Raw genomic sequence first — 288,358 nt, 5'->3', positions numbered from 1 at the left:
AGGTTGCAGTTTGTTTACATACCATGTTAGGCTGCAGCCTGCTGTGTAAGAACTCAAAGTACAGAGGCAGCCTCAGGCCAAATTTAATTTAACAGAAGGGAGTGCCTGGGAGTAAGAGCAAAAGCGTCAAGTCCAGTTGCAATAACTGAGACAAGAGATGGTGGCAATTTGGGCTGTGGTAATAGCAGCAGAGGTGTTGAGAGACGGTTGAAGGCAGAGCCACAGACTACACTGCCGTTCAGACATAAGGTGTGAGAGAAACAGAGAAGTTAAGTTCTGAGCAACTGGGAATATTGCCAGTTACCTGCAATGTGGGAAACTGTGAGAAGATCAAATCTGAGAGGGAGAAGGAAATACCGGGCGCTCTGTTTTAGGCATTTTAAGTTTGATCTGCCTATTAAATATGAATCTTGAGTTCCTGAGAAATGTCTGAGATGGAGGGTCCTCCACACAGCAGTTGTTGTCTATAGATACAGAAGGTCCCTGTTAGGAAAAGACAGCCCAGACTGAGAGGCGATGGAAGGGAGTTTCATGAAGGGCAGCAACACTGGTCCCCATCAGTGCGTTCAGAGTAGAAACAGGATGGGAAGCCACCACAGAACCCAGGAACAGCTGTCTGTAGCCATGGAGTAGGGTCGCCCAGGAGGAGCTGGGGCCACAGGTAAAGGGACAATATCACCGACAGACCATGTCCTGGAACTGCAGCACACATACGCCCAGCCTTTCTCGCCACCTGCTCTCTGATGTAGAGGTCGGCCTTCCTCAGTGCAGAGAAGGGTAGGGAAGGGTGCAGAAGGAACATGTAAGGGCAGAGTGAGAACAGTAGAAACCATGGATCATGTAGGGAGTGTGTGTAGATAACGGGAATACAATGTCCAGTGATTGCGTCCTGGGCCTTCCAACGAGAAAAAGATTAGACTTGCAAGGGAGATTACAAGGATCAGCTCCAGAGAAGGGAGGAGGAGCCAGTTGAGTACAGGGAAGCACCCCGATGCATTCCAAATGCAGACCAGCCTATGAGCCCTTTGAAAATTCACAGATCATTTAAAGTCACTGAGCCTCAGTTTCTCCATTTATGAAAATATATCATGAAACTGAATTATTACTGAGAGTTTCTTCATTTATTTGCTATGCCATTTGTATCTCTGTTGGGCCTTGAAGAGATAGTTCTTCTTCCTTGTAAAGCCCTCTGCTATTTTTAGTATATAAGACAAATTTAACTTTGATGGGCTGAAATGTTTCTTCACCATGCCAGTCATCATTTGAAGAATCCTCCCATGCCTGTGATTAGCTAAAGAATTCAACATAAAGAGGTTGAACGTGGTGGTTCATGCTTGTAATGCCAGTACTTTGGGAGGTCAAGGCGGAAGGATCACTTGAGGGCAGGAGTTCAAGACCAGCTTGGACAACATAGCGAGACCCCATCTCTACAAAAAAAAAAAAAAACAAAATTAAAATTAGCTGGGCATGGTGGCACATGCCTGTAGTTCCAGCTACTTGGAAGGCTGAGTCAGGAGTTATCACTTGAGCTCAGGAGTTCAAGGCTGCAGTGAGCTATGGTCTATGATCCCAGCACTGCTCTCCAGCCTGGGTGACAGAGCGAGAGACTCTGTCTCTTGAAAAAAAAAAAAAAACAACTCAACATTAAGTGACAAAAAGTGGGCTCCTACAGGAGTTCTGGGCTTGAGTGAACATGCAAAGTTACCTAAACTCTCTGTGCCTCAACTTCTTCCAGTATGAGGAAAATCTCTATTCTGGAAAGATTTTCAAAAATGCACAGAAAGTTGTTTGGAAATCTGTTAAGTGCGATATAAATGAAAGATACTATAATGCAATTAGGTCAGTGTGCCACCCCCTCCCCTGACATGTTAGTGAAAGTATATTTAAGACAGCAACAACTATATCAAAAACAAAATCAACAGGGTTTGGATTCAACCAAGTTCATCAAATGCTGGTTTAAAGAGATGCATAATTTTGAGACTTCTCAGGGCTTTTCATATGCTAAAGAACATTATGACCATCTCAAAATGAAAAAAAAATGCAATGATTCCCAAAGTTATTTAGCACTAAAATCCCTTTTATAAGGAGAATTTCATAGACCACATTCAACTGGTTTTTGTTGTATTCCCAACAGATACACAAGGTGAATGTGATCCTAACCCTACCAACAACAGGTAAGGTGTGCCAACTGTCTGCTGGGCGGCATGGAGTCTAGGTGCAGGCCTTGGAGCCAGACCATGTAGGTGCACTAGCGGTGCAACTTTGCATGTCTCCATTTCTTCTTATTTATGTTCAAGGTGATACCAGTGCCTGATGCTTTGGGTATAGTAAGAGTCTACGAGCTACAGTATCACGAGCATTGGTACAAGTGCCTGCTGCACGGGAATGCTGTGCAACAGTTATTATTATTAGCCATGCACAAACCCCTCCCCTCCTGAGGTGGGCACTGTCATTATTCCTGTGTGCAAAGAAAGTAAGTACACACAAGTAACTGATCTGAAAGCAGGCTCTCATGGTTAGAAAGTGGAAGAGCAGAGGCTAGTATGTGTTCAGTGTGAATGCGCTCTGTCAAATGAATGACAGCAAATACCTTTGCCCGGCAGGGGTTGGGGGCAGTATGTGATTGCCGTGGGCTAGGCGCTGTGACCTATGAGTGCTGTGCAACCATGTAATGTGAGTATCAGAACTGACCTGAGACAGCCTTTCACACTTTGAGATGTTGGAATAGGTTATTTTTCAGTGGAATTTAGAAGTTCTCCGTGGAAATGCCAGAATGTGTGATAGGAATGCTATTAGCAGTAGTTCTCATTGACTGACAACTGTGGGATCTAACTGGGGCCTTTCACCCTTCTACTTTGATTCTCTTTCCGTTATTTGTTCCTCTTGTTCCTTTTCACCCAGGTTGTTATTGTTATTGCGAAGGGAATATTTGTCCAGTACATTGTTAACACTTTAGTGAACTTTAATATGTTTAATATGTTTTCACTTCACCTGCTATTGTACAATATAAAAGGGAAACCAAAAAAATACTTTCCAATAGTACATTTTAATGCATCTGTGGTATCGAAGTTAGGGAAAAGACATATTTTTAGGTAGTAGGTCTTTACTGATGTCCCCAAATCATAAGTGGAGTTGGCCTACAATTTTTTCTACTCATGAGGCTGGCTATGCTATACACACATGATGTGGAAACAATCATCAAACTGTGACTCTTTGGAATTGAATTTTTAAGCCATTTATTTTCATTTTTTGCTAATGCAAAATTAATTAAATTAAAAATCAATAAATTTAATAATTAACAATCAATTAATAATTTTACATTTAAAATATACCATAAATATTTAAAACATTTTAATATTAAATTATTTTAATGATTAATTAACATTAAATAGTACTTCTAATATACATTAGTTTAATAACCAATCAAACATTAATTTTTCTCTAGTATTTTCCTTATATTCCACTTTGTCATATGTTATATTTTTCAACAGTGTAATTTTCGAAACATTTTGTATTTTCTCTTTAAAACTTTTTAATGCAGAGATGATTAAGGTACAGCTAAAGAGATATGAGATTGTTGTTACTCGTTTACCTAATTCTGTTCTAGTTTTATTGCATGGTACATTATTTCTTTGTGACTTATAGTTTTTTCTTTGTGGCCTAATATATTATGAATTTTTATAAATTTTTATTTGCATTCAAAAATGAGATATATTCCCTAATGACAGAATTTTGAGGTTAATATATTTCTATTAGAGTTGCTTTTTGAATAATTTTAGATCTTTTAAATCCTATCTAATGTTTTGACTCTTTAAAATGGCTTTGTCAGAGTGAGGTATGTTAATGTCTCTTGTTATCAGTTTCTATTTCTCTTAAGATCTCTTAACTTTCTGTGTTAAAAAGTTGTTTTTTAGTTTGGTGCATAGATATTAACATTAATAGTTTTTATAATATATACTCATATTCATATATATCCTTTTTCTCATTGAATACATTTTGTTAGATTATATACATTTTCTGATATAAAGGTCACAATTCCTCCACTTTTTAAAAATTAATATATTTCATTTTTAAAGCAGTTTTAGGTTTACACAAAAATCGAGTAGAGAGTACATAGCATCCCTGTATACCTACCTGTTCTCCCTCACAACACAGTTTCCCCTATTTTTAACATCTTGTGTTGGTGTGGAGCATCTGTTACAACTGAGGAACCTACACTGACACATCCTTATCACCCAGAGTCCATCCTTTATGTTAGGGTTCACTCTTGGTGTTTTCAATGAGTTTAAACAAATGTCTAGTGACATGTATCCACTATTACCGTACCATACAGAATAGTGTCACTGCCCTAAGGATCCTCTGTGCTCTACCTATTCATCCCCTCTTCCCCCAATGCCTGGCAACCACTGATCTTTTTACTGCCTCCATAGTTTTGCCTTTTCCAGACTGGCCTTTTTAACTCATGCAGTGTTTTCAATATGTACATCAAAATACCATTAGCTGTATCCCAGAAGTTTAATAGATAGTTTTGTAACATAGTTCTTTCAATTTTGAAAAAATCTTTATTTTTTCTTTGACCTATGGGTTGATTTCCAAGCAAACAGCTATTTTGTATTCATCTTTTTCTGTTGGTTTTAAAATTAATTAATTTAGGAAACCTGTTTGGTATTATTTTATTCCTTTGAAATTTGTTGAGATAGGCTTTAGGACAGTATAACATTTGTAAATATTCCACATGACCTTGCAGAGAATATGTATTCTGCATTTACTGGGCTGAGTGCTCTATATATGTTCATAAAGTCAATCTTGTTAATCATAGTGCTCAAGTTTTCTATAGCTTCACTAATGTTTTGTCTGTTTTCATTAATGGATAAGAGAAGTGTATTAAAATTCTCACATTGTTATTACAGATGAATCTGTTTTCTCTCATATTCTGTAAATATTTGCTTTATAACTTTTAAGAATATGATATTACATGAATACAAATTTCAAAGTTCATCTTTTCAGTGAATTGAATAATTTTTTATTCTAAAATATTCATTTGATCTCAAGTAATGATTTTGCCTTAAAGTCTACTTTATTTTATTGAAATATAGCTACACAAGTTTCCTTTTGGGCAGTCATTTCAGGTATATATTTCTTCATTATTTATTGTTCACCTTCCTATTGAGTTGGATCATAGTTGAAATAGACATCTTTGTAATTAAAAATAATTAATATTGACAATTAATGTACCCTTATGGCAGAAGTGTCTTCTGTAAACCATATCGTTGGATTTTGGTGTTTGTAAGAGATATCTAGTCAATCTGAGAATTGTTTTCTTTTAAGTGGATTATTTATTTTAGTCATATTTAATTAAATTTTTAAAATTTACTTTTGAACCATATGAAATAACCATTTTTATGGATTTCCCTAAAGGATAGCCTCATTTTCTTTTAGTATTATTTTAGATGCTATCTCCAAAGTAATAAAACAAGAAAGGAAAGGAGGGGCAAGTGTATTATCTTCAAGTGCTATAATTATATACAGAGAAAGCCCAAACACTGAAATAAATATTAGAAATTATTTTTAATAGTTTATAAAGGTAGCTAGCTAGTTAATTTATGTTGAAAAGGAAGCCTTGTGAATCATAAAGAAGCATGTAAAAATACAAAGAGCATAGTCTTCACATTCAACACGTAATTGACAAAACATCATAGAGTAAATGTAAGTATGCTAAGGTTTTAATGAATATAATCACAAACCTCGTTGAAATCTGTAAAAAAGACTTGAGTAAAAGAAGTAAGAGTGCATATATCTGAATGGGAAAACACATTGAAAGTATGTCAATTTTCATAAGTTTTATTTTACTATGTTCAAATAGGTGAGCAAACACTAAGTTACATAATTATTAGTACCTTACAGCACATTCTGCTTTCATCTACAATGTATGTGACATACACTGCTATAAGTTAAGGCATATATTAAACAGTACATTAGTTAAAGGGGGAAAGGCTTGCTTTTAATTTTTTGTGCACTGCACACCCTTACTGAAGCATTAACACTGGAGCTTTCATATATGTGTATGTTTTTATATGTTGCTATGAGATTTGACATATTATACCAAAACATAAAAAGGAAGGTGAAGGAGGAAATGCTCACAAACATGCTGAAAAACTGTCCTTTTGGAGAATGAATTAAAGTTGCAAAATTTCACCTTCTTGTGGTTGTAATCAATTTACATTGCCAGGGTCTGGATCTCCCACTCAATCCTAGTCTTAGCCCTCCCAGGTTACTGCATTAGCCCTTAACTAGTCTCTCTACTACCTCGTACACCTCTCCCATTCCCTGTATCTCCTTCTTGGAGAATCCAGTGTTATCTTTACAAAAACAAAACAAATCACATCATTCCCGAGCTCAGTGGTTCCCCGTCATGCTTAGAATAAAATGCAAATAACACCTGTCAACCCCAAAGGCCCTACATAATCTAGACCCCATCTTCCTCTCCTTCCTCAACAGCTCTCCAGCTCCAGCTCAGCCACTTGCTCTCTTTTCGCAAAGCTGAGCGGTTCAGTTTTAATTAATGAAGTGCCAGGAGAGATAGCCAGGGGAGGCCATGGCGGTATCTTCTGGAGCCACCTTGTGGCCGTGAGGAGAACTGTCCTGAGGATGCTCGGACACTGCCGCTGGCAGATGGACTGACGCGAGAGCTGCCCATCACCCAGCCAGCCCTGCAGCCGCCCTCGCTCCTGTCTTCTCCTGCGTGAAATAGTGACTTCTCACTGCACAAGCCAAAAAAGATTAACGAAGAGATTCCAGAGTTTCGGAAAGCAGAAATAGCAAAAGGCAAGAGTGAGAACTGGGGCAGAAATTAGGAGGTTAGTTATGTTTATGAAATGGTCACCCCAAATAGCCCAGACCCAGACATTTTGATAGAGGCAAAAAGAAGAAGGATCATTCTCGGAGGGAAAAGAACGAATAGACATAAATAGATACCCATTACGTATTCGTTGAAAGAATGAATATTTCCTAAAATTGATCGTATTCTAGGCCATAAAGAGCAGTAACTTTCTTTATGTCAAGCAGTCAAAAAAGTCAGGAAGAATGTATTGGATTTGAAGAAGAATAACCATATTCACACATATATAGAACACTGCATGTAAAAATTCCAGAACACAGCCAGGCACGGTGGCAGCTGTCGTAGTCCCAGCTACTCCAGAGGTTGAGGGAGGAGGATCGCCTAGGAGTTTGAGGTTGCAGTGACATATGATCACATCATTGCACTCTAGCCTGGGCGGCAGAGGGAAACCCTGTCTCAAAAAAAAAAAAAAAATCCAGAATATACATTCTTTTCAGGGACACATGGAACATCAACTAAAATTGGCCATATAATGGCAGAGAAGGAGAGTTTCAATACATTTCCAATAATTAAGACCACACCTCTTGTGGAATTAAATTGATATCAAGAGGGGGGGAAATGGGCATTTATTGAAACCTTAAAATCTGTACCCCCATAATATACCAAAATAAAAAAAATAATTAAAAAAATTGATATCAATACTCCACTCCAGTCTTCCAAATTACTAGAAATATATATGTGTTTGAGAATTAAGACAATGCTTTTAAACAATGCATGGGGTCAATAAAAAATTGCAAGGGAATAAAGAAAATATGACAAACAAAATGATAAAAGGTATCAAATCTCATGATATATAGACAATGTTATGCATATACAGAAATTTATAATCTTAAATACATATATAAAAATAAAAAACAAGAAAGGTTAAAGATCAATAATCCTGTCAGGGAACTTCTGCTTTCAGTCAAGATAGAGTTTCAGAAACCAGATTTAACCTCCTACCTAAAACAAAGAAAAAACAGAAGGTATGAAAATATTACCAAAGCATATATCTTATAAAGAAATTATATGAAAAAAATATATAAATGTTATAAATGTCTTTCAAAACTTGGTAATAATAAAATAATCAAATAAAATAATATGCAAAATATTTAAATATGTACTCTATCAAAGGAGATGTGTATATGGCAAATAAGCATATCAACATTATAGCCATTAGAGACACCCACAGTGAAGCCACAGTGAGATACCACTACACACCTATTAGAATGGTTAACATTAAAAAAGGCTGACTATATCATGTGTTAGAGAGATTGTGAAGGAACTGGAAAGCTCATATATTACTGTTAAGAATGGAAAATTGTACAATCATTTTAGAACATAGTATGAGAGTTTCTTACTGAATATCCCTACCATATGATCCAGCTTTGAGAATAAGACAAGAATGTCACCATCATTACTTCTATTCAACACTCTACCGGAAGTTCTGACTATAGCAATAAAGGGAGAGGAAAAGATGTAAGAACTGCAAAGAAAGAAATAGCATGATTGTGTGCAGAAAAACCAAAGAGAGATAAATTATTAGAATTAATAAATTAATTTAACAAACATAATATCAGCTCAGTATAAAAAAGTAAATTGTAATGGTTTTATATGAGCAACCAATAAAAAGAATTTCAAAACCATTTGTAATATCAGAAAATGCCCATTAAATATACAAGAATAAACCAGCAAGAGACTTAAAACAATAAAGAACATCCTCCATCTCCCCCTCCCCTAACACCAGGTAAATCAGCATTCACTAATAAATAACTTGCAAAAGACTGATGCTCTTGTTGCACACTGCAAAAGGAGCTTGAGACCAAGGATGAGGAACCATAGGACCCAGGAGGAAGCACACCTCTGGCAAACCAAGCCCTACTTCAAGCAGAAGCTGCTTCTAGAAGAATTTGAAGCTGGTTGTTGGTACACTAAGCAAAGTATAGCAACAACACACCCAAATCCACTTCAGCTCCTGACTAGCTTAACTCAAACTATAACATTAAAGCTGTAGTGAAAGAAGAGCATACCTATTTCTAGGAATAAAAACTATTTAACTAATATTCAACTGTCCTAGAAAAGACGTCCAACTATTAAGTATATGGAAAGGCAAGAAAAAACAATTTGAAGAGACAAAGTAATCATTAGTACCATATCAGTACTGGACTTATAATTTAGAACTGAATATTCCAATGTAATTTATTATATTAACAAACTAACAAGAAAATCATATGATCATCCTACTAGATGCAGAAAAAACATTAGACAAAATTCAAAAAGCCATTTATGATTAAAAAAATCCCACTCAACAAATTAAGAATAGATGGGCACTTCATCAAGGGAGACTGTGAAAAACCCACAGTTAACATCAGCTAAGATCAGAAACAAGATCAATGAACACATACTAACACAAGTCAAGTCAAGTGGCTTATGAGAAAAATGTAAAAACAATTCAATTAAGAAAAAACAGTATTTTCATATTTATTAGGAGTCAAATGTTTTGCAGAAGATGCCCCAAAACCTTCCTCTGAGGTTGCATTGCAAAGACTGGGTCATAAACCTTCACCTAAACCAGCCACAGGCAGGGGGACTGGATGACTGAGGAGAAGGCTAATATCCTTTGAACTTATGGGAGTCTGAACACCCTAAAGTAGCCATCTACTGCCCCCAAGAAAGGAAGCAGGAGAAGCCAACACTTCCTGCCGTAGCGTTTCACCAGACATGAGAGATGAGACTTGGGCCCAGAGTCTCTCCCTCCCACAATGCTAGGAAAATACAATACCCCCAAATCTCACATCACCCCAGGAAATAGGCCAGAGAAGGGGAGCAGCCTACCCAGGACTAAGTGCTTTTAAATTCCAAAATGGAAGTTCTAAAAGTGCCTGAGGAGAAGATTACATGAATGTTTTAAATTGCCACTTGACAGGTAGGATGCTTAGGGTGGAGAATTAATTTGAATTAGATAACGAGAAGCACATCAGATCCTTGGACCGTAAAGTTCATACATACTACTTCTGTGATAAACACGAACTAATTTTGTCATTGGAAAACACAAAGGCCATTTTACAAAAGGTAGCAAGGGTCTTGCAGAAAAAGGCAGAACTGGTCCTAGAAATGGGGATGGCTTTCTGCAGAGGAAGGTGGTAGTCATGTGCTTCTTTGAAATGTGTTGGGAAAAGGCTTTATACCCATTTGATCATTGGTGGAAATTTCCTTGGCAGTAAGCTCTAGTTTGATTTTACAACAATTATTTCCATACCAAGATTGATTTTGTAGCTTTTCCTGTGATATGAGTATTATTGGTGGTGCTAGACTTTCAATGGCAGCTTGCACTTACATTGCAATTGATTGCATTAAAAGGGCTTCACTATGCAGAGGAATTCAATTTGCTAGCCATTTACTCCAAAGACGTTTTTCTGAGCAAGGAAGAAAAAAAAAAAAAGCAAAATGTTTGTCATCACTGAGGAGATTAAGAAAGTTTCTCAGCCTCAGGAGAAAATGTAAAATGAGGCTGGTCAAAGAATCAGAAACTACATTATTGAAGAGCAATTCTGTAGCAGCTATTGAGGCTTTTTCTTTTTCTAATCATTGTTGATTGTCTGACATTGCTGAATATTCCACAGCTTCTGAGAAAAATAAATTCCAGCATGAGTGCTAACATATTTGTTTTGGGCTACACTCATTTATTTATATTAAATACAATCACTATGTAACATATATCCTCCTAATTGTTTCATTTTTTTCTGAATTTACATTATATTTAAAATTATAAGAGAGTTTCTAAAATTTCTGAAAGATTTTCTTATAATAAGTTCAATTTTTTAAAGTTTCTCTATAATTTATAGTAACTTTATTATGATGAAATAGTATATGCATTTGGACAACACTAAAATAACTCAGTATTTTAATACTCAGGGGTATACACTGTTTAAATTTCATCTCTTTACCAAGCACACATATGTGAGGTTTTGTATTATGGTATCATTTAATATTATATAATGAACATTTTCTTATCTCATTAAAGATTATTCCAATAGATGCTATTATGTCTGCTTAACATTATTTTTTAAGTCTGTTACCATATTTTATTTAACAATTTCTGTATTGTTTCTAATATTTTAGTAGTAAAAGTATTTAAATAAATACTGGCAATTAACTTTTGTGTAACTGAAAATTACCTCATACAATTTTCTACAGATTCCTACGTTAGTAATTACTACTCACCCATTCATTGCTTAATTTGTTAATTTGTTAAATTAAGTTTAGCCTAATGCTGCCTCCTTACATATTTTAAGCTTGGTCTAGAAGTTTCCCTGTAGGGAGTGAAGTGCAACCTAACTAGACACTTGAACAGACTGTGACCTACGCTTGTGACTAGTAGCCGAGTCAGCCAATCACAGCAGCCACACTCCAGCCGCCCCCCAGCCGCCAATTGTTCAAACCCGCTGAGCTGTAACCAATGCGGCTGTTTCTGTACCTCACTTCCGTTTCCTATGTCACTTTCCCTTGATATCCCTAAATGCTGTTTGACCATGAGGCTGCACCAGAGTCACTCTTAACCTATTCTGGTTTTCAGGCTGGAGAGCTGCTGGATTTCCAAATTATTCTTTGCTCAACTAAACTGTTCAGTTTAATATGTCTGAAGTTTGTCTTTTAGCACTTTAAATTTTTTAAAGATATTAACAGTTCAAGGATATTTACACATCATTTTTTAATCATAATAGTACTTGGATTATGAAGAAAGTACAATGAGGATGCATACATGGTCCATATGTGAACATATAAATATATTTATTATGTTAAAATATTAATAATAAAAATGTCTACTATTCTTAGTCTATTAAAATTTTGTTTTAAAAATTAAGGAAAATAAGTGTTCAGCTTTATCAAATATCACTTCTGGAGCTACTAATGTAATGGCATAGTTTAGTTCATTTGCTATTTGGAAGTGATGTGATATATTGTAAGATTTTTTTAAATGGGAAATAAAAATCTTTCATTCCAGTAAGCACTATTTGGTTCTTTTAAAAAATTATTAAGATCTATTTAATTATTTTTAGAATTTTTGTCCAGGGAATCAAAATAAATCTATTTATTGTTTTTTCTTTGGAACTATGCTGACTTACTGTATATAACGTGTCTAATAAAGTGAATTGATTAGCTCTCCAACTTACTGAATGCTTCAAAATACAGTATACAGTGTCCTAGAACAGTTGCAGAAAGATTACCCAAAAAGTTTCTAGACCTAGAGCCCATGGTAATTTTTCACCATATTTTTTTAACTTCAGACTAACTTCAAAGTAACCATGCCCTTGCAAAGCCCCTCTTCCTCGACTTATGTAAGTAGGTTACAAATGGTATATCATTTTCTCCCTCTTCCACGCCCTAACTCTTCTCCTCCGCTGTAGGTAGCCATTCACATATACTTGATATATATTCTTTAATTTATATTTGTTCTTATAAAATGTGTAGTATTGCTTTCTGAACATGTATTTTTAAGTCAAATGCATGGCTTTTGATATAGACTTTAATCTAGTTCTTATTTTCCATTCCAAACCATGTTTTAAAAATCTGTGTCAGTTTCAGTGCTTACAGCTAATTTGTGACCTATCATTGCTGCAAAATATTTCACAGTACGGATCCATAATGTCTTAAATTTCACCAAGTTATATAGACCTCACTTGCCTCTAACCCCACTGCCGCAATATTTTGATAGGCATCATTGTACATGTTCCATTGTCAAATTAGGTGAGAAGTTTTCTGTAGATAGACAGTAGCAGGACTGATGGTCGTAACACCTGTGCACACTTCATTTGACCAGGGACCCCACATTCTCTCCAAAATAGCCGTACCTATCTATATTCTTATTTGCTGTAGACTAGATTTCCTCTATCCCTAGAATTTTTCTAACACTGCTATTTTACTAACACAGCTAATTTTGCCAATCTCTTATGCATAAATTAGTATCTGGTTATTGTTTTAATTTGCATTTTAAAAATTACTGTAAACTTTAAACAACTCTCCAAATGCTCTTTAGCTTCTCTGGCTTCTTTTCTGAATGACTATGTGTTCATATCTGTTGCTTAGTATTTTAACTGATGTGCCTATATTTCTTCTCATTTATTTGAGGAGTCCTTGCATAATCTAAGCATGGATGCTTTTCAATATTAGAGCAAACAGTTCACTCTAGTCTGTTATCTGTCTGTAAACTGTGTCAGTGGTACCCCTTCTGGAATAGGATCTTTTTCTTTTGATATAATCACGTATTATATATCAATATTCTATTTTATGATTTGTGCTTTGGCATTTAGTTTAAGAAGATCATCTCTGCTTTTAGATTACAAATCTATTTTCTTATATTGTTATTTATTCAATGTTTTTCCTTTCACGTTTAAGTTTTTAATCTATATGGAGCCAAATGCTGCATATAAATTTATTGAAAGCAAGATCCATTTATCGCTTTGTTTCTTTCAAATTATGCTAAGTTATCACGATAACACATATACATATATAAACTGTATTTAAAAAATGAATTGAGTAGTTTTCCAACTTACTGCATGCTTTCCAACACAATATATATTTTCCTAAATTAGTGGTAAAAAAAAAAACTATACATAAAGTTGCCCAAACCTAGAGCCTTATGGAAGGTAATTTTCCATCACATTTTTTAAGATTTCAGACTAACTTCAAGGTAATCATGAAATTGGATCTCTGTTGGTAGAGAGCCAATTATATTTTTTCTTCATATAGTGGCTTGGTTCTTCCAAAGCCTTATGTTAAAATGTCCTTTGGCCATTGATTTTTAATGTCAATTTTTCCAGATTTTGTGTGCCTGTGTATGCTTGCATATATCATTGTGAACTCTACATTGTTCCATTAGTCTTTCAGTTTCTTTGTGAGTCAGCACCATACTGGTCTTAAAACTTTATGGTAAATCTCAGTACCTGATATGCCTAATCATTCTTTGCTCCTCCTTTTCAAAAAAGTCTAATTTTTCAAAGACATTCTTTGGCTCATAAATTTCTGAATAAGGATGTTGAGTTCAGTGGGAATTTTGATTGGGAGGACATTGAATTTATAGATTAATTAAGAATGATTAACATGTTTATACTATTAAATCATCCTATTCAGGTACATGTGATGTCTTTCATTTTTTAAAACATTTTAAATGTCACCTAAGAGGTTTTTTTCAATAGTGATTGTGTGTTAATTTTTTTGCTATTTGTAATGAAGAGTCTGATTCTAATTTTTTGATGTTTGACTGCTGAGACAGCTTGTAAAGCTCATCCTTTCCTCTTACCCTTGTCCTTCACTTCTGGGCAAGCTGATAAAACAAACAAACACACAAACAAAAAATCTGTGCCCCCTCCTTGGGCACCAGTTGGAGTTGTTTTTTTTTGTTTTGTTTTGTTTTTGAGATAGAGTCTTGCTCTGTCTCTCAGGCTAGAGTGCCGAGGCATCAGCCCAGTTCACTGCAACCTCAAACTCCTGGGCTCAAGCCATCCTCCTGCCTCAGCCTCCCACAGTGCTAGGATTACAGGTGTGAGCCACCACGACCTGCCACCAGTTGGAGTTTTGAGCCATGCAATCACCTGCTGATGTACAGAATTCCTCACATAGGAGGAATAACTACACACAACACACACACACACACACACACACACACACACACACACACACACAAATTCCCAGTCAAGCGAGGAGCCATGGGCATGCCTGCAATCTCAGGTACTCTGGAAACTCAGCAGGCAGGATCACTTGAGCATGGGAATTGGAGTCAGGCTGGGCAACTTAGTGAAACCCCGTCTCTATAAAAAACACAAAACAAAACAAAACAAAATCCCAGCTAGGCTCCTTTCCTTGCTCTCCCAGACCATTTCCGCCCAGCTTCGGAAGACTGCCATGCTCTTCCCAGAAAGCCTTACCATGTGTGTAATAAACCCTCTGCCTGTGTGCATGGCTGTAGCCGAACCAGGTTTTGGAAGGGGCCCATCTTCTTTCTGCCAGGCAATAGCAACAGTAATCGTATCTTGTTTTTATTAAGGTTTTATATTTCATAAGGTATTATATTTTCTAGTATTAATAGCTTTGCTTTTATAGAGAAATATTTGTTTTGGAAAATTGACCAAAATCTGAAATTTTACCAAACTCTGTTGTTTTAATAATGTGTTTGTTTATTCTCTTGGTTTTTCTATTCAAATTGTCATGTGACCTATACATAACAAATGTATCTACTCCTGTCTCATACTAACACCTGATAATTTTTGTTATTTCCTTAGATTATTGTTCAGGTATTCTAGTAGGCATTTTCATCTCATTCTGACCTTAAAGAGAAGGCGTCTAAGCATTCCCTGTTCAATATTATGTATACTATAGATTTTATATGCTATAGATTTGGGGGCTGTAAATTTGCCAAGATTGGGAAGTTTTCTTCTATATCTAATTTGTTAATAGTTACTTTTTAATATCATAAATAAATAGGTGTTGAACTTTTTAAAAGTTTTCTTTTAATCTCTTGAAATGAGCATATATTTTTTCTGCCTTTTAATGTGGTAAGTTGCACTGACAGATTTCCTGATGTTGAATTATCCATGTAGTTCTTGCTTAAATTAAATATTGTCATGTAGTGTATTCATTGCCATCCATTCTTAGTATTTCTATAATCCTCCTAAGATTATTTTTAAACTAAAGATAATTTTTCAAAAATATGGAAAATTTTTGCATGAACATATTTTATTATATTTAAAAGACAATCTGCATGATACTGGTTTTTTTGGAACCAATTGAAGCTTTTCCCTTATGGCCTAAATAATGCGTATATTACAAGATCATATAATCTCTCTATGCTAGATGTAACATTCAAGATATCTGTTGGCTCAAGTTTATCGATTGTATGATTTAGATATTTTATTTCCCCTTTTTTTGTTTACATGAATTCTGAAATATCTAAGCCTGATTTAGTTATATAGTATATGACTCCATTTATATGACATTTTCAAAACGACAGAACTATGGTAATTGAAATCAAATTGGTGGTGAGTTAAATAAATAGTTGATGTATTCATTTCTCTTGCAACTCAATCTAAGATTGCTATATACATTAAAAGGTTATATTAGGTGCATATATGTTCAAAATGGTAAATATATTTTTTCCTCATTTTTTTATGAGAATGTGATATTTCTCTTTGCCTATTGACATTTTTGACTTTAACCTTATTCTACCAGATATTAAAGTTGTTATCTTCCCTGGTATATTTTTCCCCTCTGTTTTATTTTTAAACTTTTGTTTCAAGTGAGACTACTAGAGATAAGACATTTTTAGATATTTTAAAAATAAATTGAATCTGAAAATTTTTGTCTTTGAAGTTTTGTTCTTAATCCATTTGCATTTATCATGACATTTTAAAAAATTATCACTGAGTAAAAGCAAGTTTTTGATATATAGTTTTATGGATTTTCATATATTTATGGTTCATGTAACCACCACCATAATTAGGACGCAGTATACTTCTATCACCACTTGTTATGGACTTAATGTGTGCATCCCCACAAAATTTGTATGTTTAAGCTCTAACCCACCATGTGTCTTTCTTTGTTTACAACTGAGTCCTCTAAGGGAGTAATAAAGATTAAATTAATTTTTTTTTATTTTGGCATATTATGGGGGTACAGATTTTAAGGTTTCAATAATTGCCCATTTCCCCCCCTCCCCCCAAAAGTCTGAGTCTCCATCATGACCATCCCCCAGATGGTGCACATCTCACTCGTTATGTTTGTATATACCCGCCCCCCTCCCCCCTCCCACCTGCCCAATACCCTATTACTGTAGCACCTATGTGTCCACTTAGGTGCTACTCAGTTAATACCAGTTTGCTGGAGAATATATCTGGTGCTTGTTTTTCCATTCTTGGGATACTTCACTTAGTAGTATGGGTTCCAGCTCTAACCAGGAAAATATAAGGTGTGCTGTATCACCATTGTTTCTTAGAGCTGAATAGTACTCCATGGTGTACATATACCACACTTTATTAATCCATTCTTTGATTGATGGGCACTTGGGCTGTTTCCACAGCCTTGCAATTATGAATTGTGCTGCTATAAACATTCGAGTGCAGGTGTCTTTTTTGTAGAGTGTCACTGGATCATTTGGGTAGATGCCCAGCAATGGGATTGCTGGATCAAATGGTAGATTCACTTGTATCGCTTTAAGGTATCTCCATATTGCTTTCCACAAAGGTTGAACTAGTTTGCAGTCAGATTAAATTAATTAATATGGGTGGGGTACTGGTCCAGTAGGATTAGTGTTCTTGTCAGAAGAGACACAAGAAAGTCTGCTCACTCCCCTTGCACACACACTGAGCAAATGCCGTGTGAGAACACAGAGAGAAAGCAGCCATCTGCAAGCCAGGAAGAGAGCTCTCACCAGAAACCCACTCTGCCAGACTTGGATCATGGACTTCCAGTCCCCAGAACTGTGAGAAAGTAAATTTCTGTTGTTTAAGTTGCATAGTTTGTGGTATTTTTTTATGGCAGGCTGAACCGACTAATATACCACCCAAAACTCCTTTGGGCTATCCACCATCTCTGACCCCAACAACCACCAATTTGATTTCAATTGCCATAGTTCTATCTTTTTGAAAATGTCATATAAATGGAGTCATATAGTATATAACTAGATCGGGCTTGCATATTTTACTCAGCATCATGCCTTTGAGGTGCATCTAATTGCTGTATCAATAGCTTGTTTCTTTTTATTGCTGACTAGTAGGCCACCAAATGAATGTAGCACAGTTTACTTATTTACCTATTAAGGAAATGGGTTGTTGCCAGGTTTGGATGATTATGAATAGACCTACTAAAATAATTGTGTGTGTGTATGAGAGAGAGAGAGAGAGAGAGAGAGAGAGAGAGAGGAGAATACATTTTTGTTTCTCTCGAGTAAATACTCTTGTTGTTTATATGTTAAATGTATCTTTAACCTTATAAGACCTGGCCAGCTCTTCTGCACCATGTCTGTGAATTTTGCATAACCACCTGCAGTGTTTGATAATTAAGTTGCTCTGCATCTTTGCCGTCATTATATTTTAGAGTTTCTAATTGTTAAGTAGTAGTCTAGACTATGGCTTTAATATGTATTTCTCTAATGGCTAATGATGTTGAACATCTTCTCATGTGCCACCTGTACACCCTCTTTAGTGAAGTGTCAGTTCAAAATGCTTGTCCATTTTTAATTAGGTTATTTGATTTCTTACTCCTGAATTTTGAGATTCCTTATATATGCTACATGGAAATTCCTTGTTGTATATGTGATTAGCAAATATTTTCTGCTGATATGTACCTTGTCATTTCACTTTCTTAAGTGAAATTCTATTGCTTAAAATAAAAATTTTAATTTTTATTAAGTCCATTTTGTCACTTTATAATGAATTGTGCTTTTGGTGCCATGCCTAAGAATTCTTTGCCTAACCTCAAATCATGAAGATTTTGTTTCCTATATTTTCTGTTAAAAGTTTCTAAAATGGAAAAATTTAGATATACGAAAATTTAGATATGACTAAATTTGAGATAGTTTTTATATAAGATACGATGATTGGTCAAAGTTTAATTTTGTGTGTGAATGTCCAGTTGTTCCAACACTATTTGCTGGGAAGCATGTCCTTTGTCAACAATCATTTTACCAGATTTTCTTTTGCATATTTCTTAACTTTATCTTCTGTTCGATTGATCTCTGTGGCTAAATCTTCACCAGTACCATACCATCTAGGTTTATTTATTGTGGATTTATGTTAATTCTAAAAATGTAGTGGGGTCTTTTTCAACTTTGGATTTTTCTTCTATTTGTTTACTTGCATTGTTTTTCTTTTTCTTTTCTATTTATTTATTTATTTATTTTTGAGACAGGGCCTTATTCTGTTGCCCAGATTGGAGGGCAACAGTGGCATCATCATAATTCACTGTAACCTCGAAATTTATTTTTTTATTTTAAATAACTCTTTCAACATGAGAAATGCAGTACCCTGTACATAGTAAACAATACATAATTTTTTTGTTATGTATGATGATGATGAAGTTGTTCGTGGCTCTTGTTTCAAGCACACCTGGCTCATTCTCACCCCTAGAAACTTTGTACATTGACTCTGTTTTACTACAGATCTCATGGTTAACTTCTTTCATGGCTCAGATTTTATTTAAAAATTTATTTCCTCAAAGAACTTTTTTTGCCATCCTATTTAATGTGGCTTCTTTCAAGTAATTTTTCATTATATTGCATTCTTTTATTTTTATCACTGAATGTAATACTATTGGAAATTATTTGTTTTTTGTTTGTTTTCTGTTTCCCAAACTGAAATGTAAGCAATGGTTCAGTTACAATTTTGGCTACTGTCAGAGCAGGAACCAGATCCAAAGTTTAAATAATATGATGTGTATTACTTTTAAAAATATGTGCACATTTAAAAAAATACTACTTCTTGAATTTTACAAAAATCTGGTAGAGATATTTCACCAAATAGACGTAGTTTGAAAACATGCTGTTAAAGGAATTTTAGGCTTTAGCAATAATTTTGAAGCTTATATTTTATCCTTCTTTGTATTTGTTTTTCAGGAATGCAGTCAAAGAACATAGAAAACTTTATGCCATTTATGAAACCAGGTAAGTTCGTAATAACCTCATTTTATCAACTAAAAGCTTTCTCTTCTCATTAATGCCACGAGTATTAATAGTCATTGTAATATCAGCCTTTAACTTATCTCACCCTATGTATTTTGTGTTTGAAACATCCGCCAAAGTTATTGTAAGGGATATACAGAGATTAAGTAATAATAATGATGATGAAATAGTATCACTTAACTTGTATAATTGTGATAATTTTAAATAAAATTTTCATTGAATTCTATTAGCCTATCTGAATCTAGAGCTAAGTGTATCCAAGTTTAAAATACAGTGGTTTAGCCCTGGAAGAAGCTTCAGAAATCCTCATTTCACATATTTGCAAAGGTAGCCCAGAAAGGTGAGGCTTGCCCAAGATCACACAGTATGCAGAAGCAGAGTTAAGAAAAGAAAGTATGCTACTTACCTTTATTACCAGGCTTTCACATTGCTCCACATCGTCTGGGGGAAAAAAGCCTATCTGATTATTTTGTGCATATAAAGTCATGCTCTCCAACTGATATTGTCTTGAAAAGAAACAGATTCTGACAACAAAATCTTACAGCAAATCTTTTGAAGTCACGTATTTAAAGGCAATTAATTATCTAATAATTTTTTTATCCTAAAAATTATAACAACAACACAATTTCACAGTTAAAATTTTCTAGATACCAATGACTTTCGACCTCCAAACTCAATCAGTTATCCCAGGCAAAATTCATCCTCCCCTGGTCCCACTAATTTTTAATGTTCAAAGTTTTTCTATGTAAAGACCTAATAACTCCTTCCTTCTACCCTTTTTTCTTTCTTTCCTTCCTTCCTTCCTTCCTTCCTTCCTTCCTTCCTTCCTTCCTTTTATATACCCAAATTAAGTAGTATAATTTGATCTCTAGTAAGTTGTTTAATATTTTGGGTAGAATTCATATTAATAAACATGATTTTAATTTATCATTTATGATATACATATAATTTTATTTATTCATCCAAAAATTTTCTTAAGACAAATTTTTAAAAGCAGAATTTTATGGTGAAAGGGTAGGCTCACTTAAACATTTTTAAATTTGTATATAAATATGTACAGAAGTATGCACAAATCATAAGTATAGAGCATAAGTATTCCCAAGTAAACATACCCCTGAAACACCCACCAGATTAGGAAATAGAACATCAGAGGTGCCTCTGAGGCTTCCCTCCACCCTACTCCAGTCACTCTCCTCTACTCTAAAGGTAACCAAGATCCTGACTTCTCTCACCATCTGTCTCAGGTTGAGGTCACTATAAGCAAGATTCTTCCCAAGATGAGCATTCTTTTGCGGGCAGTTTAATGGGGGGCTGCTGTCAGGAGAAGCTTGTGCCAGTGAGAATCAAGGAGGGTATGGCAGGTGAAGAAAATGCAAAAAGAAGTCTTTCTGAGAGGCCCAGCTTCTACCTGACCCCATGCGCACTCTGTAAATGACTTGCAGAACAAAGGCCACCCACTTAGAGGTCTAGAGGTTACACACCTGTATCCAAGGACTGTGGCAAAGGTCTACCCCTGGGGGAGGGGCATAGCCGCCCAGGCATCTCCAGGTGAGGGGGCACCTGGGTAATCTGCAGAAGGGTGGAGATTTGTGACAGCATCAGCCAACTCTGCATTTGGGGAATAGCAAAGGAAATACCACACCAGTACCGTTCACTGCAGCTTTGCAACAGGTAGGTCTACGATTTTCACGCATCCAGTTCACTCTGTCTAGCCGCAGTTTCTCAGGGATTCCAAATGGTCACAATTTCTTGGGAGATGTCCAAGATGTTCAAGATGTCCAAGATGTCCACGATTACCAGGAGATGTCTTTGGGACAAACTGTAGCCCACATTGCTGCAGTTGTCCTGGAGGTATGATATGAATCATACCAATCGCAGTTGATATGAATCATCTCCAGGCCCCACCCCTTCGCTCTAGACGTCCTCAGCTACCACCCCTGCTGGACCAGACCAAGTGGGACAGCTGACACCCTGATTCCTGAGAGGTCTGGACTCCTGCTTACCATGACCCTGCCAGGCCATTTTTGCTGTCCATGCCAAGTGACAGTTAACACTGGGCATGTCAGTATCCGAGAAAGGCTCCAAGGGCTCGCCTGGAAATCATACATATTCCTATCTGTACTCTTCCTCTTCATAATGACATGGGTCAATTTCCCTGCCAATATAGCAACCTTAGTTTTAACCATCTTTCTTCACTGGCATGAAAATGCCGGAGTGACAAGGCAACAATGGTGGTTTTATTTTTAATGAGGTTAATAATGTGCCCACTTGTGGATGTGTCCCTTCTCGGAGAACCAGGACATATACAGCCACAATATTGATTTTTTTTATTATTAACTATTAACTAAACTCCATAGTTTACATTAGGGTTCACTCTTTGTGTTGTAAATTCTGTGGGTTTTGACCAACGTATAATGACATGTATCCACCATCACAGTGTCATGCAGAGTTGTCTCACTGCCCTAAAAATCTCTTGTTTTCAATTTATTCATTCCCCTTTGCTCCCCCAATCTGTTCAGAACCAGTGAACTGTCTCCAACATTTTGCCTTTTCCAGAATGTCATATAGTTGGAATCATGTGTTATGTAGCCTTCTCAGATTGTGTTCTTTCACTTAGCAATATGGATTTAAGGATGTTCCATGTCTTTTTGTAGCTTGATAGCTTATGTCTTTTTAACTCTGAATAAACTTCTCTTGTATGGATGTACTATCATTTGTTTATTCATTCAACTATTGAAGCACATTTTGGTTGCTTCCAAGTTTTTACAATCATGGATAAAGCTGTTATCAACATTCGTGTGCAGGTTTCTGTGTGGACACAGATTTTCAATTCAAATGAGTAAATACTAAGAAGCACGATTGCTGTGTTGAATGGTAAGAATATGTTTAGTTTTATAAGAGACTACCAAACTGTCTTATTAAGTGGCTGTACCATTTTGCAATCCAACCACCACTGAATGAGAGTTCCCACTGATCCACATCTCTGTCAACATGTGGTGTTCTCAGTATTTTGTGTTTAGGTGTTGTAATAGGTGTGTAGTGGCATCTCCTTGCTGTTTTAATTTGCAATTCCCTGAGGACATGTGATATTGAGCATCTTTTCATATGTTTATTTGTCATCATATATCTTCTTTGGTGGGGTATCTGTTCAGGTCTCTTACCTATTTCTTACTTGGGTCATTTGTTTTCCCACTGTTGAGTTTAAACAGTTTTTTGTATATACTGCATAGCAGTACTGTATCAGATACATGTTTTGCCAAGATTTTCTCCCAGTCTGTGGTTTGCCTTTTTATATTATTTCATAGCACCTTTTAATTCTTTTACACAGTGTCTTTCATACGGCAAATGTTTTGAATTTTAATGAAATCCAATTTATTAATTTTTTTCTTTCATGGATTTTGCTTTTTGTGCTGTATCTAAAAAGTCAACACCAAACCTGAGGTCACCTAGATTTCCTCCTAAGTTATCTTCTAAGAATCTATATTTTGGTATTTTACATTTAGATATATCATCCATTTTTAGTTAATTTTTGTAAAAGGTGTAAGATTTTTGTCTAGATCTATTTGTTTATCTCTCTACCCACCTATGTATTTTGCACATGGATACCCAGTTGTTTCAGTAACATTTGTTGAAAAGATTATCCTGTCTCCATTGACAGACCTTTGCTATTTTGTCAAATACCAGTTGACTACATTTGTGTGAGTCTACCTCTGTTCCCTGTATTTATTTCTCTATTCTTTCACCAATACCACACTCTCTTGAGTACTGTAGCTTTACATTAAGTCTTGAAATTGGATGGTGTCAGTCCTCTGACTTTGTTCTTCTCCTTCAATCTTGTGTTGGCTATTTTGAATCTTTAGCCTTCCCATATAAACTTTAGAATGAGTGAATATTTGCAAAAAATAATTTCCTGGAACTTTGGTATTGTATTGACTCTATAGATCAAGTTAGGAAGAATTGACACCTTGGCAATATTGTGCTTTCCTGTTCATACACCTGGAATATCTCTCTGTATATTTAGATCTTCTTTGATTTCATTCATCAAGGTTGTAGTTTTGTAGTTTTTCTCATATAGATTTTGTACATATTTATTGGATTTATCCCTAACCATTTTGTTTTATGCTAATGATCTAATAACTTTCTAGTTATGCTATTCTGTTATTGATTACCATAGAAATTATAATAGACATTCTTTTATTGGAATCTACTATGAATTATTATCTTTCTACTTCACAGATAATTATCATTAATTTTAATTTCACATACATTTTAAACCCCAATAGTATGATTTACACATTCAATATTAATTTAGATCTACTTACATATTTGCCATTAATGTGACTCTTAATTTCTTCCTACATTACCACGTTTCTCTCAGCAATTATATTCTGTCTACAGGAAGGACTCCTTTTAGTATATTTCTAAATCCAAGGGTCTGGTAACAGTTTCTCTAAGTTTTTTGTCTGATATGTCTTTATTTTCACTGAGTATATAATTCTTTGCTGGCATACATTTTCTTTCAACACTGTAAGATGTGATTCTAGTGCCTTTCTTTGTTTTCATGTTCCTATTAAGAAGTCAGTCACTGTAAGTCTTGTTCTTTGGAGTTAATTTGTCCATTTTGGGAATGCATTTAAAACTTCATTTTATTCTGATTTCTGAAGCTTTTACTATGATTTGTTTGAGTGTGATTTTCTTTTTGTTTAAACTGCTTTGGTTTCATAGTTTTTATGAATCTGTGGCTTAATCTCTTTTACAAATTTTAGAAATGTTTTGGCCATGATCTCCTCACTATTTTCCACACTAATATATCTGTTCTTTCTTCGGGAACTTAAATTACAATCATGTTATAGCTATTTTATCAGGGTCCTATGTCTTTGATTCCTTTTTCTGCTTTTCCCATACTTTTTTTCCCCTCTATGTTTTTGTCTGGTTACTGATCATCTTACTGTCTTCCAGGTAGATATATGTCTCTTCATCATATCCCATCTGCTGTTGGACCTATATTTTGCATTCTTAATTCGTCATTTTATTTTTCAGTTCTAGATTTCCCATTTAATTCTCTTATGTAGATTTTGATTCTTGAAGTCTTTCTCCATCTTGTCATCTGTCTTAAGTATATCAACCAGTTTCGTTAAAGTCTGCATCTGATAACTCCAATATCTGGATCACCATGGTTATATTTATGTTGTTGATTTTTTATTGGTTCTAGGTCTTGGTATGCTTTTAAAATTTGATTAAATGCCAGACATATGTTTTAAAATGTAAAATTCCTAGGTCAGTACTGTCCAATAGAACTTTCCATGGAGATGGCAATATTCTATATGGATGCTGTTCAATATGATAGCTTCTAGGCACATGTAGTGTTTGAACACCATGACTGGAGTGACTGAGAAAGTAATCTTTAATTTAGTTTTCTTTTAATAAATTTAAATGTAAATAGCCACATGGGGCTTGGGACTGACATATGGATCGGCACAGTTCCAGATACAGTCCAATAGAACTTTCCATGGAGATGGCAATATTCTATATGGATGCTGTTCAATATGATAGCTTCTAGGCACATGTAGTGTTTGAACACCATGACTGGAGTGACTGAGAAAGTAATCTTTAATTTAGTTTTCTTTTAATAAATTTAAATGTAAATAGCCACATGGGGCTTGGGACTGACATATGGATCGGCACAGTTCCAGATACAGTTTTTTGCCTGGCATCGTGTATTAAATGTTGCAAGTGTTCTGTTTGATATTTCCTCACTAGCTCCTCTCAGGTAATAGAGCAGGAGCAAATCACTTTAATGCAATCAGACGATGAGCTGAGCTTCATTATGTCCTTGCTCTATCTCTGTTCCCCATTTCCCTCCGTTGACCGTCCTCAGGGTCACCAATGCAAGCCCAGAGTTAGAATCTGGGCCTCTCCCCCTCATCCGGCTCTGAATCCCAAGTTGTTCTCCCCAGACAAGCATCCTCCTTAGCCTTCAGCCAGCTACTGCCTGCTGTCCGCGCAGCCTCTCTGCCTCTCGCCTGCGCTGCTCAGGAACTGGCAGACCCCCTTCTCGCAGAATAATGGGCCAAACATTTAGAATCACTTTTCTACACTTCTCTGTTTTCCAGGATCTTGACCTCTCAGGTACTGACTGTTGTTTGGTAGTTCCGATCCCCAATTTTTATCTCATTAGCCCTGTGAGATGTCTGAAAACTCTTCCAGCCTCTCTGTCCCTTTGCAGCTGCTTTCTGTTCAGCTTCACAGCCTCTGCCCCACACGGCCCACGAATCATCAGTTGGGCTGCCTCAGTGCAGACCCTGAGATAAACATGAGAGTAAAAGTCATTTATTTGGAGGATGCAGGGGACACTGATTGTGGCTATAGAGAAGGAAAAGCAGCTAATAAAAGGTATGTCACTAAGCCAGTTACCACAGGAGGCAACTGGAGCTGGATCCTTCAGAGAAACTCTGGAAAATGGTGTAAAACACATATCTCGGATTTATCATACCCAATAGTTGAAGGGCCTACAGTGTTTGTATACCAACTCCCAAGAGCTGCTTTGGGAGGGAGGCGTGTCCATATCCACCCCTCCCCCACTCATGTACAGCCTCCCCCACCCCTGAAAGCAAACTTCAGAGACCCCAACAAACCCAAACTGTCAGGCACTGGGATGCATACGCAGGCAAACGGAAGTCTGCTGGGCCCCCCACAAGGCAGGCAGAGGGAATGGAACAAAGGTGGCATGGAAAGTCGGCTTCCCCTCAATAGATTTATTTTCTTTCCAGGATTTCAGCCCCTCCAGTTCAGGCTACCTTAATAGCTTTTAAATGCCCTCATATTGATATGATTTTTTTCTATTTTTATCCATTTATTTTTTGCTTGTTCTAAGTGGCAGATTGGTCTCCGGAACTCTAGTCAGTCATAGCTGACGGTGGAAAGTTAGGTTATTATATTTTGGACACTAGAAGTATTTTACTGAATGATTTATGGGTCTGGACACTAAAATACCTTTTTATTGATTTGGAATTTAGACAACTGTTATCCAATTTGTACCAGTGAAGTGAAGGTATTTTTAAAGACCGCCAAGCAATTCTTAACAAACATGGACCCACTGGAAACTCATTTCCTCATTTCAGTGCTATATCGACGTATGTTCTTTCCAATTAAAATGGCCTTGTACTGCGTTTGTCATTTTTTATGTGTGATTATCCATGAAAAATTAAAGAAACAGAGTAAGATTTCACCAGTATCATCCTTCCACACAGTTCATTGATGGAATTACTTTGAAAACAAAATGGAAAATGCTAAGTAAGGGGAAGAGTCCTCCCTGATCCGTATTGTTTATGCTTGCAGAATTTTAATGCTCTTGGGCTTGGTTCCAGACCACATCATGCCCTGTTGCTGAAAGATCCTGGCCTCTAACTTGCTGAGAGCTCAGTATCCCTTTTGGGTACTGCTGTTGGTGTCAATTCTCATACTCTCTGAAGCATTTACAACCTCTTGCTGAGTTTTACACTGAGTGACAAGTGTCAGTGTACATCTTCATTTGGCGTCCTTGAAACTCTCCACTTAGCTATTAATACTTCCTCAGGCCCCAGCCAGGCTGCCTCCCACCTGGCACAATCCTATCAGCACAGAGCATGTTCAACAATGGCATGCAGACCACGGGTTCAAGGTCCAGAGCTCTGGGGGACTGTCAGAGGCCACCACTGGGCAGTGGTCCCTATGGATTAAGGAAGAAGGAACTTGGTGGACCAATTGCCACCAAGCATTTTTGATTGCACATACTAACAATAAAAATAATTCAATACCACTCATATATACATCATATTCTTTATAAAATGCTTTAATGCAGAGATTTTTTTAACTACAAAGGAAGTTCTTATTTCCTCTCTCTAGTGGGCCATTTTACTGACTTCTTGTGGAAATTATTAACATAAATGAGAAAAAAGCTGTGTACCAGGAAATGGAAGGGCACTGCAAGTAGAAGAGAGCTATTACAAGAGCCTCCCAAGGTCATTTGTTGGGATGAAAGTGACAACAGGCAGAGGAACCAGGGTGTGCCAAGTTCCATAGGAGGGGATCGCTGAACTAGCTTCCCCCAGGACAGAATCCAATTTCAGAGGAGCTTAACTAAGCCCTGTAAGCAGAATGGTTAATGAGCAGCTTGGAACTGAAGTGGAATATTTAGAGAATTAGTGTCATATCCAGTGAGCAAAAGCAAATAAATCCTGAGCTTGTACTGAGTTAGTTTCTTAGCCTTTAAACCTCTCATTCAGTGTAATATATCTTTCACTCTGCAGCTATATTTGTATCTGTTGTACAGCACTGAACATACTGGTGAATTCACTATCTATTGTGATGCAATTCAGTCTAATTTTACTTATACCAGAAATGAAGTCTAGCATGGTCTTTCTAATACATTGTTTGGATTGAATGAGTCAAAATTTGATATTGGCTCTTGTAGTTAATGTTGAATTGGGAGAAAAAGTAAGCAATGGATGGTAGTTGCAACCCCTAGTACAGGTTTGCATTGTGCTTCTCCTGTCCAGGGTTTCTCACATCCTCTATACTCGGCAGCAATAGTAAAAACATGAATGATGCCGTGAGGGTGCCGCCAATATTTGTGCTCCTTTTGCCCATAGGCAGAATCCAGTGCAAGATCCTCTGTAGGAGGAGATGTTTCCAAGGCTCCATGCATATGGAGAGCACAGCGATGCATGCTGCTGCCTGCCTCTGGTTTTCATTAAATTGAAAGAGAGACCATCAGGTAGCTTCTGACTTATTTATCTTTATTGCTGGTGCTTATCTATTAATGCCATACTCCTGACAGTTTGACATCAGTAAGGTCCTGGAATGAGAACAGTTATAATTACCCTCCAACCAGAGCACTGGGCCATGAGAAAGCAGCCTTTGCTCCATTCCTGGCTTCTGACTGTCTGACACACCATGACACCGTGTGAGAGAAAGTCTGGTCTCCACCTTCGAGGAGTGTATTTTGTCCCAGGGGTGTCTGCTTCCCTCTAACTTGGAAGTTTCTATGCATATGCGGTTGAGATTAAGCAAAAAGATTCATGATTACTGTAATTTTTGAATCTGGCTTTTTCTCACTTTCTGTTCACCTATAAATTTTGCACCATAAAGTTAGAAAGTAAGAGTTTTGTCTATTTCATATATTTAAGAACATTAGGAAACCAGCCATAAAAACGTACGTGGTTTTGTGGTCCTACAGTCTGTCTCCCTTTGTCGTCTGATCTGCATCATCGCTAGAATGTGTGGTGGAACATGGAGGAAGTGTCTCTGACACAGAGGCAGCCAGCGCTGTGCTGGGCAGTGTCTGTACGTTAAATCCGGGGGTTTCAGTGGGCTCAGAAGTGCGATTCCGAAGAGAGAACTAGCAAAGGAGACAGGACCTGTGATCTCTGAAATTTCTGCCTGAAGGTAACTTCCAGTCCTTGGCCCAGGAAAGGGGAATTCAAAGCGAGTCTGGCAGCCTCATTGAGTTGAGGAGCAGGACAGGGAGTTTCCAGAGGCTCAGCTTCCCGTCACTTGAGGGCAACAGTCTCAGAATAGGGCCAGATAGACTGAGAAAGAGCTTCAAAAATGTGAGGAGGGTGTGTCTGAAGCTTTGGCTGAACATCAAGCTGCACATGCCTAGCTTAAAACTAACTCCATATGGCCAGACAAAGACAAACTTGCAAAAAAGACTAATTAGTGGGGGACTATCAGTTAAAAATAATCCTCAGCGATCACACAAGGCCAAAAATCATTTGAATTCCCCAAATCCAGAGTGGAGAAAATTCCTTGAATACATGAGGTATTCAGTAGACCTCAGAAAGATAATATCTTATTAATGAGGCTAAACTAGACCTAGAGGAAAATCCACCTACATCCATCATGAAAAAAGCTTAAAAGTAAGTCTTAAAAGCATCAAACTTATCCTCTGAAGGTAGCCAGAACAAAGTAACACAAATCTTTATAGGAATACAGCAAAGCTAGAACTGAAAAATATAAAATTTGCATTATGTTGCATTTCATTGTGTGTAAATTGTGTCTCAATAAAAGTTGACATTAATGAAAGAAATAAAGTAGCTTCATCTCAGCAGATTAAAAAAACGGTAAAATGTAATACCAGCTCATTAAAAGAAGCAAAAAATCATTTAGCAGTCCGGCAATAGGATATATTAAATAGCTTCCTAAACTATGGTTCTCCTATCCTCACAGTTAACAATGGAGCATTAAACACATCCCATTTAAATCACTAATACTTGCTATCAGCATTTGTTTTTAACAGAGTACTAGCTTTCCTAACCAGCACACTAAGATGATAGAAAATAAATAAATAAGATGAAGCATTAAAACTTCTTGCGTAGTTATTGTCTACATATAAAGTTACACAGTAATAATAGCAAAACTGGAGTTCAAACTCAGAGGATCCAGCTAGTATTTGAATTCCCTAGTGACAACTAATTAAAAAATTAAAATTTAAAGAAAAGCTGCAGCTATATATATATATATATATATATATATATATATATATATATAGAGAGAGAGAGAGAGAGAGAGAGAGAGAGTTTCTCATTCTGTTACCCAGGCTAGAGTGCCGGGGCATCAGCCTAGCTCACAGCAACCTCAAACTCCTGGGCTCAAGCGATCCTCCTGCCTCAGCCTCCCAAGTAGCTGGGACTACAAGCATGTGCCACCATGCCCGGCTAATTTTTTCTATATATTTTTAGTTGACCAGTTAATTTCTTTCTATTTTTCTTAGTAGAGACAGGGTCTCGCTCTTGCTCAGGCTGGTTTCGAACTCCTGTCCTTGAGCAATCCGCCCTCCTCGCCTCCCAGAGTGCTAGGATTACAGGCGTGAGCCACCGCGCTCGGCCCAGTTTATATTAATAGTAACTAAAAATCCTATCTTTTTACAACTGAGGAACACATCGCTGCTAAAGCATATGCGAAGACCTTGGTGAAGAGATGAAAATTTCATTGCAAGGCAGAAAGAAGACCTAAATAAATGGAGAAATCTGTTATGTTCATAGATGGCGATATCGTGAAGGTGGCATTCTGTCTCAAAATGGTTGTGTTATAAATTCAACACAATTCTAATTATTCAACAAGGCTCTGTGTAAAACCTGACCCAATGATACCAAAATTTATATGATGAAGGACAGAGCCAAGAAAAGACAGGATAACTGAAGAAGAGGGAACGTGGCAGGGACCCACCCTACCAAGTTTTGGGTGTTACCACAAAGCTGTGGCCAACAAAAAATGTGGTATAAAGATGGTAAATAGGTGGATGCGCTAGACCAGAATCCCCAAAATAGAGGAGTACATGAACATGGGTGTGAGAGAGGTGGTGTCTAAATCAGAGAGAAGTTTTGGACTTTTTAAAATGTGATACTGGGGCAACTGGCCATCCATATGGAGAGCAGCAAAGCTAGATTTTTATCTCACCCCTTACATGAAGTTAGCACCAGATGGACTAAAGACATAAAATGAGGAAATAAATTGTAAAACTTAAATAGAACAAAACATGAGAGAATATCCTGATGATAGTGCTGGAAGAGATGAGGTTTTTGAAATAGACACACACAAACAAGCACACATCATAAAAGAGAAGAGTGATAAATTTGACCTTCCTAAAAATTACATCTGTATGAAAAATGTGAAAAGACAAGCTCCAGATTAGACGTGTGCAAACTTCAGCAAGCCATAAATAATATTATGATATCCAGAATATATACATATATGTATATATTTAACTTCTTTTGTGTCAAAATGGGCAATAAATGTGAATGGTGTGTTCACAAATTTTTTTTAAAAAATCCTACTAATTAGCATCTAAGAGTCATTAAACTTAGCAAATGATAAAGTAGGTGCAAATTGAACAGTGGTGTAGTACCAGTTCATATACATTATATTAATATTTGTAGCAAATACTGTCTAATAATGCCAAGAGTGTTAATGGTGTTGAGCTGGTGAGAGTATGAAAGGTATGATGTACTTATAATTGGTTGTAATGTATAATAGGTTATAGTGAATAAATAGGTTCAACCACTTTGGAAAGCAATTTGCCAATACTAGTAAATTTGAAGACATGTCATCAGTAATTCCGTGTCTAGAGAAATTTTCACCCACTAAGATTTATACACGAGGATACTTATTTCAGCAAGAGGTAGCAGTGGAAACTTAAACAAACAGAAAAACCCACCAAACTCTAAACCTTTTTATGTAAGGAAATGGATAAATGAACTAAAATAATGCACAGATAAACTGGCAGAGAATTAGCATCTCTATATTATTGAGTCTTCCTATGCAGGAATAAGATGTGTCATTTAATTTCCTTTACTTTAGCTTTTTCCTTATGTAAGTTTAAGCTTTGCAGTTAAGTTTGTTCCAAGACATTTTGTAGTTTTTATAGCTATCATGAACGTGAGGTTGTTTGCTAGTACATTTTCTAATGGTGTACAGAAATATTTTATTTTTTATGTTGGCTTTTTAATGTGATCAGCTTCCTTTCTTCTCCTCCCTTCCTTCCTCCCTCCCTTCCTTCCATTCTTCTTCCCTCCTCATTTAGTCTAATTTTATTGTTCTTTTAAAAACTGTATTGACTTGAATACTTATTTAGTTCCTAAATTTCATTTCTTTCCTATTGTCAAATAAGCTGATTCAGGCAACAATTTTCATGTAAGTGGGGTTTTTTGGGGGGCAACTTTATGACATCTCTAAATATATGGTTCTTTTAGTTTTCATTTCTCCTAGTGATCTAAGTTTTAGGTGAAGAGATAGTTTGGTTATCCTTTAGTTGTTAATATTGATGTTTATTACATTGATTTTTGCTTTTAAAAATTTGTAGACATTTCCTTTTGCATAATACATAGTCAATTGTTGTGACTGGCCTGTATGTATTTGCAAAAATTATGTTGGTTCTATATACATATATGATTGTATTAGGTTTTTATTTCTCCAGATATTTACATTTGTTACTCAAATCTCCTATATTCCTATTTATTCTGAAAGAACTATATTAATGTCTCCCACTAATTTTATAGGTTTGTTAATTTCTCGTTGCATTATTATCTCTATCACTACATCATACATAATATATTTACATTATTAGAGAAATAAAAGAAGAAATAAAATGATGTTATAAGAATTACTCATTGCAGATTACTCATTTCCAAGATATCTATATGTTGCTTAATTTTAGATAAACCATTAGTGACCTTAGAAATAAGGCTTGCAATTATCCAAATTAAGAAATAGCAATAGTAATAAGTATACTAAGAAGCAGAATGGTCACAACTAAAGAGTAATGTATAGATGTGTACATTAGGTTAATCAACATTTGTGGTATATTTTTGTCCTTTCATAAGCATTAAAAAATGTACTCTTTTCCACACAAATAGCATGATGAGAACATGTATGTAAATATGTAAGGTATTGACAATCAAAGAAAAAGCTGTAATTCAATGATTAGGAGAACAGACTTGGGTACTCTGTGGCTGGCTGTAGCACCATTTGCCTCTTTAACCCTATTTCCTGGCAAGTACCACAGGTTTTCTAAACGCAGCTTCTTTATGCATTATTACCAAGTATAGGTGAGGTGAGCTACTGCATGATGAGTGATTACCTCGGTGCTGGACATGCACAACACAGTGTTAGTCATCATTCCCATAAACTATTTAAAGCCCTTATTTCAAAGATTTAAACTTCTCAAAAGATGATTGCAAATCAGTAAGAAAAGATACAAACACCTTAATAGAAACATGAGCAGACGAATAACAACTCACAAAGGAAGTACAAATGAGAGCATGAGTATGTGGAGAAATGTTTATATAATACACTTGTAGTAATAAATGAAAAATAAATTAAAAATAATGCAATAATGAAAAAAATGAAAAGCACAATTAAATTCTACAGGAAATATATGAAATATACACTGATAAAAAGTGTCATCTCCTTGCTTCAGTGTTAGCAAAACACGTGTCCACTTTCTGCATGAGGAAGAGAAAACTGTCAGCTGCTTTCTGGGGCATCAAGTCGATACCTTCTGGAAACCTCTGCAAGAGGCATGTCACTTGAACTCAAACTTGCAATGCCACTTTCAAAACTTCATCCCCAGGCAACGAGAGAATAAGATGGAAGTAAAATTTTAGAAGTAATGACATCATGATGTGATGGTTTTAGGGAAAAATTGGAAATGTGGTATGGTTACTCAAGCATGTGCTGCTGGGGCCATACATGCGTGGGGCCCCTTGAATGGTAATTTTGTTGAATTGCCTCTGGGAAGCTGAGAAAGAAGATAGAAAGGAGAAGATATTGGTACAGATCCAACCTAGAGAGTCTTAGAGCCCAGCAAAAGAGAAAGGGGTTTTACCCTCCCCCTCCTGGATGTCGTAGGTGAACAGTGGAACACAAACTATACTGAAGGCACTTCCATCGTCCATGACCCCATCCCATTTCCTGAATGGGATCTAGAGACAGCAAGAAGACATAAGATAAAAGTAAGAAAAAGGCCACGTATGGTGGGTCACACCTGTAGTCCCAGCACTTTGGGAGGCTGAGGAAGAGGATCACTTGAGCTCAAGATCAGCCTGAGCAAGAGCAAGATTCCGTTTCTACCAAAAATAGAAAAATTAGTCAGGTGTGGTGGTGGGTCCCTTAGTCTCAGCTACTCAGTAGTCTCAGCTACTCGGGAGGCTGAGGCAGGAGTATTCCTGGAGCCTAGGAGTTTGAGATTGCAGTGAGCTGTGATCACACCATTCCACTCTAGCCTGTGTGACAGAGCAAACTCTTTCTAAACAAACAAACAAACAAAAAACCCAAAACAAAACAAACAAAAACTTTAAGAAAACCTGAATAAATGATAAACTTTCTGTAATATATCAATAGTGACTCATTAATTATAACAAATATACCCATTACATAAAATATTAATAGGACGGAAAACTGCATGTGGTTTACATGGTAACTTTCTGTACCTTTTCCACAGTTTTCTATAAATCTAAAACTGTTTTAAGATAAAGAGAGAGAGAGAGAGAGAGAGAGAGAGAGTATGTGTGTGTCTTTGTGTATCCCCTAGGAGAAGCACATGACTAGACAATTTAAGAAAAAGCAAAAATTCCTCATGATATTTTAAAACCACTTTACCTTAATAAATATGGTGTATTAAAAAAACTTGAGCTATTGTTTTTCACTTACCAAATGTTCAGATTAGAAAATGAAAATAACATCTAGATGGGCGCTCTGAATTGGTGAGTGTCATAATCTTCATGTGAACAAACTTACTAATTTTGGAAAAAAACAATTGGCAATATTTAAAGAGCATTGTTACAATGTCCATGCCATTTGACTAAGTAATTTTGTTTCTTGAAATGTTTCAGAAGGCAAGTGTCAAAGTGAACACAAAGGTTTTAGCCCCAAGATGTCAGAAATGAGGCTTACTTATAATATTGAATATTAAATATGACATGCCTTGTATAATGTCTAGACAGCTAACATTTCCCTGGGAGAAGGCCACTTGGTTCTTAATATTCTATCTTTATAGAATATATGTCAAGAGCTGAGCTGAGCTAGAGAGACATGAGCTGCTAGTTGTTGGAGTAGTTGATTAAGACAAGCCCATGTGAAGGGAGCAGCCAAGCCTTGAATCACAGGCAGGGATGGTATGAGCAGGAGGCTGATCAGGATAAAGTGCCAGCTTCCCCCTCCCCGTCCATTTTCCCTGTTGAACAGCATCAGGCGAGGGACAGGTGGATCAGCTCAGATGTGGGGGTCATCTCTCTGCGCCTAAAAAGGCTCCTGACATCTATGGACCTGGGGGCTGGGAGTGCAAAAGTGCTCACCCTGAGTCAGAGTGGAGAAAGTGTGTTCATCTTCGAAGTCGCCCACTTCTAGTAAGCACCAAGGGAAGACCTCAGCTGAGGGTCCCCAATAAGGGGGCCTCCTAATGGAGGATGCTGGGGTAGAAATGGAGACAGTCATGGAGTGCAGCTCCCTTCAGAGACTGCCATGTGCTGGTGGTGCACCAGGCCTGGTGTAAGGAGGGTAGCTTCCCGGTAGCCAGGCCAGGAAAAGCCTCTGTAATTGTCTATGTTGGTCTGAAAAATCACTTGCTGGATTTGAGCCAAAAACTGTATTCTTCAATATGTTTATCTCTTAAAAGAATGTTTTTGTGATGCTATTTGCATGGGGGAAATATATTTATGTTTCCAAGAGCAGTATACTTTTTAATAAAATGATGTGTGATAAAATTCTTAAGTGACACGTTTGTTACAGTGGACAGAACAATAGAATCAAATGTAGATGTTTTGAAAGAGTGTCAAGAATCAAAAACGGGGTGGGTATCAGAGAGATGTCATGTCACTGAGTACAAAGTAGCTGTTAGTTAAAAACTACATTTCTTGTCTGATGCTCAGGAAGTAATATGATAAGCATTTTACATCCTGGAAAAAATGGAGGATGATATAATAGCAATAGAAATGTTTAACAAATCTTTCTCATATCTTTGCAAGAGAAGTAGGCAAAAACAAATATTTCTAAAATATATATCTGAATCATATAATCAATTAAACACTACCAATAAGGTTTAAATAGGTGGAAATCTGTTAATTCATAAATCAGTGAATATACTCATGTAATATTTATTCACCTTCCCAAAATATAATTCAAGATTCATATCAAGGACTAAAAAAAAAAGAAAAGTTACAGTGATGTTTGAATAAACTGATATGTTCTAATATGTTAAATAACATCCATTCTTTTACTTATTACATAATACCTAATCTTAATATGAGGAATAGTATCATTCCTATGTTATATTTTGGTGAACATGAAATTTTCAAGAAACCATTGAAACAAGATGACAAGGATGTCTTCAATTATCAATGATGTTTACCACTGTTGGGCAAATTTGAGGCAATGTAATAAGAAGGATGAAATTAATAAGATATGTAGCAATTGAAAAAGAGAGCACACATTAGTATCATTTCAGATGTTATAAATATTCACCTGAAACACCAGAAAGAATCAATTTAAAACATTTCTTGAACTAAAAGAAAAAAGCTCAATAAGGTTTGAGTCTCAAAATTAGCATATCATCAGTAGTTTTCCTGTATGCTTGTTATAGTCAATAAAAAAATACAATGGGGAGCTTCAGGCTGGGCAAGGTTGGTATGTGAGCTGTGAGTAGTGAGGATGGTATTGACTGCCAGTGGTTGCAGGGTTTCTCTTTTTTTATTTAATTAATTTAGTTTTAGAGACAGGTTTGTCTATATTACCCAGGCTGATCTTGAACTCCTGGGCTCAAGGGCTCCTCCTACTTCAGCCTCCTGAGTAGCTGGGACTACAGGTACACATCACTGCATTTGGCTCTTGGTTCTTTTAAGATGGATGAATATGTTCTAAAAAAAGATTGTACAACCTTATGTACAAACAAAATTAAAAGGAGAATTAAAGCAGAATAACAGGAAAAAGAATAGGGCAACATTCTTAGCATATAAAGCACTCCTACAAAAAATTAGCATGTGATAATCCATTATCTACAATTCAATAAGAAAGAAAAGTTTGTCCTTGTCTGAAGGTACAAGCAGATATAAGTGGCCAGAAAATATGAAAAGATGCCTAATGTTACAAGCAAACAGGGAACTGCAAATTATTACCACACAACTATTTTGTTTTATAGTAGATTGCCAAAAATATAAGTCTTGTATTACAGAGAATTAGGGAATATGTAGATCAAAGAGAAGTGTCAATCTCTGTCATTATAATTATAAATTGACAGTTAATGTACAAAGGAATTTGTCAATATTTAATAAATGTGATGATGCACATATCCTTTGATATGACAAACTTATATGTGTGTTTGTGCAAATGCACTGGAGTCACATTCATTATTGGGATAAATCTAAGAATCATTGCCTTACGGAATAGAAACAAGTCACACAATAGTAAGAAGTCTAATGGTATTATTCTGTCAGTGGCAGTCCTTTGTAGAAGGAGAGTAAGGTCTTTCCTCTTGTTGATCTTACTAATCATTTAACTAACACATTGCACTGGAGTTTTCAGCGGATAAGTTGAAGATAGCATTTAACAAGGGTATTTTTTTGTGGCTGTATTAATTCCTCCAACTGATAGTTAAGACCATGAATGAAGTAGTATGGATGGCTGACATGTTTGCTATTCTGGTACTCCGCAGGTTATATTCAACTGATGTGGGCAATAAAGCTTGTATCTGCTTCCTCCCTCATTCACCTGTGACTTTTCCTGGCAGATAAGTAATTGCCTTTAGTAATGGCTATGGGAGCTCTCAAGTCCTACTTATCTGGTCCATCTGATAAGTCCTCCATTTGTGTTCCTTGGTGGGATCCTAGTGTTATTGCTTCTCAGAGACTGCCAGTTCAACTCCATACTGCTTCTGTCTCTGTCTCTTGTTCAATCACATAGAAGGAAATACTCTCTTCAAGGTCTTATACAGGCTTTGCTATTATTCCTATATATTGCAAGTTACTAGAAGGCAAAAACTGTCTTTCTTTCTTTCTTTCTTTCTTTCTTTCTTTCTTTCTTTCTTTCTTTCTTTCTTTCTTTCTTTCTTTCTTTCTTTCTTTCTTTCTTTCTTTCTTTCTTTTTGTGACAGGGTCTTGCTCTGTTGCCCTGGATAGAATATAGTGACATCACCATAGCTCAATGCAACCTTAAACTCCTGGACTCAAGCCTCCCAAGTAGTTAGGACTAGAGATGCGCACCACCATGCCTGGCTAATTTTTCTATTTTTTGTAGAGACAGGGTCTCATTCTTATTCAGGCTGGTCTCAAATTCCTGGCTTCTCACCTTGGCCTCCCAAAGTGCTAGGCATGAGTACCTGGGTTTATATTCATATTTTCGTCTGACACATTTGTTAGCAGAATATCTAGGATAAGATAATTATCAAAAATTATTGCTTAACTTACATAGATGCTTAAATATTAACTGATCAGCACCTAAGTGGACACATAGGAATTACATTTATCGGGTATTGGGCAGGTGGGAGGAGGGAGAAGCGAGAAGGGGACGGGTATATACAAACATAATGAGTGAGCTATGCACCGTTTGGGGGATGGTCACGCTTGAAGTTCTGACTTGAGGGGGGAGAGGGGGCAAGGACATTATACAAAACCTTAAAATTTATACCCCCTTAATATTCTGGGGGTACAAAAAATAATAAAAAAAAAAGAAGAGAGAAATCTGAAACAAAACATCCTTAGACTTCCTTCTCAATAAACACTTTAGGAAACACAAATAAGTTTATTTGCTCAAATTATACATACTCGGTGTACTCCAATATTCTATACTATAAGAGTAACAAATTGTGAAGCTTAAAAGAACATAGTCTAAATTATGTCCTTAATATACAAATACATATACTATCTATTATAACATAATACATAAAATATATTAAGAACATAAACTGATCTTTCATTAAATAATATAGAATTTTTAAATCTACAATGTTTATAATTTATATTATAAAATTTAAGCTATATATTATATGCTTCTGTAATATATGTTATAAAATATATATTATATAACATATATATTATTAAGCCATATGTGTAATTGCTGGGGGGTGTACCTTTTCAAACTAAAAGGACTATTCAAAAGCTCATTTGTAGTGAAATCATACAGATTGTTTCCCTATATTTTAACATGTGGTTTTAATTGACACTTTTTATTGAGTAGGAGGTCTAATGTCTAATGCTATTGTGATGCAGCCTGATTTTGAAGTTGGAGTTTCAAGATTGTGTCAATTTCCTATTTGCATGGTCTTAAAACATTAAAATAATTCTTAATTTTACTTATGTCTCTTATTGCCGCCAATTCATACCAGTGAATATTTGGCCATCTCCTCAATATTTCTAATCATTATTGTTATATACTTAGGTTAGGAAGGAGATTCATACACAGGATGACATAGGACAAGAAATAGGACCATGACATGAATCTTAAAATAAGTTAATGATGCTTTTAAAGAAGATGACAGATATATAGACTTTTAAGGCCATTGTTATTGAACATGTTATAATCTAAAGTAATATCTAAAAAATGCATGTTATATCATTACTTTATGATCTTTCTATTTGGCATTTCTGCAAGAAGAATACCTCTGGTAATCTTAGGTAGTAAAAGGTCCCAGGTGCAGGAGGGCAAACTGTATTATTTATTGACAAAAAAAAATGTTTTGTGTTTTCACTTGGGTGACCATAATTTTCAGGGCATTTCTTGTCTTCTATTTCTTCATTTAGTTAAAGTTGACTTCAGCAGGTAACATTTCCCCCTCTTCCCACTGACATTTAGGAACTACTATTCCTGGGACAAGAGTTTTAAAATAGCATTTCTGACTAGGATTTTTATCATAGGTGTAAATGTACTTAGTAGGATATATAAACATATTTTCCTAGTAAACGTATTATGCATTTAGTGGGACATTGAGATAAGAACATTTGCTGCTTTCAGATCAATGTTCTGAGAATAATGACAATTACTCTCAGTAATTGCTCTTGGTAATTTCATTTGTCATTTTCCTGAAATCAAAATCAGCTTATTATTTCTCCTTCTAGCAATAATGAAGTCAATGTGACTAGACTTGCTTTCCTACCATACACCACTAGCAAAAATGGTGCATGGAATCTATGAAGCAATTGTATTTAGTCATTAAACAATAAGTAGTGCAGTATTGTGATACTTTAGAAAAAGGAAACAAAAGCCCTACAGTTGACTTGGTTTTTGGCCTGAAGACCTTTATGGACTATAGCATAGTGAGTAGAAACCCAAGCAAGACATGGCAGGATCACTAGACAAGACAAAAGTCAGAGTCCTGAGAGTTTGCAGCAACTTGAACTTACAGAATATAGACTGAGAGAGGAGGAGGCTCTGCAGAGAGAGAGAGAGAGAGAGCTCCAGATATCTGGGTCCTCTTGCATCAATTGATGAGCTGTACATGCATAGGGTGAGTCTTCACAAAGCCACACAAAGAATAAGGAGGGACCTGCAAGCTGTATGATTTTCAGAGTTTATACAGTACTAGATGAGCTCTAACCAGCCAGAATGGAGGGTCCCTGTTGAACACCTGGCACATTAAATAGGTATCCAATAAGGGCAATGCTTTAGTAGTATGACCAAACTAGCCTTAGATTAAAGCAGCCTACTTTAGACCTTCCCTTTAAAAAGCTTTACAACTACACTTGAAAATATCAAAGTGAATAGCACATAAGTTTACTACTGGAACAAAGACTGACATTCTTTAAAAGAAGATAGCAAAATACAACACAGAACAACATAAAATTAACATTATACAGAGTCCAAACAAGAATTATTAGCATAACAAGATTCAGAAAAAATGTGACACACAACCAGGAAAAAGATCACTTATGATAAACAGCCCCAGAAATGAGAGAGACAATTAAATAAGCAGACAAGAAAATGTTTAAAATGACTATTAATTAGCTGAAGAGTTTAAATGAAAAGTGAAGATAATGCAGATAATGGAATATATATATATATATATATATATGTATCAAATAAAACTTTTGGAGCTCAAATAAAATTTATGAAATGATCATGGGACTGGACATGACTCAAAGCAAATTGCATACTGCCAAAGACAAGATAACTTGTAAACATAACAATATAAATTATTCAAATTCTAAAACGCAGTGGAAAAATAGACTGAAAAAAAAAATGAAAGAGATTCAATGACCTGTGGGACTTCATCAAAGTGTCAAGCATATGTGTAATTGGATTTTCAGAAATGAGGAGGAAAAATATTTTTAAAAAATATTAGGCTGGGAGTGGAGCAGTGGTGGCTCATGCCTGTAATCCCAGAACTTTGGGAGGCTGAGGTGGGAGGATTGCTTGAGGCCAAGAGTCTAAGACCAGCCTTGTCAACACAGCAAGACTCCCTCTCTACAAGAAATAATAATAATAATAAAATAGCCAAGTGTGGTGGCACATGCAAGTAGTCCTAGCTACTGGAGAGGCTGAGGCAGGAGGATCTCTTGAGCCCAGGAATTTGAGGTTACAGTGAAATATGATTGCACCACTGCACTCCAGCTTGAGTTACAGAGCAAGATCCTGTCTCAAATAAATAAATAAATTTCTTAAAAGATATTTATAGCAATGTGTTGTGATATTTATAACATATAAAAATAAAATATAGGAAATAGTACATAATGGGGGGGTAGTAAAATTGCACTGTGGTAAGATTCTTGCATTAAATGCTAAATGGTGTTATAACACTTGATGATATACTGACTACTGAAAGATACATATTGCAAACCCTAGAGTAAACACTAAAAAACACAAAAAAGATATAGTGAATAATCCCACAGTAAAGATAGAATTGAATGCTAAAAAATAATCAACTGATTTTTTTAAAGGCAGAAAAAAGTGGGAAATGGCAATGAACAGAAAAGGCAAACAGAAAACAAATAAAAATGATGCTAGGCCAAAACCCTATCATTTCAATAATGACATTAAATACAAATAGTTTTCATTTGCACTGTGCAAAATGGTAACCATTAGCCACTTATAGGTGTTGAGCACCTGAAATGTGCTTATCCCAAATTAAGATGCACTGCAGGTGTCAAAAACACACTAGAGTTTGAGTACTTAGCATGAAAAAATTTTTTCATTCATATTTTATACTGATTATAAGTTAAAATATAAGATTTTAGATGTATTGCGTTAAATATATTACTAAAGTTAATTCCACTTATTTTCTCTTACTATTTATTTATTTATTTATTTGTTTTTCTAGCATATTGTGGGGGTACAAATGTAAAGTTTATGTATATTGCCTTTGCTCCCCCTCTCGCCTCAAGTCAGAGCTTCTAGCTCTTACTTTTTAATATGGACGCTAGGAATTTTTAAAAAAAATTTAATGTGTGGCTTACATTACAGTTCTATTAAACAACTTTGAACTAGACAGTCCAATTAAAAGGCAAAAATCGTCAGACTTAATAAAGAAGCATGACCTGAATTAAGTCCATAAGAAAGACATTTTAACTATAAGTATATAGGCTGAAGTAAAAGGAAAAATGATTGTAAAAGAACTGTAGTAGTTATTTTGAAATAAGGCAAAACAGACTTCAGGCAAGGAATACCACCAGCAATAAAGAGGGACATCTGAAATAATAAAAGAGACAATTCATCCAAAAGACATGAAAATCCAGCATGTTTAGGCATCAAATAATAGTTTAAAAAGGCATGTAGCAAAAACTCACAGAACTAAAAGAATAGGCACATACATAATGATATTTAAAAACATCAAAACTCTCCTCTCAGTAATTGATAAAACAAGTAGACAGAAAATCAATAAGGATATATAAAACCCAAACATCACTATTAGCCAACCTGAACTAATTGACATTTATATAACACTCCATCCCCAAAGAGCAGATATACACTTATCTGCCCAAATGCACATGGAAGAGTCACCAAGGTGAACCGTGTACAGGTCACAAAATGTTATCGTAGTAAATTTAAAAGAATTGAAACTATAGAAAGTATGTTCTCTGATCTCAACAGAATTAAATTATAAATTAATAACAAAATAAAATCTGGAAAATGTCACTATATTTGGAAATTAAGTAACACATTTCTAAAACACCCGTGGTTAAAGAAAAACTAAAATAAAATTGAGAAAATATTATGAACTAAATAAAAGATGAAAATATAACATATTAAAACTTCTAGAATGGTACTAAAGCTGAGAATCTTAAAGTGTTAACCACCCATATTAGAAAAATTATTAAACTAAAATCATTAATCAAAGCTTACATCAAAAAAGCTAGAAAAGAAAGAGCAAAGTACCCAAAGAAGGTAGAAGAAAGGAAATAACAAAGACAAAACCAAAAATGATTAAGATGCAAAATAGACAAATGATAGAGCAAAGCAATGTAGCCAAAAGCAGGTTATTTGCAAAAATCAATAAAAATGAGCAACTTTTAGCTAGACTCACCAAGATACAAAGAGAAAGAAGTTATAAGCTACCAATATCAGGAAAGAAAGAACATAACTACATACACTACAAACTTTAAAATTATAATTTATAATTATAAAAATTTTATTAACAAATTTGAAAACTTAGATGAACAAACTTTTTCAATTACATAAGTTAGCAAAACTATCACAAGAAGAATTAGCAATCGACATAGTCTATGCCTGCTAAGAATATTGTATTTATTATTTAAAAAAATTAAGCAGAACTTCAAGCAAAAATGGCTTTATTGGTGAATTCTAGAAAATATTTTAAAAAGAAGTAATGACAATCATACTAAAAAAAGTCTTTCATAAATTAGAGGAGAGAGGAGCACAAATGGAACCATACTTTCTGAGGCCAGTGTTGCACTGATATGAAAATCACTCATGAAAAGGCAACTATGCACCAAAACATTCATGAACATAGACACAAAAATTTTTAACAACAATATTAGAAAATCAAATCCTTCAGCATATACAAAGCATAAGCAAAATGACCAAGCAATGTTTATCCTAGGAATACAAAGATGCTTAACATTTGAAAATTAATGTCATTTACAATGTTAAAAGAATTAAGGAGAAAAGCTATACAATTATCTCCATGGATATCAAAGAAAAGCATCTGACAAAATTCCACGTTTTTAAAACTTTCCATAAGACTAAAAATAGAAGGCAATTTCCTTAATCTGATAAAGGATGTCTACAGAAAACTTTCTTTTATTTCTTTTGTTTGAACTTATCCTAGCATTACAGAAAAGTTTTCTCAAATATCTTAGTGTGTTTTTCATGCAAAGAGAATGTCCTGTGTTATTACAATACAACCATCAAAATATCAAGAAATAGATACTGTTAAATTATCACCATTCAATCTTTAGACTCCATTTGAGATAAACCACTTGTCTCATTAAGATTTTTTTTTTTTTATTAAGACAGTGTTTTACTGTGTTCCCAGGCTAGAGTACAGCAGCGTGATCATAGCTCATTGCAGCCTCCAAGTCCTGGGCTCAGAAGATCTTCTTGCCCCAGCCTCCCAGGTTGCTAGGACTAGAGGTGTGTGACACCATGCCTGGCTAAATTTTTTTCATTTTTTAGAGACAGGGTATCTATGCTGCCCATGCTGGTCTCAAAATCCCGGCCTTAAATGATCTTCCTGCCTTGGCCTTCGTAAGTGCTGGCATTACCAGTGTGAACCACTGCACCCGGCTCCATGAAGTTATTTTATAGCAAAACGATCAAGGTCAGAATCATGCATGCATTACAGTTTTCAATGTCTTCAGTTTACTTCATTTTGGAATAGTTTCTCAGTCTTTCCTGGACTTTGAATTGATGGCCTTTGCACTTTTGTATAGTACAGGGCCATTATGTCGTAGAAAATCTCTCAATTTGGGTTTGTCTGATGTTTCCTCACGATTACATTCAGCTTATACATCTTTGTTAGGAATGCCATAGAACTGATACGACAATCTTTATGTTGTATTATATTATGCATATTTTTTATTTATTCCATGTTTTAAATTTGTATTGATCACTTGATTAAGGTGGTGTCTGCCAGCTGCACTGTAAAGTTACTATTTTCCCTTTATAATTAACAAGCATTTTGTGGGGGACATACTTAAAAGCTATGTAAATATATCATTCATAGTCAAAGATTTAATTAATTAAATTAATGTGTAGGAACTCCAATTTTCCTATTTTATTCTATGGGTTCTAATTCATTATTGTCATTATTTATTTTTACTCAAATTGTCTCAGAATTAGTGCAAACACATTCTAGCTGGATTTTGTGTCTTTTTGATATGATCCTCTCATTCTTTGAACACCTCCTTGCTGGGTCACAAGATGTTACAGTCTCATCTTACATTTTTCCTGCATGTATTTAGAATCACCCATTTTCCCAAATATCCCTGGCTCCTTTCAGTAGCAAATTATATGGTAGAAGCCAAGATCTGGATGCAGAGGATGCTCATTGCTGTAGTGTTGTCATGGCTTCCTGCCCTCTTAGTGGGTAGAAGCAGAGAATATATATCTGTGTGTATACGTATGTATTAGTTCTCACTGATAACATGCAATTGCAATCTCATACCACAGGGATTATTTTTGGTATTTGTAACTCCCATCTCCTGGCTTCCATTAACCTTAGTATATTTCCTCATTTGATCAATCTCTCCCTATGTAGGCCATCCCCTGTTGCTGCCATGGCCTCCATTCCCTGTGGGCATTCTCCTCTTCTTGCTCAGATTCTGACTCCCTATTTTAGGCCATTCCAATGCATCGACGTCTTCTTCACCCTCCTTGGGCTCTGTTTTACCATGACAGGTCACCTGCTACATGAACACTCACCTCATCTTCTGACCTTGCACATGCCCATGTGGGGAGATGCCTTCCTAGCACAGATTGAACTCTCTAACTCCTCATTTTGGCCACTCCACCCAGTGTGGATGCCCTCCCCATCCTGCTTGGGCTTAGACCCTTACACAGGGCAACTTCACGAGTGGACACTTCCCTTGCCCTCTGAAACTCTGAATGCCAGACCAGACCAATCTTCCATAGGGATGTCCTCTTTGTTTGCACTGGCTCTGATTTCAAACACAAGCTGCTTTGCCCACATCAATGCCTTCCTCATCTCCCCTGGTCTCTGACACCCTTGCCTGTCTCTTCTGCCCCAGTCCCTCCTTACCTTGTTTTGGCTGTGATTTTCAAACTAAGCCTTAAATGCAAATGGTGCCTTTCTTGCCTTCTCAAGCCATGAAGCCTCATGCCCTCCTCATATCGCCTGGTCTCCGGCAAAGTCTTGAAAGCTCCCCACTCCACATCAGCCACATAATAACTACTTCCCCACTCTTGGGACTAAACTTTTCCAGGAGGTGAAAAAAAAAAAAAAAGAAGAGAGGAAAGGAGAGAGAGAATAGGAGAAAAATATGAGGAGGATGTTAGCATATGATACTTATAATAATCACCCCCAAAACAACAATAACAACAAAACCTGAACATTTTCCCCCAATATTGAAATAAAACAAGAGTGCCCACTCACATTATTTCTATTTCATACTAGGTCCCAGCCAGAGCTGTAAGGCAAGATAAGAAAATTTAAAATATCCAGATAGATAGAAGAGGAAGAAATAAAACTGCCTATATTCACAGATGACATGATTGTTTCTTGGAGAGAGTCCTGAGGAATCTACAAAAGAATTCTATTAAAATAATAAGTAGATTGATAAAGGTTGTAGGATGCAATGACAATATATAACAATCAATGATATTCATATATACTAGCAACAAACAATTGGAAAATGAAATATTAAAAATACTATTTATAATAGCATAAAAATATGAAAAGGGATAAATTTAATTAATCAAATGCATGACCCCTACAGTAAAACTGCATAGAAATAAAACATATTTCTATAAGAAATTAAAGATGATCTAAATAAATGGGGAGATAGTTTTCATAGATTGAAAGAGTTTTTAATATTGCTAAGATTATCTCTAAATTCATCTATAGATCCTATGTAACACAAGTCAAACCCATCAGTCTTATTTATGGAAACTGAAAAGATCATTCTAAAATGTTTCTGAAATGCAAAACCCTCAAATAGTCAAAACAACTTTGGAAGAAGAAAAGCAAAATTGAATGAATTATGCTATCTGATATCAATATTTATAGCTACATTAATCAAATCAGTATGGATTGGTATAAGAAGATATATAAATATATAGGTAGATCAACGAAACAGAGTAAATAAAATAGAGTAAAAAGAAATATACACCTATAATATCAATTGATTTTCAGCAAAAATATAAGGGTAACTCAATGGGGGGAAGAATAATGTTATCAACAAATTATGCTGAAAAAACTGGACAGCCATGTGGAAGAAAAGAATCTTGACCCTTACATCATCCACAAAATTAACAAGTGTATTAATGCTAACTTTTAAAAAATAACATAAAATCTTAAATTTTGATTAGGCAAAGATTTCTTAGGTAAAATAACAAAATTCTGAGCCATAAAAAAAGAAACAGATACATTGAATGAAATTTTTCTTTATTTTGAAAGATACTTTAAAGAAATGAAACAGCAAGGCCATAAACTGGGAGAAAATACTGATATATACATTACATATATCTTACAAAGGACTTATATCCAGAATCTATAAAGAATACTTACATCTCAATTAAAAAACTAAGAATACAATTAAAAGTGGATTAAATTTAAAAAATTAAAAATTAGATATTTAAAATAATTAAACAATATTCAAATATTATTCAATAATAATTAAATAATATTTAAAATAATTAAAAAACAATTAAAAATAAGATTAAAAAATCTTATATCTTCAAAAGACACAAGTGGCCAATATGCATGAAATATGCTTTCTTATACACTTATATGTGTCACCAGGTAAATGCAAATGAAAACCACAATGAGATACCACTATATACCCACTAGGATGGATGAAGACGATGTGGAAGCAGCTGTAATTCTTGTGCATTGCTGGTGAGATGCAGAATCCTCCAAGTACTTTGGAATAATTTGGCAATTCCTGATAAAGATAAATATGCACTCACCATATAATTCAGCCATTCTACTCCTAGGTATTTACCCAAGAGAAATGAAACCATGTATTCCTGCAAAGACCTGTATATGACTCTTTATTTGTAATCGCTAAAGCTAGAAAGGTCTATCCGCTGATGAACAGATGAACAGATCTATGTTATGTATTTTCTCCCAGTCTATGGCCTTGCTATTTCATTTCCTTAATAGTGTCTTTCAAAAAAAAAAAAAAGGAAGAAGAATAATTTAATTTAGGTGAAGTTCAATTTATCCATTTCTTTATTTCCTGGCTCAGAATTTTGGTATTCTACCTAAGAATAGCCATACAATGGTAAACTACTCAGCAACAAAAAGGAACAAAGTATGGATCTGCAACAACATGAATAGATCTCAGAAACATTCTGAATGAAAGAAGCCAGACATAAAAATGATATATATTGCATAATTCTACTTACATTGAATGCCTAGAACAGACAAAAAATTAAACTCTATAATGACAAAATATAGACCAGTACTTGTCTGGAACTGGAAGTGGCATATGGGTTAAGGGGTCACAAGGGAACTTCGGTATGATAAAAGTGTACACCAGTTTGTACATTCATCAAGAGTCATCTAATTATCCATGTAACATTTTATTCCATATGTTATGCCTCATGTTCATTGAGTTATCTTTTTTAAAGAGCTTTAAAATATATTGTCAGAAACTTTGGTCCTGCTTGGAAACATAAGTTGATTGTCTATAAGTAAGGGTAACTATGAACAAAACCTAGTTTGGTGAAAAGCATTTGGATCAACCAAAAGGCACAAACATGGGCAAGGGAAAGTGATCACATGATGCCTCCTAGCTCTCTCCTTCCCTTCTTTCTTCCTACCTTAAAGGCCTGAAAATATTCTCTATCCCATTTAAAATTACTTTACTATGAACAAAATGGCATCTACTAAATGGCTTTTTTCTTCTACCATGAAAAATTACCCATGTGGGAATCATGGAGCCTTTTTCTTTTTCAGTCAAAGATAAATGAAAGTAAGAACAGAAAGAATAATTTCCTGCTCATTTGGTTAATACATATCACTATCTAGTCAAGGTATGGAAATATTCATGGTTTCAGGAATCCAGGCAAGAAAATGCAAGAGTGTGGGTGCTTGGTGTTTAGTGCTTATCCATTCTACCTGATGGCTGTCTGCCTAGGAGGGAGCTGAGAAAGGAGGGACGGCTGAGTGGCCTCATGTCTGGTCTTTGTTGCAGGTGCAGGTGGGAGATGAGCTGGGTGGCAACTGTGATGGGCAAGAGTATGCAGTGTGTGAGGGCCTTACAGCCCCATGCGTCTTGAGTCGTGATTACACCTGTGTATGCTTAATAGTCTTTCTCTTTGATTTGCCCTCATTTTAGGTGATACTTTTAATGATTTGTCAATTGGTTCATGACTTAGCTAGATTCCCCAGAAAATATATCCTTAGGCAACTTTAAATGGTGCTACTTTATTAAGGTGTGCAATACCAGTGAAAAGAGGAGTGAAGGCAAAAAGGATTGAGGCGTGGAAAGAGAGGGAACAGACAGGAGAGTTTGTTACCAGTGAGGCCGTCCACTGCTGAGTATGAAATACAACTGGTAGATCCATCTCACAAGATCATCTTTGAGAAGCCAACAACTAATACATCTCAGGACATTTCTTATGAAGCAATGAAGGAAGAATCTTTTAAGCACTGGATATGGATATATATATCTCCATATATCTGTATATATCTATATATATAGATATATATCCATTAGCCCAAAGTCCACTCTGTACATTTCTAACTTGCACACATGTGGATATTTCAGATTGCACATATGTGGATACTGAGCAGACCCTGTGGCATCTTAGGCTTTGTTTCCTAGTGGGAAGTGAGAGACAAGTAATGTGGACATGAGGTGAGTGGTCAGGGCTTGTTCCTCTGTAGAGCTGGTCAGAGCTCTCACAGAACTGGGTGCTGAGGTAGCAGCTGGGGTGATAAGTAAAGCCAAGTGCCACAAATCATATTGAAGCCAAGAAGGTCTGAGGTGGTACATGGTGGTTGGATAATGTTTGTAATGTGGTTTTGCAAGTCTCAAAACATATAAAATATTTGAGAGGTGAGGTGGAGTGGATAATTCTTGCTATGTTGTTGGCTTTATTCAAATGACTTTATTTTCATTATTTACTTTTTATAGCCATGGCCCCCAATAGGGCATTTCTCCAAGCAAAGTGCATGCAAATAGGAGAAAAAGACTGAACTATAAATGTGTGTGTGTGTGTGTGTGTGTGTGTGTGTGTGAGAGAGAGAGAGAGAGAGAGAGAGAGAGAGAGAGAGAGAACAGATATGTTTCCAGATAATTCCATTGCACATTAACAGAACACAGAATACAAAATAGTTGTGAATAGACTTTTCCAGAAAATAATTAGGGAGCTATATTTATCTCTGAACCTTTCAGGTACTGCGGTCACATTTTCTGTTCCAAAAATAAAATTGCTGATTTTTAGAAAATGCAATGATATTTAAAATTAATGCATAGAAACATGCCAACTTGAGAATAGGATCTAGATTTAGATATTTACTACATAAAGTCTCGACAACAGAAAAGAAAAGCTTAACCATTTTAGAGAAAAACGAGTCAATACAGGAGAGTAGTTATCTATTATTAACCATTCATTAAATCCCGGAATAACCTGAAGCAGCCTACAGGACACAAGAACGAGCTTGATCTGTAGGTTTGGTTGGTTGGCCACAGGAAGGACTGTGTGACCACCTTCCTGAATATTGGAAGTCTCAGATACAGAGAAACTTTACTGAGGATCATTCACTAAAGAAAAATATACAACCTGTGGCCTTAGGTGAGGAGCAACCCTAAGACACACAGTTGTGATACACAGGGCAGGATGTACCTGGTGTACACCCGTCTGTTTCTTGGTCAGTGCGCCAGGGGTCTTCTTATGGGCGCCGAAGGATGGAGGCCTGTCACAGAGAACACGGGGATCCTTGCTTTATATTAAGAACTATGGACAGCTCCGGGATGCACCAGACAGGAATGTTATTTTATATTATTTTATGATCCCTGGAATAACAATCCTGAGTCTCCAAGTCTAATCGGGATTCCAGTTTACTGATAATAAAATGCGCATATTCAGGCCTCTCTTAGCCATTCATTATAATTCTATTTATGTGAGCGGGGAGGGCTCAGTGCTCACAAGAAACGTTCAGGAGTGAGGGTGAGAGGTACAGTTTAAAGAACAGATCTTTTAAAAATGGTCATATTTTATCAATAAATAATCAGGCCGTCATGCAAGGGGCTGGAAGATAGGTCAGGCGGGAAAGCCCGGGGGTGGGGGTAGGGGCGGGGATCCCCACGTCGCCGTTTCAATGCTCAGCAGCTGTGGGGGCGAGAGGATCCCACCCAGGTTAGGCCAGAGAACAGCGCCATGTGCTCCGGGCTCCTGGCCCTCCTGCTGCCAATCTGGCTCTCATGGACCCTGGGGACCCGAGGCTCTGAGCCCCGCAGGTGAGAAGGGGGCTTCCCCGGGCTCCGCAGCCTCCCTCGGGGCGCGGCAGCACACAGTCCCGCGGGCGGAGGCGCCTCACGGAGCCCACGGGCCCCAGGGCCGGGCCGCAGCTGGGCGGTGGTCGTGGTGAGGGGGTCAGACTGGAGGTCGGGCGGGGGAGAGGGCAGCGGTTTTCTCGCTGCTCTGCGGGAGCCGCGGTGGCCGACAGTCCCTTCACTCGCACGGCGGCAGGGAGCTGGCTTCCTGGCCGACCCCCGGCCCTGCCCGGCGCTGCGCAGCCGCGGCTCCCGCTTACAGAGTCCGGCCCTGGCTGGCCCCTGCACCCCACGGTCCCCGTGCTCCGAGTCCCACGCGGTGGCCACTGAGGCGGGAGGGAGCGCCTGGGGCCGGGGCCGCGGGGCCACGGCGAGCGCGGAGGAGGGCCGGGTGCGCAGCGCGGCCGACTCCGCCTCCGGCTCGCCCTGCCTCCTCCCCCTCCCGCGGCTCCCGCGCCTGCTGCTCCTCCTCTCCCGTGCCCGCTCCTCCCCCTCCTACCCTCCCCCTCCCCCTCCGCCCTCCTCCGCTCCCGGCCAGCGCGGCGGCGGCGGCGGCAGCAGCAGGAGCAGCCCCGGCTGCGGGTCGCGACGGCGGCGGGGCGCCCCCTCCCCCGTGCCGGGGCGCGGCGAAGGGATGTGGGGCTTTGCGGGAGGAAGGCTTTTCGGCATCTTCTCGGCCCCGGTGCTGGTGGCAGTGGTGTGCTGCGCCCAGAGGTAGGGTCGCGGCTGGGTTGACGGGAAGCGGGCCGGGCGGCGGGCTGGGCGCGCGGTGTGCGCGCCGGGCGCTGGCGGGTGAGCCGCCGCCTGACCCTGCTGTCTGTGCCCCCTGCCCCCCTCCCCCAGCGTGAACGATCCCGGGAACATGTCCTTTGTGAAGGAGACGGTGGACAAGCTGTTGAAAGGCTACGACATTCGCCTGAGACCCGACTTCGGGGGTAAGTGGGATGCGCGCGGCCGCTGCGGGAAGGGCGACCCACCGAGCTGGCGGCCTGGGTGGAGGAGGGAGGCGGGGGCCGCATCCGCTAAGCTGCGGCTGGGTGGGGGGTGGGGGGCACTTCCCCTGCTCCCCCTCCCGGGATAGCCCCTCGTCCCCAGAGCCACCCGCACCCCATGCTGGAGCCTGGCTGATCACCGTGTCGTGCGCTTCCCATAGGTCCCCCGGTCTGCGTGGGGATGAACATCGACATCGCCAGCATCGACATGGTTTCCGAAGTCAACATGGTGAGTGCCCGCCCTCCCTGGGGCTGTCCCTGAGCCCCTGGCCCGCTGTCTGGGATAGCGGGCGTCCACGGCACAGGGCCGGAGGCCTCCTCAGCCGGGGCCGAGCTTCCCCGGCCCGCAGAGGGAGCCGCGCTCCGGGGCGCTGTCCTCTCGCTCTCCTGGCTCCTCCACCCGCGGGGTGTGCGCGGGGGGCGTCATTGGCGACGGAGCCGAGCGGAGGGCGCACCCTTCCTGCGGAAGGGGTCCTGGGCTGGCCTAGAGCTCCGCTCTCACGGTCGCCCTCGTGCTCCCAGCTCCTCCAGCGGTCTGTCACCTGGTTCCCGGTTCCTAGGCTTCCTGAGCGCCGTCTCGCCTCCTTAGCAACAGGCGCTGGGAACCAGGGAGAGGCGAGATGTGGGGGTGGCTCAAATATTCTAGGTAAGAGGTACTTAAGGTTTCCTTTGTTGTCGTTTGGAAGAGGATGCTGGCAGCGGGGGAGAACGGGGGGCTGCGGTCTGTGTGTGCCGGGGGTGCGTCAGGTCAGCTTCCTTGGTCTTGGCGGTGTCTGCAGGGGCAGGATCCGGGACGGTGGCATCCAGCTCCGCCGGGCTCTGTCCGAGGTGCTGACGGGGCCCCGCAGGCTCTGAGAGCTGGAGGGCCGGCGCTACCTACAGTCGGGTCTCAGAGTGGCCGCTCTGCCGGGAGAGTCAAAGGCTAGTGACCCGAGTGTCACTTAGAACTTGTGTGAATGCTGACAGGATTTAACATTCTGACCTGTGGAAAGCTGAGATCAGCATCCGGAGGTGCGGAGCCGGTTTTTGCACCCAGGGCTTTAGGACACGGGAATAATGAGAAAAATGACCCCTTTTATTTGTTAATTGAGCTGAAATACCAAGGGAGTTGAAAACAGGTTGAATTTTCTGCTGAGGGGCACTCTAAAAATAGTAACAATGGGCATTCGAAAACATTGTTTGGAAGAAATCATTTGGCAACTTTTCTTTCAAATGTACAACATTGAGATTATAACGAGACTTGGTTTCAGATAGGCCCAGTTTCACAACTCTGGTGTACATCAGAATCACGTGGGCAAACTTGTTTTAAACGCACACTCCCTTGTTCCTCACTTCAAGGGATTCTGATCAAGCTAGACTGGAGTCTTGGGGTCTCTGCACTTACAACTAATTCTTCAAATTATTTTGAAGCAGGTATTTTGTGGGCAGTATTTTGAGAAACATTACTCAAAGTAAGAACATACACAAGTAAACTAAAACTACTATTTTAAATAGACTTTAGTGAGATATGTTTTAAAATAAATACTACTGAGGATTTTGTAGGAAGAAATCTTTGAGCACACCAAAATATTTTCATCGAGTTTTCACTTCTAATTTATAGATTTAAAAATTACAATGTATACTTTAAAAATATGTACCTTTCTTTCAAAGTATATAACTTAGGGCATTTGTACATCAAGATATAATAATAGTAAAGAAACATAGAAGAAATGTGACTTTATGTAAATTACCTTACAATAAAAATTAACATGTATATTTTGCTTTTTATGTAATATTATAAAAATAATTCCATCTAAAAGTTATGTTTTATGGTCTGAAGGAAAAAAGTTGATATATTCAGGATCCATACTCTTAAATCTCTTATTTTCTCAATTGAGAACTTCATATTTTCTAAAAAAGGCAATTTAGTACAGAAGTTAATTGAATATTTAGTGGATTATGTCCAAAATCATTATATTGGACATCAAATGGACGAGAAAATGTTTTGATGTGGCCCTTTAAGAACTGTGTATAATATTAAAACAACCAGGGAAGTAAGGAGAATGTGTTGTTGTACATTTTGTTTGAGTTATTTTTTAAACTTAGTTATCCAGTTGTTTTGGCATCATGCCAAATGTCGACATATTTAAAAACTTTATCAATATTTTCCTAATTCATGGACTGTAAATTGAGGTGTCTAAATTTTCTCTGAACCCAGTAATAGAAAGACAGATTGAAGATAAAGGCCATTATCTTGAACAATCTTTAAGTGCATATTCCATAGCTAATAACTATGCATAGCATAGCCATAGTATACTTGTATGCATTTTTTTTCCATTCTCATGATAGTGATTTTTCTGGCTTTATAAGCAAAATTTTTTGCAAACAAAAATTGGGTATTAATAGGATTGGATACTGAAGGCTATTGGGCAGATTTGACTGACAGCCATTTAAAATACCTTCCTCCCACAAGCAGATTGGTCAACATCATGTTCTAGAAAAATCTGATTTTCCTTAACATATTTGTGCATGATATTAGCTATGACATCTCACTTATTATTAAAGGAACCTCACCTAAAGCAATGATTAAGCATCATTTTGAGGATCATGTTTTATGGGAAATGAACAGAGACTATGTGAGCATAAGATTATAGCTACCACTCAATCATGTTGTATAACAACAATAAATTCTACTTACGAGCTTCCTTAATCACCTTACCAGTCACAAAAGACCAATAAGTTGTTTTAAGTTATGAAACTAAATAAGAAATAGCGTCGCTTTAAGGGTATTTTAACTATTAGAGGAGATACGTCCAAAGGTGGTAACAGAAAGTAGGAAGTGGTAAGTCCCATTAGAGGAACAAATGAAACACACACAGAAGAGAGAGAGGGAGGGAGACAGGGAAGAACCTGGAGAGGGGAGATATTATTTTATGTGGAAAGCTTCAAGAAAGAAATTATATTTAAATTGGGCGAGGGGGATGAATAGAATTCTGACTGGCACATGCAGAGGAGGATTTCTGGGTTGGGAAAGAAAATAGCAAAGATATGGATGGATGAGCAGGACCAGAGACTGTGGAGGGGAGATTTGAGAGATGAAATTGGAAGAACAGGACAAAGCCCTGTGCACCCAGGGCACTTCTGCATGATGCCAAGGATTTCAGATGCTAATTTCAGGAAATAGAGAGCTATAGGTGGTAAAAGTTTTAAAGCAGTTGAGTGATGTGATTTGAGACGTGTTTTAAAATAAACATTTTGGCCAAAATGTAAATTTAGACAGAGGAATAAGGATGGTGAAGTGGAAGAACACAATTTACAAGAAAATTAGGGATCAATGGGTATGAAGTCATTTGTTGAAATTTTCTCAAGTTTTCATAAGATATATTTTTGAAAGTGTGTATTTAGTGAAATAATTAGCCAATGTTTGAAGTAAGGATGTTGAAAAATGTGTATTTCAAGGGAAGAAAGTTATGTACATGCATGTTGATGAATTTTGTAGGGGTGATTGCAAAGAGCAATAGCAGACACTACACAGTAGTAATGCTTTTCTCTTCTCTTTAAACAACTGTAAAGCACAATCTTTATCTACCAGTAGTGCATGTAGATGATGACTCCAAAAAAGTCTCTGACCTCAAATAAACAAATATATAGATGAATTATGTATATATCATCACTCATTTTGGTGTTTTGAAAAAATAATCTGAGAATGGATTTGAACATTTTAATATTTAGCATTGGGTTTTGCCATAGCTTGTTTCATGGATGCTGGAGATATTCTGCATTTCTGTTTTTTCTAAATCTTTCTATTTTTCTTTTCATATATTTCATTTTTCCTGTTTAAATTAGCTGACCTGCCAGTGGTCAAAAACTACTTTGTTTTATATAACTTCTCTTAGCTGTTTCTCTTAGCTCTTGTTTTAAAATTTTAGGTAATCTAAATTATGCATGGTTAAGTAATTATTCAGATTTAGTCCATGCATTTCTTTAAGTGAGATTGTATATGTGCAAGAACACTGTCTACTGAAAATTATTACATGTGCATGTTGTAATTTTGGTGCTTAGCAGTGGCCCTAGTATATAATAAACATGTGTTGAATAGATAGATGGAGAGATGAATAAGTGGAAGAAAATTATTGAAAATATAGGACACGCAAGGAAATATTAAAAGATAAAACAATTAGAAAAATTTAATTTAAAAACAGTATTTAAGATATGAGTTATTATTTTTTTAAATTTTTTAGAATGAACCATTGTTTGATTTGTTAATTTAGAGCAGAAGTTATACTACTTACTTTTTACTTAATTAACTATAAAGTATTAGGGACATAAAACTAGATTCAAACTCTAGTAATATTAATCCTGATTTCTGTGATTTAACTTGTGCCTTCTTATTACTTTATACTTAATTAGTCCATTAAAATTAACTCAACCCTAATGAAACTGTAACTACAGAAATTTCTTCTGATTTCATGCATATAAATTACATATTATTTTCCTTTTTAAAAAATTATAGTTCCTTTTGAGTAACATGTAATGTATTTATTTCTTAGTTATTACATTATAAGATGTATTATCCATTATGCTAGTTCTATTGTATTCATTTCTCACTTGTTGCATTTTCTTCTCATAAAATCCACGTTTTTTTGGTCTAGGTGTGAAGTTAAGTATGATACATAAGAACATTTAATAGTTTCAGCACATTTCAAGAAGTAGCTTTGGAGCTGCATCACTGTTAAATGGATACAATCTTACTCATGTACAAACTCATGCTCAGACACACACACATTTGCAACATCTTTTTTTTGTCTTTCTCCTTTTCAGAAGAAGGGGAGAAAGGAGAGAGTGGTTCTGGCTAGAGAGAGCTAGGATTAGGAGTTTGGCAAAGTCAGCTTTTAGGCATTATTTTTGACCAAACATTTGTTAATCAACCCCACCTTCCCCCATTTCAGTCTAGAGGTTGCTTTGCCATTAGTGAATGCTGAATGCTGGCTAGGTTCTCAGACAGAAGGAACTGAATCCCAGGGGTTCAGATAGAGCACTTGGAAAGAGCCTTATAAGAATGGGAGCTGTGGGTTCTACTTCCACGTCTGTGGGAACATCAAGCCTTAGGCAAGTCACTTAATCCTCAGTAATTCAGTCACAGGCTCCTAGAAGCCCAGGGCATGCCAGCACAATTGATGCCAAAGTGATATCAAAAGGGCTTAACTCTGCAGAGAAAATCGCAGTAAAGGCACCCGCACAACCACAGTTGTCCAGAAAGCTGTCCTTTACTGATTTTTTCCAAAGAGGCATGGGCCATGTTTACAGTTTGCATATGAATTGTTATTAGCAGTTTAAAGTTAGGAAATGTGCTAATGCTCTTATTACAAAGCAAGCTGGGGGATGACTCAGCAGAAAGGAAGAATGTTTCCCTGACCCAGTTGGGGTTGGAAAACTACTTACATGGAAGGCACTCCAGGAGTAAGGTCCAGGGAGTGTGTTGGCATTTGATTCCAGGTTCCTTGCATTTGGGAGGTAAGTCTGTTTACTGAGTGCATAACTTTTCACTGGCAGTATGTTTCATGCATAAGTTATGATCATACGTCAGTGCTGGGGCACTGATAAGAAAGCATGTAATGAACTTGAGAGATGGATGACAATAATAGCTTACATAATATACTCTTCATGAAGAGAGTTTGTGTTTAATATTAGAATGAATGGTATGGAGAGCACAAGAAAATGCTTTTTCCCTTTCCCCTGAGGGAGGTTGTAAAGCTCATGTTGTTACATCTTTTAAAAAATGGATCTTACACGCATCGTCCTGTTGTGAACAGCCTCTTGCCTGAGTTTGTGCTGGGCTCAGGGATCTTATGGTGTGTTGCTTTAGTTTGAATTGATGGTGCAAATCTGCTTATTTATGTGTAATTAAAGAACAATTATGTCTAGTAGGTAATTCAGTTTGAGTTGGTAAATTATGACTGGTTTTTATCTTTAACTCTAATGTTTGGCTTTTTCAAAGGAAAAATATGCTGCTTATATTTCCTCTGAAGATGGTAACTAAAATGAGTTAAAAAAAATAGCTGTTGCTGCTTGGGCTTCTAACCAAATGAAGGTACCTTGTGGATTTGGTGTTTGTTTAGACAAAGAATGGCATATATGTTAATAAAGAGGGCATTGTTCTTTTGATTGAATAATGCAGGAACTAAAGAAATACAGACATGTCAGGGGCAAGTGTAGAGTCCTGGGGGGGGGTCTTTCTTGGAAAAAAAAGGCTCAAGTCTAGAACTGCAGACTCCTGGATTTTCACAAGGAAAGCAATATGGGTTCATTACCACACTCTGACATGAGTGCTAGTTCTATTTTTCATAGGTAACAAAACCTTTCTCACATACCAATCATTGCATTGTGAAGACTACCAAACAATTGGAATAAATAAGTGAAACTTATCAAGCATCTGAAATCTTTTGTAATCATGTCGAGGTGTAGCTTAGGGAATTGATAACTAACAGTTTTACACCATCGTACAGTTTATAAAATGCTTCAGGTATTATGTCATATTTAATCATCAAACCTGATCATCAGCCTGGTGAAGCAGGTAATGGAGGTGTTAACCTCATCTCCATTTTTCAGATGAGAAAATAGGCTCAGGAGTAGCATTGACTTTCTCATTCTTACCGCATGGTGAAGCTGGGACTTGGTTCTGCATCTTTGGTTTTTCTACCTCATGGTGATACAGAGCAGCATAAGATGCTCTGTTAGGGACTCAGGGGATCTTATCTTTTCCCACCACCTTCATTGCCATCTAAATTAGGTCCTCCGCTTCCACTTTTCCTTACTTTTCCTTGTAACCCTTATCATAGTGTTAAATATTATTTGAGTGTGTTTATTTGCTTTGTCTTTCTTCTCCATTTCTTTCCCCATTAGACCCAGGCTCCATGAGGCAGGGCTGTATAAGCAGTCCTTGCATAGGGTCCAGCACTGGATAGGCACCTACTAGATATATTTGTTGAAAGAAAATATATGAATAAAGAATAAATATATAAATGCATGAATAAATTGATATGTAAATTTCCAATGAAATATTTTTATAACTCAGAATTTAGGCTCATGACTGAGAAGAATCTTATAGACTAAAATGTGATATATACAGTTTTTACTTTAGGACAGTGGTCCCCAACCATTTAGCACCAGGGACTGGTTTCATGGGAGACAATTTTTCCATGAGGGAGGGGAGGTGTGGGGGTGGCAGAGCTCTGTGGCCTGGTCTGGCAGCTTTAGGGGACTTAATTCAATCAGAATTTTTGTGATTGCACTCAATATAATATCATCAGCTATAGCTATTAACCCTTTTACGGGAGAGCTTTTATGCTGATTTCATAGCAGAAAGAATAGTGAAGGATTCTAGTGGTCCTTCAAAATTTAGCCCATACAGGGGTTGGTGTGGATCGTCTTAAACACCAATCACTGATGCCTTTGTATACTCAGAATTTTGTGTCTACTTATAAAGTGTACATGGGTTGTGGGTTGAACTTTTCTGGATGATGGGGAGTTTTGATTGTTCTCCTTGTACAGGGATGTGTTGGGCTCCGTCTTCCCTTTTCATCCACCATTCAGCAGTGCAGTGGAGTTGCCGTGGGTTTTTTTGTTGTTGTTATTGTTTGATAGTTTTCTAACGCACGTTACTTCTGGGCCATTTATACCAGCCATTAAGAGAATTCTCTAGCTGCAGAATTTGGAAGAATAGGACTACGATGGCCCTCATCTCTTGGCCATGTGCTCAGTGTCATTCATTCAAGACGGACAGTTAGCTGCTTGTTCTCTGTGGCTGGAAATGCAGATTCCCCTATTCCCTGGGCATCAGAGGGCCACATCAAGAAATAGGAGCCATGTGAAAGCATTAACCAATGTATCTATCTCTCTTTACATTTTTCCACTCAACTTAAGCATCACACAGAAGCATTTCATACAATTATCAAAAACTTTAGCATACATGGTACTAACGTCTCAGATGAATAAGAATAAAATTAAGGGATGAGAACACCAGAGTTCTTTAAATGCCCTGATTTGTGCTTCTCCATTCAATCTGATATCATTGATTACATCGGCATCATATTTTCACCCCAGTTCTACGATAAAAGAGTCTTTTATGTAAAATCTTTGCCAAATCCACATGCTATGATTCATGAAATGAAATACATTTGTTTTATTTTATTTGTATTAACTTTAAGGCTAACAAAATCTGCTGGTTTAAAGCTATAGAACTGATTGTATCTGATGCATATGTATAAATATTTGTCAGTTAATTCAAAATCACATCTATGTTCTTTTAAACTTTAGATTTTTGAATAAGATTTTCAATTGTTCATTTTAATGAGTAGAAGGCACAAGTTTTCTGGATTACTCACCATTCCATGATGTGTGTGTATGTGTCTATGTAGACCAAAAATGATTGTAAAAGAAAAAAACAATTTGAGTAATTTTATTTTAATATTTTAATTTTTGCCAATCGTGCTGACTCTAAATATCCATCTGGGAGACAAGTACATATCAGGTCCGAAGTAGACTAGAATGGTTAGCAAGCACAGCGTCTGCCACATAGGATATGCTGGGTAAATATTTGTTAAGCGAATTTTTGGTGCAAAGGATGCTTGTGGTAAAGCTGTGCCTTTGATATGTTTTATTGTAGAGATTCCCTTATTTGAATGCTTGTTAAGCCCATAAAATTAACTATAGCTTTAAACATGAGAATCCCTGAGAACTTGTCACAGAGAAAACATTTGAATTATGGGCAACAGTGCCATCCATATGGTCTAGACCAGTGATTCCAAAACTATGGACCAAGAACCCTTGTGAGGTGTGGAAGTTACTGCAAGGGTCCACACAGCTAAGTGCCTTCCAAGCATACTTTCTCACCATTAGTTTACACTGAGGGTGTAGAGTCCAAACTCAGAGGTAGGACCTGCAAGATGCTCTTCTATGTGCTAGAAGAAGGTTGGTGACATCTGTTTGAAGATGAGGATTGATTGTGCTATATTCCTTTTTAATGCTATTAAACATTCTGCAGATAACTCATTGTTATAAAGGCATATTTGATTGTGCTGTTGAATGAGTTTTCATTTCTGAATTTTTGTTTATTTTGGTCCTGGACACCAACATCCCTGTGAGCATGTCATTTCTTGTACTGTGTGCTAAAATAGTGCTTGCTTAAAAGAATGCTATTCTATGTTAATGTGTGCCCCATAGTCAAAGTGTTTCTGTTCAAATAATATTGGAAATTATGGTAAACACATACAAAAGATGTCTTTGCTGTAGAAATTGACAGGTCCTTTAATATTATAATGATTTTGTAAATTTTCATGAGAGGGGTGAAGAATTCATCATTGTCCAGATATATGTGTTAAGGGATGAGGGCCACTATTAACCTTCTTCACAAGGTTTCTGTAGGACACAGTTTAGGAAATGTGTGCTAAAGGACTGAATCAGAATTGTCTCCTGTATGTCCAGTCCCTGTGAATGGTAATAGCTGAGAAGATCAGTGGATTTATAAAGCCTTTTTCATGACAATGTCCACAGCATGGAAGGCAACATTTTGACAAAGAATTTACCAGTTCATATGGAGATGAGTGATATTTTCTGGAAATGAAGATTAAGTACCTGTTATAATTGATTGATTTAAAAAAACACAAAGATTTCATCTTACAATAACAGTCTTACTGTTCACATTGAAGGGAGATTTGTGTGTGTTAAGCGTCCTTATTTTCTTCTATTTAAGAATAAAAGATAAAGAGGCAGAGATATATGTGTTGAAGAGGAGAGATGCAAAAGGCACTTAGGCCCAAAACAGTAACTTAACTTTGGGAACAAAATCTGGCTCCTGGAGGCTATTGAACTTGGTAGCCTTGGGAGCCTGGGGATTCCTCCCGTGGCTGTAATGGGGGAGAGCAGGCAGTGCTCGGACCCTACACCCCACTAGCGAGAGTCCACTTTCATCTTCTAATATAGTTCATACACAAATATTATGATATGTAATTTACATTATGTATGATGAGATTATATAGTAGTTTCTATAATATCATTTGCATGTCTGTCATATTTATATGTGAAGTAAGATTCTGTTTGTATGAAAGTTTCCAGTGATAAAAGAGTTAAATATCATCTGGAAAAAGTCATGTCTAAAATTCCTCTTGTAATTTTGCATAATTGTTTGAAGAGTGTATACATGTCCATGGATAGTCAGTGACAGTAGCTCAGAGGGCAGATGCATTTTCTGGACTGTTCCGTAAACGACAGTCTTGTTGCAAGAGAGCAATATTGATTAAGCACCACTGCGGAGGCCTCTCTGGGGACCTGACCTGTGCTTGTCTCAGGGATTGTAAAAGGCTGGTGGTCACAGCCCAGGAAATCAAAGTAGATCCAGAAATGTAAAGAGATTCAAAAATGTTAATTGATTGTAATGGTTTTTTGTTTGTTTGCTGGTTTTGTTTGTTTGTTGGTTTACATTTAGAAGCAGATAAAACTGGTCTTACAAAGAAAGGTTCTTGTTTGGGAGATACAGTGCTTGTTTATCTTTCCTTTTCTCTTATGCCAAGTTGCAAGAAAAATTATTATTGGAAGCTCTGAGGTCACAATGGACCTTTTCTATCAGGAGGCTCACTTTATCAGTTTCTATCAAGGCATTTTAATTTCCACTTATTCCCATATTTAATCTCAATCAGCTAAGTCTCCATCCTCCATTTGAGTACATGGGAGAGCCACCTTTTATTTAGCGTTATACTGCATTATTTCAAATTTCATCTTTATTATTGAAAAGTGGCTTCCCAGGCTTGAGCTTTTAGTTTATCATCATAAACTGTTTGAGATTTTAATTATGTAGGTAATTTTCTCTCTACTCCAGGGTACCTTGCCTTTAGAGACAACTGGGGGGTTAACTTGTAACATTGCCCTCTGCAGTAGAAAAAGTTAGTTGTCAGAATGCTTAGATCTCAGGGAAGGGTTCATGCAAACTTTGGCAAGTTGTTCAGACTCAGTGGCCCTCAATTTGATTGCCTTTTTTAATGAGGTGCTGAAATGAATGTTCTCTTAGTTGCCTTGCTGTGCTGATTTTCATGTTTCTTAGAGTCCATGAGCAGTTTGAAACATAAGGGGACCTTCTATTTGCCTTACACAGACCGCTACTTTTTGTTATTTGATATCACATGTGGTTTATTAATTGGTTATCCAAGTAGCCGTCGGGTGGCACTGAGCCACTCTGCTCTGGCAGCTTGCAGTCTTGTTCTCAAGGCATGGCCAGTGTGAATCTGGGAACTGTATTTTCAAGCTCTCTGTGCTGTATGCTATGAGCCTGAGACATTTTTCACATAAACAGCTGGGATTTTAAATCTGCGTCCATGCTCAGTGATTTTCCGATCTCAAACATAGTAGTGTTAGCTTTTTTGGTCTGAATTTAGCATTATTAAGTTATGAGTAAAACTTGCAGTGGACTATTAAAATGCTTCTTTTGTATCCAAAGCATAACCTTTCTGTTAGCATCTAAGAATTCTTCATCCAATTTGGAAATGTCTCAGTTAATACTGTCAGATACCAAGTTGTCCACATTCATATTTTTAAAAAATTTTATATAAATTCAATTTTCATGTGCCATTATTTGAATTTTCTGTGATGTTTCAGTAACATAATTCTTAACATTGTTTGAGTTCCTAATCCAGTCCAAAAGGAAGAGGACATAGGCTTGGACAATGTCATCTGCAGTGTTGCATTCAGCCAATTTGGGAGATAAGCCTGAATTTAATAAAGATAATTATAAGCTTAGGCCTCAAAGGTAGATTTTGGATGTTATAGCATCTCTACAAAAAACAAAGTTTTGCCATATTTTCCTTCTTTCTTGATTTCTAGTCTCATTAATAAAGAATTTCACATACATAAAATCCAAGAAATTAAACAGCGTGGGTGTGGGAATGAAGACTTTTATTTGCCTGTACTAGAGTTATGCAAAGAGATGTGGAAAATTGTTTAACTTTATTCTGTAAGAGGAAAAACGTGGATGTGCAAATCCTTAAATAATTAGGAAACTACTATTTAGGATTATATATGGTGTGATCCAAACTTGGAAGTATTTAATGGCACACAGAAAAAAATTCGAAGTGTTTAGTTCATATTTGTCTACTGTAGATGAAATCTGGCTAATAAGGGATTTAGTATTTGGTTAGGAAAACTTATCGCATGGTCTAAAGAGAGTAAATAAGTGACTTCCTAATTTATCACTTTGACATCATTTGTCTACAATGGTGGTCCCATACATATGTTATTTTCTTATTGTTTATCTTTCACTGTCGGTCTCTGTTAGAAGTAAAAGTGGTATGGCTGCTTCTTGCAAAGTTCAGCATTAAAAGGGGGAGACACTTTGTTTGAAGAGTAACCATATTAGCACATTTAGGGTAGAATCAACTCAGAATTGATGGGTGGGAAAGTCATGGGCATTGGCTGGTTTACTAAGATGATGGAAAAAGGTCCACGTCCTGCATTGCTTCTCAGCTGCCCACCCAAGTGACATTTATTTCCCTTTTAGGAGGTGAGCAATAATGGTTTTACCTGCTAGTTTCTCTAAGTTTGAATACCTCAAGAGTCAATTTGGCTCGGTATTTTTCCTCCTTTTATCATATCTCTCAGTATCTAAAACGATGAATGAAAATTCTCTTTTCTTCTCCAACATCCTTTAGAGGAAAGTAGATGAAATTTGTTAAACAGAGGCTGACAGGAAAGCAAGCATCTATTAATTGACATCCAATTTCCTGATATGCCAACCTTTGCCCAGGACTGTACTTGATTATGCAATAAGGTACAATCAGAAAAATCGGAACCTGCTCCTGCTGCAGTATTAATAGGAACTGTCAGGCCGGGTGCAGTGGCTCATGCCTGTAATCCTAGCCTTTTGGGAGGTTGAGGCGGGTGGATTGCTCGAGATCAGGAGTTCGAAACCAGCCTGAGCAAGAGCAAGACCTCTGTCTCTACTATAAATAGAAAGATATTAATTGGCCAACTAATATATATATATATAAAAAGTTAGCTGGGCATGGTGGTGCATGCCTTTAGTCCCAGCTACTTGGGAGGCTGAGGTAGCAGGATTGCTTGAGCCCAGGAGTTTGAAGTGGCTGTGAGCTAGGCTGATGCCACGGCACTCACTCTAGCCTGGGCAACAAAGTGAGACTTTGTCTCAAAAAAAAAAAGGAACTTTCAGTTAGCCAGAGGAGGGACTCACACTTCACTCTCACATATTACTGAACTATTTTCTGTGTGTATTATCAGTTAAGTGTGAGTGTTTCTAGTCTGTGCTTCTATGGAGATTTTCTGTGTGTGTGGCTACCAGCATTTTTACTTTTTCATGTAACTTTAAATTACAGATGTTTCCATGCTATTAAATATATTTCACAAGGGTTTTAAGAGTTGTATTCCCTTGCATGGCATGGCATGAATAATATATTATTATAGCAGGTAATAATATATTATCTACTATTTTCCTATTGTTGGATATATAGATTATTTGCTCTGATTTGCTAGACTAAATATTGTTTTGATGACTATCCATGTGTATACATTATTTATGGATTATTTTTTTGAGATACATTTCATTAAATAGGATTACTGAATCAAATGGTATGAATATTTTGTAAGGTTTTTGACACATGTAACAAAGTAGATTTCAAGAAAAGATCTCTCTCCCTTTGAGCTCCTATTGAATTGTCTAAAAGTGTTCTATATCCATAATTTTAGAATGAATTTCTTTTAGTAAGTGGAAAGAGAACCATAACCAACAAAATATTAGAATTAGAATATTAGAATTTAAGGCTAAAAGTCAACCCCCAAGCTATTCTTAATTTTACCATTATTCCAACATGATCTCATCTAACAATAAAAACCATAAATAATTTGGCTTTATATTAAAATTGACTTTATCTTCATTATATATTTGGCATTCTAATAGTTATAAACAATAGAGTACACAGGTACAAGTTGTTGTTTTGAAGGAATCAGGATTAATTCTAATTCCCACAATAAATCTTAGATGAGAAAATAAAAATTTTCTCAGAAGTTGAACCTAAGAAGTTGGAAGAAAATTATTGTTGGAAGCTCTGAGATCACAATGGACCTTTTCTATCAGGAGGCTCACTTTATCAGTTTCCATCAAGGCATTTTAATTTCCACTTATTCCCATATTTAATCTAAATAACAGCTGAGTCCTCCATTTGAGTACTTGGGAGAGCCTTTGGAGCAAACATGGGGACACGCTGGGAGGAGCCCATCACCACTGAAGGCACTCTTGGGAAAAGGGGTCCTTCTGAGTATCTTGCCCTGATCCTTCTCAGGACTGTGGTGAGGGTGGCAGGAGGTGAGCACTCAGTTAATCCGAGATATTGTTTAATGAACCATTAATTTACTTTGCCTACATAAGTAAAAGTTTAAGGGAATATATTTCACGCAGTTAATGAGAAAAAATGTCAGACATCGTTAAATATGATTCAAAGTTTGGTCTATCGATGCAGAGAAAAAAAATGTTAACTGGCCGTTAACGTGAAAGGGCATTTGGATGAATTTGGATTTTTTCCACCTTGTGTATGAAATGAATGGGTGGCCATTTCCTCTCCCTCCCCATTTCTGAATCCCTCCAGCACACCCAGAAATAGCAGCCCTCGGTGAAAGCTATTCAGAAATAACTTCACATTTCCTCAAGTTTCTCAACTACTTCTGATCTCTGTTTTGTTTTTTTTTTTCTTATCTTTTCCTTACATCAAGGTTGTACATTTGACCAAAGGTGCTATTCTGATTTCAACAAGACCGTTTTTTGCTAATCTTCTTTCTCTCTCTCCCTCATTCTTACTGTTCCTTCTGCTCTGTCAGAAATTTTAGTTTCACTCGTCCTTAAGTGCCTGGTAGCTGCCTCCCATCCTACACAGCAGAGAAATCTATTTCAAGATTCACTAGCCCCTTAAAATCATGGGTATGTGCAGCTTCTGCCCAGCCTTCAACAAGATGTTGGGGAAAGTGACACAAGCAAGCCTGCCCACTAGGGAATAATGGTCTCCGACTACAAAACATCTCCCAGTAAGTATGTCTTCACCACCAAGAACATTCTCTGTTCTTAAGCTTCTTAAGGCCTCCGGTCTAACTTCCCATCTTTCCTGATAGCTGTTGAACTCAAATTTGTTTCCCGCAGAAGATTAAGAGCATAGGCTCACCTGCCCCCTGCTTTTGCCTCACTCCCCGTGTGTTTCTCAGGCAGAGATGCCAATTAAAAATGCTAATTCAAAAACATTTATTAAAGAAAGCAAATGATAAATGGTGTAGAAGTAATTTTGAAATTGCAGGGTCAGCGGGGATTGTGCTCCTGGACCCGTTCCTTCTATCACTAATCACCCTTACCTTAGGTAACTGTGGTTAAAAGGAGAACCAGTGAGAAGAGATGGAAAGACAGAGTGGGTATTAGAAAGAGGCTTTTCATCTGCTGGTTAAGTAACACTAAGATGTTTATTTTTAGAAAGTATTTCAAAAAAGCATGCTTTTCTATATAGAACAATTTGTTTCTTGGGAGGGGCAGGGATACAGTCTCAACTAAATGCCTATATTTAATATGTACCCTTCCTCCTTGCCAAGTACCCATGAAAAGTCATGTTATATAGGGCCTCTGAATATTAGGGATGCATTTAAGGTCTCTAGTTCACTAAGTGTGATGCAAAGGCATAACTTTAATTCCTAAAAAATTAAAATCTGAAATTAGCTAGAAGGGGAACAAACTTGACACTACGAAACCTAGAGAGGTGATGGCAAAATTCATGCTCTTAATAAAATTTATTTACTGGGATGCTAAATCGATAGCAACACAAGGCACCCAAGAAAAGTGGTAATGAGTTAGATATACCATTGATTTTTTTCCCAGGATGCTTTGAAAATATTGGGATAGGATGAAAATTAGGAGCCAAACATCAAATTCCAAATCAGGAGGAGGAAGTGGAAGTGGTTACTTTAAGATCCTTTATTTCATGACCTTCTATGTCTAGAGAGCTCTTTTTTTATGGAAGGAAATCTGATCATGGCTCTGTTATTACTGTTGGGCCTCATTCCAGGAGTCGGAAGCTATAAACTTTGGAACAATGCAGCTTTCCATCTGCAATTGTTCTGGACACATTCCTGTGCATTTCTGGTTTGAATTTCCACAATAAAATTGTTGCCAGTGTTACCAGTTGATGTTTAAAAGGTTATTATTTTATTTTAAATATTTGATTAACATGAATTGTAAAATGTGCTTTGTTAAAGAAAGAAATCCTGTGAATTCTAGATAGCTTTACCATCGAAAACTCTTTTTCTCCCCAAGTTTATTAAAATGAAAAATACAAAAGTTCAGAATTTGAAGAACTCTTATAAAAACATATTACATAAATCTCAACATTAGCAGTTCCTATAATCTAGAAAACTTTTGTAGTCTAGAAAAATTATGAAAATCTAGAGATTTTATTATTCCTAGAAAATGCTAACTGCATTTTATAATATATAATTTTAGAGGAAAAAAGAATACTGCCTTGTTATTCTAGGAACTTAGGGAAAACATTTTGGTTATACATGATGAAATCTAAAAATAAATAAGCTTTGGAAAATTTTTAGAATTCATGATATTTCTGAGTTCCATTACATTATTAGCAAAGAATGTATTAATGCTTTTCTTATTCACTCAGTATAGCAGCATTACTTCGACCTCTTCACTTTCTAGCCTACATCACAGGCTGCCGTATCTCTGGCAGTTCTTTGCCATCTATGAGTTGAGCATTTCAAGATATTCTACTTTTTTGATTTAATAGAGCCATGTTACTATAAAGCAGCTTCTTGTGTTAACTTTTCTCTTTATAATCATCAATAGCCTATTTAAATCTAATGCAACTACATGTTTTACTTAATCTTAATTCACTCATCTCTGTGTATTCTGTTTGATTCTTATTATTTAACTGAGCATGTCTCAGCGATGGATACCATGTCAGCTGGTCCCTCTGCTTGGCACAAAGCAAAGAAAAATTTAAAAACATAATTTATATTTTCATAACAAAAAATGACATTTGCATTTTATCATTCATTTTTCAGTCAAGTTAGAAATACCTTATCATTCTCTGAGCGGTTCCATCTAGAAAGCATTTGAAGGGCAATCTCTAGGTAGTGAATGGGGTCTAAGCCCTCATACTCCACTACTGCTAATTGAGGGCTTAGGTTGACTGGATAATTAACATCCACAGTTTATTGAGAACCTCATTTTTGTAAGTAGTTTCTACTTCTTCCTTCACTGAACCTCTTCCAGAGTTGCTAATGACTAGCAAAATGGACTGATTTGAATTCCAACTCCTTTTATTTCCCTGCCTCCTTTCTGGAGATGCTTATTAGCAGAAATACAATCAAAAGATATGAAGACTGAGGGGAAGAGGAGATGGAAGAGAAGAATTAATAGAAATGTGAATAGAATTAATAGAAATGTGTTTTTCGGTTTTTTAAATTTCTAAACAGGTTTTCAATTCTGGCCAAGATGGAGTAGTGTCATTCCAACCAGTTCCTCCCTTTTACAGAAAAAAAAAAAAAAAAAAAAAAAAAAACCCTCTGGACATAACACAAAAAATAAGCATAGGAAAAATCTGAAGGTTAAAAGAAGTCAGCCTGTCTGAGGACCTCAGGACTTGGAGAATATGATGTTGTATTGAGTTCCTTTGGTTTTCTTTTTGTCTTTCATGTCCCCCAGACACTGTACTAGAAAGTCTCCAATCTACAACTGCCAACAAACAGACAGAAAAACAAAACAAAACAAAACCAAAAAAGCCCTAGCCAAAGAACCAGGAAAACAATAGCCTCAGAGCACAGGAAACTTTTTGATAGTGCTTCCCCTACTCTAGGTAAACACCAATCAAAGACTGTATTACACTTCTGCCCCATGGTTTCAGCAGAGGCAAGTGGAGAACTCATCTTTTACCCACCACTCAGTAAAAATAGGAGGGTATGCTCCTAAGATGCAGAAAAACTGAACAACACCATTATTCAGTAGGTTCCGATTAACATTATGGAATACTTTAACCAACAACAGCAGAATACAATTTTTTTTTCCCAAGTGCCCATAGAGCATTCTCCAAGATAAACCATATTTGGGGTTATAAAACAAGCCTCAATGTATTTAAAAGAATTTCTATCATGTAGTTTAGGTTTTCTAAGCATAATGGAATCAAGCTAGAAATAAATGACAGAAAGACAAAAGGAAGGTCTCTAAACACTCGGAAATTAAACGGTAAACTTTTAAGTAATCCATGAGTCAAAGAGGAAGTTAAGAAAATAAAAAGATACATAATGTTGAATGAAAATGAAAATACAGCATATCAAAATTTGGGGGACACAGTTAAAGCAATGCTGAGAGGAAAAGTTATAATACTAAATGCTTAATGTTAAAAAGCAGTCAAATTTAAGTTCTCAAAAGCTAGAAAGGGATGATCAAAATAAAGTAGTGGGTGTGGGTGAATAGGGTAGCACCTGGGAGCCTCGTGGTGTTAGAACAGGTCTGTGCCTTGATTTTGGTGACAGGAGTCTACGCACGTGATGAAATTGCACAGACTCCTCCCCCCATGCAGACAGCGCAAGTGCATGTTAAACTGGTGAAATCTGAATGTCGTGGATAGTACCAATGACAATTTCCTGTTTTTTTTTTTTTCTTTCTTTTTTTGAGACAGAGTCTCACTCTGCCCCAGCTAGAGTGCCGTGGCGTCAGCCTAGCTCACAGCAACCTCAAACTCTTGGGCTCAAGCAAACCTCTTGCCTCAGCCTCCCGAGTAGCTGGGACTACAGGCATGTGCCACCATACCCAGATCATTTTTTCTGTATATTTTTAGTTGGCCAATTAATTTCTTTCTATTTATAGTAGAGATGGGGTCTCACTCTTGCTCAGCCTGGTTTCAAACTTCTGACCTTGAGCGATCCGCCTGCCTCAGCCTCCCAGAGTGCTAGGATTACAGGCGTGAGCCACCACGCCAGGCCCCAATGACAATTTCCTGGTTTTGATATTGCACCACAGTTATGCAAGATGTTGGGGGAACAGTTATGCAAGACCATGGGGAAACTGGGGGAAAGGTACATGGAACCTTTCAGTACATTTTAAAAAATAACTTCTTTTGAATCTATTCTTATTTCAAAATTTTAAAAAAGTTAATAATTCTGAAGGCGTATATACATACATATGAAAGTACACATGTATAAATGAATATCAGTAAATGAAATTTTTCTTGATATAATTTGAAAATTGAAAATATGATTTTCAATGTCATGAGCTTGATACTGATTATTCAAATTTAATGAAAGGTTCTGTTATTGTTGATGGGTTAGGTTGAACATGATTTCCATTGTAATTGATAACTGTGTTTTTTCCAGTAAGGAAGCATAGTTTAGATTTTTTAAAAAATTACAAAAACAAAAGACTTGGGAGTCACAAAAGGAGTTAAATGTTCATGCACCCTATACAATTTTCTAAGTGAAATATCAGAGAATTTTCATGCTTGATCTTAGTATCAAATGCAACTACTCCACTGCTAGGTCCTGAGCCGTACTAAGTTGCATGGAAAAGAGCGTTTACATTGTGCTATTTTTATACGCCTCATTCAGAAAACCTCAGCCTGTGTAAATTTTTTCTCTTTAGTTTGCATTGAGCGTGGCTGGTGTTTAGTAGGAGACATGATCTTGATCATGTTGGGAGGGGAATTAAGTACATAGGACTTAGTTTTTTGGTGACTGGCTCTGTTCTTTTCTCTTAGCTTCCACTTCTGCAAAATGCCTTTTCCTTCCATAGTGGGGAGAGTTGAGAAAGGAATTTGTTTCCAAGAAACCTGAAATGTACTTCTTAGAGATGACTGCTGGAAGCATGTGGATTGCTGTTGATATTTGTGTGCATATTCACTCATCTCTGGTGATCAGTCTAATCACAACTCTGAGTCAGTAGCTTGTAGAAGGGCTAGAAATGGAAGTGGTGCAAGGTGCATGCTCATAAGGAGAAGTGAGTTGGCAGATGGGGAAGAGAATCACTGTGATGACAGAAAATGGCCTTTCCCTATTAAGGCTGTCATATTACATTTTGCTCAGTAACAAAACAGACAGAAGAACTAATAGGATGTTCACTTTTCCCACAATTTTGGATTTTCTCGCTCTGGCATAGACTGTCCATTGATCTAATGAAACTTGTATGCTTATGCCTAGTTCTACTCTAGCATCATTCTGAATTGGAAAACATTTATAATAATACATACCAATTACCAAATACCTACAGTTTATGGCAGGTAAAAGATTATACAGTTAAATATTAACAGTCATCTGTCACAGTAGACAATTCAAAGAGATTAAGTCAATTGCTCCAGGCCACCTGAAATTCAACCCAAACCTGAAATCTTTCGACTACAGAACTGAAAGCCTGGGTAGGGGCTCTGGAAGTAGTAGAGACAGGAGGTGAAAGAAAAGAATATTGTCCATTTCATGTGTACCATTTCCATGAAGAAAATAAAGTCCAGTGACAATTTAATGATGAGATGAGCAGGCTTAATGTTATATAGATGCTAATAATTCCCCAATTAATATGTAACTAAAATAGAATCCCAACTGGAATTCTAGCTTTTGCTAGGAACTTGATAAATTGATAAAGTTCACATGACAGAATAAATGGGCAAGAATAACAATTAGAGTTTGTTAGGAAAAAAAGATTAATTAGAGAACTTTCCTTATGAGGCATTTAAAAAGCAGTTGGAAATGGGGCAGGTCATTCGCAACAGGGATGATGTAGTGAATCCGTGGACAAGTGAAGAAAGTTCAGTAGCAGACACATTCATATCTGGGAATTTAGACACTTAACAAAGATGGTGTTTCAAAGCTGGGGCAAAGAGATAATCTATTTAAGGTTTTGGGTGAAAACATTAGACACTCAGTTTTCTGCCTCATGCTGTGTATAAACTAATGGCTTGCACATTTTGAAAGGACTTGGGAGAAAATATAGGAGAATATCTGGACTACATCTTGAATATGTTATAATCCTAAAGTAAAAAAGGCTTTTGTTTTTCAAAGCAATGCATCGAGACCAGAAACTGTAAAGAAAAACAAAGTTGAAACTAAAAATTGGGTAAATAAAGGAATGGACAGTAGGTACTGCAAAGGGTAAGTATCTGCTGCAGTAGAAGTACTCCAAGACTTAGAAGACATCAGAGAGCCAGTCCTGGGCAAGGACTCAGAAGGCCGACTGTAGGAGAAACACCAGACAGTGGTGACAGAGAGGCAGTCACTATCAGTAATATGCTTAGAGAAACATGAGTGAACCCACAAGGATAAGCCACTTTGGATCCAGCATTATTAAACCTATGGGAAGATGTGCTTCTAAAAAATGTCTTGTAGGAGAGCATAGAGGTGCAACCCATAAGGAGATAGTTTTAAAAACCCTCATACTTTTAACCCAGAAATTGCATTGTGAGCATTTTCCTCTGGAAACATTTGCACAATTGTTACAAAGGTGATAATTGCATCATTGTTTAGAACAGTAAGAAACTGGTGAGTAACAATGCTTATAGTAGGGAAACTGGTTAAATAAGCATGCATACTTTCAGACAGTTGGGGACTGTGAAACAGTGCAACGAATGAGGTGTATATATCCACATGATATGGTCCATAGATATTCGCAAAACAACGTGCATAGGATGAACATAAATTTGAATAAGAAAGTATATAAATTGGAAATGACCAGGAAGGACATTCACCAAACAATGTGTGTTTGATTGAACTCTTTTAGAGTGTGTCAGGGAGAGGAGATTACAAGGTACACACACATACACACACACACACACACACACACACACACACATATTAGCTTCATGGCTAAGAATTACTTTTTATAAATAGAGATAGAAATACTGGACAGCAAACTGTGATGGGTTTCATGCCTCTCATGGTGATGTCACTGTGCGCGATGGAAAGGCAACCCTGTTTATTCTCTGTAAAGAAGACATGACAATCACTGAGAGCAACTATTGTGTTAGGGGGAACTTAGTTCAAGTCACGTAAGGCTTCTGTATTTTCCGCTCTGACTCTGAGCTTGGTACTGCAAGGAATAAAACATAAAGAAAAAAGTCACAAGACATAAAAGCCCATCTAGTGCTTGCTATGTGCCGGTTCTCCTGTAAGATACTGGTGTACACGTACGCACACATGCGCACACACACGCACACGCGTGCACACACACATGCCTGTGCACTCCTCCCACAGCCCTATGAGGTGAGCACTACCATCATCATGCCATTTTACAGGTGAGGAAACTGAGGCACTCTGTGAGATTTGATGCTCCGGCTAGAGTTCAGACACCGTCTGCTCATTAGCTTGGCTGTGTGCCACTCCTGTCTCCACCCGCCATGTCCTTCCCAGAACACACATGTGTGTTGGGGAACCTGGGAAGGTTCTTCATAGCTTCTCATGAGAACCAGGAGACCTTGAGAGGGAAAGAGCGCATTGTTAGTACCATACTGGGACAGCAGGAGTGAGCCAAAGCTGTCCTGGACAAAGTGGGACCACCAGTATTTGCCATCAAATTAGGTGTGTCTCATATTGTCTGATGCAGACTGAATGCATTTTATAAGCAAAGATTAGAAAGTGTCCTGTGAGGATTCAGAGGGAGAGCGATGTCCCACCTGTGGGTGAAGGGGAGGCTTTCTGGGGTGCCCATGGGGCAGTGGCCAGGGTGTCCTGGCACCTTGGGTGCTCCAGAGGAAGAGTGGGGGACACCCACAGGGAGGGGGCCTTGTGCTTTCGGGCTGTGTGGATGGCAGATGCAGGGCACTTCTTTGGCCTTACACATGCATGCCATTTCTCCTGCCAGAAACACGGCCCTGTCCCCAGGTGTCCGCTGCACCGTCCTACTTATCTGCTGGTAGTGTCTTTTGGTCCTTGAAGAACCAGCCTGTCTTCCATACTCATAGTAACTCACTCTCTGACTCAGCCAGCGCAGACTGATTGCTTGTATCTTCTGTGGGCCCCCGAGCCCAGCATTCACTTCAGCTGCACTTGTCATTGTTTTGAGAGTCGGCTTGCTGGAGTGTGTCTGGGCCGCCCCTGACTGCGGAACAGAGGCCTTGGCGGAGGTCCCCAGCTGGCCAGCTGAGCCTGGGACCCAGCCATGGTGAGGATGGTGAGTGGAGGACCTGGAGTCATTTGGTCAGCCCTGTGAAGCTTCCGATTGTTGTTTGAGCAAGAGAGTTATGATGCCCAGACTGACTGGTAGGAAGATTATTTTGTTGACAAGTTGATTAAAAACAAGGCAGTCTTGGAGACAGAGACAAATGAGCCTCCTCTGCAGGTGATGAGGCAGGAGGTGGCCATGGTCTGTATCAAGACTCTGGCTGGAGTACACCTCTTACATGCATCCCCTTTAATTTTCTGAACAAAAGGATAGATTTTATTTTAGCCCCATTTTTCCCCTTTCTATTTTATGAAATCCTTTCCTAGCATAAAGAAAAAATAAATATTACAATTGCCCTGATTTGGTGTGTACACATTGTGTGAGTGTATCAAAGTACCACATGTATCCCCCCCAAAATATGTATTTCAATTATGTATCAATGAAAAACTTTTCCTAATAAATTTCCATGTTTTACTTCCCTAAATTTATAGTCTAAGCATACCGAGTATTTATATTAAAATACCTAGGCAATGAGAAAAGAAGCACCCCCTCCACCTGCTGCTTCAGTCACACCTTGCATCCTGACTCTCTAGTTGGTATAAAAAGGTGAATTAATGAACGCATTACTTTATTCAAGAGATATTTATGGAGCATCTACTGACCCCATCATAGATTTCTATTTCCCAGCAACAATATTGGACCAACAAAGTACCAAAACCAAGTAATTTTTGTCAATAAGGATAGAGCTGTCTTGATTTTTAAAAAGTCAAGTATTCATTCTGCTTGTCACTTCTGACACAAGCAGATGTGAAGAATATCGTGCACAGAGTCATATTTAAATGCCATTATCATTTGAGAACAAGCTGGTGTGGATTTTGGTAGACACCATCCTTGGAGTGTGTGATGCAGGACCATGGGACAGCCACGTGGAGTGGATGGGGCAGGGCAGGGCAAGGCTGGACAGAGGTGTCCCGTCTGCCTCCTAGGGCCAGCTGTGCTGGGATGGGAGGAAGCTGCAGCACAGGGCACTGCCAAGCAACCTTGGGCCACCATGGCCCTTCCCTAAGCCCAAATTGGAGCTCCTGTCTTTGAAAACTACCTATCAGGGTGTTGTTAAAATTAATTTAAATGAGACATGTCATTGGAAAAGAATATTGTAAATGCTGAATATGTGCTAGATGCTTCTTCCCCTTTTTTTCCATTTACCTCGTCAAATGTGAAAAACTCACTTTCTCTTCCTCTATTATGTGATCCTTTATATTTTATTAAAATGTATGACTAATCTTTCAGGGGTAAGCACATTTAACCCTCAGGCTGCGATAGCTCAGAGGATGGGGGAAACGTGGACAGTGAGAGAGCTCTGCTCTTCCCGAAGAGTGAGATCCAGCCTCTCAGTTGCAGCTGCAGAGTTTTACTTTGTCTGGGAGGGAATTCCTAGGTGGGGACGGGGATGGTGACAACAGGCGGTCAGGGAGTCAAGATAAACAAACAGGCCGGCCTGGCTGTCAGAGGGCCTGTGCTTTCAGTGTGGAAATGCAGGGAGAGCATTCACCATGAGCCCAGAGCTCTTTCTCTGCCAATATTTCGTATTGTTTATTGAGGTCCTTTTACAAAGTTTCAGCTGGAAAAGGGATTATGATTCTCTCTGAAGACAAGAGGGCAGGGACAAAGGCTGTCTCAGGCACAGCTGGTAGAATGACAGATCCTTCTTGCTTGTCAATAAAGTCCAAGTCCCTTAAACAAGCTAATATGTCAATATCCGTTGTCTGGGGATTTCTCTCCCAGACATGTACCACGCAGAAACATTCAGACACTTAGACAAACACCCATGCCACATTGTAGTTTTAGTGGCACAAAAACAAAAAAAAAACTAAATGTCCAATGAATAATGTAGAGTAATGTACTAATGATAGCAATGACAAATAATGTCAAAACTATTTCCTGATGGGAGAATGTTCATATAATGTTAAAGAAAAGTGGGATATGAAGTTGTATGAACAGAATGATTTCCCAGTTTTATTGTGTGTGTTTGTATATATGTGTGTGTGTGTGTGTATCCATATATGTACTGCAGCAAATTAAAATATTGACATTTCCACCTGGATAGATTACCGGAATTCTTATGTTTTATTCTGTGTGCTTCTTTATTATTTTCCAAATTTTTTACAATGTTTTCCCTCCCTGTCCTATAACTACACAGTAAGCACATATACATTAGCAGGTACATGAGAACTGACCAGAAGAACCTCTTTTCATCGGTTTGCCAAGTTGGTTGATTTTGTGATCCTTTTATTTTTCCTGTTCAGTCCTATTTTGCACAGTGAGTTCTCCTTTCCCTGGGCTGGCTAGTCATCACTGCCCTCGAGTTTCCAGCCCTTTGAAGCAGTGCAACAGAATTACACCGACAGGGATGGCTTTTGCAGTCAAATGTTCCACAAACAAATCGAGAAGGGGGCAAGCTCTAGTGGCCTCAGCTGTGTGCACAGAACAGTCGTAGAGGGTTTCTCTCCTTGTTTGGGAGTGAGATAGCATTTTGGAGGGCAGTGATGTCCCTGGAGGCCTGGTGGTGACACAGGAAACTAAGAGAAAAAATCAAGAAGGTTAAACCCAAAGGGGAAAAGCTGTGCTATGGCAGTTGCCCTCTTTATTGGAAAATGCACTCTTTGCAGACCTAACCTGGAATGCGCTGGTGACTGCGCATTTCAGAATGTTCCCCTGCAGCCAGCACCTTCGGGCCTCTTCGCCTCTCTCCCAGTCCGGGCTGGCTGCTGTTTAGTTATTGATTTATTCAGTAGATGCTCAGTGAGCACTTGCTACCTGCCAGTCCCCTCACAAGAGCCCCCATCCTGTGATGTTGGAATGGAAACACATCCTGGTGGGTTAGTTTGTTTTAGGTGGCAAGCCACCCTGTGCCCCTGACCCACAGCCCTGGAGTGCCGCCCCTTCCCTGGAGGAGCTGCTCCTTCCTCCCTGACGCCCAGGCTCCACCAGGCAGAGGGGCGGCCCACACAATGGCGTCCGCAATCTGCTTTTATCCAACTCCGGGTGGAAGTTGGTTGATAGGAACATTTAGCTAATAATTTCAGAAAGAGTAGTCCTCAAGACAGCCATTTCTGTCATGTTTTATAATTTCCTGCCCTATAAACTGTTGCGCTGGGTAAAGGAAATTCCATTTACCTCAGGTTAAAACAAAGCGTAAGTTATGCCCTGTAATTTTGCCATGGTGTTGGATAGTGTATTTCTCATCTGCTTTGTGCTGATGGGAAAATGGCTTTATGTAATTCTGCCAAAGATACTGCTTTTTGTAAGTAGCTATTTTAAAAATACAATTTATTATTTATTTTTATCATGATAAAACTTATTATCTGGACTATTTTTAAGTGTACATTTCAGTGGTATTACATACATTCACCACGTTGTGCAGCCATAGCCACCATCCATCGCCATACCTCCTTTCATCGTGTAAAACTGTACTTTGTACCCAGTACACACTAACTCCACCTTCCTCCTGCCCCCGGCCCCTGGAAACGGCCATTCTACTTTCTGTCTCTATCATTTTGACTACTCTAAATACCTCATATAAATGGAATCATACCATTTATGACTGGCTTATTTCACTTAGCACAATGTCCTCAAGTTTCATCCATGTCGTAGCATATGTCAGAGCTCCTTTCCTTTTTCAGGCTGAATAATATTCCATTGTATGGACATACCACATTTTGTTTATCCATTCATGTGTCAGTAGACACTTGGGTTGCTTCCACATTTTAGCTGCTATGAATAATGCTACTATTCCATTTTAAGTAGAATTATTTTTGTAATTTTCTTTTCAGATTGTTCATTGGTAGTGTATAAAAATGCAACTGATTTTTTGTGTTGACTTTGAATCCTGATACCTTGTTGAATTTATTTATTAGTTGTAACAGTTTGTGTGTGTTTGTAATCTTTAGGGTTTTCTACGTGCAAGATTATATCATCTGTGAACAGAGATAATTTTGCTTCTTCCTTCCCAATTTGAATGGCTTTTATTTCTTTTTCTTGCCTAATTGCTCTGGCAAGAACTTTCAGCACTATATTGCATAGAAGTTGTGAAAGTGGATATCCTTGTATTGTTCCTGATCTTAGAGAAAAAGCTTTCAGTCTTTCATCATTGCATATAATATTCACTGTGAATTTTTCATGTACAGCTTTTATTTTTAATTAGCTTCTGTTTTTTAAGGCTCTTCAAACATGATGGAAGTCTCTGTGTTAATGAATAATTATTTTGGAAATTGGACTATAAAAAGAAGAGGAATTTATGAACATGATATGGATTCATCTATCTATCTACTTATCCTTCCATCCATCCAACTGTCTAGCATCAATTAATCTATCAGAAATTGCTTTTATCTTGTAACCTACTCAAATTTTATGTTGACCCTGTTACCGGGAGATTCCTCATTTTAGCCATGTTTGTTGAGGAGGCAAAGATTATTTATTTATATTCTTTAAAGCACTGCTAAACAGTATGCAGCATCTACTTTGTCCTGCTTAGGGCTCTCCTGTGCATCTCTTCAGTGTTTGTTTACTGAATTTAGATATAAACTTTTTTGCAATGTGTGTAATATTACATGCAGAAATAAAAATGCAGAGTATGAGAATGCAAATGTGGGGGGGGGAAGACTATTCTCTTGTGAACTCTGATCTCCTGATTTAGCTGAGTTTCTCAGGAGGATGCAAAAATAGGTCCCGCGTCGGCCACATGCCTCATCTGCGTATCTGTGTAGGTTTGTGTGGACCCTGGTTCCCTGTGTGTCCCCAGGAAGAAACAATGGGGCTGAACCTCCTCTGTTTAAACTCCAGTGTGAAGTCCAGGGAGCCTGCAAAGATTCTCGGAAGGGTTTTGTTCAACTCAAGAATGCAACAGGGGTATTATTCTGGCTAGAATTGTATATAATGACAAATAATTCTCTCACTGGTGAGAAGAAGTCTTTTGAAAACATCAGTTGAAATGCTCATTGTAGTAAGCAGTGCTTGTTTGTGTGTATCTGCTGGTTTGTTTTCTTCATGATGTTTATTTGTATTGTATTATTGTTGCTTAGTAATTTCTTTTGCTATTTTATTTAATGCATCACATATGTGCTACAAATTATCTCATTTTTAAAACTGGTAGAACTGTGAAATCAATGTCAATTACAAACAGAATCTTGCAGTGAAAATAGTGACATTGATTTGTTAAAAAGATTAAGGGGCGTTGGAGAGATTGCATCGTTCATATTAGTGTTGCTGAAAATAAAAGACTGCAGTAGTGGCTAAAAGAATCATACCTTTGAGGCTAACTGTTGTACCCCAATTTTACTCATGATTGCTTGATAAGAGTAATTGGCCAGCTTCGGTTATATAGTAAGTGCTGTGCGTGTATGAATTCATTTGTTGTTTATAGTGGTCTTATAAGGAAGGTATTTTATCTTTAACTCTGTTTTACAGATGAGGAAACTCAAGTGTAATCGGGATGAGTAATTTGTGCCAGCAAAAAGTAGGAGGATTTAATCTTGGACATATGGCTCTGACTGTTGTCTTTACCTTTGATTCAAAATATTTCTTAATAGGTAATGACCTAATGACTGCATTAATAAACGTACAAAACCCAGAAAAGAATTTCAAAAAAGTAAAATGACCTTAAAATGTAAAGGAAAAATAATGGTCAGGAAGGCTCAGCCACAGCCCTGCCATTTGCACTCTGGTGGCCTTAGGTCAGGGGCTGTGGCCTTTACAGTGGGATGTGACCATGTTTGTCCACAGGGCTGCAACAAGGCCATGCCTCTATGCTGGGAAACTGTTATTTCATCCTCCAAGTCTTATTGTCCCAGGTCTTCCTGACCACTGAGTCCATGAGCATCAGGGTTTTAGGAAATGGGACATAGCCAACAGAAGAGTAATATCCTCTCTCAGCTTAAACTGTCAAAGCAAATATTAGCTAGACTGCTCAGGAATGCAATAGCTTTGAAAGCCAAGCTTTTTCTAAATTTCTTTCCTGTATCTTGGTGTTCTTCCATAAGTATAGAGGCACTACTCCTGCCTGATATGGCCTGGCTGTTTGTGTGTTCAACGTCCATCTTATACTATCTCCTATGCACCAGGCCTTGGTGCAGATACTGAGGTTACATCAGGGAATAGAATAAAGCCTCTGCCAAGCTGGAGCTCTGCGGAGAGAGTCAGACAACAAACCAACATGCAGGTAAAGACCCGGCGTGTTGGATGGCAATGTGTGCCGTGGAGCACAGCGAAGCCTGGCGCACAGGGACTGCAGGGCTGGCAGTGATCACGGAAGGCCCTGCTGATCAGGTGGAATTGGGGATGCACCTGGAGGAAGTGAGGGAGCAAGTCACCCAGCTACCTGGAGGAAGCAGGTTTAGAGCACAGCGAACAGATGGTGTACAACTTTCTGCCCTGAAAAAGGGAAGCTTGAACTGATCTATTTTTGGCTCAAAGGGTTAGAGGAAGAGTGAGATTTTTGAGAAAGTGGAAAGTCACACATCCACAGGGGATTCCAGGGCCTGGTCCTTGGGGGCTTTAGAAACACCCAGATTAGCCTGATGGCTTCTCCTGTGGGATTTGTCTGCAGAGGCTGCCGGCCTCTGGGAAGCACTGCCGGTAGCCTGGCGCCTTTGTCCAGTGCGGTGTGTGAAGGATGGTGTAGAGATGGCCGTTGCTGGTTGGATCAGCACGTGCATCACAGTCCTCCCTGACCGCCTCAGGTATGTGTGCCGCCCAGGAGGGCAATGTGGAGGAGATTGCTGCTGGGCATGACTGCAAGACTGAGGGCTCCTACACATGCCTCTTGAGGGCCAGGTGGAGACAGTCATGCTCTGTGGTCTCCAGGCAGAGCAGTTTGAACAGACCATGCAGCTGAGACCATGGCGAATTCAGAGCCCCCTGACCCCTTGCCCAGACCTCATTCTCACTGCCAGATCAGCAGATGCTGTCTTGAAGAGGCCAGGGAAAAGTAGGTGAGATCTGAATGACCAGGAGAGTTCAAGTACCTATCTTACAGTTACTGAATCAGACTTATTGACCCATGCATACACAGCATAGGGGTGTTTTGTGATGCCCAAAGGTAGACTGTCTTGAGGAAAATCACATCACGAAGCTACATTCTCATTACACACTGGAGTGTTGGGTAAGAAAATTTATGTCACCATATGCATTTAAATTGCTTAACACAAAGCCTCACATATATAAGGGCCTAAAACAAAGGCCAGCTGCTGGTGTATGAACTGATAGAGAGGATGAGAGGTCTTTTGGAAAATAACACACAAATGAAGACATGAGAGTCCTTTGAGTCTGAAGGACTGGGGAGTGAGTCCCAGAGAAAATATGCGACGAGACTTGCAATAAGTTAACAATGACTGTCACAGGACACTAGTATCAGAGCCTTTCTGAAAAGGCAATTTAAATGTATCTCTCCGTTATGGATATCCTGTGTTGCCAGTGTGTGCAGTGTGGCCTGCTCTCAGAACTGTGGTCTCTTCTGTCTCGGATCTGTAGCTAGATTGTAATTCCCAGTTTCTGTTGTAGCTGGGAAGTGCAAGAGAGGCGAAGTGTGACTTTGAGATTGAGTTCCAGCAGGAGCGATGTGCACCCTTCTGGTCATGGCCCATGAAGACCTTGTGGGCGTCTGGAGTGGAGACAGTCCCTAGCACAGCTTTGGAAGACAGGTGCTGAAGACGACAGAGGCTCCATATGCCTGGGAACCAGAACGAGCGGAGAGGACCACTTTGTCCATCTGTTTCCCTTGCCTGGTGCTGTTACATAGGGAAGGAGCAACTTTGATGATGTTTGTGTTTTTTGGTTGAACTGATGCAATTCTTAGCTTAACCTAATATAAATAAGATTATATAAGCCATCTGACAGAGCATCCCTCAGTTTTTCCCCTGTAGCAATGTCTCTCCTTCATATTTAAATGTTATCTTTAGGTACAGTATAGAGAATCAATGTAGGTAATTTTGAAAAACAGTATTTTGACCATAGACTGTAAGGCAGTAACCACTCTACTCAAGTATTGTACTCTAGTTAGTATAAATACGATATTTCAATTTCTTCCAGAGGAATGTGTTAGAATTTCTGAAATGTGTATTCTAAATTTGAGCAAATAAGGAAATAGATAATGAAAACCAGGTGTTCATCGTCCAAGAAAAGAGTGATAAACAAGGAAGGGAGGAAGACTAGAATGAATCCTGTTATGCTGGATTGGAGTCAGAGGCATTGGTATGAACACAGGGGTTTATAATATTCATGCAGAGAGAGGTAGAGGAATGTACTAGATGAGCCTGGAACATCCTATGGTAGCAAAAAGTAAAGAAATACTTAAAAATGATGACAGTCTATTGGAATAACATAGGAACCAAGTTGGAGGGTCTCCCAGTGGTCATATCTGGGGCAATTTGAGCAACCAATGACAATGTTTTGGACTACAACCTATCGAATAAAAGTAACTCATAAAATAAAGTATTCTTGAGTCCACACTGGAACAAATAAGTAATTGAAGAAATAAGTACATAATAAATAAATACCTAAGGAAGGAAGGACATTTCTTTCTTACAGTAGAGGATGATGGAATTAGAAAATCATCATTTGACAGGAATCATAATAATAATTACTTCAGGCAAGAGTTACTAGTACATACTGAAGCTAAGTATCTCCCCCCAAGGTGCTTCTTAATAGCAAAAGGGGAAAAAAATAGTGACTTTACAGTGTAGAAACCCTGAAGACATCAGCCTAACCAAGTGATAAAAGTTAACGTTGTTGACAGCGGCAGGAAGAGATATCATGTGCCTCCTGATATGATGTGCTGAGAAAGGCACAACATCACTTTCGTGATGTTTTTGCCAAAAATATATGACTTGAATTGAATCATGAGAAAACATCAGACTAACCTACATTGCAGAAATTCTACAGGATACTTTGCTGGTATTCCTCAAAAGTGTCAAGGTCATGGAAGACAGAGAAGGATTGAAGAAATGTCCAAGATTCAATAAGACTACTAAATGTAATGCATGATCCTGATTTAGATCTTGGTCCAGAAAGGGACTTATATGAAACTATAGGTGGAATTTGAATAAGACCTGTAAATTAGTTAATAAAACTATGATGCTCAAATGGTGGTAGTACTCACCAGGGATTCGGGGCTGAGGGAGACCCACATGCTAGGGATGTGGCGAGCATTGTGGGGGAGAAGGGAATGCCTCTAACCCTTCTTAAGGAGAGGCAAAGATATACAAGGTAACCAAAATGCCAAAAAAAAAAAAAAAAAGACAAAAAGAAAAGAAAAGAAATAAAAGAATAAAAACCTTTTATCTTGGGCAGGTGGGGCTGGGGAGGAGGGGAAGGGTGTATACTTACATAATGGGTGTGGTGTGCACCACCTGAGGGTTGGACAGGCTTGAAGCTCTGGCACGGTGGGGAGAAAGGAGTGTCAGGGACAATACTCGTAACCCTAACAATATCTGTCCCCCATAATATAATGAAATAAAAGAAAAAAATGCTATACCACTAAATAAACTTTCTGTTCACACACACACACACACAAAAATTAGTTAATAATGTAGGACCATTGCTGATTTCCTACTGCGGTGGGGAACCTGGTGCCTTGGGGCCACATGTGGCCTTCTAGATCCTTGAGTGCAGCCTTTTGACTAAATCCAAATTATACAGAACAAATCCTTTTAATAAGGGATTTGTTCTGTGGAGTTTGGATTTGGTGGAGGGGCTGCACTTGGGGATCTGGAGGTCTACAGGTGGCCTTGAGGCTGCAGGTTCCCACCCCTTAAGCATCCCTGATCCAAAAATCCAAAATCTGAAACTCTCCAAAGTCTGAAATATTTTGAGTGCCGACATCACACCACAAATGGAAAATTCCACGTTTGACCTCACGTGATGGATTGCACACAGTTACTCAGTGTCGCCAAGGTAAAAAGACCCTCCCAGGCCCATCCAGCTGCGATACGTCTTTTCTGTGCATGCTCTGCTTCCCCCATGCAAGCACGCCCACAAAGGGTGATAAAGTGGCATGTGTTGCGGGCTGGACACACGCATGGCAGGTTCCCCGTGGTGCCCTATGTGGGGCCAAGACCTGCACGTATCACTCACCGTGTCATCTTGATGGTGATGCCAAACAACTGTTACAGCCCAATCCAGTTCATTGCTTGGTGCTTAAGAGGAAGCCAATACACTGAGACAGCAGAGGTTACAGTGGAGAAGGAGTTGAATATCTTAGGTGCCGTGTGAGGAGATGGGAGGAATTTCTCAAATCCATCTCCCTGAGAATTTCGGAGAATGAGTTTTTAAAGATAGTTTGGCAAGCACAGGGCTAGGGAATTGGGTCTGCTGATTGGCTGGGGATGAACTCATAGGGTCGGGAAGCAGAAACTGTCTTCTTGTGCTGAGTCAGTTCCCATGTCGCAAGACCAGCTGAATTGGTTCATAGGTGTGGACCACTGGTCTGGATTAGGTCAGGTGGTCCACCAGAATGCAGGGTCTGCAAGATATCTCGAAGACCAGACTTAGGTTTCACAAGGGTGATGTGTTCTATGGGAACAATGAAGAAAGCTAAGAATCTTCATGACCATCAGCTATGTGACTCCTGAGTAGTAAGCAAGTATAGGAAAGCAAGCTAGGGAACAATGGCTGGTTTTGTATATGTGTGTGAGTGTATATATATATATATATATATATATATACACTCACATACACATACACACATAAACATACATAAACTATGCCAATACTTTTGCAGAATTCAGGCCCCTACCACTGTTCCTACCTTATGGGTTTTTATTAATTTTATAAAGGGTGGTTTCACAAACACAGATAATCCACATGGGTGGCCTTTGTTTTCTGATGATTCAATGTCCACAAACTTTTTTTAATTAACAAAATTATTGAAAATATTGTATAAAATTCCCTCAGGCTATGTGTATAAGGAGTATACAAAGCATAAATGAATTTTGGGTTTAGATTTGGGTCTCATCCCCAAGATATGTCATTATTTATATGCAGATATTCCAAAATCCAAAAAAAACCAAAATCACTTCCAGTCCCAAGCATTTCAGATAGGGGATACTCAACCTGTGCAAGATGTGCAATGACTTTGTAAGTCTGAAGTCATTTTAAAATGAAGAATTAAAAATTAAAGAAATGAGAAGGCATTCACCTATAAGCGTCATTACCAGTTACTTACTATGAGGTAAAGCCTCAGCTCACTCTTTGTTTTGGAGCCATCACTTATCTGGACAGCTTGCATTGTGTGATGGAAAGACAGCTGAAGTTATCATCACTTAGAACCTTCCCAGGAAAATATTTGATCAGTTGAAATCCCTCACAGGCCAGCAAGAATCCAGGCTTTCTTGTGTGTGCTCGAGGGTATAAGGCACCTTTTCCTAAGAACTAATTCATTCTACAGATCCCTGTTGAATGTTTCAAGCACAGCAGGAGTCACTGTAAGAGACAGGGGTGAGTAAGATGGTGTCTGTCTTCAGGGAGGTTACGCCATCCCAATTGCATTTGGCAAGTCGTTGACTCTGAGCAGGCCGAGAGGCACGGGAGGCTGTGATACCCTCTTTCCCTAAACAATCGTTTTGTTTCGCAGTGTATTTCTCACATTCCTGGTGATCTACACCATTTTCCAAGTTAAATCTTAAAAGATTTCCCATGGCTTGAGGTCAGGAGTTTGAGACCAGCCTGAGCAAGGGCAAGACCTCGTCTCTACTGTTAGGTTTTCTTAGGATGGGAACCCAAAAAGTAGGTATAGGACATAATACTTAGATAGTGATCATACAGCTTGTGAAACAAATGCCGTAGGAGTCTGGAGAGTCCAAGGTTATAACTCTAACTTCGACCACAGACAGCTGCAGCAACTCTGCATTCCTGTCCCTTCTCATAAGGATGAAGCTACCTCCTCCCCTATCTCTGCAGGTGTTGCTCACTCCCCACAGGAAAAACCCTTTATAAAATCCAAGGCTCTCCCCTCCCTCGTGGTGGATGCTTTTTTTGGCCTCCACCCATCTGCACCCAGATGTTCAAAATAAATAGCATTTTGCTATGCCTGAGGCTTTGTGTGTCTCCCTCTCGGCTCTGGACCTAACATCTACAAAAACAGAAAAATTAGGCCGAGTGCTCACGCCTGTAATCCTAGCACTCTGGGAGGCCGAGGTGGGCAGATTGCTCGAGGTCAGGAGTTCAAAACCAGCCTGAGCAAGAGTGAGACCCCGTCTCTACTATAAATAGAAAGAAATTAATTGGCCAACTAATATATATAGAAAAAGTTAGCCAGGCATGGTGGCGCATGCCTGTAGTCCCAGCTACTCGGGAGGCTGAGGCAGAAGGATTGCTTGAGTCCAGGAGTTTGAGGTTGCTGTGAGCGAGGCTAATGCCACGGCACTCACTTTAGCCTGGGCAACAAAGGGAGACTCTGTCTCAAAACAAACAAAGAAAAATTAGCCGGGTGTGGTGATGTGCCCTTGTCGTCCCAGCTACTCGGGAGGATGAGGCAGAAAGATTGCTTGAGCCCAGGAGTTTGAGGTTTTAGTGAGCTATGATGGTGCCATGGCACTCTAGCTTGGGTGACAGAGTGAGACCCTGTATCAACAAAGAAAAAAAATGCTAAAGATTTCCAACCAACGTGGTCAGTGAACTAGAACTTCTAGGAGAATTCACGGGACGATGGCAATGGTGGTGAGGCCAGGCGTGTGTCAACATTTGCACACTCCATTTCCCACCAGCGAGCACTCAACTCTGTGTCTGCACGCCCAGGCACATTCTATCTTCGTATGTGTGGAGATAATTATTTGCTTAAATTAAACATGAGTAGCTCATTCTTTGCAAAATTACAGCAGATGAATGCCAAAATGTGGGATTTCTTAGTGTGAAAATAGCTACCCTAGGTAGGGGTTATATTCTAAGTTCTGTACTTATCAGAATGTAGAATTAAAAAAAAAAATGTCTACAGCAAGGCAGAATACAACATTTTCAAAAGACTCAAATTACTTTTACATAGGAAAAATTAAAAGCTGTGTATTACTTGTTCAAAGCACTTAGAATTTTACATTATGACTTTGTAAAGATGCTAATGATAAAATTAGTTCGACAGATTTCTTTTGCAGATTGAGTAGAATTTTCTCTAGGTTTTTTTTTTTTTTTTTTCTGATTTGTGTAAACTTCAAGACCTCCACCTCCTACCCCCTTATTAATGTGCTCGTCATGATTACAGAACTTGGAATCTTCTCAAGGGAAGTACAGAAACCCTTTTGAGTGACATTTTGGAAGCTACTCTAAATGTCTTAAGGTTGAGAGCTTTTGTATTATTATTAAAATGAAGTCACTCTCCTGGGAAATGAGTGTGAAGCTGATATGTCCCTGAGGCAAGGCAGTGGGCAGAGGCAACCACAATCACAGCCGCTCAGAGATGCCAGAAGGGACGGTAAGGCTAATTGTGGCTCCCAGAGATAGGATATCAAAGGCAAGCCCTTTGGATCCAGTGAATCATATTCTAAAGAGTAGAGAGAGTGTTATAGGAGGAGTCAGAAAACTCTGATTTCTGTGACTTTCCCCTAGCTAGCCACAGTATTCCTGCATAAATAACTTTGCCTTGGGCCTCAATTTCCCCATCTATATAATCAAAAGTGTTGCCAAGAAGATATGTAAAGATGAGGCTGCTGGCAACCTTGAAATTCTGTCAAATTATGAGGACTGAATATTAATGTGAAGTTCAGTGAATAAACTGCTTTCGAATTTCCCCCTTCAAATCCAACCACAGAGAAGGGGTGCAGGTGAGAGGCTGGTGTTGGTGTCCACAGTACATCATGTGGTTTACGTTTGACCTGTGTGTCTGTTTCACCAAGAACCCAATTAGCCCAGAAGAACAACCAACCAGAAGGCTTCAGTGTCTGCATTCTCAAATTCTGTCTCGTATAAATAAGCAACCCAAACAGGAACCCATTCAAGGGATGATGTGCCACTCCGTTTTGTTAGACAGCTCTGCAATCCTCAGACCATCTTAAAACAAACCCCAATACCCCAGGCTCGATCCCAGCCCAGTTGAATCCAGTCCCTGGGGAAGAAGTCAGCCTGTTCAAAGGTTCTCCACGTTATTCCAACGAACCACCTTACTGAGGCCCCCTGTCCTAGATGGTGCAAAGATCTGAGCAAACGGAAAAGAAACAGATGAAATTAGGCGAGGTAAGGTACGTAAGATTCATTGCATGGGGCCTGTGTATGCTGGGGGCTTATTAAAAATTAGATTGCATTCCCATTTAAAGAATGTAAAAGTTTTTCCTATCAATATTGAGTAGATGGAAAACTAAGCTTGAGATGGAACTACAGTTAGTAAAATAACCTGTGACTCTATCAGGAAGCATTAATCGAACCACTACTGTGGGTCACTGGTCTTTCCTTGGCATTCTTAGATGCTACTAGATACTCCAGGAGCACAGATGGCCAGGTGGAATCTCCCAGGTCTGGCTCTTCCTCGTGTCTCAGCTGGCTCCCTGCGGAGTCTGGTGTAGCCAGACTCATGGTGCCCTGCAGGGAGTGCTGCAGGCTCTTGAGGTGGCTGTATATTTTGTGGTGCAGGCTCTTTCCCCCATGTCAGGAGTGTAGAAGTGGACAAATAATTTTCTTTCTACCCTTCATAGTTCTTTGTTGAAATAATCTCTTGTAACAAAAGACAGGTGACAAAAACAAAGGGAAGTTCAATGACATGTATACCCCATGTATACCCGGGAGATGCCCAGAGAAATAGGTACCTCTCAAAAAGGTGGCTTCAAATTCAGGCTGAGACAGCATCCTCTGCTGGAAGAAAGAAAGAAGGGTGTGGGGTTGGGGGCAGGCCTGGGAAGGTGGCCAGGAAGAGCAAGAACAAAATCTGTTATACAGATTTAAGTGGCTGCCTTCTCTGTTGATGGGAATCCCTAGGGATTTAGAGTCATTCTTCTGTTCATGGTACAGAGAAGGAAACACACTCACAAATGGAGGTTTCCTTTCAATATATAAGTTACCCTTACAAAAAAGTCACTTCTACTGTTTTCAGAGCTTCTCCTGTGTCTGTAGTTTCTCTAACCAGCTCAAAGTAATCCTTGTGTCAAAGAGGCATATTTTGGAGTGGCATCTTCTGATATGCTACAGAAGGTGCAGCTTCTCTGGCCCTCCCTACTGAACCTGGCAGCATCCCACGAGTTCTGACAGCCCAGCACCAAGCACCCTCAGGAGAGCTGGTGGGGACCCCTTGGTGGAGAATGAAAGCTTTCCAAAATAAGGTGTTTACTCATATTTGTGTAAACTAAGAATACAATCCTAAGAGCCCCCACCGACTGCATGGACCCCCTCTTGGCCAATGGGAACCCCAGAACAACCCTAAAACTGAATTCCTGGCCATGATGGGAAGGGAAATCAGATATGCCTCTTTATAGCCCCGCCCTTTTGGAGTTTAGACACAACAATTAACCAGCATTAATGTTAAAATAGAGATCACACGACTGATAAAGCAAACTCTGTGGCAACAAGATACCAAATTATAAACAAGACCCAAAGGCCATCCCTGGCAAAGGTTAAGTCATGCCTTGCAATCCATAAAATCTAGTTATGGAGTCCAGTTATGTTGCCATGTTATCACATAGCAGAGAACAGATCGCCTTATCTTAACTTAGGCATCCTTTTCTACTGACTTCAAATTTTTAGACAAAGGTTAACTCTCTCAGCCAATTGCCAAGTAAAGAATCTTTAAACCCACCTATAACCTGCAAGTTTCCACTTTGAGGTGTCCCACCTTTTCAGACCAAACCAATGTATAGCTTGCGTGTATTGATTTGTGATTTTTACCTGCAATTCCTATCTCTCCAAAATGTCACTCACATTGACTTGGAATAAACCTCTTTAAATTATTTTACAAAGTTTGTTTTTTTTCTGTTAACATTTGAAATATTGGGATTTTCTTCCCATCACCCCCCTTTCAGGATCCCATTTGCCTCCACATTTGAGTGATTTATTTGACTTGATAAAATTGAAATTCTTTTAGTACTATCTGATAATTAAAGTAAATAGAATCTTGGAATATCAGCACAATCCACTGAATTTATAGCTTCCGTGTTGCAGAATTTAGGCTTATTGTTATTCCCCAATTCTTCCTTCAACTTCTATTCCAGTTGCTGTTTTGAAGGATCACTCTTCCTTTTGAAATAACTGGAAAATCCTCAGGAACTATGTGCTTAGTGCCCTGTATGTGTGTAAAGAAGGTTTAAAAAGAAATAACATAGGAGTTTATGAATCAGAGAGCTCTCCTTATTCCTAAGAGAAATATTTATGGTTTCAGTAAAATCTGATGCCTTTTGTTGGGGAGAGGGGAGGGGATTGGACAGTTGCCAATTTTTAAAAATATCACTCTCTAGGTTTCTGAATACTCTGAAATGGTGCCTACTTGCCCCAGTTCCTCTTCTTTAGTCACAGCACCTTTAAATCTCTAGCACATTGATATTTTAGACCTCAGATTCCACTAAGCTGTATGATTGACGTAGTGATCAGATAGCAAGGAGAAAAATAATGGCTGTTTGCTGCTGATACAGGTGACAAGGAATACAGATCCTGATGATCAATCAGGTTTTGGAATTGCCAATTTTGATTATGATGTCAACTATTGTTTTACTATTTGGAATTAACCCTTTCCCTTCCCTATCCGAGTGTCCTGATTTCTGGAACAGGTTTATGAAGTTAGTGATGGAGGTTAACCATCCTTTGCGTAGCTGTGTCCAGACTGATAATCTGACATATTTCATGACAGAAACAGCTATCAATATAGAGTAATAAGACACAGTGGACAAATCAATGTTCATCTGGAGGCATTTTAAAACATTGTGTTTGAATGATAATAAATATCTGTTAAGTAGTGTTGTCAGTCATTCAAAGCTGAATATTTAAAACAGATTTTACACAGGGATGTTGCAAAATTGAGTATATTAAAGTGTGAATAAAATTTGAATATTAACTATTTTAGTAACGATCGACAATTGTTTGAATCGTTGTGCCATGAATTTTCATATAATGACTTTATGCCTGATTTGAAGTGTGAAATCGAAACCAAGCACATTCAGTTAGTGGGGCTGCTGATCCGAGTTCCTGGAAGGAAAGACACCTGTCAGTGTGTGAGGCTTCCCGAGCAGCCTGCACTGAACGGGGCCATCCCTGCCTCTTCCGTCGGTCCTTCATCTGTGCAGCAAACACTCAGGGGGCACTGCCATCGGCCTTGCTCTGTGCTGGATGCTTCTGTGGGGCTGAGGGCAAATTTACCTATCACCCTCTGCAAGTCTGCTGAAAAATCAACTGACAAAAGGTAGGTTAATAGAAAAAAAGGCATACACATTTATTTGATTATAGTTTTACATGACACAGGAACCTTCAGATTGAAGACCCACAGATACGGGGTAATTTTCCATTTTTATGCTTAGATTCAACAAAGTATGGACAGCCATATAAACATATGACTGGACAAAAAGAGCATGATCTAATGCTAATAGACTGAGTGGGGAAACCTGGCAAGGTCGGTCTGTCTAGATTCTTCTTGACCTCTCTGAGTGTGCATTCCTTCCTTGAGCATGGGACAGGGCCCTCTTTGGAATGGGGATCTTATGACCTACAATTGAACAAGGTAGGTCAGATCATTTCTTTATGGCTGGTTTTCACACAGGCAGGAGGGAAGCGGGCAGAGTAAGAGTAATATTTTTGGGTTTTATGGCTGGCTTTGGGGAAAAGGGATTTGGTTTCTCTGACAGTCCTTGGGGAAGAGGGACTCTAGTTTCTCTGGCTAGCCTCAGGGGAGAATGTGAGGCCAGAGGTAGAAGGTCAGGAGGAGGTCAGAGAGAAAGTTTTGCTTCTGAAGCTGCTTCAGATGCCCTCATTTTGGGGTATCATTTTCTGAGCCCCAATACATGGCATGCAGAATAAAAATCAGGGAGCTCGAAGTGCCCTGTGGAGACAGCAGGAACAATCACAATGCCTGTGAGCCCACCTGGAGCTCAGTGTGGTGCTCACAAGCTGCTTGTAGGACCGCCCACCGGCCAGGTGGATGTGACCCCGAGAGCAGGTGGACCACGGGGCCTGGCGATGGGGAGGGGAGAGGGCATCTCTGCAGAGAATAAGCTGGTCCAGGCTGCTGAGCATAAAGTGGACAGCATGGCTGCAGGGAGTGAGGGCTGGCGTGGGAGAGGCTGGCCAATGAGGGGGTCAGATCTGATCACGGTGGGCTTGTGAGCTGAGCCCAACAGGGTGCAGTCAGCAGTGTGGGTGCACTGAGGTCTACAGCTTCAGGAGTGACAGGGTGAAGCTGGCATTTTAGAAAAATCATTCTGGCCACCTCGTGGAGGATGATGGATGGTGGGTGGTGTTCTGAATATTTGAGATAGCTACAAACACCCAAAGACTGCTGCCAAGGAAGAGAAGTGGGTTATCTAGACCAGCTGAGGAATATCTATAGACAAGAGTACCAATAAGAAAAATAAAACACACTGAGAATTATATTAATTCCTAGTTTGTATGCAGATGTTTTGCAGTGTTAACATGAGTCCTTAGCGTTAATAGAAATATGCTATGAAATTATCACAAGTTGTCCTTTGCCCGTTCTTTCCTTTGACTAGGTCGTTAGAAGAATTTATTGTTTGTTTTGGGGTGTCTGTAGGACCAAAGCTTCCAAAAAAGAACACTGAACAAATGCTACTATAGATAGGTCATTAGAAGACAATTTGGGGCTGGTTGCTTTTCTTTTCCAAAGTGGGGAAAAAGGGAAAAAATGAGATAGAATTAGAGAGAAACTTTAACTGATTGTGGAAATACTTGGACTATACATAAGTGAGAATTCTCATGCATTTAAAATGATTAACAGAGGGTAACATCATTTGGAGGGATCAGGAATCTCTGCCTTTGGCCTAAGAGGCAAATGGCTTTGGAATGTTTGTATTTGATTACAGGAATCCAACAAATGTCTGTTAAGTTCTTGTTAGTTAAGGCCAAATGCTAGACTGACAAGACTTATATCTAGCTCTGCATATGGGGATGTCTGTTCCAATGGGAGAGAAAAAAAAATACAAGACATGGAAAACAATATGAGTACCCAAGAGAAGCATGAAATATTACATGTGCTGGGTGGGAGAAAGTGTTGGAGGGAGGAGGAGAAAGAGAGATCTGAAGGACCATCTTAAAAAAATGTGGAGTTCTAGTTCTGGGTGAGCCTTGTTATGTAGGCATAATTTAGACAAGGGGAGAAATCGAGGAGCATCTTGCTCTGGAATCCACAGCATGTTACTGGTATGGTGATGAGTAAGTAATTGGATTGCTAGGATGTGTGGTGTTAACCCTACATAGGGTCCACATTGCCAAGTCACTGGGAGCTTTGAAGCTTGGGAGCAATGTGATCAGAGCTAAGCTGTCATTGGAAGGTCCACGTGGTGTGCACGAGTTGGGTGGACTGAGAGAGAGGGAAGCAGTTGGTGATCAAAATAGTTGGATGGTTCTCAAGGAAACAGAAGGGACTTAATGGTGGTAGTGAGAGCCAACAGGAGGCCCCTGGGGAGATGGGATTTGCGAGTTGATGTGAGGCAGGCTGTGAGAAGTCAGTGAGGATGGTTTATAGGTTTTGAGTCTGGAACACCAGAAGAGTGATCTAGTCTTGTCCACTTGGGGAACTTGGACCATTGCTCAAATGCCCCCAGCATACGTCCCTCATGGCATTTGTGAGTATGAGTTCATTCTTGGTTGGTGACACAGAGAGACGAGCTCTTAGTTCTGAGTGACTTGCATGTGCTGTGGCACCACAGGAGAGAGCTGAGGGGCTGAATGGGGGTTCTGGGAGCCTGCGGTTCTCTCTAAGTATTTGCTTGAACACACCATGGTCATCCACATCGTGGTCGTTATCTCACCTGCTCTGTTGGATGTGCTTCCTTTATCCAGCCCCAGCGCTGGCACACACCCCACTTTCAGTGGAAGAGCATCAGCACGTGGCATTCAGCTTCTGAAAGTGATTTTGCAGTTTATACCCTCTGGGCCCTTAGGAGAAAAAAAATTCATCACAGTCTTACACTTTGAAGATGAGACTTTTTTCCTTTCCCTCAGGTTGGGGTATTGATCTGCTCGTGTGTAGCTGGAGTTCGGTGTGTTTGCGTTAGAAGGTGTGGGGCGTTCCTACATGGCTCAGCTTTCTGTGCTAATTGAAAAGCAGCTGTTTTGACAGTGGTTTGTGTGCTTGCCACGGCTGGTTCCCATTGCATTTTGCTTTTTGTGTCTGGAAGATGTAGCAAGTCTGGAAATTTTAGAGCAATTCGTCCAATGTTGAAAGGGCACATTCTATACATTATAACTGAGTCGCAACAAAGGAGGCCCATATGCCAGACCATGGATGTTTTTAATAGTTTACTAAGGAAAGGTCTAATTCTGCACAGAAGGCAACAGATGATTCAGGCAATGAACATATCAGAGCAATGCATATGACATATTAATATTATCACAGGACCAATGCAACCAACCAGTGCACATTAACAACATTTTCTTGCATTTCACTATCTATATTTTCATCTCAAGAATGCATGTGCTCAGGACTGGTAAGGGAATTAAGTTTGTAAATGGTTATTATTTCATGATTTGTTCAACATAATTACCAAATGCTAAGTCATGTCCTTCTAGTTCCTGACTTGGCACTTAAGGACTTATTGTCATAATTTGGCATCTTTGTGCAAGTCTTATTACACTGTGTGGGTTTTCTCTCCTCTCTCTTCTGGGATGTAGCACATCCCACACACAGCTGCAGGGAAAAATTCTGTCACCATAATATCTGTTGCTCTGTTTTCTGCTTGGTTCTTAGAGAGGCTTCTGAGGACCTTCCAGACTCAAAGTTAACTTTGCAGCCTGGATGCTAGCTTCAAACAATTGGTGTTTTTCTGCCCTTTCTCAGGTTTTTTTCTGATCTCCTTAATCACCAGCTCAAGGCTCCCGCATTCTCTCCTGCCTGGGTCCGAGGATGGGATGATGACAGAAGCTTGCTGATCTTAGCGATGCTCTCCTAGCTCACAGTTGCTACATCCTTCGGGCTCACTCCTCCCTGGTCTTCAAGAACTTCCCGTGGGCTCTCCGCCGGCTCTTCTTGCTCTCTTGTCTGCATGCCCTTAGCGCAGAGAGATCTAACGGGCACATTGTTTTTCGTACCTCATGTGGCTTTGTAATTTTTCACATGCTGCTGTTTTGGGAATGTGTTTTATCTCCCTTTGAGGCAAGGCGATGGTTTCTTTTCTCTGTTCTTGGTGTGTCCTCTGAGTACTTAGCATTCTCCATGGACTTCAGATTTGTCTTTGGCTGATGTTTATTGAATTCCTCCTATTCACCAGGGACAGCCCTGGGTGATTTCCAAGGCACCTTTACTAATTAGTAACAGTGATAATGATAACCATAATAAATAATTATTGGGACATCATTGTTTTTCAGATACTGCACCGAGCAGTTTCCATATATCATCTCACTTCATCTTCACAAGGACCCTAAAGACAGGGACTTGTCTGAGGCTCGTTTTACGAGTGGCCGAAGGCTTAGAGAAGTGCAGCAAATTGCTCTAGCTCACGCCTACTCTGCACACCTTCCTCAACCGAGTTTGCCATGTGTTTGAATAGAACAACAAGTACATTCTCCTTGTCTTTGTTCACCTTGTCGGCCTGGGTTAGGGTTTCCTTATGGGCCAGAGTTTCTCTCAGGGTGGTCCTCTCAGCCCCGCCGTGTAAGCCCACCGCGGGAACGCACTTTGGACACGCTCTTCACTGCTGCTGCAGCTCCCAGCTGCCTCTGATCCGTGACTGCTCTTCCTTCTTTGGTCTCTTCACCTGAGAGTTTTCTTTCTTACTTTGTTTTCTCAGGTGTAGCATACCTGCAGTATAGAGGCTGAAATGGGCACAGGAGTGTGCCGTTTGATAAATGCTCACGTGCACATAAGCTCAGATCAAAACAGGGAGAATTGTCTCTCTGCCAGCATGGTGCCAGCACCTGTCCTGGAGCGCTAGTGCACCCTGATGTGGCTGAGAGCCCCCAGCCGCCCTTTGGCCAATCTTGGAGAACTTTTTCCTTTATTTTGAGACACAGTGGCATCATCATAGCTCACTGCAACCTCAGACTCCTGGGCTCAAGTGATCCTCCTGCCTCAGCCTCTGGAGTAGCTGGGGCTACAAGTGCACAGGTGGACACTACCACACCCGGCTACTCTTCTAATTTTGTAAAAATAGCACCTCACTCATGCTCAGGCTGGTCTCAAACTCCTGGCCTCAAGTGATCCTCTCTCCTCAGCCTCCCAAAATGCTAAGATTACAGGTGTGAGGCACTGTGCCCAGCACTTGGAGAACCATTTTGCTGCACCCTTCTGACATCTGCCCAGCCTTCACCCTGCAGGCCCCGGGCTAGACCGTCCCAGTGGCCTCCTCCACCCATGCTCCCGAGCCCATCACCTCGTTCTGTAGAGGTGACTGCACTGGGGCCAGCCCGGCTGATCAGGCCTATCTCCTCTCTCATCCATGGCTGCTGGCTCCGGGTTGCCCTCTGCCTGAACACTCAGAGGGTTTCCCTTCTCCCTCAACTCCTGTCCTCGACAGGACAGGTGGTCTCCCCCCATATCATGAAAAAATAATAAGATTTTCAAGAGGGAGTCACCTTGGCTATCTCCTCAAGCCCACTACCCCTTCCTCTACAAACACGGCTTCACCTGACATGTGTCCTCTCACTGTGGCCGCCTGCCTGGGCTGCTCTCAGCTGAGCGCCATGCGGTCACCAGACCAGAATGAAGAGAACCCCCGATCCTTTCCTCGCTCATGTCCTCAAAGCTGGTGCACCTCAACCAGCGGAGCCTGGCTATCTGACTTCTTATAAAGCTGCCGTCTTCTCCACCTGCCCCCAGCCCTGGGATTCATTCCACTGTGGCTTCCTTCTGATTGTGGCCAGCGACCTCACCCCTTTCTGCTTGTGCAGCCAGCATGGCGCAAGGCTTGGAACCACGCATCCCACTGCACCACGCTCCTGCGACTGGCTTTGCGTTTCCCAACCTGCAGGGCTTCTGGCTTCCTCTGAAGCCTGAACTCCCCCGTCCCTTTCCTCAGCCTTTGCTCCAGCCTGCGTCCACTCTGTGCGCCTCTGTAAATTGTCTGTGCTGGTCTCCTCTCGGGTGACTCCTCCCTGTCCCCACAGCCCACCCTGGGTGCTTGCGCAGGCCCCTGCTTTCTCTCCATCTCCTCCTCACCTTTCCAGCCTCACCCTCACTCAGGTAACACCGCTAACTTGTAATGCAAGCTGTCACTTCTCCCAAGGTCCAGACTCACATCCTAAATGGCCACTTGGAGGTTTGAGCACTGCATATATAAAATGTCCACAGCAGAAGTCAGGAATCACGGGCTCTTGGCTTCCTGTACTCTCTCTAGTCCTTGTGAGTCGGTGCACCCCCTGCAACACCTGTACAGACTGGATCCTGTCTCCCGTTTGTGCCCCCTTCCAGGCTCACCTGCAGGTTCAGGGTCTCCCACTGGCCACTTCTACCCAGCCTCTTTGCTTGTTCCCCTGCTTCTCACATAGTAGCCAGGGTGACCAGGAAAAGTCTTATGTTTTATTCCCTTTTTCAAAGCCTGTGATGTGGACGTCCTCCTCATCCTTTATGTCCTCCCCCTTAGATGGCTGCTCTAGCCTGCTGTTTCACCAGTGTGTAGAGTTTGCATCCACCCCAGGGCCTTTGCACTTGTGCCTCGGCTGCCCTGCTTGACCTGTCCTGGATCTGCACTGAGCTCTCTCCTTCTCAACATTCAGATCTGTATGAAAATGGACCTCCCCAAGGAGCCTCTCTGTCCAGTTTCTCCCCCCTAACTTTGCTATAATTGTCTTGAACTAACAAGTGTCAGATTTGATGTGTGTAATCATTTGTGTATTTCTTTATATTATCTGCCCCATTAGAATATGATGAAGCAGGGCAGGTGGTTTATGTTGCTCTCTGTTGCCACAGAAAAGAATGGCTTCTTCTACACTAGCTGCCGCCAGAGCAATCCTGGGGATGGGCTCAGATTACCTCCACACACTTGGGGGCTCACAGTGGCTGGTCCTGTTATGACCGTGGGCTTTGTGCACTGTGGCTCAGGAGAGCGTGGGGAGGGAGGCAGAGGGGTAGTGCTCACAACCCTGGATCAGAGCCAGTCAAATCTGCCGTCGTGCAGACACAGAATACATTCATAACAAGGAATGTGAAGGATGAGAAAGCACTGAGGAGTGGAGCTAGTGGGGCTAGAACATGCCACTTCTGTCATAAAGCTGTAATACGTGTGATCCACAAATTACCATCCAAGGTGCCAGAGAGCCAGCAGAGAAGGGAAAAATCACTGTGACATGGCAGAGTCCACAGGGAAATCAAAAGTACTGCTCAGGAAAGGTACAACCATTTCTGATCTCAAGACAAGTGAATATCCTTATAGAAAAGTTCTTTGCCGTATGAACAATGTCACCCAGAACATCTTTAAAATAAATCCAGGGATATCTTTTATTGGCCTTTCCCTATTAATATAAAACAATGGTATCATTCCCAAAGGATGTGTGGTGGAATCCTTTTGCCAGAGGAATTGACTCTATGATCATCTAGATTTGTTCTGGAATACATTTGCTTGAACTTAATAGAATACACCAACAATTCATAAGGTGTTGGCAGACTGCAGCCACAGCTCATGAGGCATAATGCATGCTTAGGTTAAAGGAGATGACAAAAGTAGTCTTCCAGGGGACTGAGGGATGCAAAGAAACATCACAGTGTTATCCATTAATAAAGTGAAAAGACAACCCCGTAATTTGGAGAAAATATTTTCAAATCACATGTCTGATAAAGGATTTGTGCCTAATATATGGAAAGAACATGTATAACTCAATAATAAGGCAGACTACCCAGTTGAAAAACCAAACTCTTTCTATCAGTATTTCCCCAAAAGATTGGCGATACCAAGCGTGGGCAAGCATTTGGAGAAACTGGAATCTTCGTACATTGCTGGTGGAAATGTAAAATGGTTGGAAAACAATTTGACGATTTCTTAAGAGCTTAAACACAGAGTTACCAAATGACTCTCCAATTGCTCCTCTAAGTATCTGCCCAAGAGAAATGAAAATATATACCCACATACAAAGACTTCTGTGTAAATGTTCATAGCAGGGTTATTTCTAACAGTCCAAGACTGAAAACAACACGAATATTCATCAACTGATGAATGAATAAACAAAATATGGCATATCTGTACAACTAAATACTGTTTGGCAATAAAGGAAATGTATATGCAGCAACACTGATGAACCTGAAGGCACATTATGCTAAGTGAAAGGAGCCAGATGCAAAAGACTGCATATTGTGTGATTCCATTTATATAAGAAAGGCAAGTCTATATGGAGAGAAAGCAAATGAGGACTTGCCTGGGGGTGAAAGTTGAGAGTGTCTGCAAAAGTGCTTTAGGGAACCTTTTGGAGTAATGGAAATTTTCTAAAACTGGGTAGTGATGATGGATGCCTGACTGTATACATTTATGAAAAATTATTGAACAGTACTCTTAGAATGGATGACTGCTTTATCTATAAACTATACCTCAATAAGTTGTTTTATAAAAGTGAAAAATCCATATGATCTTGTACTTTTAGCAGAAAAGAGAATACTCAGTATTTTAATTTTATGTAGAAGCATAGTACAAAATATCAGAATATTTAATAGAAATAATAGGAATAGCTAATACATATCAGGTGTGTGCTGTTTGTTAACTCACTTGGCCCTTTCAATCAGCCTTTGAAAGAGGTTCATAACTACCCCCATTTACAGACAAGGGCACTAAATATAGAAAAGCTGGTTATATATATATAGCTTGCCTAAGGTCATACGACTTGTAATGGAGGAGCTAGGATTTGATCCCCAACCTGCAGTTTGGCTAGCGATCACTGACTGGATGGATATACCATGCTGTCTTCCACCTCAGGGCCTTTGTGCATGCTGCTTCCTCTGCAGAAACACTCTTGCAAGCCTGTCTTCCCTGTGATGACTCAACTCATTTTGGAGTTGAGCTTCACTGCCTATTCCCTGGAGGTGTTCTTTTATCCCTCCCGGTGCAGGACAGCTCCCCTCCTCCTGCAGTGCCCTAGGACCCGGGACTCTCCCTTCTGAAGCAGCAGCAGTCACTTGTGCCTATTTCCTCATGCACTGCCCGTCTGGAGTGCACTGCCCGGCGCTGTGCCTGGCAGCTGGGAGCTGCCCTTTTCCTGGTGTTGTGTGATCTGCACCTGTGTCGAGCAGGAGTTAGAGAATAAGTGAGCTTCCTGGTGGTTGGTAAACGCCATCCGTGGATCCCTCCTCTCTTTCCGCACCATTATTTTTAGGGAGCCAACTGGGGTATTGCACACATTTCTTGAGGGTGACTGTCATGTAGAACAATCAATTGCATTCCTCCTGTAAAAGATTCAAACTCTAGAAGAATGTGAACATTTTTTTCCCATAGAACTTTTCTAGGAAAACTAGTATCTTAAGAATTTTCTCAGAAGTTCTAATCTGGTCATTTATTACAGGCTGAGTATCCCTAGTCTGAAAATCCTAAGCCCAAAACCTGATGTGCTTCAAAATCTGAAACTTCTTGAGCACCAACATGATGCTCAAAGAAAATGCCAATTGGAGCATTTTGGATTTCAGACTTTTGGGTTACAGATGCTCAATAGGTATAATGCAAATATTCCAAAATATGGGAAATCTGAAATCTGAGAGACTTCTGGTCCCAAGAATTTCACATAAGGGATGCTCAACCGGTATGTCATTTTACAGGGATGGCTTTTTCCCACCCCTCCTCTGCAGTCTTCCCATCCATGTAACTTCTGCCCCATCATTACACTGAAACTCTTTCTGCTAAAATTGCCTAAATCCACCTCCTTGCCAAATCTAGGGGATATTATTCACACTTGTAAGACTACATGTGACCTACTCGTCTCGAATGCACCATTTCCAATAATGAATTTATCCTTTTCTTCCAGGAATCATGTTCTTGCCTTTTCTATCACCTAAGACAGAAACTCAGGCTCATCCTTGACCCCTTGCTCTACCTCAGCCTGTGTCTCCAATTAGACATTTGTTCTGAGTGACTCAGTATCCTAGATATTTCTGAAGTCTCTACCCTCTTTTCCATCCTAAATGCTATTGTTTCAATTCAACATCTTGCCATTTCTTACCTGGATTTTGTAGTCATTTCCCAACTGGTTTCCCCGCATCTGGTCTTGCCCTCCATCCCCTCTGCTGATAATGTGATATTCCTTTAATTCCAATCTTACCTCATAACTTCCATTCAAAATAATTGCTATGAGCATACTTGCCCTGCTGTCTCACTAGGAACCTCATCCACACTTTTCAGTGCCTGTGCCGCCTTCTCCACGAACCTCTCTGGCTTCCACAGATACGTTCTCTTCTACGATCCCATGCATCTGGTACATTTGTATTACAGTATTTATCACGTGCGTGCAATCATGTATTTCCCAGATTCTTTTCCCTTGATTTTTGTGAGTGCCTCTCATATGGAAACCACATACACCTTGGCCATGACATAGCTGCAGCTTTAGCACCACTTCCCAAATCCTCTTTCCCATCCAAACTTTCACCTCTATTGCCATGCCTCACAGACTCACTGAGGTGAGGGTAAAGTAGGATGGTTGGGAGACGGAGCATCCCTTTTATTTTCACGCAGAGTGTCTATATGCACAGATTTAGTACATAACTGGCTTAAAGGATCTCTGTTGAATGAATGAATGAACAGATAGATAAATGAATGAATGAACATGACCTTTCCTTCCAGGAAACCCTTTTGGATCACTCCACCTCACTCGTTCCTATTTTACTTTGCGGTCCCTTTGTGCTTGATATTTATGTTCATTCCATTCATGCAGTGAATTGCTCTTATTTTCTAGTTGTTGCAACTTAGGTTGTTTTGGAAAAAAAAAAAACTTAACACAGATTTCACCAGAAAAGGAATCAAACTTGTTTTCTTCCTAACTGCAGCTAGTACTTTGTGCACAGTTGGTGTTAAATGAATGCCCAGTGAAGGAACGAATATGTTAACAAAGTATACCATGACATAAAATGAAAAGGAACAGAAAAAAAAAAAAAACAATTAGATTCCAAAGCCCTAGATGAACGTTACATGGCTTTTTGAAAATAACAACTAAGTATGAATTTCCAAAGAAGGTTATCTAGGCTCTTTTAACACTTCTGTATGAAGAGCTCTTTCATATGGAGATTTTATGAATAAGTGTATGTATCATGCCTCATTTCTTCTACACAAATAGCTGATGTTGCTTCAGGGGCTGTGTCCAGCTCAGTTTTTGTGCTGAGACCCCATGAGTTTTGAAGGTGGGTAGAGCCTGAGGCATCTTTTGATTGAATACCAGAATTTGTTTATCCATTCAACCGTTAATGGACATTTGGGCTGGACTATATTTGTGGCTCCCTGAAATTCATATATTGAAATTCTAACCTCCAACATGATAGTACGGTGGTTTGAATGTGGCCCCTTCAAAATTCAGGTGTTGCCAATGTGAAAGTATTAAGAGGTGGAGCCTTTAAGAGGCAATTATGCCATGAGGGCTCCTCGCTTGTGAATGGGACTCAGTGCCCTTATAAAGCTTATGAAGGATGTTGATGGAGCGAGCTGGCTCTCTCATGGCATATGCCCTCTGCCCTCTGCCCTCTGCCATGTGAGGATGTAGCAGTAAGGCCCTCACCAAGTGCTGGCATCTTGATGTTGCACTTCCCAGCCTCCAGGACTGTGAGGAAATAACTTTCCATTCTGTGTAAATTACCCAGTCTCAGGCATTCTGTTGTAGTAGCACAAATAGACAAACTAAGACAGAAATTGAAACCAGAAGAATGGGATGTTGCTATGACAAATACCTAAGCCAGGCTTACATCTGTAGTCCCAGCTACTCAAGAGGCTGGGGTGGAAGAATTGCTGGAGGCCAAGAGTTCAAGGCTGCAGTGAGCTCTGATCATGCCACTGCTCTCCAGGCTGGATGATAGAGCAGACCCCCACCTCTAAAGATAAATAAATAAATAACATTTTAAAACCCCGAATACCTAAAAATGTGGAATTGGCTTTGGAACTGGTAGAGGTTGAAACAGCTCTGAAATGAATACTGGAAAAAGCCTGTATTTTCAAGAACAGAGTATTAAGGGTGATTCTGGTGAAAGTTCAGGAGAAAAGAAGAGCTGCAGGGGAAGAAGCCTCATTCTTCTCAGAGATTAGTTAAGTGGTCATGACAGTGAAGATCGCGCTGATGAGGTCTCAGATGGAAATGAGGAGCAGGCTGTCAGAGACTGGAGGAGAGGTCATCTTTGATATAGAAAAGAAAGTAAAGATTTGGAAAATTCTCAGCATGGCCATTTAAAGAATAAAAAATGTGCTTAGGAGAAAAAAACCAAGGGTGTGGCCAAGTGACTCTGGCTGGGTACGGTGGCAGAGGCTCATGTCTGTAACCCCAGAACTTTGGGAGGCTGAGGCAGGAGGATTGCTTGAGCCCAGGAGTTCAAGACCAGCCTGGACAACATAGTGAGACCCCATTTCTAAAAAAAAAAAAAAAAATTAAAATCAGCCATATGTGGTGGCATGTATTTGTAGTTCTAGCTGCTCAGGAGACTATGGCAGGAGGATCCCTTGAGGCCAGGAGTTCCAAGTTGCAGTGAGCTATGATTGAGGCACTATACTCCTGCCTGGGTGACAGAGCAAGACCCTGTCTCTAAAATATAAAAATAAACAAAACAAATGAACAAAAAGGATAAGAAGATTAGTAGGGATAGAAAGAAGCCTGGTGCTATTCATCAGGACAATAAGAGAATGACCCCAAAGACAAGTCAGAGATTTTCAATCATGACTCTCCCATCACACAGGCCCACAGTGCCAGAGCCTTGAAACCAGAGTGGTTTTGGTGGATGGGATCAGGGTGCCTGTGGGACCTTATGGCTCACTGCCCAGGGCTGCCTCAAGTCTCTTCTCCCTGCATTCTGTCACAGCACATTTTGGCCACCCTAGCTGTGCCTTAAGCAGGCCCAGATGCATCTCAGGCTGCTGCTGCAGATCTTGGCAGTGTACACATGGTAATTCTGCAGGTGCACAGAATGCAAGAGCTGTGGCAGCATGGCTTCCTCCACCTAGATTTCAAAGGATGTCTCAGACAAGGCCTCGGGGCCCAGGCCAAGAATTGCCACAGGGGCAGGACCACTACAGAAAGCCTCCACTAGGGCAATGTCTAGTGGAGTCATGGGGTCCGGGCTGCCTCCAGGACCCCAGATTGTAGTGAGCAGTGCCAGCTTGGGAAAGCCATGTGGCTTGAGTGAGTGAGAGCTGGAGCATGGGCTGCTCCCTGCAAAGCCATGCGCTGGCACTGCCCAGGGTCCAACCCCCACCACAGTGTGTCCAAAAAGTGGCACATGGAGTCAAAGATTATTCTTCAGCCTTAAGATTTAATGTCGTTTGGCTTGTTGGGTTTTGGAATTACTTGGGGCCTGTTACTCCTTCTTTCCTCTCTCTTTTGGAATAGGAATGTCTATACCTGTCCCCACTGTTGTATTTTGGAACACAAAATAACTTGTTTGATTTTTTCACAGGCTCACAGCTGTAGGAGATGAATAGTACATTGGGTCTCACCCATATAATGTTTGGGTGAGACTTTGGACTTTAGACTTTAAAGTTATTACTGAAATGACTGGAAAGAATATATTCTGTTTGTGAAAAGGAAATGAACTTTGAGGGGACAGAAGCAGAATGCTGTGGTTTGAATGTCCCCCCAAGTGTTACAAGTGTGATGGTATTGAGAGGTGGGACCTTTAGAGGTGACTAGGTCATGAGGATTCCTCCCTCATGAATGGAATTAGGTGCCCTTATAAAAGAGACTTGAGAGAGGTCTCTTGCCCCTTCTACCATGTGAGATTAAAGAAAAGAAATGGCATTTATGAACCAGTAAAAGGGGCCCTTACCAGACACCAAATCTGTTGGAGCCTTTACTTTGGACTTTCCAGCCTCCAGAACTCTGAGGAGTAAATTTCTGTTGTTTATAGGCTATCCATTTTATGGTATTTTTCACATTAATAGCTATTTTGTTATACCAGTCTTAATGGACTAAGACAGGCCATTTCCATGTTTTACTATTACATTTAAAAGCCTGCTTTGAACATATGTGTGCAAGTGTTTGTATGGGCTTATACTTTCATTTCTCTTGGGTAAATACCCAGGAGTGTATTGGATGGGTCATAAGGTACGTGTTCATTTAATTTTTTCTGAAATAACCCAAATGTTTTCCACAGTGGTAGTATGGTTTTACATTCTCATTAGCAGTGGGTGAGTATTTCAGGTTCTTCTTATCCCTGGCAACACTTGGTATAGTCAGTCTTTTTAATGTTAACCATTCTAAGAGATGTACAGTTGTTCTAATTTGCATGTCCCTAATGACAAGTGATGCTGAACATCTGTTCATGTGACTATTTGCTACATGTATATCTTCTCTGGTGAAGTGTCTCTTAAAATCTTTTGCCCAATATCTACAGGAATGTTTGTTTTCTTGTTGAATTTTCAGAATTCCTTAAATATTTGGATATAAGTTCTTTATTAGATATATGCTTTACAAATATTTTCTCACTCTCTGTCTTTTCACCCTATTAACAGTGTAACGGTATCTTTCAAAAGACAAAAGTTTTTCATTGTGGTGAAGTCTTATTTGTTGTGTGTTTGGTTATGTCTTGTTTTATACAGGTTGTGCTTTTGGTATTGAAACAAAGATATCTTTGCCTAAGGTAAGGTCATAAATGTTATCTCCTATGTAGAAATTTATAGGTGTAGACTTTACATTTATGTCTATGATTCTTTTTCAATTAATTTATATACATAGAAGAAGGTATGTGCTGAATTTTTTGCCTATGAATGTTTTGCTTATGGATATATAGATGTCAAATTATTCTGGCAATATTTGTTGAAAAGTTTCTTCTCCACTGAACTACCTTTGTCAAAGTCAGTTGTTCATATATGTTTGGCTCTATTTCTGGACACTATTGTGTTTTGGTTTATTGATCTGTCTGTCTATATTTATGCCAATACCACACTGTAACAATTACTGTAGCTTTAAAATAACTGTTGAAATAAAGTAATATTAGTTCTATGATTTTGTCTTTTTTAAAAGTTGTTTTGATTATGCTAGGTTCTTTGCCTTTCCATGTGAATTTTAGAACATGCTTGTCAATTTCTACAATAAAGGTCTCGAGATTTTGATAGGAATTGCTTTGAATATACTCTGACAACTTAGCAATATTAATTTTCTAATCCTTGAACATGGCATCTCTCTCCATTTATCCAGGTCGTAAAATTTCTCTCAAACGTTTGCTAATTTCCATTGTATATGTCTTTCACATCTTTTGTCATATTCATCTCTATCTCCTGTTTTTGAAGGCTATCATATAGGAAAATTTTCAATAGCAATTTTCAATTGTTTATTGCTAGTATGTAGAAATAGAGTTGGTTTTTGTATATTGACTTCCTATCTTGTTAAATTTATTTAGGTTTCATAGATCCTCTTGGATTTTCCAATCATGTGTTGCTAGTATATAAAAATAAAATTTGTTTTTGTGCATTGATCTTGTATCTGTAGTCTTGTTAAACTTGTTTATCAGTTCTAGTAGCTTTTCTGTAGATCTTATTGGATTTTCATTACATCTGTTAATAAAGACAGTGTTACCTTGTCTTTTCCAAACTACATGCCTGTTATTTCTGTTTTTTCCCTTATTACGCTGGCTAGAAACTCTTGTTCAGTGTTGAAAAGAAGTGTCAAAAGCAATATCCTTGTCTTCTTCCTGATTTTAGAAGGAAAGCAGTCAGTCTTTCCACCATTAATTATGTTTATAGTAGTTTTTTTGTAGATGTTTTCATCAAGTTGAGAAAGTTCTCTTTTATTCCTAGTTTGCTGACTTTTAAAAATAAAGAATGAATGTTGAATTATGTCAAATAGGTTTTTTCCCCCCTATCTCCATTGGGATGACCATATGGTTTTTTTTGTATGTTGAATTACATGGATTCATTTTTAAAAAATGTTATATTTACCTTGAATTGCTGGAATAAGCCTAACTTGATCAAGATGTATTATTCTTTTTTTATATAGTTAGATTTTATTTACCAAAATTTTGTGGAAAATTTTTGCATGCATACTCATGAGGGATAGTGAACTACAGTTTTCTTCAGATTTATTTGAGATTTGGATATCATGGTAATTTTGACTGCAGCATAAACCGGAACATGTTCCCTATTTGTCAGTATTCTAGAAGAGTTTGCATAGAATTGACATTAATTCTTCCTTCCTTGCTTGGTAAAATTTACCATTCAACTCATCTTTGTGGGTTTTAGGGTTTTAACTAAAAATTGAATTTTTTAATAGGTATAAGGTTATTCATATTATCTATTGCTTCTTGAGTTAACTTCAGTTGATTGCCTTTGAAGAATTTGTCCATTGCATCTCAGTTGTAGACTGTATCAGCATAAAGTTGATTATGACATTCCCATATTTTTGTTTTTAACATATGAAGACCCTGAAATGATGTCAGCTCTTTCATGCCCAGTTGGTAATTTTTGTTTTCTTTTATGTTTTTTTCTTATAAGTCTGGTGAAAGTTTATTGGTTTTCTTCTTTTAAAAAACTAACTTTTCATTTTATTGATTTTTTATGCTGTTTTTGTTTTCTATTTCATTGATTTCAAATATGATCTTTATTATTTTATGTCTTCTATTAATTTGGGGGTTAATTTTATCTTCTTTTTCCAGTTTTATAAAAAGAAAGCTAAGGACATTGATTTGAAAGATTCTTATCTAAAAATAGACCTTCAGTGGTTATAAATTTTCTTAAGTACTTGTTGGTAGCAGCCCACAATGTTGATAGCTGTTTCCATTTCCATTCAGTTGAAAATGCTCACTTATGCTCCTTTTATTTTTTCTTTCCTTTTCTCTCTGTATTTTACTTTGAGTTCTAGTGCTATGTCTTCAAATATACCAGTCTTTTCTCCTGCAATGTCTAGTGTGCAGTTATTCCCATCCATGTATTTTTAATCTCATATATTGCCATTTTCATTTCCAGAAGTTTAATCTTGGACTTTTTAAAATATATCTTTCATGTCTTTATTTAACTTTTTGTGTATGTAAACTATAGTTATATAACTTTTTAAATGTCCTTGTCTATTAATCCTAACTTTTTTAAAAAGTCTGGGTCTGTTCCATGTTGATTCATTGATATATTTCTCATTATAGGTTGTATTTTCATGTATCCCTACATGGTTGGTAATCTATTTTTAGATGCCAAACATTGTGAATTTTAACTTGATGAGTGCTGAGTATTTTTGTCTTCCTATAACTAGTGTTGTGCTTTGTTCTGGGACATAGTTAAGTTAGTTGGGAACAGTTTTTAACATTCTGGGTCTTGCTAATATTGGTTAGGCTGGACAAGAGCATTGCTCAGTCTAGGTTTAATCATTCCTCATCCTCAGGTAGGGCCTTTTGTGCACTCCTTCTCATGCCCTGTGGTTGTTCTCCTGATGGGAGCAGTGCCTGTTCCCAGCCCTAAAAGTTTCTTTTTAAACTCTTACAACTATTCCTCTAATATTTGTATTCCTGATTCTTATTTGTCTTTTATGTCTGTTTTTCTTTCTTTTGCTGTTTTAATATATTATATTAATGTAATCTGAAAAAATCATCAAACTATATGAAGAATGACATTCTTTTTTTGTCTCAGCTTTAGTAAAATTCTAATGATTTAATTGAAATTTGACAATTATGTCACTGTTATCGAGGTTTGACCTAGCTCACTCAAAAGTGAATGTTATGCTTTTGTCATTGTTGTTGTGGTTGTTGAATCAGATTTACTATATCAGTTTTCTTTTTCACAGTCTTTGAAACTAACATTTTAACAGATGAAGTTTCTGACAGCTGAGGATAGGGAGGATAAACATGCATCTATCTGTTGACACAAGCTAGGCAGGAACCTGTGGGGAGATACAGGGAAAGGCAATAATGAGCTTGCAAGAGGGAGGATTAGCCCCATAAATATCGCTCAGCTCCCCCCAGATCCTCTCCTAACATTTCCCTCCCCACCCTCTCCTTCTATTTTACTTCTTTTTTTCTTGGATGTGTATATTTTTTAATCAAGTTTTCTTCATTTTTCTCTTTTCTGTTTTTATTGGTTTGGACATTTAAGACTCTTTTTCCCTTTTTCTTGTTGTGGGCTCCTTGTCACCATGCTGGATAAATTGAGAGCAGTACTCCCTAGATGTGTAATAATTGTGATTCTCTGAGTGTGGTCACACAGTGATCAATTGAATTCTAATAGGGTTCACTCTGGAATTCATGGCCAGTTCACAAAAGAAATGGAAGAATATGTATTAAAGAATAAATACATCTTTTAGCAAGAAACAAGCCAAAATATTACCCAACCATAACCTTGTGAGATCTATGGGTAAATACTTTTGCATTTTCTCCCTGTTTCTAATCCCCAGAGGCAAACAGGCTAATGACATTAGTCATGTCAATCCATCTGTCCCCTTTTCCTCTTGGGGTATAATCAGTTGACATTTCTTTGGCAGTCAGGGAGGCTAACCTGGCAGTTTCCTTTGCATCTGTCTTTTCTGCAGATTGCACGGGAGCTGTTTAATCTCTTTTGCTGGGCATGATTCGCGGAGGATTGCTTAGCTGATGAGCTGGGGCTCCTTTATCAGTTCTAAGGTGATGAGGAAGGTGGAGTGAATTGTAATACCAGATGATTTCCTAAATTCTTTTCCAGATCTGTAATTCAATGGAAAAACAAAAGCATTTGGTAGTTCCTATTTTGATAAAGGCCCTGAGCCATGCCAGAAACAATAGTGAATACAGAGACATGAATGAGAGCAGAACATTGGCCCTCAAGAAGCTTCTATTTGATGCTAGTTTTCTTTGAGGTAGGATTTGTAGGATTTATCCAGTCAGTTACTTGAAAAATGTTTTCACTGGGGGTGTGGGGAAATATTGCAGTCTTTTTTCCCAACCCAAAGGAACAGATTGGATTTTCTGCATACCCTCTCTGAGCCTCTGGGTTGGGGAGAAACATGGAGCATCCCAGGAGGAAAGTGGGTATGGATTGGCACGTGTTATCTGCCCTGCCTTATCTGAGGCCCTGCTTCCCTGCAAGATTTGAGAAGTGCCTGGAAGAATGTGGTAGGTTGGAGAGAGGAGGAGAGGGTCCTCCTAGCGAGGGACAGAGGCTTACCCTTGGTGTTTAGAGGTTGAGAAGGTACTAATAATTGGTCTCTGAAGAGGTCATGCTGTACAAACTCTTGTTTCTTTCCAAAATGTTCATTATCAAGCAGAAATCCAATAGTGTGATTTTTTTTAAGTAAGAGCATATATAATAAGTAATGTTTATTTCCAAGGAATTCAAAGGAAAATCACATTATTTTGATATTACGAGAAAGCTTACACTTTTAGAATAGACTACTATTTAAGCAGGATAATTATTTCTTCAGAAACATTTTTCCTAACCTTGTGCTTAAAAATAATTGAAGTTTTAGAATTATACTTCTCATGCATTCAGCACTCTAAAGAATCTCTGGGGATCCGAAAACACCAAGGCCACCAGTGGGTGGAAGTGTCCAGAAGAGCTGTAAGTGTTACCAGGATTCTTAACAACATGAGTTGGTTTGATAGAAATTTATTTAAAGTAGATGTTTTCTTGTATCATCTCTCTCTTTTTTTTTTATCCCCCAAATTTGATTTTATTGCTCACATTGACATTCCCTCAAATTCACTGCATGTTGGCCAGTTTCTGGGGTGCAATACTGCTGTGTCAGAGGTAATCCAGCGTTGGTGTGAGAGCTAGCACAGCACAGACGCTTAACATATATGCTTTTCTTGGGAGCATTTTGAGATCTAGGTCTCCCTTCAGTCGTGTTCAGATCCTCTTAATTGTATTGTGAGCTCCCTAAGAGCTCCCCCGTGCTGTCCCTCAAGGGTCAGCATGAGTGTGGTGCTTGGGCTGACTTGGCACAAGGCAGCGTGGCAGCTGGCTCACGGGGAGGGGAGAGTCAGATTGCATGGAGACCTGTGAAGACCAGCCCCTGTGTAGATTCAGGTAACTATCTCTCCAGGGTCCAGGTGAGAGTGTGTACAGGTTTGCTGCATTGCAACTCCATTCTGACTGAACACATGGCATTATACCAGGCATAATAGGATTCCATCCCTTGGATAAGGTGCACATTTGGGAGGTAAGATTGCCGGTCTCAGTGACTGGGGTGGAATCCTGTGCCTTTTTGGCTCCACGCTACTGGGCAGTAGTAATACTTAATGATAATGGCAATAGTACCTACCTTGAAGGAGTGTGTGAGATTTGGATGGGAAAAATGTATGCAAAATGCTCAACAGAATGTCTAGCATATAAGAAGCAATAAAAACAGGTGGCTATTATTAAAATAAAAAGCAAAAAAACCCAGAAATATGACATAAATGAACCCACAGCAGAGTGCCAGAGAATGCACCATTTCCTTTATCATACATATATGCCTGTGAGAAGAAGTTGGAGAAGGGAGAGAAGGAGGGAAGGAGGATGTCCACAACTTAGACTCCTTAAAGTGCAATATGGAAGGAGACTTCAAGTGGTGTAAAATTTCTACTTTAGGGAGAAATAATTGAAGCTCCAAAACACCATTGCTTGTTGTTTCTGTTTTTGTTTTGTTTTGTGGTTCTTTATAAAGAATTTACTTATTAGTTTCTTACTTAGAGCATAGAAGAAAAGAGTTTTGGGAGTTTCATAAGCACTGAGAAAAGACAATTTGTCTTTCCATGCCTGAAGACCATGTCCCTGGATTCACTGTATCAGTATCAAGAAAAAGTGTCTTTGCTGTCTACTGGGTTCCAGGATCCAAGAAGAAAATCCAGGAGGAGGTTCCTATTTATAAGCTTTAATCACCAAACCCATTGTTGCTATTATTATTTTGAATAGTTATCTGTTAGATCAATTAAGAATAAGAAAAATAAAAGACTTTATTTTTACCATTACTTGTTTTTTTTTTCTTCAGTACTCTTCCTGTATTTATGCAGAGCTGAGTTCCTGACCTGTATCAATTTTATTCTCTCTGAAGAGAATAAAATTTCAACATTTCTTACAAAGTAGGTCTACTGGCAACAAATTCAATTTCTGTTCGTCTGAGAAAGTCTGTTTCTCCTTTGTTTTTGAAGGACAGTTTTGCTAGATAAAGAATTCTAGGTCAGTGGTTTTGTTCTTTCAATAATTTAAATATTTTAGTCTATTCTTGTTCTCATGGTTTATGAAGAGAAGTCTGATATAATTCTTATTCTAATTCTATATTCCTCTATAGTTAAGATGGTTTTTTTTCCTCTGACTTCTTTCAAGATCTTCTCTTGGTCTTTGGTTTTTTGCAGTTTGAATATGACATGCCTAAGTGTACTTTTGATTTTGTTTTGTTTTGTTTTTGCTGTTTCTTCTGCTTGGTGTTCTCTGAGCTTTCTGCATCTAGGATAATGTCTGTCATTAATTTTGGAAAGTTCTCAGCCATTGTTATTTTTATTTATTTATTTATTTTGAGACAGAGTTTCACTTTGTTGCCCAGGCTAGAGTGTTGTGGCTTCAGCCTAGCTCACAGCAACCTCAAACTCCTGGGCTCGAGAGATCCTCCTGCCTCAGCCTCCCGAGTAGCTGGGACTGTAGGTTCACACCACCACTCATGGCTAATTTTTTCTATTTTTAGTAGAGATGGGGTCTCACTCTCCCTCAGGCTGGTCGAAAACTCCTAACCTTAAGCAATCTTCCTGCCTCATCCTCCCAGAGTGCTAGGATTATAGGTGTGAGCCACCATGCCCAGCCTCAGCCATTGTTATTAATACTTCCAATATTTCTTAAGTCCCTGTCTTTCTTCTCCTGGTATTACATTATGTGTATGTTATACCTTTAATAAGTAACCCACAGTTCCTGGATATTCTGTCCTGTTTCTTTTTTCTCTTTGCTTTTCAGTTTGGGAAGTCTCTACTGACATATTTCAAAACTCACTTATTCTTTCCTCAGCTATGTCTGGTCTACTGATGGGGCCATCAGAGGCATTCTTCATTTCTGTTATAGTATTTTTTGTTTCTAGCATTTTCTTTGGATCCCTAGTTAAAGTTTTTATCTCTCTGCTTACATTTACCATGTGTTCTTGCATGTTATCCACTTTTTTTCTATTAGAGCACTTAGCACATTCATAAATTATTTTAAATTTTTGTGTCTGATAATTACAAAATCTCTGTTGTCTGAATCTGGCTGTGATGCTAGTTCTATCTCTTCACACTGTGCTTTTTGCCTTAGCATGTTTTGTAATTTTTTTGTTGAAAGCTAGACATGATGTGTTGGGTAAAGGGAAGTAAGTTATATCAGCCTTCGGTGTGAGGTTTTATGTTTATCTGGCTGAGTCTGACAGTGTTTACTCTTTGCTATAGCTGGAGATGTTAAAGGGCTAACATTTCAACATTCTTCTTTTTTTCTCCTGTTATCTTTGAGTTTCCCTGGGTATTCCTCCTAAAATAGAATCGGAACCTTTCAGTTCTCTCAGTTGCAATCTCTTGTTATTATGCAAATGCCCTATTGGGGTCGTGGTAAGGTGTCAGGGGAGGAGACGTGTTCTATATTTTTATGATTAGGTCTCAGGTTTTTAGTGAGTCTGTGCCCTGGGCGGTGACCTTCATAAGTGCTTCTCAGACTTTTCTCTCCCCCTTGAGTGAGACAGGAAGGCTAGAGCAGTCTAGAATTGAGTATTTCCCTTCCTCCCTATTGGTTAGGCTCTGGGAAAGTAGTTGTCCTTGAGGAAAGGCCTTTGTTATGGGGGAAATACACTCTGGGAATATTTCAAGATGTTTTCCCCCCTCCCATTGCTGGAAGCACAGGGAGATTTTTCTGAAGTCTTTACCCTGACATGACCCTAGTGGAGGTAAAAACTCTTAAAAGTGTCTGGGCTTCCATAAGACTGGGCTCCCAGGAGTTTTTAACTCCCAAGTTAGGCCATGCTCACTCTCTAGCAATTAGTCAATACCCTTTATGTCTTCCCCACATTTGCTAGCAACACTGGCAGTTTCTGCTCTCAGTGAGCTGTGATTCTCCATATCTATCTACTTCTCTGTCTGGTTTTCAGGACAGTTGTTTGTCCTATGGCCTCTGTTCTTGGATGGCTCTAATGAGAGTTTTTGGTTTTGCTTGTTCAGTGTTTTTTCTTGTTTTAAGAACAGGAGTGATGAATTTCAAGCTCTTTACATGTGGCAGTGGGAAGCAGAAATCTGCTGCAAGTTTTAGAATCTTTCCTCTGGGAGTATGAAGCATAGATCTCATGCAGTGGGAATAGTGTTCTGGTCGGCTCCCCATCCCAGGCCTACAGGGCACCTAAATAGTATGATCTCATAGGAGAAATTTACTTCCATTTTCTTTTTTGTGTTTCCTCTTCCTGTTTTAGTTTTCTGGGGACACTGGGCCAGGTTGGGGCTCTGCCACTAATCTGAGTAAATTCAGGCAACTCAATAATCTCTCTGTGCTTTGGATTTTCTCACCTGTGAAAACGATTACCGATACTTGTGTTTTTCACCTGATTACTGAGAGTTGAATAATACAATGCACAGTGCCCTTTAAGATGGCCATAGATTTCTCTGTGCTGATTTACTTTGGTCAGCTGGAGCTATCGTGACATTAGCCCCTCAATATTTGACAGGCATCTGAGCTTGGGAGCAAATAAAGCCTTCCTGTGATGTTCTGGTCTTCTTTGACTCTTGTTTTTGCAAATATTTTCCCTCAATCCCTAGGGAGACCTACAGTTCTTCTAAAAGTTAGGATTTAAATGCTTTGCTTTTTAAGGAAAAATTTTGTCCAATAAACAAATGAACTTTACTAAAACTTGGAGATGTTAGAAATAAAATGAGGTTTCTTATTCTAATTGTGCATGGTTATGATTCACAAAGCACCTTAGTTTATGTGCATTTGTTTATGCTATAGCATTATCAAAGCGGTATAAATAGTATGGAAAACATCTTCAAGATTTTTTTAAACTTAGTTTTTGAAAAAGCTATTGGCATTATCACATGAAGATCAGTGTCTAAAGTAAATATGCATATATCTTTATTAACTACTTCCAGATAACATTTAGCCATGTATGATGTAGAATATAAGCCTTCAAATACTTTGGGGGCAAAACTTAGGGAATTAATACTTATAATTTAATGCCATCTCTAGCCTCCAAGCTAGAATCAAATACTTGCTTTTCTCAGCTGACTATAGTCTTGGAGGGACAGAAAATAACATTTGGACTATAAGGAATTGTTTCACCAAGTACTTTTACCTGAAGATTTTATAGAAATATAAAGGAGAGCTTTGTGATGTTCAAGCATGGGAACTTTTGCATCTGAAAAGGCTCTTGCTGCCACCAAGGAAAGGTAATTTAGCTGTTATCTTCCTCCTGCACAGATGCATTTGGCCTCTCATTTCCATTTGATGTTAAACTGTATTTTAGTTGGAAACTCTTTGACTTAGTCTACCACAGACCAGGAAAAGGATTTTCTCTGAGAAGAGAAAGATCACCTCTATGAGATCAACTCATGTTTGGAAGGCAAAGAGGATACTTATTTGGCTTGAAGTCAGTCAATACCGGGTTGACCAGTGCAGGAGGTATTCAAGCAGAGGTTAGAGGTTGGAATAGAATGTTCTTTTGGGTCATTTCTTTGTTCCAATTTTTTATAATTATAATCTCGTTAATTCAATTTACTATAGATGATTTACACCAAACTACTAAGAATCAGTAAGTGCTAATCATAACCACTCAAACCAACATATGACCTTACACCTTTGGTGTAAGGCTCCTATGAGCAGATTAATCATAATGGATGTGACACAAATAATACATTTTTATTAAGGATGGTAGAACTGGAAGATACACCCATATATTTTTAGGATCCAGGCGCCCTCATTAGTAGATCATGATGTGCATATAGGGAATGGGGTTGTGGGGGCAGATTATTGGGTCATTAGCAAGGCCTTTCTTTATTTGTTTTTGTTTTACAACTTGTTGAGAATTTTGAAATGACCTAGTCTTAAAAATTGGGTGCTGATATCAGTAGGTAGGAAATTAATTAAGTACAGGAGAAGAACCCCAAGGGAAGAACAGATAAATAGCCTTATTCCCTGTAATTCCTTTTTCATAAGATTAGGTCATTAAGCAAACTGTGATTGGATTCTTCTTTCTTCATCCCCTCCCCTGGATAACCTGCTTGCAAATTCCCTTAGCCATGGGTCATTACTTCTGATCTATCCTCTCCCCTCTGTGCTGCTGCTGGCCCAGCTGAGATAGCTGCTTGGATGCAGAGTGGATGTAGTGAATGGAAGTGATATTTGATAGGGCTGCAGGCTCCCTGGGGTGGCTTTTTTGGGATTCAGCCATGTGAAGTTCCTGAATCTCTTTTACTTTCTTTTGTTCTTGCTGCTTTCTTCCCTCTCCCCTCTTTGTCTTCTTCGTGTGCTCCTTCCTTCCTATTAGGAAATGTATAGCTACATCATCTTCACTCCCTGTTGCCATAAGACTCATACTACATAAAACAAAGGAGAAGTTAGGGGAAAACAAATGAATGCAAGAGGCTTGCAAGGGATGTGTGAGAAGACAATGAAAGACAAAGCAGGAAGAGCAAGGCTGATGTCTTAGTATCTCAGTACCTTCTGAGAAAGTGCTTGTTGTCTAACCAGTGCTAAAAGAGTGCTGAAGAAAAATGAAAGGGAAGGAGAGGAGGAGATGAGGGGTGCGAGTAGGAAGATACTTGGAGAGAAGGAGGAAGAGGAGTGTGGGGAGGGGGATAAGGGGGCTGGACCATGCTGGGCTTGGAGGGGAGAGTCCTTAGAACAAACACAGTTGGCCAGAACTTCTGCATTACCACAGACAAGGTCATGCACCTGTTGATGGCCGGTGTTGCTCAGTTCCTCACACCAGAGATCAAAATTCTTGTTCCCTTCATCTATCCTCTTTGCTTGTCTCCTGTGAAAGTTTGCCACCTGGTCCACATTTTGTCCCAGTGTTTATGCTGACACCAACATTGCAGGGCTGAAGGATGATTTGTATTAACACTTGGCTTGACACTTAACCTTATTGGTACTTAAGAAACCATTTCTCTCTTGCTTGCCTAGAATGAAACTGTCAGTTTTTCCTCTGCTTTATTTGTCCCCCAGTTTTTTAACTGCTTTTGTGTAAAAATTTCAGTGTACCTTTTCATTTCCCAGGTTGGCAAAAATGAGGCCTGCAGCGGGTGGGTGGGTGTGGCCGATTGTCTGTTTTAGACATATTTTAGAGCTGCTGGTTTAGGTTCAGTTGTGCAGCGTGATGAGGTTTAGTGAACATTTATGTGCAAAAGCATCTGAGCCATCCTGACTAGCCTATAATGGTGATCAGAGGAAGCCAGGTGGGAAGGATGGAGACCATCCCAAGCTGGGCATTGGAGACCTTGGTTCTGACACCGCTGTCCTGGGTCAGTCCTGACAGTTACAGACCACTGAACTCCTTCTATAAAGCAGCCTGTGACTTCACCACCCCATCCTCATTCTTCAGGAATGTTACAAGAACAAACATGGGTTGAAATCTCTTTGAACTCTTTAAAAGAAAGGCAATTCTAGGAGAGTGATTCCTGCTTTAGTTCACCTAAGGAAAGGGGGCTTAAATAAACCTGTGATAAAGAGGAAGCTGAAGTTTTATTACAAGTCTTTTCAACAGCTTAGCTGGGCCCTAAGATAATGGGATAGCTAGGTAGCTTAAATTATCTATGTAAACCTTTTTAGGATTTTTAAAATATTAAAATGTTTAGCATCAATAGCCAACCATCAGTGGCTAGTTTTACATATCATCAGAATTTCTCAGCCACTCCTCAAAAGTGACTGGTGTAATTCCTTACTCAGAACGAATGCAACGAGTGAGGGTCACTGTCACTGATAGGGTTAAAATATGAATTGGAATAAGCAATAATTGGGAGGCAGGTCACAGAAACTCAGTCAGTGGCACCAGTGACACACCTTATGGCACTCATAATTTATTGGTTCCTTCAGAACATGTTAGAAGAGACTTCCACGTCTCTGATGTCCTTGTGCCCCTCCCTCGAGGAAACACAAAGGGAAAACAAACAACAACAAAACCAGCATTGGTGTAGAGTGGTAGAAGCTTAGCCCATGAAAAGAAACCCATGAGGTGCTAGGTCAGCCTCCCATCAGATAAATGCCCCCAGGGTTTGGAGTGGTCAGGTTGTCAGTTCAGAGAGCTGGTGATGAGTAGCGGGCACCTGGTGGTCACTCTAGTGCCTGGGCATTCATTCACTCATTCACTCATTCTTCCCATCCAGTCGACTATGCGGCTGATGTTCCCAGTTAACCTTTGCCCTGTGCTCAGCACAGTAGTCTGTCTGATAACCAGGACTTGCGGGGAGAAAAATGGTACTGGGTACATTTGCTGTCGCTTCTGAACTATGCCATGTTTCTGTTTTTAGTTTATGATAATTAATGACTGTTTTTGAACTTCCCACTCAAATTACCAGTCTTGTGGTCATTTATGTAACAGACAAAATTTCACTTTCAATTTGAGTTTCTTTTATTTGTTGGCTGAAGACAATATGTAATAGAGTCAGGGTGTCTTCCTCAGTAATGGATTGCCCACTAGACACAAAAAGAATGTTTTCAAAAGATGGAATTTACTGTTAAGATTCAGTAACTTGTAACCTACTGAAAATTAAAATAATATACGCTTCTTCTAGACAATTATTTGGTTTGAAGCGAGGCTTCTTTTTAAATACACATTCTCTCATGACACGAAAGGAACATTCATCACAAAAACACTTATTAAAATTCTCAGTCGGCAGGTGTAATTAAACAGGGCCAGACATCCTACGGGCGCAGAAGCAACTCTGTATGAAAAATGCAAGACCTGCCCTGTTTTGGTCTTGTCAGTCAGACTTTTATAAGTTGAATGAAAAACAAAACACAAAAATAGGATGTGATGGTTGTAAATATTTTATATTATGTAATTTTTCATCATTCTGAAAAGCCATTGGGAAGGAAGGAAGGGAAAGGAAGATGAAAGGAGGAACAGAGAGAAGGGAAGGTAGAAGGAGAGAGAAAGCAAAGAAGGGAAAGCAGCCCGATGCCAGACATGTCTGGTTAGGCTGATGGGGGGCACTGCACTTAAACTTTCCCTGTTAGCTTTTTCTCCTCTTTCATAACTAGGGGGCTGCTTCTATGAGCAGTTAGTCATTTGTATGCATGATTTAATGAAGCACTTTGAAATTTTAAAATCTTCACGAAATTCTAAATCCCACATACACATATATAATCTTGGTCTTTCAAAAAATGGCATTGATAAATTTCATGTGAAATAACCTCAAAATAAATTATGAAACTTGGTCTGAAAGAGAATGCTAAATATATAAGTGTTCAGTCCAGAGCCATGCGAGTGCAGCGGGATGGAGGAGGGAGACGCAGGCTAGGAGGAGACCCGGGACAGGCGGAGAGATTCCCCGCCCACACTCAGCCCCAGCTTGGGAGGGGGATGCCCCTAAGGCCGAGAGCCAGCTCCCGGTCCCACCAGGCCTCTTGGGGTGAAGCCATGTGGTGCCCGAAAGCTGGCGATAGTCACCAAGTTTTGCCTCTTTTGCTGAGATAGTTGGTTCCGCCTCAGCACTTTCCCAGGTGTAGCTACTATTGAAAAAGAACTTCCATTTAGTGAAGAAGTATAACACTCTAGGCTGAGCTGTTATTAAACCTATTCTTTCCAAAGTAGACTTTGAATTGCCGATTCCGGCGACTGCTCCGTGGTGTCGCAGGCAAGTCTGCCCTGTGGTCCAGCAGTGTAGCGGCGTTAGCTGGCTGGTGATGCGGGTGCGCACGCTGCTTCAGCACTGTCCCTGGGACAGCGCCAGGGATTATAAAGCAACACCGCTGACTCGTTCTCTTGGCTTAGAAGATCCTTTCACTTGGGGTCCTTTTTCATGAGCTACTAAACTGTTAACATATTAGTTGTTAAAGCCACAAAGTATGACCATCTGGATGTTTTGGAGTCAATTATGGCCTTCTGCTATACATTGTGTGGTTTTTAGAGCTTTAGCTATTGTAATGGATTTCATACTCTTATATTTATCATTATAAACACTTTTGCTGTGGGTACCAACATATTTCTCACCAACTGCAAAGAGGTAAGAATGTCTCTGAAAACTCAGTGACATTTCACCTTGCTTGTTGTTGAAAATCTATTTTTACATCTTTTGTTTTTCAAAATAGTTTGTGATCTTTCTTTTTCGTGTCATTTGTATTTTAGGAACATAAGAACCACCTTATTTACTGAGACCGTGATGGATCTAGTCCAATATCCCAGGCATCAGAAGTACATTTATGGGTCCTTCATAGCAATAATTTGAACAGATTAGAGGTCTGCTCTCGCTGTCACTAGATTCTTTCAATAATTTAATTTGGGTAAGCTATTTCACAAATGTATAGAAACTATTCTTGAAACTAATTATTTCTTTCATCCTGAATTACCTTTTGAGATAACCTCCTCTCTTTGTTACCTAATACTGCCTATCATTTAAAAAAAATTACATCTTTTTAATATATATGGGGTAACACATAATCAAGTATTTTCAGAAATACAGAAAACAAATCCAAATTCACTTTCCCCTTGGAAATTGTTCTGTTATCAACTTGGATCATATCTTTCCATCTTCCACCATTGTATTCATTAATCATTCCTGAATTCATTCCTTTTTTATGCATTCATTCCTTCATAACCCCACCATTCTATTCATTAACCACTCATGCATTCATTCTTTCTCACCCCACCATTCTATTCATTAACCACTTATGCATTCATTCATTCATAACCCCACCATTGTATTCATTAAGTACTCATGCATTCATTCTTTCTAACCCCACTATTGTATTCATTAACCACTCATGCATTCATTCTTTCATAACCCCATCATTCTATTCATTAACCATTCATGCATTCATTCCTTCATAACCAACTCTGGCCCATGGAGGGATTAGTCAGCCTCTCTGGGTCTGAAGTTTCCCTAGCTCTGGTATTACTTGGCTTAGTTTGGCTCCCCTGTAAGTAGACCCTGAGATTACGATATGAGAGAAAGTGACTTTATTTGGGGAGGACCTTGAATGCTGACAGAGAAGTTGGGCAGTGATACGGGTGGGGAAGGCAGCCAAAAAAGCCTCATTTCTAATCCACTTCCCACTGAGAGTGACTGGAGCATAATCCCATGGGAAATATGGGTTAGGGTATAGAGGAAATGCTCAGCACCATCCCACTTGAGAGATGTGGGAGGATGCATAGTACAGGCATACCTCATTTTATTGTACTTCCCTTTATTGCGCTTTGCTGATACTGTGCTTTTTACAAATTGAAGGTTTATGGCAACCTTTTGAGCAAGTCTGTCAGTGCCATTTTTCTAACAGTGTGTGCTCACTTAATGTCTCTGTGTCACATTTTTAATTCTTGCAGTATTTTACAGTTTTTCAGTATTACCATATCTGTTAGGGTGATCTGTGATCAGTGATCTTTGATGTTATTATTCTAATAGTTTGGGGGCTCCCTGAACCACACCCATATAAGACAGTGAACTTAATCCATAAATGTGTGTGTTCAGACTGCTCCACCAACCACTGCTCCACCATCTCTTTCCCTTTCCTCAGGCCTCCCTATTTCTTGAACACAACAATATTGAGATTAGGCCAAGTGGAAACCCTGCAATGGCCTCTAAGTGTTTAAGTGAAATGAAGAATCACATGTCTCTCACTCTAAGTCAAAAGCTAGAAATGAGGTCCAAAGCTAGACTTCTGGCACCAAACAGTTAGCCAAGTTGTGAATACAAAGGAAAAGTTCTTGAAGGAAACCAAAAGTGTTATTTATTCCAGTGAACACATGAATGATAAGAAATAACAACAGCCTTATTACTGATAGGCAGAAAGTTTTAGCAGTCAGTACAGAGGATCAAATCAGCCAAGGATTCCTTTAAGCCAAAGCCCAATTCAGAACAAGACTCTAACTCTCTTCAATTCTATGAAGGCTGAGGAAGGCAAGGAAGCTACAGAAGTCTGGAGCTAGCAGAGTTTGGTTCATGGGTTTTAAGGAAAGAAGCCATATCCATAACATAAAAATACAAGGTAAGGCTGAGTGTGCCAGCACTTTTGGAGGCCAAGGTGGGAGGATTTCTTGAGCCCATGAGTTCAAGACTATTCTGGGCAACACAACGGGACCTGGTCTTTACAAAAAAATTAATTAAAAAAATTATCTGGGAATAGTGGTACACACCTGTACTCCCAGCTAGTCAGGAGGACACCTTGAGCCCAGGAGTTTGAGGCTGCAGTGAGCTATGATTGTATCACTGTACTATAACCTGGGTGATAGAGTGGGATCCTCCTGTCTCTAAAAAAAAAAAAAAGTGCAAGATGAAACAGCATGTGTTGATGTTGAGAAGCTGCAGCAAGTTACCCAGAAGATTTAGCTAAGATCAGTGATGAAGGTGACCACACAAAACAACAGATTTTTGTAGATAGAATAGCCTTTTATTGGAAGAAGATGCCATCTGGGACTTTAATAGCCAAAGAGGAGAAATCAGTGCCTGGTTTCAAAGCTTCAAAGGACAGGCTGACTCTCTTAGTAGGTAGGGTCTAAAGCACCTGGTGACTTTAAGTTGAAGCCAACGCTCATTTACTATCTCAAAAATCCTAAGGCCCTTAAAAATTACGCTAAATCTACTCTGCCTGTGCTCTATAAATAGAATAGCAAAGCCTGGATAATAGCACATCTATTCGTAGAATGGTTTACTGAATATTTCAAGACCATTATTGAAACCTACTACTCAGAAAAAATGATTCCTTTCAAAATTATTACTGCTCATGGTCACCTCAGAGCTCTGTTGGAGAGGTACAAGGAGACTGATGATATTTTCTTGCCTGCCAGCACAACACCCATTCTGCAGCTCATGGATCAAGGAATAATTTCAACTTTCAAATCTTGTTATTGAAGAAATTTTTGTACAGCTATAGCTGCCATAAATAGTGATTCCTCTGCTGGTTCTATGCAAAATAATTTGTAAACCTTTTGGAAAGGATTCACCATTCTAGATACCATTAAGAGCATTTGTGATTCATGGCAGGAGGTCAAAATATCAACAATAACAGGAGTTTGGAAGAAGTTGGTTCCAGTCCTCATGGATAACTTTGAGAGGTTCAAGACTTTAGGGCAGATGTGGTGGAAATAGCAAGAGAAATAGAATTAGAAGTGGAGCCTGAAGATGTGACTGAATTGCTACGATCTCATGATAAAACTTGATAAGGAGTTGCTTCATACGGATAAACAAAGAAAGTGGCTTCTTGAGATGGAATCTACTCCTGGAGAAGGTGCTGTGAGCATTGTTGAAATGACAACACAAGGTTTAGAGTATTACACAAACTTAATTAAGAAAGCAGGAGCAGAGTTTGAGAGGACTGACTCCAATTTTGAAAGAAGTTCTACTGTGGGTAAAATGCTATCAAACAGCATCACATGCTACAGAGAAATCTTTCATGAGAAAAAGAGCAAATCGATACAACAAATTTTGTTGTTTTCTTATTTTAAGAAATTGCCACAGTCACCTTAACCCTTCAGCAGCCACCACCCTGATTGATCAGCAGCCTGCAACAGTGAGGCGAAACTCTCCTCCAGCAAAAAAGATTAGGACTTGCTGAAGGCTCAGATGATCATTGGTGTTTTTTAGTAATAAAGTATTTTTTAATTAAGGTGTGTATTTTGTGTGTAATGCTATAATGCACTTAATAGACTACTTTTATTTGCACTGGGCTATCCCAAAATTTGTGTGACTTGCTTTCTTGTGTTATATGTGTTATTGAAGCAGTTTGGAACTGAACCTGCAGTATCTTCGAGATATGGGTGAGGCACTGACAGTGTTGGCTGTGGCAATATGTTACGAGAAATAAATGCATCATTATGTGGAAGATACTTTGAATGAACAGCGCCTGGCACATGGTAAAGCACTCAATATCTGCTAACCATTTTGATTGCTTACTTTGAACTGTTAGCTGTTTATAAGAAGCAGTATATATTTATTGAATACCAATATAGGCTAACACTCCATTATATCCTAGGATTACCCTAATCAATACCATATGGTCTCTATACCTGCTAAACCCACAATTTAGTGAGGAGACAAGCATGATAAGAGACTAGTGTGGAAAAAGATAAAATAAAAAATCATTTTGCCCAATAGGTTAAAAAGAGAGACTAGTTTTGCAACTGCTAGGGCTATGGAAGCATGACATCCTGAGTAAGAAATGAAATCCTCAGCTGGGCGCAGTGGCTCATGTCTGTAATCCTAGCACTCTGGGAGGCCAAAGCGGGCAGAGATCGCTCAAGGTCAGGATTTCGAAACCAGCCTGAGCAAAAGTGAGACCCCATCTCTAATAAAAAAATAGAAAGAAATTAATTGACCAACTAAAAATATATAGAAAAAATTAGCCGGGCATGGTGGCGCATCCCAGCTACTCAGGAGGCTGAGGCAGAAGGATTGCTTGAGCCCAGGAGTTTGAGGTTGCTGTGAGCTATGCTGATGCCACAGCACGCTAGCCCAGGCAACAGAGTGAGACTCTGTCTCAGAAACAAACAAACAAACAAAAAAACGGAAATGAAATCCTCATTGAGACCTGGGGTATAGAAGAGGGGACATTCATAGTTTCCTAGGGACAGCCGACCACTGAGCCTGGCAGGGCTGAGGAAGGGCATATTGTGCTCAGAACACAGCAGAAAAAATATGGAAGTGTGGCAAAGATGCTGTGTTAAAAGTCAAGAAAGCATTTGCCATGGTTGGAGCAGCAAATTTGGGAAACTGAGGAAAAGGGCCAACTTGAAGGGCATGTGACCTGTGCAGTCATCCACACCCCCGTGCTTGGAAGGGCTCCACTCATGGATTAATACTCTGCTCTCACCATCTTAAAACCCTTCATAATTTTTGAGCAAGAGATCTTACATTTTAATTTTCACTGGGCTGTGTGAGTTGTGGACCCAGTTCTGCAGAAAATTAAGTTTGGGATAGATTGTAAGGGGTCTTACAAACCCTGCTGTGGTGGTTAATTTTATGTATCAACTTGACTGGGTCACCCACATATTTGGCCAGACACTATTCTGGTTGTGTCTATGGAGGTGTTTTTGGATGAGATTAACATTTAAATATGTAGACTGAATAAAGCAGACAGTGCTCCTTCTGAGAATGTCCCTCATCTAATCAGTTAGACACCCAAATAAAACAAAAAGGGTGAGTGCCTGACTGCTTGAGCTGGGACCTTGGTCTTTTCCTGCCTTTGGACTCAAACTGAAAACATGGGCTCTTCTTGGGTCTTGAACCTGCTGTCTTTTGTACTAGAACTTGTACCGTTGGCTGTCCCATTTCTTAGACTTCGGACTCAGCCTGGAATTACAACATAAGCTTTCCTAGGTTGCCGAGTGCAGATCTTGGGATTTTCCAGTCTCCAGAATTGTGTGGGACAGTTTCTTTATATAAATATATATCTCCCTTTCTGTTGGTTTTGCTTCTTTGGAGAACACAAGCTAAGACCTAATATACCAGTGCATGAGTTTGTAGTTCTCTGTAGGAAATGTGGTGCCATTTATACAGGACAGTGACATGTGCCCTAGATAAAAACCCGGCGTGGGGCTGTGCATATTGTGTTAGGACAGTCCCCATCCTGATGGCTGCTTGAGCCTTGCCTGTATGTTTCTGATTTAAGGAAACATTAGTCTTCAGGAGGCATCCCGAGAGTATCCCTCACTCCTTTTCCTGGGTTGGAGAATGAGAGCTTGGAGCCATTCATTTGTAAATAAGTGTATTACCCTAAACATGCATTCCCTGAAATGTCACCTACTACGCCTTTTCCCTATGTCTCCCAATCAAGAGTTCTGCTGCAGTTGTCACCCTGATCAGGTGTTTTAGTCTCATAATGACTCAGTGGTATCTGAAAACTTGGAGATGGATCTATGCCCTCCTCCTTCTAGATCAGTTATGAAAATGTCACAAGCATCTCCACACCTCCCTAGAGAGTTCTTCCATCGACTTGTCCCTATTCAGCAACACGCAGCATTAAATTAATAATCTCTATTGGTTTCCTCCTGTCTTCAGGCTCCGGGAAATAAGGGTGGCAGAATGTCTCCTCACAGAGGTTAGGTTTGCTTAGGTCACCTCTCCTATGGCAATCATTTCTGCATCTAAAGGTCAATGGAAAGCTCTCAATCCCATTCATTTTCACTCATCAACAGTTCAAAGCATTTACCATTTATCAGGAACTGGGCTGGGGCTGGCGATGGAACCAGGAACAGATGCATGTGGCAGCCCCCGTCGCCCACCCCACCCCACCCGGCAATGAGAGCCATTTCCTACCAGGAAACCTGATGACTCAGGGAGCTCTGCGACTCCAGGTAGGACCCTAGTTTTGAATTAAAGTTGACCTGCAGATACCTTATATAAAGGAAGTTTAAGCTCACACATGCTGTTAATGTTTTTATTATTTCATACTATTGAAAGCATTATGGACAAAACAGCGCTTTAAAGCTGTCAATGGAAAATAATTCAAACTCTGTAAAGTAAATTAAAGAGGTTTATTCTGAACCTAACATGTGTGACCATGGCCCAGAGAGCCTTGAGCAAGTGGTCTCCCTGTGGTTGGGTTACAGTTTGGTTTTATACGTTTTATAGAGACAAGAATTACATGTAAAATCATAAATGAATACGTGGAAAGTGTACATTGCTTTGGCCTGAAAAGGCAGAACATCTCCAGAAGAGGGGATTACAGACTAAAGATGGATTTAGAGTCTTTGATTTGATTTTTAACCAATTGGTTAAAGAAATGAAGCTTTGTCTAAAGGCTTGGGATGTTTTCAGTTAAGATACAGAAGACACAAGCCACTGGACATTTGCCGAAACTCGGATGATCCATTAAGTAAATGGATGGCCTGCAGGTGTGGGTTAATCTCTGTCTTGCATGCTGCTAGGCTTGTTAATGATTTAATATCTTATCGTTACAACGAATAACTCCAGAAGGGATGGGGGCATGACAGGCGTGTCTGAACTCCCTTCTCCTCTTGGCCAGCCACTCAGCTTTAAGTTTTCCTGGGGTCCCCTTGGCTAAGAGGGGGTCCATTCATTTGGCTGGGGGGGCTTAAAATTTTATATTAGTTCACAAAGCTGTGTCACGCAGACATCTTGCAGGCTGATAGCAAGCAGCCTTTTGACTTGACTTGGTTTTTTGAGCAGCTCCTACCACACTGGCCTGGAGAGCCTATTTTGAAGCTGAGGCGGAAGTCCAGGCCAGGCCCAGACACCCGAGCCTCTCTTGAGTCTGTCCCTTGCACCCAGTGAGCCCGCTGCCTGGTACTCTCTGGCAGCTGAGCACCATCCAGGACACAGCAGCACGAGCTCCTGGATCACAGGGCTCCAGACAGGCCAGCCGTGTCCCAGCTCCTTGAGAGTCCCACGGAGGCTGACTGGTACGTCTGTAGGGCAGTGACGGGCCTGAATGGGCAGGGTGGCGCCCTGTGCCAAGAGGAGGGGGGGATGTCTTTTCAGAGCTTCTGTCCTCCCACCTCATTGTCTAACGATACGAGGCCTCTAGGCATCAGGGAATGCAACCCCTGAGTTGGTACACATCCACCATATGCCAAACGCATTAAGGTACAAGGGATGTGACCTGTCCTGAGTCACCCTCCTGGTTAGGGGCAAAGCCGGGACTCAGAACTCCAAACCTCCCTCCTTTCAGCACCAGGCTCCTACAGCTGAAGCATGAGTTTTCTGTAACACTGAGTTTATGCTCCTTCATTTAGGTAGGAGTTGGGGGTGCCTTGGAGGGGCTCAGCCTTCCTAGAGCCTGCGTGCGATTAGGTCAGTGCTAATATTTTCATAGCACCTGCTTGTATTTCGTTTTGCTCCATACTAAGACTTTATGTGCTTTCTGCTTATGGAAACCTGCCTGGGCATTGTTCTTTAGAAGAACAGTAAAAAGGGCCAATTGCACTGGGAGAGAGAAGGGGGTGGACAGTATTGCAACACTTATCCCAGGGTTTTATACAAAATTTATTGAAGACATTGTGAATGTGAAGGTGAAAGATTTCCCCACACTACAAATGAGTCATCACTGCCCTCACAATATAGTAGAGAAAGGCAAGAAACTGATGAGCAGATATTAACAGCAGGCATTGTAAGGACAAATCGAAGGGTAAAACATTTGAATAGACAATTTAGTAAAACTTCTCAAGAAAAACGCATGGACTCAGAAAGTGTTCAGCGGAAACAGAAGCAAGGTAGCAAATAATTTCGAGGTTATTTCTCTCAGTGTTGTGATAATTTTATATAAAATTCTTTTATGTCACTAGAAATATGTTTCCAAGTGTGAAGGCCTGGGAATATCTGATGCTAATTAGAATCAACGTAAACTTATGGTTTCTGTTTTGTACCGTGGAAAATTACGTATTTCCTCACTTTTAAAAACAGTAATCTGTGCTCTGCCAGAGTTGGGACAAAGGACTTTCTTAGGTATTCTGACTTCCCATTCACTTAGCATAAACACGACACAAAGAGGAATCACGTTTATAGTCGGATATAGCAACTTGGATCTAACGATATGCTTGTACTTCCCATACCGGGAGGCAGAATATCAGTTTGGACATTATTTATCTTTTTAATAATCTGATTTTGAGTGGAAATAATAGGTATTTATAAACTTACATTGATTTTCTCCCTGAGAAAGGCAATGGAAGGCAAATATATTATCTCTTCACCTTAATTCATTTTGAATCTTAGTTCTGAACTAAATGAGTGATGAATCCAGGATGATTGTATCCAGTAGGTCTAATATTAGAAATGCTGAGGGCCGGTTGGCTTATTTGTTTTGCATTGCATCCAAAAGGTTTAAGACAGCTTACAAAAATACAGAATGAGCAAAGGAAGAGATTTGAAATCAGGCCTAAAGAAAAACAGGATAAGCAAAGTATTAATAATATGAAGCCATGGGGAAGTTAATCTTAAAAAATGCATGCATTAGCTGGGCACTGTGGCTCATGCCTGTAATCCTAGCACTTTAAGAAGCCAAGATGTGATGATGCTTGAGGCCACGAGTTTGAGACTAGCCTGGCCAACATAGTAAGATCCTGCCTCTACGAAAAATTTTAAAAATTAGCCTGGCATGGAGGCACACATCTGTAGTCCCAGCTGCTTGGAAGGCTGAGGGAGGAGGATTTCTTGAGCCCAGGAGCTTGAGGTTGCAGTGAGCTACGATGACACCACTGCATCTAGCATGGGTGACAGAATGAGACCTGTCTCTTTTAAAACAAAGCAAACAAGAAAAACCATGCATTAATGGCTGCTATAACTGCAAGAGGAAGGATAGGATTTTGATTTCTAGTTTTTTATAGCAGACAGCACAAAAAAAAGGAGACAGGGCAGTTATTCAATAAGAATGCAGTGTTCCTGGACCTGGTCTAGGGAAAACCCATCCCGGGGGCTCAGACAGCTGTGGAGGCTGGCAATTCTGAATTTGTAGGCAGGCCGGCAGGCAGGATCCAGGGAGGAGGTGATGTTGCAGCTCTAGTTTGAAGGCAGTCTTCCTCCTGGGGGAACCTCAGTCTTTTCTCTTAATGCCTTCAACTGATTGGATGAGGCCCACCCACAGCATGGAGGGTACTCTGCTTTACTCAAAGTCTACCGATTTAACTGCAAATCCCATCTAAGAACTAATATTCATAGTAAAATCTGGGCATGATAACCTATTTGAATTGACACATGAAATTATCACACCATGTTATGAAAAGAATGGGGGAAAGAGGCTAAAAAAGTTCATCTGTAGAGTAAAATTGACCCAGCCACAGATAAGGGCTAATTTTCTCCATCTGTGTTTGAAGGGTTCCTTAGGGAGCAAGGAGCTAGATTTATGCCATGGGCTCCACAGCACGGAACTGGGTTCAGTGGGTCCCAGCTCCAGGGAGCTGGTCTTAGTCTGCTCACTGGGACAAACTGATTTCCCTGTCTCCAGAAGTTTCCAGAAGCAGTGAGACTGGCTCCAGCCTCTTGTGGAGGGAACTATTTCTGGCTCTGGGTGGTCCTAGACCTAGTTCTAATCTTAGAGAATATTTAACTGACAATATTGTGATCATCAAAAATTCAATTATGTTTATCCAAAACAAACTTGAATAAATGTGCCGCAAATGCAAATAAGATAAATAGGTCAAACCTGAATTTGAAAACCGGGTGGTAGGGTGGTGTGGGCACGAGCATCTCAGTGTGTGATGCGATGTATAACAGGCACCCCGTGCAGACAATACGCTTGGCCACCTCGGGGTGAAATGCTAACAAGTCTGTGTGAATTCTCAAGCGCAGGTGAGTGTGATTCTCAGTTTTATTCTGAAAGTTCAGGGAGGGTATTTTAGAAATGTTGACGTCAGCCAGTGCTTATCCTAATGAGGTCAGAAAACAGGATTTCAGTGGACAGTGCAGCCACATCGATCAAGGAATTAGGAGCAAGGGCAGGAGAGCTTCCCTTGGAAAAGAGTTTACATTTTTTTGTTTTTGTTATTTAAAACATTTAACAAGACCAGCAATCTACATCCATGTCCTGTAAGGTGTGAATGAAGTGTTTTTATCACCAACGATGCAGGCAGTGTCCGTGCCCAGCCAGAGATGGAGGCTGGAGTTCATGTAGTTCCCCGCGGTCTTCATGCAGTTCCCCGCGGTCAGTTTCCCATGGCCCTGTGTGCAGGCTGCCTGGGGAGGCCTTGCCCCTGGGGGCTCTGCAGGAAACAGTCTTCCCTGAGCTGCCCCACTCTGCCTTCCTAGTTGAGGCTTGCCTCCTTCTTTATATAACAGAAACTCACACTAACATGTATGGGTTTCTGCCTAAGGAAATTTTACAAACACTAGGCTCATCTGGTTCCTGAAATGAGCCTGGCCTCAGTGAAGTGTGGTTTCATCTGGGACAGAGGAGCCCCGGCCCCAGGTGCCCCTTTGCTTCCAGATACCAGGGCTCGGGAAAAGCAGCTGCCCGAAGCTTACACCTGGCTGTCCTGCAGAACCGCCTTCATGGATGGTTTGAGGGCTATGGTCGCCTCAGGGTTGGTTCACCCATATTTCTTTTAGAATCTCTCTCCCTATTGCTCTCTCTCCCTGCCCTTTGCCCCATCACATCCCCCGTTACTCTCTCTGCCTCACTCCCATTCTTTGCTCTTTACCTTTCTCTCTCTCTCTCTCTCTCTGTATTTCTCTCTCTCTCTCTCTGTATTTCTCTCTCTCTCTCTCTCTCTCTCTGTATTTCTCTCTCTCTCTGTATTTCTCTCTCTCTCTCTCTTTCTCTTTTTGCGACTCTCTCTCTGTGTCTTCTTCTTTCCCTCTTTCTCTCTCTCCCAGTGGCTTTCTTTTGTTCTCACTCTCTCGTACAATAGGGTTCTGAGAAGCAGGGAAGGGCACAGCCTGGGTAAGATATTGCCGAAATCTTCCCTCCACTCTGCAGTCAGGTTCATTGTCCACGCAGTGCTTGCCTAACGATGGGAAAACAACACTCCCAGAGCCTAGAGGAGGTACTAGAATGTGAACCGATTAATTGAAAATAAGAAATTGTCAGCAGAATAAGCGTAGGCCAGCTTATTCTCTCCTTGTAATCAGCCCCCCGAGAAGGCAAATCGTAATGAGGACATTGCTTTGGTGGGTGAAGATAAAAACCAAAAAGGATGGAGTGGGTATCATGAAAGTGTCTTAGGAGAGTCTGAGGGCAGTCGTCTCACAGCCCCTGCGTGACTCCGCTCTCCCTTTTACCTTGGGCTCTCCTTTCGTTGGTGCTGCACCCCTTTGTTCTTTCCTTTGAATGTGTTACTAGCACCAATCAAACTGCTGAGATGCCCACACGGCCCGCTTTTGCACAGAGCTACCCTACAGTGCTTAATTGGAAAATAAATTCTTGACCTGTCCTGTTACAAACGGTTGTTCGGGCTGGTAGATGCTTTTGTGGATGCCCTAGTCATCCTCCAATGTGCTGGTATCAGGGTGAAATTGGGAGGAGAGTTTTCTTCTCCTGATTTACAAATTCTTATGGGAACTTCATTACAGCCTTAAATACAGACTAAAAAGGAACCCAAACTATTAATTATTAAAGCCATTTCATAAGTCAACTTCAAAGTAAATAAGCAAAAATTTAGAGCAAAGAGCTAGTTCAAAAAATATGATACTCCATATTATTGTACTGTTGCAATTTTGGTTCACTTTACTGTAAATTGCACTTTCTTGCAAATTGTCTTTCTTTTCCCTGCCTTGGAATACAAAAGAAAAACTGTTCTTTCCTTTCTTCCTTCTTCTGGATCCCCAGAAATTTGGTGGGTGTGTTGAGTTTGAGCCCTAGAATTCAGGTAAGTGGTATCTCCAGGGCTGCAGAACGCACAGGAAGAGGTCAGAGCCCTTGGCTTCCTTTCTGTGTTTTCTTTCCCCAAAACCAGCTGGTTTTTATGAAAGGCTCTGATAAATTCAGTCTCCGAGATACCAGTGAATGAGAAGACTTAAAAAATTACCAATTGCAAATAAATGAACAATATTTGTATTATCTCTTGAAATGAAAATGGATGTTTTCATTTAAATAGTCCATGTTTGAAATAAGCTAAGGGATTAGTGTTCCAACTGGGGGATTGGGACATCTTTTAGCTAACAGGGAGCATATCTGGGGGACAGAACAGCCTTTCTGTCCCTGAAATTATTAACATAACTGTTTTCGGTTTTGCCCTTTTAAACAAAAGGACTTAACTTTTAGATGTTTCAGGTGAGCCTCCAGCCCCCTAGACAAAATAAAAGTTATATAAAAGACAAAGAGATAACTGGGAGAAAACTAATAAGCTATCTCATGTGTGGCTGTTTCAGTTAGGGTAGAGTCCTTCCCAGCGCAGGGCCAGAACCTGTCACACCCCGTGTACTAAAGGAGACAAGCCTAAAATTAATGGGCTCCAGCCAATACTCTAGTTAATATTATCTTGAAATTATTTGATTAATACTAGCCATGCTTAGGTCTATTAGTGGGTAAGGAAAGTGTAATGTAAATGATGGTATTCACAGGACTGATTTATTTGAAGCCTGTTGGGGATGTTTAAGCATGGAGAATTCAGGAGTATATGCCTAAGAAATTGAAACTTAACATAGCAGGATAGACTAGCTTATCAAGGCTAAGTATTTTTATTCTTGTTTTAGTAGCTGGAGCTTAAGACCCCTTTCTGGTAAGGGATTTAGCGCTTTCAAAGGCATGGCAGGTCCACCTGTGTGCACGTGTGCACACATAAGCACAGTGATTAGGGTCTCTGTGGTCTGTCCACATAGTAGCTTTAGTCCCACCAGGCTCTGTTTGGTGGCAGGGAACCCATCCACCCCTGGTCAGTCCACTCTCATCGCATCAGACAGACGACGGCCGTGAACCGCAGCCTTTCACCACCAAGGGCTTGCCAGGACCAGAGTCAGAAATGGAAACAGAATAGTCTAACCGTGGGGCAGCATTAAGAAACTGAGTTTTGTGTGAGTCAGTCAAGTACTACTAACAAAGAGAAGCAAGGGTCTGCGGCAGAATACATAGTTGGAAGCAGGTACAAGCAAAGATAGCGGGTCTAACGGTGAGTCCTTAAGTGGTGTAATGAATAGGCTCAGCTCCTTTCTTATGGAGACTTTCATGCTGTGTTAGCTCTGCTGAAAAAAAGTCTCTCCAACCAAACACCAATCAGACTCCTCTAAACTGTTTTCTTAACTAGGCGTTGACTTTTGGGCATCAGTGTTCATCTCTGCATTATTCAGTTTTAGCAAGAGCCCTGCTAAGTCAGTGTAACCAGAAACCCCACCCTCGGTATCTGATTGCCCAGGTGGTGTCGGCCCACCCTAGCCTGTCTCCAGCAAGAATCCTGTTAGGTTAGTTTGGCCAGACTCCCCATTACCCCTGATGTTACCGGTCAGTGATTTTCTACCCACTAACCCCTCCACCCCCACACTCTGCTCTTTTGCTGTAAGTTCCCACTTTTCCTTGCATTGGGTAATGAGCCCACTTTCTCCCTTACTGCAAAACCACGTTGCAGTGGTCCCTGTTCATATTGCAATGATCCTGAATAAAGTGTGTCTTACTGTTTTATTAACAAGTGTCATAAATAATTTTTAACACTACTTACCTCTACTTCTTTTCTCATACTCTTTCTCTCTCTCTCTCTCCCATGCACAAGGTTGGGGGGTGTTCAGAAACTTACAGACCTGCAGCCAGTTCCTGGTTGAGTTAGATCCTCTTGGGAAGGGCCTGAGGATGGAAGAGAACTGGAGAATGTGATGGGGTTCCCTCTTTTAACCCAGGGCTCCAGTCTATAGTAAAACCAGGCACTGAGTGAAAACCAAAGCTTTGGTTTTATAAGCTGCAAAAAAAAGATCTCTGATATTTTTGTTGTTGTTCAGAAAACTGGGAAGCGAAATAGCTGTACCATGAGAAATCAACTCAACAATCTCAACTGGACCCAGGGCTCTCGAGTGTAATTTAATATTCAGTGCCTCATTAAGAGACCCAGGGACTCCTGAGACTTTTGAAACCACAAGTAATTATTTCACAGGAAGGCCGCTAGCTTGATCAGTTTGATCCTACCTTCTCAATGAGAAGGAAGGCAGATGCTTGGATTATACAAGGTTAACTCTTCATGGCAACTTGGTTTCATTTGATACATTATTCCCTTGACTTCGAGGAGAAAACATTGCATCTAAAATCGAGCTATCCCTTCCATTTCTGCAGGAGTATAATATTGATCCTGTGAGCCTTGCCCTTCTCAAAGCTGGTGATCTTCTGTTGAAATCCTCACCCAAAATTTTGCAGTGGCTCCCTGTGCATATTTCACTATTTTAGGTCTGCACTTAGGCACATGCCCTCCAGTCTCTGCTCATAGTCATTCCCCAGAGAGGCGCTTGTCAGTCTCCATCATTACATTATATGCATATGTATTTATTTCTTTCTTCTTTTGTTCTAGAATTTCAGTGCCACAAGAGCAGAGTTTTATATTCCTCTCTGCTATGGCCCACAGTGTCTAAAACAGGGTCTCAGGAAATACCATCAAACAAAGGGTGAAAGAGTGATCCAGTGAACTCATGCATTAGTGTACCCACTCCTGGAACTTGATTTGGCTTTTACTGCCAGATAACATGTTTTATAGACTAACTGTGTTAGGTATATATGTCTTTAAGAGAGGGCTTACATAAAAATACTGTTAAGGTGGAAGATATAAATAGAAAAAGAAATTTGCTTTAATGTAGAGTTTTTCCTATAATGGGTCATTAGTTAACTTGTCACTTTCTAATTCTATTCCATGCCAAGAATAAAAGCTTTGGACAGAGCTTTTAACACTTTGGTGCCTTTCTAGATTTATTCAGATGTGCTGGGCATTTGCTGTGAAGAATGACAGTGCGACGAGACCCCTGTGTTCTGCCCGAGCCCCGTGTGTTGGTGTGGGGCACAGAGCTGTCTGATTTGCTCTGAACAAGGCTCCTCGTGCCCTCATGGTGACTGCTTGCATGGGCATCCTGGGTGGGCATCCTGTCTGTGTCTAAGAATTGAAGAGTAATTCTCTTCTTCAGTGGGATCACATGGCCAGGAGCTTAGGTGCTGTTACATCTCAGTACTCCACGTGTCTTGGGGGAGTAGGCAGAGTTTTAGGTGAACAGGCATGGCTGCCAACATTGTCCTGTAAGTAACAGAGATAACGCAGAAGCCACAGAAATCCACTTCCCTGGGAGAGAATGTGAAGGGAATACCTAGGCTGAAGTCCAAACTCAGTCACTCAGTCCTCTGTGGTTTAAAATGTGTTAACATAAATCTTGTCCCTAATTTGCCTGCGTCCACCCTCCCTGAAAGAAGGAGAGAAGGAAAGAAAGAAAGAAAGGAAGAAAAGGTGAGATATAATTTGACCTTTTTTTCTAGCAGTACTAATGAATGTTGCCTTTCAGAAGTTACTTGAGTTTTAAGAAATGCCCACATTCTGTGCCCGGCTTGTTTTTTTCAAAATGAGTTGGAATTTAGTCCCAGCAAGAATGGCCCCAGGAAAACACCATAGGAGGTTGATTTGTAGCTTTATATATTTGATTTATATATTGATTTTTGCTTAAAATGCAAATTCTTCCATTTTGAGTATTGGCTTTGGATATGTAAATGTTACAAACGCTTATAATTTTCTTACAGAATAGTATTTAAGACTCCACGAAATAACAAGTTACTGAATCCTAAGAGGAACAACTTTTTCTCTCTTTCTTTTCTTGGTGTTTTTCTCTCTTCCTTAATCCCATTTCATCATTCTTCCCCCGTCACGCATTTTTCACCTATCTTCATAAACACTATGTCTCCATGCGGATCACACTGTTTGAAGCCCAGGGATTTTTCCCATTGTGAAAATGTTAACTTGTGTGTGCAAATGGAAAGTTATGCCAAAAAAGAATTACATGGCATTGGATAGTGAGTGTATGGGAGGAAGAACTTTCCCTCTACCCTCTTAGGTTCAGTGCCTGGGGATGGGGGTGTGTGAATTCAAGTGACAACAGACAGATGAACAGAAGAAAAGGCATACGCATTTATAAATTTTTAAATTAATATGCTAGGGGCATCACAGACAGAAATGAATACCCAAAGGAGAGGTGAGATTTGCTAGCTTATTCTCAGCTTAATAGGGGAAAGGAAGAGGGGGAAAAGCCACTGAGGGAAGAGCAGACGATGTTTGGGAAAGATAAAGGGTCTGAGAACAGACGGGATAAGTGATGGTTTGTGAGGACGGATGTCTGTCTGGGTGTTTGCCGACTTCTCTCCTCTCCTGGAGTAAGAGTCCATCTTCTCTGGTTGGTGAAACTCCTAGGAAGGTGGTTTATGACAGTTTAGCAATTTTTTTTGGGGGGGGGAGGGAGAGTCTGTTTTTAGGTAAAAATAAGAATTTAGAGGAAGCCTCTTCCTGCATTTATTGATTCTCAAATGTCTTCAGCTCAGAGAAACCCTTATGTCACTGTAGCACATTTGGGGCCCTTTCAATAGTCTAGAAAGTTCTAAGCAAAGGGAAAGGAAACTATAGAAAGGGAAGAAAAAACATTAACAAAAAACAAGCAGGATACAGGGAAGTTATTCCAGATTTTTCTTGGTAATGATCCCTTGCTCCTACAGTGAAACCTTTTGTTGATGTGTATCAAAGTGAACTAGCGAATTTATAGATGTGAAAATGAAAAATGACTTTTTCCCTAGGATAAAATAAAACCAAACTCTACTAGACAGTGACGAGGAAAGAAAACAGAGTTTCTGGCGTGCGATCTGCTCGGTGCGCTCAGAGGCTGCGTCACCCCGTCTCCGTGGCACTGGGGAGGGGGAGGAAAGGACTGAGTATCTACTTCCAAAAACTCATTTCGGTTTTTTAATAGTAAAAAGCAAATTGAAAACATGTCAACCATAAAATTGATGAAGCACAATAAAATCATTCTGAGATTCCAGCAGTAAAGCCTACCCAAATTAATCAAATAAGAAATGTATAATTCTTTGATACGACTCATCCGTAAAGCACCGGCAGCATTTATGAAGCACACAACTCTATTACAAATTCTGTTGGTCTCTTGATGAATGTTTAAAGCACTTTTAAAACAGCAAAAAAGAGGTACAGCTCTCACTGAGAGATTCGTTGTCCGTGGCACTGGTTTCATCGGGGAATTTGGGGCATGTGTCCCCGGTGCAGCCCTGATTGGTCTTCTGGCTTTCCCAGAACGACTGAGGTACAGCGGGGGTCATCAATGATACTTCCTGTTAGATGTATTTGAAAAAATGAATTTAGAGTCTGCTATGAATTTGTGAGATACTTTAGTGGCATAATGAATTCCGTTTATTTCAGACCACTTAGCGATGGAAATTTCTTCTAATTTATTTTATTAGGGAAAAAAATTTAAAGACATCAAGAACCTGAAAAGGAAAACGATCAGCTATTTTGATTCTGTTCTCAAGACACTTTTGGAAATAAAGGCCCATATTTCTCTTCTTGATTGGCATAATCTTGGGGAAATTTTTATTGTCTTTTCTTTATACGTCATAATATTTTATGCTTTATTTTGGGAGCTTGGTCTTATCACTCAGCAGTCAAATAACTGCCTGAGTCAGTCAGAGTAGCTGCCTGATGAGGATGTTGTCTCATGAAAGGTCGTTGGAGGAAAAGACAAGGGCTTAAAAGTAAGAAAGGTAGGTGACATAGCAAAAGCAGGTATGAAACACATTTTTAAGTTATTGCGTCTTGTATATCTGTTTATCAATTTCATCAAATTTCTCAAAATACGGTTACTATTCATAATTTTCAATATCAATAGTATGTACCATCCTCCTAAATCCCAGAATTATAATTTTACTGTGTTGGTATTTATTGGAAAACTTGGAGGTGGAGTGTAGGAAACACAGCCAGAGGGGCAGTTCCTGTTACTGCCACAGAGTTCGGGGAGCTGCTGTGTCCTTTTTGCACCGTGGTGCTGCCCTGGGGTAGACCTCTGCCCTTGCCATTCCTTCCCTTTTCCTGACACTCTCCGAAGCTACCTGTTTCCGACCTGGTTGGGCCCAGCACCCTCACCTGTCTGTTCTCAGTTCCCACTCAGGACGGTCCTGCTGACGTCAGACCTGCACCCGCCACTTCCCAGTCTGTTGTCTTTAACCTGACCTGTCTCTTGCTATAGGCTCTGTCCCAAGGGCTCCCCCTCTCTCACCTGCCCTTATCTCTCTCGTACCTCCACTTCGACCTGGAGACATTTCTGCTTCGCCTCTTTCCTGATCCCCCAGTGCTGTTCCTGCAGCTCCTGCACCCAGCAGAGTGTCTGCCCCTCACTGCCGTTGGTGCATGGTTCAATCTCCATGCTCAGCTGATTAGGCCATGCCACCTAAGTGCCACCTGAGCACTTCCTGCTCCACATCCCAGGTGAGGTTCCTGGGATCCCTCCCCAGCTGCTTGCCCCTCCTGCAAGAGCACCTCCGCTGTGTCCAGACGCACCGATTGACTGAATGACTGATTGAACCACATTAGTCTCTTAATCATTTAAAAAAAAAAAAGGTAAAAGATGATCATTCTTTTTTTGAATATTTTTTCATGCAAATGTTGCCCAGGTTTACTGAGCATTGGCTACCTATAAAGCACCTGCTAGGTAATATCTGATAAAGCGAAAGAAAGAGAAGATCAGGTCTCTCCTTAGCTTAGATCATCCTCAGTTGGCACCAAAACATACCAGAAAGTTTTACTTGAGTTTTTCTTAACATCTAACAAGGTTAAAGGTTCATTGTTGGCAAATGGCAATTGTTTGAGTGTCATTTGTTTTTATATAATTAACTTATTTTGCTTTTTCTATATGCTTTGTAGTAAGTTTTCACAGTGAGCCTAGAAGTTCAGGTAGGTTGGTAGCATTATCTCAAATGTGTGTGGAAAATCAACACAAATTTAATCTTTCAGCCCCAAATAAAATCTTTTCAGAAAGATTAAGCATTTAAGAGTAAGGTTATATTAAGTTAGAAGTTTTAAACTAAGTTTTATGATAAGCTTGCAGAAGTCCACTTAAGTAGACTCAATTTAGATAACATTTGGAAGTATTTCAAATTTGTGGGCATCTTCCCTAGGGCTTCTCTCTAGTGAAGGGAGCTTTGGGCTATAGTAACACAGTTTAGGAAAGTGTAAACCTGATTTTACCTAGCTTCCAAATGTAGCTTAAAACCTCTAATAACATACTGGATCGAGAAACTAAATGTAGACTTGCGTCAGTCCATGTGTCTTCCTTTGAATAAAAGACCAATGCCCTGATTACCCTTGCACTGTTGTCAGTTGTGGGACCCCTGGCAGGCACCTGCTTTGCTCTTTGCCTCAGTTTCCCCTTGTGCAGAATGGAGGGATGAACCAGAGTCAGGGCAAGGCCTCTCTGAAAGTGACACTGTGGACCTAGATGTGCACACCTGAGGCGCGGTGTACAGCATCAGAAGGATACTCCAAGGAGATGGGCATCCAGGTATGAGGAGGAGAGTCGCAGGAAGGGTGACGGGACCCAAAGGAGAGAAGCGAGCAGGGCCAAGGTGGGAGAATCGTGGACAACTCAGAACTCTTAGAGGGGCCGAGCCACGGTGGTTGTAGGAAAGACAACAAAGATGGTGTGGAAACAGAAAGGAAGTCTTGCACCAATCTTTAAGTAAGTAAGAGAAATTGTCAAAGAAAGGGACATTTTCATGTCAGAATAGGAATATTGAGGGAACACAAGCTGTGGGGGAGAGAGAATGATAGAGAGAGAGATATCTAGAAAGAGTCTTGGAAAGAGGCTCTGTGTGATGGGAGTGTGATGAGAACATTGTGGACACCACCTTCTTGGGGGAGACACTGGTTGTGGTGTTGGCTGTCAATAATTAGGGAAGTAACATGATAATAGTTAACACTTATTGAACATCCATGGCAGACAGTGCACTAGGTGCTTCAGACAGATGATGTGATTGAACACTCAGAAAATCAGCAAGGAAGAGAAGATTATGATTCCCAATAAACCAATGAGGAAAATGAAGCTTCAGGATGCCACACACATAGAGAACGTTAGCCAGGATTTGAGTCCAGCCTGTCTAAATTTTGGAGATACTTCCCTAAGCAGTAAAGACATCATGGAAATTAAAGAGAGAAAATTCCTACGATGAGGAAAGGACAGGTCACAGAGTACGTGCACCATGGGGTTGGAGGAGGAAGAAGAGAGATGAAGAAACCAAAGGAAGAAGACAGAGCAAGAAGAGGGAAGCAGGCAGACACCAGGCCTGTGAGTGGAAGAGCGGTGGGCCAGTGTGGGGAATCGGATTGGTTGTCACCAGGACTTTAGGAAGCAGGTGCAGAGGTTGCCCAGATCCCTACCTGTCCTTATTGTGTTCAACATGGTGTGATTAATGTTCTTAGTCTTGCTTTTCACCCAAGGGTACTGTGAAGGGAATATGCTCACTTATGAATAAATCACCCATGCATTCATCTAAACTTTGCTTACATTTGTTACATTATAGTCCTGCATAACCTTGGGAAATACCAGGTTTGATATTTTGAGTACCTGATATGTGTAGTTTTTTCATAGAGAGATTTTATCACTTCCTGAGATGATAAGGTCACATATTAATAATTCACCATCTTTGATTAGTGAACTCTATTTACATATTATGTAATCTCAGCTATGTATTATTTGGTCAAATAAACATTAGTCCTTCAATAGCGTTGATGAAAGAACTATCTCAAGAAGAGTGTTCTTAGAAAAGGGAGAGTGTGTAGGGACTGCCTCCTCTTAGTGAGAGCTGATGTTCTCATTGACAGGTAAAATGTGCAGAAACGTCATCCATTCTGCAGGGAAAGCCATGCGTATGAGGCTGAGGGTTCACAAGAGGAGGGTGAGCCTTGGTGTGATGAGTCTCTCTGCCCTGCTGAGCTGTGGACGTTCCCAGGACTCTCTCATGTGTTTCTGACCATGAAAGAGCTTCCGCGGGGCCCATAATCTCTTTTTCTCACCTGTGGCCCTTTACCTGCCTGTTACTTTTTTGTCTGTCCTTCAGCTCTCCTTTCAGGACTGAAGTTCAGGTGCACCCTTAGGTTCTTAGGACTGTTTGCTAAACTGCTTGCCAAAGTTTCATCCCTTAGAACCAACGCTGTTAAATGCTGCCCTGTAATGGAATACAGTTGTTGCAAGAGGAGAGCAGAACCCTTATTTGAAAGCAGTGGAGGATAAAATAAGAGAAGCCTGGAGCACACGGTAAATGCTCCACCACCCGTGGTAACCATTCTGTGATATCAAAATGAAAACCTTGCCTTTAGAACTGAAAAAAAAAAAAAGAAAGAAAGAAAACAAAGTAATACTTCATCTAGTAAAATCTTGTACAAATCATAGTTATAGAATGTTTATTTTCTACTAATCATAGCATCAAATATTATTTTCCTATTTTCCAAAGCACATTACACACTAAAATGTCTTATACTATTTACCTTAAAATATCTTGATTCCAATTGACTTTGCTAAGTTGAGTAAATTGCATTTGTTTTGAGTAGTATATTCCTCACCTCCTTGCTTACGAAAAGCCTGTGAGGTGGGTACCCTATCACTTCTGTTTTACAAGTAAGGAGATCGAGGCTCAGGGAGGAAGGGCTATATATGGAGGAAGTACAATAAATAGCAAAGCGGAGACTCTGACTCTCATCTGGGTGATTCAGGAGACTGTGGTCTTAAACCCACTGTTAAACAAAACATCTCATTTCCTTTTCCTAAAATTGTCTTTCTCAAATCTGCTTTTGACTATTTTATTTCCCTGATCAAGATAGCTACAGTGCATCAAATGCAAATACTTGGCCTACTACTTCGAGCTGCACCTGAGCTTCCTGCCTCATAGTGGATTCTCCAGAGCAAGGGCCCCCCAGCTGGAGCATGCCTCTGGTCACCTGGAGGGCTTGTTCACACACAGCTTGCTGGATCTGCCCCCCAGAGTGTCCACATAAACTGGTCTGGGTTGGGGCCTGAGAATTTTATTTCTAGCAAGTTCCTGGGTAATGCTGATGACGCTGGTCTGGAGATGTCAATTTGAGACTCACTGTCTTAGACGGTGGCAGAAAGAATTAAAATAAGATTGTTTCAAGCTGGGTGAGGTGGCTCATGCCTGTAATCCTAGCACTTTGGGAGGCCGAGGCAGGAGGATCACATGAGGCCAGGCATTCCAGACCAGGCTGGGAAACATAGCAAGTCCCCTGTCTCTACAAAAAAAAAAAAAAAAAAAAAAACAGAAAAGAAAAATTAACTGGGTGTGGTGGCATGTGCCTTATGGTTTCAGCTACTTGGGAGGCTGAGGCAGGAGGATCACTTGAGCCCAGGAGTTCGAGGTTGGAGTCAGCCAAGATTGTGCCACTGCACTCTGGCCTGGGGGAGAGAGCAAGACTCTTTCAAAGAAAAAGAGACTTTGAACTCAGTGATTAGTGGAAGTCACACTTTTAATATGAAAGAGAATATGTTATGAATTTTAGGAACTTGAAGAAAACTCGATTAAATCGTGTCTTTCATAGAGGAGTGCTGCAGTTTAAAATAGCCAGTGCCAACACCTCGCCTTCGGAGGCCACACGTTCTGGGTGGAACTGAGTTGCGCTTCAGGAGTTTACCTTCCTGAACTGGTCCCACGTGGCTGACAGTGTGCTCTCTTTGGGGGCCACATCCGTCAAAAAAGTTATGATGAAAAGAAACAGGTGAAAATGTCCAGGAGTGTGTCACCTACTGTAAATAGAAAAACCCTGTTGCCGGCACCCCTGGCGTCTGGAAGTCCCGGGAGGCCACCCGGCTTAGCAGTGCACACCTTGAGCTCCAGTGCTGGAGACGTGGCTTGAATCCTGGTTCTGCCCTAACCCGCCTGTGAAACTTGCAGCATTGACCTTCTGTTTTCCTTCTTTATGAAACAGGGACACGAACACATGATGCTTTAGGAGGCTGAGGAGAGGTAATGTTCTTGAATCACAGGGAGGTGTGCCTCAGTCAGTAACTGTCCCATTATTGACACACCAAAAGCGTCTAACACCCACCCCTGTGCACTGGGGAGGGGCCCCAGGCCTGAGTTCCTGCCCTGTCTGAGGTCCTTTTCAAAGGAGCTTGGAAAAGCCCTTGGCCTCCCCAGGAGAGGGCAGAGATGAGTGTTCATCCCTGGAGGTGGCTGTGTTGGAAATAGCGAGCCCTGATCCTTCTTGCCCAACGCTGTCTGGGCCCTGAAGTGTTTTGGCTCCCTGTTGCCTCTTCCTGACACGTCTTCCCTCTGCCGCAACTCTGGCTGTCTAAATCTTTCCTGGGACCACAGAATGCTGCCCCTGCACAGATCTTTCCTCCTTCAGGGGAGGGGGATGCCCAAGGCCTCAAGTCCCATAGATGTCCTGAGTCCCATAGATGACCCAGCCCTGCAAGTGTCTTAGGAACCCCTGAGGGGACACTGGATTGCCCTTCTGCTCCTGCCTCTGGCTCTACATTTGATGTATCCTAATGATTGGTGATATAAGTAGCAGCTGTCAGGCTCTATGCCTTGAAGACTATCTTATATACTCCCATATTCGCCTGTTGCTTCTGAACTGCCTCACGTAGAGCAGCCGATGGCCTGTGACAAGCCTGGTGGGGTCACTGCAGCCCTTGGCGTCCCCCTCCTCTATGACCCTGAGTGACTTCAGCCCTGTGTGTACAAGAAGCTGGGTGTGCTGCTGGCGAGTGGAAAATACATTACCCCTGACAGATTGCTTTTCAGAGAGAGTTACATTAAAAATATTCAGTTCTCACTTCCCATCTGCCAAGTAATAGAAATATACTACTCAATTGGTACCTTAAAAATTGTTTGACCATAAGTAATATGGTACTTGGGTAGAACAGAGGAGTAATGCTTCCATCTGAGCAATTCATTTCCCCTGAAACCTAAAAATAGCATCACACTTGGATGGATTATTGAGGAGCTGCACAGAGGCCGTTTCTCAGTGCTGTTGTACTTATGTAAGCAGGCTTTCTCTCAGACAGTGGCTTCAGGCTGAAGGCAACTCTGTGTGTGTGCGTGTGTATATGCTTGATAAAGTAACAGTCTAAGGTCAGAGGGTTTCAGTGTTGAATTATCTGAGATAAAGGTCTTATGCTCGTAAACTGGCTTACCTTACACAACATTTCAGCACATGCCTTCTATTGTTAATCCTCCACTGGAAATAGCCATGTTTATACTTTGCATTGTATACACGTTTATAGTTTTTACCTAATGCTATCATATAAAGTAGCTCATTAGCACTTTCAAAAAGAAAAAGAAAAAACATACAAACCTATGATGAGGTTTTATCATTTCCATTTTGAAGATTAGGAAACAGTGGCCCAGAAAGATGAAATGACTCCTTAGAAGTCCCCAAACCTTCCAGCATGGGTGCTGGCATAAACATTTAGGGTCTCCTTTTATCTGACACTACTCCCTTCTTCCACCGTATTTTCTATTCATCCTCTCGTCATATATGGGAACAGAATGTCACTTTAGAAAGAACAAAGAGTAAATACATATTTTAAAAATTCATTTACTATTATTGCTACCATTACTAATATCATGACTACTACTATTTTAAAGGTACTTTTAGTTCTTTAATCCTAGTTCTTTAATTTTGTATTTATATCCAGTTTTCTAATAGCACTTTGATAACCTATACCATTTTTGTATTTTTGCTTTATGATTCTGTTTCACATGTATTAAATGAGAGAATTTAATTCTATGATCTTTAAGATTTCTTCCCACAATGAGAAGTACACTATCAAGATTTCATGACTTTATAAGTGAAGACTAGACTTCTCATTCTGGCCAAGGTAGAGTAGCCCTGTTCCTCCTGCACCCTGTCTCCCACAACCAATACACCCCAGACATCAACAGCAAAGCACAGAAGTTTCTGATGGGTGGGAAAAGGCGGCAGACAGCTTTGGACCTCAGGACTGAGGAACAATGTGTGACGAGTTGCCTGGGTTTTTGTCGTCTCCTCTAGATCCCAGACACAGTGCTGGAGAAGTAATCCAGAAGCACTAATGACCTAAGAACTCCAGTCAAAGCCTTGTTTCCCAGGCAAAGAGCCAAGAAAGGGTGACCTGATAGAACAGAAGGCGTTTTTGATAATACCTCCCCTGGTCCAGCCACACACTAAACAGAAAAACTGCCTCTTCCTTCCACCCCCGTGGTTATACTGGGCTGACCTGGAAGCGAATAGTACACCTGTCCCTGGTGCAGCAGAAACAGCAGTACTACCCAGAATCCCTTGCCATGCAGTGTCCCTGAGCTGAGCAGAGAGCTGATTTTCCATCCCTCACCTGGCTGAGCTGATGGGCCAGGAGGGCTTTGATCTTCCTTCCAGTTCTCCCAGTGAGGTAGTGCCAGTACAGTAAAGTAGACAGCTGAACTCCACCCTGGCCCAGCAGCACAGAAGGTAATCACAAAAAATCTAACATTTGCATCACCAGAGACCTAGAGGAAAGGAGAATGGGCCTGATGAAATAAAAACAAAGATATAAAAGCTTGAAAATTCTCCAAATTTGGCAAAAGGCATAAATGTACAGATTGAAGAAGCTGAGTAAATCTCGAACAGGATAAACACAAGGAAATCCACACCAGAAATCATCATCATTAAATTTCAGAAAAGATAAAAAAAATCTTAAAAGCAACCAGAGAAAAATGAAACTTTACTTATAGGAGAAAAACAATTTGAGTGATGGTGAATTTCTCAGTGAAAACCGTGGAAGACATAGGATGAGGCTCAACATTTTCCAAGTGCTGAAAGAAAGGAACTGTCAACTGTGAATTTTATATCCAGCAAAAATATCCCTCCAGAAATAAAGAAGGGGAAATGAAGATATTATAAGATGAAAGAAAATGTAAGAGAATTCATCCCCAGCAGACCTACCTGTAAAGAATGCCTAGGCCAGGCATAGTGGTTCATACCTATCATCTCAGCACTTTGGGAGGCTGAGACAGGAGAATTTCTTGAGGACAAAAGATTAAGACCAGCCTGAGCTACATGGTGAGATTCAATCTATCTCTACAAAAAATAAAACAAAAACAAAAACAAGAAAACAGTAGCCAAGTGTGGTGGCATGCATCTGTTATCCCAACTACTTGAGAGGCTGAGTCAGGAGGATTGCGTGAGCCCAGGAATTTGAGGCTACAGTGAGCAATGATCATGCCATTGCATTCCAGCCTGGGCAACAGAGCAAGACTCTATCTCTTAAAAAATAATAATGCCCAGAAATCTCTAAACAGAATAAAGTGCCAACAAAGAGGACTGACTTATCTTGAAAGAAGACAGAACAATGGAATGAATAAATGAGTGGTAAATATAATAGGCTACCCTTCTCCTCAAGAATTTATAAAACCTATGTTTGAAAGTTGAAGCAAAAAATTAATAATGCCATCTGATACAGTGTACCATGAATGTACAGGAAATTCTTAAGACATTTCTATTTAACAAGATGGGAGCATAAAAGGACTTAATAGAAGTATGGTTTTTATAATTTTCTCAAATGCTGATACCAGTAGACTCTGATGTATTACTTATATATATTAATATGTTAAAACTTAAAATAATCATACAAAACATGTCATCAAAAACACTATGAATAAATCAAAATAGATTTCTAAAAAATGTTAATGTGACCCATAAGAAGGCAAGAAAAAAAGAAACAGAGGTATGGAAAACAGAACAAACAAAACACAGGAAATAAATTGGCAGGGTTGATCCCTACCCTGTCAATATTTACTTTAAATATGAAAGGTCTAAACATAGCAGTTAAAAGACAGGGACTGTCAGTGTGGGTAAAAAGTATGACCCAAATACAGTGTATGCTTTCTAATAAACTCACTCCAAACATAAAGGCATAAGTAGGTTGAAAGAAAGATGATGGGAAAAGATATGTCATGCAGGCACTAACTTTAAAAAAGCAGACACGACTATATTTATATTGGATAAAGCAGATTAAAAAGAGTAAAGATAAGAGAGACTTTGTATTAGACACAGCGATGCCAAATGTGCATGCACCAAACAACATGAAATTATGAAGCCAAAACTAATAGAGCTAAAAGGAGAAATAGACAGACCCATATATAGTTGGAGACTTCAACACACCCCACTCTTAGTAATCTGTAGAGCTATAAGACAGAAAATCATATAGTGTTCCTAAAAATGAAGATTAAAAAGTTGGAGACACATTAGTCATTGCGGGGTTAGGAAGGAGATTGGGGGGCTGGTGTGGCTATAAACTGGGTTATGAGAGAGACCTGTCTTCACAGAATAGTTCTGTAGCTCAATTGTGGTGGTGGCTGCACAACTCTACACATTCAATAAAATAGCACAGAACTACACACACACACACACACACACACACACACACACACAAATGCACACGCACGTGTGCGGTTGCACGCAAAGCTGGTGAAATCTGAATATGGCCTGTGGATTGCACCAAAGTCAGCTTCCTGGTTTTGCTGCCATACTGGAATTATGCCACATGGCAGCATTGGGGAACACTGGGTGTAGCCTGCATGGGACCCCCTTGAACTTTTTTGTTCTTTGCAAATTCCTGTAAATCTGTAATTATTTCAAAATAACTTTAAAACGAACAAGAATGCTAACACTGTAGGATGCCAGCAAATTTGTTGGAGTCAGGTCTGTGTTCACAGTAATGCTTTTCCTGTCCACACATAAATGCCCCTCTTTCTTGACCCAGTTGGGGTTGGGGTTGTAATGACACTGCCCTGAAATGCACGCCTCTGAACTGCGAATTGGAAGTGATTACAGGGGCAGAGGTGCTTGTGTGGGGACCGGGGTCATGGGCTCCCGGTTTGCGGCCGAGGCTCTCACTGTTCCTCGTGGAGAGGCGCGGTGGCAATAGAGCTGCACACGGTAATTAGGCCTAATTGTTGTGGTGTTTCACTCAAAGCAGCAGAAGCTAAAAATAGGGCCATTTGTTTCCTGATGCAGGTGTAGCAGCTGTGGAAGTGCCCCTGGCTGCAAAAGGGGCAGCATCACCCGGTGAGGAGGACATGTGGTTGGACGCATCTATTGATGGCAGGGCTGTGGCCGAACGTCCCCACTTGGACACAGATACCTTGTGCCATACCTGATAGAAAGCCAGCCGCTGATGTCGGGTCAGCCCTCTCTTAGAGCTGTCTTTGAAAGCATAGAATCTTTGAAAAGTGTAGCATTCATGCTTTTCTATGGTAACAAATGCCTATTTTGTTTGTATGAAACAAGGATAAGGATGAAAGAGCATAATTAAATTAACTGGGCAGATATATTGCTGGCAGACATACATCCTTTGTACGTACTTCACAGGTTCTAAAGTCTCTGCTCATTCAAATGGATCGTGTTGTGATAATTATTAAGGATGGCAGCTGATTAAAGTTAAGAAACACAATGGTGATGAGTCGCTGGTAGGCCTTATTTTAGTTTGACTATCTTAGCTGAATTTACTTGAATACCCAGTGTCTATTATATAATGTTTCCTCATGTGGGTTGTGGCAGTCAGGACACCATGTCAGGTGGCCAAACCACCATCTTAAGAGGTTGGCACTAATGTAGCCAAATAAAATATTTTGGCCTGAGAACCCAGGCCAAACATCTGAGCTTCCTGCCCTCCATCTGGTCTGATGCACTCCCGCTTTTCCTTGGGGATCCCCTTTCGGGTGTCCTCTCCCGCCCCACCCTCATCTCCTCCGCACCCTGTGTGCGTTTCCCTTACCGCACCTGATGTGCCACGTGGCTCTTGTGTGAACGAGCCCTTCGCTGTTCACTGCTGTGCGTCCCTCGGGCACACAGGTGCGCTTTTGTCCGGGTTGCCCAAGAGCCTTGCAGTGTGCCTGGCCCAGAACAAGTGCTCAGTAAACACTTGCTGCCCAAAGCGAGTACGATGAACATGCTGATGCTCCATGTGGGCGTCCAGCAGGGGTCTTGCATACAGGTGCTCAGAATTATTAGTAAAAGAAACTTTGATTTGGCTTGGATTTCACGTACCATCTTACTCTGTGTCTCACTTTAAAAAGAGTTTACAAATAGTTATGTGTGTGTGTGTGTGCGCGCGCACATGCATGTGCCCACTTGTGCCTTGTGTGTGGATGTATGTGCTTGTGTGTGCACAAACAGGTGTGTGTGAGTGTGTTTTAGTTTTCTCCTGAGCATATCACTGCAGAGGATTCAGGATCCATAAGTGCCCTTCAATGTGATCCATCATCTCAAACAACTGAATTTAGCTGTTCCCACCTGCACTGATTGTCAGTGAGGAACTATTTATTTATTTATTCATTTATTTTTTTTTGAGACAGGTTCTCCTTCTGTCACCCAGGCTAGAGTGCAATGGTGTTGTTATAGCTCACTGCAACCTTAAACTCCTGGGCTCAAGTGATCCTCCTGCCTCAGCCTCCCAAGTAGCTGGGACTACAGGCATGCGCCACCATTCCCAGTTAATTTTTTTGTTTTTATTAACAGTAGAGACAGGGTCTTGCTCTTGCTCAAACTGGTCTTGAACTCCTCAGCTCAAGCAATCTTCCTGCCTCTGCTTCCCAAAGTGCTAGGATTACAGGTGTGAGCCACAGAGTCTTTAATATTTTTATAATTCTGTATTGTTTACCAAGTGTGCTCACTTCAGCATTTCGGGTTCACATTAGATTAAAGATTTGTGTGGTGGCCCAACAGGTTCTTCACTTTCCAGTGAAGAAACAGAGGCCCCTGGGAGTTGTGACTTCAAAATGCAAAACCAGATCTAGAACCCAAGTCCTCTGCTTCCTGGGTGCTTTCCCCAAAATGTCCCACAGAATTTGACTGCTGTGCGGTGGTTGTTCTCTTGTATGATAAACAGGCCTGGACTTTTGCCAGATTTGGGGAATAGTCCTCGTTGTCAAAGCATTTTGGGCAGTTGCCAGCTGATTTTCTTTCTAAATTAGGCAACTGTTCACTCTCGTCTATTTATCCTCCACATACCGAAGTTCAGAGGAGAGAAACAAGGAAATTGACTTGGGATTTCAAAACTCCCTCACCATCTGAGAACAGGGGGTTTTAATTGCAATATAACCAAGCTGTTTAGTACACATCCTTGTTTACTAGGGAAATAGTCATAGTTCTTGTAATCAATTAGGTATTTGGAGGGTCCTAGCGCCGCCACGCCTTTACTCACAGGCGCCTTTTCCCTGGACGCTCAAGGCTTCTGCGCGGTGTGGCTCGCTGAGGCGAGCACGTCGCAGGGACGGCTCCGTCTCTCCTGACGGCTAGCAGCAAGATACTTTCCAGTGTGCCTTCTGTGACTTCCCGTGTGTGTCCCTGCCCACGGATCGCCCCAGGCAGGCTGGTTCCACTCGAGTCGGGCGGCACTTTCTCTCCAGGAGTGCTCTGGGTTACCGTCTTTGTTTGGTAACAGAGACTTATTTCTTCCTCATTCCCATCTTCCTCTCTGCACACTCTATTCGAACTACCGGGTGAACTTGTTTGGAAGATGTAATACTTGAATCAAGTTTGTTGAAAATAAAGTCTGGAGATTGTCAGCTTTTCACTTTACCGTCATCATGATATTTAAATTGTTCTTAATAAGTTATTGGTTTCATTTTTCAAATAGAAAAGGAACCTTACACAAACCGAAGAATAGCATATGCCTTGGAACATGCAACAGCCGGCCCACGGCTGCCTCTAGCAGCCTCCCAGCCCTCCCCAGCAATCGCAGGCTTCTGAAGGGGCAGTAATCTCCCCCGCCCCAGGTCTCAATAGCAAAATAGAGCGGACATCGGCTCTGTGTTCGTGGCTAAATCGGAAAGTGAAAAATTCCAGGGACTGAAATGGAATTGCTTGTAGGAACAATTTGATCAATTTATTTTAGCATAGCTATTCTCACCTATGACCTATTGTCCAAATGAATATCCTGTGACTTCTTCTGTTGTTGAATTTTAGTTTTGAGTGTTCCAGTTCAGTTGGCAACATAGCAGTCCTGGGCATGTTTGAGATCAAGATGGTTAATTTCCATTCAAATGCCAATCAATCTGGGTGTAGGAAGTCTTAGCCTTAGGTCACAGGAGTGTGAGCACCTCTGCAGAGCCTGCCTATGCCTCCTAGGCAGCAGCATGCAATCAAAGAATATGGGTTTTGGAGTCAGACAAACATATGTGTGTGTATACATGTTCTGGCAAGTATGTATCAACCCATAACACAGGTTAACAAAACTCTTTGAATTTCAGATACCTATGAACTGAAGATGATACCCCTCCCTCATATGTTTGCTGTGAGATTTTAAGGAAACCATCCATGTAAAGTACCTAACACACTATCTGGGATGTGGCATGTTTTCATTAACATTCATTTTTCTGGTTTTTAGCTCATGGTGTTTATTTTCTGGAATCTTGCTCACACTTGGATATATTGGGTGGCTAGCTTGTCACTTAACATCCATTCCTAGATTTGCCCATACAGATCTCTATTACTAAACTAGAGCAAGTGTGTAATGTATTAACATTGCATTGTCACAATCACTTTGGATTACATTTGGCAATCGGGATTCAACTCTGAGAACTATAAACCATTGATCACCAGTTTTCTCTGTAGTCTTCTGAAAATTGGTGAGCAAAAAGAAGACATCATTAGATACTAACAGCTCAGAGGTGAGGAATGTTTAGCTAAATAAGGAACTAAATAAGCTTCTCTGAGGGAGACTAAAGGTCAACCACAAATGAAGCCAAGGCTGCTGGTCTTAAGATCACCTCCTGCCCATCATGAACTGGGCACTTCTGGTATGAGTTAAGATGAAGGGAGAAGTAATTATTTCCGAGAGACCACAGTGAAAAAGCTTAGGAACATACCAAAGACTGTAAGTTCCCAAAGTAATGGATCGTGTTTCCCTTCTAAATACAAAAAGAGAGGATGTTGCTTTGCCCTCTAAGATGAACAGATTTCTAAAGTGAAAGCATCATTATCTGTGTTTCAATCCCTATTTGAAACGTCATTTACTGGAGCCAAGATCAACAAAAATCTCAAAACCCAAGCAAGAATTTAAAAAAAAAAATCCTGTGTTCTAGGATATTCAGAGTAAAATTAACAAAAGGTTAACCATGTGTAAGGTACTTAAAGAAAACTCTTGTTTGCAGCAAACAAATCACTTCCCTTAATTTTTCTGAGGTATCTGATTTTATCAGTGTCATTTAGTGCTTATTGACAGCAGTTCTTATTTATAAAGTTTATGAAGGACGAACTGAATTTGCTTCTTATGCTGCAGTCACTATACAGTTTATCCGTTTGGAGCTGGGAGGAAAATGAGAGATGGACAGCTAGCTCCCCTGTTTTACAAGTGAGGAAACTGAGGCCCAAGCAGGTGAGTCCCACCGTGGTGGGTGTGCCAAAGCTCAGCTCAGGGCTGTCTCTTGTACCAGACAGCCTCACAAAAGAGGCAGACTGTTAAGACACATGTGTCCAAAAGTCACAACGAGATGAAAGGGAAATAACACAAATGGAAAACTCACTTGCCAAAATGTGTTAGTCAGAGGTTTAATAACTATAATATACAAAAAGAGCTATGATAAGAATAATTCCAAGTCTTAAGAGAAATCTAGGCAGAGGAATCATTTTGTCTACTCACACAAGAGGAAATACAGTGGTGCAGATTGCTTCTACCTGGTCTTTTTTAAAAATGCAAATTGAAACAATACTGAGCTTTCTTTTTAGTTTGTCCAATGAGCAGACCAAGAGTGCAGGTGCCTAAGTGGTGAAGCCATGCTGTGCACCGGGTCCATACGGGTACAAAGGCGCCGGCAGCTGGAGGGTTTCTCCAGGTGAGCACAGCTGGAACATGTGCATTCACTTCCAGTGGGCGCCCTGCAGAGTCATCAGTATCGGGGAAACCTATCATTTCGTCTATGAAGGTGTTCATCACTTTGTTATTTACAAGTTAAAAAGGGGATGGGTTATATAAATTACGATCCATTCATATAATAGATTATACATGGAGTAAAGTGGTCTTTAAAGAATTTTGAATGCAGAAATCTTTCAAATGCAATTTTACATAAAATGAAGCATACAAGCACAAAATTCAATATAAATGTGAGTAACTTAGTTTATTAACTTAATCCATATGTACAATGTAACATATGAGATAATTGGCCAAAATAGTCACAGTAGTTACCTCCCAATACTGAGGATTTTGATTTCTTTATTTTTTCAGGTTTTCTCTAATAAATAGGAATTATTTTAGGTCAGAAAAAAGTAATACACTTATTTTAAAATAATTTACAAAGCTAAATTAAAAGTAAACTCATTTTTAAAATACCTTGATTTGCCACATATTTAAAAGATTTGAAGTCATCAAATCTTTGTATTCACCGTGCATCTCCTGTAGATCACATGAAATGGCTATCTCTTTCCTCATACCGGTAGTATTATCTGGTACTGTTTGCATTTGGAACTTATTGTTATAACATTTAAGCAGTTTATCAGTCTAATAAACATTATAATCTGATTGAGTACTTTTTCAAGCTGCTTCCCAAATTTTCCATGACCCTTGAAAAGAAGAACTTATCTAAATATTCAAATATTGCAGTTTATTCCTTCTCAGCTTCTACGGACTTTCTATTTTTTTAAAAAATGGCTAAGGACCAACATTTATTTGATGTATCGAGAACCCTCCGTGCAGAATTTCCTTTAGTACTCAGAATAACCCAGTGTTCATGTTAAAGGAGACACAGGGAGGTATAATCTTGAGGCTGCCCCTGGCTTCCTTTCCTGCCCCACATTATTCAGTGCCCATTTTCTGTATTCCCGACGCAGAATAAATCAGTGCAAATAAATGTTTTCATTGTTGCTGTACAAATATATGGATTTACTCTCCATTTACGATCCAACTGGGTAGTCCAGGAAATCGCAAAGCTTCATGGCTTGGTTTTTGAACCGATATATTGAAGGGGATTAAGAGTTTTCACCGAGGCTCATGTTCAACTTTCAATGTTTCCAAGAAAGGCTATAGCCTCTGTTTATACATTTATATTTTAATATGTTTATATTAAGTATACATCTATATTGTCACAGGATTATGGGTCCACCTATTTCTGTTGTCTCATCACATAGTTAAAATCTGGTGAGTCTTCTTTGGTTGTGTTCCTCATTGTCTTTGTCCCTGGTAAGGTGTCAACAGCTTCAGGGAAGTAACAATTTGTAAGAATTATTTCCCCTCATGATGGACTTGGCTTTAACCACTGACATTTCCTCAGTTGGAAACCACCATTAAAAATATTAATAAACAAGATTTTTATATTGTGAATATATTTGAATGTTCCTACAAGTCAGTACACCCTCTGATTTCTTTTATCAGCGAGTAGCTGAATGCAGAAGGATGGGATACTGACACTGAAATTAAAGGAACTATTTCCATTCACTTATGAAGACTCTGAAAATTTGCTTCTCTTTCCCTAACATCTAATCTTACAATAGCATTATACAAATATTAGTAAAATTAGATGGAGTGTGAAGTCTTATTTGCTGTATATATTTTTAGTTAAATGCACTGACTATACAAAAATGTTCATGTGAATCCCATGGGTGGGAAGTTATGGTGGGGAGAGCTCCTCTAGAGCAGCTCCTGGTCTCCCAAGTCCAGAATCCGTATCTTCATTTATTTTTTTTTTTCTTTTATGGCTATAGATTCCTTCTGAGGTATCCTAAAAATTGGTACCATCTTCCCCACAGGACTGACTTTTATGTATAAAGTTGATGGTCATAGTACCAAGACAAACTCACTTGCTCCCTTCCTTATGCAGGGTGATTGCTTGACAGTACTCCTTTGAAATTCACTCCTTTGTGGTGTAAGATCTACCCTGCTGCAGTCATTTAAAATGCAAATTGTCAGAGTTGAGTGACAGAAAATAGCCTTTATAAGATAATGCCATAGAATTTCCTGGCAGGATTTAGGAAGATTCCCAAGGGGCGGGAGTTGAGGGAGGAGAAGAGAGGTGGACAGTACCCTGGAAGGGAGCCCGGATGGGTGCACTAGTGGCCTGTGGAGCCTGCGCACTGTGTGTGGTCTTGGCAAGAGGCCTGGCCCCCCCGGTGGCTGCTGAGGTCGGACAGGGAAGAGCTAGATGGGCTGACACCCTTGGCCACCCCCGCAGGTGGGCTCACTTAGGGGCCAGACACCCAGTCTGCAACTCTGGGAGAAGGGCAGCGGGAGAGCACTTACTTGCCTGAAATGTGCAGGCTAACGGATTCCTCTAGGAGAAAAATGATGAGGAGATGAAAAGGAAAGTAAAAGCGGCTATAGGGAGAAGTATGTGTATGGAATAAGTGACAGTTTTCACACTTGGATCTCATTTATCAGATATGTATTTGGCCTGTCTCAAGCTCTCTGGCTCTCCACTGGGATTTTGAAGCTCCTTTGCTGACTATGTAGTTGTAAGCAGATTTTTTAGGCTTTCCTGACAGATTCCTGTGCAAAAGAGGCTTCCTCTGAACACTGGTCCTCACTAAAGGCAGCCTGGCTTTGTGGAAGGCCCCCGGGCTGGAGCCAGAACTGGAGTCCACCCAAAGGGTTGTCCTTGAACCTCAGTTTCCCCAACCTGCAAAATCAAAGTGTTGAACAAGACACTAAGACCAATGTGGACCTAAAGGAAGAAACCGAGGCCACGTTAATATAAGTAGAGAGTTTATTTGGGCCAAGTTTGAGGGCTGCAATCCGGGAGATAGAGATTCAAGTTGCCCTGAGTATATGCTCTGATTAGCAGTGGTGACAAATGGGTTTTTAAAAGAAAAAAGAATGGGCAGTCCCTACATTGGTTTGTTAAAATAACATAAGGTTATTGATTGTCTATACATTGTTCATTGTGTCACAAATCCCAGAAACTTGAAGATAATGGGTGAGAGTCACATTGTACAACTTGTAACCTGTTAGGTAATTTATCAGCTAGTCTAGAAAATTGTGGGGGGAGGAGAGAAAAAAACTAAAATGCCTTTAAACAAAAAATCCAGAGCATGGGTGCAGGGCATGGGTGGAGGGGAGGCGTGACTGAAATCTCATACATTTCTCTGGGCCTAATAAATTTTTCATGCCTCAGATTCTTCAGACTGCTCTGAGCCACTTTTCTTTCTCACCAATTATAGTTCTAATGGTGCGAATAGTATTACTGGGATATAATCAAATCATTTCAAATATTTTGATTTTTGTTGTGTGAAGACATGTTTGGAAAACACTAGTGTTCACTATGCAGAACACAGGAAAATAGTTCTTGTGTTCTGTCTTTTTTGTTGTTATTTGTTTGTTAAAACCTCTGCAAAGTCCATTTAGGACTCTGTTATTGTAGGAGTCAGTACTGGGGAAAGATACGTCAGTGTGTTTAAGAGCAAGTCCATTAAGTTATACTTGCCTGAAGAATGTTAGTTTTTAAATGGAATAATCATTGTTTGCTTTTTACCTGCATGTTCTAATTGGGCATGCTGAATATGGTTCTTCTTGGAGAGCTCTGATTCTCCAAGGATTTTGAGCAATTCAGTAATTTTCCTATAAATTGCGGAAGCAAAGGATCTTTTCATTCTGAAGGTCTTCATCTTTGTTAAATATAAAATGCCTAAGAATTAAACAGCGGCTCTGTTGAATACAACTTTGAGAATGTGTGGTGTCGTTTCCCATTGTTGAAGTTACTCAAATTATTATCCCTTAGTGATGAAAAAGAAAGGAATAAGATGATTTCTAGCATTACTTAGTATTCTTTGTCATAGGAATACTTAACAAACTATTGTTACTATGACAGCACCTCCATATTTTCTTAATAGATGAATTTCAAAAGTGTTTGGTCCTCTCAACGTGGATTTTTTAAAAAAATCAATATTCCAGGCTCTAGTAGGGAAAATGATAAGATCAAGTAATGCCTGAGCAGGAATTATGGGCTTGAGAGTTGGGCCTACTAGGATGAGATCACACTCCCTAGCGAAGTGTGGGTGGGTTGCTGTGAGCGCTGTCCAGGGTTCTGGCCTCAGTGCTGGGCCGGATGGCAGGTTGCCCACAGCTCAGGACAGGCTGCAGGAGGGGCCCAGGACACACGCTCAGAGGGACAGTGCTCTGGGAAGGGGATGACAGCCAGGGCCCTCCTCTCTGGGTCTTGGTATCCTTCAAGGAGGAGATGGCTGATGGTGTTCCAGGATGTTCTGTGGTGAATTTGCCTTCTCTCTTGTTGAGAATGGTGGGAGAAAATCCATGGACAACATACACAAGTTTCGAGATATTGGAAGCTCTGGGGGCAAAGCTCTTGCTGGCTCTCACATCGTCTGGTGCTTGCCTTGCCCCTGCCCGGCCTCCATCTTCCCAGCTCCTTTCCTCATCATGTAGAAATTCCATCTTGAGGTCATGCTGTTTACTTCAAGGACTCAAAGTCACATCCACTAGCCTCTCATCTCAGGTCCCGCTGTCCCCTGCTCTGCACTTGCCCCTTACTCTGGTCCTGTCGGATTCCCACCTAGAGTCGGTCCAGAATCCTTGCCATGGCCTTGCAAGCCTTACGCAATCTGCCCTGTGCTAGTGTACCTCCACCCTCTACTCTTGCATCAGCCCTGCTGACACTCACCCTTGTCTCCTGGATTCATGGAACACACCTAAGTATGCTCCTACCTCAGTGCCTTCCCTTGTCCTCTTCTCCCCGCCTGTGACATTCCTCCCCTGTACCAGTCTGAGGGTCCATCATCACCTCAATATGGTCTGGGCTTAATCGTTGCCTTTTCAGAGGGCCTTTCTCCACTCACTGCATCAAAAATCACATTCTTCCACACCATCACTCCCTACTCTCCCCATATACTTTTTTTTAAGCACCTGACATAGTCTGCGGTTCTCTACTCCTGCTTTTCACTTGTCTGTATGCCAAGACCCAGAGGGCCTTCATTCTGTTTGCTCTGTTTGTGCAGCCCCTACAGCAGTGCCCGGCCAACGGGGCATCTCAGGAAGCTGATAGTTAAATGAATTGTGACTAGTCTCCTTTACGTTACTCATCATCACTTTTCTTGAAAAACTTGTACTTATACCTTCCCCTTAGTTCATTTCTGCCTGGTTTTCCTGGATGTAAGTAACTACAGTTGACCCTTAAACAACACAGGTTTAAACTGCATGGGTCTTCTTATACATGGATTTTCTTCTACCCCTGAGACAGCAACATTGCTAAACTAGGTTCATTGCCTGCTTCCCAAGAAGCCAATACGCTGAGACAGCGGGGTTTACTGTAGGGAAAGACTTTTTAATTCCGCATAATGCTAAGGGGGGTGGAGGGGGCGATGGGAGGAATTTCTCAAATCTGCCTCCCCTAGAATTTGGAAGACAGGGTTTTTAAAGACAGTTTGGGGTAGGCAATTGAGTCTGCTCATTGTCTGGGTTTAGGGCAGAACCCCCTAGGGTTGTAGAAATTGTCTTCTCTGCTGACCAAGTTCTTGGGTGGGGGTCATAAAACCGGTTGAGTCAGTTTGGGTATGGGTCACTGGTCTGGGAGGGTCAGCCATTCCCCTGGAAAGCAGGGCCTGTAGGATATCTCAGAAACTATCCCTGTTTCAAAAAGATAATGTTATCTGTGGAGAAAGCTAAGAACCTCTATGACCATATGACTCCAACGTGGCAATTATGGAGAAGGAAACAGGAGGGTGGTGGCTAATTATTATCATTATTTTTAGCTGGGCCTGTGCCTTATTTTTAGCTAGGCCCTTACCATAGTTCTTGTCTTGCACCCCTTTATCAATTTGTAAAGGCTGTTCCAGCAAGACCAACCCCTCCTCCTTTTCCTCCTCCTCCTCAGCCTACTCAATGTGAAGACGACTAGGATGAAGACCTTTATGATGCTCCACTTCCACTTAATGAATAGTAAAATATTGATATATTTTCTCTTCCTTGTGATTTTAATAGCAATTGCTTTTATAGAGCATTATTGTAAGAATACAGTATGTAACAGATATAACACAGAAAGTAGGTGTTAATCGGCTGTTTATGTTATTGATAAGGTTTCCAGTCAACAGTAGGCTATTGGTAGTTGTGTTTGGGGGAGTCAGAAGTTACATGCAGATTTTTGACTGCACAGGGCTGGCGTCCTAACCCCTGCATTGCTCAGGGCTCACCTGAGCGCCCCTTTCTGCTGTTGTTTTGTTTTGTTGCCTTTTCCCTGACTCACAGGCTTCCACAAAAGGGTAGCCAAGTGGCTGGTGACATTCGTTTGGTTTAGTGGGCTCATTTTCTTTAAAGTCCACTCTGCCCAGCTGGACCATCTTCCTGTCCTTGTCTCTGGTACTGCCAAGCTCCGGAGCACCTTTCTGTACTTCCTACACTGATGCAGGACCAGTATCCAGCTGTCCACTTTCTCTCTTCATGCTAGTGTTTACAGCTCCCTTCTGGAGCTTCCAAGCATGGCTGCATATGCCCCAGCGTCCCTGCTTCATCGCAGCACCGTGTGGCTTCCTCTCATGTTGGCCCGTTGGCCCCTTCCTTTATTCATGCGTCAGGAGACAGAAGCCAACCCTGCGTTGGAAGTCAAGGAATAAAAGGGGCTTTTGATTGACAGTCATTGTCCCTCAGGGAGCTCCTGATCCAACAGGGGACAACACAGAAAGAAGGGTGTGATCATCAGCGATGGAGACTGTGCAGGATGTGACCAGAGGTGCTGGAGGAGCCCTGGCTGCTTCTGGGATATGAGGAGAGTGGAGGAAAGCAGGTGAGCACTGTCTAAATAAAGTTTTAGAGACCCACTCCACAGATCCAGGTCCAGTGGGTTTAGGTCAGGGCATGCATACTGCATTTTTGACACGGAAAAAGGACACTCTGGTCATTATGTGGGCATGCAGCCCACCAGACCAACAGCAACAGCTGCTGACCCCGGCGACCATGTTCACTCTCTACTCATGAAAGAACGTCCTGAGTCATTTTGAGGAGGAGGCATGTTGGGTAGGCAGCTCACCTGCAGACTGTTAACCTAGAGTCATCAGGTTTTGCTAAAAGCAAAGATGATTTTGTAATGTAGAGTAGAGGAGTATAGTCTTCTTTTTGAGAATAGAAATAGGGAATTATATATATAGAAGGTCTGCTTTCTATATTTAGATGTAGACATATAGCTCTGTAGCCTTGATGAAAAATCAATTATAGGCCATAAATTAGTGTGGGCTGAGTACTTTCCAGAATGTGGCAGCAGTATAATGGACATAAAATACTTAACACGGAGGAGAATACAATGTATTTACAGAAGGCACTGGGCTGAGCTCACAGCCTCATGGTCGGACGCTTGGGCAGGATGAAGTCCTGGGTGTGCTCGGTCCGACGGCAGCCGCTCTGCTACCTCACCGTGCGGCTCCTGATGCTCGTGACCAGAGGATAAGGCCCTGATGTTTAGCTGCAGAGCTTTTCTTAATTTTTAAATGCAGTTTCTTACCCCAAGGTTTATGTTCGCATAAGAATTGATGAAACATTTTTTTAGAAAATTGCGTGAAGTCATAAAACGTGTCAAGTTTTGGAAATATTCATAAAATAGGGTTTTTTATTATCACTAAGATTTTGAATGTACGTATTAGGTTTTTCTTTTTTCTCTCATTCCTTTATTATGTATATACAGATGCCCTCGACTTATAATAGAGTTATATACTATTTTTAAGCTGAAAATATGGTTGAAAATGCATTTAATATGCCTAAACTACCAAACATCATAGCTTAGCCTAGCCTATACTGAACATGCTGAGAACACTTACGTTAGCCTACAGTTAGGCAAAAATCTTCTAACACGAAGCTTATTTTATAATAACGTTTTGAATATTTACTATAATTAATTGAAAAGATCAAAGTTCTTTGTATGGTTTTTACTAAATACATTCACTTTTACACCATCATAAAGCTGAAAAATGTTGAACCATTGGAAGTTGGGGGTCATCTATATATGCATATGTGTAATCTATTTTGTATACATTATATATTGCACATAATATATGTACATACTGTTTTACATACACTCGCTGTGATCTGTCTGATGGGGAAAAAGCAGTTCATCTGCTCTCTGCAGCTGCTTATATTAAAGTCAGCTCTGGCAGTTTCTGCTCCAAACATAAATATGTGTTTCTTCCACATATACTACATAAAACATAAAATTCATGAAAGTGACATTTTCCCCCCAATATGGGGATAACACTCTTCCGAATGTGCGTCACCAAGTGATGTTGGACCAAGAAGGGGACATGGCAGATCAGGCACCACCTCTTGATGTGTAGCCGAGAGGGACATGCACGATTTACCCTCCCAGCTCAGTGGCCAAAGCAAGTCACTCGGTCACACACTGGCCACATCTAATGGCCAGAAGGAGGACAGCCAGAAGATTAGGTGGCTGCACCAAAGAAACCCCACAAGAAGGAGTGTGGTATTTTATTTTTGGATGGAGAGATTTGAGTATGTTTGTAAGTAAAAGGGAAAGAAGCCGGCAGAAATGAGAGGTGAAAGCTACAAAGAAAAGGTGTGAGTGAGGAAGGGGAGCAAGAGCAGAGGGGGAGGGTTTTCTTGTCTCTCCTGCCTCCCTTTCAGTAGGTTTCCACTTCTCCTGTCACTTTCATACCCCACGTGAAAGTGGACGGTTTGCAGATTGCTGGCTGTTTCCTGTAACTTCAGTCCCTATGTTGTGTGTATTCTTCTACCCTACCCAGCCTTCATCGGCCAGCTGTCAAATGCTCACAGTCCTAAATGCTGCCTTTGCCTTTGGAAGGTTCCCTGATGGCTGTACGCAGATGCACCCTCTTCAGCCAGAGCAATTTTCTCTTCCTGCCTTGTTGTATAATTTTGTGCATCTTCCACACAAGGGCAACTTGATAATGAAGCTACTAAATTGGTGTTTACTTCAAAACCCAGCTTGGTTTCTGCCTCTTCTCTGGAGCATTCTGAAGTACTCATGTCCACATTGTTCTTGTCTTTTTCTGACTTTTTAAAAACCCATTTTTATAAAATAATGAATTCTCCCCTCTTCAGCCACTGATCACAGTCTGTCTTAAATATTTTACATATTTAATAAGACTGTCACCCCACAAACTTCTGAACTAATGGAGGGATTTTAACCACTGACAGCTCTCAATATATGCTTGTTCCAAAGAATGACTTCAACGATCATTTTATTCATGGTTGTATGTCTATTGTTCCAGAAAGAATAGTAAGCAACCACCAGAATGAGATATTTTAGTTATTAAATATCCTTTCAGGAATCCACTGAAATGTTAGATTGGGTGATTTAAAAAGTCATCAACTGTGGTGGGATCCACTTAGGGCATGTTAATGTCTTTTTTGTATGTGTCCTACCAGTCATATGAATGATGAAAAAGGAAATAGTCTATAAAATGTTTTTCTATGAAGCCATTGTGTTTAAGAGAGGCAGGGGCATATATTTGAGGAGGTAAAGGTCTGTACACTGGCAATGGAAAATAACCCAAACTCTTTAAAATACTTTAAAGAGGATTATTCTGAGCCAAATATATGTAACGATGGGCCAGACAGCCACTCCCCAAGTTTGAGGATCATGGCCCAGAGTCACGCCCAAGAGGGCTTGAACAAGTGGACTAGCTGTGGTTGGGTTACAGTTTGTTTTTATACATTTCGGCAAGATGGGAAATGCATGTAAAGTAATAAATCAATACATGGAAGGCAGGACATCTCGAAGCGGGAGATTACAGGTTATAGGTGAGTTTGAAGATTCTTTGATTTGTGATTGGTTTAAAAAATGAAGCTTTGTTTAAAGGTTTGGAATGTTTTAAGTTAAGATAAGGAAGTATATTAATCAGAGACAAGCCGCTGGACATGTACCAAACATATATCTAGACTCAAGTGATCTGTTAAGTAAATTAATGACCTGTGGTTTAAGCTTTGCCTTGTACAGCCTTAGTCCTGTTTCATGAGTTACAAAGGACATCTCTAGGAAGAGGGGGCATGATGAGGTGTGCCTGATCTCCCTTCTCCTTACAGCACCTTAGCTTTAGGGTATTTCTGGGGTCCTCTTAGCCAAGAGGGGGGTCCATTCAGTCAGCTGGCAGGGCTTGAGATTTTTAGTTCACAACATTTCTGCTCAAGTAAGTGGCTATGGGTTTCCATAAGGAAGCTAAGAAAACAAATGGAGCTGCCCCTTGTGATTTACACAGCTTAAGGAATTTGTCAGAGCTCCTGAGTATTGTTCCGTTGCTAAACAGAACAATAGGATTCTATTTGGAACTTTCATTTATAGGGGGAACATGCTTTGGAACAACCATTGCCTGGTGAAGTGGATGTGATCCTGGTTCTACTTGGAAGGGTTTGGCTAGATTGTGTCTGTATTGTAGGTGCTTGCTTTGTTCATTTCGCCCTGTGCTTTAAGTGATAGAACACTTGACTTTAGATTCAATATGCCTTAGTTGAATTCATGAAAACAGAGTAGAAGGGTGGTTGCCAAGGGCTTGGAGAAGTGGGGGAAATGGAGAGATGTTAGGTGTTGGACAAAGGGCTACAAATTTTCAGTTATAAGATGAATAAGTTCTGGGAATCTGATATACAACATGGTGACTATAGTTAATAATAATGTATTATGTACTGGAAATTTGCCAAGATAGGAGATATTAAGTGGTGCATTTAAGCAGCACCATACACAAAAAAAGGTAACTATGTGAGGTGATGGATGTGTAAATTAGTTTGACTGTGGTAATCATTTTACAATGTATATGTATATTAAAACATCGTATTATACATTTTTAATATGTACAGTTTTCATTTGTCAACTTTACCTCAATAATGCTAGGAAAAAATAAATTCATTATTTTATTTTAATTAAAAATACTTTTGGAGATGAGGTCTCTATATGTTGCCCAGGCTGGCCTTGAACTCCAAGGCTCAAATGATCCTCCCACTTTAGCCTTCTGAGTAGCTGGGACTAAAGGACCAAAATTCAATATTCAATTATACATTAGCAGATTCCTTAATCTCTTCTGAATTTCCTCTTTTTTTTTTTTTTTTTTTGTTTTTTTGAGACAGAGTCTCGCTTTCTTGCCTAGGCTAGAGTGAGTGCCATGGTGTCAGCCTAGCTCACAGCAACCTCAAACTCCTGGGCTCAAGCGATCCTCCTGCCTCAGCTTCCCGAGTAGCTGGGATTACAGGCACGAGCCACCATGCCCGGCTGATTTTTTTTATATATATATATGTATATTAGTTGGCCAATTAATTTCTTTCTATTTTTTATGGTAGAGACGGGGTCTCGCTCAGGCTGGTTTTGAACTCCTGACCTTGAGCAATCCGCCCGCCTCGGCCTCCCAGAGTGCTAGGATTACAGGCGTGAGCCACCGCGCCCGGCCTGAATTTCCTCTTAATAACAACTGAACATCTATTTTAGTCAAGAAACAATAATCTTCAGTTTCCTTCAACATCATAGTGCTTCTTAGCATGATCAGAGGTTTTTAAATGTCCCCCAAAATATTTCAGCTTAAAAAGAATAGATGAGCAAGGTTATATGAAAGTTCTTTAAAATATTATGTGCTTCATGAATCAATTATTTTATTCTTTTGTGCATGCAGATGGAAGGGTATCTATTCTGCTGTGCTAAAAAAAAAATGATGTGTTTTAATTTGTATAGAACCATAAAAACATATTTGTTATTTCATAATTTCTCTTCTCTACCTAAAAATGTTTCCCCTCTGGGGCTTTGAGTGGCAACGAAGATGTCTGATGTCCTGACTGGTGAGGAGCTGTGACTGCCTGTGTCCCAGAAATCATGGTACCAGGAACCGACAGGGAGCTAGCTGCAAGCTCAGGGGAACCCTGGTGGAATGGAACATCTTCTCATGAAATGACACTGCTACAATTACACCAATTCTTATACTTGGGAAAGCCAAGTGATGAAGGCACCGCAGAGAGCCTTGGTGCCTGCAGGACACAAATAGGAGATGCATGTGTGTGCACACAGGCACCGCACAGGTAGCACTTACTGGCTGTGATGCCTCGAGGGAGACGTCAGGCAGGTTGAAGACAGGAAGCTGAGGCTCAGCGCAGCTCTGCTCTCCTGCAGCCCTGGGCGCACAGGCTTGGATCAGTGAGTGTCCCAGGGCCTAGGTGTGGACAGCAGGGCACCTGCTCAGTGTTCCTCACCAGTGTTCTTACTTCCCAGGTGCTGGGCAAGGTTGCACCACCCTCTTGAAAGAACCTGAGTCTAACTCTTAAAATAAGTTTCTCCAAACATTCCATGCTAAATCTGTTCACAGTAGTTAAGCGCGTTCTGCACCCAAACCAGAGAAAGATGTGCCCTATTGTGTGCGTACACATCTGGCCTTGGAGCCGGATGTAGCTGGCTACCCCGGGCTCCAGCCCAGCTGGGGTGGCCGAGCCTGTGATACCACTGTGGGAGGCAGAGCAGGGCTGATGTGGTCTGAGGGTTTGGGATCACCCAGGAAGGGCCCAGCAGTGCCTGGGAGCCAATGAGCTGATGATCCCGTGAAAGAGGGCCCCTCCATTCCCAGGTAGCACCAACAGATACGGAAGCTGGAGAAGGTCCAGCTCAGCAAGGATGGGCCCTATGCCCTCTCACGGGCTCTGTGGTGGCTCCTGGTGCTAGCGCCCAGACTCAGCAAGCCTTGGGGAGGGAGGGGTAGGTTGCCAAGCCTGCACCTCACCAACTCCAAAACACACCTCTGCATATTCAAAAGGAAAACGAAAACAGGAAACTGTGCTTTGCTGATTGAATTTCTAGCTGGGTCCAGCTAAGTGGTTGAGTACCATGTGGGCACCAGTCCTGTGACCACTTCAGACTCATGCCAAACAGGTCACTCCAAGCAGAGCATGCCTGTTTGGCCCTCTCAGCCTGTTTGGTCACTTGCTATCTAGTTGTTCCCTGGGTCAGTTGTAGAAAGATTGATGATATGATTCTAGAATGAGTCATGTGATGATTACTTTCATGTGTCAATTTGACTGGGCCATGAGGTGCCCAGATGTTTGGTCAGATATTATCCTGGACACGTGTGTGAGGATGTTTCTCGATGAGATCAACATTTGAATTGGTGGACTATGTAAAACTCATTGAGCTTCCCAGTGTGGGTGGGCCTCATCCAATCAGTTGAAGGCCTGAATATGTAAAGGACTGAGTCATAAGAGGGAACTCCTCCTATCGTACTATTTGATTGGGTACATTGGTTTTTTTCTGGCTTTGGACCTGAACTGAAACATTGGCTCTTCTTTGATCTTGAGCCTCTGCATTTTAGACTGGAACTAATAACATTGGCTTTCCTGATTCCTTTGGACTCAAACTGGACCTATACAATGGGTTTCTCTCTCTCTTTCTCAGTGATGTATGTGTGTGTGTACATATATAATGATTATGTATATATATGTGTATATATACTGATTATTAATATGTAATGATGATGTGAATATTGTTTCTACATTATTTCTTACATCGGAATATTTTAAAATTAAAAAGAGTCATTTTTTTAAAAAGCTGAGAATGTTTGTGTTTCCTCAACACAATGTTGAGGAATGTTTGTGTTTCCCCAAATTATAGAGTAGTAATTTTTAAAGATTGATGGCCTGGAATGAGTACCACTCAATTCAAAATCCAAGGGAGGGCGTAAATATTAGGCCTACTATAAATTGGTAGGTAATACATAATTTGAATAAGCAGGCCAGGCAATTGCAGATCACTGATACTGAGCACAACTTTAAGCAATATGTTCTATTGAAGTAACACATGTGATTATCAACTTGTGTGTTTACGTGTGAGTGTGGGGTAAATAAAGAAGCCTCTCCTGACTGCTCTCCTAGTGATTCTTAATCCTCTCGCTCTCTCTAAACAGGGTAATCCATTCCTAGAAACATAAGACTTTACTACATAAAGTGCCTTTTTGTTGTTCATCTATAGTACATGCTTGAAAGATGAAACTAGCAACAAATGCTCCTATGTGCCTAGTAGGATCAATTAATGCATGGGCCCTGTGGTGGGAATTTGGAAATAGAGCAGTCAGAAGAAAGAGGAAAAGCGTGAAGCTGTACACCCAGTCCTTACACTTCACACAGAGGCATCCAACAACCAGAGACAGCACGGTGATTACGCTGGGCTGGGCATGGACTGGACAGCCGCACTCTGATGCCTGCAGCTGGGGGCTGGACACTCCCCTAACTGTGTCCAGGGCTGATTTGTAAAAAACTTGCCTAATTAACCTCACAGGCTGATAATGAAAACCAAATCAGATGGAAAATATAGACGTGTTTGGAAAAACACAGAATCTGCTAAAAATAGAAAGAACATAATTAAATTATAATGATTCTGGTAATAGACAAGATGAAGTAACAAGGATAGGATTGGCTGTTCCCCCTGAAACAACTAAAAATTGTTTTAACCACAAAAAAGAACTCCAAAGATAAAATATATGAAATGATAATATTCAAGACACTGAACATCAGAACGACAAAAGATTGTGATCCTAAGAGACAAGAAACAACTGAGAGAGCCCTGTGGTGACCCTAACTCACAGCCTGGAGAGTTTCCAGGATGCAGTGCAGGGAGGGAACCCAGAAGAATCTTCTGGGCTCCCCGAGTGGAGTGGGCAGAGCTGAGAGTTCGGGGAGACCGAGACAGCTAGAGTTCACAAGTCAGAGGACCAGAGAGGAGAGAGCTGCTCAGAGGGTCCTCGAGCTCTGCAGATGGAATCCCTCAATTTTAACAGAATATCCAGATCAGTGAATGTAAGGAAACTACCCGAGGCCAGGGGAAGAACAACTAAAAAAGAGCCTTCCAGCTCACACGGGGCTGAGAGCTGCCTGTCCCTACAGGCCAGACTGGAAACTTCATGACATGTTTGGCTTCATGACGGGACATTAGCTAGAGAAGTTAAACTCAGTTATGGGGGATAAATAACCATAGACTAAGCCCTACCCTAGTCTTATCTAATAAATCTTTCTTTAAAATTTTATTTTTAATTGACAACACCTAATAAGTTTTCAAATCAAGATCTGGAAAGGTCAAACTGTTTCCTAGTTAAAAAAAAAATGTCTCAGAACAAAGATCAAGAATATTTATAGGGAAACGAAAGTATCCAGCACCCTGCAAGGTCAAATTCATAATGTCTGGAATCTAATCAGATATTACCAAGCATGCACAAAAGCCTTAAAATATGAGCCATGATAAGGAAAAAAAAAATGTCAACTAATCAGAATTGACACAGATTTTAGGATGAGCAAACAAGTGCATTAAACCAGTTATTATAGGACTTCTGGTTCTGGCCAAGATGGAACAGCCCTGTTCCTCCCAAGTTCTCTCCCTCACAACTAAAAATCCCTGGATATAATACAAAAAACACACATAGGAAGTCTCTGAAAGGGAGGAGAAAGAAGTTGGGCTGCCTAGGGATCATCAGTGAGTTACAAGACAGTGGGTTCAAGGTTAGTTGCCAGTCTGCTTCTCCCCTACACTGAGTCAGTGGGGCCCGCTGGGAGCCTGGGCCTCCACTCCTGTCCTATAGCAATAAAGCACTGTGTGTGGCCCCTGCTTTCCCCCTAACTGCTATCATTAGGGCTAGCAGGACTCCCATCTTGTGCCCTAACTCACAGGCAATGAGACAGTGTGAGCCCATGTTCCACCCCAGTCCACTCTCAACGTGGCAGTGTGACTCAATGCCCCACTTTTGTTGGGTGGTATAGGTGGGGCCAAGTAGGAAACTGAACATTCACCCCTACCTGGACCTCCAGCTATACCTCAACATGGGGACTTCCTGTTAAAAAAGGAGATTAAGTGGGATCTAAAGTGTCACCACAAAATGCCCCAAATGTGCAAGTTATAATAGAAAAGTTTCTCCTCATACCAAGAACCAGGACAACAACTTGAATGAGTACAATCAACAGATGCCAGTGCGGACATGAATGTGATGGTAGACTGTCTGACAAGGATTTTAAAGCAGCTGCTGTAAAAGTGCTTTAAGGAGCAAGGACGACATTCTTTAAACAACTGAGAAAACAGAAACTAATTAAAGAAACATATTTTTAAAAAAGGAAATTATAGAACTGAATAAATAGCTAAAATGAAAAAAAAAGAAGCTTGCTGGATGGGTTCAATGGTAGAGTGGGGATGACACACATGAAATCAGTGAACTTGAGGACAATTCAACAGAATTTGCCCAGTCTGAGCAGCAAAGAGAAAATATACCAGAAAACAAAAGAACAGTGACTCAGGGACCTGTGGACAATAACAAAGGAGCTAACATGCATATTATAAGAGTTCCAGAAGAGAAGAAGAAATGAGGTGGGACTGAAGAGTATTTGAAGATATAATGGCTGAAACTTCCTAAGTTTCGCAAAAGGTATAAACATAGAGATTCAAGAAGCTAATTTAACTCCAAATAGACAATCTCAAATAAATCGATGCCAAGATACATCATATTTAAATTCCTGAAAACTAGAGATAAAGAATAAATCTTGAAAGCAACCAGAAAGAAATGACATATTACTTGTAGAGAAATACCAATTACAATGACAGGAAGTGGTACTGAAAAAATAAAGAACTGTCAACGGTGAATCCTATGCCCGGTGAAATACATTTCAAGAATGAAGGAAAAATAAATACATTTTCAGACAAAAAAAAACTAAATGAAGTTCTCTAAATAAAAAGGAAATCATAACATGTTTTAGAAATACAAAAGGAAGAGAACATTGGAATAGGTTACAAATAGGGATAAACCTAATAGTCCATCCTACTTGTCATTATTATCTTAAATCATATTAGATGGTTGAAGCAAAAAGTTGTAACAACATTTGATATGATGCTCAATGTATGTAGAGGAAATACATTTTTAAAATTGTGTTTTAAAAGTGGGAGGAAAAAAGAACTTAAATGAAAGTAAAGTTTTTGTATCCCACTTGAGGTGGTAAAATGTTGATATGAACATAATGTATGTTAAGTTTCATCTGTATATTGCAATATCTAGAACAACTACTAACAAAACCATAGAATGAGATACATTCAAAAACAGTATAAATTTATCAATATGGAATTCTAAAAATAAAAAAAATTAAAAAAATATTTCAAATAACTCACAGGTTAGTAAAAGAAAAAGAGGAAACAAAAAACAAATAAAATGGCAGGCTTATGCTTTAACATATCAATAATTCCTTTAAATCTGAATAGTCTGAATAAACCAATTAAAGTGCAGGAATTGGCAGAATGGATTTAAAAAGAAAATGTGATTTAATAATATGCTTTACACAAGAAACTCACTTTAAATATAGTGACTCAGGTAGGTTGAAAATAAAAGAATGGAAAAAGATATACCATGCAGACATTAATAAAGAAAGAAAGCAGGATTGCCTATACTAATATCATATAAAGTAGAATTTAGAGTAAAGGAAACTACTTGAGACAAAGAAGGCCATTATATAAGCAATCCACCAGGAAGGCAGAACAGTCAGCAATGTATACACCTCAAAATACACGAAACAAAAAATGATAAAGATGAACGGGGAAATAGATCCACAGTTATAGTTGGGGGTTTTAACACCCCATTTTCAGTGATTGATAGAGCCTCTACAAGGAAAACCACTAAGGATGTAGATGAACTGAACAACACAATTAAAGCAGTGCTGAGAGGGAAATTCATAACACTAAATGCTTACATCGGAACAGAGGCAGGATCTCAAATCGATAATGTAAGTTCCTACCTCTGGGAACTAAAATAAAGAGCAGCAAAATAAACCCCAAACAAGCAGAAATACAGGAATAATAAAGGAAGGATAAAGAGCAAAAGTCAATGAAATAGAGAAAATCAATGAGATAAAAAGACAATTCTTCAAAAAAAATCAATTAATTTGATCATTATTTAGCAAGACTGAGAAAGATAAGAGGAGGCACAAATCATCAATATTATAAATAAAACAGGAGCTACCACCACAGATCCTGAAGCCATTGAAAGGATAATAAGGGAATAACACAAGTGACTTCACATTCCTTGAAAACGAGAAGGTACCAAAGCTCAGCCGTAGGGAACTGGGGGAGGGCGCTAAGGAGGGGAATCCTGTTCCAACTTGGCGTGAAGGTGCTCAGGTGGACATGGCGTGGGTGTGAATTGAAATGCTCTTGGAATAGTCCGGGTAAAAATGTCAGGGGCCTGCACCCAGGGAGTATGGGGAAGAAGGAATGGACTGGGGAAAATGAGGATGGGGAAACCATGGGAATTACCAGTGGTTTGAAACTGTGGCTGAAGCAAGAGGGTGATCAGTGATCTTTTCCAGGTTTCCAGCTTCTATGAATGGAAGGATGCCACTGGTTAAAACGATGAGCTCAGGAGGGCAAGCAGGCTTAGGGAGGACATGGCTTCCTCTGTGGTTAGGTTGTGTGTAGTAGACCGCAGGCATCCAAATACATACCTGCTAGAGTCTGTTGAAAATAGGATGCTGAGCTCTGGGAAGAGGTCAGTGTGAACTTGTGAGAGGCTTTTGTTTATAGGGGGCAGCTGAGAGTTGCGAGTGGGTTATCTAAGAACAGCAGTGGAGTGCACAGTGTGTCCAAGCAACACTCATCTGTAAGAGCCCCTGCGTTGAGGCCAAGATGGAGCTGTGAGCAAGGTCACAGAGCCTGAAGAAAAGCAGGTGCCACAGAGCACGTGGTTGCCAGTAGGATGCATCTGAGAGCCCAGCGAGGTCAGGAGGGACGAGCCCCCTCTGGAATTGGGCATTGTGGAGCTTAAGCTTTTTGCAGAGGGAAAAAGAGGCCAGACTAAGAAGTGAGGTGAGGAAAGTGCACCATACCAGATGGAGAAACGAGGGTCTTCTTTTCATCAGTAACTGAAGGAAGTTGGTTTTCTCTCCTGCCTCCGTCAACAGAACACGAGCTGCAGAGCACCAGCATGACAAAGCCACAGTGGATGCACCTTTGAGGGTAACCCCAGAAGTGGCCTGTTCTTAGTCATGGCTGGGGCGACTGCCCCTTTGAACCTATTTTTAATTCTCTTCGTGTAGAGAATCCAGGAGTGCTGATGCCTTACAATGTCAGGCACGGTCAGCGTGGGTCAGGTGATTTCCCCCTGTGCGCCCAGGTGGGACTTGCCCGGGAGGGGCGTGCTGGAGCCGCCTCCCCACTGCCTGCGCTCAGTCTCAGCACTCAGGAGTTCTCTTCACCCGCCGCGGCCTCCTCCCTTCCCTGCAATGTTCTTTTTCTTCCCTCTTCCTTGCACTCTGGGTCTCTTTACCTCCCTCTCTGCACACCCTTTCCAGCTCTGGCCTCTCCTTTCCTCTGTGCAGTTGGCGCTTTGCCGACGAGGCTCCTCCAAGCGCTGAGATTGCACTGCGTGGGCCCGCGTGGCTTCTTTCCCCGGTGACTTCCGAGTCAGCCAGGAGACTCACTGATCGGGAGGAGGCCGGGCGAGCTCTAATTAATTAAGTTGGGCCAGACGAATGGGACCCTCCTCAGCATCTGCATGTTGATATGCTCTGCACCCTTGAGTTTATTTGCTGACTTGCTCAGGATGAAGGGGTTTGTCTTCACAAGGAAGACAGTGTATGGGAAGGAGATTCCTATATAATTGTTGAATTAAAGTTTCGAGGAGAACAGCTGCTCATTATGAGTCTTTTTTTTTTTTTTTTTTTTGCCCTGGGGCCTTAGTTCTTCACCAGTATGACAAATAAACAAGCAGCTAATGATACTGACTTCATGTTTAGATCTTTGAGATCCAGCAATGAATGGAAGAATGAAGCATCAATTAACCTCTTTGATTACTTCAGCTATGAAATTAAAGAACCTTCCAAAGCAACCTGTAACAAGTTTTTTTTAACCACTTCGGTACCAGCGTCGACTATAGTCGATAGCCATGGATGAACACCCACAGCGACTTTAGCCCACAGCCGTGATATGAAGGCGCACAGCCGAGCGTTGACTTTAGCCGACAACTGTGATATGACTTTTCTAATTTTTCATTTATCAAAATAAAATTATGAACATTTAAAAATAATGTAATGAAAACATATATGTACATGTTACCTATTCTGATTTACATTACAAGTAAAGCTTCCTGTAAAGTAAAACAAGCTTTCAGTGCGTTAAAGCTTTCATCATCACTCAAGAGCAAAACGGATTCGTCGTCAATGCACAGGACAAAGTATCGTGCGGACTGTGAGTGCCGGCTGTGGGCGAGGTTTCACGGCTGGTGAGCGCGGTCCTGAAGTGGTTAAAAACTGAATATGTGTACACACACACATATATACATTCTGTTAAATGTGATGCAGAGCCACAAGACAGCTTTTGAATGCATGTATCCCTGCTGTTTTGTGTCTCTACATCATATTTGAAGGCATGAAATTTAGGACTGTGGGGCAGCTGGTTGCTGAGACAGTTGATGTGGCTCCAGGATAACACAGGCTCTCCTGTCCATCTAGCTCCCTTTGTTACTTCTCTGGTCTTTACTCACCCTTCCTATCTCATATTCCATTATTGGACTCAACAGATGAAATAGAAATGACTTATAGTACGGTGCTGACTTTGTGTAAGCACTTTTCTAAGCACTTTGTATGTGTTATCTGTGCGACATACATCTGAAGAATTAGCAGTTGGTGTTGGCTTGCAGGCAGCATCATTATCCTTCCATTATGATTTGCTCATAGAACCCCACTCCTGTTCATTTATTACCCTCAGATGAGCAAACCATACCCTTGCCTCGGGTTTAAATTCGGTATCATCATGGCACCCTGCTCCCCTTGCCAGTGATTGAGTTTGACCAGCAGTCCTCAAACTACAGCCCGAGAGCCACATGTGGCCCATCGAGGACATTTATCCAGCCCGCTGGGTGTTTTTGCCGCCGCTGCCTGTCCTGCTTAGCAGCTGGCTCGTCCCGGGCCCACAGTGCGCATGTGTGGAATGTGCGCTGCACTCTCCAGTGGCCCTCGAATGGTCTGAGGGACAGTGAACTGGCCCCCTGTTTAAAAGTTTGAGGACCCCTGGGTTAGACGATGACCCTGCAGTCCAGTCCTGGCCAGAGATGTGAGCAGCGATGGGCTACCTGTGAAATTTGTCTTTCTAAATATGAGTCATGAGGAAGACACGCCACTGTCCATGAAGCTGTGGTGTGTCATGTGTGATGGGATGTCTTGCTGTCCCTGGCCATATCACAGCCAAGGGTGATGCTGTCCTGAGGAACAAGACAAGTTCTGGGAACGAAGAGGAAATAATGACCCCAGGTCTTTGATGACATTAGCAAGCCACTAAATGAAAGAACTGAAGCTGTCCTGCTTTAAGACTTCTTGTCGGAGATCATCAGTTAGCTATTGACACAATTATGCTGCATAATAATATGCCTAAAATGCAGTGGTTTCAAACCACAGTCATTTCTTCAACTTCACTTGTCTGCAGGCTTGCTGGGGGTTGACCTGTCTAGACTGAACTCAAATGGCTTGGCTCCCGGCTGCACTGGGTCCAGATTTGCTCTGTGTTATCTTTTATCCCCTGAGCTGATGGGCCCCATGTGGAAAGAAGAGCCCGACTCTGCAAGCACATCTCAAGTCTTTACTTGTGCCATGTCCCCTAATATCACAGTGGCCAAAGCAAGATCGTGACCAGCCCCTGCGTCAGTGGGAAGGTGAGCATCTGTGGTGCAAGTCTCAGCAGTCTGAGTGAAGGATATGAATGCAGGGAGGGATGAAAATTGGAAACAATAATGCAGTCTACCAAAAAAAGAGATCATTTTTCTTATTGTTTAAGCCAAAGGACACAGGCTGTAATGTGGCTTCCAGCTAGAGGAATCCAAACACAAGTAGGTATTGTAAGTTTCCTGACTTGTAGCTGAGGAAACCAGGGCATGTAATCCAACTCCAGTGCCTGTGCTTTTGGTGGGCGCTATGTTGAGTAAATACAGGATTATAATTTCTAGGACAGTTGCCAAGGTTCTTTAGGACTATATATTGAGCCCAATTGTATAGATTCCCCACTTCCCCCCACCACCACCACCCAAGACTTCTTAAATATCACTTGGGGCAATAAGGCAAAAGACCTATGTTTTAAAGAGGAGGAAATGGGGACGAGAAAGTTAACAGTGAGGCTAAAAGAAATACACACACACACACACATACACACACTCACAGAGGGAGGATGTAAGAAAATGTATGCACAGTATGAGCTGCTGCTAAACTGGTGGTTCTGATATTATTGTTAGATTAGGAGATCAATAGAAGACCACCTTTCTTTCCTTCTTGGAAGCAGTTGAGAAAGAAATAAAGTCAACTGAGTAGAAATCAAACTATCCAGCTTATTGCTGGTGGAACCTGGGTTGGAGAGCATGTCTTTGGAATGCTGGTGCACGGCTTGGCTTCCTACCCTCATCTGTGAAGCTCCCGGTCAGGACACTGGGAACCTGCAGGAGTTTGGGAGCTGCTGTCATGGGAGGGCGGGGAAGGGCTGGATGGCCCATATGTCTTCTGCCCTAAGTTCCCATGGGGAGGGGTGACACCCTGGCATCAGTCTGTCCCTGTGATCTAGAAGGCCCAAGGGAGAAATGCCCCTCCTGGCAGCTGGAGGTCAGAAAGCCCAGAATCTTGCACAGAAATAAACGAAGAATTGAAGACCCAATCTAAACCAGGCTATATCTTTAAAAACATGATTTGGACATGACCAACAGTAGCAATGGTTTTAGGAAGTCATGTAATAAAAATTGTATTTTAAGAAAACTAAACATAAATACGTTATTTGGGATTGAAATATAGGTAGAGGCTGTATGCTTCATTTTTGAACCATGGGGACAATCAAATATGCCAGAAACTCAGGGCTGTGCTCTGAAGTCTTGAGTTGGGAACTCCAGTGTCTTTGACTGTGGCCTTCATTCTTTTACCCTCCCCTCTCTCCTTTGCCCTCTTGGGTCTTCACCCTGACCTCTCCCCTCCTAGGTTTAATCCCTCCTCAGCATCACCCCCTCCAGTCCCGTTTTTCAGTTCTCAGAATCCATCATCTGCCCAGGGAGGGCTGTGGGCTCAGGGCTGGGGTCAGACCTGCTTGACTCCACCTTTGAACTGCTGTGAAATTCCAACGGAGTTTGTTAACCCAATACTCAGTTTTCTTATCTGAGCATTCATGTGATAACAGTGTGAGCCTTGGCAAGTGACAAGGGTGGTGCTGCAAAGCAGGAGGTGTGGCTCTGGACATGAACCTTGAGTGCCTCAGAAATGGACAGTCTTGGGGTGGCGATTATTCCAAGCTCATTGTCATTGGACTGCTGAGGATAGCTGGAAAAAGCCACATAAACTTGCTGACTGGCTCCACTACAAATGTACAGTTTTAGTCTCTGTTGGATATTCAAAACTACTCAGCATTTTGTTTTGGTGTTGTGCCCAATTACCTCTAAACATAGAACTGGACTGTTTTATCTTGCTAATAAAATATCCCCTTTGTAGAAAATTTGGAAATTACAAACATTAGTAAAGACTAAAATTAAAAACCCATGAGCTCACCCCCAGAGATAGCTATAATTTCATATTTCCATATTTTAGTGTATTTTCATATCTATGCATCTATAACTATCATCTATCTGTATTCATCCATTCATCTGTCTATCCAACCATCCATCCATCCATCCATCCATCCATCCATCCATCCATCCATCCATCCATTCTTCCGTCTATCTATTCATCTCTTGATCTATCTACCTATCCATCCATCCATCCATCCATCCATCCATCCATCCATCCCTGATTTCACACATACCTATAGTCTTGTATTGGTCCTGCTTTCTTATTTGGGCTCAGCAAGTTTTCCTTTCTTTTCATCAGCTCATTTCCCTACAGCAACTGTTCAAGAACCTGAAATGTCTCTTTAAGCTACCTCCATTCATACCTGTCTTTGTCTATTCTTGCTGCTATAACAAAATACCACAGACTATATAATTTATGAACAATAGAAATATATTTTTCACAGTTCTGGAGGTTGAGAAGTTCAAGAACAAGGCGCCAGCAGGTTTGGTGTCTGGTGAGGGCTGCTCTCTGCTTTCAAAATGGTGCTTTGTTGCTGGGTCCATATATGGTGGAGGAGGGAGAGAGAGAGGAGTGATGTATCCTCACATGGCAGAGAGATAGAAAGGCAAAAGTAGGACTATGCTAGTTCCCTCCAGCCCTTTTATAAGAGCATTAATGCCATTTATGAGGGCAGAGCCTTCATGACCTAATCGTCTCCCAAAGGGCCTACCTTCCAATGTCATCAGCATGATTATTAGACTTTACCATATGAATTTTGGAAGGATGTGTACATTCAAACCATAGCAATGTCCCTGTCTTACCAAAGGACCCAGCTTCTTGATCCACCAAGAAGACACAGGGAGAGAAGCAGAGGGTTCTGCCACCTCCCTGTCCACCAGACCCTCTGTGTCTTCTCTCACCTCTTAGCTCTTTGGCTCTGCTGTTTCCACGTCTGCATCCCTGTTTACCTTCTCCAGGACTCAACTCCTCCCACCACCCCCACTCCAGCACCACTTGCTGTGGTCTCTCCCTGGGGCCCCATCCGGCACCCACTTTCTGAAGGCGCCCCCTTCTGCCCACCCACCTGATGCTCAAAATCCCAGCCACTGTCAGCTCTTTCCTTTGCCACCAGAGAGGATCCATGATGTCCACATCCGTCATTCCCTCTCCCTCTTTGACCTGCCAGTGCACCCTCGGGTTTCTGCTTAATGGTTTTGCAGACACTGTTCTCACTGAGGTCTCCCGGACCCTCCTGTGTCCCCACACCATGGCCCCTTTCTAGACGCCTTGTCTCAAATTCTCTGCCATGTAAACTCTGGGCTACCTGAGACTCCCCCTGCCTGTTCTCCTTCTGCTCTCTCACTGCTCTTTCTTGGTATTTTAGATTAATGGATACTTCTCTGCTCCTTCCTTCAGGGTCATAAGGTTCTCACTTCACATCTTCTCCATGATGACTTCAGCCACGTCAAAGTCTCTACCGATTTTGATTTTAAAGGTTTAAATCTTTTCTTCCACATGCACAGTAATTGCCGCTCACTGCCTTGCCCTATAGGAACCTCCAGACTTGTGTGTGCAAAACAGAACATTCTCATGATACATTATTATTGAGCCTTGGAAAAGGAAAGAAGTTCTAACACCTGCTACAACATGGATGGATTTTGAGGACATTATGCTCCACAAAATAGCCAGTCACAAAACGCCAAATACTGCATGATTCCACTTATGTGAGGTACCCAGAGTAGTCTGATTCATAGACAAAAAGAAGAATGGTGGATGTCAGGGGCTGGGGTGAGGGGATGGGGAATTAGTGTTTAATGGGGATGGAGTTTCAGTTTGGGAAGGTAAAAAGTTCTGGAGATGGATGGTGGTGATGGTTGCACAATAGTGGGAATGCACTTAATGCCACTGAACTGTACACTTAAAGATTGTTGAGCTAGTAAATCTTACATGTCTTTTATCATTATTAGGAAAAAAACCCCAGAACTTATTTATTGTAAATACAATTTATTGTAAGGATATTCTGTTTTGCACACAGAGATTTGAGTACCTGTGGGGAGAGGGAGTGACAAAACAACAAAAATTCAAATTATACCCTCCTCTGTCTGTAAAATGCTTGGCCTCGGCATGTGGCCTTCCCTTTACCAGGATGGAGTGCATTTTCTCTTTTCTATGACAAGCAAATGTGCAGACACGTGATCGGAAACATTTCTGCACACGAAAACAAATGTAAGAGCCAAAACTATAAAACGATTAGAGAAGAAAACCTAGGATGAAATCTTCCCTGATCTTGGCTTCAGCAAGGATTTCTTAGATATGACATCAAAAGCCCAAGTGATAAAAGGAAACACTGATAATTTGGACTTCATCAAAATTTAAAACTTCAGCTCTTTGAAATATTGTTAAGAGATTGAAAAACAATTCACAGCCAGGGAGAAAATATTTGTAAAGAATATAACTGATAAAGGACTGGTATTCAGACTACATAAATAGCTCTCATAACTTAATAAGAAAAACAAATTTTAAAATACATTGGCAGAGAATCTGAATGGGTATTTCAGACAGAGAAGTTTTATGAGTGACCAATAAGCAAAAGAAATGATAGTCAACATTGTTAGTCATTAGGTATATGCAAATTAAAACCACAGTGAGATACCACTTCATACCCACTATGTTGGTCATAATAAAAAAAAGAGAGAAAATATCAAGTGTTGGCAAGGATATGTAGAAATTGGAAACCTCATACATTCCTGGGGCGGGGGGATGTGAAATAATGCAGCTACTTTGGGAAAAGAATTTGGCAGTTTCTTATGGCATATTTATCATTTGACCCAGCAACTCACTGCTAGGTATGTACCTAGGAAAAATGAAAACATTTATCCACACAAGGACTCATACAAGAATGTTTATAGTAACTCTATTCATGATACCCACAAAGTGGAAGTAACCCAAATGTTCACTAACTGGTAAATGCTGGAACAAACTATTAATAATTAATCTGTACAATGTAATAATGTTTGGCAATAGAAAGAAAGGAAGCAGCAATGCATGCTACGGTATAGATGTGCCTCAAAAATACTAGGCTAAGTGAAAGAAGGTGGGCACAGAATACCACATATCGTATGATTCCATGAATCTGTAGTGTCCAGAACCGGCACATCTGAAGAGACAGAAAGTAGATTAGTGGGTGCTTTGGGTGACGGCGTGTGAAGGGAGAGTCGCCACAAATGGACCCGTGGTTTATTTTGGGGGCAACGACATGTTCCAAAATTAGACTGTGGTGATGAATGCACAACTTTGTAAAGTTACTAAAAAAATTATTTAATTGTACCCTTAAAAACAAGTGGATTTTTTTGGTGTGTAAATTATACCTCATTAAAGCTTTTTAAAAATAGATCTCATTATTTGGTAGGATATTATTGAAGTGTGGAAGAAATTTTTTAACACATTCTTGATTAAAATATCAGGCATGTAGAGATATAGTTTAGTCTCTGTTAACATAGCCACACGGAAGATGACCAGAAGCTGCTCACCAGAGCAGGAACAATGGAGATATTAGAGGTGTTTTTCTTTGTCTGTCATTTTAGCTCATTTGTAAATTTTACTACAGATCTATTGATTAAAATTTTCTTTGCGGCTCCTTCCTGTGCTGATGTGTCCCTGAGATAGAATTAGTCTCATCATGGGCCTCCTGTGCTTGAAGCTTCTGTCCTCTGCCTGTGGACAAACCACCACCAAGGCCTGTCGTGTGGCAGCTTAAATTTCTCCCAAACACAGTCACGTGTAGCTGTTGCCATCACCCTGGTGGGGAGCAGCCTTCCATTTGTCTGTTAGGGCTGCCACAGCAATGTGCTACAGACGGTGTGGTTTAAACCACACAAGTTCATCGTCTCACAGTTCTGGAGGCTGGAAGTCTGAGGTCAAGGCGCTAGCAGGGTTGGTTCCTTCTAAGGACGCTGAGGGAGAGTACGTTCTCTCCTTACTTCTGGTGTTTGCTGGCGGCCTTTGGAGTTCCTCGCTTCTAGAAACACCACCCCAATCTCTGCCTTCTTCTTCACGTGATGTTCTCCCTGTGTGCGAATCCGTCTCCAAATTTCCCTTTTTATAAGGACATCAGTCATCTTGAATAAGGGCTCACCCTAACACCTCATGGTAACTTAATCGTCTCTTCAAACACTTTATCTCCAAATAAGGTCACATCCTCTGAAGTGACAGGGGTTAGGACTTTAACATAAGAATTTGAAGAGAAGACACTTCAACTCATATCAGGCAGTTAACTCCATTTTCCATGTAACAGCAAGACTGAGATTTTCAGTGCAAATTCAAAATGTGCAAAAGCTTCTCGATGCTTTCCAAACAAAACCAAAACTCCTTATGGAGCCTTTAGTCCCGGAGTGACTAATCCTCCCTTCTGGTCTAAGCATCTATCCCTCTACCTGCCCAGTGGGCCCATTGACCTGGAGTTTTCTTCCCTCACATCTTGCCCTGGGTATCCTCAATCATCTCTGTTTCAGAAAGCCACCTGACTCCTCATCACGTCCCACAGGGTGACATTCCTGTGGATATGTGTCAGTGTCTGCCTCTTCCGTTGGATTCGACGAGGCCCCACTAAGGCAGACAATGTCCGTTGTCTGCACCATAGGAAGTACTTGTGGAGTGAATGAAAAAAGGAGGGACTTGCAATTTACATCTTTGCATGTTCTCTTCTTTTGCTACACTGTGAGCAAGATCCTGACCATGTCTTGTTTTTTAATTTCTCTTTGAATCCCCAGTCCTTCTCCTAGGTATTGGCAATGACATGTAGGTCATCAGCAATGTATGTTGAGTGAATAAATGAAAAAGTAACAGAAGAGTGAGAAAGTAGGCACCTTGGAGTTCAGACTGAGGTCATCCATAGGGCTAGTCCCATGTCAGAACTAGTGGGGTGGACCTCCGCACACACACACACACACACACACACCATCATTAAACCAACAGAATGTGTGTTGGGTCGCACGTTGGTTCTATCACGTCCCTCTTGTTCAAAGGGATGCTGGTGACAGCAGTGAGGCCCTCTGTGTACTGGGAGGGAGTCTGAAGACACCACAGTGTGAAAAATCACTCTTGCCCAAAGTTGAAGACTGCACTTCGACTGATGCCGACAGCTGCTATTTTCAGAGTTTGCTGTACTCAGGGACTCTATCCTTGAGGATTTAGGATCATCTGATGAATGTGCTCAAAAGGGGCTGTTGCATCTGGGATTGCTCCTTGTCCCTTTGCATTGTTTGCTCCTCCATTTTCCAGCATCCCACAACCCTAAGGCTACATCTCAACATGATTACGATTGGACTCTTGTAACCCAGGGCAGGTGCACAGGGCACTTCATGACACAAGTGGAGCACAGCTACTTGGTAAATGGTTATATAGGGCTTGTGATATCATGGATAATCACAAAATCTTGGGAGAGGGAGGAATCTTGCTGGTGGTCATCAAGGAAAACCTTCCTATTTTAGGTGAGGAACTGACCGAGCCCACGATAGAGGAGACAGAGGCCAAGAAGGCTTGATTGTGTATGGGGGAGTATCATTCGGGGGCTATCTATGGTGAGACAGGACGGATGGCAAAAGCTTGTAAGATGATGAAAATATAAGGAGGGCCAAGTGAGGAGGAGAACCCCCTCCTCCAGAGGTTTCTTCAATGTAACCATCTGTTATTGACAGACACGCTGTGTCAGTGGAGTAGAGAAATCAACCCCAGCATAGGTGTGGGCCAGCCAGAGGTTACGGCTTACATGATGGGCAAGGAGAACCCTGAGATGCTTGAGGACAGGTGTTCAGCTCTGGCCGTGATGCGCTCCATGCCAGGTGATTTGCAGGTGCAGGACAGGTCAGAGGCCAGGGGGCACTGAGCGAAGGGTGCCGGGAGGTCCCCAGGCACACAGAGGGCACCTCAGGATAAGATAACTTGAAGCTGGGTTGTGGAAACGCTTCTTTGTCCTGTCTCAGGTGCAAACCCAGAGTGAGGTGGGGCTGACCAGCAAGGACACAGGACACTCCCAACAAGCTGGCCTGAGGCAGGGGGACAGCTGTGGGCTGCACCACCTGGGTGTGAGGTAGCAGGGACAGCAGCCAGGTCGGGTGAAAGGAACAAAGAAAAGATTTGATGGAAGAAGATAAGGCTGAAAACGAGTGTTTGTGTAAAAATGTCAAATGCCTGTGGACTTAGTCCATAACCTGTATTGCTTTTATAAACTTGGTGAGGCAAATATAATGAATAAATAAATAAATAAATAAATAAATAGAAAAATGATGAATGAATGAACACAATAACTGAATGACTGAGTTCATAAATAAATGAATTTATTTAATCAATGTTTGTGTGCTGACTGATAATCTTCCTGGCAAATAACTTGCAAGATTGAAAAAGTATGTATCAGTATGGCTATCAAACACTGCTTCGGGTGTGTGCATGTATACATGTATGTGGGTAAATACATGCAGGGAGATAGACAGGAGGGTGGGCATAGATACGGGGTAGCAGTTAGACTATTTTTAGTGTGGAAACAATAATTCCAAGTGTCCTTTTTGCTTCTCATTTCTTCACAGGCTATGCGGGACTACACAGTTGGGAGTCAGCCACTGTGCAGCTAATGCTCATATAGATTCATCTTTTCCTTCCATATGTTGGAATTGGACGTTTAATTTAGTCATCTCTTGATACACATGCGGGCTTGGCCCTAGGACACCACCCCCCGCCCCCACATAAACCAAGACCTGTGCCTACTCAAGTCTGGCAGTGGCCTCTGTGTAGGGAAAGTCGGCCTCTGAATGTTTTCTGTCTGAGTTTGGTTGCAGATGCGGGCCCTGCGGATATGGAGTGGCTACTGAATTTATTGACAAAAATCTGTGTGTAATTGGACCTGTGAGGTTCAAACTCCTGCTGTTCAAGGGTCAACTGTGTATTCCCTATTCTTTATTCTAGATGCCACTTCCTTGCTGCAAAACACTCAGTGTCTTGCTGTCAGCCGTCCTCTGTCACAGCCAGGGAAGTCAAGCGGCGTCTGGCCCTGGCCCAGCCACTAACTGGTAGACTGGTGTCGGCGTGTGAAGTGTGGCTCACGGGCAGTGCTGATGGAACTGGCCAGAGGCAGGGGTGACCTCCCCGTCAGTTCCAGCAGCTTCAGTCACGTGCAGTGGAGGGGCAAAACTGAGCACTGGGAACCTTCTCTCTGACCAGGAGTTTGTATTCCACAGGAATGCTGACCCTCATACTTCAGCACCCTTGTCCCTTGGCGTCATCTTTGAACCTCAGCCATGCCAGTCACTTCTCTTTCTTCTCCCCACACTCCCTGCCCTCCCAGGCCAGGGCCAGAGGGAAGCATTCCTGGGAGGGGCGGGCGGTGCCAGGTTGCTGGAGCAAGCCCCCTCTGCACAGCCTCCCAGCATTAGCTCCAGCTCTGGGCAGTCAGGGCACGCAGGGACCAAGGTCTAGATGTCATGTCTCCAGCTCGTGGCCTGCATGGGAAGGCGATCAGATGGTTACAGGTTGTTATTCAGAAAGGTAAATTTGATAAGGGCTACGGGGGCTGAAAAGGGAGGCTCAGGTTCTGTACAGATGTCTGCCACCTCCTAATACTGGTCTGCTTAGCCTTGCTAGGTGGCCTCCTTGGGACATGGTGCTGGATTTTGAAGCAGCACGCACCAGGAGACAGCCAAAAGGATTGTAACTTCTGTGACATCACAGCCTTTTATACATTTACATTTTAGGTAACCATAGTTTTGAAAGTGAACGTAAAGCAAGTGAATCATGACTGATTAAATTACCAGCTGTTAATTATATGGCCGGTTATAAATTGTAAATTCTAGTTCTGATTAACACCACAGCTAATGAATTGACATCTTTGGTGACGTTACAGCTGAATCAGGCTTGCACAATTCTGAACTCACGGGGAGGAAAAAGTTTATCTGTAGGCTGTGTAGTCAGCTGCACTGTGGCTGACTCCTAGCTGCGCAGTTCCCTCAAAGGAATGAGAGACATAAAGGACATTTTGAATTATTGTTCTCACACTAAAAATAGCCTAGCTGCTATCCAACTGGAGACAACTCACATATGGAAAACCTGTATTTTAATATGCAACATTACTCACAAAATCAGGAAAATGTACAATTAACTTGATAGTTGATGCTCTAAGCAGTGCCTTGGTGAATAGAGACCTTTTGCTGTTTTAAATCACCATCTGGATGCTACATAAGTTTGCTTTCAATAGCCTCCAGTTGGCGTGGCTTGTCCATGGCACTGTGTTGCTGTTTGGTAACTCCTTTGAGCTCATTTGAATATGAATAGTGTCAGATATTATGTTTAAATTTAACAAGACCTCCCAGCTGAGGGAGTGCCCTTGCTTTGTTAAAAGAATGTTCTTCCTTTTGAGCAATTTAATAGTTCTTGTTTATTTATCAAATTTTCAACCCAAAATATGGGCATTTTTACCACCAAAATCATCCATTCGTGACTCCTGTTGGCTCCACAAACATTTCACCTTCTCTTTCTGAAACCTAAATCCTCCATCTGTATGTACGATATATCAGCACTGAAAGGAAATAATTAGAAACATCTGTTTACATTTACCAGGAACAGATATTAGAGGAATTAAAATAAACATAATCGTTACCCAACAGCAAAAAGAAATTGAATGTACAAGAATGTCTGAATATCCTTGGAGTAATGGCTTTCTATATGAATATATAATACTATATGAACACACCACACCTCTATATGAATACAATGTATGCTACAGAAATGTTCTTTACAAAATGATATAAATAAGCAAGCAAAGTTAAAGTGTACCGAATACAGTTGTCCCTAGGTATCTTGGAGAGATTGGCTCCAGGACCTAACCAAAATCCGTAGATTCTCAAGTCCCTGACAGAAAATGGCATAGTATTTGCATATAACCTGTGCATATTGTTGTGTATACTTTAAATCATCTCTAGATTACTTATAATACCAAATATTAATACAATGTAAATGCTATGTAAATAGCTGTTATACTGTATTGTTTATGGGAAAATGACAAGAGAAAAATTCTTTACATGCTCAGTATAGACACAACCATCTTTCTTTCCCCAAATATTTTCTATCTGAGGTTGGTCGAATCCATAAACATGGAACCCATAAATAAGGAAGGCTGACTGTATTCTGAAATATTCTTTTCTATTCTTACTTTTACTGAAACAGTTTGGAGTTAACAGCACATGTTGGGTTGGTGGCCATGGCTATTTATAGCATGAGGCTCTGGATGGAGGCAGGTCCCTGTTCTGAGGCTGTCCTCAGACACCTGTGCTGCAGCGAGCCCCTTCTGAACACTTGTGATGCCAGAGCCACAACCTGTGTCTTCCTACTCTCATGTCAAATGTTGGCATGGAATTGATGGTTTTTGTTCAAATGTGTTTGAAGCGGTTTACAGCAAGACCATGTTGGCATCTGCTAGAATCCCGGAAGCAAGTGGAAGACTGTGTTCTTACATCTCACCCAGAACAGACTCTCCCCAGTCCCTGGCAGAGTGTGGAGGGGCCTGTTCAGTACACATGTGAATGTTTTCTCAATACAGATTGTTGATTTTAAGAAATAGAGTTTCTGATTTGAATAATTGTGAAAGGTTTAAATCAAAATAGTGACCAGAATGTATAATAATGGTGTAAGAACTGATTACCTGCAAAAATAAGAAATGCAAATAGAGCTTCTAAGAAATACCAACCGAGGGCCTTACCTCAGTGCAGCTAGAGTGGGTCTTGGAACTAGATTAGGGAAGAAGGAAAGAAAAAGAATAAAGATGACAAAGAGACTACAAAGTGGAGCTGTCAAGAGAGCAGCTGGATGAGGAGTCAGTGCTCAGAGGGTCTCTGCCCTTCAGACAGAACTGGGAGTCATCTGCTGTGGATTTTGTTAAACGTCTTAGGAATGCATGAGACCAGCTTGGTGGAGGGAAGAAGCAGGGATCATGCTGAGGCCATCTAACATTTTAGACCTGGATCTAAGTGGGAGGCATTGGCCACCCTGGAGACCCTGAGCAGAGCAGTTGGTGGGGTGGAGAGGCCAGAGGAGTGGGTGTCTCAGAGGCTGCCAGAGTCTTAGGGAGAATGGGCTCTCAGCTATGCTGCATCTGCCTAGACACTGAATCAGATGAGGACAAGAATTCCCCTTGGAGGTCATTCCATGACCTTGCTGGGACCAAGCAAGAGAAAAAAGCAAGCCCCCAGTGATAAGGCGTGGAGACTCCTGTGCCCAGAAATATAGTTGATTACAAATTCTAAAGAACCCTCCATATAAAGCCAAATGGCAAATAAATGCCAAATGGAAATGGCAAATAAATTATAATGTACATCATTATACTGTATCACTTGATTAAGTACTGTATCACTTAATTCATGGGAAAATAATAGAAATCCCTAAGGAAAGAGATTCATTCAGAGAGAAAGCTGAAAATGAAAGCATAGTAAGCTACATGTGGGGGCTGGAAGGCCTGTGATCATTTGCCCTTGGAACCAAGTGGCTTGGTGTTAGTGGCCAGGTGGAAATAGGAGACTAGAGAACAAGGAAGGCCCACAAAGCAGAGGGTTGAAATGGAGTCTTCACAGAGCTGCTGCACACAAAGGGCTACACAGTGAAGGGGGTTCTAGACCAAATACCCAACTATCAAAGGGCAGTAGCAAGGGAATGAGTCTGTCTCATCTGGGCTCCAAGTGGCCAGGAATATATCTGCTCTGAGAATTTGTATCAAATGCCTGTCTGATCTGGATTTGAGGTTTAGCTTTAAAGTACAGAGAATTTTCACTGAAAATGATCCAAGGCTAATCAACCAATCTGGAACGCCTGTGAAAGCAAATACAGGTTTTTTCTGAAAGGTTATGCCAGCAGCCCAGGTCACACAGAACTTGTACTCACTTGTTCTGCAGATATTTATGCAAGTCCTGGTCTGTGCTAGGCACCATCCTAGGTGCTGTGCATACATCTGTGAACCAAAGAGACTGAGTTCCTACACTTCTTGTGCTCATGCAGCTGATGTTTTAGAAAGGAAAGAATCATAATAAATAAATGCAATAAATAAACATATCATCTAGAATATAATGATCCCGGTGTCAGGGTTAAAAGGATGGTAAGGTGCAGTGGGTGAAGGTTGCAGCTTCCACTCTCAGGAAAAGCTCATTGAAAAGGCGAATTTGAGCAAAGGCTTGACCAAAGTGAGGAAGTCAGCCAGGAGGTTGTTAGGGTTTGAGCCAGAAGGAGCAGCAAATGCAGGGCAGGAGGATGTCTGGGATGTTTGAGGAGCAAGAAAGAGGGTGTTGTTGCCAGAACTGAGCAGAGGTGACAACAGCAAGAAATGGGGTCAGGGAGGTGGTAAGTGGGCCAGAGCACATCGACTTGGCTTTGCTTTCTGTGAAGCAGGGAGCCATTGTCTGGTTTTGAACAGAAGATCAAATGATCTGTCCTAAATTGTTAATAAATCACGCTGGCTGCTCTTCGAGAACAGTGCCGTGGGAGAAGAGCGGGGAATCAGTTAGGAGGCTCCTAGAGTATGGGTGGAGGGAGAAGGTGGGTTTGATAAGGGTCCTGTCAACAGCAGTGCTGAGGTGTGTTGGAACCTGGGTCTGGGTTTCATGCGGAATCAACAGAATTTCAGATGGATTGGTGTTGAATGTGAGGGAAGAAATGAGTGAAAAATGCCTTTGGGGACTTTAGCATCAGTAACTGCAAAGAGGTAATGCTCTTGTGTGAACCGAGAAAACTGCAAGTGGGTCAGTTTTGTGGGTAAAATCAGCAGCTCCAATTGTATGTGTTTGGTTGGTTCTGGAGTTTGATTTATATAGTTTGATTGAAGATAAAATTTTGAAATTCTGAGCATACAGATGGAATGCAAAGCAACAAAACTAAAGGCGATCACTAAGGGAGTGAGTGCAGATAGAGAAGAGATGGAGGTTTGGCTGGCTGAGTGAGTGGGTGGATGGTGGTATAGAATGAGGGGCTCTGGGGCTCTCTAACATTTTAAGAAGAAAAGAAAGAGTTGGAGGGAGCAACAGTTCTGTTCATAGAGCAGCAACTCTATGAACCAGTTAGGTAGGAGGAGAGCAGGGGAGTGTGTGTCAAGAATAGGGGAGAGTCTGAGATAGTGCCCTGCTTGTATGCTCACAGGTTATCTTGCCACAGTTTTGTGGATCCTGGAAGAAGACATGAATCTCATGGGTTAGAGACAAAGGATAGTTTACTCTTCATAGCCAGGGCCAGGTACATAAATTTTGGGGCCCAGTGCAAAATGAAACTAAAGGGTCATTTGTTCAAAAGAATAAAGTACCATTACTCTCCCATCTGAAGGTTAACACTTGGGTTTCTCCCTCCTTCAGCACTGTGCTTGGTGGAGTGTATGAAAACCCATTTCATAGTTTCTCTCTGCTTACCAAGGCTTTGATTACAGTATCCCAGAGGATAAGACTACTTTATGCAATTCTATGCAGAGATGTCCATTCGAGTATTTCTGTTGTGATTAGTAGCAATTCAGAAAACAGCTGTCAAACTAATATTAATATTTTTCAGTTATATGCAGTTGCACTATTGTTAATATTGTGATTTCCCTAACTGCAATAACCTCCTAAGTGCTAAAAAGAAACCAGAAATAGACATGATCTCAGAAATGAATGGGCTTGATGTCTAAAAATAGTACATTTTCTCAGACATTGAAAGTACTTTAAAATGTGTGACATCACTAATTCTCATGATTTGTCTTAGAGGTGAGGAAATCCATTGATAAATCCTGATATAGAGGCACATATATAAAATCAAAAGGTCAATGCAATTGAGTTCTCACACTGTAAGCGTATAGGAGGAGTCCTGGTTTAAAGCAGAAATATTCATTCTTTATTTTATAATAAATTAATGCCCTTCCTTCTGTAACATTTTTTTTTTTTTGCCTTGTCTGCTCTCTTGAAGGGATTCAGGGAGAAGTCATTTTAAGTGATACTCAGTTCAGCAAATCTGATAATGCAAACTCTGTAAACCAGATCACCAAAGAAATGATCGTCACTATTTAAGAACCTAGAATTCTTAACCTCATGGTCATCCTCTGCAGGCCTTCTGCTCAAGCAAGGGCAGAGCACAAAGGTGTCATCTAACTTAATAAACACCACACAATCAGAATGGGCATAAGTCATGCAAGCACTTCTCAAATATAGGGAGACTGAGGATGCCTTGTCCAAGCAATGTGAATGTTTCAGCAGCCAGTTCTCAGAGCACCTTTGGAAGAATGATATGTTTGGGAGTCATTGCATTCCCTTTCGCAAGCCTCTTCATTGAAAATAGGTGTTGGAAAATAAAACCATGGATCTGATTAGGCATACACACAAACACACATACATGTTGCCTGGTTATTTCATGAGTATTATTCAGATAAACACTCTTTTAAAATAAAGGAAAATACGCAGTGACTCTCAGGTTTACCAGCATGTTCCGAAAGTTCATTCATACAGTGTTGTGTGGAGTTGGAACATCTGTTCCCACACAGAGTGTGAGACATCTGGTCATCCCACATATTCTTCTAATTTACCCACACCGTGTCTGAGTCTGGTGTCAGACCTGGCGTGCTCTAGACACCGCGGGTAAGTATTCTTCCCGGGTACAGTTTGGGAGTCCAGGAGCCCATGCTCTAATCTGCTGCCATGGCGACATCAGTGGAAACACTCCAGCCCTCACTGCTGCGGCTGCTGACCTCGTGATCCCATGCTAGGCATGGAAGACTTTTAGGAAATGGCATCAACAGGACATAGTGACTGAATGAATGCCTGTGGTTAGAGTGAGAAAGAAAGAAGAGGCTGGCACACTGCTTCTGTTTTTGGTTTGGTTGAGTGAGTGGGTGGATGGGGGTACAGAATGGGAAACAGATTTGGGGTAGGAAGATAATGAGTTGATTTTTGGACATACTGATCTTAAGTTGCATGTGAGGCTTCTGGATGTAATGGTTCAGAACAAAGCTGGATCCATTCATCATAGTTTCAGGAAAGTAGAATGAGACAGAAAGACTGATGGAAGAACAGAGACCTGGAGGCTGATCAGGAATGGGAAAGGGGTGGGGGGTGCTTATGTCACTTAGCTCCTTGGTGCCTTGTGTGGGAGAATAGGTAACCACCCCTAAGAAAGGCTATAGTAGGGCAACAATTTACAAGGAAAGAAAGCTGCAGAGAGGCTGTCTAGTGAGAGTTTTCCTTATATGGAAGGGTCATTTGACTGTAAAATGGACTTTCCCAAGGCACAAAGGGGAAGTCGTGGGTGGGAGGCGAGCCTTGGAGCTCTGGCAGGGTGGCCCAGAGCAGGGTCAGCCATAGCTGGCCAGGCTTGGGCAGGATGGCTGGCAGTGTTTCCATTTCGATTAGCACCATGGCTATTTTACAAATCTCTATTTAATTTTAATTTGTAATTTCAAAATAATTCACAGCAAAAAAGAAGTTTTATGAAAAAAATCTACTGACCTGATACATTTCAGGAAATAGGCTTGTGCCTGTGTTGCATTTGGATATCGAGTAGAAGCTGCAACCTGGGACTTGAGAAGCAAAGGGTGAAGCTACTTCAGATAGCGTTGAGAATTCTGTACTAAAGCATTAAGCTGAGTTTCCTTTACTTTGTATCTTAGGAAAACAGAGCACGTTTACCTTTGTGGCTTGGTGTGTGCTTGCTGCAGAACAAAGGGGAGGGGGGTTCCATGGATAAAGAGGGTCCTTTTTCATTGAGTGCTGGAGGGTCTTCTTTCAGGAATGGCTGGTCCTGCTCTGTGATGAGGGAAGGGAAAGTAGAATTTTCCAAATGCCTGTTATGAGTCCAGCACTGTGCTGAGCACTATGAGCTCAATTAATGGCTGTAGCACTTTTGCAAAATGAGCATTTTTAGTCTCATTTTTTACACAAAAGGTGGCTGAGGCTCAGAGTGATTAGGTAACTTTCCCAAGTAAGGCACATGGCAAGGGTGCCAACCCGGGATTCTGACACATCCTGCTCCACCACACCCTGTTTCTCCTTGACTTAGGTTCAGTCCTCCCGGTTTCTTCTGATACCACAATTTATTTGTCCTTTGAGTGTAGGTCAGTACAATCATTTTGCTTTTTAAACTTATTTGACTCCAGAAAAACATCTATGGTGTCTTTGCATACTTATAAAGAAAAGCATATTTTCAAAATAATTCCTATCCTCTGCCAGTTTTCCAGATGGCTTTAAAGTCCTGGGAGACATATCTATTTTCACCAGCCCTTCTACATTTCATACAGAGGTGACTAGTTCATCTTCTGAATAAATTTCACATTTAGCTGGATGAGTGAAGAAAGACAGACCATGAGCCTTTGGGCAGGTATGAAGGCTATCAGAAGATAGAACCATTTCAGTGAACTGCTTGTCTATTTGCACCCCAGCATGCTCAGCTGCTGGCCCTGGACTCAGTGAGGTGACCCTTAAACATACACTTCTTTTGCATTATTGTATACTTGACTCATCATATTGTGCCCTCCTGGTGCTGAGGACTGCAGAGTGTGTGACAGGCTGTCTTCACAGATGCCATAACCCAACATGGGACAGTGGGGTGGTTCCCCACACTTGCCAGACCAGTAGGGCCTGACTTGAGACTTGGGCATGATGGATTCCAAAGCTGCTTCTCTCCACTGCTCTAATCTTTAGCTCAATTTTCTCTCTCCCCACTAGATTGCTAACTACTTAAAGGTACCAATTCTGTCTTCCTTATCTATGAGTGCCTAGCACCCAGTGTGGTTCTTGGCCTATGGTAGACAGTCAGTGAATCCTTGAAGCAAGAGGCAAGCAGAAGCATGTGGGCCATGTTTTATTACCAGACATCACACCATACAGAGTCAACAAATGGAAACCTACATGCCATCCAAGTCTGTTATAGGAGGAGAGAGCTGTAATAGTAGGTATTTATTTTTAGGTCATTAAATGGAATAGATTAGAATTTCCTAAACAAATTTTGTTAATAGCAATGCCAAGATCCCCCCAAGCCTGACCTTAGTTGTAAAAGTGCCTGCAAAAGAAGTCACCACCACCTAGGGCTTATGTAAGCTTCTCAGAACAATTTTCCATCTTTTCTGACCTGAGAACAACTTACCTGCAAGGTTTTGTATCATAAACTTGCTGAACCAGATGCAAATGCAGGTGTCCTGTGGTTTTCACAGCTGCAGTTAAATATTTAAATTTGGTTTAGAGATTGCATTTCTTTCTCAGGGATAGTAAATTTTTTCTTCATTTCCTGTGCTGAGGAATCTAGTCAATTACTTAATTGCAGAATAATGAGCAATATTTCCACTTTCAAATACGTATTCTTGTCATTTTAATGCGATAAATGCCAAGAGATTTGTATGAGCAGGAAGAAACTTTGTTGTTTATATATCTTACTGCAATTTATCCAAGCTGTGTGAATTATACACCTAAAGATGAGCTGAGGTTTCATTTTGTTGCATTATTGTTGCCGCTGTTTGTATATTCTCAGGAGATTTTGGGAGGACAGTCACTTATGTATAAATGCTTGACTTGTGGGTAGATCATATGCAATAATGCCTGCTCCCCACTTCCAGCAGTCAGGGCTTCTCCTAGAGCTACTAGGGCCAGCAGTACTTTCCTCACCCCCCACCCCCATGGGCTCCCTGCCATGTCCCCACCTCGTGCTTCACCCACAGCTACCGCAGCACTCTGGCTCCAAACCACAGAGCCTGGGCCAGCCCTGGTTTCCCATCCAGGAACCGTGGCTTCTGACTGTCGCAAGAAATAGAGTTTTATAATCTGGGGTAAAACCTAACAACCTTTTTGTCATATTTTTTTCCAATGGGAAAACATCACACACATCCTAAACAAGTGGCTTACAAATCTGTGGGACTGCACTCATCAGCATCGCTCCCACTTTGTGAAGACATCTGAAGCAGGGGAGAATGTGCGCCCTGGTGGACTTCAGTGTCCCGTGCTGATTGATTTGGGACACACACAGACACAGAGAACATATGTTCTGTGGAGGTGGCCTGTGATTCCATTAGCTTATCAAAGGGTTTTATGATCCCTAAAAGAAGCCCAGATGAGTAAATGACTTTTTGATTCAGGTGATTTTTGTTTGTAAGATTCTTTTTAAGAAAGACCCTTTGCTTTGAATGCAATTCTTACTTAAATGTTTCTTCATGCTCATCCTAAATTCTTCTAAAGGCATTTATAAGGCACACACATGCACACATATACACATAAACACACACACACACACACACACACACACACACGGGGTGGGGTATTAATTCAAGATATTTTATCTTATCTAATGAGTTTGATGAACTACCGTAGTTCAAACCAACTATAATTAAACAAAATAACTCACAGTTATACAGTTATACAGTATGCCTCAGAGAGTTCCAGTTCTCATGGACTGGAGAATTCTGAATGAGAACATGCTTGGGTTTTCCTCCTCAATACCTGAGCTTTCTCCATTAAATCCCATATCCCAGGGCTATGGCATCCATAGGCATCTGTCATGGTGTAACCAGAAATGCTGGGGACTCTTTCCCTATATGGACAACTGTCTCAGGTATGTGATACCTGGCAAATCAGAAGCCCAGATGTCTCTGCAGGTGTCCTCCCCTGTCTTGACTCCCCACACCTGATGGGCCATTGTGACCTCAGATGGAACAGTCTCTACCTTTGGAAACCTGGCTCAGGAGCACAGGAGCCCAAGGAGAATTAATTATTCTACATAGGTTCCCCAGCGGCCTCCCCTGGTGAGGATGGGGGTTGGACTGCTGTGTGAATCGAGCAGCAGAGGTCCTGGGGGAGGTGCTGGGCACCAGGAAATCCATGCCTTTACCTAGAGCCTTCCAATGTCTGGTTCCAGCCCCATCTCAGGGTTGGACCTGCACCTTAACCAGAAGCCAAATGTTCCCAGGCTGTTGAAACACCTGCTAACAAAATGGGCATGAGTCTGTGTTTGTGTACACACACTCAATGTGTCAATTAATTAATTTATAGAAGGAATGTTTTATGAATGCTTGAATGGCTGCAAATTTCAACTCTTAGGGTGTAGTCTTCTAAAAATCAAGATGCATCAAATTATAACCAGAAGGAGCTCAGTGAGTCTACAATCTGAACCAGGGCCAACGAGTCTGGGTGGTGTGAGCAGTGGAGTGTTTCCCTTCACTTTCTGGTGGCCCACACCCAGCAGGGGAGGAGTCTGCCTCCTGGACCAGTGGCCGTGTTGCCAGTCTCACTGGCAGCTGCTATTTCTGTGTGCTCTGACCTCTCCGCCAGTACCCTCTCCTCCCCTGCCAGCACATTCTGTGTAGATGTGCTGATCGGGCTGGTTGTGCCACAGGCAGCAGTCAGTGCTGGGAGACTGCCAGCCTCGTCCTACTGTGTGCTAATCTTAGGCCCCCTCTCTGCGCAGCTTTCTGGCACCACCCTACCACACAGCCGCTTTTCTCCCCCAGTGTCGGAGCTCGGGTCTCCTGTAAAAGGCAGCGGTGGGAAAGAAATGGGCAGTCACCACTTCCTGCTGCCCTGGCCCTGGCACAGCGCTGGCTGCCTTGGGGAGCTCAGCGCCCCGGAATGCCCTCAGACTCTTCCTCGTTCTCATGTGGATCACCCACTGGAACAGAGAAGGTGAAAATCAGGGACATGGGGACCTCGGCAAAGTCACAAGGTGCTCACAAGGAGCAGAGTCTATTGTGTGCTGTCAGAAGTGTGCCCTGATTCTGAATTCAAGACCCTGGGAGCCTCCGGAAGGATTGTCTTTGGGGTCTCTGCTGTGTCCCTGTCTTCTCTCCAGGGTCTCCCTCAGCTACACATGTTTGGGGGGGACCACCCTGTGGAGCCACCTCCTTGTCTGCCGCCTTCACTTTGCACCATATTTTTGTGCAGATAGCTGTGGCGTTGGTAGCTGTCGGTGGCTGTCAGGAGACACTTTGTACAAATCCCCAGCCCTATTATTGCCCACAGGGCAACACCCGCTCTGCCCTTTTTGCAGCTGGAATTCTTGTAAGATTTAGGTCACATGATACTTTTTCCAGGAAGTCGTTTTTGATTATCCTACTGAGAAATATCTTCTTTTTTGACTTTTATGTCCCTTCGTGTTTAGTATAGCACTTCACCTAGATTGCTCTTGAATTATGGAACCTGCAATCATCTCCTCTGCCAGACAGCCTGGATTGCCTCCAGCTCATCTTTGCCTCCTGGACATTGCTAGGCGTGCCCTAGGCACTCAATAAATACTTGTTGAATGGCTGAATAAATACAGAAATACCTCAGAGATATTGCAGGCTCAAACCCAGACCACTGCAGTAAATCAAATGTGGTAATAACATGAGTCACACAATACTTTTGGTTTCTCAGTTCATATAAAAGTTATGTTCACACTATAGTTTATTAAGTGTGCAATAGCATTATAACTAAAAAATAGGTACACATCTTAATTTGAAAAATACCCTTTGCTAAAATAAGCTTACAATCTGAGCCTTTAGCAAGCCCTACTCTTTTTGCTGGTGGAGGGTCTGGCCTCAACATTGATGGCTGCTGACTGATCAGCGTGGTTGCTGAAGACTGGGATGGCTGTGGCAATTTGTTAAAATAGGACAACAATGAAGTTTGCTATATTGATTGACTCTTCTTTTCATGAAAGTTTTCTCTGTAGCATGCGATACTGTTTGGTAGCATTTCACCCACAGTCGAACTTCTCTCAAAATTTGAGTCAATCCTCTCAAAGCCTGCTACTGCTTTATCAAGTAAGTTTATATATAGTCCAAATCCTTTGTTGTCGTCATTTCAACAATGGTCACAGCATCTTCACCAGGAGCAGATTCTATCTCAAGAAACCACTTTCTTTGTTCATCTGTAAGAAACAACTCCTAATCTGTTCAAGCTTTATCATGAGGTTGTAGCAATTCAGTCACAACTTCAGGCTCCACTTCTAATTCCAGGTCTCTTGCTGTTTCTACCACATCTGCAGGTGTTTCTTCCACTGAAGTCTTGAACCCCTCAACGTCATCCATGAGGGTTGGAATCAACTTCTTCCAAATTCTTGTTAATGTGGATGTTTTGACATCTTCCTCTGAATCACCAGTGTTCTCAGTGGCATCTAGAATGGTGAATCCTTTCCAGAAGATTATCAATTTGCTTTTCATAGATCCATCAGAGGAATCACTATCCAGCTATAGCCTTACAAAAATGTTTCTAAAATAATAAGACTTCAAGTTGAAATTACCCCCTGATCCATGGCCTGCAGAATGGATGTTGTATCAGCAGACATGAAAACAACTTCAAACTTCACATACATGTCCATCAGCTCATGAGTGACTAGGTACATTGTCAGTGAGCAGGAGTATTTTGAAATGAATCTTTCTTTTCTGAACAGTAGGTCTCAACAGTGGGCTTAAAAGAGTCAGTAAGCCATGCTGGAAACAGAAGTGCTGTCATCCAGGTTTAGTTGTTCCATTTATAGAGCACAAGCAGAGTAGATTTAGCATAAATTCTTAAGGGCCCTAGGATTTTCAGAATGGTAAATGAGCATTGGCTTTAATTTAAAGCCACCAGCTACATTGGCCTCTGGTTAGCCTGTCCTTTGAAGCTTTGAAACCAGGCATCGACTTCTATTCTCTAGCTATGAAAGTCCTACATGGCACCTTCTTCCAATATTAGTCTGTTTCATCTACATTGAAAATCTGTTGTTTAGTGTAGCCACCTTCATTAAGGATCTTAGCTAGATGTTCTAGATAACTTGCTGCAACTTCTACATCAGTACTTGCTGCTTCACCTTATGCTTTTATGTTATAGACACAGCTTTTTCCCTTAAATTTCATAAACCAATCTCTCCTAGCTTCTAACTTTTTGTCTACAGCTTCCTTACCTCTCTCATCCTTCATAGAATTATAAAGAGTTAGGGTCTTGCTCTGGATTAGGCTTTGGTTTAAGGTAATGGTATGGCTGGTTTGATCGTCTATCCACACCACTAAAACTTTCTCCATATTACTAATAAAGCTGTTTTGCTTTCTAATTATTCATATATTCACTGAATCAGCATTTTAAATTTCCTTCAAGAACTTTTTCTTTGCATTCACAACTTGGCTAACTGCTTGGGGCATGAGGCCTGGCATTTTGGCCTATCTGGGCTTTCAACACGGCTTCCTCACTGAGCTTAATCATTTCTAGCTTTTAATTTAAAGTGAGAGATGTGTGACTCTTCACTTGAATACTTAGAGGCCATTGTAGGTTATTAACTGGCCTAATTTTCATATTGTTGTGTCTCAGGGAGTATGGTTGCCTGAGGAGAGGGAACAAGACGAGAGAATGGTCGGTCAGTGGAGCAATCAGGATACACACATTTATCGATTAATTTCATCATCTTGTATGGGTTCAGTTCAGGGTGCCCAAAAACAATTACAATAGTAACATCAAAGATCACTTAGCACAAATTACCATAACAGATATAATAATAATTTAAAAGCCTGGAACATTGCAAAAATTACCAAAACATGACTCAGAGACACAAAGTGAGCACATGCTGTTGGACAAATGGCACCAGTAGATTTGCTGGATGCAGGGATGCCACAGAACTTTGCAGGAAGCGTAGTGTCTGTGCAGTGCAGTAAAGAGACACACAGTAAAATGAGGCGTGCCTGTATCTGGAGGCACATGTGTTCTGTTGTGCAGTCTGGGGCGCTGGCGAAAGAGAGGAACTTTACCAACCAACCACATTGGTGGAGAAGTGGTATGGGCCGATTCTGTAAATGGTGTCAGCTGTCTGTCTCATTCGGTGTCTACTGCTGCCTCCCAGAGGCCCTTGTTGACCAACAGGAGCCAGAGCAGCAGGGACCGCCCCTTCCCAGCCATTCTTTATTTTTGTGCCCAGATGACACCTGAGTCCACCTTGAGCTTAAGGTTAAAGAACAAAAGCTTAATTCCTTGTCTCCTTTTCATGTTCTGTGAGGAGTCCTGCCCCACCCCATCTTGGCAACACAGCCAAGATGCCTGTTAATTCCGGGAGCTTTTATCCTCTCAAGGTGTCTTCTGCTTCTGCAGATGGGCTTGAAATTCCAAGTGCGACAGAGTCTCCATCCCACACATTCCGTCTCCTCGTGGCTGTGCTCTTTTCTTTGGTTCAGGTCACATCGTTCCAAATGTAAAAATCGGCAACTTTTCTGGGATCTCTTGAATAAAATGATAGCTTTACAAAGCATCTTGACAGCACATGCGTGTATAGCATTTGTGCTACATGTTTGGGGAGGGCTTTGATGGGGCCGTAGTTCTCACTCCCCCTGAAGAATGCCTGGCAGCCCTGAGTCTGTCTTTGCAAACCATCGCCAGCCAAACTCCCTCCACTTTATTATGCAGAACTGTTTAGCTCCCCAGAGCTTAGAGCTTCCAGATTGAGAGCCAGGCCCGGGGCGGAGGTGGTCTCAACTTCAAATCTCCCTGTCCCTTGTTCCTCGTGTTTAAGGGGGGCAGAGGATGCAAAAGAGAAGCAAATTACATCAGCTCTTTAACTTTTTGTTTCTTCATCAATATGGGATGATAATAATACTGATAATATGGGGTGACAGGTAGCATGAGGCCTGGTGCTTGCTGAAGGATCAGAAAACGTCAGCGGCTGCTGCTGTTCTTCGCTTCAGTGCTCCCCACTGCGCGCCACAAGGGGTGGCAGGGCAGCAGTGTGGCTCCCTGAACAGTGCAGTCCTCCATTAGGTGCTCCCGACCGCACACGAGAACGGAGGGGGCTTGGACCTTTCCACCATCTCCTTCCCTTTATCCACCAGTTGATATCCCAAACAAGAAGTGGGATACTAATTTGTGTCCCCACTGATGTAAATGTCACTGCCGTACAAGGCAGAGCAGGTGCATGGGGTTTGGATCTAAAGACCATTTTTCTCCTCCCTGTGTTACTCAAGCTCTTCCCCCCAATCGATTCAAGCCACCTCAGCAAACACCCAAGACCCAGGCTAAGAGGTGCTGCTGATGGTGCGGAAGTGACACAGTCCAAAATAAGACCCCATCCGCGCTCTCAGGCTGTGAATGACAGCTGGGCTCCCGGGGCGGACCAGCGTGCTCCCTCCTTTCTCAGGACAAGCCACAGGGAAGCCAATCGGAAGGGGGCTCTGGGAAGGGCGCTAGACTCCATGACTCAGGCGTGAGGATGCGGGGTTAGGAATTAAAGATAGGAACAAGTGAGAATCCTCTATCTCCATAAGAATATAATTTGGAGGGTGATATTCAGACAGAAAAGTCTCTTAGTTGCTGCTGCTGACGTAGTCCCGTTGCTGGGGCCCCACAGCTCTGCGCGGTTCAGTTCAAGTGCGTGGCCAGCGTCAGCCATGGCGGTGGCGTGGTGGCACTGTGCGCTGTGAGGGTCTGTTCTCATCCTGACGTTCTGCACCAGCCTGGCGCCGTCCCCGCTCCCCACCCGCAAGCCTCTGCTCCTCTCTCCTCCCCTTAAACTCACCATGGCTAAGCTGATCCTCCTCCAACACACGGCCTTGTGTTGTAAAAGGTGGGTTTTGTCATTATTTAGGTATGGCAGGGCCAACACTTTAGGAGATGACTGCTGTTGAAAGGACAGTTCCTCCCTCAGGGTTCCCAAGAAGAGGGGCCACACCACGGCGTGGGGGCCATACCACGAGGCTCCGGGCTAGTCAGGAGGCAGAGGGAGGGGGTAGCCCTGGGCAAAGTCCTTTCCTGTGGTTGCCCTGAAGGATCGGGTGAGGCAGGGTGACTAGGCTCGGGGTTGACTAGTTAGGATAATTTCAGGGCTCCAGGGCATAGGTGCTGTTTTCAGCTGTCTAGGACCTGGACCTGGGGCAGTTAGGGCAGGTGGACAGTGACCCCAGAATGTGAGAGCTCAGTGAGACAGGTGGGTAGTGCGTGGGCTCTGCATTAGCTGGTTTGCACACGAAAGCTGCATCCCAGGAGAGCTGTTTGATGCCCCGAGGAATTGGCCAGCCCTGGGAGGGACTGTCCCTCCAGGGTCAGCCAGGCCTCAGATGCCATAGCAGCAGAACACAGGGATAAAAGACACCACCGTTAATACACTGGGTTATGTCTCTCTGCTCCACAGACACTGCCGGGGCTTTCATTGGCTGTGAAGCTGGCATTCAAGTCTCTCCACCTTCTGGTCACTGCAGGGGGGTCCAGCCTCGCCCACGGCTCCACACTCTCCCCCTGAGCCCCACATGCCAGCAAAACTGCACTCCTTGGGGTTCCCATCCGTCCTGTAAAAGTAACGCCCTCGAGTGGTTACTGACATCCCCTATCTGCTGTCTGGCTAACCAAGGCCCATCTCCAGTGCCTCCTGCTCTGTGACAATCTTCAATCAGTGGTGGGAGGGTGGGGAAACCCCCTCAGGAAATACTAGACACAAGCTCTGCGCATTCTTGTTTCTTCTCGTTTACTCCAATGCCGCCTCTCCGAGTTGCAGATGAAACCTCTCTAAAGACTCCCCAGCCCATTTGGAGTGTTTTTGCCTTTCCTTCTCCTGTAGTCTTTATGGGGGTTACAGCTTAAAAACTTGCAGTTTATAGTCATGTCGTATGCATTGCTTTTGTCTCCCCCTCTTGCGGTGAGTACCTGAAGACGAGTCCATGTTTGCTGTGTGTCATCCTGTAAGTCTCTGTGCTCCACCAGCACTGAGAACAGTTAATAAATGGGCATTGTTGGATGAGTGACACTGAGAATTGCCCAGTGAGGCAGGGGAAGGAATGCTGGGGGGCTGTCAGAGGACCTGTGTCTAGGATGGGTGCTTCCACTGACTCTCCGTCCCCTCTCACCGCCCACAGAGCGAGGGCGTTTGCAGACATGATCTTACAGTGTGTACGCTCAGCAAGCTCCTGTGTGGAGCGGCAGCAATTTCTTCCCTCCCTGGTTGGAGAGTTTACTTACTAACCTTTGATTTTTCAGCTTAGATCCTTCTACAGTGAGGTTCAGAATGTCCTGTGAATGTCGCCAGATTTTCAGACTTGATCATTTTAGAATTAAATAAGGATTGCCAAAAAACTTTAGAATTTCCTTTTTCCTGAGCCCAGCTCTGATTTGCCTCTTTCTTACTTTCTTCTCACTGAATGCACTGCTTCGCATAAACAACAACAAAAAAGTAGGATTATCTGCTTTGATATTTGCTTGTTTCGTGGACAAGCGTGTGGGCCGCACGGTGCCCCTTCTCCTGCCCCCCACATCCTGCTTTGGCTTCGGGCTCCCAGTTTCCCCGGACCAATGTGCCGTCTTCTCCAGGTGATTTTATGGCCCAGTTAAGGTAGGAATGGCCATGGCAAATTGGAAGAAAAAGAAAATATGACAGATAGGGCATAGAGACCTCCCACAGGCCGTCGTCTCCAGCGGGTGTTTATGGAAGGTTTGTGTTTATGGACTTCACAGAGGGCAGAGCACGAGGAAAGTGGCTTAAATTGCAGAGAGAGTTTGCAGCTGGAGCTCATCCGTGGTGGGTGGTAAAGCACCTGTCTGCCTGGTGGGAGATAGATTATCTAGGGGAACAGTCAAGTTCCCTGCTAGCAACTTGATTTTACCATGGCTTTTTTTTTTTTTTTTTTTTGTCTTTATTTCTATGTGTTACCTCTCAAATGCCAATTTGTGTGGTCTTCTGCTTACCGGAGTAAAACAGTCTCAGTATACATGATGCACACTAATTCATATACCTATTAAAGCTGGTATTTGCACTCATAGGAAAGCAACAACTGCCTCCTACCCTGTGTAAAAATCATATCCTTTTCTCCTGGATATTCACTGTGGAGCTTAGATTTCAACCTGCATTTGGCCAGGCGTGGAGGAAATACACCTGTGGCTGAGCACAAACTAATTTTCTTTCTTTTCTTTTTCTTCCCCCCCAGGATTATACCTTAACCATGTATTTTCAACAATATTGGAGAGATAAAAGGCTCGCCTATTCTGGGATCCCTCTCAACCTCACGCTCGACAATCGGGTGGCTGACCAGCTATGGGTGCCCGACACATATTTCTTAAATGACAAAAAGTCATTTGTGCATGGAGTGACAGTGAAAAACCGCATGATCCGCCTTCACCCTGACGGGACAGTGCTGTACGGGCTCAGGTCTGTGTGCCCCTCCAGGGCTGGTCTTGCAGTTGCATGGCGCATTGGTGTTGAATTTTTGCTCGACGTGAATATAGTAGTGAGGCCATGTCCTCAGATTAATCAGGAAACATCCATGAAACACTTTGAGCTTTGAAGAAAAAAAAAATCTCATAACCGTAAGATTTGGGGCTTTACTGTTACTATAAATAGTCACCACGCTGTTGAAAAGCAGCCTCCTTTGGACTCATCGTGTGTAATTGGGTTGCCATGTCTAGGAACACAGATTCCCTCAGGGAGGGTTTCCCACATCCTAGCCCCAGAGGCCTGTAATTAATATTGCCTGACATTGCAAAGGCTTTAATAAAGTTTTTTTCAGAGCCAGTTGCACAGTTGAAAAAAATGTCTGTTGTGCAGATTATAGGATATAGTCTCCATGGAGCTTTATTGAGGTAGTGCCGCAAATGTCATGGGGATGACTGAGTGACAGGCTTCCCAACGAAAACCGTCTCTCTCCAGGTCTCATAATGTAGCCACTCAGGTGAGGAAACCAGGCTGCCTTCCGGAGCCCCGGGGGAGAGGCCCTAGGCTTCCCTGGTTGCCCTGGAAACTGCCGGGCCATTCTGTGGTGCTCTGTTACTGCTGGTTGTTAATTATTTTGAATATCACCTTGCTAAATGGTGTTCTTAAAAACCTCCTATTTCTTTCATTGCTTTTGCACTGATTGTTGTTTTGTTTCAGAATAGTAGTGTGTGTATGTGTGTGTGCGTGTGTGTGTCTTTGTCAATCTCATGGCCTAAAAATGCCCTTGAGGTCTTCAGTGGGACACGTGGGCAGCTTGAAGAAAAGATTTATCTTAAAATGGTGTGAGCCCAGAGCCTTTGGACTAAGACTCCAGCAGCTCTAAGTGAAATCATAATAGTATGTATTTAAATCCACACCACTGTGACTTTTCATGCCTCAAGATGGGCAAAGGGAATTCTGTAACACTGCCCTAAATAGAATATGTTGAGTGACTTTCTCAAAGCCGCAGTATATAGAGTGGAAGTTAGGATTCTAGCAAGATCAGATGTTTTTATGGGTTAAGTGGCATGTGTCAACCAAGCCATGGTGTTACTTTGAAAAGAGTCTAGCCTGAAGTTTCTTTGGGATGTTTCCAGCATTTTATGCTTCTGCCTGAAAATGAGTGATGTGGTTGTAAAGTTCTGGAGGTCCTGACAAGTACGTCAGCTACACGGACAATTATTCAGAAACCTTGTGTGTTTACCTGCCCCTCAGCCCCCACAAAAAAAATAAAGCAGAAAAAGCTGATATGTGGGTGGTGTGTGTTTGTGGGGGTGGCGTGATATGTGGTGTATGTGTGGTGTCTGTGGTGTGTGAGGGTATGTGTGTGTGGTGTGCGTGTGGATGTGTGTTGAGCATGTTGTGTGTATTAGGTTTGTTGTGTGATGCATGCAATGTGTGTGTGGTATTTGTGTAGTGTATAGTGTGTGTGGTGTGTGCATGTGTGTGTGTGTGGTATGTAGCTGTGGTGTGTCACCTGTTTGTACTGTACATGGCATGCATGTGTGTGCTGTGGTGTGGTCGTGTGGTGTATGTGTGTGTTATGTGCGTGTTGGGTTTGGTGTAGGGGAGGGAGTGTGTGGTGTGTGTGGGGGTGTATGATGTGTGTGGTGTGTGGTGGGTATATAATGTGTGTGGTGTGTGGGTGTGTTATGTGCGTGTTGGGTTTGGTGTGGGGGAGGGAGTGTGTGGTGTGTAGTATGTGTGGGGGTGTATAATGTGTGTGGGGTGTGGGGTGTGTATAATGTGTGGTGTGTGGTGTGGGGGGGTGTATACTGTGTGTGGTGTGTGGGTGTGTGGTACGTGTGTGGTATGTGTGGGGGAAGCTATGGTATTTGTGTGTACATGCTGAGGTCTGTGCAGTGTGAGTGTGTGTGGTGTGTGGTGTGAGGTGTGTGGTGTGTGTGTGCATGTAGTGTGTGGGTGGTTGGGAAAGAGCAAAAACAAGCAAATATGAGCAAAAATTAATCTAGGACTTCTTGGCTTTTAAAACAAAACTTGCTGTTTGGATTTTCCCCATTTACACTTTTGCATTATTTTCTCAGCAGAAGTGGAATATGTTAGTATGTCTCCGTATGTCTGTGTTAAAAGCAAAGCACTTTGGCCGGGCACAGAAGCTCACACCTGTAATCCTAGCACTCTGGGAGGCCGAGGCGGGTGGATTGCTCAAGGTCAGGAGTTCGAAACCAGCCTGAGCAAGAGCGAGACCCCTGTCTCTACTATAAATAGAAAGAAATTAATTGGCCAACTAATATATATAGAAAAAATTAGCCAGGCATGGTGGCGCATGCCCGTAGTCCCAGCTACTCGGGAGGCTGAGGCAGGAGGATCGCTTGAGCCCAGGAGTTTGAGGTTGCTGTGAGCTAGGCTGCTGCCACGGCACTCACTCTAGCCTGGGCAACAAAGTGAGACTCTGTCTCAAAAAAAAAAAAAAAACCAAAGTACTTTAACTCTGTTAGAATAGAATTATATAATATGGATAAAATTGGTAATAAGTTTACAAGCTGTCCTTGAAAGTATTAGATTTCAGGTAAGAGTAAGAGAAACTAAGGAAATAAAAAATTATATCTTTAACACTTGGCTTATAAGTTCATCTGTCAAAGTTAAATAATAATGTGACAGTAAGCCATGGAAAACTTTTAGTAATAAACTTTGTACAATAAACTAAAAAAACCCTCTTTAGTCAAATTTACATTTGTTATGCCTCTCAAACAGCCTCTTAAATCAATAAATGAATTTCTAAATAATTAGCTGTTTTTTTTCCAAAGGTAGTCTCAATATGCTACTTAGATCTTTATTTGGAGCCTAATATTTTTTAAATTATTCTTCGGAGCTCTGTGGACCTGGCCGAGCTGTCGTAAAGAAACTCCAGGCCACAGGCTGGCCGCAATATCCTGCATGTGCTTGGCAGCTACACTGTGTCATTGACTCCTGAGAAATGGGCTGATTTAGAAACTTTTGCCTTGATATTTAAAAACCACACATTGCTAGGGAGATTAATTTGAACTTTTTGGCCAACACAGCACATTAATAATTCAAAATACTGGTAATTGTATGAAACTCAAGTACACACATATTCTTTGCTATTCCATGTAAACTTAAGTACTATGTATGCATCTCATGGTCTTTGATAACACATGAGGTGTTGAGTGCTCTCGTGGGTCGCTACCCCTGCTCCTCCCCGTGGCCCTAAAGCCCACCTTCCGCCCTCCGTGTTTTTACTGCTGCATTTGCCGTGGCGAGCCCGGAGTGGGTCACGTGTGTAACTCCAACAGTACGCTTACATCGTGTCCTTTGCATAGGTCAGTACTGTGGTGTGGGCCAGCAGAAGCCTGGGGACACTGAAGTTGAACCTCCCGTGGTGAGAGTTTGCAGAGAGTTAGGCTGTCGCTGTGTCCTGCTTGTAAGGTACTGCTGAGGAAGGTCCCACCCGACAGAGACGACTTTCTGACTAGCTGTGTGCTTGAGATACTCGCCGTTGGGCTGGCTGTATCTCCAGACCCTAAAAATTGAATTTTTCTCACCCCTGGACGCTGGGGTTGGCCCTCATCTATCCAGCACTAGCCCACACTGGTAGGTCAGTCACCACGTCACTTCTCTGGGCTTCTTTTCCTATTCACGCCCAGCCACCAGAGTAACAGAATCAGTGAGGGCTTTGCTTTATTCAGGGTAGATGAAGGCTTTTGGCTGCAGAGGCACTGTCCATGACGTAGGTTTGTACGTCAGCTCAGCCTTATTCTGGGAAATCGTTAATCCTTACCTCTGATGACTCTGCAAAAGTAGTCAGTGACCACTCCTGCAGATGCTTGAGAGTGATCACATTCTTGTAGTGATAAAAGGTCGTTTTAAATCATGAACCATTTTCTGTGTGACTGTGGCAGTTCTCTGAGCTTGAAACGTGGGCTAACACTAGCCTGTGAGGACCAGCTTGAGCTCAGCCGGATAGGACAATGAACTGAGCCCCCTGCACAGGCTCAAATCAGCACGTGATGGGTGAGAATGTTCTGGAAAGGGCATGCGTACCGAAATAATTATCAAATTTTATTTATCAAAATAAAACATGAGTTCTTTGAAAATTTCTTTTGGGAAGCTAAAGGTTTAAAGGAACTAGGAAGATTTTGGCTAAGAGACTCATGGGCTTCAGTCTTGTCCTGATTACAGATTTTCTGTTTTGTTTTGTTCTTCTTTTTTATGCTGCACTGAAGTTTTCTGCTGTCTGTGAGAAGGTGGAGTCATTGTCCCTCTTCCCGACTTTGTTTTTCAGTCTCCTGGCCCTCTGATGTCATTGAATGTCTCACCTTGCACCATAAGCATACTTTGTAACATGATCTTTTCTTCATGCCATGCATTTTGTATTTTTGAACTATTTCTCTGATGCTAGGAATTAGTAAGAGGGGCCACAAAATAATATTCACTTTGTTCCAAAAAGCCCGTAGAATTCTGAGGTTGAGTCATCAAAAAAAATGTAATCCATATCTTGCCTGGGAAGCTTACTGCAAAATCTGTTGGACAATATATTGTAAAGTTCTCACTGTGGCTAAAAGTTACTTAAAATTGTCAAAATTGCCATTTTTTATACTTAAAACATTGAATGTGATATTAAAATAAAGCTAGAACTTAGAAGATTCAAATTAAGTCATCTGATTTGATAAGGCTAGCATCTTATTCTGAAACTGTATTTTATACAGTTGGCTCTGGTCTAATACCTTTTCCCCCAGAAAAGATGTAAACTCACAGATGTAACAGGACCCATACTGTTGAATGCAGGTGTGCCTAACTCCAAAACCTTTCTTTTGTTACTATCTTCCAATTACTTTCATCTAACTAAATAACATATTGTTAAATTGCTTTCCTGACAGGATTATGCCAATTCACACTCTCCCGGCAATAAAGTTAGCTTTAGGATTGTGATACCTGCTTTGGAATTTATCATTATTTAGGCCACTGTAAATCTATGCATTTTTGTCATCTCTCAAGGCTGGTGAAAATCACCTGTCTCACTTTAAATTCAGGCTCATATATTTCTCTCCTCCCACCCCCTGCCCCAAGCATGTTCATTCTTCCCCTCTTTGTAAGGACTTTTCACAACTGCTTTTCAAACTTGCCCCCACATTCTCATTTGATGAGGTTAATTGGAACACGATAACTTCTTCATCCTTCCATTGCAAAGAGCTCACCTGACCTGCCTGTCCCTTGCTCTTGGCCTCTCCTCTCAAATGGAGAGTGGGTCCCTGACCATTTCAAGAGTCAGCTTCTCCTTTACATCCTCTCACAACTCAAGTTCTAATCAGTCCCTTTCTGCAGCTCTCCCCCACACCATGTTTCTACTATGCAAACTTTCCTTCTGTTCTTCAGAAATATCAAGGATGTCCCTGTTAATTGGACAGTTTGCACATGCTCTTTGCTGGATGTACAATTCTCTGTCTCTAGATACTCATATTTTTAGCATCATTATAATGTAATTATGTAATTGAGGAACATTCAGCTGTCATTCTCCCAAGGAAACCCCTTCTCTGATCTTCTATTCACTTTCTGTTACATCATGTTGTTTGCTTTTTATCATAGCACTTATCCAGATCTGACCTTATCTTGTCAATTTATTACATTTCTTATTTATTGACATACTGGTCAAATCTGTGATGATGAGGAAGCCACTATAAGAGCATAAAATTCTCAGAGAAAAGAACTGTTTCTGTCTTGTTCATTATTCCATCCCCGAAACCTAGAGTAGTGCTTGGTGAAAACAATTTAAAAAGTATTGCACAGGCCGGGCGCGGTGGCTCACGCTTGTAATCCTAGCACTCTGGGAGGCCGAGGCGGGCGGATTGCTCAAGGTCAGGAGTTCAAAACCAGCCTGAGTGAGACCCCGTCTCTACTATAAAAATAGAAAGAAATTAATTGGCCAACTAATGTATATATATAAAAAATTAGCCGGGCATGGTGGCTCGTGCCTGTAGTCCCAGCAACTCGGGAGGCTGAGACAGAAGGATTGCTTGAGCCCAGGAGTTTGAGGTTGCTGTGAGCTAGGCTGACGCCATGGCACTCACTCTAGCCTAGGCAACAAAGCGAGACTCTGTCTCAAAAAAAAAAAAAAAAAAAAAAAGTATTGCACAAGGGTTAAATTTGAATTACAGTTCATCTTTGTATAGTACTTATTTTTTCACATTTACCATGTAGATTTTCAATCCACTGGAATTTATCTTGGTATAGGATGTGAGGTAGCGATCTGATTTTTTGTTCGTTATTGTTTAGCTATTTGTGCCAATACTCACCAATTTATTCTTCCACGTGAATTTTAGAACCATTTGCTGTATCAGATTTCTAAAAATATAGTTTGTGTTGTTTGTTAGAATAAGGCAAAGGTCAGGGATTCCAGTGTGGAGTCAGGACAGTAAAGAACATTCACAAGGCATTCTCCCTGCCAGAGACCTTCTACAGCCAAACTCTAGGAGCACAGTGACAAAAACTTGGGACCCTATAACCTATAGGGAGACCTGGCTCAGAAGATGAGAAAAACCATTCTCTAGTTTTGCTCAAAGTTCACAAGCAAATATTTTCTATATCAATCCTTAATGTTAAAGATCTTCTTAAAATGAAAGCGCATACCTTATTTAGTTCTTTTAGTAAATACAGCATGATAAATACAAAAAAAAAAAGAATAATGCTCACTAAACATTACTCTAGGAAGAACAAAAGCTGTGTCACCTTCAGTCTTTCCTACATGAATATGGCACGTCTCCAGTCCTTCTTCTTTCTGTTTACGGCTTTTAGTAAATATTTGTCATTTTCTCCATCAAGTACCCAATCATTGCTTGCTAACTTTATTCCTGTTTTTTAAAAGTGAGGTGTTATTAGGAAAGGGATTATTTTTCCATTATTTTTCTAGCTGGCTTTCCCTGGTATGTGAGAAAGCTGGTGGTCTATTTGTATGTAACTATCTTTATGTGTGCATCTATCCAAAATTATATCCAGCTAGGCTAATCTGTTATTTTCAACAGTTTAGTTAATCCTCTTGAGGATTTGAGTCTTACAATCATATTGCTTGTAATGATTTTTTAATCCTCATTTTCAATAGTTTTTTATTCTTATTTCTATTTTCTGTTTTATTGCATTGCCTTTAACTTCCAGAACAATGATACATGACAAGGGTAACAGTATAGAATATCAGCTCATTTTTTATAAGGGTGTTTTTTGGGCCTCACAATGAAGGATAATTTGCACTTTTAGTTTAATGTAACTATCACTTATTCTTTTGCTTCCATTATGTGTGTGTGTGTGTGTGTGTGTATGTGTGTTCCCAATTACTGTCTGACAATGGTGGCATAGGTGGAGACACAGTAGTCAATAATACAGGTGTTACAAATTTATGTCATTTATGTTCAACAGCTAATTATAAATGAGATGACTGACTGTAGATTTTTTAAAAATATCAAAAATAAAAATAGATTTTGTTAATGCAGTCTCTATTTATATGATCATTTTTCTTATTTAACCTGTAAATTTGATATACTAATTTCCTACTTTGATCCATTTTAAAAAATTTTTTATTATAAATCAATAATTTATAGTTATATATATTTATGGAGTATAAAATGATGTTATAATTTCTGAATACAGTGAAGAATAATTGAATCAAGTGAATTAACATATTTAGCACTTTAAATACTAACATTTTTTGTGGTAAGAACATTTTATTTTTCCCTCATTTCTGACAGATTTGCTAGATAAAGTACTTATTATTATTTTTTTTTTTTTTGGTCTTCATCATTTTGAATATTTCTTCCCACTTTCTCCTGGTCTGAAGGTTTTCTCCTGGGAAATCTGCTGATAGTTATATCGGTACTCCTTTGTATGTGATATATTTCTTATCTTTTGCTGCTCTCTGATTTTTTTTATGTCTTTGATATTTGATAATTTGATTTTTATGTGACTTAGTGTACTCCTTTTTGGCTTGAATATAATCGAAGATCTCTGTGCTTCCTTACCTGCATATTGGCATTTATCCCCAGAGAAAAACAATTTTCAGTCATTATTTCTTTGATATGCTTTCTGGCCCTTTTTCTTTTTCTTCTACTTCTGCAAATCTTATTATGTGAATGTTTGGTCTCCTGATTGTGCCCTAGAATCCCCATAAGCTTTCTTCATTCTTATTTATTTATTTATGTATTTATTTTGTCTTTTTGTTTCTCTAGATAATGTCTAAGTTCTGTCTTCCAGCTTACTGATCCTTTCTTCTGCTTGATTGACTCTGCTGTTGAAGCTTTCTATTCAGTTTCTCAGTTCAGTCATTTTATTCTTCACCTTTAAGATTTCTATCTGTTTCTTTTTTATTGTTTCTATTCCTTTGTCAAATGTCTTGCTTTATTCATGTGTTGTTTTCCAAATTTAATTAAATTTTTATCTCTCTATATGTATTTTTTAGTTCACTGAACTTCTTTATGAGTATTATTCTGAACTTTTATTAGTAATTCATAAATCTCCATTTCTTTGGGGTCCATTGTTGGAGGTTTATTGATTTCTTTTAGAGGTGTCATGATTCCCCAATTCTTTGTAATTCTTGTGCCTTGCACAGCTCCTTTTTTGCCTTTCACAGATGTTTTTTGGTGGTGATGAGACCTTCACTGTTTTTAGTCTAGCCTGTGATTCTAGAAAGGCCAGCTGGTGACAACCCTGAACAACCCTAGTTGGCTGGGTCACTGCCTTTGCTCTGATGTTGGGTGGAACAGCTAACTGGGCTCTACTATTCAATGAGATCACTGACTAGACTTTGCTATCAGGTGAAGCTGCTGGCTGGGTGCTGTGATGGCTTCTGGTCAGGCTGATCACAGGATATATTCTCTGGCTGGGAAACTCACTGTCTGGGATATGCAGTTAGGCAGGGCTGCAGGCTGGGGTCCAAGGTTAGGTGGAGGTACTGCTTGGGATGGGTGGGACCAGAGGCTATGATCCTTAGAATTGCACAGTTGAGGATTTCCTGGCTGTCAGGGTGGAACCATGTGGTCGATCTTTGATTGAGCTGAGTGGTGGTTTGACCTCCTGGGTCAAGGAAGTTTAGCCCCTTTGCTTCTCTGGAATGTATGAAGGTTGAACTTTCCTTGCCTGGGTGGGGTTATTCATTGAGGATTTGACTGAATGGAGCTACTGCTTGAATCTTCCTGCCTGGACAAGGTCATTGTGCAGGCTTTTTGGCTAAGTGGAGTCTCTACTTGACTTTCTGGGTCAAGTTAGTCTAGCCCCTATGCTTCTCCAAAATGTGAAGAGGAGGGAGTCTCCCTGCCTGAGCGGAGTCTTTGGGCGGGTTCTGAGCCTGGGCTTAGAGACTAACCATCTAGGGACTCAAGCTAAGTTGGACTTCCCATTGTGCTCCTGAAGGTAAGCAGCTCAGCTTTGTCGAGTGGACTGTAAGATCGGTTGGTGTCTTCAGCCTGACACCACTACTGGCAGAAACACAGAGGTGCCACCAAGACACAGGGACTGGTGACTAATAACCTGTACCTCCCTTCTTTGTTTCCACTTGACCCTGGGTTGTCTAGCCATATCATTTCCTATAGTGTTCCCCATGAGGTAAAACCAGGGTGGGATTCCTATAAAGCTTCTTGGAATGCTTGGGAGGCTAGATGACTTCATCCAATTCTCTTTTCCCCTTTTAGAAAACATGTGCCCAGGGAAATTCTCTTCATCTAACATTGTGCTGACGTTGGGGAGCAGGAAGGGCAGTGTGATAGGAGTAAGACTATTGTTCTTACCCTTTCAGTTTTGATTTTAATCAGTTCTGCAGAGCATTTGGGTGTCTCAGACTTGCTTGTAAGTATTGGGAGTGTTCAAAAGGATGTTCTGGCTTGTAGATAGTGGCTAGTTGAACTATGTGTGTGTGTGTGTGTGTGTGTGTGTGTGTGTGTGTGTGTGGTGGGGAGAGTGGGTCCTGAGACTTTCTGTTCTGCCATATTGTTGACATTACTGCCCACCCTCACCTATTCTTCAATTCCCGCAGTAAATCCTATTTTATTATGGTGGGTAATACTCTTAAAAATTATTGTTAATTTATAATTGTTTTCTCTAAAGCCCTTTTTCAACCAGCTTATTGGAAATAAGCATAACTTGTGATCTAGTCATCATGAAGCTGTCCCCTACTACTTAAACTTTGTTCAGTAAGGTATGAAATTTCTCTACTCTGGTGAAATTTGGGCAGATCTCATGGTTTTCTGGCAGTGTTTTATTAATTTGTCTTTTTAATCTTTATGTTATGCAGGCATTCTCTGTTCAGTGTTTAATACTCAGTTCAGATTTAGCATTCACATGTTCCCTTTCCACAGCCCAGCCCTATTTCAGGCTGGATGCCTGCAGTGGCAAAGGGAAGGGACTTGGCATCTCAACCTCGATCCCCTGTACTTCTCTTTCCCCTTCATTACCAAGTTTGATAGATTATGGATGACTTCTCTGATTTTGAACATTTATTTTTGGGGAGATGGAAAAAATGGGTAAGTAGTTTTATTTTAATTGGTATCATTTTCTGGTGGCTTCAGGAGTCTCTGTCTTGGAAGAGTATGGAGATTGACTCTTGTTAGAGCTTCCCACTACTAGGCATCTCTCTCCAGCGAGTTCCTTGACCAGCACTAGGCATTGAAGTTGGAGAAAGTAGGATGTTTTTCTCTTCCACGAAGCCTCTTGGGACTCTTCCTCATAGCTATAGGAATCTGACCTTTATAGTCACCATTTATTGCTCTACCCATCTAGAGAGGCAGGCTCTATTGAAGAGAATATATGGTAAATCTGGGCCCTCCACTTTTTTTTTTTTTTCATGTAGCTTATGTGCATTCATCAGGCAATAGGCCTGCATGCTTTGTCTAAAAGGCTAATTTCTATTCAATCTCTTCTATCTTGCCACCTCAAGACTAATTTTCTCAGATGTGAAACAGGCACTGCTAATTCTTATATCCCACTTGGAAGGGGCCAGTTTCCTTTAAAGATGGATTTAAACTGTCTCAAGAAATCTATTCCCAAATTTCCTCTCTCATTAATCTGACCTTTATTAACATTGTGGTTTGGCTGAAGTTTCCAAAAAATATGAACCAATTCACTGCTATTTCTCAGGTAAATTATCCAATGTAGAGGTGGTAGAATGGGGCCCTGCTATGGTTTGAATGTCCCCTCTAAAACTCATGTTGAAACTTAATCCTCATCATGGCAATATTGAGAATAAGGCCCTTTAAGAGGTGATTGGATCCTGCGGGCTCTGCCCTCACAGATGTGCTAATCCATTCATAGATTAATGGATTAATGGGTTTCATGGGTTTCATGGGAGGGGAACTGGTAGCTTTATAAGAAGAGGTCAAGAGACCTGAGCTAGCACATGAGCACATTCACCTCTCTTGCCATGTGGTACCCTGTGCCACCTTAGGACTCTACAGAGAGTCCCCACCAGCAAGAAGGCTCTCAAATATATACTAAATATGAAACATTTTTACAGTGAAGTTTTTATAAATGCATGCTGCTTTGAAAAGGATCTTAAATACCATTTTCCACCCTGACACACATGGCTTCAATTTCTGCAATGCTTATGGTTTTCTTTAGGTTTTCTTCTTGTATCAATCTTGAGAATTAATGTTTTTCAAGAAAGTATCCTTTTTATCTGGACTTTACAATCATTGTTTTCTCTTATGTTTTTAAGCTTCTAAGAACATATTGTTATAGTCTCTCCATCATTTATAGTTGTGTTCATTAGAATCAAGAAATCTTTATTTTAGTTACATTTTTAAAGGTCTAGCCTTTTATTTTATATTATAATTCTATTCATTAATTTCTACTATATCTCTATAAACACTCCCCTACTCTTATCTGTAAAGATCTTATATTAGGAAGCAACATAAGTAAAATGGCAGACTTTAGTGGTATCTTTCCTCCATAGAAACACAAAAAAACAACTAGAAGTTATCTGAACCAACCTGTAGAAGCTCTGGGAAACAGTTCAAACAGTTCAAGATTTACAGCAACTCACCAAATGCCCAATCTAAAAAATAAATAAATAAATAAAAAGCTGCATTCAAAACAATGGGAAAGTTTTGTAGCATTTTTACTTGACATTTTCCCCACCCATTCCCCAGAGTTTGATCTTGAGCAGGTGGCAACCTCATTCCCAGTTCTCACTCTCATACCAGAGGGAGCAGAGCAAACATTATTTGCAAATTATCATGTGCATATGTTCTAAACTAACTGGAGGATATCTGAGGGACTAAAGCAAGATGCTCATCCCTGTTGTGCATATCTGAGAATGCAAACAAGAAAAGAGGCAGGCAATGCTTATAAAGGCTGCAAGATGAGGACAGACCTTGGGGCAAGAGATTTGGGGTGAAAACATAAAGTAGGCTATCTAAGGCTCAAAGGAGAAGCGGGGATGAAACTGTTTGGGAAATTGGGTCATTCAAAAGCAGTCACATATACAAGAGAACTTAGAAAGCCATGCATATGTCTATGCAAGACATATGCTCATGAAATCCCTAAGAATAACTAAGGTTTTGCTTTTGGCTAATACCTAGGGTCAGAACAAGCCTAGCTGAGTGGTTACAAAATGCCCCAGCACATAGCCAATCTGCAAAGACTGAGAGAAATGGCTATTCTCTCTTTTTTGTTTGTGTGGGGGTTTTTTGTTTGTTTGAGCTCTTGGCACTCAAAGAAATCCCTGTTAAAACATTAGCTGAGCATCAGCTAAAGGAACAGAGACTTCACTGATTGCACTTAACAAGGAATAATCTTTTCAAAAATGCTTCAAAATGTCTCAAAACAAATGGACTATTAAATGTCAAAACAGTAAAACTTGGTGAAGGGAAAGATTCTAATTTTCAAAGTTATATTATAATAATCAAATGCCTAATTTTCAGGAAAAAATAACAAAGCATACAAAGAAAGAGGAAAACATAGCTTACACAAAGGAACAAAACTGCCAGAAACTTAGACATTTGACTTACTAGACAAAGACATTAAATATTTTGTCTTAACTACTCAAAGAAGTAATGAAAAACATGGACAAAGAACTAAAAGAAATGGGGGAAATTATATATGTATAAAATGAATGAAATAAAGTAAACAAAGAGATAGAAATTATGAAAGGGAACCAAACAGAAATTCTGAATCTGAAAAAAATACTAAATGACATGAGGAATTCACTAGAGAAGTTCAACAGCATATTGAAGCAGGCAGAAGAAATAATCCATAAGCTTGAAGATAGGACAATTAAAATTGTTGAGTCTGAGGAACAGTAAAGAGAAGAGATTAAATAAAAATGGACAGAGCTTAAGAAACTCATGAGAAACCATTGAGCAGGTTAAAATTGAAGAGTACAAAATCAACATATAAAATTCAGTTGCATTTCTATATACTAAGAGTGAACAATCCAAAAAGGGAAATAAGAAAACAATTCCATTTACAATAGCATCTTAAAGAATGAAAAACATAGGAATAAATTTAATGATGGGGTCAAAAGACTTGTACATTAAAAACTATAAAACATTGTTGAAAGTATTTGAAAAAGACAAATAAATGGAAAGGGATCTTGTGTTCATGGATTAGATGACTTGCTAGTTAAGATGACAATACTACCTAAAGCAATCTACTTTAATGCAGTTTATCAAAATTCCAATGTCATCATTTTTGTAGAAATGGAGAAACTCATTCTAAAATTCATGTGGAATCTCAAGGGATTCCAAATATCCAAAACCATCTTGAAAAAGAGGAAAGTTGAAGTTCTCACATTTCCTGATTTCAAAACTTTCTACAAATCTACAGTAATCAAAACAGATTGGGACTGGCATAACAACAGGCATATAAACCAATGGAATAAAATAGGCAGCCCCAAAATAAATCCTGGCATATGTAGTCAAATAATTTTTTGACAAGTGTGCCAAGACTAAATGGTTAATGAACAGTCTTTTCAACAAGTAGTGCTGGGGCAAACTGAATACACACATGTAAAATATTGAAGTTAGACCTTTACAACATGTACAAAAATTTACCAAGATAGATCAAGTCCTTAAACTTGAGAGCTAAAACTGCAAAACTCTTAGAAGAAAACAGGAAAAAATCTTCATGACATAGTATCTGGCAATAATTTTTGGATATGACAATGAAAACGTAAGCAAGAAAAGAAAAAAGAAATGAAAAAGAAAGAAAAGAAAAAAATAATGTAATATTTTGATGTAATTTCGACAACATCAAAATTAAACACTTCTGTGCATCAAAGAACACAATCAACAGTGAAATGGCAACTCAAATAATGAGAGAAAATATTTGCAAATATGAATCTTATTAAGAGGTTAATGTACAGAATACATAAAGATCTCATATAAGTCAACAACGAAAATACAAACAAACCAATTCAAAAATGGACAATGGACTTTAATAGACATTTCTACAGTGAAGATACACAAATAGCCAATAAGCAAATGGAAAGATGCTCAACATCATTAGCTATTAAGGAAATACAAATCAAAACCACAACGAGATATTACTTTACACACATCAGGATGGCTACTATTAAAAAAAATAAAAAAGGAAAAGAACAAGTGTTGGCAGAGTCAAGGACAAATTGAAACCCTTAGGGATTGTTGGTGGGAATTTAAACAGGTTTGGTCACTATGGAAAACAGTATGGTTGTTCCTCAAAATTTAAACACAGGATTCAGCAATTCCACTTCTAGGTATATATCAATAGAAACAAAAAAAGTGACTCATACATTATACACCAGTGTTCATAGTGGCATTATTCACAGTAGCCAAAAGGTAGAAACAACCCAAATGTCCACAGAGAGTGAATGGATAAACAAAATGTGATATATATATATATATATATATATATATATACCATGGAATAATATTCAATCTTCAAAAGGAATGAAATTCTGATACATGCTACAATATGGATGAACCTTGAAAATAATATGCTAAGTGAACTAAGCTGGCAGAAAAGGACAAATATTGTATGACTTCACTTACTTAAGGTGTCTATTAATAGAATAGGTCAATTCATAGAGACAGCGTGCAGACTAAAGATTTACCAAGCCCAGGGGTAAGAAGTAATGGGCATTATTGTTTAATGACCACACAGTTTCTATTTGGGAAGATGAAAAAGTTCTGGAAATAGACATTGGTGATGGCTGCATATCAGTGTGAATGTACTTAATGCCACTGAGTTATGCGCCTAAAAATAATTAGAATGACACATTTTATAATACATATATTTCATTCCAATTAAAAATATTTATTTTATGTTTAATTTTAATTTATTGATTTGGATGCTGTTTATTTCTGCTCTGTCTAATAAAGATTAGTTACATACCTATAACTATCATCTTCTGTTTTTGAAGCTTTGTTTTCTACCTCTGCCTTTGGGAAGGTTTTAAAAGTCTGCCCTCTCCTTTCTACCCAAGGTATGGTCATGAAGCCAGCAGCAGCAACTTCACCTGGTAACAGTTATCTGGAAAATACAGAACATAGACCCACCCACACATTCTGACTCAGAATCTGAATTTTAACAAGATCCCTCAGTGACTTGTGTGCCTGGCAAAACTGAAGAAGCCTGCCATGTCATTAAGTGATTTTCAGCCACATCAATTCTACTTTCTTTGCCTTTAATTCAGCACTGCAGCTGAGATTCCTTGCATTCCTCTCTCAGTATTACAACTTCTTCTGTCTTTGCCTTCATTTCAGATGCTCTTCATTTTGTCTCTCTCTTCTTGTTTTAAAGATGCTGTCTCCACTCATACCTTTGGTACCCAGACATATATCTTTTTTTCAACTTCCGTTTTCTAGGCTTCCATAGTTTTTTAAAGAAGACCTTTTGTTTTATTCAGAATGGTTATTCTTAGATGAGACAGATCCATCGAAACAAACTGATTTTCTAGTGACAATATGGATATGATGATCTTGACCCCTTCAGCCTCATTCTCATATTAAAAGATTCAGCCTTTAGGGTATAAATCTGAGGTTCAGGTTAAGGTGCTTTGTTTGTCACACTGAATTTCCATTTGCTTAGGGTGGGTCTTTCTGTTTGACTGCTGGATTGACTGACGAGGCCACGAAGTCAGACACGCTGTGTGATGTGGTACACGTGGCTAGCAGCTAGGATTGAAGAAATGCAGTTTTAGACTGTGAAGCCCCCAAGTGTCATAATTAGATCCATATAGCTGAGGTGACTCAAAGTACTTTCCTAATTCTTTCAAAACATTTCCTCCCTTCCTCTTCAGAGGGCTGAACCTGAGGTGTTTTCCTTAAGAACTTCTCAATCCATCTACCTGGACAGTTCCTTTCCTGGAAGATACTCTAGGATCTAGCATATGCTTTTCTCTTAGTTTTAATTTTCAGCACTACTGCCAGTTTTGGCCTTTGTGTAGCTTTATTGCTATATAAAATATATTGCTGTATTTGAAAATCATGAGGAAGCACATCAGGCCTGTCTCACTTGACTGATATGACTACTAATTTCACAAAGATTGGTATTCCTAACTGATAGCAGATTTATGCTTCCATATAGAAACAGATGTTCCTGCTTTAGAAAAATCTACTAAGGGTTTTACTATTTTATGACACTCCTCAGAAGTATCAGGTTGTGATTCCTATTTGTTTATAAGATCGTTTATACTTTTCTTTATGTACAGCTACTTGTGTTGACTATTGTATTAGTTATCTATTGCCTCAAGAGTGCTGCATAACGAACAGCTAGAAAGCCTTAGTGCATGCAATAATAAGTGCTAATTGCTTGTGTATCTGGGTGGTTGATGAGCATCTCTGCTGATCCTGGTTGGGCCATTCACTGTCTGACCCATAGACCAAGGAGGTCTGTGAAGGGATGATTGGGCACCTCAGTCCTGCTCCCTGTGTCCATTCTGCTGGAGGGGCCAGCAGACTCATCTGGGCATAGCTGTCTCACAGCAGAGGCAGAAGCACAAGAGGAGACCAGAAACGCAAAAGGCCTCTTGGGGCTAAAGTGTGGGACTGATACACTATAACTTCCACCCTTAGAGCAGATAAAGCAAGTCACAGAGTCAGTTCACATGCAAGAGATGGGCAAAGCTCCGCTTTGGTAAGAAATGCAAATGGCATGGCTAACAGAGTAGATCCTGAGAAGGAGGAAGGAATGGGGTTGCTACTACACTCAACTTACCATAGTGATTTTCTTAAGCACTTGCTTAAGAAAAACGCTCAGTCTGAATTATTAATATTTGACTTAGATTCTTCATCCCCTAGCATCTGGGTTCTTTTTCCTGGAAAAATGATAGCTGCCTGCCTCTGCCACGCAGTGCACCCAGCATCTGGGAACCAGGAAGGAAGATGAGTGTGAGTTGCCATAGAGAGGTTGCAGAGGCCCAAAGGATTATGTGGAAAGCAATGCCCTGGCCATGGAGCTATCTCGTGGCCAAAGACACAACTCTTGCTCAGATTTCTCGAACATTTGGGCATTCCAAGTACAAGCCAGAAGTCACACCGAAGATGCTGTCAACGTGCTTCCAGGTCCTGCTAGTTTAACAAGATTGAAATCAGAGAGGCAGGACTCCACTGAAGGCAGCATTTCACTGCAATCCTCACTGCAGCTGAAGCCATGAAGCTCCAGGGTGTTGACGTTGGATTCAATTCTGCAGGGTTCAATTGTGCAGCATAAACATTCACACAAACCACTGGACCATACGAACAGGGGTCTTATCCAAGTGTCTTCACAAGTGAGCCCCTGGAGGCTCTCAGAGGATCAGTAACCACACAAGGCCAGAGCCCCTACTAGGAATGCTTGCTAGGGAGCAGGTGTCCTTCTTAGGCCAAACCACCTCTTTCTCTTTCTACATTTGCTTGAGTTCCACTCTTCCTGCTTATGCCTGGTCCTCGTATCTTCAAAGTCATGTGCTAGGTGAGTATTTACAGGACTCCCATTGTGTATATAGAGGTGCTGTTCTAGGTACAGGAGAGAGGGCCATGGACAAGGAGGCAAAGTCCTGCCCTCGTGAGCTCACCTGGGTTGGGTGAGGGGCCAGCAGTTAACAGATTGGTGCTCTGTTTGTCGATGGTGCTAAATGTAATGAAAATATTAAAGTGAGGTAAGGTGAGGAGAGAGAACTAGAAACCAGGATATTTTATTTCTAGAGGCTTCTCTGAGAAAGCTGGCCAAGCACCTTGCCATCCAGTGATCATCCAGGGACGTGAGGATCTGCACTCACATTGGACATTTTAATCCATCGTCTCCAGCACTTACAGTGCATCAGAAAGCTGCACACAAGCAGGAAGAGAGACTGTGTGCGTTGCCTGATTCACTCTAAGTGTGCATCCCAGAAGGCCGGCAGCCAGCCTCTCCAGCAAGTCTGACAAGGAGTGCATTTGTACCTAGGCCATCAAGTGGACATTTCAGACAAAGGATTGTGGTAGTAAGCGTGTTCCTGGCCCACCAAAACAACATTTTCCACAGCAGCCCCTACCAGGTGGTCTGTAGAGAAATCTGTATTTGTGCGATTACGTGAAGAGTTTGCATCTGCCCTTATTACAATTTGTAAATTGGTGGGTAGTTAAAAATAGAAGCGCTGATGCCAGAGAATATTTCACAAGCTTAATACAGTTGAGACAAAATGAAAACCCTCCAGCACACTGAAATCCATGATCTTGACCTTTCGACCCAGGCTTCCTCACCCAGCTGTGCAGGGAAAGGACTCCAAGAAGAGATTGAAGACAGCGCCCAAAGATGTGCGTCACTAGGCACAACGTGATTTTGAAGTTACTGGGGATGGTGGTCTCCTGACAACTTTCAAATTTATTTCTTGCGTTTTCATACTTTTAACTCTTAAACATGTCTTCAGGTGTGTATTATTTATACACACTGTCCTACTAGTTCTGTCCTACTAGTCAATGACTTCTTCTTCCTTTTACTGTCTCTGTGCTGCCTGTAGTAGCACAAGCAGGCTCTTGTGTCTCACTCTGCATCCTGAGAGGGTTTTCTAAGAATTTCTTCCAAATGAAGAAGAGTAGCAAATAGAGGTTTCTACCTTATATCCCAAAGTAAATAGAAAAAAAGGGCTCCATTGTATACCCAGCATTACACCAGAATGAGAAGACCTGAAAAATTACTGTACTATGGAAAAAACGTAGTAGTTGCCTTGTTGGAAAGAAGGGCATCTCCCACCAGTTCTTCTAGCCTCACATTCCTTTCCCCTTCCAGTAATTCCCATGGAACACTCTACGTTTCACAGTAAGAACGACTGCTGCACTTGTCAACCCCAGGCAGTTTGGGTGTGTGTCTGCGTGTGTGTGTGTGTGTGTGTGTGTGTGTGTGTGTGTGTGTTAGGGGTCATTTGGGGAATAAAAAGAAAAGCAATAAGAATGGTAATCTCAATCACTGACTCTATTCAAGTGAATAGGTACCAAAATATGCTGGAAAATTAAAAAATTTGAACATTGCCAATGGAAGTCTTTTTCTTTTCTTCATAAAAATCCATAATTTTAGTAGAACTTTATTCTAGTTTTGCCTTAGAGGTATCTTGTGTTGATGTTGGGTTGTTAATCTGCCATAAAACATGCCACAATTTAAAAGTGTGAGGCCAGAACTTCAGTTGGCTAGAGTGTCAGATGCTGTAGAAAAATATACCAAAGAACCACATGTTGATTTTGGGGTATAGGATGTAACTCACTCCTTGATTCCAAGTATAATTGGAAGTATTATTATGATATTTGGAAGGAACGCACTTTCACCGTTGTGTGCTTCTTATAGTGTATGTCTGCATGGCACGTGTATGCTATTTCCATAGAAAAATTTAGCATTGACCTATTTGCTAAATGTGTTGACATCTTCCCTCATTGTTTCTCTCAGCCATTGAAAAGTAGAACTTTCCTCAACCTGCTTGCCTAACCAGAGGCCAGTAGGACATACTTTATTTCCTTAGTACCTGCATTGAGGGTAGATGAGACAAACCCATCAGAAGTGGCACATGCCTGGTGTTTTATAGGGTTTGGGTTAGGATCTGTTAATAGGAGCAGGGTTTGCTCACATTACCTGAAGTAGTACTTAGTTTTTTTTGTGAATATTCACAATGAAGGCCAATCAAAGAAAGCTGAATACTCAACTCGAAGAAAGAGGACACCTGAAAACTAGAAGATCATTGGGGGTTCAAGGTGGCCCTACAGATCTTGCAAGAAAGCATTCTTACAGTCGTCCCTCATCGACTAGGCATTGGCAGGACTGCCAGTTGCGCGACTCCTGCATAAGCTTTGGGAAGCTGCCCCCTGCAGAAGTGGAGCACACACCCAGCAAGACCACACACCATGGCCTGGCACAGCTTCTGAGTCTCCCCAGCTATCTGCTCTCCACATCTTCTCTGCCTCTGTTACGTTTTCTCATACTTTGCTCTCCATTTTGAAAATGGCATCACAACCTCTAAGTCATGGCCTTGCAGATTCACTTCCACTCTTCACAGTTTAATTCATTTTCATGAAAGGGAATCCCCTTAGCTCCACTCTTTTAGCTCAGACCACACCATGGATCTGTGGCCAGTTAGTGGCCAGCTGTCCTTGAATCAGGGGCCCAGGCCACTCTAGTCAGCTTTGATGGCAGTCTGGAAAGGGTGGGGTTCTAGAGAAATGTAGTACAGCATAGTGGCAGAATAGCTGCATTTTCAACAATGGCTTAGCTTTCCCTAAAAGGTGGCTGTGGATAGAGTAGGGAAATGGATTTCACACTTCTAGAAGTGTTGTTTCTCAATGTATGGTTGTTTTTAACCATTGCATGGTGGAGGTTTCACTGTCTTTGGGTGGAAATTCTTTGCAAGGCTTTAGCCAGCACCAAGGGAAGTTAACCCACTGAATTTTGATTCATAATCAACATAGAAGCCAAATGTTCTCTTTGCAAAGATGGATGGTCACATGGTAAAAAATTCTAGAATATTAGAATCCAGCCTAACAGATAACCGTAATAGGATAAGAACAAGCAGATGTGTGGTTTAGGGTTCCAAAGTGCAACTGCAGCTCTCTCAGCATGTCATGTGTAAAGTCAGAGGCCTGGGTGTCAACCCAATCAGTCTGGTCCAACAGAGACAAGTACATAAATTCTCTCTGTAATGGAGAGATTAGAGAGCCAATAGACAAGGGAGATAAAACAAAAATTAAAGATAAGACTTCCTTAGAAACTCCTTTCTCTTCCAGCACATTTGAGAGCTAAAAAAAAAAAAAAAAAAAAAAAAAAAAAAAAAAAAAAAAAAAAAAAAGAAACTCCTTTCTCTGCCCTTTATTATCCAAAGTCAATAAGGCACAGTGAATAATTTTATAGGATTTAAAGTTTTTGTTAAAGCATGGTGACGATAGTTAATAACAATATATTACATACTCAAAACTTGCTAACAGGGTAGATTTTGTGTTCTCATCCCCAAAATTGATAAATATGTGATGTGATACATATGTTAATCACCTCAATTTAGCCATTCCACAGTGTATAATACATATTTCAAAACATCATGGTGTACATCACAAATATATACAATTTTTATTTGTCAGTCAAAAATTAAATTACTTTTTTTAAAAATGAAATAAAGTTTTGCATTGTTTTTCTTGATGAAGCTGGCTTATAGTATACTGGAAAAAGTTCCCTATTTATTCAAGTTTCTCAGTATGAGAAAGATGAAACCATGAAAGATGTTTAGCCAGGTGAACTTCAGGGAAGGGGACCCTAAATGGCGGGACGTTTATCCACAGCAGTGTCCCTGCTGAGTTTCTCACCTCCTCTTCACCATCTTCCCTCCTGTGTATTTCAGAATCACCACGACCGCAGCGTGCATGATGGACCTGCGGAGATACCCCCTGGATGAGCAGAACTGCACTCTGGAAATCGAAAGCTGTGTGTATCTGTATCTGCGTTGCTCTTTCCTTCACTTTGTGCCTTAGATCTTTTTGTCATCATTTGGCATCTTTTCCAAAGCATCTATAACTTTCTTGGTATAGTTTTTAACCAAATTAGAGATTTAATTCTTCACTCTGGACATTTCACACACACAGAGAGAGAGAGAGAGAGAGAGAGAGGCAGAGAGTGAGACAGAGACTCAGTCAGTAGAAAAGAGTTCTTTATTCTAATCTGATTAAGAGAGTCCCTTTGCTGTGCTGAAATATAAGAAGACAAATGCCCTTCATCTGAGTCCATTCAATGAGAAGAGAGCAAACACCGAGATGCAATTTTCTTACAATATGCTCCATCATGCATGAGTGGCCGTACTGCTGGGACCTGGGCAGTCGGAGTAAAGCTCATTTCCCATCAGGAACTCGGCAGTACAAGCGGACTATTGCTGCATCTTGGCAATTTTCTTCAATTTGAGTGGTATTCAGATGCATTTATTGATAATTCAGCATTGAGCACTTGGGTATCAGGGACAAGAGCTGCATCTATAACATCTAACGAACAATGTCCCTCCTGCTACCTGAACGACTCCTCCTGGCTTGTTGGGATGTTATTGTTGCTCTTATTTATCTTGGTCTATTACAGACTGGCCTGTAATTAGTCTCAGCTGGACTTAGGCTTGTCAATATTTGCACTAAATTTTTGATGGATAAATGACTTCGACTTTGCAATATCACTTGGTTCCATGTGGTGAGAAGTGAATGTCTTTGCTAATGAAAATGCTGAGAAATGGCACTGGCGATAGGCCAATGTCTGGATCCTGGAGGGAGTGGCCTCACCAGTGTCTGGATCCTGGAGAGAGTGGGCCCACTTCCAGCCCACATCACTGCCATGTTTTCTGAGAGCTGTGCTTTCAGAGGAGGTGGGGGACATAAAGTCATGTCAAGTGATGTGTAGTTAAATTGTCTGGGGACATTTGCCAGAGAGGACAAAAGGCTCAGGGGTAAGGTGATGACGTCCCAACAGCTGAAGGGCTGTCCTAGGAGCTGAAATGGACTCTGTGCCTCCAGAGGGCACGGCTCCAGTGGGCCAATGAGAGTTTCAGAAGGCAAATTTGTAATCTAAGTAAGGGAGCAGCTCCTATTTCAACTGTCTGGTCACGTAGTGAGTGACTTTCAAGATTATGGATCCTGTGGCTGCCATGCCTATGCTGTGTGGACGTGGATCCAGAAGATCTGCTGTCAGAGGGATTCCCCGCAGTGTGCGTGGCCCCGCCCTGTGCAGAAAATCCATGGGTTAGCTTTTGAGTGGAAGGGGGAGTCTCCCAGTCTGCTGGTGGGCTGGCTGCACACAGCTCTGTACTGGGACAAAAGAAAGAGGTGTCTTTATTTCCATGCTTGAGGGCAAAACTCACTGACCCGAGACTTCATCCAACAAATACTGGACATCAACTGTATGCAGTACCGTTGCAAGCACAAGAACATATAGAGATGGCAGACAACATGCCTGCCTTCATGGAGCTTATATTCCAGAAAAGACAGGAAACAATCAGACAAAAAAAAAAAAAAAACACATAGTGATAAATGCTTTGAAGAACATAAAGTCTGAGAAAAGGGTTGTGAGTGATTGTGAAGTTGCTTGTGAGATGGAATGTCAGGGAGGGCTTCTGCGAGAAGGTTTGCTTTAAGTCAAGATGCGAACATGGGGAAGAATAAGCTACATGAAGAACTGGAGGTAGTTCTTGCAGAGAGCACAGGAGCTTGGGCACAGCATGCTGGTCTGAGCCGAAATAGGAGACTGGTGAGGCTGGGCTGGGGGCTGCTGTGGAGGCACACAGGGGCCAGGACTGTGAGTTCCTGAATTCTTGAGGTCCTTGCAAGGAGTTGGGCTTGTTTTGCTAATGGTGTTAGGAAACATTTGAGTGTTTTAAGCAGAGGAGTATGTCACCTGCCATGCAGTAAACTATGTATTTTATTAAAGAGAGGACTAGGGAGATGAGATTAGCCATGTGGGACAGTCATCCTCATGGCCTTGGTTCATTTGTTTATCTAACATCAAATATTGGGCTAATAACATTGTTGTGGTATTATATGCTCAAATAAAAGGTGTGTTATAATGAGATGATGTTTTTCTCCAGATGTGTTCTAATTGAACTTATGGATAAAGCTGACCTAATCTCTTAGGAGACTCCTGAGTATTACAAGTCACATCCAACTTTATCGCCCTATTTAGTCATTCTTTAGAAGCAATGATTCCTCACTGAGTGAAGCACTCACACGAGCACTGCACTAAGAGCTGGATTTGGAGCTATAATCCAGCTAGTGACCACTCATCCCTCTGAGGAAACCACTTTTGAAAATCTCTAAGGGTCAGGAATAACCCAACAAAAGATATTTCTAAGGTTGGCAAACCTCACAGCCAGGAAGAGCTGACGAAATGGTCCAAAAATGCCAAGAACACTACTTTGGCTCTGCGAGTCCCTCATATAGTCAGCCATTGACGAGCTAAATTCACTGTCAGCCTTTGAGCTTTTCAGTAGCTCTTGAGAGGAGTTTTCCTTTGCAGACTCTTCATAGTTGAGTTCTCATTTTCTTTTACAACTGTCTTATTCATTGCACTTAGGATATATTTTCAATTCATCCCTATGTGATTTCTGGGCCAGCTCTAAAGTTATACTTTACAAACAGAACTGTGGTTTGAGGGCCCAGTCTCCATAGCTTCACTTCTTTTCAGTACCAGCCTGGTACAAATCAAATAGCAGAGGAAACACAAGAATATTTGAAATTAGCTCTTTGATGACACTTCTTATAGACAAGCACATTAAGCAAATATACTTCAAATATGGCAAAACCATTACTTCCACTTTATTAATGACAATTTACTTAGCCATGCATTGATACAAAATGGTGATGTTTCATACCCGCCATCTCTCTCCTTCTCTCTCTTGACAGATGGCTACACCACGGATGACATTGAATTTTACTGGCGTGGCGGGGACAAGGCTGTCACTGGAGTGGAAAGGATTGAGCTCCCTCAGTTCTCCATTGTGGAGCATCGTCTGGTCTCAAGGAATGTCGTCTTCGCCACAGGTGAGTCCTATGTCCACACATAGTCCCTTCGGGGACCCTGGCCGTGCTGGCGTGACTGGCGTGACTCACAGCAGTGGGTCATCCAAGGAAGTACCATCATCATGTGTACCCCTTTTCTCCATATCTGTAGAGGACTGATAAACTTGGATGGATAGGAAGGACCACCTGAGAAAGAGATGCTCTCTGGGACTGGTTATTGAAAAGTCAAAAGACAGAGGGTGAATTTAACCAACCAATGTTTCATAACATAGGAAACGTACTGCTTGAGTACTGCCTCATCTTTGGGTACACAAGTGCCATGGATGGCCTTGGAGGCAGGAAGGAAGGGGAAAGAGGAAGATCAGAGGAGGTGGCACTGTTCTCTCAGAAGTAAGCCACCTTCTCCCCACTCTGGGCTAGCAGCCAGCCCTGGCAGTCCAGGTACTTAGGCCACCTGCACTTAGCCTTGCCTCATTAGACACTGTCATGTTCTCCTGATAATATCTAGTGAATGTTTCCCTGGCCTATGTTTCACTGTCATCTCTGTATCAAGTGTCCAAAGATTAAGGTGGCATCTTTTGTTCTTCAGTCTCTTCTTGCTGAGGTTTTACTAAATTTACAACTATGTGTATTTTACCACATGCAGTGCTGTCTCAGTAGCTTTGTACTTACTGAATGCTTTGCATTGTAATTGAGATAATAAATGAAAGTGCTTCATAAACTGTGAGGCATCACAAAGACTGCAAACTCCAGGTTGAAAATGCTAAATGAAGGCAGAGCTGTCCATATAACTTGAACAACAGGCAGTGAGTAGAAATTAGCTCCGGTCTTGTGACAACAACCAAGAAGCTGGGGGCTGGGTTGAACTCTCCTTACCCACAGCCACCTGCCTCCCATTCTTGTGGTCAGCATCAACTCATTCCTTAGCGTCATCTAGATGCCACTTCCTCTGGGGAGCCTTTTGACCTGCTCAGCCCACCGCACTGCCCCCAGACTGGGCGAGGTGGCTGCTGCGCATGTCTAGTGCTGCACTGACCACCTCCTAGCTCTGCTCACAGCTCATGGTGCCTGCTCCTTCAAGTGCGTATCTCCCCACCCTTGTCTGGAGTACTGCTGGACGTGGGTTGTGTGACAGTGTCTTCAGTGAACAATGAGTCAAGGTTGTTACCAACATGCCTCCTTCCTGCCCCTGCCTCTGAGAGCCATGCGCATGAAAAGTAAATACAAAAGCCTGAACATTTAAGATACCAGTCAGGCAATTTTCATGCAGTGCTTCTTTATCCTCTGTCGCAACATGTCCTGCAAATGTCCACGCAGCCTCCCGTAGAGAACACGCTGAGATGCTCACCTTGGGTGGGTAGTGAGGGCCAGCGGGGACATGAGCTTATCCCTAAGGAATAGTGTACACACCAAGAAAATTGCCCTGTGATGCATTGAATAAAATGATATTGAACTTCTAAAGCTGGGATTTAGACAGTTTGATGCTCCAAGTGGTATGAGCAAAAGGTCTGCTCAGAACACAGGAGTAGTATTCTCCCAGTGGAATAATCCTGCCCACGCCTGCCTTTGCCTAGAAAATTGCAGTGGTGGCCACTAGGGTGCTGCCATGAAGATTTCTTATTGCATTTTCATGCAGCCTCATCAGAAAGCCTGATGAGGTGTTTGCAGAGGGTGCACCTGCTTCCACGGGATACTGCAGCCACTTAGAATGGCCTTCCTGAATCCACTAGCTCAAAACCACTCGGAACCACTCTTACCCAGGGGCAATCTCTGTCTTCCTTTTAAGTGTGTTTATGGTAGAATATATCCTAAACCCATCTGGAGAAAATATACACTACACGTATTGGGCAGAATCCTTAAACTGTTCACAGACCCACGGGAACATCAGAGTGCAAAATCATGTCTTATTTTCAGCATGTTCTTCATTCCTGCATTTGCTGGTTAGAGTGCAAGGGCTCCCTAAAAAGACAGTTTTAAAACCTCCCAACCTTCAAAGAGCTTGCACTCAAAAATTATACTAATTCACCTATGCATGAAAGAATGGCATAAGCCAGATCATTTAAAAAATATTTCAGTATCAAATACTATACGAATTTATTTTCCTTTCTGTACTTTTTAGGAATAAGATCAGTAAATAGGATTGAAGAACTTTGTAGCCTGAGAGAGAATTCTCCAAAAAGGGATTAGAAAAGAACAAACATTTTGGAAGTTTATTGGGACCAGGCTACAATGTCACCAGGTGATAGGAATTTTTCTTCTCCGTTACCATCTTATGGGACCTCTGTCGTATATGTGTCCCATGGCTGACTGAAACATCATTATGCAGCATGTGACTGCAATCTCTCTCTCTTCCCTCTAGATGACTTTATGATTTTCTCCTTGTCTTTGGCTTTCATTGGCATTACTATGATGTACCAAGTTGTGCATCGTAATAATGATGTAGTTTTCTATGTGATTACTTTCTTGGAGTTTGTGGATCTTCTTGAGTCTTTGGTTTGAAGTCTCTCACTCCTTTTCTAGAATTCCAATTACACACACCTCAAATCTTCTTGTTATGTCTTCTCTATAGCTCAGATTTCATTCTGTATATTGCATTTTATTTTCTCCTCATGCTTCACTCTGGAAATTTTCTTTTGATAGGAAAGATCCTATCTTTCAGAGAGGACCCCTACTTCCTTCTGGTTGGCAATCAGAGGCATTAGCACTATAGGATAAGCCTCATCAACTTTCTAGGGTATGGGTGATTCCGAGATCAGATTCAGTCTTTGAGCACGTGTGAGACTTTCTGGTGTATTTTTTACATTTTGAGCAAAACTCTTTATATGAGCATAACCCACCCAAAGTGTAAGAGGTTTACTACAGCTTCTAAGAGGTTTACTACCCTTCTTGAGTCCCTGGCTCCAGTGTTAGCCCCCGTAGTTCCATAAGTCTGCCAGATGTTCTAGTTACCTTCTGCCTTTCTCTTCTAAAAAGTGCTGCTCCCTGAAACATGGGCTTCCCTCTCTGTTTCCTTTTTCTCTCAGATCTTAATACAGGTTTTAACTGGCTTGTTCTCTCTCCAGTGCCTTCAAAGAGATGTATTTCAATTTTTTTCCATTTTTATTCCCAGCCATTTCCAGTGTATGTGTTACCCATTCCACAATACCTAACATGGTATTACAGTATTTTCACCCCTCTTTATTTTTTCAGAAAAGTTTATAATTGTTTCAATATCTAATTCATATTTAGTTTGGGCTATTAATACGTGAGAGTAAGAAAGAAGAAACTTTAGGAAACATTTTTTATAATCATATCTCAGAAAACATAAATCATTTAATTCTGTATTTTTCTGATAACATTGTAGACAGGAAACATTTATGCAGAATAGTGTGCTATTGAGGAAAGTACTTTAAAGCTCAGAGTCAGGATATTTCCATCTTTGGTTGTAACAGTAACAAGTTATGAAAATGTGAATAAAGCAATTGAATTGTAGACAGGTAAAGGGATCAAGTTAAAAGAAATTCTGAATTAAACCTATTTCGACAAATACATTCAGCTAAAAATCAAGGGGCCCCTGAAATGGTGCTCTGAACACATAGGTCACCAGGTTGGGACTTCAGTTTTCATATTTATTTTGAATATGTGTCCTGCTGACCAGCAAACTTTGGGGTGTATAGTTTTTGCCAAATCTGAAATTTACCCCTAATTTCTTTGTTGTCTCTGAGCTGAAAGATTGAGAATTTTTCAAGATTCATGGTGAACAGATTATTTAATATATGTCTTTAATTACATAGTATTTTATTTCTCTTCTTTTGTTCTGTGGTACATTTGGACAGTGATATATTCTTACTTTATTTCAAAATACTTTGGCCAAGATTAGAAGAAAGAAAAAGAGAAGGATCCAAAATGAATGATGATGAAACATTTCAGTTAAGATATGTGAATTTTCTACTCTTCAAAAATCAGTTTTCAAAATCAATGTTTTGCGTCTTCGTTAATGATCCTGACAAATTATGAATTTTTGAAAAGTCTACCTGCCCCTTTCTTAATACATGCTCTAAAAGTTTCTTTTTAAGCCTATTTGTGAACTCCAAGCTTTAGTTTTTACTAAACTAAAATCTCTTCATCAAATTATTGCCCATTAGGTCTAGAAATCCCATCTATTAACAGTATAAAGAAGATACATGAAATATTAAAAGAAGGAATGACCATCTGTCTTTTATATATTATTTAAATTAACCTCAAATTCCCATTCTTTTGGGTACCCATTGACTCTTGTTGGAAGGGCCCTTAGTGATACTTCACCTGTGCTTCCTGGCCACTCCCAGTGCCAAAGAAGAGCTTAACTGTCTTATCTTGTTGCTGTGACATCCTGTTGTTGTTTTTTTTTTTTTAAGTACTTCTGACATATGAAACACACCTCACTACAGAAGCCAGATTTCTTCCAAAACTCATTGTCATACATCTCCTTTGAAAAAAAGAATTCTTGTCTATCTTTGTCTTTTGGAATCGCCTTCAAGATATCCAGCAAATTTTTAAAATATGCTCAATGGTAAAAAGTCTTTGATTACAGAATCATGAGAAGAGAAGGCACCAAACAGGGAGAAAAAGGAAAGAAAAAAGAAACTTGCATATATTGAGTGTGCATTTTGGGTCAGACAGTATATTTTGATATGAATAAAGCCATTTAATTCCTAGTAAAATACACATAGTGGGTATTTTTTCCTTGTAACAGATTTATTGAGATATAATTCACATAGCATATAATTCACCCATTTAAAGCATACATTCAGTGGTGTTTAATATAATTGCAGAGTTATGCAATAATGATCAAAATCAATTTTAGAATACTTTTATCACCTCCAAAAGCAACCCTGTACCCATTAGCAATCTTTTCCCCCAGCCTGTGTTTCCCAGCCTTAGGCAACTATATCGTCTACTTCTGTTTCTATGAATTTTCCTATTCTGTACCTTTCATCATTTCATATAATGGAATCATATAAAGTCCTTTGTGCCTGGGTCCTTTCACTTAGCATGACATTTTCAAGGTTCATCCATGTTGTGGCATGTATTAATACTTCATTCCTTTGTATTGCCAAATAATATTCCATTATATAAATATACCACATTTCGTTTATCCATTCATCAGATGACCAACAAATGTTGTTTTCACTTTTGGGCTATTAGGAATAAGGAAGGCTGCTATGACCATTCGAGTATAAGTTTTAGTGTGGCATATATTTGCATTTCTCTTAGGAAATGAATTCACGTACTTAGGAGTGGAATTGTTGGGTCATTATGATAACTCTATGTTTAACCTTTTGAGGAACTGTCAGACGGTTTTGTAAAGGGGTAGAATAATTTTACATTCCTACCAGAAGTATATGAAGGTTCTAATTTCTCTGCATCCTCACCAACACTTCTACTGTCTGTCTTTTTGATTGTAGCTATTCTAATGGATATGAAGTGGTATCTCATTGTGGTTTTGATTTGCATTTTTCTAATGACTAATGATGTTGGGCATCTTTTCATGGGCTTTTTGGCCATTTTTCTGTCTTTGGAAAAATATATGTTCAAACTCTATTCCCATTTTTAAATTTGGTTATTTGTCTTTTTTGTAAGCATTCTTTATATATTCTATATACAAGTTCCTTATCAGATATGTGATTTGCAAATATTTTTGTCCCATTCTGTGGGTTTTCTTTTCACTTTCTTGATAGTATCCTTTGATTTATTTAATTTATCTATATTTTTTTTCTTTTGTGACTTATGATATTCTTGCCCTAATTTTACACACAAGGAAACAGAGGGTTTGGGAGAATAGTCAGCTTCTCAAAAAAGAATATCCCAAATAAGCTGTGAGGCTGGATTACTCAAATGTCCCCATTCTTTGCAGACATGTCCTGTGGTTCAATACTCTGGTTTTACTGGAGGATTGGAAAAGACTGACTGCTTGGTTGGGACAATCTTTGGAAAAGATGGTTTTTTGTTTGTTTGCTTGTTTGCTTGCTTGTTTTTAGCTCCAATGCTGTATTTTCTATCTTTTTTATTTCATATATTTCCTTTCCTTCATAGATTTTTTTTTCAACATATAATAAGGCAACTAGTAATGGGAGTGAGAATTAGTAACATTCTTTCAGGCCATATAATAAAGTGAAAGGTAGATTGGCAGTGAATACGAGAGAATGGTAAAGGATGCAAGAACAGCACGAAGTGAGCACTCACAAAGCTTCGTAGGCCATGGTGGGAGAGCCCCGCAGTGGCTGCCTGGATGGGGAAGAGAGACACATGCATAGGTGAGCTCTGCTGCAGTTCCTAAAATACCAGCTTATTACTTTATTACTTTACAGATACATTTGAACATCTCTTATCACTCTACAAAGCTGGCATGATCCTCTGGGTCCACGTTTTAATGAGTTCTTCAAAAACATTAATACTTAGTGTTATAAATTTAGACCAGATTAGAGATCTAGAGCTTGGTTTTTGGCATTACTTTCAATGCATTTGTAGAGAAAGTGTTGGGATCAGCAACTACACCAGCTAGTTTTGTCAAGGAAGACCTGAATTGGAATGGTGCACTTGTGTTCAGGGACCGTGCCTCAGTTTGTTGGTGCAGCATTTCTTGGGGACCTGATCACGTCTGCATTGACACACAGGCATTAGGACTTCAGTGCCTTTCTGCAGTAATTTTATACTTCCATTGCTGGTTTTAAGGGGATGTCTTGGTGCAGCTGACTCACTATTTCTCAGCTTTGAGTTGTTAGCCACTAGCTATGATCACTTGGGAGTTTTCTCCATACATGGCATTCCATCCTGCCCATGTAAGGACTTTGTCTAAGAGAGATACAAAAAAAAAACTGTTATGTGCTTGTTAAGATGCACATCAGATGACAAAAGCCTTTGCCTAGCAAAATAGATCTACTGTCTCTGGTAATTCTTGTGCTTACTAACATTCTGAGATCTTTGTCTCTTGGTATCTTAAAAGGCTTTTCTTCATTTGGCTTTGCTGGGTCCTTGACCGAGAAAGTTCCCCTTCTTCCTTGCCTGAAAGAATCCTATTCAACTAGGAGTGTCTCAGTTCAGATACAATGAAACCTTTCCTAGAGCACCAGATCACATGTCTTGGAATATTCTTTATCTTCAGTATAACGCACACCTCAGTTTTCCCCAGGCCAGTTGTAAGTCTCTCTCTGACTTGAATTAGGAGCTAGTTGAGAACTTAGACTGGCTTTTATTCTTTTTTGTTGTTTGCCCCACTCACCATTCCCACCTCCAAGACTGATATGGGGCATATTCTGAATGCCTAAAAATTTTGGTGATTTGAGGAGCCATTTCACTTTTAACAAATAGAATGTATTTGCTCAACAAATATATAAGCAAATGGTATATTCTCTTAATTCCAAATTCTGTCAATGAGTATCTTGGCAAATTTCCAGAGATTAACATACTTGTGAAATCAGATTAGCATTCTCTTCCTCAAGGTCTCTAATGATCTTCCAAGTATTTGAGTATGCAGTCATCTCATTGCCCACCCCCTCATATTGCTGGGGTAGGTATTCCAGAGAAAGGGTCATCATACTTCATTGCATGGGTGGCAATATTGGCTTCTATTAGAAATAGTTTCCCTGAAGGTATACTTCAGAAAATATTAAGAAAGTTGACTTGAGAAATGGACAGTTGGGGAGTGTGATAAATTGCATTATCATTCGAAAATATTTGCTACTCTTTTCTGGGAGAGGATTAAACATTCCCATTCGGATGACATAAGGGATAAGACTTGCTCTGGCCAATGAAATGTTGCAGGAGGTATGTGTAGCATTTCTACTACAATGTCCAACAGTATTGCAGATAGAGAAAGTTAAGTAGAAAATTAAGTAGCCAACAAAGAAATGAAAATCTTTGTTATAAATTACTACTGAGATTCAGGGTCTATTTGTTACTGCAGCATAAGCCATCCTGTGCTGACCAATATAGAGACTATTCCAAATATAGTGGATATAGTGAAATTCATCTGAAGCAAAGAGAAGCAAATGATAAGTGATGAGAAAGGCCTGAGATTGTCATGAAATCGCAAACTAAGAGTAAATATTGACTTGGCGCAGTGGCTCATGCCTGTAATCCTAGCACTGTGGGTGGCTGAGGCTGGCGGATCACTCAAGGTCAGGAGTTCGGAACCAGCCTGAGCAAGAGCGAGACCCAGTCTCTACCATAAATAGAAAGAAATTAATTGGCCAACTAAATATATATATATAGAAAAATTAGCCAGGCATGGTGGCACATGCCTGTAGTCCCAGCTACTCGGGAGGCTGAGGCAGAAGGATTGCTTGAACCCACGAATTTGAGGTTGCTGTGAGCTAGGCTGATGCCATGGCGAGGCACTCTAGCTGGGCGACAAAGTGAGACTCTGTCTCAAAAAAAAAAGAGCCAATTTTGAAGTTAACTCAATAAAGATATTGAAAATTGCCATGGGATTTTAAGCTAAGATTCAATAAAGACATTGAACATTTCGTGTGTGAACCTCAGCTAAAGAGTCACAGAAGCAAAGTAAATATTCCTATTCTCATTCATTCAGCATACAGATGTATGTATTCACAGCCTGTGATGGTTTTAACATTTACCTAGGCATTGCGGTATCTTAAAAATACTGTACTTCACAAACTCTGCCTTGGGGAGTGCACAACTTGCTAAAGAAGATCTTACCTTGGTAAATATTAATAATTACATTTTTAATGAAAAATAAAATAATCTAAGAAGGTAATCATTTACATTTAGAGGGAGGAAGAAGAAAGGATTCGTGATAAATGGGGATTTGACCAAGACCTTGAAGTATAGATAAGGAATGACATGTCTTAAGAACAATGAGTGTGAACCAGCAGTGGCAGGGAAGATGGGCAATTATTTTGTAGCAGAGCAAGTGTCTTTGACTAGAAAATGGTATGCCTAATGCAGAGATATGGTGGAAAATAAAACTGAATTTAAGTTGGGAAAACATGGAGACACTAAACTTTCTGGATGAGTGTTTTGATGTTTGTGGGAAACAAGCCACAGAAGATTTTGAGTATGGCAAGACAGCATGTGTCACTGCTGTGCTTCCAGAATGTGAGGACGGTGCGGAGAGCCTGGTGCTGGGAGAGGGCAAGGCCCGTGAGGAGGGTCTGCCCAGCTGGGTGGCACAGTAGGTCAATGGCCCAGATTTACATGGACTGGAACCTAAAACCACAGGGCTGTATCCAATGTTATGTGAAGGGAAGCTTTATTCTATTGATGATACCGGAAAAGTCAGTTCGCTGTTCATAGAATGAAAGTCCGTGTACACTTTTACCACATGTCAAACACTGAAATAATTGCCAACCCTGAAATTAGGCTTGTGGTTGGATCTTTGTCAGGAATTAGCAAAAGTTTTTTATAAAAGATATTATATAATGTCATCATGTTTGCAAGGTGATATAGGCACTTTTATAAACTGCTGATAGTGGCAGGGTACACTGGTGCGATTCTTTGCAAAGTAATTTGACAGTACTTATCAAAAGCCTTAAACGTTGGCCAAGCAGTTCCTTTTTTGGCATATTCATCCTAAGAAAATAAGTCTAAATACAGCAAAAGATCTCTGCCCAAAGATAATCTTAAGAGAACTATTTATCATTTTATGAAAATGGAAAGCACCTAAATCTCTAGCATTCAGGAATTTGTATTTATAAATTATAGAGTCCAGGTGTATATATTTGATGAAGAATTAGGAAGAATTAAAAATTGCATTTACAAATAATTTGCAACAACTATGAGAATTTTTATACTATGATGATATAAAATATGAATTTGATCAGAGCTGTGTAAAAGAAACCACACACACATACATACACACAGACTGGAGGAAATTTCCCAGATTGTCGGCCTTAAGTGCTAGATCTGTTAGGTGATTTCTTTTCTTTTTTATGTAATCCTGGCTGAAAATGTGGTTGATGCTGAAGTAGGAGGCCTGGAGATAAAATCGTTCATCTTCTATATAGTGGTAATAGTCATAGGAGTGAATCAGACTGCTAAAGAAAAGAATATAGGGACAAACACAGAAAGGGACGTGAGACAAGGTCTGGAAGATGCATATATTTGGGGGCAGGAGAATAGGAGCCCCTGAGGTATTCCCGTTGGTCTGGGGACAGTACCTCCAGCGCCTGTGCTCAGGGTCGTGCTGGATGGGCTGGGAGGATGACTGGTAAAACGTTTTTATCCAGTAAAGCCTTGAGCCAAATCTCCCCTGTTTACAATGAAGAAGGGAAAGTCATTAATTTTAAACAAGGTATTTGGCACTATTCTGTATTCTAAGCTAAAAACTTCCTCAAAGTTTTCCCAGGGACAGTTCTCAGCTGAGCTTTTAGCCTTAGAAGAGTATCCTTATTATCTTATAAATAGACTGAAAAACACTCCCCCTAGCTCTTCTTTAAATACCATTAGCTGACAGAAGCAAACTGCATGGTTGTGGGCCGCCCCTCTGTTCGCGGACTTTTTAGATGTGTGCTTTTGACAATGGACATCAAAGCCAACTCTGTGTCTGCAGTGTCTTTCTCCAGTGTAACATCCTTGTCTGTCGCCACAGGTGCCTATCCTCGGCTCTCACTGAGCTTTCGGTTAAAGAGAAACATTGGATACTTCATTCTTCAGACCTACATGCCCTCTATACTCATAACGATTCTTTCGTGGGTGTCCTTCTGGATCAATTATGATGCATCTGCTGCTAGAGTTGCACTCGGTATGTGCTATTTTTAAGTGATATTTAAAATGTAAAATAACCGTATTATTACAGTATTAAGAGAGTTCAAAGGCTGTAGTTCAACTACAATTTTTTGACATCATGACACCGGCATTGCCCACATAGTCACTTTTTGTCTTGAAACACTAATTTCACGCACGATTCTCTTGATGTGTTAATTTAATTATAAGGCTCAAATGTGAATTTTCATGCCCATGAAAGGGAAAATATGCTCGCAGAATATTTGCATACTAAAACTATTTTTGACACTAATTTTAAAGCAAGGATTAACATCTCCTGTTCAAAATTATTCCGTGGCCCAGAAAGAAGACTTGATTAATTGTGCATTCTTCTTTTTAAGTCCAAAAAATAGTCAAATATTACAGCATATAATTGGAATTACACAATTTAATGGGCATTAAAATATGCAATTAGATTCTGAATGATCCTCAAAAACTCTAGTGATCTTTTCTCACTGTTGGTTATTTACAACTGGATTATTAGCTGATGTGCAATATATATTATAGGTTCCAATATTATTTTTATATTTTTATTATTAAGGGAAGGCTTATATTTTCAGAAATACTATTCTCTACTCAGCTAATTATTATGAAATGACATAATACTACTACATGGACAAAATAATCATTTAAATACATTTAAGTAAATACAGAACAATCTGCAGTCCATCCCTTCTTTGGGCAAGGTTGAATTTAATCCTGAAAGTGAAATTATAAATAGTACTTATAAAAATGGATGGGAATGAATTAGCCACACATTTACTGGTAAAGCAGCTTATAGAAAAACAAGAATTCAAGGTCTCAGCGTCTCTTCCTTTTTCTGTTTACCAGCTTTTCACAGGACTTTAAGTTGATTAACATTTTTTTCTAATAGAATGTAGGTTCACACATGTATGTGGATGACAGATTTGTGGCTTACACAATTATATTCAAGATTAGATTTTCTTCCAGGAAATACCACATAACTATGACTTGAGAAAATTAGATAGCTAGTCCTCAAGGTGTTAGCTGAATAAAAAAGCACTCAAGTAGAGTAAAGTATCAAAAAAAAACTGAAAGTGCTATATTAGTTATGTTTTTCTAATAAGTATGGTAAGAAAAATTCTCTAAAAAAAAAACTCCAGGATTTCTCTACAGCCCACAGAAGTTACCCTGTAATATCAATCTTTTTGTAGGTGTTATATTTTTTTTAATAATCACTAGATTACTCTTTGTTAAACTATTTTCTCTTCTCACTTGGAAAATTCAGAGATACAATGAATTTGCAGGGTCAGATAAAAATTTTGCAAAGCTGTTAGTTTATGCAATTTCAGATGATCTTTTTTTAAGAAAAGCAATATGAAATATATTAATACAAATACAGAATTGCTGGGACCACTCTCTGAGGCTGAGAGAGGCCTATGCAAATGGAGATCTGAAGCTAAAACTTCAGGAGCCTCACAGTGAATCTGCTGCGAGGAATTTGCTATTATTGTGATAATTAGAGAAATACAAGTACCAAAGAACCATGGTTATGTGCCATCACAATGGGTGAGGTGTACCGAAAATGTAAATAACTAAATTGCCTAGCTAATACAAATTCTATCCCTCCTTAATTGTCAAATATTGTCTTCTACAATATTGAACAGATACTTTCCCTGAAGTGGGTTATATTCAACCCCACCTCATTAAGGTATATGAAAGTAGATTCCACATTTTCTTAATGACACCACATCATTATTATAAACCTAAATCGTGCCCTGTGCCTTTGCTGGGATGAAGGAACAGTCTGGCCAGGGTTGCTAAGACTTCACTACCGGAGGACTGTCAGGTTCTGACTGATGCTCGAGCTCTGGGAGGCAGGTGTGAGAGGCTGAAATGAGTGGGTTTTCGCTAGAGTCAGGGTACCCCTGAGGCCAAGGGGTCTAGAAGGCAGCTATGATCATAGGACCATAGGGTTTGACTGGCCAGGAGTCCAGTAGGTCCAGCTTCCAGAATGTGACACTTTCACGCTCATTCCCTCTGTCCCTCCTGCCAATATAAGACATGCCTCTGTGTTTCTGGATCCACAGGTGTTGGTAATCTTCAGTTGGTTAATCCCAATTGGTTAAGGAAAAGTATGTCACAGACTCATGATGAATCATCATCAATACAACAACAACAATGATCATGAAGGCTGAAACTTATCAATTCTTAAGTGCTACATTCTCTGCTAAGGCCACCAGTGTAGTTATTTATTCTACAAAGATCCATAGCCAAGTAGGCAGTGTCATTGCTCCCATTTTAGAGAGCAGGAAAACCAGGTACAGAGATGCCTAGTAACTGGTATGAAAACGTCACATGATTATTAAGTGTCAAAAGAAAGATTTCAATCCAGTTAGTCTAACTTCTGGGCCCTCTGCCTTAATCACTATGAATAATTCCTAAAGTGTCAATAGACACTACACGGAAGAGTCATTTGGTCTGCTACCTTGTAAAAATCATGGATTAAAAAAAAGAAAAAGAAAGCTTAGCAAGCACTATTATTATGATGATGATTGAAGGATCCCTCAGAATCTTTAAGATGCTGCTGTGCTTTTGACTTGGTAAGAGGATATGGCCACAGTTTGGGAGGCTTTCCTTGAAGAAATCCCTCCCCTGAGAATCTTGTCTTGTACCACACCTTTTGAAGTGCTCAGAGCACTGTTTGCATTCATCCTTAAGGGCTTCACTGTGATAAATTCACATCATTTCTAAATGGGGTCATGAAGGTGCAGCATCTGCACAGCATGTTGCTGGGCAGAGACTCCGTGGAGTCCCCTCCCTTGGACGCTGGGCCCTGTGGGACCTAGACTCAGCTGGGGGAAGACAGGGCCTGTTCTGCTGGCATGCTGCGTGGCCACCTTTATGTTTCTGCTGCCTGGAGTCTGACCCCCAGACACCTTGAGCTGTTAGTGTTAGCAGCCCCTAGACTGCAATGACCTTCCTCAGACCCTGATGGCCAGTCATCAGTGAGTACAGGTGAAGGATCCCTTATCCAAAATGTTTGGGATGGAAGTGTTTCTAATTTCAGATTATTTTTATTTTGGAATATTTGCTTTATACTTAACAGATTGCACATCCAAAATCTGAAATCCGATTGAGCATTTCCTTTGAGCGTCATTGTCGTTGCTCAAAAAGTTTCAGATTTTGGAGCATTTTAGATTTTTGGATTTTCAGGTTAGGGATGCTCAACCGGTACTAGTGTTGGTACTTCTAAAAGTGAAATGTGTACTGATATAATTTAGGCCAAGTTATTTTGATCATAAGAAAAAGAAATAAAATGTTTTGATTAAATGATGCAGAGAAATTATATTTTTATTCCATAGTCATCTTTATGCAGTTTTTCAAGTACAATATTTTATTCACATAATCTAAATGAAAACTAAGTTGAGGCTAACAATTCATAGACAGGCTTACCAGCCTGGTGAATGCACACAGAATGTGAATGCCACTCCCTAGCTATCTCTGCACTGCAGTTGGGTGGGAGACATCCCTTTAGAGAGCAGAAGTTCAGGGCAAACTAGAAACTACTGAAGAATGATTTTTCCATAATAATGGTAGTAATATGATTACTTGTTGCTAGTGTTAATAATGCCAGTTACTACTTATTGGCACACCACTGACATTTTTAAGCATTGCCTTTAGACTTCCGAACACCTCCAGATGATGGCTGTGAACCCATCAAGGTGGAGCTGGGCTCTGGGCCTGGGCTGTGTGGCTCTACTGTCCAGGCTGTGGCCCTAGCACAATATCCCACCCTTGACAGAAGGAGTTAGTGAGCGCATAGGCCTTCTGAGCTAAGAGCTCATGTGAGCCCAAGCTGGAGAGACTGCAAAATGACATTGTGCTAATGGGCCTGGATCCAGGGTCCCGCCTGGTTCCCCCTGAGCCTCCTTTACCAGGCTGAGTGCCTGTGAGCTGTGCCAGCTGCACCTTCCCCTGTGTGCTTTCAGCCCATGTCCTGGGACCCCTACTGAGGCCTGTGTTATACATCTCCATTCAAAATAGCCAGCTGGGGAGACAAAACAATGACCACACAAAGCTGTCAGGCTTCCCAAATCTACTTTGAAGGGGGAAAAAAAAAGTAGTGGCAGCAGCATTAAAACATTTTTTAATAATGGTAGGAATGCCTAATTTTGTAGCATTTGCATGGTGTTTTCACATTGATTTGTAAACTGCACTTATCCCATTGCCATTTCCAAATTTTAAAAGTCCCCAGGTGCACATGAATGTGATATTAAAGAAGAATCTTAAAATATTCTAACATCGTAAGATTTCCATACATTCCATAAGCAACCATGGTTTGCAGTTATATGTAAAAGTAGTTTCTCGGGGCTTCAATTCTCCTCTCTGCTTTTAGTAGCAGTTCAGAGCTTGGTGCAGGCAAGAGCATGTGCTGGAGACGGAGGACCGGGCTGTGTGGCCCAGCTGAGCTCTGCAGTGCTGAGGTCCTCTCTGTGGGACACAGAGCATGAAGATGCTTCCTCCAAGCATGGGGATCCAGAGGGGATCAAACGAGGGTGCTGAACAAATCCACACCCTGCTCTGGAGTGTTGGGCAGGGACCATGTGCAGAGTGGCCTGGGCTGTGTCCCAGAGTGGCGACCTGGCAGTGCTGGCTTGTCGGGCTTGCACTGTCTCCCAGCCTCAGTTATGTTTGTTTTTTGGGTTACTGGGGATGAAGGACTATGGTTAGGCTCTCTGCTTTGAAAGTTTCCTTTTCGAGGGAAGGCTTGACATTGCAATGCGTAGGAAGCTATTCTCTCCATTGTGTCCTGAAAGATTCATTAGGCATCACATTCAGTGGCATTAGTTGTGTGGGTAGAAAACAGCTGACCCTGTGAAGCTGCCTTGCTTCCTTGAGATGTCTTAATATTACAGAAGTACAGTCTCCAAAAGAGCACGTCAGCTGCTGTAGTTACATCCCACCAGCAAGTGAGGAGTGGTCCCTGCCTGTCCTGCGAGTGTGGCTTAATTTAACAAGCTCTGGTCATGTCACCAACCAACAGTGGCCCCTGGTCTGCATATCTTCAAGTGATTTAATACAGAATCTTTGTATAACAAGAGATGTCTCTTGCTAGGGGAGGTAGAATTACAAAATACGGTTCTTTCGTGGCTTTAGACTAAATTGAGCTCGATCTGAGAAATAATGAGATCATTCACACAATACTATGTAAAGAGTTCAACATAATGACATTAAAAAAAAGGATCTGGTCAGTTGCCCCAGAATATGGAGAGATTCTCTATAATGAGTAAAATCATTAACCCTTGACTTGAGTGAACCCTTGACTTAGCAGCTTGTATACAGACTCTTTCTTAGTTGAGGAAGGAAATTGCTCCATGAAATCAACTGCTCTCAGCAGCTTCACTAACCTATTCCTTTCTATTTGAGCACAGGAGTGGATCTCATCGTTAATAATTTGAAAAATCATTGCCTCGTCCCTCTTGCTAACCATAAGCATCGTAGTGGGAATTACTTTGTCCTGATGGGCAATCTCACTGAGCTCTTGCTCACAGCTCCAGACACTTAGTGCCTAATGTGAAATTCTGGGTTTATTTTCATTTCTCCAGTGTTCTTAAAGAGCACATTCTTCCTTTCTGTCCCGTATATCTCTGTGTCCACTCTGGGAATTCCATCCTCTGTGTGAGCAAGGTGCAGCCGAGGGACTGCCCAGTACATTCTCACTTCCTCAGAGCAAAGATGTCAGCTTCCTGGCCCAGTGTGACATGCCCCCCAAATGACACATTGCATGCTCAGTAATATTCAGTCCGTCATCTCTGACTACCTCGGGCTGTTTGAGAAAATGTAAAAGGCAGGTGAGAAAGGAAGATCAGTGTGGCAAAGCTACAGTCTCTCACCACCCTGTTCTTTTCCAGGGATCACTACTGTGCTGACGATGACGACCATCAACACCCACCTCCGGGAGACCTTGCCCAAAATCCCCTACGTCAAAGCCATTGACATGTACCTGATGGGCTGCTTTGTCTTTGTGTTCCTGGCCCTTCTGGAGTATGCCTTTGTCAACTACATTTTCTTTGGAAGAGGCCCTCAAAGGCAGAAGAAGCTTGCGGAAAAGACAGCCAAGGCGAAGAACGACCGTTCAAAGAGCGAAAGCAACCGGGTAGGCCCCCCACCACCCCAACCCCGCCCGGGCCCTATAGCTCGTCATCCGCCTTGTCCCCTTGCATGACCTTTGAGTGGGAGTTGTGCAGGCTCGTTGATGGTGATCCGAAATAGTTCCTGGTGCAAGTCACCGGGCTTCATGTAAAACCAACATTAGTGCAGATGCTGGGGACGCCAAAATCTTGTATAGTTTCCGACAAAGAGAACAGAATGCTGTGGATGCTGGAATGAATGAAACTCAAGGGTGTGGGGCCTGCACTGGACATACAGGAGCGCTTGTCCAAAATGTTTCAATGTTCCTTTAGTTGTAAAATTACCAGTTTGGCGATCCAGCAAGCCACCATTCTTTGCACTCTTGTCCACCCTCCCCCGTCCCACCGGCCACAGTCCCTGGGGAAAAGGAAGGTGCACAGGGAATGAGCAGGGCAGAGGCAGCAGATCTGCCCTTGCCCTGCCTTCTCCCGGTGTGTCCTGCCGAAAGCAGGGCTGGGCAGACCCGCACACGCGGATTAGGAGGCCCGTGAGCTGCACGCCCGGAGCGTGCTCACCACGCACCTCCTCCTGCCCGGCTCAGCAGCACTGCCACATCCTGCAATCGCAGAGTCACTTTGTCTTTCGATGTCATTTCAGCTTAGTGTTAATAAAAAGCAGTACGTTACTGCAAGTATAAATAATATTTTAAACAAAGCACATCATAGTTTCAATATAGTTTTAAAAATGTATCATTTCATCTCTTTTATCCCCTCAAATCCTCAAAAATATATTTCTACTGTTTATATATTGTGTTTGTTCCTACACTTTTAGTTTGCTTTTTTTTTTTTTATTCTTGTTAAACTTACTAATATCGCAGCCTGTGGAAGTTTCCTTGCCCTTTCCTGTCCTCTCGGTGCCATCACAGGTCCACATCTTCCGGAGAGACTCACCAGCTCCCTGGGGCACTGCCTGTGCCCAGAGGCCCAGCGGTGGCCCTGAGGAGGGCCACCGACGCTGGCGAATGAATGGAAGCGTGTTAAGTGAATGTAAATGGCTCCCTTCCTTTCAGCAAAACATAAATAGAGTTGGTCAGAAAAGCCCAGGATCTGTGAATAAAACCAGGCTTTCCACAGGCAAAATTATCTTGAATTTCTTACTGGAAAATATACTTAGTATCATACTGTTATGTTTCTAAATAGGTCTGCATCCTACTAGGAATACACAATGTGCTTTGGTCATGCTGTTTCCAAGGAAACTAGAATTCATTACATCATTATTGTTTCCATCACAGAGGCACACGTACACGCACATATTCATACAATGCTGTCTTCCCAAACTCCCTCTTAATTTATGAATTTGCTTCCTTTCTTCTAAATGAGACTGTTTAGAATGGTCAAATGGTTGTGCTACACAAATACCTTTTTGAGTGTGAAGCTGAAAATTTAAAACAAAAGCAAATAGACAAAAGAACCTGTAACATCCACATGGAAAATTATCAGAATATAGGAAGAATAGGTTATAAATCAGATACAGAAGAAATGTTCAGTTGATTCCTAAGTCCACTTTCATTGTTTGTTTTTCTAAAAATTTGTTTCTCTGCTTCCTCAGCAATTTTGGTAAAGTCTTTACATGTTCCTATTTTTAAAAAATCTGTAATGTAGATCAGTTCTTAAAAGTTAACATACAAATGCATGTATACTAATTTTAAATACATATTTGATGCTTTCAAAGATAAGCACTAAAAATTATTCCTGACTGCATCTGAGAATGTAGTGATAAATTTTAGATAGGAATGAACCTCCCAAAGTTTATATCCAGTGATGTGGATGAATTAAAGGGAAATGAGAAATGAATCAAATTTTATGCACAACAGAAATGGCGCTATATACACGGGCCAGCAGCTCTGTTCCTCGATTCCCAGTGGTGACACTGGTATTGTTTATCAGCGTGGCCAAAAACAGCCTGCAGGTTTGCCCTGACTGACAGCTACTGGCTCTACACAGGGGCTTGGCTTGTCATTGTCTTTTCTGCGACCACTTTCTGTGTCCTGTAAAGCATGCCAGGGGAAGACAGAGCCCTTAGGGACAGTGTATAGGCAACTTACAAGGGATCCGTGCCACCAACAGCTGCCTATGAAGCTATGACTTTACTTATCCTAACGTAAAACTATGAATAGATTTTACTTATACTTAGTGGTTATGCAATATTTTAACTTAGTAGTTGATTCATGAATGCTCAAAATGTTCACATGTTCACTTAGTGTCTCCTCAGCCCAGTGGTACCGTGTAAACCTTAACCTTAATTTATTTGTGCATACGTCTATTTGTTCCTAAGTTGTTTGTATACCCAAGAGTTTGTCTTTGTTTGCAATGCATTGCATTATAGTTGCAAGCCTTGTGATATTTTGCAAGTTGACCAACTGGCATTTGAATTTCACGAGGTGGCAGAAAGTCATAATTCTTGACAAAAAATCAAAGCTGCAGGCTCAACCTCATTCTTACTAAAGAGCAAGGTTTCATTCTTCACATGACAAATCCTTTCTCCTTCTCCTAAAACTAGAGTATTTCACCTAACTAGAAGCTAGAAAGTAATTAGAGAATGAGATTTCAACTGTATGCCTATCTCGTGACATATTTTGGGAAAAAAACAAAAAAATGCCGCTGTGATATATTCTGAATGAGATGTTTTTAGTCTTTGAATGTTTGCACCTGTCAAGGTTATGGAGCAGGAAGAAAAACTACATTGAAATCAATGATTCTAATTATAGTAGATATGAGATGAACTCTTCAGAATAAGGAGTATTCATGAAATGATTTAAGAATTGCAAGTCATCTGTCATTCTATAGAGGGCATTTCAGCCTTGTATTTCACCCATAATCACTTCTTTCTATTTTAAGACTTAAATTCTAGATAACAAAAAAAGATTAGCATCTCTTTTGAAAATATTTGTTTAAAATATTTAGTTTTTAAGATTTAACAGATTTTAATGACCCTTTAGTTCTTTCCAGAAAAAAAAATCTGCTTATAAGTTTGGCATAAATTTTCTACACATTGGTTTATGTTTAAATGAAAACCATGTAAATGTAAAACTATAAGTAAATCAGCCAAACTATTTTACTGCAGTTCTTTGCATCCACCAAACATGCACACCATGACTCAGGCATGGTAAATGCTCATGTGACATGTGTCCAGGAATGAGTGGTATTTGCCATGGCTTTGGTCCCACTGGACCAGTATGTTTTTCCACTTTCCTGGTGGAAAGAGAGGACAGGCTCATAAATATCATCTTTTTAAAGCTAGGTGAAACTGAGTCCGTGGAACCACCAAAGTTCATCTAATGAAAAGGGTCACAAAACACTCTTTTCCTTTAAGAAGAGACATTTCTTTCCTCAGTATTTCATTCCACAAAGTTGTTAATTCTGATCCCTTACATTTTGATAAAAGGAGCTTTTTTTCCCCTTTTCTGTCTTTTTTTTTTTTTTTTTTGGAGACAGAGTCTTGCTCTGTTGGCCTGGCTATAGTGCAGTCGTGTCATCATATCTTACTGCAACCTCAAACTCCTGAGCTCAAGTAATCCTCACACCTCAGTCCCCCAGAGTGCTAAGATTACAGGCAAGAGCCACCATGCCCAGCCAGAGGAGCTTTTTATATATTATTCTTGATAACTAGAAAAGAGGTGGTATTTAAAAATGTATTTAAAGGGCAATATGCAACTTTTTAAAACCCATTACTGATTATTTAAACTGTCACCTGTTATTAAACCCCCAGAGGGTCTTCTTATGTTCATCTGTGTGGTCCTGTACCTAGGACAGAGCATGATGATGACATGTAGCTGGTGTACAGTAATATCCTGCATGAATAATCACAAACAATTCCAGATCTCTCATGTACATGCCTCCAGTGGGGCGTCCCACCTTCTGAAGTGGATGACTGGGTTTTTTCCATCTCACAGTTTTTTCTCTAAAACATTACATAGGCTGTAGAGAACATTTTTCTAGAGCTAAATAATGTTTCCTGTCTTTTCCTACCTTCAGGAAAATAATTTCAGTTTTCTGAGATTCTAATTAATATGTATTAAACCAGTTATTATTATTGAAAAGAATAAATTCTACATCACTACTTAACAAAAAGAACCAAACAAGCACCTACCACCACCTTTGGTTGTTCTCTGATTCAACTTCAGATAAATTTTAGTTTTAAACACATAAGCTTACCATTGAGGTAAATCTATTTAACATGTGGGACAATGAAATAAAATCTAATTGAGCTGATTTGACAAATGACTTCAATTTATTAAATTTCTGTAAGTAGCAACTGAACGTATTTTCTGTCATGATGCAAAATCAGCTATCCGGTGGCGAATCACACATACTTGTCACAGCAAACTAACTTAGCACACAGGATGAATAGGATCTCGTGACGCCCTCTCCAGGACACGTCTCACAGCGTGAGCCGGGCAGCTGGGCAGCACATTCCTTCACTGCCCGCTTCTCTCCTTGGTGGCACAAGCGCCATGGCAAGCGCTGGTGGGAGGGAAAGAACAGCAGACGGGGGTTCGGTCCTGGAGAATCTTGCTGCTAATTGTTCTTTGTGCAAAGGCCAGCTTGGCTGCAGTCACACTCTCCCACCGCATTCAAGTCACGCCGTTCTTAGGGAGATGAGTGACTGCTCCCTGCGGGAGGATGGCCCCAGCGCCCCCACCGCTGGCCCTGGGAGGCCTGTGCAGCGGACGTGCTACTGCAGGGGCATCTGTTTCAGCCACAGCTGAATTCATCTGTGGGCTTCTCCTCCCACATCCTCTTGGTGCAGTGAGAACTCAGTCTCCCAAATCATCAGGTGTTTCCTTGGTCCTGAAGACACAAAAACAGAGCTTGTCATTGGAAGGGCTTTACTGCTGATCATTCCAGGGAAAGATAAAAAAAAAAAAAAAAAAGGAAGAGATGTAGAACAGAATTTCCAAAATCTTACCAAGGTCCAACCTTGCAGGCACGTTTGAGATACAAGCACCATTACAGTTTTCCTTCCACTGGATAAAAAATAAGAAAATACTAACTTTTTCCTGTCAGTGTTCCTCTCTCCCTTCTTTACTCCATCATGTGTCTTGGTGAAAGGCCTTCTCCCCAGCCCAGGTGATGATATTATCTTGGTCCATTTCCAGCCCTGAGCACCGCACCCTGTCTGGCTTCCATCCTAAGAAGTCTGCTCTGTCTATGGAGATTCCCGATTGCCCACGGTGACACTCTTCATTCTGTGAAGAGTGCAGGCAGCATTGGTTTAGAAAAACTGAGCTCCCTTCAGGCTTATGGCATGCATGCCGCAGTGTGGGTGCTCCTGCCTGGAGCTCGGGAAGGGGTGGGCGCCCATGGCCTCAGGTGGGATCTGAGTGGTGACTAACTCTACTCCTTTCCTGCTCTCTGAACTGCGGAGATGCAGAACCCCCCAGGCAGTGGCCAAGACTTGCTGTGCAAGGCTTAGAGGAAACACTGAGGTTTGTTGCTGTGGCGTGAGGAGGGAGCTGTTACTCACAAGCTCTTGGCATTTCTCCTCCAGACTGCCTAAGGGACACAGAGACCAGGGCGTGTACTCTCACTGGAGTTCCTCAATTCATTCTCACCTCTCAGATTCAACTTTTACTCTTTATCCTGCAGCTTGAGCTGTGCGTCAGAGATCTGTCACTTTTCTACTCAGAAATCACTTTTCCTTCCCGTTACCTAAATGGTACATTGAAATTCTTTAGTGTGACAAATGGAATGCCTTGCCAGCCTGAGTCTAGTCCACATTCTCTTCCAGTGCTAGGTGTACTTCTCTGTTATGGTAAGAGGATACCAAAATGATGACAACAGTGATGATAATGACAGTGGCCCTATCCATGTTGAGCTTAGCGTGTGCTGGGAACGGTGTTTGCCTTTCTCAGAGCACGGCAGGCACTCTTCAAGCCTTTGCTTATGCTGTTTTTCCTGTTTTTTGCCTGAAAAATTTCTACTCATTCTTTGAGGCCCAAGGCAAATGCATCTTCCTCTCACCTCCTGTAGTAGTTTTGACTGTTGCTGTAACAGGATTATCACAAATTTAGTGGCTTAAAATAATATCCGTTTTTTTAATCTCACAGTTCCGTTAGGTCTATGGGTAGAATGGGGAGTAGCTGGGTCCTTCCCTTAGGGTCTCTCTAGGTTGGAGTCAAGGTACTAGCAGGTCTGTGCTGGGGATACGTGTGCTTCCAGGCTCATTCAGGTGGCGGCCAAATGTAGTTCCTTGTGGCTGTAGGACTGAGGTCTCCATTGCCTTTGGCTGTCAGCTGGGGCCAGTCTCTGCTCCTCTTGTGTGTCCTACTCCTTCTTCTGTTTTCCTTGCAGCCCACTTCATCGAGGGCAAATTGAGTCTTTCTCAGGCTTTGATCTGTCTGTGTACATCTCTCTGACTCTCTTCTCTGTTTCCAGCTGGAGAAATCTCTATACTTTTGAAGACTCATGTGATTATATTGGGCCCACTCAGAAAATCCAGGATAATCTCCCTATCTTAAGGGTATAACCTTAATGGCTTCTACAAAGTCCCTTTGCATGAAGGGTAACATGCTCACAGGTATCCTGGTGACCACACCTTACCTTCCCCAAGCATAATTAAGTGACTTTGAATGGCATTCCCAAACCGTGGTGTAGACATCTCAGAGTCTTCTTTGTTGCCTTTGTGCCCAAGCCTGAGTGGCCCCTGGATATTTGTAGCCCTTCCTGTGGCCTAGTCGCCTTGGTGCCTGGTGGCCATCGCACCTGGCGTCCTAGCCCCGTGCAGGCAGGACTCCTCTCTCCCCACCTCACCTCCTGCTCTAGTCGAATGCTTTCACTGAAATGAAAGAATACATTGAAGATGAGAAGACACAAACATAGCAATACATTATTCTTCTATAAAATAACTAGTTTTGTGACAGTGTCATGGGGGAAGCCACAGACACTTAATCTAGTGCTAGGAAAAGGGGTAGGCTTTCCACAGACAAAGAAAGGACAGAGGAGATGGCCTTCCAGGCAAAGGGATGCAAGAGAGATGGGGACGCGTGGGCCTGCTGGAGCCAGTGCTCAGGGACTGCAGAGTGTGTGGTGGGGCGTGGAAGGGATGGGTACTGCTCAGGGGGCAGAAGCTACAGCCTCATTCCAAAAAGGACTGCACAGGGACCACAACCCCAGGATGTGCTGTTGAAAGACTGAAAGTTCTGTGGCAGACCAACCAACCAGCCAACCAGCAAATGGACCAGTGACATCATGAAAGGTCTGAAGCTGTGGTTAGCATGGCATAGAATGTTAACATTTTAAAGTTTGGCTCCAATGTGGGAAGGACTAACATAGCCCTTAAAAAGAGGCTTCTTGCCAGGACCAGGGTAGGGTAAGGGGGTCCTACTTGGGTGGGGGTTCTGCATTTGCTCCATGGAGGCATTGAGAGTGTCCTTCAGTCACAGGACTATCCACGGTAATTTGGATGTTTTATATTATGAGAAAAGGGCACATGCTGATTTCCAAAGAAAAAGAGGAGTACATGGTTTCTATCCATGGTGTAGTTGTGGAAACAAATGGTGATAACACCAACGTTAACATTATTAAAGTCATTTTTATGTTAATTTTCTCTTCAGGAAGAACTTGTATCCGTAATGTGAAATTTCAATTTGAAAAATCCCCGCCCCCTCATTATACCCAATCTCCTGTGTGAACATTTTTAAATCAAGGAAATAAAATCTCTAAACTGCAATTAACCTCCAAAATGACAGTTTTCAATAGAAGGGAGTGCTAGGTTTGACAGATGTACAATTCCTCATAAAACATGTGACATGATTGCATGCCGTCACTCTGCCCAGGGTTTGCAGATGAAGATTAGGTTCGTTGGTGTGCTAGCTGTCTAAAGGTGTGCGTTTTCCTTCCAACTAGGTGGATGCACATGGGAATATTCTGTTAACGTCACTGGAGGTTCACAACGAAATGAATGAGGTGGCAGGCAGCGTTGGCGATACGAGGAATTCAGCAATATCCTTTGACAACTCAGGAATCCAGTACAGGAAACAGAGCATGCCTAGGGAAGGGCGATTCGCGGGGGACAGAAGCATCCCACACAAGAAGACCCATCTACGGAGGAGGTCTTCGCAGCTCAAAATTAAAATCCCTGATCTAACCGATGTGAATGCCATAGACAGATGGTCCCGGATCGTGTTTCCATTCACTTTTTCTCTTTTCAACTTAGTTTACTGGCTGTACTATGTTAACTGAGTGACTGTACTTGATTTTTCAAAGACTTCATTTAACACTGAGTGAAATATTACTCTGCCTGTCAAGTTTTTATACCTGTACACACACAGACACACACACGCAGACACACACATATATACATACGCAATTGTATATATATGTGAACTTTCTCAGCATATATATAAAATACACGTGTATATGAGGATGTATGTGTATATGTTTATACACACAGGTTGTGAGTACCCATGTGTATATAAAACAAATACACATACATAATACATTTTGCAGCTATGGACAATTTAACACAGGATGCATATTAAAGAAAGTCAGAGTTTTTTTCTTTTTTAATTGAAAGGGACAAGTATCATCTAAATATTATGCCTTGAGAATGAGGACGTGAAACACAATACCATCCCAAAATGTGTCTTTTATTATCTTTAAGTTAGATGTTTTAGTTTAAAAATCAGAAAGACATTCTTAGTTAATCTTTGAAAACTCATACAGTGGCATTGCTAGTTGATAATGAGTCACATACTTCATGTCCTCTCTTTCAGTTTAGTGAGCGAAGGCTTTTTGGCTGTGCTGGTGATGGGCTTTGTTTTCATCAGGCATACCTTTCCTGTAACGGGCTAGGGGACGAGGCGAGTCGCCGGCAGGGCGCTTACCTGGCGCTCACCTGCTGTCTTAAACATAGGTAGATCCCACGTTGATGTCTAAATGACCATCTTTTGAAAACCCATTGGGAATGAATGGCATCTCAGTGTAAGTACTCTAATATACAGTGTGTGTTTTTGTTGTTCATTTGGAGTGGATCCAGCTTAACTGTCATGTGGGAACACAGTGGCACGTTTTGGCAATGACATTTCAATCACCGAAAATGTGCTCTACATCTCGTTCGGATTTCTAGGCCTGATAATCTAACGGAAAGCATAGACGTCTCAGGTTATTTGTTACTCTAAGGTAAAACCATCTAGGATGATTTTCCCCCTTGCAGTTGCGTTATAAATCATTCTTATAACATTGTATGTTAATAGAAAATATATTTGCATAATATGCATATATATGTATATTTACCGAGATTTTGTTTCTTATGCTTGCTACCATGGCAGCATGCGATGTCGGATTTTCCTTTCTGTGATGTAATTAACTTTCTGTTATCTAGAAATTAAGATTGACGCTAAAACACTTCTACTGTTCCATTTCAGAAACTAAGAAACATCCTCATGCCTTTATTTCCATATCTGACATATTTCATAAGCACATCCAACTACTCCTAGACTGACTAGGATTCTGCAGGAACACGACCCGTACACACCACGCATCACCCCACAACCCATGACCGTTCTCTGAGGCCAAGGAAGGCAACCTGACAACACACACAGTCGCTCTGGGTTCCTTCTGCTCCACAGCCTCATCAGTATTTGGACTTTTTAAAGCTCGTAGAAACAAGACAAGGTGCACCGGTTTCATAGACGCAACCTTAACTTACTATTTAGATGAGATCTTTCTAAAGAAAACAAAGAGATGATATATTTTTTGTAAACAATATTTCTATCACAGGCATCCATAAACTGAAATGACTACAGTTGTGCAAACAGGTGTCACAGTGAAGTTGAGCATTTGGAGAAAAAAAATAAAAAGCAAAACATGCAGACAGATCTGCTAAATTAACACTTTATCCCAAAATGCCACATATGCCTCTGCCCCTCTGTTCTATCCAAAACTAGTGACCAGAGTCTAGCCCACCACTCTCATGGCTGGCGCCAGTTTTTCCACGTAGGTAGAGGCACCACCCTCCCCGAGGGTAAGAATGGTGTGGACTGTCACCATGAGCTGACCACTACTTGATCCTTCTTCGGTGACCATAACAACCATTAGTTCGTGGGCATCTATTACAGTTTAAAACCCGCCATCAGATAAAACATAATCCACAAAATCTCATGCTAGAGGAAACTACTGATTTTTATACCCTTCTCTTCCTTCATTCCTGTCTTTCTTCACCATCTCCCAGCCTCTGCTCTCTGGTTTTACTTTTATCTGGAGATTAAGCCAGCGATTTCTTTTTGTCTTTGGCTTTTCTCCGACAAATATTTTTCATGGGTAACAATGGGGGATCCTAAAAGTTAAAAAGATTGGGAAAAAAACCTTGTAAGTGGCCTTATCATTGTTAACATGTTAAAGAAAAAAAAGACATTTGCAAAACACCTTATCCCTTTCAATACTTCAGGTATCTTTTTCTGTAATTCAAGGTGTGAGTTCCACATGCAGAAGAGGGACCCCAAAATGCAAATGATCGTGGGAGAAAAAGCAGTCAATGGTCTATTTAAGTGTATAATTTATACTATTCAGAGCTGTGACATTAATTCTTTCTGGGAGAAAAGTGATCTAAACCTTTTTCAATGCATAGTTGAGGTACCCAAATATCAAAGGCAGAGACCCCATGGGGCTTAGAAGAGCTGCAGTCTACTTCCCAAGGTTTTCTGGATATAAATTTGCATGGTATAGTCATAATAGCTTTTGAGCTTTTTATATGCATTTGGCACCAAGACTGGGATCCACAACTTTGTAGACACTGCGATGAAGTTAACATAATAGCTATACTATAAATAGTGTTTGTAACTACACACACACACATACACACACAAATACATACATATATTCTGTAAAAAAAAAAAAAAAATTTTTAAGATCCTTGGGTATGTGTTTGCTTTACTCCATTTCAGAAGAAAATTACTTTTCTTCTAATAAAATTATTTTATAGCTTCTCCATTTTTAAAAGTTATGAGAAGTATTGAGAAGAGAACTCTGTGCTAACAGAAGAGAGTTGAATGTGATTCTCTGTTCTGTTAAAATGATCTCTCATCACTTCACAGTAGTTATTCGAGCCAGTGAGTGAGCCTTATTGAAGAACCCTAACCTGAACCTCTGACATTTTCGCGAGGTGGCTGTTACCCACACCCAGACCTCTCAAGTAAGGAGGGAAGAGTTTAATTGGGGCTATAATGAGATTTCTTTCTCAACAACTGAAAGTAATAAAAAGTTAATTTTCTAAGTAGTTCTGTCTTTTCAAAATGCTTCATGGGGGCTCAAACTGTACAGAAGAATCTTACTATGACAGTTTGTCATTACCAGTGTTCAGATATGCTTGAGACAATTCAAGAGCCCTAGTACATAACTCCCTACAGAGAAAGACTGATACGACTTGAGCAGTCTTTAAAACAAGTGATATTCCTCCTATTCACCCACCCCAGGACTGTAGAGGGGTTTCACTGTCTATACCATGACACATTTGTTTCTCCTTGAATCTCAAATGAACTAGAAAGTACGTCTTGCTAATATTCTCTTTAGGTTTGAAGGTACACGTACATCTGCAATATCATGTGTTTTTAATGCCAGTCCCCAGAACTTTGACATGTTCACTAACTCCTATCAAAGGCACTTTTCTTCTGCCCATGCATGGAATTGACATTTTGACCAAGGAGATCATCTCGAGAGTGATGCCCAACAAGTTTGGGACTGGTCCTCGGGGAGACAGGCACATGGCACTTGTAGGTGTTCATTTTCAAAATCGAGTAGCTAATTAATCCATTGGTGTTTGTCCCACAACAGTGTGTCCTAAAAAGAGAATGTGTCCACCTTTGAATCTCCTGGCTTGAAAGTATAAACCATTCCATAATTCTCACTTTAACTGTCCACCTGAAAACCAGTATATATTCCTGGCCATTTTATGTAAGTAAAACTAAACAATTGGTGACATATTTTGTTACTCTTGGAATGGACTCTGGCTCTCATCTTAGTGTGAGCCATCAGTCAGAGTAACATTGACTCTTGGGGCAAAGACCTGCCCAGGTGGATTAAATTCTTCCAGGGCACTAGCTCATGTGCCTTGGATTGATTACCTCTCTACTGAATTGAAAGGTGCCGTGTTTTCCTGAAATACTAAATTCCCAGCACCTGGGTAAACAGCGACCTCCCAGAGAGTGGCTCACGCGTGCCTCTCCCTAGGACCCGCCCCGTGAACATGTTTTGTCATTCTCGTCTCATGTTTCTACTTCACAAATCAGTGAGTGTGTTTAAGGTAAGTACAGGATAATTCTAGTAGGAATAGGCGATCGCTGTCATGAACAATTCCCATGTTGATTTCATTTTATTGTAAAGATAAATTTAAACCCAGTTTTGCTTAAGCACATTGATGTAATTTTTTGGTATTATTTGACATGAAAAAAAAACAGCAAAATTGAGTGATAGATACAATATGAAACTTGTTGATGAATGGATTCAAATTTATTAAAAAAGGACTAACTGACTTAAATGTGAAGACTGATTTTTTTCTCTTCCTTGGCTATCTATTTTTAAAATGGTGTGGTTATTTTAATTTTTAATAGTACATGCGTGTTTAGGTTGCGCTGAAAGTAAAAAGAAATAAGCCCCATTTTGACTGCATGTGCAGACCAACTGAACTATGACTTTTTAATTTAAAAAAAATCACAATTTACTCTGCCCTTCAAAGGACAACTGGACAGAGCTGTAACGTGTCCTTGTCTTCAAATAAGTATTTTAAGAAAGAAATATTTTTATTTTAAAGGCCAGGGAGCCAGCCTGCCAACAAGCTCTGGCCAAAGTGGTATTGTTCCCTACCTTTAGTTCCTCAATACTATAAGGCAATTTCTCGTTTCTTCTCCAGTGAAAAGTACCAAGCAATGTTTCAGAATGAATGAATGAATTCAGATCTTGGACACCTCCAACCAGACAGAACTTTGATTGAGAAATATATCTCTATGCTTCCAGAAAAGTTGTTGGCTCACCTGAAAACACTCCAGCAGTGGCTATAAGTTTTACAAGATGCCTTTAGCTAGTTAGTGTTTAATTTTGGGTTTACCTCCAAATCACTCTAAGCAAAATAATGCAAATTATTCAGTAATTCTTTACAAGTCCTGCTTTTATTCTTTTTTTGTTTTTTTTTTTATCACATGGACAAGATTTTTACAATTCTGGGGTCTACTTTAGGAACCTGCCTTGGACATATTCCACACTAATTCTTTGCCTACCGCTAGAACTTTGCTATGAGGACATTTCTCACCTGTTCATTAGACTAAAACACTATCTAGCCTATGTGACAAGTTTAAATTACCCATAACTGCGGAAGAAAGAATTTTAAAAATCTAACGGAATTTCTTAAAGCCTCTTCTACAAAGCATCCTGCTTTTGATTGACCAAGGAAGCCTACTGAATGTGTGGCCCAAGTATACCCAGAGAGTCTCTGGCCAGTCTACCCACTCCTTGCCCGTGGCTGGACTGCCCACGTCCACATGTGGCACCATTTTGCAATTCTTTATCTAACTACATTTTTCACCAACTTCTAAAGATGGGGCTTGTCAACTCTCCTTAGAATGGGAACATCATTCTTCAAAGAAACCCTGACTCTTTGGGACCTGTGATAACATTTTTAAGGTAGGGTATTTAGCATCCTGTAGGACTAAACCAGCAATGACTATCGATTGAGGCAATCCTGCCATTAGAGAGACTGGCACTCTGTGGCTCTTGCTTTTACACAAACAGGTTCCAGTTAGAATCAACAGACAAGCAATGTAGAAGGGACTTGCAAGTAAAATGTGATTCACTAAAATGGCAGACTGCAGCATGGTGGGTGTGGGTGTGGGTGTGGGCATGTATCTTGAAGCCAAATAGGAAACTAATTAATGGCTTACAGCCAGATGATTGTAAGAAAATGTCTTCACAATTTACATCTCCATTTCTTATCTCACTAGGCATAGGCACTTGTGTCTTGACTCTCCATGTTTTAGATAAAGATATTCACACCACTATTCTACCATGCATTTCTCTTTCTCCCTTTCCACCTCCCATCTTCTGTTGGTGGTAACTATAGTTTTTTCAAGGTTCAAAGCATTTATACTCTGCCTGCAATTGTCAAATTGTATGCCAGTATTTGATATTGTTTACAGATTGATCCTAAAAGTAGAAAACTAACAACAACCCATGTTATTGAGCTATATGATGTAAGTATGGCTCAAGGTTTAGTATTTTGTTTGAATCTATAAAGATAAACATCAGAAGAAAAAAATAGAAATATTGTGATTTCTTTGCCTGGAAAGTGAGATCAGTTGATGGTATGTGAGAAAGAGATGTCCTGTTGACAGTTATTGCACCATTGAGGTTGAAAGATTTACAGTTGACTGTCTAACCACACTTCAGCCTTGAGGATTTTACCTATAAATTAATCCTGACAGTTAAAAACAAATTAACAACTTTGATGTTAACTAAGACTATATAAATATTATTCAAAGCAGAAGTAAACTGTTTGCTTAGGTTTCTTTCCGACCTTTAGAAGTTCAGTGTCTGAACTTTGGGCTATTTGAAGGAAAATATTTCTAAGGTTCAGGTCAAATGAATTAGTTTTCTTACATTCTTTCAATTGATCAAACCATATAAGGTTTATGTTTGCATCAAGACTTTCTTAGGTTTAATTTCTCCCCAACATCTGCAAATATCCATTCTGGGGTTTCTAATTTGTATTCTTTTTTTTCTTCATTAGAAAAGAATGATATGCTTTCTTGACTATGTGCCTAATGTTATCCACCACTTTAGTCATTAAATTTATTGTTGGAAATATTTTCCTTTTTCTTCATGAAGATACTCTTCTTGGCATTGACTGACTTCCCGCACAAATTACGACTTCTGCAAAACTCTGATTATGGGATTTATTTCCACTGGAGTCCTGAATTAGTTCCACAATTTTTTTGAATAGCCCATGTTTTCCCTTTCCTGGTCTTATCCCTCATTTTGCCTCAGTTCATCTTCAGTTAATGTCCCAGAAACCATGTAAGTGACAGAAGTTTTCTGAGTCTTTGTGCATATCTGAATTATTTCTTTGGTCCTTAATGTTTAATTGGTAGTTAGCTAGGTGTTGACCTTTGAGGTGAAAAGTAATTTCCCTAGAACTTTGAAATCATTGTGCCATTGTATTTTTCATCCAGTGATGCTGATAATAAGTTTGACGTCAGATGATCTTATTTACTTATAGGTCACTCACCCCTAGCTCCTCACTTTCCCACCCCCAACCCCTACCCACCCAACTGACCTTGGTGCAATGGTCTTTTTCTGATAATTCATGAAGGTGAATTTAGTGTGAACCTTTCTGTTTGTTTGTTTGTTTGTGGTGTTGGATCCTGGGTGAACTTCTCAATCTAAACATCTGTATCTCTTAGTTCTAAACACTTTTCTTCTATTATTTTCCAGACAATAGCCTCTGCCTTTTTTCATGTACTCCCACTAGTCAGATTTGCGCTGAATGGTTTGATTCTTAATACATAATCTTTCTATCCTAGTTTTTTTGTCTGTTAGCCATGTGTTCTGGGAGTTGTTTTTATCTTTTAACAATTCTATTTCATTTTCTAAATGGTATTTGCATTTTTGAGTTATAAATAACATACAAAAACTGCACATACTCAAAGTCTTTAATTTAATATTCTGACATGGTGAAACCATCATCACAAGCAAAATAGAGAACAAATTCATCTCCCCAAAAAAGTTTACTTGTGCCACTTTGTATTATCTCCATGCTACTCTAAGACTCCCAATCCTGTCTCCAAGCAGCAATTAATGTGCTTCAACAACTGAATGCACTAGAAATGCATAAGTTTGCATTTTCTAAAATCTTATATAAATGTAATAAAATAGTATGTTCTCTGTTTACTCTTTCACTCAGCATAATTATGTTCATATTTCCCATGTAGTGTGTATCAGTAGCTCACTACATTTTATTGCTGAGTATTCCACTGTATGGATATACCACAATTTGCTTATCCATTTGCCTGTTGATGGACATTTGGATTGTTTCTACTTTTGGACTCATACATATAAAGCTGCAATGAACATCCACGTAGAAGTGCTTGCATATTCCTATGCTTTCATTTTTCTTTGGTGAATACCTAAGAGTAGATCTTCATGGTGGTATATGTTTAACTTTTTATGAAACTACCAAACTGTTTTCCAAAGTGATTTCATCATTGTACATTTCACCGGTTGTGTATGATAATTCCAATTCCTCCACATATTCTCCAACACTTGGTATGGTCAGTCTTTTTAATTTTAGCCATTCTAAGAGTTGTATAGTGGTGTATTTCTTTTTGGTTTTAATTTGCGTTTTCTTATTGAAATGTTGAGCATCTTTCCTTGTATTTATTTGCCATCTGTTTTTCTTCATTAATAAAGGTTTAAATCTTCTATTTTTTAATTGATTTGTTTCTTATTGTGTTGTGAGAGTTCTTTATATGTTTTGGATACAAGTTCTTTATAAGATATATGCTTTATAAATTTTTTTTCCTAGTCCATGGCTTTTCATTAACAGGTTTTCAGAAAGCATAAATTTTTAATTTTGATGAAGCCCAATTTGTCTATTTTTCTTTTATTTATCATATGTTTGGTATTATATCTAAGAAATCTTTGCCTAACCAAAGGTCCCAAAGATTTTTCTTATGTTCTCTCTGAGAAACTTTATAGTTTTAGGTATTACGTTTAGACTTAAGATACATTTTGAGTTAACTTTTGCATATGGTATGAGATGTTAATATAAATGAAAGTTCATTTTCTACATATGCATAGCCAATTGTTAAACATCATTTGTTTAAAACAAACAAATGAAAAACTATTCTTTCCCCACTGAATTGCCTTTAAATCTATGTGGATCCATATCTAGACTCTCTATCCTGTTCCATTTGGCTATGTTGAGATCAATACCACACTGTCTTAACCACTGCAGTTTTTTTTTATAATAAGGCCTAAAATCATATAGTGTTAGTTTGCCCAATGTATTATTCTTTTTCAAAGTTGTTTCAGCTATTTTAGGAGCTTTTCATTTCCATATGAATTTTAGAATTGGCTTCTGAATATATATTTTTTAAAAAGCCTTCTGGGAATTTGATTGGAACTGCACTGAATTTATAAATCAATTTGTAGAGAACTGACATCCTAACATTGTTGCATCTTCTGACCCATGAACAACATTTATCTTTCCATTATGCCAGGGTTTCTCAACCTTGGCACATTGACATTTTGCACCACATAATTCTTTGTTGTGGGGAGCTGTTCTGTGCATCGTAGGATGTTGCGTAGCATCCCTGGCCTCTGCTCGCTAGATTCCAGCAGCATAACCTCCCCTGTCCCCAACCCCCAGTTGTGGCAACCCAAAATGTCTCTAAGCATTCCCAAATGTCCCCTGGAGCAAAATACTGGTTGAGAACCACAACTGAAATATTCTCAAATTTCTCTTGGCAATAGCTTTTGGTTTTAAATGTAGAGGCCTTATATATCTTCTGTCACTTTTATCCCTATTATTTTATATTTTTGGATGTTATTGTAAATGGTAATTTTAAAAATTTAATTTCTGATTGATTGTTGTTAGTATATAGGAATGTAATTGATTTTTGTATATTGACCTTGTATCTTCAAATATTACTAAACTCACTAATTAATTCTAGAAAGCTTTAAAAAATAAACTCCATCCGATTTTCTACATACATAAGATAATACAACAGTATTATCTTACTATTGTCTCTAAATAAAGAGAATTTCACTTCTTTTTTTCCAATCTGAATGGTTTTATTTCTGTTCCTTGCTTTATTGCACCAGGAGGAGCCTCCAGTGCAATGTTGAATAAAAATGTCAAGAACGTTCTTGCCTGGCTCCTGATCTGACAAAGAAAGCATTTATTCTTTCACCAACATGTTGGTATTTGCTGTAGGTTTTTCATAGATGCCCTTTATCAGATTGAGAAAGATCCTTTCCATCTTAGTTTTTTGAGAGTGTTTCGTCAGGAATGGATATTAGATTTTGCCACATGCTTACTTCTGTTCCTAATGAGATAATAGCATGGCTATTTTTCTTTTATTCATATGGTAAATTACATTGTTTGATTTGAGGGCTGTTAAGCCCATCTTGCATTCTTGGGCAATATCCTACTTGGTCATGATGTGTTATACTTTTTACATATTTTTGGATTTGATTTGCTAAAATTTAAAAGAAATTTCATTCATGACCACAAGTGATATTGGTCTGTAAATTTATTTTCTTGTAATGTTAAGTTTCAGTATCAAACTGATGGTAGCATCATAAAATGAGTTGAATTATTATCTCTTCTTCAGTTTTTATGAGGCATTTGTGTAACATTGGTAACATTTTGTTAAATATTTGGTAGATTAAAGCCATTTCATTTCTTGAATTTTCTTTAAGGGAAGATTTTGAACTATAAACTCAAGTACTTAAATGGCTAAAGGGCTATTTAAGTGATCTGTTTCTTCTTGAGTGAGCTTTGATAGTTTGTAATTCTCAGAGAATCTTTCCATTGAATCTAAGTTGTTGAATTTATTAGCATGAAGTTGTTCATAATATCTCATAATTATCCTTTTAATAACTATAAAATATGTAATGATATTACCTCTTATTCCCGATGTTGTGATCTGTCTTACCTCTTTTTATTCTGATCAGTCTGGCTAGAGGTCTATCATTTTATTGATTTTCTAAAAAAAAGGCTTTTGATTTTATTGATTTTTCTATATTTAAATACTTTCTATTTCATTAATTTCTGTTCTGATCTTTATTATTTTCTTTCTTCTTTTACATTTGAGTTTACTTTGCTCTTTTTCTAGTTTCTTAAAGTAGAAGCTGAGGATATTTATTTGAGACATTTTTAAGATAAATATTTAAGCCTTTAATTTCTTCCTCCACATGCACTTTAGTGATATCCCACACATTTTTATATGTTATATTTTATCTTTTATGCAGTTCAAAATATTTTCTAATTTTCCTTTTGGTATCTTTGTTGATCTATTGTTTATTTAGAATTGCACTTAAATAATTTGGAAGTATTTATTAATTTTTTAGAAATCATTTAAAGAAAAGAAAAGAAAAAGTCCATTAGGTTATGTGAGATGATAGTATTGTTCAAGTTTTCCATGTCTTTACTGAACTTAACATTATGAAGATGGCAATACTCCCCAAAATGGTCTATAGATTTAACACCATCTCTATCAGAATGCCAGCTGACTCTATAGGAACTGGCAAGATGATTCTAAAATTCATATGGGATTGCAAGAGACCCAGACTAGGCAAATATATTGAAAAAGAAGAACAGGGTATGAGGATTCACGCTTCCTGATTTCAAAATGTCCTACATAGCTATGGTGTGGTATTGGAACAAGGATAGACATACAGATCAATGGAATAGAGCCTAGAAATAAATTCATGCATCAATGGTCAGCTGATATTTGAAAAGGGTGCTAAGACCAGTCAATAGGGGAAATAATAGCCTTTTCAATAAATGGTGTGAAGACAGTTGAATGGCACAAGAAAAAAAAAATTAAGATGGATCCTTACCTCACACCATATGCCAGAGTTAACTAAAAATGGATCAAAGATCTAAATACTGGAGGAGATAAAGCTATAAAACTCTTAGAAGAAACATAGGGATAAATCTTTACAACCTTGGATTTGGCAAAAGATTTTTAGATATGACACCAGAAGCAGAAACAGCAACAACAAAAATAGATAAATTGGACTTTATGAAAATTAAAAATTAAAAGTCTCAAAGAAAATCAGCAAGAAAGGGAACAGACAACCCACAGAATGGAAGAAAACATTTGCAAGTTCTGTATCTAAAAGGACTTGCATCCAAATATATAAAGAACTCTTATAAGTTAATAATAAAAAGATAAATGACCTAATTTAAAAATGAGCAAAGGATCTGAATATACATCTACAAGGAAGATATACAAATGGCTAAAAAGCACTTGCAAAGTTGCTCAATAGCATTAGTCATCAGGGAAATGCAAACCAAAAGCACTATGAGATACCACTTCATACCCACTAGGATGGCTAGAACCAAAAGGTCAGATAATAAGTGTTGGCAAGGCTGTGTAGAAATTGGAACTCACATGAACTGCTGGTAGGAATGTAAAATGGTGCAGCCACTTTGGAAAATAATCTGGCAGCTCCTCAAGTGACTCAACATAGAGTTAAAATGTGATATAGCAATTCCACTCATAGGCATATGCCTAAGAGAAGTAAAAATTATGTCCATACAAAAACTTCTACATGAATATTTATAAAAGTATTATTCAGAACAGCCCAAAGGTGGAAATAACCCAAGTGTCCATCAATGGATGAATGGATAAACAAAATGGGCTATATCCATACAGTGGAATATTATTTGGACATAAAGAGGAATGAAGTACTGAAACATGCTTTGACATGGATGAACCTTGAAAAGATCATGATAAGTGAAAGAAGCCAAATGCAAAGGGCCACACACCAAATGATTCCATTGGTATGAAAGTTGGGAATAGGAAAATCTGTAGGGAAAGAAAGTAGATAATTAGTGTTTTTTCAGGGATGACTGTGGTTATGATCACACATACCTGTGAATATGTTTTAAATCATTGAATTGTATACTTTAAATAGTTTATTAATTATATTTCAATAAAGCTGTTAAAATTGAGTTTAGTTGGTACTAGAAAAGATTAAAATAACAGTGGTTTTAATAGATATATTTAATTTTCCTCCTATTCCAAAGGTCTGAAAGTAGCCAGCACAGAGCAAATACAGCAGTCCAGAGTTTCAGGGACCCAGGCTTCCTCTGTCCTATTGTTCTCAAGGTTACCTTGTGCCAATATGGTCTGCTGGGTGCCAGCCATAAAACCCACTTTAAATAACAAAGGAAGAAAGGGAAAAAAGGTTAAACTCCTCCCCTTTTAATGACACATCCCAGAATTGTATGTACCAAATTGGCCATGATTTGGTCACATGATCATATTTATATAAGAGTGAAGATGGTGAATGCAGTCTTTGTTCCAGGACTACCATTGCTGTCACAGGGAAGAACAACAGTTCTCAGTGGACATTGACAATCTCTGTCATGTGAATAAAATAAACTTTTGATCAAGGTGGCCATAAAAAATGTAATACTCCATGAAAATCTAAAATGACTGTCTTACTGAGCATGAGGTGGGGAAGGGAGAGGGAGAGAGAGAAATTATTTAGTTAAAAATACAAAAATAATAGCAAAATTCTATATAAAGGACTCTGAGTGGCACATAGTCATTATAATCAATTATCAAGTATAAAGGTTGGCAGCTACAGAGAACCAAGCTTAAGCATCAAGAAAGCACCTGATTTAAAGCAGCACTGGAATACTAGGGAAATAAATGAAATTTGGCTTCACCATGAAAGACAAGACAATTAAAATACTGGTGTGTAAACATTAAAAAAAATCAAGTAAAGGAAAGCTTATTGGGATCAATTAAAAATTCAAGAAAGATCTTTTTTAATACCTTGTCTCTTCTATTATGAAATAAAAATGCACAGTAAGGAAAACTTTTGTGGGCGATGACATTTGGGAATAAAATCTCCTTATAGCAAGAGCATGAGAGCCAAAACAAATCAGACATGAGTGCAGTTAGCAAGGTAATTGAACGTATAAAGCCCTTACTTTTGCCTCTCTCCTGGAGGAGAGATCACTGACATGCTTGGAACATACTAGGTATGAGGTATTCCCTACCCCGCCCTCCCTTGTTCCTTTTTTATGGAATGTATCAAGATTCTCAATAGAAGAGAAGGCATGGGGCAGTGGAAAAATTAGAAGGCCCAGACATGTAGACCATAGACATTTATTTTTGCCATCACTGGCTCCCAGGTTGATATTTGGTTTACAATGTAGTTGAGGACAAGAGTTGATGGAAGATGCAATGATCAAAGGGGGCTTCCAGCAGACCCTGATTCTGGAGTGTTGATCTCACGTAACACAGGTTGCTTTTATTTCAGTCCTGAGTGTATACACATCTCCTCACTGGTTTGGGGAGGCTTGTAGCTGAATAGACTGGGTTAGAAGTACAGAAGCCAGATTTCCTTCCGCTCCTGCCCATTGGCAGGATGCGCTCCACAAGAGCTTTTCCATCCATCCTTCCCCTTTCTCTACATGGTGCTAAGTGCTGCTATGGGACTAATAAGCACATTCAGATGAATGACTAATAATCTCTCTACCATCAGCTCTCATTTATCACAGCCAGATAATTTGAATTTCAAATTATCTCCAGAAAGCCTCCCTTTTGAATATTTATTGACATTTCAGCAACTCTTCTTAATTAAGTAGTTTATTGGAATGAACAAGATCTTTGTTTACTCTAGTCCGGCAGAAGCGTGAAGAGTCAAAATAACACACTGCTGCTCTGTAGAAGACACCAAGGAGGACTTTGCCAAGAAATCCTGGTTCTGCTCTGGGCTGGTTATCCATCCCTCCCACTGATAGTGATGCCCATGGGGCGCGTGTACACGAAAGAATACATTTGTTGACCTTAGGAATCTGAGAATCTCCTGGGGGATGCAGACGTGCCAAAAATGATAATATAGAAAGAAATGTATCTCTCCCAAGGAGCAGTGGAGAACAGGAGGAGATGGCTAAGTCAGCTTCACATAATCCAAGATAGAGCAGAGGAGATGATACCTGGGCTTAGCCTAGAGATAAGGGTCAGAGCTGACAAACTGGGGGAATGGAAGTGTGCTGTATAATGGCACTGCAACGTGAAACACACAGAGGAAAGACCAGTCCTTGTCTCTTACATAAGTTTTCTTATGGGTGCCACAGTCTTTTTCCAACAGAGGGTGGACTACAGAAGCTGAATGAGCATGGTGGTTTCCTCTCTAATGTAACCTGTCATGAATCGTCAGAATATCAGGGGCTCCTGATTTCATACTTTGCTGCTAAACAAATAAAAATAACTTACTTGTATTTGTGTGGTTCATTATTTAGGGTATCTCATGCTGCTTCTGGAAGGTCAACTGCCTTCCCTGCTGTATCCCATATGGGCTCCATTTGAATGGTTATGCCTTACAACTCTTGTTCCTGGAGGAAAACATATACATAGCTACTTCGGTTGTCATCTAACCCTGCAAAATGAGTAATAAGGAGCTCTGGGTATTAAATTTTACACAATCTCATTACTCAATATGTTAATGATAATTTTAAATTTATGATTATTTAAAAATATCTGTACATGCCATTCCCACAGAAAGAAAATTAGCTGTTTTTCTTAAAGGAAACTTTAGTTTTTTGGTTTTTTTGTTTTTGTTTTTTTTTTTTGTTTCGGCATATTATGGGGGTACAGATTTTAAGGTTTCAATAAATGCCCATTTCCCCCCCCCAAAAGTCTGAGTCTCCTTCATGACCATCCCCCAGACGGTGCACATCCCACTCATTAGGTATGTATATACCTGCCCCCCCCCACCTGCCCAATACCCTATTACTGTAGTACCTATGTGTCCACTTAGGTGCTACTCAGTTAATACCAGTTTGCTGGAGAATATATCTGGTGCTTGTTTTTCCATTCTTGGGATACTTCACTTAGTAGTATGGGTTCCAGCTCTAACCAGGAAAATATAAGATGTGCTATATCACCGTTGTTTCTTAGAGCTGAATAGTACTCCATGGTATACATATACCACATTTTATTAATCCATTCTTGGATTGATGGGCATTTGGGCTGTTTCCACAGCCTTGCAATTATGAATTGTGTTGCTATAAACATTCGAGTGCAGGTGTCTTTTTTGTAGAGTGTCATTGGATCATTTGGGTAGATGCCCAGCAATGGGATTGCTGGATCAAATGGTATATTCACTTGTATCGCTTTAAGGTATCTCCATATTGCTTTCCACAGAGGTTGAACTAGTTTGCAGTCCCACCAGCAGTGTAGGAGTGTTCCTCTCTCTCTGCAACCACGCCAGCATTTATTGTTTGGAGATTTTTTGATAAAGGCCATTCTCACTGGGGTTAAGTGATATCTCATTGTGGTTTTGATTTGCATTTCCCTGATGATTAGAGATGTTGAGCATTTTTTCATATGTTTGTTGGCCATTCTTCTGTCTTCTTTAGAAAAATTTCTGTTCAAGTCCTTTGCCCACTTTTTATGGGGTTATTTGATTTTTTCTTCCTGATTTTCGTGAGTTCTAAGTATATCTTTAGTTTTTAAACAAAGATGATTTCCTTTTAATTGAACCAATAAGTCTACTTAGGTTTTGTCCAATCTATAAATATGTCATTAATAAAAATTATTTCCCTGGTGTTCATTGACCATCATATTAAGTATCTTATGTGTTTCTGTCATGTTTTCAATGATGAACGAATGAAAATTTATATAAATATTTTTAAGATTAATGAAAATGAGTGAAGAATAAGTGTATCGGGAGAGGCACCCATGTAGTGAGTCATAGAGATATGGCCTGCATATAGTCCTCGGGGTCAGGGGACCTTTGAGTAGTAAGGGGATTTTAAGGTCATCTTTCCCTGCACCTACCCAGGGCCAATGTGAAACCATAACCTCTTTTTTCTCCACCTGACTTTTCCATTCAAAATTTTTTTAAAAAACCAAGTGGACAGCATTGCATGGAGGCTGTGAATCGGGTGGCATCCCGCGTTGCGTGGGGTGTTCCCCTTCTTTTTTTCTAATTTCACTCCCTGTGTACTTCTCCAAATATGGATTTGGGAGCGGGAAGCGGATGTGTCCATGTTACATCTTCATGGCCTGAGCACACGCATGACTCGGCAGCCTCATACCGCTGACTGATAGATGTCAGGGCACTCTCACTGCTGTTGGTAATTGGACATGGGGCAATCATTAATGTTCTCAGGACACATATGAGCACTGGGGTCTTCCAAGAAAGAAGTGAAATATTTTACAGCAGAAAATAAAGGTCAAATCATGCCATCTGATTTTGCTGACAGTAGTTTGAGGCATAATTTTTCCCTTGCTTTAAATTTTTTAAGTGTTATTGTTGTGTAATTATAATGTGATACTATTTATGCATAGTATCTATCCATATATCTATGAATTCTATCTTAATTTAACTTACACGTGGTTATCTAGTGTGGTTGGTTTTTTTTTTTTTTGTGAACAGTAAGTCATTAGATCAACTGTCTGTTAACAGGAAAGTATATTAGCCTCTGTTTGTCAGTGAAATAGTAAGGATTAGGGATATAATTTTTGAAACAATGGCATAGCTCTGCTGAATATTGCAGGCTTTATTTTCCGGTTGCCTAAATTTCACACTTAGTTGACATGAATCTAAAGAATAGCACATACAACAAATGGAACAAAATCTCATAACGTATTCAGACTGTTTTCCTTTAAAGATTATCTAGTCCTTGTCTTGGGCTGGGTGTCTTAGAAGCACAGCCTGAGGCAGGGATGCAGGTTCAACTGATCTATTAGAAGTAGTGTTAGGTGAAGGGTTGTGAGGGTGGTCTAAGGTCAGACTGGCTTCTGCCCTATCCCACCTGGAGCCGTGCACAGGACCCCGCTGGGAAGGAATAGCTCCTGCACCCATGTCAGTCACTGGCCCTTGTCTGGAAGGGCCTGGCTTCTGTCTGGACAGCAGTGAGCAGTGAGGGGTCACTGCTGCCCACAGTCTGACCCAGTACAAGGGCGTTCCAACAACAGCTCAGGCAGTGACCCTGGCAGCGAGAACTGAGCAGAATTCATGCAGAGATGGGCAGAGAATCAGCTCCTGTCGGAATCATCGTCTTCAAAGATCATGCAGAGTTAGTACTGAGGTGAAACCAACAGATGTTATCCCAGAAGTGCCCTCCACCTGGCTGGGTGGAGCAGCAACCTCATCGGTGTGGTGCCTGCCTTAGTGCCTGGGGGTTGCTGAAGCAGAATACCACAGCCTGGGCAGCTTATGAAGTCCGAGGAACTTCTTGAGGAAGTCCGAGATCAAGGTGTCAGCAGACACAGCGCCTGGTGAGGGCCAGTTCTGACTCAGTCAGACGCCTCCCTCACAGCTGGATCTCACATTGGGGGAGGAGGCCAGAGAGCTCTCTGGGGCCTCTTTCACAAGGGCATGAATTCTCTTCCCGCGGGCTTCACCCTTATGACCTAATCACTTTCCAAATGCACTCCCCCCAAAAACCATCACTTTGGCGTTAAGATTTCAACGTACGAATTTTGGGGAGATGCAAACATTCAGACTAGAGCAACAGTCTTGTAGAAGCTGTCTACACTGCTGCAGTCTGGGTGGTAAGCCACCATCAGTGCCAGAAGTTCCATAGGAGGTTTGAGCCTTCCAGCTTCGGGTATGACACTCGTGAGAATCCATTAAGAATGCTGGAAAAGGAGAATGCCTCCCCCGTGTCCTCCCAAAACCGGAAATTGCTTAACAACTAAAAAGAAAAGTGACTCTCTTGGTCATCTGGATCGGATCACAGAAAACTTGTTTCATTTGCTGAGCAAAGGTCCCCCAGCTGCTGTGCTGGAAAACACGCTGATGCTTAATTTTCTGGAGTTGGGAGGAAGCAGAGGCTCGTGTCCCCCAACCCCATGGGCTGAGAGGCCTAAGAGGGCTTCCCTCCCCAGTAGCTGGTGCCTAGAGGTTGACATCATCACCAGGTGGAACTACTGCTGCACCAGCATTCCAGATGGGTGGGCACTCCACTCTTCACTCTTGCTTACGATATTTCCAAGACAGGAAAGTTTCAATAGCAGCATCCTTAAAAACCTGCTGTAAAAATTTTACAGAATTTTTCAACTGATTAACATAACAGCAGTGTCTCCTCCCTTGGAAATGCATATATATTCAAATAGTGATGTCCACGGGATCTTTACTGGTCACTGACTAGACCCAGCAAGCTGCTGGTTTCATGAGGCATGGGCAATGCTGATTTGACTCCAGAGGGCCTCATTGGAGCAGCAAGTGAGTTTACTAGGTGGTGGGGAGCTTGACAGACCCATCTGTGCACAGTGCCCGTGGCCACGAAGGGTGATGCAAGGAAGTTATTGCAGCGGGTCTGAGATGCTGACCATGGTGGGGTGGGGGCAGGAGCAGCCAGACAGGGACTTCTCACAGATGCTGACCTCATTTAGTGTGGATCCAGGTCCATCCCTCTTCTTATCATGTGAGAAGAGCCAAAAAGAAGCTCCCCCAGTCCTTTGGTTGCTCACCAGTACCCCAGGGAAGAGCTAGGGTAAGTGCCCCATCATTTGAAAACAGCAGGCATTAAATAAAATGGATGTCATAGGTAATGTAGCATTCAATGTCTCCTTGGGATAGATTAGCATTGGAAAAATAAAAAGTGAACAACAGCCCAAGGAGTTCTTTGTGTCCCAGGTTTAGAAGACTAACGGGGTATCTTTACAAAGTGGCTGACATTGGCATGACCCAGGGCATCTCACTGTTTCCCTGGTAATCCCCACCATTGTGAGAACAGCCAAAAATCAAATACCAGCAGACACTGCCTCTCCAAGAGCTTACTCTACTTTGCCATTGGGTTACAAGCCACAAGTCGGATCTCTTAGCAGGATTTGAGTAGCTGTCTCCTGCTGTATCTCACCTTCCATCTGAGCAAGGAGTCACTTCCTGGCCTCAGATGTAATTTCTATTCAGTTGCAGAGAGGTCAACAAGCAATTCTGAAAATAATCATTTGCGATTCTTCTGCAAGCTATTAATAGATGCTGTGCTGGGTCCTTAATATGCATTTTTATTGTTTTCTTAAATTCTCAAAGGAATTATAAAAGACTAGCATTATTAGTTGCCCTTGATGAATGAGAAATCTGAAGCCTCTTTGGCAAAGTTACACAGTAAGTGGCAGAGCTGAGAGAATCACAGATCTAAATTGAACGAGATGGTGCTGGTGGGTAAAAATCGATTAATGGATTAATTACTTATTTGTTCATATGTAATTAGAAAGTTAGAGATTATGGAATCACAGGTAAGGGATGCTAAGCCAGCCTCAAGGAGACGAAGAAGACTTCCTGGTTTGTATTTCTGTATGTACGGCTAAGACCATCTAGCAACAATTCTGTTATCTTGTTATCTGATATTAATATCTAAATGTGTGCCTATGAAAAGTAGTGCCTCTGTAGTTAAAGGACAGGTGTTGTCTGCGTGGTGATAGCAAGTTTAGTTCACAGTTGGTTGTGCCTTCGCCTCAAAGTAGCTGTGACTTTGAAAAAAAACTTTGACTTTCAGAAGTCAAAGTTTTACGTGTGTAGTTCCTCTTGCCCCTGTCTCAAGGGTGACACAGCGTGATCCAGGATGTTGCACACACAGCAGGTCTGTCACAGCTGAGCCACCCTAAGCTTCGGAAACCTCAGACTTTTCAAGGAAACCTACTATATCTTTATTATCCTCGACAGAAACAAATATGCCCTTTGCAATGGAGGGAGACAGTATTTGTATCTTCTAAGCCTATTTGCTATAAAAAATACCCCTGAAAAGATACCCCAGGAGGAAGGCTGCCACAAGATACGTAGAAGCGCTATGGGACGTTGCCTCCAATAGGCGTGATCTAAGGTCTGCTAGATATGCAAACTCCAGGGCCCCACCTAGACCTACTGAATAAGGCTCTCTGGGGATGGGTTTAACAAACTATCCGGTGATTCCTTGAGAGCCACCGACTCTACCTTAGGGCCCCTGCTTCTGATTAAGTTACCCACAGCTGTGTAGGCTGGCTGGGTCCTTTCAATCTAGTGAGCTGGATGGTGTTCCTGCCAATTGGAGCGATTCTCAAGTTTACCCACATATCCCGGATGGCAAGTCCTTTTTCTTCATACACAGTCCTTGAGATAATTTTATCACGGTGATCTCACTGATGTGCAAGCTTTCTTTTTCTTTTAATCTTTTACACAATTAGAACATTGAAATGCAGATGACAGTTTTGACATTCGCAAAAATGCGGTTTTAATTAGCATGTTGATTACTTGATCTAAAAAGCCAGATGCCTAAATATCATGAAAGGTCACAAGAACAAATCCTCAGTTTTCATCTTTCAACATTCTGGTTTTATTAAATTAGAAGTGATTGAATTTAGTCGCATTAGAAGGTGATTTTATTTAGCTCCCCGCCCCTTTCTTAATTCTTTAGGTTAAGCACAGAAATTCAAATCTCATAAAAGGAAGGAAATAAGATTACCCAAGCCCTATTCATATCAGTTTTCTTTTCTTTTTCTTTCCCAATACTGAACATTTATAATAAAAGCTCAGTGACTTCCTTTCTGAATAGAAAATTTGTAATAGTATCAATATAAGTAAGAACTCTTTGCTTGGTGCAAATGACTAAGAAGACAAATTTGAAGAAAATCTCATCTAGAAAGTGATTTTGACAAAACTATTATTCTTTCTCTACTTTATTCTCAGTGTTTTATAGGTTCCAAGTTAGATTTCCAAGCAGGTAAAAGGATCATGCCCAGTTAGATAAGTGAACTTTCCACCATCTAATTTGAAGTTAAAATACTTGCAATGCTTCCTGTACTTCAAATCAAGAAACTTGCCAATGGAGTTAAATCAGATGAGTATTTATTCTTGGGCAAATCCAATCTGAGCTATATCAAAATGGGGTTCACTAAAACACTTCCTCACAGTTCTCATCTCCCCCATGCTGCAAAAAGAATCAAAATTAATGGGACAATAAATATGAAACTTGATATTCAATTCAAATTCATACTAGAACAAATTTCCAATCTTGTTATGTAGAGTTGTCCTAGTTCTGTTATTAATTATGTAATGTTTCATCTCCTTGAATCCTAAGGGTTTGGGCATCTGTAACCTTCTCTTCCATTTGCCTATAGCTTGTAGAGTTTCAGTAGTAATTTGTCTTCCTTTCTGTTTCATTTTGAATTAATAAGTGAAATTTTAAGTTTCTCTGATTGGATTATTATCTACTTAACATAAGAACACTCAACTGAAAAGAAACTTGGATTTTAGTCATGTAACGAATTATTATAACCTTCTAAAATACAAATAATCACCTACGTTTAAAATTTTATATGTGTTGATTAATATGCACAAGTAGGCCTACCTGCCTTAGTATTCCTACTGTATGAGCTGTGCTTTGCCAAAGCGAAACTACTTGATGTTATTAATATTTGTCTACAATCTCACATTGGTTTAGACAGGACCTGAGTCCAAACCTCTCATTCTTGAGCCAGCATTCTATGAAGTAGACCATAGTGGAATATCCAGTTTTATGCAAAGAGTTTTGAAATTATAACTCACATACTTGCAACAACAAAAAGCTGATAAACTCAAACCCAATGACATTTCCTGGACATATCAGAAAACTGAGGTCACAGATCAAACCACAAATCAAACTCATCAAACCACAGATCAAACTCCAAAATCTGGAGAGACAAGTGAATACAGAATCACAGCTTTAATCTGCTTACCTGAAGCAGAAGGTGCTGGAGCCATATACTGGTATGGACATTTCAGCAGTAATTTTGATAAATTGATGAAGGCTGAGCATGAACCAGCACAAAGTGAAAAACTCTTTGGGGACTGCAATCCTAGGGAAGCCACCATAGGAACACTGCCAGGTTCTATGGGGAGGATCTGAGGACGATTCTCCTAGGGCTCTGGCAGGTGAAGGGAAAAGTAGTCACTGGGATATATGCTCAGATCCTTCTCCATAACAAACATCTGCTCTTTAGGGTAAACAGTGCTATGAACTGTATCGCACCTGGGGGAAGCCATTCTTCTCACTTCCGATCCCCCTAGCACTCCTGCTTCACCTGTGAGTAGAAACAAGGGAGGGTGGAACAATAGTCAGCACTTCAAGGAAGTAGATGGAGAACAATGCCGGCAGGAAGGGAAGTAAGGCAGGGGAAAAGCCGTAGCACTAGAGGAACATTTGTGAAAGTCTAGCCCAGAGACAAAGACTCCTTAACAGATAGATACTTAATTATAAAATTATAGAATGATTTCCCCCCACCATCCATTCCCTACCACCAGACGAAAATGGCTCCAGGATAATAACAGTAGATTATAGCTAAAAGATCTGCAAGACACCAACTCTGAGGAGGAGGAGTACTTAAGGAACTCTAAAGTCAACAAGAGAAACAAAAGGATACTAGGTACTACAAGCATTAAACACAGACCAACACCTCACCTATTTAGCGTAAATACTCAAACCAAACCAAAGCCTATTTACTTCCATTTCTAGTACCTGATACAGTATGTCCACTTTCCTCAAAAAAAAAAGTTACGGCCAGGCAAGGTGACTCACACCTGTAATCCTAGCACTCTGGGAGGCTGAGGCAGGCGGATTGTTCAAGGTCAGGAGTTCAAAACCAGCCTGAGCAAGAGTGATACCCTGTCTCTACTATAAATAGAGATAAATTAATTGGCCAACTAATATATATAGAAAAAATTAGCTGGGCATGGTGATGCATGCCTGTAGTCCCAGCTACTCGGGAGGCTGAGGCAGGAGGATTGCTTGAGCCCAGGAGTTTGAGGTTGCTGTGAGCTAGGCTGCTGCCATGGCACTCACTCTAGCCTGGGCAACAAAGTCAGACTCTGTCTCAAAAAAAAAAAAAAAAAAAGTTATAAGGCATCCAAAAGGGCAAGAAAAAATATAGTCTGAAGAGACAAAGCAATCATCAGAACCAGACTCAGATATGACACAGATGTTGGAATTATCAGACAGGGATTTAGAATAACAATAATTAATATGTTAAAGACTGTAATGAAAAAAAGTAGACACCACAGAAGAACAGGTGGGTAGTGTTAGCAGAGATGGAAACTCTAAGAAAGAATCAAAAGGAGATGCTAGAAATAAAAACACACTAACAAACATAAATAATGCTTTTGATGGGCCAGTATTCAGTGAGGTTGAGAATTGGTCAATAGCAACTTCCCAAACTAAAATGCAAAGAGAAAAAAAAAGGAAATAAACCAGCATAGACCATTGAAAAACTGTGATAATTTAAAAAGGCATAACACATGCATAATTGGAATCCATGAAGATAAAATGCAGTAGAAGAAATATTTGAAATAATAATAGCCAAAAACTTTCCACAGTTAATAACAGAAACAAAATCACAGTACCAGGAAGCTCAGAGAGCACCAAGCAGGACAATACCTTAAGAAAAACACAATAGGGAATATCACCATATTAAAACTACAGAAAAGCAAAGAGAAAAATCTCCAAAGAAGCCACAGAGGAGGAGGGGGAGGGGGGAAATTACTTTTATAGAAAAACAAGGATTAGAATGACAATAGATATACCATTAGAAACCAAACAAGCAATAAGAAAGGGGAATAAAACTAGGCGTTGAAAGAATAAAAATACCAATTTAAAATTCTGTATACAGAGAAATAATTCTTCCAATGTAGAGGAGAAATACTGACTTTTTCCACAAACAAAAACTGAGGGAATTTGTCACCAGCAGATCACCTCTACAATAAATATTAAAATTTCTCCAAGGAAAAGGAAAATGATATGGGTCATAAATTTAGATCTATGTAAATAAAGGGAGTGTTTCATAGATTGAATAAATGTAAGTAAAATAATCTTTTTCATTTCTTTATGCTTAATTTACCTAAAAGATAACTGTTTACATAAATGATAGTGCAATGCATTGGGTGAGTGTAGCATTTGGATAAATGGAGTAAATTACAGCAATATCACAGGGATGGAAACAAAGAATTGGGAATATTCTGGTATAAGATATTTGCAGTACACATGAGGTAGTATAGTGTTATTTAAAGCTGAACTTAAATTAGTTAAAATGTGTATGGTAAACTCTAGAGCACGAATTATTTAATTTTATAAATAAATTATAGTTAATCGGTTTACAAACGGTATCATATGAAATGCTTAAAACCAGAGAAAGTAAAAAATGAGGGAATAAAATAAATAAGTAAATGCAATAAGCAGAGAACAATTAGAAGTATTCTAGACTTTAATCCATCTATATAAAAATTGCTAAAATTTGAATAGTCTAAATATATCAATTAAATCAGAGTAGATTTAAGAAGTCCAAGACCCAGCTATATGTTGTCTACAGGAAACTCACTTCCAATATAAAGACTCAGATAGGTTAAAATAAAGGAATGAGTAAAGCTATACCATACAAACACTAATCAAAAGAAAGCTTGAGTAACTGTATTAATTTTGGACAAAACACACTTTAGAATAAGAAAAGTTATCAGTGGTAAAGAGAGGTATTGCATAATGACAAATGGTCAGTCCTTTAAAAATACAAAAGATTGCTGCATGTAAAGGTGTTGAAAATAAAAAAAAAAAATAAATAAAAAAAATAAAAATACAAAAGAATCCTAACTGTGTAGGCAGTGTATGTAGTAATTTGATCTTTCTAGGATTCTTTTCATTTTATCTCTGTGATCTAATTTTTCAGGACACAGTCATTCATACTATTCTCTTATAATCCTTATATTTCTGTAAGGTTAGTAGTGATTTTTTTTTTGTCAACTTAAATCTACTGTTGAGTCCCTATAACAAATTTTCATTTATTATATTTTTCAACTCCAGAATTTATAGTTGGTTATCTTTAGAATTGTTATCTCTTTGCTAATATTCTTTATTTGTTGAATTTTTTATCATACCTTTATGTAATTTTATAAACATTAGTTCCTTTAGTTCCTTGAACATTTTATAATAGCTTTTTTTAGGTCTTTGTCTATTAAATCCAATATCATGCCCCCATCAAAGGCAATTTCTAGTGCCTGTTTTATTTTCTATGTATGACATGAACTTTATTACTTTTTTGCATGTCTCATAATTTTTGGTTAAAAACTATGCGGTATATGTATACCATGGAGTACTATTCAGCTTTAAGAAACAATGGTGAAGGCCGGGCGCGGTGGCTCACGCCTGTAATCCTAGCACTCTGGGAGGCTGAGGCGGGCGGATTGCTCAAGGTCAGGAGTTCGAAACCAGCCTGAGCGAGACCCCGTCTCTACCAAAAATAGAAATAAATTAATTGACCAACTAAAAATATATATACAAAATAAATTAGCCGGGCATGGTGGCGCATGCCTGTAGCCCCAGCTACTTAGGAGGCTGAGGCAGTAGGATCACTGAGCCCCGGAGATTGAGGTTGCTGTGAGCCAGGCTAATGCCAGGGCACTCACTCTAGCCTGGGCAACAAAGTGAGACTCTGTCTCAAAAAAAAAAAAAAAAAAAAAAGAAAAGAAACAATGGTGATATAGCACCTCTTGTATTTTCCTGGATAGAGCTGGAACCCATTCCACTAAGTGAAGTATCTCAAGAATGGAAAAACAAGCACCACATGTACTCACCAGCAAATTGGTATTAACGGATCAACACCTCAGTGGACATATAGGAATAACATTTATCGAGTGTCGAGCAGGTAGGAACGGGGAGGAGGGGATGGGTATATACAAGCACAATGAGTGAGATGTGCAACATTTGGGGGATGGTATTGCTTGAGGCTCTGTCTTGAGGAAGGGGGGGCATGGGCAATATACATAACCTTAACACATGTACCCCCATAATATGCTAAAAAAAAAAACAAAAAAAAACAACTGGAAGTTTTAGATAATATATTGTAGCAATTCTGGATAATGACACCCCCTCCCTGATTTCTGGGGTTGATGGGTTTTTTGTTTGTTTGTCACTTTGTTTAGTGATTTGGCCGGGCCAATTCTGTAAAGTCTGTTTCTCCCATAGTGTGCATCTCTGATGTCATTGCTCAGAATTTTCCCCTTATCTTTTATATTTAGCCTGGATTTCTAGGTGTCATACCCTGGGTTTGCATTCACTGTGTTTTGGTCAAAAATTATGCTCAACTCCCCTAATCAGTGACATTTTCACACTTTAATGTTGATTGTATGTGTGGCTGGGAGATTGCTTTCTCTGTAGAATTTACAATTCTGTGCCTTCCCCTCTGCCAACATTCATCCAGAGACCAGTGGGTCTGAGGCTACCTCTCCAGGTGCCCCTGAGAGAGTGCAGCCTTGAGCATGTGCACAACCTTCCTGATGACCAGGGATGGTTGTGATTTAATTTTAAGCTTGGCTTTCTAATAGCTGTCCCATAGCCAAGTGGTTTATTTTTCTTCCAGTGTTTGGTCACAGGTTGTTTTTAAGCTCCCAGAGCCTTTAAGGCTCAAAACCCTTTGCTGAGGGATCTGTCGGTGGCTTGGGGGGATTTTTTTTTAAGTCTTAACCATATCCAACTTTGATTTTCCTGAGTGGGTACATATAGTGCCTGTGCAAACACTTATCATCCCTCAGGGATGAAGGAAGCCCCAGGATGACTCTTCCTTGCTGTCTCTTTTCTTATATTTTTCTGGCAAACCTCAAACTCAGTGTTTTTCAGCAAGGATGTTTGGATTCCCTGAAGTGTTCTTTGTCTACTTGTATACTGGTCAAATCTACTCCAGATTTACAAGAAGTGAGACAATTAGATAAATTTGCTAAACACTGATTCCCCAGTGTTTAGCAAATTTTCTTTTGCTACAGATCTTCTGGACAGCAATATATGCTTCTCACATATTTTGAATAGAAGGATACATAATACATTGCTTCTAGCACTCTTCTCACCTTCACCCTTCCTATAGCAATCATATTTGTGAAGATTATATTTTGGGGAATATAATACACTTTCACTTCTCTCTAACCTCTGAATGATAAAGGCAAAAGGGTGAGAACACCTTTCTGGCTAATGAGAAAGAGTGAGGGAGAGAGGGAGATCTTAGAATTAAATGGACAGCCACCTATTGTTCTTATTAATATATAGATTTATGAGTTGGGTTTGGGAATCACATCCAAGAGAGTACTTTCTAAATACTTTCAGTTGGGCTGAAATACAGCATCTCATGACCCATTTTACATTTTTCAGTTCCTTCTTCACTTTAGTTTGAATGTAAAATTCTTGGAGATTTTGGCACTGTATTGTCAAACTTATTTTTCAATATTTTAGTAAAATGAGTGTTTTGTTAAGCATTATTTTAGTAAATAATGTTTTGAGGTATTAATAGGTATGTTAGTGATAAGTTAGAAGAGGTTGTGGTCAAGAATTTTCAGCCTTATAGCATTTTTTTAATTTGCAAATATTATAAGGGTACAAATGATTTGGTGACATAAATTGTTTTATTTTACCATTTGAATCGAAGTGTGCCCATCCCCTAGATAGTGTGCTTTGTATCTATTAGGTGTGAATTTACCCATCCCGTCTTCCCCCTTCCCACATGCTTGATTTCCAGTGAATGTTACTTCCATATGTGAACACAAATATTGATTGACTAGTTTCAATTTAATGGTGAGTACATGTGATGTTTGTTTTTCCATTCTTGTGATACTTCACTTAGAAGAATGGTCTCCATTTCCATCCAGGTTAACACAAGAGGTATTAGTTCACCATTTTTTATAGCTGAGTAGCATTCCATCGTATACATGTACCTCATTTTATTAATCCACTCAGGCATTGATGGGTACTTGGGTTGTTTCCACATCTTTACAGTTATGAATTGTACTGCTTTAAAGAAAAGACACCTGCACTCAGGTGTTTATACATGGTGGCATTTTAAATTAGAATCTCAATATATATACTTTGTCATTAAACACAATGTATAGGTATAGGCCAATGACGAATTAACAAGCTAGATCAGTATTTCTCACAGTGAGTTCGGTGTCTGGACACAGAAAAGTCGCGTAAGTCTGTAAGTCTGTGCCTCAACCATTGACAATAAACAGGGCACATTATTGTGTAAAGGTTCTGAGAAACCCTGCAGTGAGCAGACTTTTTGAATTTCCTGCATCTGAATTTCCTGCACAATATTTTGGTTGCCATTTAAGTTAGTCCAAATAAAGAGATTGAGAATATGTAAAAGGCAATATCACAGAAAACCAGGAACAGTACATAAAGTCCAAATTTCCCACATCAGACTAGACTGAAAAGTAAAAAACTAAGGTTATTCCCTGCATCTCTGGTGGAGATGTCATCTCCTCATTGTGATTCTGTTGTGTTCTTCTGTTTCTCATGCAATCAGGCTTTTTCTATTAATTCTGCTCATCCAGACTATGCATGTGATTTTCTTTTGGAAAGGGAAAACTTCATCCCAGGACATATGCTACCTTTTAGTTCCAACTCCCATCGTAGTTTAAATGGCCCAGCTTCTCCCTGTCTCAGTTCTGAATACTCCCCAGAGAACATAGACCCAGCATGGGTCCAGGTCTATTCCTGGTAGGACTGGTGACACATGGAGCTTGCAGGGGGTGCGAGCAGGATCAGGTTTCAAAAATGGAAATTTGCCTATGAAGAAGATGATTGGCCTATCTGTCTGTTCTCTTCCCCATGACATCATAGCCCAAGCTTATTTGACAATGAACATTTTTTTTTACACAAATGACACATATTAGTGTCTATCACAGATGGCAAACATTGGGGAACACTAGTGTAGATAAGATGGTAACATGGAAGGAAAAGATCTATGCAGGTAATTGAGATGGCACAATATTGGTAGGTGTAACACAAGAGGGTTCTATTGGACTAGGTTTTGATTGTCTTTGTATTTGCCTCTAGTTTCACTTGACAAAGTTGAAAGATACTTCCATGTAGCAAGGGATGCTGTATGTACAATGAAAAATCTGTATGGAGGGAGATGTTATGTCTTAAAAGGTAGATATTTGTTCAGGGATGATTCACCCCTCATTCCACTGGCTTCTTTGATGAGAGAATTCATGTAAAGAAAATTAAAAAAACTAGATGAAAATCTAGGGACTAATTTTATTAAAAACTAGGAAAGTGCCTGATAATCTAATTTGAAATTCTCAGATAAAAGCTGAATTTGTGTCTATAGTCTTAGTCAGGAAGCTTTAGTGAGACCTCAGATCTCTCTCCTCCTTCTCTGAATGTTTTGTGTTCACCTCCACAAGCACCTTTAAGATCTTCATCACTGATATACGTACAAAAGCTAATCCAAAGTACACCCGTAAGTGTCATAAAAGGAGGAGCAGGCAGACGGCAAGAAACAAAGCATTTCCTCAGTGCTTAGGATCAAGCTGCTAGCTTAGACCTCATGGCCTATGTCCAAGCCAGCACCTGGCTGCCATGTGGAGAGAGAGAGAAAATGACTGGCTTGCTCTCCAAATGCCTGTTTCTCTTAGTACCATCAAATCATTCATTTCAACAGTGGAAGGCAGGGCAGGAGGGCATACTCCATATAAGCATGGAACTACAGTCCAGGATGGTGTGACTCACCATGACTCATAACACATGATACATGGCCCAATGACTGGCAGGTTCTAAGCCAGCAAATTACGTCCTCTTTCTGCCTACAATGTTCTAGTACTGGTAGAATGGAGAGCTGGGATTGTTTCCTCCACGCTGCTGCCATTATAGAGAGAGCTCGAGAAGTTCCATCTCACCCGTAGCAGAGGCAGAAACATGACGATGAAGAGAGAATTGTTCCCCCTTCCTTGCCATTGTACTCTGTCAGGTCAATCTTAGGAGGTAAAAGAGTAGACACACTTCAAGTCTATGGCCTGTCCCTGTTGCTTGGCCTCACTGAATTTCACATTCCTCACCTGTAGAATAGACATAACAGTACTGCCTACCTTGAGTGGTATGTGAAAGCATGAAGTGACATCATGAATGCTGTGTGCCTCATGAGTTGTTAAAGCAATGAAAGAACTCAGTAAACATTCGTGGAGTTATGATGGCATCATATACAGATTAAGTGCTTTGCTGTGTGTCAGTGTGTATGCATGTCATAGGCTGTACGTCTTTGTTCCTTCTAGCCATGAAATAATATGATAGATAAATTGAATAGAGAGAATTAAATTATTGGACTGGTTCACAAGCTACATGGACATGTTTTAACATAATTTTCAAAAGGATGACTTATTTTAACCCAAGATGGAAGTTCTAAAAATCAGTAAGATTTGTCCTAGGAAAAACATCAGTTTCCATTGGACCTTCTTTTAGTTTTTGAATATCTTATTAGAAGTTCAAACTATTTATAAGGATTTACATTTTACAGAACTCTTATCCTTTCTTAAAGGTCTTCCAAAAAAGAATAATTTTACTTACTATTTTTATTTTTGAGACAGGATCTCACTCTCTCCCCTGGGCTAGAATGCAGTGGTGTTATCATAGCTCACTGCAACCTCAAACTCCTGGGCTTAAATAATCCTCCTGCCTCAGCCTCCTGAGTAGCTCAGACTACAGGCACTTGCCACCATGCCCAGCTGATTTTTCTGTTGTTTTTGTTTGTTTGTTTGTTTTTTGGGTTTTTTTGTAGAGACAGAGTCTTACTCTTGCTCAGGCTAGCCTCAAACTCCTGGTCTCAAGTGATCCTCCTGCCTCAGCCTCCCAAAGTGCTAAGATTACAGGTGCAAGCCACTGTGTCGCCCAATTTTACTTATTTTTAATATACTTTATTTTATAATTACCATAGTACGTCCATTGGACCCTTTAATAAATCTAAGATACAGTATGGCATCTTAGTGATTTTATTTTTCCTGTGTCTTAAAATATTTTTAATATTTAACCATCCTAGAAATTATTTTTTCATTGCCCATTAATTATTCCCAACTATGCTACAAAAATTATAGAATAATAAGTGAAAGCATGATGGTGTGAGAGGCAGAATGGGCCCCCAAAGATATCCACACCCCAACCCCTGGACCCTGTGAATATGTTATGCTACATGACAAACGTGATTATGACCTTAAGCTATGGAAATAATTCTGGCTTATCCAGGTGGGCCCATCTAATCACATGAGCACTTAAAAGCAGAGACTCTTCTCTGGCTAAAGTCACAGAGACACCACAGAAGAAAAAGTTGGAAGATCTGTTTGTTCACTTCTTCACTGAGATTGAGTCATAAATAGTGTCAGTGGGGCTGCCTGCCATTATGGAAAGTACCCATAAAAATCAGAAACTTGGCTCCTAGTCAGTTTCTCTACTCACTGCCTGTATTAATCACTAAAGCTGTGCATATTTCACAAAAGTCATTATGGGTCACAATAAAACAAGGGGTTATCCATGCTTTGTAATGGGGAATACAATTACTAGATAGCAATATGGCCTCAAAAATTGTCATCCCTGCTCATTTTCCTCATTTTTAGACTTATGCATTCATTTTTTTCCTTCATAGGTTTTCTGAGATTCCTGCTCACTGAAACATTCATATGATCTCACTTTACTTTCCCACTTTTTCTACTTGTCAGATACCTTGGCACATAAAATCAGTAAAATCGGAGAAATGTAAGTACTCTTCACTCAACGCAATGACTGTTATGCATTACTTTGTTAGGACAGAATTACTTCACCAAGTCAGAATTTCTAATATAAACACAAAGATTGAAATATTTTTCTAATTAATGATTTGAGCTTATATTTACCTCTTGCCTGCCAATACATAAAAATAGGCAAGAAAAACATAAGAAATAACACACCCATCTCTTTAATTACATGTCAGGCTTTTAAGGGAAATACACATATTATTACATTGCCTGTTATTTTCTTTCCCTACGTTTTTGAACCTGTATTTCTATGACAGTGTGGCGGTGTTCAATGTTTTATAACTCCGGTGTTAGAATCAGTTTACTTCAACACCCTGCTATTTTGGGCAGTGTACTGAACCTTTATAATCTCAGTTTCTTTATCTGAACAATGTTATGAGGCTAAATAAAATAACACATGTAAATATCCAGCTGACTACACATAAATAACATACTAATACATCTTGGAATTATTAATGTTGTGTAGACATATGTGTTATAGCAAAACCTCAAAGTGTGTGAGGACTAGTAAAATGAAGAAAAAACCAAAGGGTTATATTTAGTTTTATATTGTGAAATATTGTGCTATATTTTTCAAGATTGCCTGTTTCAATATTATATGCCACAAGAGTTGAAATTTCAAAATTATTATTCTTCTTTACTAATTTTAGTCACTTGAATGAAGAAGGTCATCTTAAGTTAAACAAGGTGGGTAAAGAATAATAAAGAATTTGAAGATCCCGATTGTGTACAGCCATGGAGGATTTTTTCCTGGAACATCTTAAAGTTATTGCTTGGCCTCTCATAACAAAATTTTCCATGTTACTGAGTTTAGGTCTACTAGGCTATAACAAGTGTAAAATATTACATCTAACAAATGTAAAATATTGTACAAATAGGCTTATTTACCATTGTAAATGTGCTGGAATTTCATGGAAATTCAAAATATCCAACATTCTGAGAAAAAGTTAAATAGAAATAGGAATTTCAAAGGTTTTAGTATTTAAATGTTAAAAAGGAAACATTTTTAACTTTTGAGATGTTCGACACCACCCCCAAAAGTAGCAAAAAAATTAGCAGATGTGTTCCTGATAATCTGGAGTATTCAAAAGCTGTTAAAGTTTGTCAGAACCAAATGAACATGCATTGTGCCATCTCCCCAGGCTGACTTTTGCTGTACATGGAAGATGTGGAAGGAACTTTTCCCATTCCTCACCATGATTCAAGTCCAAATCACTGCAACTTGTAGAAAAGGAGTGTATATTGTCTCTATTCTTTCTAATCACATTTAGACCAATTTCAGGCTTTA

General features: G+C 40.3%; 1 protein-coding gene and 1 long non-coding RNA gene across 4 annotated transcripts; one reads left to right on the top strand and one right to left on the bottom strand.

Annotated features, from left to right (window-relative positions):
- Positions 1-51,489: 51,489 nt before the first annotated feature.
- GABRB3 (gamma-aminobutyric acid type A receptor subunit beta3) lies at positions 51,490-255,584 on the top strand. Of its 2 annotated transcripts, none has more exons than XM_012760006.2 (9): positions 51,490-51,619; positions 52,499-52,590; positions 52,809-52,876; positions 204,766-204,986; positions 226,792-226,874; positions 229,820-229,957; positions 240,507-240,659; positions 246,556-246,800; positions 254,683-255,584. In XM_012760006.2, exons 1-9 carry the CDS (start codon positions 51,540-51,542, stop codon positions 255,016-255,018), a joined length of 1,416 nt encoding a protein of 471 aa, XP_012615460.1. In that variant the 5' UTR covers positions 51,490-51,539; the 3' UTR covers positions 255,019-255,584. The 2 variants fall into 2 exon arrangements, with proteins under 2 accessions (XP_012615460.1, XP_012615459.1); XM_012760005.2 differs by lacking the exon at positions 51,490-51,619 and adding an exon at positions 52,195-52,369.
- LOC105868829 (uncharacterized) lies at positions 187,299-196,562 on the bottom strand. 2 transcript variants are annotated; one of them, XR_001152921.3, is made up of 5 exons: positions 196,487-196,562; positions 195,021-195,087; positions 193,568-193,684; positions 193,388-193,458; positions 187,299-187,464 (listed from the first exon to the last, which is right to left on the bottom strand). It is a non-coding gene; the product is annotated as an uncharacterized LOC105868829 (long non-coding RNA). The 2 variants fall into 2 exon arrangements; XR_001152920.3 differs by lacking the exon at positions 196,487-196,562 and adding an exon at positions 196,364-196,453.
- Positions 255,585-288,358: the final 32,774 nt, after the last annotated feature.

Source organism: Microcebus murinus, chromosome 7 (genome assembly GCF_040939455.1).
Source record: "Microcebus murinus isolate Inina chromosome 7, M.murinus_Inina_mat1.0, whole genome shotgun sequence".
In the NCBI taxonomy this organism is placed as follows: domain Eukaryota; kingdom Metazoa; phylum Chordata; class Mammalia; order Primates; family Cheirogaleidae; genus Microcebus; species Microcebus murinus.
Note: the sequence above shows the minus strand (reverse complement) of the source record. Positions and strands in the feature narration are given on the sequence as shown.

Coding starts and splice junctions, on each gene's coding strand:
- GABRB3 (XM_012760006.2), top strand. CDS start 51,540: ATGTGCTCCGGGCTCCTGGCCCTCCTGCTGCCAATCTGGCTCTCATGG. Junction 52,877..204,765: donor TGGTTTCCGAAGTCAACATG/GTGAGTGCCCGC, acceptor CTTCCCCCCCAG/GATTATACCTTAACCATGTA. Junction 240,660..246,555: donor TGCTGCTAGAGTTGCACTCG/GTATGTGCTATT, acceptor GTTCTTTTCCAG/GGATCACTACTGTGCTGACG.